Source organism: Acomys russatus, chromosome X (assembly GCF_903995435.1).
Source record: "Acomys russatus chromosome X, mAcoRus1.1, whole genome shotgun sequence".
NCBI classification, from domain to species: domain Eukaryota; kingdom Metazoa; phylum Chordata; class Mammalia; order Rodentia; family Muridae; genus Acomys; species Acomys russatus.
The window spans coordinates 54893875-55182232 of NC_067169.1; the positions used below are offsets into that span (position 1 = coordinate 54893875).

General features: G+C 39.1%; 1 protein-coding gene across 1 annotated transcript; it reads right to left on the minus strand.

The window, feature by feature from the left end:
• Window positions 1-713: 713 nt before the first annotated feature.
• On the minus strand, window positions 714-127492 carry Abcb7 (ATP binding cassette subfamily B member 7). Its single transcript, XM_051142215.1, has 16 exons — window positions 127290-127492; window positions 64459-64536; window positions 62181-62267; window positions 48385-48504; window positions 25675-25807; window positions 24554-24822; window positions 23402-23490; window positions 23226-23313; window positions 21867-22041; window positions 20846-21003; window positions 20172-20335; window positions 19893-20022; window positions 15873-16044; window positions 14520-14623; window positions 12205-12312; window positions 714-1747 (listed from the first exon to the last, which is right to left on the minus strand). The coding sequence occupies exons 1-16, from the start codon at window positions 127455-127457 to the stop codon at window positions 1532-1534; spliced, it is 2259 nt and encodes a 752-aa protein (XP_050998172.1). The 5' UTR covers window positions 127458-127492; the 3' UTR covers window positions 714-1531.
• Window positions 127493-288358: the final 160866 nt, after the last annotated feature.

Genomic DNA, 288358 nt, shown 5'->3' on the forward strand with positions numbered 1-288358 from the left:
ATTTATTTACCAATACCAATAATACTAATAAAAATATCAATCTCTTCCATATTAAACATTTAAAACACATTAAAATCATAATGTAATAAGCAATTTAGACCCTTTCCTGAGAAATAAAACCACATATGATTACGTGGTCATTCATGAGATATATATGCGTTTCAAACTAAATGGGTACTATCAAACAAATTAAGTTCATATTTGAAACAAGAGAAGAACCTTTTCTTCTTCAATTTTAAGAGATGGGGTCTCCCTATATTGCCCAGGCTACATCCAAGTTCCCAACCTCAACCTCCTGCCACTGGGCTGCAGGGGCATACTACCATGCTTTGTTTAAGAGAACAACATTTTAAATGAAGTGTGTATCTCATCTTAATAATGATTTCCAATAGGTAAAATGTTTTTCTATTTTTTTCTAAGTAAAATGACTATATTGCTTAGATCTCATTAAATTATGAATAAGTAAGAAGAAGCCTTATAATAAACATAGCAATTCTGACGTGTCCATATAGATTAAGATACCTGGTCATCTAAAGAGCAGATGTATATGTGAAATCCAAACGTTTTAAAAATAACTTTAAGTGGACACTAGTTTATAGAAACGTTTGAGTATGTACACAGATAGACACATGTGTGGATGTATAACATCCTATTTATTTATTTATTTGTATAATTTTGGATAGTAAAAGCAGTGCATGTAAGATGGAAATAGGAAAGGCCATTGACTCCCTAAGCTTTTGGGATCATTCCCCATACAGTAACTGTCAATGACACCAAGGTTTTTGAGATTTAAAAAAAAAAAAAAATTAACAAATTTTGGTCCAAAATAAAAATCTGGGGGTAGAAACGAAATTCTAATTACTTGAGAAGAGTCCCAGTGGTGGCTAAGGATAATATTCTATCCATCAATGTGAGTTTTCCCCACAAAAGAACATAATAAAAACTCTAATTATAGATATCTAAAAGTAAAATGCCCACAGTATAAATATAGTCGGTTTTTGGTAAAGTCCAACTTTAAATGTATTTGTAAACTAATTCTCAGATTGAGAAGGAACTATAACTTGGAGGGAGAAAAGAGGAGAAAAAACTACATTCTTCTCTTTTTATTCCTGTTTAATTTTAAGGAAAAACAAAAAACAAAAAACGACATTCTCCCTATAACTTGTCAGCATAAAGGAGGCTTTAAAGATTACATAAGTTCAGGAAGCACTCTAAGTCATCGGATTATCAGTATCAAATGGATGCCAGACTTCAAAACAGTTCTAGGGTAAAATCAAACAGTAACAAAATTATACTCTGAACACACTTGGGGTAATAACAAGAAAATAATTTGGGGATAATTACAGATGTCATGTTCAAAAGACGGTGAAAGACATAAAAATCAAACCCTCTTTTAAATAAATCTTAATAGAATTAAAGGAATGGAAATGTATGATTCATGTTTTTATGAACTAGTTTTGCATCAGTGCAAATGTATATTTCAAAACCAAACAAAACAACAAAAAGAAAAACAAGAAATGTCTTGTGCTCCTTAGCAGGAGCAATTTCCACAGCCTTTCACACTGTTGACAATTTCTTCTTGGAGCTTCTTCCTTTCCTCCTCTTTGGAGAGACTCTCTTTCTTTGCATCCCATCCGAGGCTATCATGATTTTGTACACGGCTGCTCTGTGTATGCCACATCTCTGAATAGATACTGCTAGAGTTAGCAAGCAGATCATAGTGGGTACCACGTTCAGCTACCTTCCCCTAAAAGGAAACACAAAGTAAATGTGGACTAAGGTCAGTTTACTAGCATACTATCTAAAGCTATCTGGTAATTTGTAAGGAAAGATTTGAAGGACCTATATTCATTAAAATACCTCTTCCAATTCCTCATCTATAGCCCCTGTGGGAAAAGCTGAGTTAAGAACACTTCTTTACTACACAGTCCCAGTAAGCAGAACTATGAGACTCTCAATACCAGAACCGCCACTTTATGTAAAGAAAACAAAGCTTTACTGTTTTTTCATTCTGAAAGGGAGAAAGGGAAGATTAAATTTCTAAAAAGGTGATATTTTCCGTAATCACCAAATAGTCAAACCAAAAGCACTGTTATTTACACAGGGATCTAAAGGATTTAAAAACAGTATTGTGAAATCCATTTATTTTGAAATAAAATCTAATGAAATAAAGAAGACTTCATGAAAACAAAGTTTACTTCTTCCAGTAGCTCTTTTGCTAACAATGCCTATTAAACACAACATTTTATTAATTTGGCATGGATCCCGAACTTTGACCCACAGTTAATTTATATCTGGATAGCTACTGCTAAACACGTTGGAGACAAAAGGAATTTGTCATTTCCATGGGCATTCCCATTGATGGTATTTTCCCAAATATACTCTTTCTGTAATATTAACGATGTTTGCCTGTGCTAATGCCCAAGTACTGAATTTGCACATATATGGCTATATACACATATGTTTATATTGTTTATTTTTTACAAGACAGGGTTTCTCTGTGTAACAGCCCTGGTTGTCCTGGAATTCGCTCTGTAGACCAGGCTGGCCTCGAACTCAGAGATCAACCTGCCTCAGTCTCCCAAATGCTGGGACTAAAGGTGTGCGCCACCCGCACCGGCCTTTATATTGTTTCTTGATTTCTGGTATTATTTATCAGCATATTAAGGAAACTGGAGTCAGTACTGCAATCATCGACATTTCCTGTGCTGCATCCTTCACTCTTCTAATAACACCTCTTGTATCACAAATTATTGTTCTGTTTACTTTGTTATGACTATGCAAGTATTTTGGGTTGTTTATGACTACAAATTTCCTGTTGAATCATGTAGACACTGGGATTTTATATAAACTTATAGAAATAAAAGATCTTACAGATTTTTTCCTTCCAAGACTTAGTAACTACTTCATTTGCTTAGTTTCATTTCCATACTTGCTTTGTCTCACTTTATATTCATTCTCTCTCTCTCTCTCTCTCTCTCTCTCTCTCTCTCTCTCTCTCTCTCTCTCTCTCTCTCGTGTGTGTGTGTGTGTGTGTGTGTGTGTGTGTGTGTGTGTGTATACACAGACATATGTATGTGCAATAAGGACACTTTACCTATATAAACAAACACTATATTTTGTCAAATAATCTGAGGATGAGTTATAGATACCAATTCCACTATGCTCCTAAACATATTTTATTAATATGCTTTTTTTTTTCAAGACAGTGTTTCTCTGTGTAATAGTCCTGGCTGTCCTGGAACTCTCTTTGTAGACCAAGCTGGCCTTGAACTCAGAGAGATCTGCCTGCCTCTGCTTCCTGAGTGCTGGGATTAAAGGTGTGTGCCATCACACCCAGCTGCTAATATGCTAATACGTATCTCTTAAAATAAGGAATAATCTCACATGCCTGGTATGATATAATTTATATCATACCCAAGAAATTTAGCAATGACATAATACTATTGATATATACTTCATTTTCAACCTCCATCATCTATTACAATATTGCCCTGTATTGCTTTTTCCCATCTAGGATCTAAAGAAAATCAATACATTGAATTTAAATATTTTTAATTTTTAAAGCATTGAGTACAATACAAAGGAGCTGCGGGCCATGCAGGAACAAGAATACTGTCTGCGTTCACACACTGAATTTCTAACAGTGCTCTATGCTTCTCTCTGTGACATTGACATTTCTCAAATGTTCAGGTCTAAACGGTTTGTAGTTTTTTTTTTTTTAATAAAGACTGCCCTTCACTTTGAATTTATCTAGTTGTTCCTGATTATTAAATCCAGGCTAAACTTTTTTAAAATTAGAAATAGGTCCTGTGGGGTCAGAGATGGCTCAGCTGTTCCGAGTCTTTTCTCATCTTTTAGAGGACCAGAGCTTGGTTCCCAGTACCTACCTTAGGAAGCTCATCAGATAATTCCTGCAATTCCTGCTCTAGGGCATCCAAGGCCTTCTTCTGGCCTGTTCTGGCACTGCATTCACATGCACAACCCCCACTCCCCACAGGGCCACACATACACACATAATTAAAAATAAAAATAAATTTCTAAAAAGGATAATATGTCTTCAATGCATCATCACACACCAGGAGGTACAGGAATTAGTTTGTTCCATTACTGATATGAAATGTGATCACGTGCTTGAGGGTATTTAAAAAATAGCTCTAATTAACCATCAAATTGTATCTTTGTAAATAATAAGTAATCTATGAGTTTTACTTTCAAACGGATGGACTAATTTATTCCTCACTAGTTTTATCTGCCAGTGATGGCCTTTTCTAAAACAATTATTACAATGGTGGGTATAAAAATCTTATTTTCTAAATTTATCATTCCTTCTACAGGCTGGCTGGTGGTATTCTTAAAGAAGAGCTTTCCTTTTCCCCTTGGCAGTTCTTGTTTTAAAAGTATCATCATGAATGCAGAAATTAGTTTTTTTATTCAGCGTGTTACAACTCATTAGTGCCATTATTCATTTTACTGCTCTAATTATCCTACATTTGGCCAGTGGGAGGTCATTCAAAGTGGTTCCTGTGTCCTTGTGCCATGTGTTCATTAGTTTCCCTGCCCCAGATCAGCTTTTATCGAAGGAGGTTTGGTTCCTTTTAGTGAGAAATAGTAATTTAGTGCCCAAGTCTGTGTGCTGGGAATGCTCATTACCTTTAGACTTTCATTGCTCCCAGGCTTTTCCAGTGGACAGAATTAGATTTTTTTGGTATCAGGAATTTATATGGATGATTCTGTTAAAACATAACCTTGTGTGAGCCTTCCTTTCCTTTGATGATTTTTTCACTTGCATCTTTCTTCTCCCAAGTAAGATCTCAGTTCTAAGAGCAGTGCATTTATTCAGCATATACTGCCCAGTCTTACATACAAAATAATTTCAAAATGGGCACTTGCATAAAATCACCAACTATTCCCTTTGGACTATTTATCCTTATAGTACATTTTTGCTGGATATAATAAATATCCTGTGTTTTGTTTTTTGTTAACCTGACACAAGCTTGGGACAAGAAGGAACAACTGAGAGAATGCTTTCATAAGATCGGCTTATAGGAGCCAGGCATGCTGGGTCACACTTTGAATCTTAGCACTTAGGAGGCAGAGGCAGGCGGATCTCTGCGAATTCAAGGCTGACCTGGTCTACAGAGTGAGTCCAGGACAGGCAAGGCTACACAGAGAAAACAAAGCAAAAACAAACAAAGAAAAAAGATTGGCTTATAGGCCAATTGACTGATCAATGTGGGAGGCCCCAGAGCACTATGGGTGGTGTCATCCCTGGGCAGTGGTCCTGGGGTGTATAAATAATTTTGCAAGCTGAGAAAGCCAGGGGGAGCAAGACAGTATTCCTCCATGGTCTCTGCATTCGGTCCTGCCTTAGCTTCCCCCAATGACAGACCCTTTGTTGTTTTCGTTTTTTTTTTTTTTTTTTTTTTGAGACAGGGTCCTTTGTTGGTTTGTTAAGTGTTTATCATAGCAACAGAGAAGGAAATGAGGCCATTTAACAAAAGACTATATAATTGGCGTAATGTGTTAAAAATTACATGGGTTGATCAAAGATATCATTCATCATGACCAAGTAGGCTTCATTCCAGGCATGCAGGGATGGTTTAATATACGGAAATCCATCAATGTAATCCACCATATAAACAAACTGAAAATAAAAAACCACATGATCATCTCTTTGGATGCAGAGAAAGCATTTGATAAAATTCAACACCCATTCATGTTTAAAGTTTTAGAGAGATCGGGGATACAAGGCACTTTCCTCAACATAATAAAGGTTATATACAGCAAGCCAATAGCCAAAATCAAAGTAAATGGTGAGATACTCAAGGAAATTCCTCTCAAATCGGGAACAAGGCAAGGCTGCCCACTCTCTCCATATCTCTTCAATATAGTACTCGAAGTTCTAGCCAGAGCAATAAGACAACAAAAGGAGAGCAAGGGTATCCAAATGGGAAAGGAGGAAGTCAAATTATCCCTCTTTGCAGATGATATGATAGTGTACATAAGAGACCCTCAAAACTCCACCAGAGAACTCCTAAAGCTGATAAACACCTTCAGCAAATTGGCTGGATACAAAATCAACTCAAAAAAGTCTGTAGCCTTCCTATACACAAATGACAAGCTTGCAGAGGAAGAAATTAGGAAAACCACACCCTTCACATTAGCCACAAGCAATATAAAATATCTAGGAGTTACCCTAACTAAGCAAGTGAAGGACTTGTATGAAAAAAATTTCAAAACTCTGAAGAAAGAGATTGAAGATGACCTGAGAAGATGGCGTGATCTTCCTTGCTCATGGATCGGGAGAATTAACATAGTAAAAATGGCCATCCTACCAAAAGCAATCTACAGATTCAATGCAATCCCTATCAAAATACCTACACAATTTTTTAAAGACATTGAAAGTTCAATTCTGAACTTCATATGGAAAAACAAAAAACCCAGAATAGCTAAAACAATCTTGTACAATAAAAGATGCTCCGGAGGAATCTCCATACCTGATCTCAAACTGTACTATAAAGCAATAGTACTTAAAACAGCATGGTACTGGCACAGCAACAGGCTGGTTGATCAGTGGAATCGAATCGAAGACCCAGATATGAATCCACACACATATGGTCACTTGATTTTTGACAAAGAAGCCAAATCCATTCAATGGAAAAAGGATAGCATCTTCAACAAATGGTGCTGGTCTAACTGGAGGTCTATGTGTAAAAAAATGAAACTGGACCCATATTTGTCACCTTGCACAAAACTCAAATCCAAGTGGATTAAAGACCTCAACATAAAACCAGAGACACTAAGCCACTTAGAAGAAAAAGTGGGAAAGAGCCTGGAACATATTGGCACAGGAGACAACTTCCTGAACAGAACACCAACGGCCCAGGCCTTAATGTCAACCATTAATAAATGGGACCTCATGAGGCTGAGAAGCTTCTGTAAGGCAGGAGACACTGTCAAGAGAACAAAGCGACAGCCTACAGACTGGGAAAAAATCTTCACCAACCCTACATCTGACAAAGGTCTAATATCCAAAATATATAAAGAACTCAAGAAATTAAACACCACCAAACCGAATAACCCAATTGAGAAATGGGGCTTGGAACTAAACAGAGAATTCTCAACAGAGGAGTATCAAATGGCTGAGAAACACTTAAAGAAATGCTCAACCTCCTTAGTCATCAGGGAAATGCAAATCAAAACAACTCTGAGATTCCATCTTACACCCATCAGAATGGCTAAGATCAAAAATTCAAGCGACACCACATGCTGGCGAGGATGTGGGGAGAGAGGAACACTCCTTCATTGCTGGTGGGAATGCAAACTAGTACAGCCACTTTGGAAATCTATCTGGTGCTATCTCAGAAAACTGGGAATAGGGCTTCCTCAAGACCCAGCTATTCCACTCCTTGGAATATACCCAGAAGATGCTCCAGCACACAACAAGAAAATTTGCTCAACCATGTTCATAGCAGCCTTATTCATAATAGCCAGAACATGGAAACAGCCTAAGTGTCCCTCAGTAGAAGAGTGGATAAAGAAACTGTGGTACATATACACTATGGAATACTACTCAGCTATTAAAAACAAGGAATTCCCGAAATTTGTGGATAAATGGATTGAGCTAGAAATGATCATAATGAGTGAGTTAACCCAGAAGCAGAAAGAATCAAATGGTATATACTCACTTATATCTGCATACTAGCCCAAGGGGCATGTCCCACAAAAGCCTTCACTTACTAGGAAACTGGAACAGAGGGGAAGGCATCCTATTGGGACTCTAAATGAGAGACGCATGGGAGAACAGCAAAATAAAAGGATCCAGAGGGTCCTAGAAATCTACAAGTAGAACAATATGATAGGCAGATTTGGGCCCAGGGGTCCCGCCCAAACTAAGGCACCAGCCAAGGACAATACAGGAGGTAAACTTTAAACCCCTTCCCAGATCTAGCCAATGGTCAGAATATTCTCCACAGTTGAGTGGAGAGTGTGATACGACTTTCTCACGTACTCTGGTGCCTCACATTTGACCATGTCCTCTGGAGGGGGAGACCTGGTGGCACTCAGAGGAAGGACAGCAAGTAGCCAAGAAGAGACTTGATACCCTATGAGAATATATAGGGGGACGTAATCCCCCTCAAGAACAGTCATAGGGGAGGGGAATAATGGGAAAATGGGGGGGGAGGAATGGGCGGATACAAGGGATGGGATAAACATTGAGATGTAACAAGAATAAATTAATAAAAAAAAAAAAACAAAAACAAACAAAAAAAAATTACATGGGTTGGCTCTATTATCAATGTGACAGTGTTGCTTCCTGTTAGTGTTCAATTTTTATGTTTTTGTATCCTAGATTTTTGTTTTTAGTTAGCATACAACAATGAGCGTCACTGTGACATGTTAACACATATATCTCACTCTCTTCCACATCCCTTCCACTAGACCTCTACAGGTCACCAAATAATAGCCTTCCTTCTGCTTTCATATCATGTTAATATGTTTTGTGTTATGTGTGCATGCATACATACATACATATGTGTATGAAACTTTGGATATATAAAATACCTCAAAAAGCAAAATAAATGTAAACATGTATATTCAGAAATATCTGGTTTGCTCAAGTCTTGTAAACCTTTTCTGTTCCATTCTTTAGATAGCCAACTGTTTTAGTTTCTATTTTATCCTTCTTGAGTTTCTCTTTAGAAAAATAAGCACATATATTTTTTCCTCCATTCTTCTCTCAAAAGATGGTATACAACATGTCTTTTATACTACACTTTTTTCATCTAATATTTCCTGGAAATCATGCCATATGTTTCCTTTCCTTCACTGAATAGCACTGCCATTTTAGAAATGCTTTGTTTTCCATGACTTCTAATGATACTGTATTTTAAAAATATTTTTCATAGCTCTTTGCATTGTCTACATAGTTTATTGACCACTTTTCATACTGTCTGCTTTAGAGATCTTCTAACACCAAAGAATGGAACATTAAAAGGGTAACTGGAAGCTGTGTGCATGAGAACAGCCTTCTCAACTGGGATGCTTTGTGGTAGGATGATCATTTGGATACCTGGCCATCTTATGCAGCCCCAAACATTAATTTTCTTTTTTTCTTCCTTCCTTCCTTTCTTTTTTTCTTTTCTACCCCCGCTCTTTCTCTCTCTCTTAAGATTACAGAGCTCTTAACCTCTGAGCCATCTCTCCAGCCTATTACTATTATTTCTGAGGAGCTACTTTGGTTTCTCTCCTTTTTACAAAAATTATTCATTATGTATATAGTGTTCCGTCTCCATGTAAGCCAGAGGGCACGCGATCTCATTATAGATGGTTGTGAGGCACCATGTGGTTGCTGGGAATTGGACTTAGGACCTTTGGAAGAGCAGACAGTGCTCTTAACGGCTGAGCCATCTCTCCAGCCCTACTTTGGTTTCTCTAGAGAATAATCCTTCCATTAACTACTGATGAAAGACAGTAACGGTGGACATAACATCTGTTTGCCAAACTTTTGCTAAGGGTGGCAGTGAGCAACCATCAGGCTATAAGGGGTAAGACAAAGCCCTGAAAGCTGTTTTAGCAGTAATAGAATTGAACTCATTACTGTTAACACAGGGTTTCACACATGCTACCACTAAGCTATATCCCAGGCCTTCTTTTACATTTTCATTTTGAAAAAGGTCTTACTAAGTTGCCTAGGCTCAGCCTTCCTAGTAGCTGGGATTATAGGCTTGTGTCAACATGCCTGGCTTCTATTTCCTATATATAAACATGAATTCTGCTTTTTTCAGCCCCATATTCACCATCCCTTTCCATAATACCCTGATGCCTCCAATTTCTGAGCCATTTCAGGTTTCTATAGTATGAATCAAGTCATTTTTAAAAATTGCTTTCTCTCTATTCTGGAAAATCATAATATTCAAATTTCTCAGTCCTTCTAATCTTCTTACTTAACATTTTCCCCATATTTGCTGATATTCTATGTCCACTGTTAATTCCTCTTCTAGTACCTTTGTTGATTTATAACTATACTCACTTTATTCCTTTATTTTCATTTTAGTTTGGATGGATGAGGGATAATTGTGTCTAATATTCTATGTTCAATCAGATGTCTCATAGATATGCAATCTTTACATATTATAAGCAAATTTTGACAGAATGCCTGAGGTGACAAACTACCAGTCAAAAATAAAATCACATAATTAAGCAGTTAAAGACCCAACCCCCCCAAAAAAAAAATACCAAGAAGGTTTGTTTGGATACAGATACTATTAATGTGTTAATTCTAATTAAAAACTCAAGGGACAATGTTGTGATATTAACTGCACAGACACATTAAGTACATTATTTGCTAAGAAATTTCAACATCTTCTATCACTAAGTAAAAGCCCTAAGAGCATGACTACATACAATTGGTAAGCTTAGTTAAAAAGGTCCCAAATATCAGATTTTATTTCAGGTTCTTATATATCAAAGATATAGTAAGGGTTAAGTTATCATTTAAGATATTCTGGTATAATCATATTGAGAAAAAATAGCTTGTCTAAAGATTGTAAATATTTATGATTAAACATGTTTAAAGCCACAGGCATGCAAACAAGCCCCTGACTGAGCAGAGAGCATAGACATCACAACACTGAATACTGTCTATATTTTAGTAGAATGAAAAAAGATCCTCTTGGGCTGGGAATATAGTTCAATGGTAGAACACTTGCTAGCATGTTTAAGGCTCTGAGTTCAATCACAAAAATGTCCCTGTTTTTATTCCAACAATAAAAAGCACACAAATTGTTTCCTATCTCTTAACCCTCAGTACACAGGCTTCCAAAACAATAAAAAATTGAAGTATTGATTAGAGGACAAAGGAAAAGATGGAAGAGGCTCTGAATATGATATGAAAAACTGAACAGTGTTAGAAATAATCAATTACTAAGAGGTAGGGAAAGAGATCCTTCCAGAAAGGAGTAAAGGACAATAATTAAAAAATTTCATGTCTGCCAATCCCAAAGATATTCTGATTTGTTGAGAACATGTAGATGGTAAGCATGTACAGAAATCCCTCAAAAGCCATAAAATAAGATATTTTCTTACTTTACCTAGAAGGAAAACAAAATGTAAGTGGTCATGTTTAAAAATGATCATTTTTATTTTACTGTAAATTTTAGAACATTAAGGTTATATATAGCACTAGGACAATTAAAATACATCAAAGACAACATGCAAAGATCTATTCAGGGCAAAAATGAATGCAGAAAAATTATTTTATATAGACAACTCTTGAAAATATGCGTCTATCATGAAGAATTAATATTTTCTTGATCAAATATTTACTCTTAGTATTTTAATAAAGAGTGAGTTAATATAATTTATCCTTCTTGAAAATTTCATGCATTACTTCCTACAAAAGGGACTAAAACCAGAATACTATTAGGATTCAATCTCATCTAAAGAACACAAAATCTGTAATATTTTATTAGATATAATAATTAAGTTTCAGCTACCTATAACTCATTCCAATATTCTTCAAATACTATCATTTTTCCTTTTATAGCTTCTATGAAATTTGTTCTTTGATAAGTTCATTCATATAAATTTTACTGATTACTCCCTTTCTTTGTTTTTCTTTCATCCCACCTCCACACAAGCGCATTTTCTTCAATCCTATCTTTTTTGTTTTGTGACCCATTGATGTTTACAAGGACAGTCTATGTGAGCATTGGTTTAGAAATATCCACTGGAGCCTGGGTTCATGTTCTGGTACACAAACGAAGACAATGACTCCCTTCCCCTAGAACCTGTAAGTAGTAGTCAATAGTTCCTTAGGGAAGAGCATGGCCCTGTGAGTCTTTCCTATAAACATATCTTGACTGCTGACTGGTCCCGTCTTGTGCAGACCCAGAGCTGCAGCTGCTCTAAGATCACAATTACAAAATGGCTGTGTCATGGCCACAAAACAGCATTTCCACAGCCTTTCTACCTATCTTCTGGTTCTTTATCTCTCTGTCCCTCTGCCACCTTGTTCCTATATTCCCTGGGCATTAGAGAGGGGCATAAATATGCTGTTTAGGGCTGAGCACTCAATTGTCAGCTATTTTCTGCATCCTGAGCAGCCACAAGTCCCTGCACTCACTACGTATCACTGCAGAGAGAAACTTCTCTAAGGTTAGTAGCAATGAACACTAACTTTTAAAGTTCATCTCTTACCTGGCTCAGGACAATGATTTCATCTGCATCGACCACTGTTGACAATCTGTGTGCAATGAAAATAGAAGTTCTGTGCTTCACCACATCCCTCATGGCACCAAGAATAGTCTTCAAGTTTGACAAGAATAGGGAAAAACCAAGCCATAGCTCTCATTAGGTTGTTTTAAGTAAAAACAGTCATATCTTTCCTAAAGGAACTTAGAAATTTATAACAACACTAAATACTTTACCTCTAATACTTTCTGAAAGAAATAAAAAGAAGAGAAAAAAGCAAAGAAAATTTGGAGGTAAACATGAGCACACCATCATTAAAAACTTATCATTTCGATAGTCAGCATGGTACTACGGTTCCTGGGAGAAGGAGATATTTTCTATGCTTTCAAAAAGACGAAGTCTGTGATATAAGGAGCATAATCATATATAATCTTATCATTAAGAACAAAAATAAAATGAGGTATTTAAGTGATAGGATGCAGAGAAAAAAGATTCAAGGAAAGATAGGAGAGTCTAAAAGCATATAGGAACATCTGCTCTTCCGTAGTTCAAAGGCAAAACACATCTATGTACTTTTAATTTGAGGAGGGCTTGTTTTCAAAAGCATTTTGAGTTCTTGTTTGTTTTTCAGACATGGACTCAGCATGCAGCTGTGGCTGACAAAAGACTCAATATGTAGATCTGGCTAGCCTTAAACTACTGGAATTAAAGGCATATGCCACTGTGCCTGGCCACATTTTGAGTTCTTAATGCATTCTAGAGACTAGATTTTGTTTACTCCCTATAAATTGTAAGAAAATTACATATGTATTCAATTATCTCCCAGGCCTAAACAGAGCTAGTTGGCTAGAAACCACAATGTAGGTGATGAAGATATACCCACTGGGTTCCTACAGGTATTTCTAAACATTTAATTTTTTTAAAAGCATAAAATTACAGGGAACAGATAGTTTTCTAAAAAGAACACCTTAAGTTTTACCAGGATAGACTAATGATCAAGTACAGGGCCAATACTAAACTAAGAAAGAACATCAAAACCCTGAAGTTCATAGAGTCTCTCTCCTTTGTTACCTATACAAGCTTAATACCTATTAAAAGGGCTCACTGAAATCTATCAAAACTTCTTCCTCTGAGGACTTCTCTGTAAATGCTTAATGGATTATATGCTCTGACATAATAATGCTATGTGACTTAAAAACTGCTGTTAGAAATTTTATCTTGTTAGCTTGTAAGTGGTACAACCTAGATTTAGGTATAAAGTTCTCACAAATAGGGTGCTAGTCTCTTTTGAATGGGATCTAGTCCTGTTGACTGTTCAAAGTATAATAAATTCTCAAATGAATCTACTTGGGACTGTTTTAAGTATGCTGCTGATAAAAGAATAATGTTCCCTAAAACTTAGTTGTACATGTAGATATTCTATTACATTGCTAGTAAAGCTGAAAGCAGACCTCTATCTTCATATGTCTATACTATGCATTCAGTGAAAAGTAGCAACTGGTGACACCTACACCTGCCTATCTTTGGTTGTAGATAACCACATGAAATTATCAACGTTGTTGAAACTTTTTGTGTATAATATAAAGACTTTGTTATAAGACTCAATGTACTTGTTGGGTAGTATCTTGACATCATTGTCACAAAAATTCTGGTGCTACAAAACATTTTTGTGAAATGAACAGTTCTCAGGGTTGTATGTGCCTGGCTTGCACTTCAATAGTAAGTGAAAAGCATTTTGGTATGTACTGTGTCACAGTCACTTACATGATTGAGGAGTGCTAAATGACAACAAGACAGTGACTAAAACACTTTCCACTAGCATGTTGGGTACTATGTACAGCTTTACAAATGCAAGCATAATTAATAATAGCATAGAGTACTACACACTTCCAAAAGGAAGCGCATTTGTGAACAGATTCACTGGCTCAATGCAGCCCAAGTTTTGTAGCATTCATTAACACTTGCCATATGGGAAGAAGGGGTTAGGCATTTTTCTACTGAGATTCACTCAAAACACTGAGTTAGTGGTTCTCAGTCTGTGAGTCACAAACACTTTGAGAGTTGAATGACCTTTTCACACGGGTTGCATATCAGACATCTTACCCATCAGATATTAACACCATTGTTCATAATAGTAGCAAATTTATAGTTATGAGATAGCAACAAAAATAATTTTGTGGTTGGGGGGGTCAATATAACATGAGGAACTATGTACTAAAGGGTCATAGCATTAGGAAAGTTGAGAACCACTGCACTAAGTAATGCAGAAACTGCACTGAAGCTTCCAAGGGAAAAGGTTTGTTATTTTCATTGTCATTTACCTCTTCAGTAATTGAATCTAAGGATGAAGTAGCTTCATCGTAGAGAATAACTGGGGGATCCTTCAAAATGGCTCTTGCAATTGCTACTCTCTGTTTTTCTCCTCCTGGAAAAGAAAAATTTTAATTTAAGGAAACAATACAGGAATATTCTGTTTCTAGTACTCCTGTTGATTACAACCATCAACATTTACGTCAACTTTTTATCACTCATCATTTTACTGAATTGTTCAGTCTAAGTCTATATACGCTATCCCTGACAAACTATATTCTCCAGAATACAAATGCAATCTTAATGAATCTCTGATTCATGTCAGTGTGATGCATAAAAATGAAAAGCAACAACTTTGATTCTCCAATTGTTCCCACCAGATGCATGTTTATCATATATGTTACTTTATATTACAAATATTTCAATATGCAACAACCTTAGATAAAAAATCCAATAACAAAGAATCAACAAAGCAAAAGACAAATCCAATCTGAAACTGGAAAACGTAAAGGCATGGACCATGAATATCTTAATTTCTGACTTAATATAAAAAGATCCCAACCTGCTACTATTTAAGGATGTTTTGAGATAAGTTATATTTTATAGTACTTTTCAAAATAAGGGTGTAAACCAAATACATTTTACCTTCTCTTAATTGCAATGGCAAATTCTATAACCCTTTATATAAGTAGACTGAAATAATAAGCTTCATCTATTAATAAGTTATGGCCAAACAATGACCACAAACCAACTTAACTAGAAAGTCTTTGCTTAAAATATTTTTGGGGGGTGGAGGAGAGGTTCCGTGTAGCCTTGCTAGACCAGGTTGGCCTCAAACTCAGAGATCCATCTACCTCTGCCTCTCCAAGTGCTGGGATCACAGGCCTGTGTCACTGTGCCCAGTTTTACAATATTCCTAACCTAAACTAAAAATGTGTAAAACACCATAAATTCCTTGACAGTAGGCCCATTTACTAATAAATAATTTGGCATAAGAGCTACTCAAATGTTGTAAATAAATGAATTATTCCAAAATGCAGTCATTTTAAGGCTATCATTAAACATAGCATCTTGTGATTAAAGATTTCATAGAAACATACAAGCCTCTAAATTTCTTTCACCAGTAAGCTAACTAAGAAGGGTAAGAAAATGAACAGGATCAAGTGGAAGGAGGTCTTACACCTGAACCTAACTTAGGAAATGAGAGATACACTGCTCAGCACTTAACTCTACTTTTACTCTTTTCCAGGTTATCGATTATGCATTACCACCAATATAACTGAGCTTCTATCAATAATATCAACACTCCCAACAAGTTAGTTTGAAGAGACTATACAAGTGGAAGATTTAAAATCTTTGCTCACCTGATAGCTTGAGTCCTCGTTCCCCGACCTGTGTGTCATATCCATGTGGCATTCGAAGAATGGCATCATGAAGACCAGCTAACTTTGCTACGGCATATACTTCCTCTGGTGAAGCATTGATGTTCCCATATAAGAGGTTGTAGTAGATAGTGTTATGGAAGAGGACTGCATCCTGAAGCAGATTTATACAGACACATGTGTGTATAATATAAAGATTTTCATCATACAAAGTTAAGTAATTCTAAAGACATAAAGTAATGTTTAATAGAAACCAGGACAATTCCTTTTATTAGATGAGGGTCCTGCAGTCTCAGTTCCCTTCCTGGACCTAGTTATCACAATTAATTTGTTGTGTTCATTCCAGACTTCTTTCTAGACATTTATAAGCTTAACCATATGCTTTTTTTTTCAATACAAGGAAATCCTGTCTACACATATTATTTTGTAAATTGCTTTTTCTATTTAACATATGCTAGAGATTGTCCATTCTGAATAATAGAAACACATTTCATTCTTTTAAGTTATATATTTCATATTACAGATATAATTTACTTATTTTCCTATTAATGTACATTAATGTGATTTACATGTTGAAATGAAATAGCATTATGTAAATGGCTTTACATATATGAGTATTTATGTAAGGAGTCCTACATGTCAACTGATAGGTCAAAGGTTAAGTTTATGTTTAGCCTGTAATATTACTGCTCATCTGTCCTGCAAAAGCAGCCACTAGTAATATATGAACATGCTCTCCTCCGCAGCATGTAAGGTTGCTAGATCTCCACAGCTTTAGTAACTCGGGTTTTTACACATTTTCACTTGTTGTGACTTTTAGAGTGAAATGTGCTTTTTGTTTACATTAGCATTTCCTTAATTACTGATGAGGTTAAATAGATTTCCCTGTATTTATAAGATGCTTTTACTTTGGACTTGAAACTCTGCAAACAAATAATCTTTTCATCGTGCATGTATTTATTACAGGAAATTCAATGCAAGCTTTCATTTGATAATTTAACATGTTCTGACATGGCATACTAAAGATAATTTATTTTGAGTGAGCATTCATCTCCTATTCTTTTTTCAGACTTTGAATGGTTGAGAATAAGGTGAAATAAAATGGCTGCAATTGTTAACATTCACTAGGGGACCCAATAAGGTCTTCTCTTACATGATTTTCAGGGTCAAAATTTCAGATATTATTTCAAAGAATATTCTAATCATTTACACATCTACTAACAAATTTCTCATACTGAGCTGGTATTAAATAAACTCAAAGTTCTATACACAGAACTATTTTACAGTCTTTTATATTCTGAAAAATTAACACATGCTAATTAAAAAATAGAAAACCACAAAAAATCGATAAAATAAAAAATATTTATTATGTATACAGAGCTCTGCCTGCATGTACAGCTGCAGGTCAGAGGAAGGTATCAGATCACAGTATAGATGGGTGTGAGCCACCATGTGGTTGTTGGGAATTGAACTCATGACCTCTCGAAGAGCAGTCAGTGCTCTTAACCACTGAGCCATCTCTCCATCCCCAGTAAAATAAAAATTAAACAGGTGTGGTGGCTGAGCCTTGTTGTCCCAGCATTCAGGAGTTGGAAGTAGGAGCACTGTGAGCTTGATGGTATCTTGCACTACAGAGTGAGACCCTATCCCTCAAAACAAAACACAATTAGATTGTTTATCTCAATTTTTGTTAAATACTATTACCACACAGTAACTATGAGTAACTATGTGAAATAATGCCATTGTTAATTAAGTTTGTTTAAGTAGCTACATTACTATCTATAGGTATCTTATAACATGATATGCAACACACACACATATATATTTCACAAATTTAAGAAATTAAACAACGGATTACTTTATCATATAGAGAAAACATGCTATGGTATTTATGCCATCTTTTTCTCTATTTGCAAGTATTAATCTATATTATACACTGTAACATCTTTTTTGATATCTTTCTTTTAGCAAACTTTGTAGTGATATATTGTTTACAATACTCAATATTCTTTAAAACTTTAATGCTAGGCTAGAGAAGTGGCATACTGGTTAAGAGCATTGGGGTTAAAAGCACTGGTTGCTCTTCCAGAGGACCTGGGTTCAATTCTGAGTACAGTCACAGAGTCATCTGTAATCCCTGATTCAAAGGATCCAACCTCTCTTCTGATCTCCTCAGGCACCAGACATGCATGAGGTAAAAAGACTTACCTGCACGCAAAATATCCATATGTTAAAAAACAACAACAATGTAAATTGAAAAAACTTAATGCTTAAAAATGGTTACATGTCAATTGATCCTGTAAGATGTCAAACGTTCAATTACCATTGAGTATTTACCCAGTATCCATTTTTTAGTTTTATAAATAATGCTGTTATAAACATTGTAAGTAAAGACCCATATTTGTATCTTTTAGTTTCTTACTAAAATTTCTTAGTAGCAGAATTATTAGAACACTTGTCCAGAACTTTATATGTATTGCCAAGTTTCTTATGATGAAAGCTATATACTTCCCTCGGAACAGCAAGACTGACTGCCGTTTTTATACAGTTGGGTCTAAACTGGATGTCCTAAATTTCAGTTTTTATCAAGCTAATTAAGGTAAAAGTGTGATTTCATTTTCACCTAATTTTATATTACTAATGTCTCCAATAAGGATGAGCAGCTTCTCTTCCTTTGTGAATTTAATGTTTTGTTTTTCAAAAGGATGAACAAACCCATTATGTAGCCCAATGGAATGGCAGAAATCGACATACGAATTAGAACACAGAACCCAGGAAGGTCACAGCCCAGAATGCAGTTCACTTGGCAAACAGTGAAGGTCAATGTTTCCTAACACACAGCTAATCTTACAAACCATCTGTCAGAACTTTTTAAGGTACATATTAAAAAACAGAGGTTTCTGGGCTCACAATGCACTCCTCAATCAGAAGCAGAGCATGTAAAGAGGAGGTGGATTTCAGCAATCTCCCCAAGGTGACTCAGAGCCACTAAAATTTGGGAGATTCAACAAAAGACAAAATAGAAAGGAGTGCCATTTGCTGGAGCACTTGGGGACCTTTTATAAGTGGCATATCCCTGCCTGATCAACTCGTTTTGCTTTGTGCTTTCTTTTTTTAAAGACAGAATCTCAGTCTGTAGTCCAGATCTGCCTGGGATACATTGTAGCCCTGGCTGCCTCAAACTTAAGTCAACTATCCTATATAGCGTAGCCTCCCAACTGCTGGGATTTCCAGTGTGATCACCTCGTCCTTCCTGATGACTTTCCTATAGGTTTTCTCCTCTCCTTTCCCCACACGATCTGCTCTCCCAGAGATCTGATGCTGCTTTCATGAATCGGTTTTCCCAGTGGACATCAGACAAGTACTTTACCACTTAGGCACAGCCTCAGACTCCTTTTAAGGCTTTCAACATCAAGCCACACACCCTCTAAAACTATGTCCTTATTGTCTTTTCAGGCTTTACACTGACTTTACTTCCCCATCCCAACAGCTCTTAGCAAACACTTTAAAATGATTACCGAGTTGGGCACTGTATGCTTGATAGTGAAGAGGACACAATGGCAAATAAGGTGTAAAACTTAAGTTTGCTAGATAAACTACTTTCTAATTATAAACTTAATATGTTGCTTGGTACGTGCATGTATGGGTGTGTGTATTCTCTAGACTATAATAATTGTATAGTATCTTCATTTGAGAAAAATAAGGAAACTGTGATGTGTGCCACAAAGCTGATCAGTCTTAGCTAGGGTTAGAAGCCACGCCTGTTTAATCGAGGCAGGTGGATGGACCTCTATGAGGATAGCCTGGTTTACATAGTGAGGTACATGCCAGCCATGACTTCATGGTGAGACCCTGTCTCAAAAAAAATTCTTTTCGCAGCAGAATTTCACTTGAAAGGTCTAACATTACCCTTTCATTAGCATATGTTGACTCCTTGGATTCAAATTATTATAATAATATATCCACCAACACTCTGACAAGTATATTTTTGTTTTTAAATACCTGAGGTACTACTCCAACTGCCCTCCGAAGACTTTCCAGGCTCACATCTTGTATATTCTGACCAGCAAGGTAAATGTTACCCTTTTGAGGCTCATAGAAGCGGAACAGTAGCCTCACTATGGTGCTTTTCCTGAAATTGGGATGGAGAAAGGCTAATCAGCATTGGCTGTCGTTAGGAAAGCTTCATTTAACTGTACTGATTATTTCACTATGATGAAAATTCACATCCAGAATGGTAAGTCAACAATGTGGAATTTTATAAATAATTAAATTACCTACCCTGACCCACTACCTCCTACAATGGCCACTTTCTTTCCGGCAGGAACTTCAAAAGATACTCCATTAAGGACTTTCTGTCCTTCAATGTATTCAAAATGCACATTATCAAAGGCCACCGTGGCTGTCTGTGGTGTTATTTGAAGGGGAGATGCCATCACTTTGTCCTAGGAGGGAAGAAAAGAAAAACAACTTAATATACTACTTAGAGTAAGCTCTGCAGACAATGATTTTAATTAACAGAAAAGGAAAACTATGGGAAAGGAGGTTTATGTAAATGGAATAAAGCCACTTCTACGTATCTTTTTTCATTCCTCACTGCATACAAATGTGCTGGTGTGAAATTCCTATATATTTTGATTGCTGGGAACATTTATTTGGTGAGGAGTTGGAGAAGAGATGATGGTGAAGAAATTGTCTAACATAGTGATGTAAGAATAGTTTCCTACAGCAGCGGTTCTCAACCCTTCTAAAACTATGACCCTTTAATACGGTTCCTCATGTGGTGGTGACCTACAAACACAAAATTATTTTTGTTGCTACTTCATAACGTAAGTTTGCTACTGTTATAAATCTGACATGCAAGACATATGCTGTGCAACCGCTGTCCTAGAAAAACCCAATATTACTAAGAGTGTTCATGTTCTTTTGAAATGGCTACTATAAGGAGTACTTACTTTTATCCGTGTGTCTACCTTAAGCAGAGTAAACAAGGTGTTCATATCTATGAGTGCTTGTCTTGTCTCTCTATATACAGTTCCCAGGAAGTTAAGAGGTAATGAAAGCTGAAAAAGCAGTCCATTCACCATTACTAGATCTCCAACGGTAAGGGCACCTTATTATGCAATTGGAAGAAGAAAGAAAAGGCATAAACTTCCCGTCTTATGACAGTTTCATAGCCAATTTGTATGACACCATAGTTCTAAGTGTACATAGGCAACAACATTTTATTGACACAAGTCTACATGCATGAATTAGGTAATGTAGGGGCTTGTGGTACATTGCATGGAATGGGAAATGAATACTTATACACTATGTTTAACATACAAAAAAGAATAATTTAAGTAATGATAGAAGTAGAAGGTTGAAAATATTTCCCTTTTTCCTCTAAGGCATGAGCAAAGATTTCTTGTACAGTATAAAAAAGAAAATTTATATAAGCACATATAGTAAAATTTGGAATGAATGTCTATCATGACCAGTCTGATGATGTGCCTCATATTAATGCCACACCAAATGAATGAAGAACAGGTACATATATTACTTGTTTAAAGAACTACTATAAAGATACTGGTAATTATAAAACAAGTCATTTGAGCTAAAAAGTAAATTAATGCCATTACTTTCCAGGTCTATAAGAAAAATTAAAAATACTAGATATTAAAAAGGTTGATGCCTGAAATTAATAAAAACATTTTTTAAAAAGGTATCATAAAAAAAACTTTTACATGGTTAATCTTTTAAAAAGTTTCTCCTAAAGAATCAGGTTACAGCCTCATAAAATGAATAAGTAAGTAAGTCAGTGCTAACCAAAAGGAAGTAAAAGAATCATCAATAAAGAAAATAATTCTGATAGGAAAAGAAAAAACACTTTAAAAGCGTTTTATTGAGCACACTCTACAATTAATGTGAAACACTTATTCCTCCCATTAACCCATTTATAATAGTTTCTAAATGTGATAATCATAGACCTATTACCTGCCACAATTCCCTGACTGGCAAGCACCATGATAGCTGTCAATCCAACACTGAAAATAGCACTTTGGCCAAAGTTCAGCATTGCCAGAGTAGAGGTACTTTTCAAAGAAGCGGTCTCATATGTCTTCAAAAATCCATCATATCTCTGTGCTTCATATTTTTCATTATTAAAATACTACAAACATACAGATATAGTTAGTCACTATGGATAAATTAGAATATACATACTCTCATACAATTAAATGAATATACATCCTATCATAAAATTTGACTTTGAAGGAAAAGAATGGGTCAGGAGGAGTAGGAAAGGGATAAGGGATAGTGGAGGGAGGTAAATATAATCATAATACAGAATATACATGTATGGATTGTCAAAAATAAAAACATATACATACATGTATGTACATATATTGACTTTCAATATATTAGATTGATTATGGTGTTCCTGAAGGTTTTCAAATAATGGATTAAATTCAAAATTCATCCAATAAGCATTTACTAACTAGCTAATCAACTGGAACCTAGAGCTTATTTAAATATGCCTTCTATTAGTAACACTTCCTTCACAAAGCCTTCCCCTGATACCTTGTATTCCCAGTTCCCACTGTCCTCACTCTACCTTGCCTCTTTGACTAGTTATTTGGATACTTACTTTTCTAGTAGATCATAAAATTATGGGAAGTCAAGGATAACACTATTATCTTTTTACCACCTTCTCCCATCACAGCATTTAGCACAATGCTTTCTATATGAAGGAATTCAGCAATTGTTAAGTGAATGAATACAAAAATTAATGAAAGAATTAAGGAAAAACACTATACTAGGTATTTTGAAGGATAAAAAGAGGATCAAGAACTCGCACATCATCTTAATTAGCTAATATTCATTTGGCATCAATATGCTACTCATATTTATGATCATTTATAAACTAATTCAGAAGATAAAATTCTGATATTTTCAAATAAAAACTGAAGAGAAAAGATAGAGAACGTTTCTAAAAAAAGAAAAAAGAAAAAAGAAAAATGAAGTAGTATTATTTCATCACACCTAGAGATCCTATTCTGATATTCGTGTGTGTGTGTGTGTGTGTGTGTGTGTGTGTGTGTGTGTGTGTGTATGTGTGGTTTTCGAGATAAGGTTTCACTGTGTAGCCTTGGTTGTCCTGGAACTCTCTTTGTAGACCAGGCTGGTCTCGAACTCAGAGATCCACCTGCCTCTACCTCCCTGAGTGCTGAGATTACAGGCGTGCACTACCACGCCCGGCCTATTCTGATATTCTTATAGTGACTATTAAATTAAATAACAAAACAAATCTTACTCAGTGTGAAAGGCAGAGGAAAAGATACTTAAAAAGATTACCTTTACAGTTTCATAGTTCAGCAGTGAGTCAATAGCAGCATTACCCGCATCATTATCTGCTTTGTTCATTTCTATTCTAAATCTAGTTCTGTAAGACAAAGATTTACACAGCATGAAACATATGTTACACTGTAACTGATTCTGTACTCTTGACTAGTCTCTGGGAAATACCATACCTCCATCGTGTAACTGCAACTGTGAATGCTGTATATGCACCAAGTGTTCCTAGGGTTACCAATGCAAACTGGGCACCACATTTGTAATACTGAAAAAGAAGTCAAGAGAAGAAATGAAAAGTGGTTAAATTGTCTGAATTTGTAAAAGTGAAAGATTTATCATGTATGTAAAAAGAATCTCTGGCAACATTATCATGTAAAATAAAATAGAATAAAATAGCATTTTAAAAATGCAAAAATCGGCCGGGTGGTGGTGGTGGTGGTGGTGCACACCTTTAATTCCAGCATTCAGGAGGATCTCTTGAGTTTGAGGCCAACCTAGCCTACAGAGTGATTCCAAGACAGCCTGGAATCTCTACATAGAGAAATCCTGTCTTGAAAAAAACCCAAAGATAATTATCTAGTAAAATATGATTATGAATCATGCTTAATTATATTTTAAATCAAAATTATAACTGGATATAGCAGTTTCTTTTTAGTCTAAATCTTGACCAAATGGAAAGCTTGTAGAGGTTATTATTTTCAAGCTTGTAGAGAATGTTATTATTTTCATTGAAAGTATTATTTATGAAATGGTGCACTTTAGATAAATAAAAAATATTTCTTTTCTTAAAATCATTGTTTTAAAAACAATAAAAACTTAAAACACGATGTGGTAGTGTTCTTATCACTGTGGCATCACAGCAGCAAACGTCAGTCAAAGTCAACTCATAAAAACTACGATGCTGGTAAGTTATATTAATCAATAATAGGTTAAAAATCAAATACCTTAGACAATCACTAAAAGCCAAACTGCACCTACCACAATTATACCATCAAATTCTAACACTGAAACAGTGCAAGCCTAAAGAGGAATTTATCTTAACATATTAGGATTGATTAATAGAAACTTAAATATTCTGAGCACACCAATCCAATGTGAGACATACAAAATTCTTGGGAAAAAAATTATAAGCAGTAGTCAATGATCCAGGTGTCCAAAACAATGACACAGAATTTAGAATGTCCTTTGATACTTGTGGCAAAATAATGAAAAAAATGGCATGATCTTTCTGGCATCACGGTATGCAAAAGCATAATGGATTCCAATTATTCATTTGCTATTAATTGGACTGTAAGATAAAAGCTTACTATGAAAAACGTATTACTTACCAAAACACTACTGACAAGCGTCATCTCAAACACAATAGGGAGAAGATTAAATACTAAAGCACTGAGGACAAAACTAATACCCCTTGTCCCTCTGTCGATAGCCTTAGATAAAGCTCCTGTCTGTCTGCTCAGATGGAAACCCAGATCCAAGTTGTGAAGATGGAGAAATACATTTTTGGCTATTCTTCGGATTGAATTTTGGGCTACTTTGCCAAATACTGCATTTCGAACTTCATTGAAAAAGGCAGCTCCAGCTCTTGATACACCATCTAACACAATAACAGAAGAAAAAAGCAGGGGGTGGGGGAGGATTCAAAATGTTAGAATCATAGCAGTATAAGTGGCAAGGCTGCAGGAAATCTTTGTACAATGAATAATTCATCCAATAAATAAATACAACAACAGAATATTTACACTAAAAGAAGCCTAGAACAACAACAATATAGCTAGTCTAATGAGGACTAACCTTTCCATCATCCTAAGTCCCTTCCCGTGTTATCTGACCCTAGATTTCAGATGCTGAAAGACGTTTTTTTCCAATTAAAATACTTTTAATATAGGATACCCCAGATGGTCTCATTGTGAGTTAAGTGTACAACATCTAATTCAATTCTCTCAGATAACAAATGCTAAAGGCTTAGATCCTGAAGACTCAAGTGCCTTTAGCAAGCCCCTGCTTCTGCCTTTGAAGTCTTATAAAGTGTCCTTCAAATGTATGGGTACCCAGTGCATTGGAAAGGACATTCTATTATTCTCAAATTGTTTTTGTTTGTTCATATATCATTAATTAGCTACTCGCATTTAATATTAACAGTAAGAAAATAATGGCTTTCCTAGAAAAAGCCTAGTGAAGGTGGTAATGATACATTTAATGTCTTATTTTGTATTATTCTTTTCTCAAACATGGAAAATACTGCAGAATCACAGAAGTTTTGCAAAGCGTCTCAAACAAAGAAAATCTAAAAGCAGAGCAAAAAAAAAAAAAAAAAAAATCTCACATAAAATAATACAAATTCAAAATGCTAAGTTGTATTTGTGGTGAAAAGGTCATCTGCTCAAATATGATGAAACCCTCTTGAAGAAAGTCAACACCTGTAGACAGATTAAAGAATCACACATACAGCCAATCAGAACTGCTGTTGCCATGGTTGCAACTGTATTTGGTGCATCACTCAGGTTCAGCATGTTTCCCGACATCTGGTTGAGGCTGTCTACAGCATATTTAAACATGAAAGGAACCACAATATTCATGGCCTAAAAATGTAAAAACATCAATTACTCACCACACATAAAACATTTATTATAAAAGTACAAATATTTTCCTTAAATTATCATTTGTGGTAATGTTTACTGGAATACATTTACTGGAATTGAAATGATTTTTCCAATTTATAAAGATAAAATATTTGGCAGTGGAAGTTCTGGTATGTTAATATTAATTTACAAACTATGTGAATTAGTCAAATGCTGTTACATCTACAAAATCATCCTTGATCAGCTGCTACAAAACGTTTTCTGTAATCTGAAATCCTACAGCGCTCACAGCACTTAGCAGCTGTTTTTACATTATAGTGATCTGTGTATATAATTTTCTTTCCAATTATATCCTTGAAGGCCTATCTCATATTACTCTTTTTGTACTACCCATATAGAGTATAATGTTTTGTATATAGGAGATGATAAATATTTGAATGTGATATTTTTATCAGACAAGGTGAAACTGAAATTATATACCAAAAAGGATTATAAAAACTGAAAAGTGACAAATATCTGTGATTGATTTACTACTGGAGAAAAAATTTCCACTCATAGATCTGTTTAGCCTACAAGAGTCTTTGTTCTACTATCATACAAAGCAAAACCTAGCAAACATCAAATGATTTCATTTGCCCTATATCTCTTTTAGAATATGCTAAAATACTCCTAATGCAGAAAGCGACACTTAGGTTCAGGAAATTTATCAGACTACCAAAGTAATTTTGAAAAGATTAAACTATAGACTTAAAAACAAATGCAAACAATGAATAAGGCCTATTAAACACAACGAAAAGACACCACCTGCTTTATTGCTATGCTACTCTTTTGTTGAACATTTCAGAATTAGCTATTTCCTAATAGAAGCAATGTAATTCATACCAATCAATATTTCAATTAACTATGCTAACATCAAACAATAACATTAAAATATAAATAGCTGGTGGAATATGCTCTTAAGAATGTAGCACTATGGAGGCCAGGCATAGTGGCGCAGCCTTTAATCCCAGCAATCGGGAAGCAGAGGCAGGTGATCACTGTGAGTTTGAGGCCAGCCTGGTCTATAAAGCGAGTTCAGGACAGCCAAGGCTACACACAGAAACACTGTCTTGAAAAACAAAACAAAACAAAACAAAACAAAACAAAAGAATGTAGCACTATGGTATGGTATCATACTTAAAATTTTAAGGTTTCTAACTAGTCACTCTTTCTCAATATCTTTCCACTTTCCAAAGCATTGTCAATCTGAGTCTCATATCATTCATAATACTTTCTTAGACACTTGTAGCTCATTTTCTAACACCTATTTTTATAGTTTATATTTCAATGTTGTCACCCTCATGACACAATTACGAACTGTGTGCATAATGCATGTGTGTGTGATATACTCAATATCTGAGGAAAGGCAGGTGCTATAGGTTTAATGACATGAATGGTAAGCAGCAGAGGTGAGATTAAAGTTGAAGCCTGGAACTTAAAGTCAGAAAGATTTCTAGTATGCCACATCTGTATCAGTTGCTTATAAGGCAGGGCCTATACATTTTATTTCTTTTATAACTTGAAATGACTGTTTTCAAATACACTATTGAAGTCATTTACACTTGTCAATTATATATGAGTAATTTAAATAAAATTTAGATGGTTCTAGATTTTCCACATAGTGAGGTCAAATTTCCTCATCTTCATTCTAATACATTTTCTTAAGTAGAAAGAAAAATAATACTTAAAACAATTATGCAAGTCTCTTAAATCACAGTTTATTATACCTTTGGCACAGCTAGAGTGACTAATGGCAGGATTTAACATATTAAAGTTGGACTATTTTATGTTCTTGAAAACGTGTTTTTTTTGGGGGGCGGTTGGTCAATTTGGGGAGCACATTCCTGTAAGTATGCAGAACATGTGAATGTCATCTGTCCTGTGTTGTTATTGTCAGAAGCAGCATAGTTAGCAAAGTGCTAAGAACAAGCACTAACACTAAATATAACTGAAGACTGTCAATTTTCCCATAAAAAGTACTCTCAAACAGCAAAGATATATATGTACTTACAAAGGGCAGAAAGATACTAATAAAGTAGGATCTTTCTTTTTTTTTCCCATATAGATCTTGCATTGGTACATTTGTGTGAGTTTCCTGGCCTGGTGATAAGTAGGGGCAAGGAGTGCCAAGTGGCTTTCCATATTATTCCACCTTCAGCACAACTAGACTTAGACCATCCGGACAAATGGGAACAATTCAATGAACCTTTATTTGAAACAGTTGTATCCTCACAGGAAGAGAGTTGAGCAAGATCTACCTACCTTTCAGACAGCAACTCCCATGATACCTAATATACCTCTAGTTCTGTATCAAAACTAGGAAGTTAACATTGGTGCGCTAGTAGCAAAGAAAATATACAACTCATTCTGTTTTAAACGTATGTAACCTGAATTCACACATATGTGAGCACAATGCATGTGTTTCTATGCACTTATTTATTTTTATTTTTATTTTTTGGCTTTTCTAGACAGGGTTTCTCTGTGTTGCCTTGGATGTCCTATACTGGCTTTGTAGACTAGGCTGGCCTTGAACTCACGGGATTCCGCCTGCCTCTGCCTCCCTGAGTGTAGAGATTACAGGTGTGTGCCACTGTACCCAGCTTTGTTTCTATGCATTTTATCTTATGTCTCAATTCAAATAAACACTACCATAATCAAGGTACAGAATTGCTTAAGCATCACAAAGTTTGTGGTTCTTTGTGTGTACTTCTTCTGACCCTGTTTTGAAAACTCAATTCAATAAAGAGAAATACAGAAGAGAACTTAAACTGAAATGAAATGAAAAACTCAATAACGCAGTTTAAAAAAAAAAAAACGCCTGAGGTAAGTCTTACAAGTAGAAAGGATAAAGTAGAAGATAGAATATCAGAACTTGAAGATAAAGTAGGAAAATTAGACTACACATACAAAGACTATTTGGGGGGCGAGTTTCAAGACAGGATTTCCCTGTGTAGCCTTAGCTGAAAAAGACTATTTTTTTTTAAAAGTGAAGAGATGAAAGGAACATGCACTAAATTTGAGATGATGCAAACACCAACTCTTCAAACTATGGGCATAGATGAGAGAGCAAATTCAGGTCAATGACAGACCAGACCTTCAGCAAAATTATAGAAGGAAACTTCCCCCAAACTAAGGAAAAACATGCATAAAGCTATAAGAAGCGGAGAGATTCAAGATGGCGGCGAGCAGTGTGGACCGTGTTTGGAGGCTCCAGTGAACAATTCAGGGAATTGCACAGATTTCTGAGCCAGGAACACCGAGGTCCCCACACCACGGCAGCAGGAGTGCTCCACAGTTCGGAGGGACCAGGGTGCGGAGGACCTGCGTGCCCCTGCACACGGGAGGAGCGCGGATCGGAGCAGCAGCGGCAGAGGCAGCAGCAGCGGCGGCACCAGCGTCAGCAGCAGCGGTGCCTGAGGTTTGCACCTCATAGCCTTCCGCTGGAGGCGATTGGTGTGGTGGCCGGTGGGAGTTGCTGTGGGAGAGGGGACTCTGGGCAGGATTTGGGTTGCATGGTGCCTTGGGACCCAGACGGGACTGGGCGGACAGTTCGGCCCCAGAGTCCCGAGTTCTGGCTCAGCCCAGCAAGCAATTCTGCCCAGGGCACTGACTCAGCACAGCCACAGCTCCCCTGCTGTGGCGCAGGCTGGGCGGAGAGCTGAGTTCCACCCTAGGCACCACCTCAGCGCAGCCGTAGTTCTCCTGCTGTGACGCAGGCTGGGCAAGGCGTTCAGTTCCACCACCGGCGCTGGCTCAGTGCAGCCGCAGTTCTCCTGCCGTGACGCAGGCTGGGCGAAGCGCTCAGTTCCACCACCGGCGCTAACTCAGTGCAGCCGCAGTTCTCTTGCTGTGACGCAGGCTGGGCGGAGCGCTCAGTTCCACCGGCTCTAAGACTTGGGTTGGACACAGTGTGGAGTTTGAATCTAGAATTCCTGGCTGATCTTGGCGGACAGTTCGGGCCCTGAGTCAATAACTGAAAACAGCACACACTTTGGGCCAAAAGCCCCTAGCTGAGCTTGGTGCGCAGTCCCAGCCCAAAAATTCTGGCTGGACCCTGTGTGCATTTTGGGCCCAGAATCCCTAGCTGTGCTCGGCAGACGGTTCAGGCCCTGATAATCTAGCTGAACTCGGCCCGTGGTTTGGGCCCAATGGTCCTGGCCTGACTTGGCAGGGGACACAGAGGGCTGTGGATACCTTGGCCTGACCCAACGCTCATTCATAGACCCAGAACGATTGCAGGACCCACAGCACAGGGGAGCTGAGGATCACTGGCTGTCAGAGTCCAAAACAACAAGGCTAACCTCCTAACATCCACACGAGTAAAGCATTAGAGCTCCCAGCCTAGAAATCGTGAGAAAACAAGTGAATCTATCATCAGACTCCCTCCATCCAACTCTGGAAGCTACCCAACAAAAACAAAGACGTCAAGATGTCTAAAGGACAGTGAAAAAGCATACGCAAAAAAACCCAAAACAACATGGCGTCTCCAGTTTCCAGCTATCCCAAAGAAAACAACCCAGAGAACTCAAATACAACGGAAATACAAGAAAATGACCTCAAATCCTTAGTAATAAGGATGGTAATAAAGGAAACAAATAAAATTCGTAATCAAATGCAGGAAGACGCAGACAAACAGGTGAGAGACATAAAAGAAGCACATAGAGTGGAACTGGAAAAATTGCAGGAAAATGCAAACAACCAGATGAAAGAAAGAAATAAAACGGTTCAAGCTCTGAAGACCTATAAAGAGGCAATGGAAGAAACTCAGGAATACACAATCAGATGAAAGAAAAAAATAAATCAGTTCAAGATCTGAAAATGAAAATGGAGTCAATGATAAACACACAGACAGAAGAAAACCGAGAACGTGAGACCTCAAAGAAGGTGAGCAACACAGAGGTGAGCTTTTCTAACAGAATCCAAGAGATGGAAGAACGAATCTCAGGTCTAGAAGATACAATCACAGATCTTGAAGCAACCATTAAAGAAAATGCCAAATCTGGAAAACTCCTGACACAAAACATCCAAGAAATTAAGGACACCATGAAAAGAAGAAATCTGAGGATAATAGGCATTGAAGAAAGAGAAGATATCAGTAGAAGAATGGATAAAGAAACTGTGGTACATATACACTATGGAATACTACTCAGTTATTAAAAACAAGGAATTCCCGAAATTTGTGGATAAATGGATTGAGCTAGAAATGATCATAATGAGTGAGTTAACCCAGAAGCAGAAAGAATCAAATGGTATATACTCACTTATATCTGCATACTAGCCCAAGGAGCATGTCCCATGAAAGCCTTCACTTACCAGGAAACTGGGACAGAGGGGAGGACATTCTATTGGGACTCTAAATGAGAGAAGCATGGGAGAATAGCAAAGTAGAAGGATCCAGAGGGTCCTAGAAACCTACAAGTAGAACATTATGATAGGCAGATTTGGGCCCAGGGGTCCCGCACAAACTAAGGCACCAGCCAAGGACAATACAGGCGGTAAACTTTAAGCCCCTACCCAGATCTAGCCAATGGTCAGAACATTCTCCACAGTTGAGTGGAGAGTGGGATACGTCTTTCTCACGTACCCTGGTGCCTCACATTTGACCATGTCCCATGGAGGGGGAGACCTGGTGGCACTCAGAGGAGGGACAGCAGGTTGCCAAGAAGAGACTTGATACCCTATGAGCATATACAGGAGGAGGTAATCCCCCTCAGGAATAGTCATAGGGGAGGGGAATAGGGGGAAAATGGGAGGGAGGGAAGAATGGGAGGATACAGGGGATGGGATAAACATTGAGATGTAACAAGAATAAATTAATAAAAACCAAAACCAAACCAAACCAAAAGAAAAAGATATAAGAAGCACACAGAACACAAAACAGACAAGATCAGAATAGGAACTCCTCATGGCATACTAGCTGAAACATTACTAAATATATCAAACAAAGAAAGAGTACATCATGTATCAATAATTACAAAACTAAACACATACGCACAAAATCCAAACTATCAAAATATACTTCAAACAGAAGTTTAATATCTAGAATATATAAGCTGCAAAATTAAAACAGCAACATACACACCCAAGTGCAATCTATAAATGAGTTAATGAAATGACCAGACAGTTCTCAAAATGAGGGATACAAAGAACAATAAACTTACTAAGAAGAGTTTAACATTCTTAGTTACCTGGGAAATGCAAGTTAAAACTATGTTGAGATTCCATCTCACTCCAGTCAGAATGGGTATCAACAAGAAAATAACTGATGGCTTGGTGCATAAAACCACACAGCTCAGCAGCAAACAAGGAGGAAGAAGAGAACTGATACCTAGGACTATCCCCTGACTTTCACATGTTGACCATATCAAATACATGTCCTCTCACACAAATATGACCACAGAGCACATACCACAAAATAATGTTTTTAAACAAGAAAACAAATTGCAATATATGCTAGTAAAGATGTGAGGTAAAGAATCTTTTTCCACAGCTAGGTGTGTCGACTGGTGGAGTTATTTTAGAAATCAGTATAAAGCTTTCTAAACATAATATAAAATAGGACTACCATATGAACCAGCTATATGTACAAAAGAATCTGTATCTTACCACAAATAAACTTACACATACATATTTATTGCTGCTCTATTCACAGCAACAAGGAAATGGAATTAGCCTAGATGTCTACCAACAGATGAATGGATAATGCAAATATTATACAATAGAATTTTACTGAGCAACAAAGAAAAATTAAATTATGAAATTTGTAGTTAAATGGAAAGATCCAGAAATTAGATTAGTAAGTGACTCAACACAGGCTCAGAAAGGCAAATATTACATGTTGTCATTCATATCTGGATTGTAGCTTTTAATATTCATGTATGTGACTGGGTGGTGGCAGCAGCAGCATACACTTTTAATACCAGCATTTGGAAGGTAGAGGCAGGCGGATCTCTGAGTTTGACGCCAGCCAGGTGTACAGAGAGTTCCAGGACAGTGAAAGCTATACAGAGAAACCCTGTCTGAAAAAAAAAAAAACCTATCCCAAAATATTTATATATGTGTATATATGGGGATATGAGTATAGAGATAAGTCATAACCTAGAAAAAAAGAGATCATTAGAGTGGAAAAAGATTTGAGGCAGAGAAATGGTCAGCCTTAAAAATATACATACAAGTAACATAAAGGCTGAGCAGATTATATTTAGGAAGATCTATGTCTATATATATGCATGTAATAACAATTAGTGAAAAAAGAAGCCATTTAAAAAGAGTGAGGAGGAGTATATGGGAACACTTGGAGGGAGAAAAGCGAAGTGAGAGAAATGTTGTAATTAAATCATATCCCCAAAATAAAAATAGTAAAAGAAAATAAAAAACTGGCAAAATATTGTATGAAATTCTCAAAGAATAATACAACTTGTTTTCGCTCTTTGAAGAATGAGTCTATCCCCTTAATCTCTCTGGTTTCAATATTATCATGTCCTCTCTCCTCCCTACTTCTTTTTATTTCTGCTAATATGCCATCCACCATGTTGTTAATAGAACCGGGCTTTGAATGCAAGATATTTGCAGTCTGTTCTTCAACTCCCAAATCAGTGAGCTAAACAATCTTTCCCTTCTGAAGTATAAGCTCTGGGTGGTTATTTATGCCAACAGAAAATGGTACACTAAAGATGGGAAAAACTATAATGAAAGGACAGATCAATGTTTCCAGCTGGTAGGATTCTAGAATAGAGTAACAAAAGAAAGATTTTTGAGGGTGAAGGCACTTATCAGCATCCTGATTGGCAGTGTGTGCTTGTATGTGTAGATGCCTGGTGTGTGTGTGTGTGTGTGTGTGTGTGTGTGTGTGTGTGTGTGTGTGTGTGTGTAAAACCAGAGAGCTGTCATGGGTTACAACAGACTTGGCTTCCTAGGCACAGAACATACATGAAAATAATAATAATATATAATGTTCTTCCATGTTTCTTATCTCTATTTTCTTCTTCAAAGGAAGAAACTGATTTTTACTAGATTATAAACATGTAAAAAGATGCATTTAATTTGTAAGTGCAATGTACAATAATTTAAGTATTAGAAAAATAAAGAGACTTGCTTAGTCTTGAATTCCCAGGGACTGCCATTATCTGTAACAAACTAAACTCAGATGGGCAGGGTGGCTCATCCCTGTAATCTCAGTACCCGAGGGACTGTTCAGGAGTATCACAGGTTTGAGGCCAGCTGAGACTACATAGTGATACCCCACCACAAACAAACAAAATAAACAGAATTCATTTAATTTCTAACACAAAAATACAATAACCCTATCCCTAACCCTAACCCAAACCCTAACTCTAACCCTAACCCTAACCCTAAACCTAACCATAACCCTAATCCTAACCCAAACCCTAACCCTAATCCTAACCATAACCCTACCATAACCCTAACCCTAACCCAAGCCTAACCCTAATCCTAACCCTAACCTAACCCTAACCTTAATCCTAAGTCTAACCCTAAATCTAACTCTATCCCTAACCCTAAAATAATAGAACAGAATTAAGAAAAAGATAAAATTAACATATCATGTTATGGTTTAAATATGGATCAGGATCAGTGCTGACATGCCTCCACCATGATTATAGACTAAATCTCTGAAATTGCAAACAAGCTCCCAACTAAATGCTTTGTAAAAATAAGAGCTGCTTTGGCCATGGTATCTCTTCACAGCAGTAGAATAGTGACTAAGACAGAAATTGATACCAGAGAGCAGGGCATTGCTGTGACAAGGCCTGCCCATGTGTTTTGTTAGAGGAACATAGAAGCCTTTGGAACTTTGGATAAGAAAAGCAGATGGACACTCTAAGTGGTGCTTAATGGGCCATCCTAGTAGGAGCATGTATAATAGCTACTACTGAGGGAGATTTGAACTGTGGGGACCCAGCACAAGGCATTTCGAGGGGAAAATACTGGTAAGTGGCCTAGAAACTGTTCTTGTGACATTTTGGTGAAGAATAAGGCTGATTTTTGCCCTTGTCCTAAAAGTCTGCCTGAAGCTAAATTGTAGACTTTTGGATTAATGGTGTGGGCACAGGAGATTTCAAGACAGCCCAGTACTGACAGTGTTGCTTGGTTACTGGTAGTCACTCTTATGGAGCTCTATAATGAAAAAGAGCAAGCTGAGTAGGGAAAAATATACAATGTACAGTTTGAGGTGAGAAGGAGCACAGGAAAAGTAGTGTTGGAGCCAAGTCCAGTGCTCAAGGAGATAAAAAGTTTAAATGGAATAAAGGGAGTGGTGACCTCAGGGCAAGACCTTACCAAGCTAAGCTTCCATATTATGAAAACGAACCAAAGGAAAGCTTAATCACTTAAAGAAACCAAGAAAAACAGAAAGCTAATGCAAATATAATTGAATTAGGGGTCAAATTTCAGTCTCAGCAAGCAGCAGAACTTGGCAGCTTTGGGCACATGGTTCTAGTTTTAGAGTCAAGAACACAAGAAAAGGGTGTGGACTCTCTTTCAAAGGCTAAGGAAAGCCAATGAAGCCAGGCATGTGTCAGAGATGTCCCTGCATGAAGGTCCAGAGAGGCCATTGCGTGAAGCCGTGAAGCTTGGATTGTCCTGGAGACCTCAAGATATTGGAGATGTCAGAGCCATGGGATACCTGCCGCGGAGAGCTGCAGACTAGGTGTGGAACCAGGCCAAGAGAGAGAAGCATGTTGCTGTCAACAACAGTGAAAAGAGTTGGCTATCTGAAGAATGTTTGGTACCAGACATGGAGATACAGAATTTGGGAGTTTATCCTGCTTTAGTCCACTATTTACTTACTATGCTCCCTTGTGTCTCTTTTGGAATGGTATTGTATGTCTTGCGCAATTTTATTTTGTAAGTATGTGATTTGTTTTCTGCTTTTGATTTTAGAGGGAGTTACTGTTAAGAGTTGCCTGAGTCTCAGAAGAGACTGAACTTTTGACTTTTAAGCAGTGCAAAGAATGTGAAAAACTACGAGGACTTTTGAAGTTAGATTACATGCATTTTGCATTATGATTTGACTACAAGCCTATAAGGAATATAGTGGTTTGAGTAAGAATGCCCCCCCATAAGCTCATATATTTGAATGCTTAGACACCAGGATTAGGAGGTGTGGCTTTGTTGGAGGAAGTACGTCACCTGGGGTGGGCTTTAAGCTTTCAAATTCCCATGCCAAATCCAGAAATCCAGAATCTCAATCTCTCTCTGTCTCTGTCTCTCTGTCTCTCTGTCTCTGTCTACAGATCAGTATGTAGTACCTGCATGTCCTCATGCTCCCTACCATGATGATAATAGGTTAAATCTCTGAAACTGTAAGCAAGCCCCCAATTAAAAATACTTTTATAAGAGCTGCTTTGGTCATGGTGTCATTTCAAAGCAGTAGACTAGTGACTAAGACAGTCTGTCTCCCGCCAGGTGTGGTGGTGTACGCCTTTAATCCCAGCACTCAGGAGGCAGAGACAGGTGGATCAATCGCTATGAGTTCAAGGCCAGCCTGGTCGAAGGAGCAAGTTCCCGAACAGCAGGGGCTACATAGAGAAACCCTTTCTCACGTGGGAATTTGCTTGTCATTGTGGCATTATTTGGAAACTGTTTATAAGAGGAGTAGGATCCTGAGAAGGATTCGTACAGGTCTTGTGAAATGCTTATGATTCTGGAGGATACTGTGGAGCTGTATTAGGTGTCCTAAGAATGAACTGCTATAAAGCAAGGCAACTGCTTGTAACTTCTATCAACATCCACTTGTCCTCCCTTGTGTCTCCTAGAGTTGAGGCAGCATGAGGCCACTGGCAGAAGCTGACCAGATGCTTTGGGACCTCCAAACCTTCAGAACCATGAACTCAAACAAGATGTTATTGTTCTCTGTCTCTGTCTCTTTTTGTCTCTGTCTGTCTGTCTGTCTCCCCCCGCCCCTCTCTCTAGTCTTGGCTATCCTGGAATTCACAATGTAAACCGTCAGCTCATGGAGATCCACCTGTCTCTGCCTCTCTAGTGCTGGGATTAAAGACAAGTGCCAAAACACTGGGCATCAAACCCGCGTAGTCTCAGATACTCCATTGTAGCAGCAGAAGCTGGTCTAAGAACAGCCAAATACATGCTGTATCTGTATGATACCAAAACTACTGGCCAATATGGTCAGTTTGCTTAGTAGCTCAAATGCCAGAGTTAATTATGACTTCCTCTTTTCTAATCATGAAAGTATTAACTATAGCATGTAAGGAACCTGATTCTCTCAGACTCTTTAATAACTGAAGTCTTCAATAATTAATTTTGTTCATTACGGCCTCTGTTAACTAAGGACACTGAACATACTGCTGCCAAGAAAGAATGAATATCTGAAAAAGTGAAAGAGAATTTTGTTCCTTTGTTAACTACCTCTCTAGTCACAAAAGGAGGGGGAAAAATAAAGACCAGTAATACTAAAGGGATATGTGATGAACAGGACAAAACAATGAAAAAAGAGAGAGAAAGGTTGTTATACAATTTGTAAGGACTATCAGGTAGTAATAGGACCTTTACACAATTGAAGTCTTTATTCTCATTAAAGGGGGAAAAAACAAGGCAAACATAAAACAAAAACACAGTGATATCCAAAGCTCAAACATAAAAATCTTTGATGATTTCTAAAGTAAGTACTTAACTCACTAAAATTAGGTTTCAGTAATAAAGCAAATGTCTTAAAAGAATTCTGTTTCCTAGATGAAGAGCTACAGGCAATTAATGACTGCTTAGGAGAGGAAAAAAAAATCAATCTTCTCTAGGATGACCCCTGATAGGTTATGTAATCTCAAGCCACGGTCATATGAGCAACATTAAATAGAAACAGCAAATTGTATTTATAGATACACACATATGTGCAAGTATGCAAGCATATGTAACCTTTAAAAGAAGTCATGAAGTTGAAAGGGACTAGGGAGCACTCAGGGGGAGTTGTGGTGGGGAAACTGTTGTGTGGAAACGATGTAAATACAGAATTCATATATAAAATTCTCAAAAAACTACATAAATATAAACAAAGTAAATATTTCTATCATACAAATAAATTTCTTCTAGCTTACTGTCTTAGTCAAGGTTTCTATTGTTGTGATAGAACACCATGACAAAAAAGCAACTTGGGGGTAGAAGACTATTTCATTCAAACTTCCATATCACATACCACAGTTCATCACTGGAAGTAGATAGGAACCTGGAGGCAGGAGATGATGCAGAGGCCATGACGGAGTGCTGCTTACTGGCTTGCTCAGCCTGCTTTCTTATACAACCCAGGACTACTAGTCCAGGGGCAGCACCCACCATGGGCTGGGTCTTTCTTTCCTATCAATTACTAATTTAAAAAAATGCTGTACAGCCTTGTCTACAGCCCATTTTTATAGAGAAATTTTTTTCTCTTCCTTCCTTCCTCCCTTCCTTCCTTCCTTTCTTTTTGGTTTTTGTTTTTTGAGACAGGGTTTCTCTGTGTAATAGCCCTGGCTGTCCTGGACTCACTATGTAGGTCAAGGTAGCCTTGAACTCATAGAGATTCACCTACCTCTGCCTTCCAAGTGCTGGGATTAAGGGCGTGCGCCACTGTGCCTGACTGAATTTTTTCAATTAAGGTGCCCTTCTCTCAGATGACTAGCTTGTGTCAAGTTGACATTAAACTAGCTACCACACTTATATACAACGTTTACTTTTGGGGGACTGACAAGATGATTTGGTGAGTACAGGCACTTGACAACTAGTTTGACAAACATTAATTCAATCCCTGAGACCCACACAATGGAAGCAGAGAACTCTCCAGCAGTTTGTACTCTGACCTCACATGCATGCACACACCTGTGCACACACAAATAATTAAATAAATGAAAAACGTCTTTAAAAGTTACTTTGGGTACTAAAGAGTAACCAGAACAGAAAACAACCTATTAAATTAGATTCTTGAAGCATATAATATGGACTTTGAGAAGGTGAGCCAAGATGTACAAATGATTTGCATGAATAACATGTACAACAAAGCTCCATATGAAAGTGAAACATATTATACTTGTAAGAAATTTAGTGCTTTACTCAACATAAGAGTTTGATCAGGAAAGTATAAACGTGACAAAGATAAGGAAAAAAAAGGGTCTGCATTTTGTTGTCAAATAACAGATACCTAAAACAGGCTGCAGACAAGCCAAAAATCTATGGGTCAAAATAGCCACAAGAAAACCTTTTATTTGGTTTCATAGCTGGAGTAGAGAAACAAAAACAAATTAAAGAACATGGACAAGCAATTGGATTATATAGCCTTACCTCTAATAATCAAATCTAGTAAAAACATTTTCTTATGTAAGTCTTCCAGGAGACAAAATTGAGGAGTATATCAGACTGATATTTAACAATAAAAAGAGCCCCAATGTAAGCATCTTATAAAAGTTACATGATGTTTTTACTTAATTTGTTTAAAGCAACATTAGCATTTTGATTAATTGCTAATGTGAGTTATCTCACATTAGGAATGTGGGATAAAGTAGGATGCCTAGTTTCCTGCTTGGTACATAAAGAGCATAGAGATCACTCTTATGCTCAAAATTGTTAAAGCTAGACTGAATAGCACAACTTTTCTTGGATCTAACAGAGAATTGAGATCAGAGGGCAATCTGTCACCACAAAACTTGAGAGATAAATGTGTGTACAAAATCAAAACTTTGAGGGAGAAGCTGTATCTATAACCAACAAAACAAAACTCACAGGTAAACGTAAAGTGGAATTGATGGAGATATGGAGGGCTATAGCAAGAGATGAGACTCTACTTCCATGACTTGTAAGTCATATGTCTATGAAAATATACTGAGGCTGATTGACTCAATTAGAGAAAATGTTGACTTTGGCTCACAGTCTTGGAGCTTTCCATTTATGATTGTTTGGCACTACTGGGCTTTGGCTTGTAACGATAAGTACATCATGGTGGGTGTACGCAGTGGAACAACTACTCAACTCATGAAGGCCAGGAAAGAGAGGGAGAGTGGCGGGATAAAAGGGAAGAGGGATTGAGATCATATATGATGAGAAGATTTCCAAATAAACTGTAACTCTTAAAAGTTCAACCAGTCATAGGGGAGGGGAATAAGGGGAAAATGGGAGGGAGGGAAGAATGGGAGGATACAAGGGATGGGATAACCATTGAGATGTAACAAGAATAAATTAATAAAAAAAAAGTTCTACCATATTCCAGTGATGCCATAGGCTGAGGAACAGCCTTCAATATTCAAGCTTTATAAGAGAAAAAAAAAATTCCCTCATTATTTAAAGTAGGGTGAGGGGTAAAAGTAAAAGTTTTGATATATGGCCAGACTATTGAGTTCTCATTAACAAAGTCTTGCCCCAAGGGAAATTACTGAGTTTTATAAATATATAATAAGCCCTGAAGAAGGGGAGATATCCACATCTACCTCTCGAGCCTTCCTATCTTACCTAATGGCAGAGGTGAAAGCTGAGAAGCAATTGTATAGGCCACATCAAAGGGTCAGAAACTCATTCCATGATCATAAGACTATAGAAGTATTTTCTCTAAACCACTTACAACAACATCATTAGAGTTCCTTCACAATAGCAAGGGATTACACTGAAGAGTCTTCAACTCAAGGAGAGATGGCTCAGTAATTAAGAGAACTTGTTGGTCTTGTAGAGGACCTGGGTTCTGTTCCCAGCACTCATGTGAGATTCACAAAAATCTGTAATGCTAGTTTCAGGGGATTCAACTCCTTCTAGCCTCTTGCAGGCACCAGGGCTACACACGGTGCACATAAACATACAGATAAAATACTCATACTAGTAAAATGCAAAGAAATAAATCTTTCTTAAAAAGAAGACTCTAGTAAAGACCAACAACAAAGGGTTAACAAAATAAAAATGATTTTAAGAAAAAGGGGCTAGAGAGATAGATTACTTGTTGTTCTTCCTGATGGACCAGAGTTCAGACTCCAATATAAAAATATTTTTAAAAAATTGTTAAAACAAGAGGAGATAAAATAGCAAATTTTAGCTGATATGTACAGCTACAACAGACCACAGACAATTTCTACCTATATAAATATAAAACATCACACTAAAGGCCTATTTACCTACCTTTTGCTCAATATGTCATATTCAGATTTCCAAAACAAAATTACAATGCGTGCTAAAGGCAATAATGAAAATCTGAATAGACAAAATAAGCACTAGAACAAGACTTAGATAGTTCTGGCCTTAAACTTATAAGCCCTCTTGCTTCAGCCTCCCAAACAACTGAAATCACAGCCCTGTAGCACCAGGCCAGACTTCAAACAATGTATTTAAAATTATTAATATGTTAAAGGCTTGCTTCAGTGGAAAAAAAAAGACTGCATATAAGAACAGATGGGTAATCTATGAAGAGAGAAAAGACCCTCTATAAAGAAGAATCAAAAGGTTAGACTAGAAATGAAACATACTATAACAAATAAATATTCAGTGGGCTAATTGATAGGAATGACACAATCAAAAAATTAGTGAACCTGAAGACATGGTTGAATAGAAACTTGACAAAGTGAAATGGAGAAAGCAAAAATAATGGGAAAAAAGTAGAAGAGAATATTCAAAACTGTGGGACAGTTTCAAAAGCTGTTACATATATGACAAGAATATTATGATAAAAATAGAAAAAGAAATATATGATGTCATAACAGTTAATTTTTTTCCCAAAATTATTCACATTAAACCAGAGATATAGAAAGCTTATAGAACAAGCAGGAGAAATAAAATCTATACCATGGTCTATCACATTCAAACCACAGTAAATCAAAGACAAAGATGAGTCAAAATAGGCTGAAGGAAGCTGGGTAAGGTGGGGCTTGCCTTTGACCCTAGCACTTAGGAAGGAAGAGGCAGGCGGATCACTGAGCGTTCAAGGTCAGCCTGATGAGTCCAGGACAGCCAGGGCTACACAGAAAATCCCTGTCTCAAACCCCATCCCCAGCAAAAAAAGAAGAAGCTGAAGAAAAAACACTTTACCTATAGAAGAACAGATAGAAATAACACTGAGCTTTTCTTCTGAAAGCATTCAAACAGAAAGATAGTGAAGTAAACTACATAAATTGTAGAGTTAAATAAAACCCACAACCTAGAATTCTGCACCCAGTGAAAATTTCCTTTAAAAATGGAGGAAAAATGCTTTGCTAAAATTTGAAGGAATTGTCATGATCTGTGGCTTCTAAGAACTATTTTTAAAAGTTTATCAAAAAGAAGAAAAGTGATAGAGACCAAATCTTTAAAGGAAAGTAAAACATTTATAAGAGAAAAATAAATTCATGTAATACAGTCATTTGTTTTTATTATTTGACCTTATATATATCAGATTCTTCAAAATAATACAATGTATTGATAATCAGAGCTCATGAATAAAGAAAATGAAGGAGAACACTGGAAATACTATTCTTTACGCTACCCATGCAACAGCACAATGTTATATGAAAGTAGACTTAGATTAGCTATAAATGTTTAGTATCAGCTCGACAGTCAACAGAAAACAATGTTACATGTATGGTCAATATTAATTAAAAAATATCAAAAATGGTCAGAGTGGATTAACAAGCACCTTGACCCAACTTTAAGTATAAACACAGAATGGATTAAAGGAAAATAGAGGAATGTATACCATAGTAATAGTAGTCAAAATTAATTTTTTTAAAACTATTAATTTTATTGATCTTAAAAAACAATATTTATATTAAGGAAATGTAACAGAAATAAAGAGGGCCACTGTCATAATGAAGTAAACAACTCTAAAACACATGACAATAGTAATGTGTACATGTACACACTTAATAAAAACTAAAAATGGTTGAGGTAAATACTGATGGATAGCAAGAAATAAATGGAAGAATCCTCTATTAACGTTGGAGACTTTCAGAACCACTTCATTAGTAATTAATTGAAATAAGAGGCAGAAAATAAATAAGGATATGGATGGAATAATCAATCATTTGGGTCTAAATGACATAAAAATACTCCATCAAACAATAGCAGAATACACATTTTTCTCAAGCTCACGAAATCATTCATCAAAATAAACAACATTCAAGGCCAAAACTAAATCCTAACAAATTAAAAAGAATACATATCATATAAAGTATGCTCTTAGATAACAATAAAGTTAATCTTATATATCAGTAATAAAATGATAGCTGGCATATTTCAGAGTAACCAATACACTCCTACTAGTACATAGATCAAAAAAGTTTGAAAAAATTGAAAGTATTTTGAACTATATAGAATAAAATTACAGGCTGGAGATAAAGCTTAGTGGGTAGATAAAGCTTGTTTAGTGTGCATGAAGGCTTGCCTTCCATTCTCTGTACTGAATAAACTGAGCAGTTGGGAGGTGGAACCAGAAAGATCAGAAGTTCAAGGCCAGCCTTGGCTACATTGTGTACTGGGGGTCAGCCTGAGTCACAGGATACCCTGTCTCAAAATCCCAAAACAAAACTAAACAAAAATAGAATTTGTAATTTATCATTATTTGTAAGATACAGAGAACTAATACAGGGGAATTTATATAATTCAAAGCATACATTATAAGAGCTAATCTGAATGGCATTCAAACTGAGAATGTTTGTGAAGCCAACACTAAAAAACCTAGACTATATAGAGGTTAGGGAAAATTAGCATATAATGGGACCTATATTAGTACAAAGTATTCATAAGTCAAAGTGTACAATCAGCTTCGAAGAAAAATAAATAATCATGGGGTGATTTTTGCAAATCAACCATGAAACAACTGTACTAGTGCTAAGAAGAAAACCAATCATCATTTCTTTAAAATGATTTATGTATTTTCCTTTTATGTGCACTGGTGTTCTGCCTGCACGTATATCTGTGTGAAGGTGTCAGATCTTGGAATTACAGTTGTGAGCTGCCATGTGGGTGCTGGGAATTGAACCTGGGTCCTCTGGAACAGCAGTTAGCACCCTAAACCACTGAGACATCTTTCTAGCACTCCCACCTTCCAATCGTCATTTTTAAAAGATTTTGAAGATTGGTCACTTTTAGAAACTGGAAATGTCTAGATTGGTCATTGATACTTCTATGCTCTAATGCCATTACTCCTCATAAAAAGAAAAATATTTTTTCAAGTGACAGCTCATGCTGGTGAGGACAAGAAGCATGGAGAACACTCCTCCATTGCTGGTGGGAGTGTAAACATATATAGCCACTATGGAAATCAATATAGTGGTTCCTCAGAAAATTGGAAATCAATCTACCTTATGACCCAGGCATAGCCAGGCATGGTTGGCACACACCTGTAATCTCAGCACTTGGGAGGCAGAGGCAGGTGGATCTCTGTGAGTTCGAGGCCAGCGTGGTCTACAAAGTGAGTCCAGGACAGCCAGGGCTACACAGAGAGATCCTGTCTCAAAACACAAAACAAAACAAAACAAAAAACAAACAAACCAATCAAGCAAACAAAAAAAGACCCAGGCATATACCCGTCCATATACCATTATTTAGCATATACCCAAAGGATGCTCCATCCTACCACAAGGACAAGGATAGACCAGATACCTAGGGTAGAACCAAACAAGATTTGAAAAAGAAATAATGAAATGATTCCTAATGATGTTCCCCTATACTCATAGATCACTGGCTTGTCCAGTCATCATCAGAGAGGCTTCCTCCAGCAGCTGATGTGAACATGATGCAGAGACCCATGGCTAGACATTACATTGAGGCTGGGGGAGGGAGAGTTTAAATTGGAGGTCTCCAGTAGGTCCTTTCCCTGGAGCTTGGGGAACCCCATGGAAAAGGAGGAGGAAACATTGTAGGAAGTCAGAGGGGAGAGATGACACCACAAGCACACAGCCCACAGAATTACCTAAGCAGAGCTCAGAGACATGGGTCTGAGCTAGGTCTTCTGCATATATGCTATGGTTGTATAGCTTGGTGTTTTTGAGGGACTCTACAATGGGAGTGTATGTGTCTCTGACTCTTTTGCCTGCTCTTGGGAGTTTTCCTCCTATTGTGTTGCCTTGTTCAGCCTCAATATGAAGACTTTTGCCTTGTTTTATTGTGTCTTGTTTTGTCATGTTTGGTTGTTCCTGGAGGTCAGTTCTTTTCTGAAGGGACTTGGAGGGGCTGAATCTGGAGGAAGGATACGTGGGAAGAAGCTGGGAAGAGCGGAGGGAGGGGAAACTGGTTGGGATGCGAGAAAAGAATCTATTTTCAATTTTAAAAGCTAAAAAAAAAAAAAAAAAAAAAAGGAAAGGAAAGGAAAGAAAAAGTGTTTTCTATATGCTATTTTCCATAGGCACTAATAATTTCCATCCACCTGCTCCTTTTCCAGGGCTAAGAAGAATCAGACATACTTTTAAAGTGTTTCTCTGTAGATTTTTGTTTACCTCTAGTTAGCTTGCAAGAATTTGGAACAGTAATTTCTATTCTATGAATTCCATTTGTTGACTAAAGACTCAAATAATGGCATTCTAAAAATACTTTAATCTTCAGCGATGTTAGCTTAGCTAGATTTCACACCTTGATATTGACCTGTCACTAAGCAACAGAAATCTGTATTTTGAAGGACTAGAATTCACTCTAAAAATAAACCCTAATGTAAATGTCATTACTAAAGACTCCTCCCTTTAGCTAGACTAATTAGTCATGTTCTGACCTGCCCTCTTCAATTCACAAGAAAGTCCAGAAAACCATCTGCCTTTTACTTGTTAACAAGGTACTTATATTCAGCTAATAAAGAAATAAAGACCAGTGCACTAATTTTGCCTTGAATAAGAGCTCAGAATCATCTTTCTCCTTAATAATTTGTACGTAAAGTATAATCCAGCAACCAACACTGTGTTGAGATGTACATGAAAGTTAAAATTTTCAACATTAGCTGGGCGTGGTGGCACATGCCTTTAATCTCAGCACTTGGAGGCAGAGGTAGGTGGACCACTGTGAGTTTGAGGCCAGCCTGGTCTACAAAGAGTCCAGGAAAGCCAAGGCTACACAGAGAAATCATATCTGGAAAAACTAAAAACTTAAAAAAAAATCAACATTAGCTACCAAATTAATATCTCGTATTGTTCTCTATTCAACTTAAATAAACACAGTAAAATATGGACTCATGATCTGCTGCTCAATAGCTTGTTTTAAGGACATTCTCTCTTCAGGAATTGGTCCGATTCTGTGGGAGGGTCCTCAACAGAGCCCACAGCTGACAGCTGTGAAAGTTAAGAGTCTGGCTATGGTTTTATTTCATCATTTCAATTACTTAGCTTTTCTTTCTGTTTACTTCTGTACAGAACAGAGGTTCTGTCCTCAGTTGTCATGTTTGTTTGTTTGTTTCCTTCTTTTTTGTTTGTTTGTTTCCTTCTTTTTTGTTTGTTTGTTTCTTTCGTAATCCCCTTAGTTTGTAATCTTTCCACTATCATCTCTATTTCTCCAACCCTGGGCTGCCTCTTGAGCTTGCCTAGCAACTGTGTCACTAAATGAGCTGCTCTCTATCGAAATGTTCTGTTAGCATCTCAACACACCCAAAATGATTATCTTCATTCTACAAAGATTTGGTTTACTACTACTTCTGTTGAAAGCATTATCATTCTTGCATCCCTGATATCATCTTTGATTTTTACTCCTGAAAACCAATCTGTTGCTAAGTCTTCATTCTACTTCAGAATATCTCTGACATCTTTCCCTCTAATAATTGCTTTACTACCATGATTTCAGTATAGTCTGCTGTTACTTCCTACCTAGACTATTACTCGTTACAAAAATAGCTGATAAATATTTGCCATATGAAGGCATGGGAAAGGATGGTACCCTAGAGGAGATGTCTTACTACTTCAATCAATCTTCTATAACAGAGCCAGATTAGTTTTTTGCCATATTAGTGTGCTTACTCAGTATTGAAGCTCTTATTTGTTACACTATGAATTTCTTTCTTTATGGTTAAGGTATTTCGTATTAGGAACTTTCTCTCTCTAAACTTACTTCCAATTCCTTTGAAGCATCATCCTTTCAATGCAGCCAAAATGGACGATGCACTTCTCCACACATACTGTATGTTCTTACTAGGCCACTGTTCGAAATATCTGCTCTTCTCTAAAAATGTGACTTACACAGGACTGTAAACGATGCCATTTCCTATGCAAAATCTTTCTTGAATCCTCACCATGGGAGTTGTTCCTATCTTTTCTCTAAAACCCTACAACAGTAGAATGGTCCTTTTAAAAATCATTTATAACCATCTTGTCTTAGTAATAAAATAAAATCGCCTTGCCCCTGTATGATTTGAGGGAAGACATTTTCTTTATCTACATGCCTCATTTACACTTGAATACCTATACTCTGGTTTCTCTTCAGATTGTATGAATCTTTTAACTTTTACATTTGAATAACATACAGTAAATATCAAAACAAGATTTTGTATACATTCTCAATATATTTCAGGGCAGGGGAAAGAATGAGCAAATAACAGGACACATACATTTAAAACTGAGGGGGGTCTCTAAAACATCTTGAGGGTCTCTATACTTACAGCACTGAAAGCACTCTGTTTTATGGCTGTTTATCTTCCTTTCGATGCTAGCCCCTTGAAGTTAAGTTCTTATTTGGCACTTACAGCTACAGATGTGTTTTGTCTTCTCCTTTTCTTTTTTTTTTTTTTTTTTTTTTTATTAATTAATTTATTCTTGTTACATCTCAATGTTTATCCCATCCCTTGTATCCTCCCATTCCTCCCCCCCCCCATTTTCCCATTATTCCCCTCCCCTATGACTGTTCCTGAGGGGGATTACGTCCCCCTATATATTCTCATAGGGTATCAAGTCTCTTCTTGGCTACTTGCTGTCCTTCCTCTGAGTGCCACCAGGTCTCCCCCTCCAGGGGACATGGTCAAATGTGAGGCACCAGAGTATGTGAGAAAGTCATATCACACTCTCCACTCAACTGTGGAGAATATTCTGACCATTGGCTAGATCTGGGAAGGGGTTTAAAGTTTACCTCCTGTATTGTCCTTGGCTGGTGCCTTAGTTTGAGCGGGACCCCTGGGCCCAAATCTGCCTATCATATTGTTCTACTTGTAGATTTCTAGGACCCTCTGTATCCTTTTATTTTGCTGTTCTCCCATGCGTCTCCTATTGGGACTCTAAATGTCTTCTCCTTTTCAATTCACCAGAAATGTGTTTAAAATAAGCACCAGCAAGGCTCTGAGAAACTTCTTCCAACCAATGTTTCTGCATCTTATATACTTGTTTTAGGAGTGAATACCATTAAGTTAAGACTATCAGATTTAAGTGGGGCCAGTGGCAAATGGCTTTTATCCCAGATAGTCAAGGCTACACAGAAAAACCCTGTCTCAAAAAAAGACTACCAGACTTGATTAGAAAATCTACTTTCCAGTATTATACACATTCTGCTCAATGAGTGAAATTACTATGCAAAACAATGAATGTCCTAAAAGTTGACCACGTTCCACTGACAGTAACTTGTTTAACTAACCCAGAGTTGATCACTACAAAAAAGTTATAGTATCTTTTAATGAAGCATGTCCTTACCTTTGCACCACCCAAAAACCCCAGGGAGATGGCAACTCTGGCTCGTAGATCTGGCCTGTCTTTGGGCCACACATAAGAAAGCATTGCTTTAATGATTTTTCTGGTATCAACGTCTTTTAGCTGTTGAAAGAGAGAAAGCAAAGCAGTAATGCCATTTCAAGTGTAAACAACTTTCTCTAAATATATCATAATGAAACTATTATAGTATATCCATCCATTCATTCATTCATTCATTCAATCATAAGTGTGTGTGGTTGTGTGTGTGTGTGTGTGTGTGTGTGTGTGTGTGTTTGCAAAGCAAAGCATGCATGTAGAGGTTAGAAGACAATTTTCAAGAATCAGTTCTTCATTTTGACCACGTGGGTCCCTGGACTTGAACTCAGGTCCTAAAGTTTGGTAGCAAATGCCTTTTCCCACTGAGCAATCTCACTATCTATAACTAAACTTTAATAATGAATAAGTATATAAATATCTAAGAAATACATGAAAATATTACAAACATATGTTTCATTCCAAATCTAAGGTCAATATTTTAAAATTCGAGAAGTTTTAGAGAAAAAAAGAAAGGAGGTCAACTGCTTTTAAAATGTTACCCATTTTTGGATTGGGGATGTGGTTCAGTTGGTTGAGTGCTTGCCTAGCATGAAGAGATCCCAGATCTGATTTTCCTTCCTTTCTTTCTTTCTTTCTTTTGTCTTTTCCTTTTTCCCCATGGAGACAGGGTTTCTCTGTAGCCTTGGCTGTGCTGGACTTACTTTATAGATCAGGCTTGCCTTGAACTCACAGAGATCTGCCTGCCTCTACCCCCCAAGTACTGGGATTAGAGGTGTGCAGCACCAACACTGCCTCTGCCTCCCAGAGTGCTGGGACCAAATCTGATTTTCATCTCCACATAAAACTGGGCATAGTGGGCCATGCCTGTAATCTCAATCCTAGTATTCCAGACATGGAGGTAAGAAGAACAGAAGCTCAAGCCACACAGCAAGTTCAAGGCCAGCACCCCTGCACACATATACACAAACACACACATACACATTTTACTCAAATTTCTTCAACTTCTTACTTTTATCTGCATACTTCTAAAAGAGTTACTCAGTAGTGGCATGGGAACACGTACCATTCTTTTTTTTAACTATTAAGTAATAAAACATTACAGAAGTCTTAAAATATTTCTATAATCCCACTTTCTTAGTGATTTTTGCATTCCTAAATCCAAATTCATCATATGGAAGATTTACAGTACTGTGTTTAGGAAAGTAGGATTCTTGGTACTGACTGTACTAATCAATCTGGCTCTTTCTCAGAAAATTGGGAATAGTGTTACCTGAAGACCCAGCTATTCCACTCCTTGGCATAAATCCAAAAGATGCTCCACCACACAACAAGAACATTTGCTCAACTACGTTCATAGCAGCTTTATTTGTAAGAGCCAGATTGTAGATACAACGTAGATGTCCTTCAACCGAAGAATGGATAAAGAAACTGTGCTACATTAACACAATGAATACTACTCAGCTATTAAAAACAAGGAAACCTTGTCATTTGCAGGCAAATGGATGGAACTAGAAACGATCATCCTAAGTGAGGTAACCCAGACACAGAAAGACACACATGGTATGTACTTACTTATAAGTAGATGTTAGCCATATAGTACAGGATAACCACACTACAATTCACAGACCTAAAGAAGCTAAATAATAAGGAGGACTCTAGGGAGAATGCATAATTCTCATTCAAAAGGGGAAACAGACACTGGAAGCAGCTGAAGAAAGAGAGCAGGACGGGACCCACCAAAGATATCCTCTGAAAGATGACGCAACAGGGAATTGAAGCAAATGCTAAGACTCACAGCCAAACTTTGGGCAGGGAGTCTTATGGAAGAGTCTGCTTGTGTGTGTATGGGGGGGGGGGGGCAACAGAAGGACCCGGAAGGGACAGGAGCTCCACAAGAAGACCAACAGAGCCAACAAATCTGGGCCCAGGGGGAGACTGGTGTATCAAACAAGAACCATTCATGGAGAGAACCTAAGCCACCTTCTCCGATGTAGCCCATAGGCAGCTCAGTCTCCATAGTGTTCTCCTAGTAAGGGGAGCAGGAGCTGTCCCTACAACAGACTCTGTTGCTTGCTCTTGATCACTTCCCCCTGGTGGGAGGCCTTTACCAGGCCACAGAGGAAGAGGATGCAGGCAGTCCTGGTGAGACTTGATATGCTGGGATCAGTTGGTAGGGGAGATGGGCTCCCTGTCTCTGAGGACTGAGGGGGCGGGTATGGAGTAAGAGGGAGGGAAGAAGGGAGGGAGGGACCAGAAGGAGACTAGGGAGGGGGCTATGATTGGGATATAAACTGAATTAACTAAAAAAGATTGTTTTTTAAAAAAAAAGTCAACGGTTTTGTTCTTCTTAACCTGATCCAAATACAGTTCGCATTATCTTTTTCATATGTTTCTAAGACTAAGACAATATTCCCAGTAAGTCTTTGGTTTTGGTTTCAGCTTTAGAGATTATTTTAAGAATCAAATTGATATTTCAGTGTGTGTGTGTGTGTGTGTGTGTGTGTGTGTGTGTGTGTGTGTTGCATGCCCATGTGCACATATGGGTGTGTGTGCTTGGGCACTGTTATGTAGAGGTCAGAGGAAGGTGTCTAAAGCCTCCTCTGTTGTATCCTGCCTGATTCTTTTGAGGAAAAGTCTCTTTGTAAAACTGGAGTTTACTTTTTCTTTTCTGTCAGGCTAGTAGCTACCATTATCCAGAAAGCCTCTTCTCTCTTCTCCCCATTGCACTAGGAAGTACAGAAGCTGGCCTGAGGGTCCATGGATGCTTGGATCCAGGCTCAGGTCTTCATGCTTGTACATCATAAGCTATCTCTCCAGCTCCCCAGATTCATACTTCCTAAAACCAAAATAAAGACATCAATACATATACATTTTCCAAATCTATTTTATTATTAGTTGGCAAAACAATCCCCATTTAAAAAAATGAAATATTAGCTCAATGTCTAGAAAAGAAAAACGACTTCTGTTAAGGGTTTACAGTAGTGAGCAGTAAGTACACTATTAGTGGGAAAGATGCTGAAATCATATATCTGGAAAGCGATTTCATATCTAATGGAAGCATAAAATAATTCTGTCCTCTGTGCTCAAATATCTACTTTCTGAGAACTTCTGCTAAAAATAAACTGAATACTTTATTCTAACTTGAGTCTATTTAATCTGAAAAGTCCTGAACCTGTCACTTCCTTTCCCTATCCAATCACTAATACAATCCAAGCTATCATTAACTCTTAAAAAACCCCACTGTAGGGGAGGAAATCCCCCTTAGGAACAGTCATAGGGGAGGGGAGTAAGGGGAAAATGGGAGGGAGGGAAGAATGGGAGGATACAAGGGATGGGATAACCACTGAGATGTAACAAGAATAAATTAATAAAAATTTTTAAAAAATTCCAAAAAAACCCCACTGTAATATCCTCCTAACTTGTCTCCATGTATCCACTCTATTCCCTATATAGTAAGTTCACCCTACAATCAAATACCCTTTCTAGCTTAAAGCCCTCATGGCTGTGAGTTCGAGGCCAGCCTGGTCTACAAAGTGAGTCCAGGACAGCCAAGGCTACACAGAGAAACCCTGTCTCGAAAAACCAAAAAGAAAAAATAAAACAAACAATCCCCCCAAAAGCCCAAAAATATACCCATCCCACCCTGCAATCTCTTTAAACCTGTTAACCACTTTTGGCAACACAGAAGCATTTATGCAACAAAGTTACCTCTAACACTAGTCAGAATCCTTTTTCTGTTTTTTTCTCATAGATCATGATTCCTTTCTTTGAAAGTATCTTTTTCAGTCAGAAACTACATCTATATGGCTAGCCTCAGGTAAGGGCATCTGCCACCAAGCCTAATGAAGACGGTTTGAGCCCTGGAATCCACATAGTTAAACTACCAATCTCTGCAAGTTTGATCTCTGAAATCTACATAAAGGAGAACTACCAACCTCTGCAAGTTGTCCTCTGATCTTCACAGAGGCACCAGAGCATGCACAACCCCAATTAATAAATTAATGTTTAATTAACTGCTTTTTAAAAGGCATCCTTGGTTACATAGAGTCCATAGCCAGTCTGGGATACAAGAAAGATGAAAGGGAGGGAGGGAAGGAAGGTAGTAGGGAGAGTGGCAAAGGAGAGACAGATGGATGAAAAGGAAAAGGAGAAGAAAGTAAAGAGAAGAAAAGACGGGGGAAGAAACGCGCGTGCCTGTGTGCGTGTGTGCGTGTGTGTGTGTGTGTGTGTGTGTATGTGTATGTTTAGCAGTACAATTATTTGACTGACATCTGCTTCTACTAGAACACAAATTCCATTTCAACATTAACTCTATTTTATATTCATAGTTATAACCCAATAGTAACTGGAATGGCTGACATATAGTATGTATTTAGTTAATACTGAATGAAGAATACATACTCAAACATACACTTTATAGAAGGGGGACTATGTGCTGAAAGGAAAGGGTTTACAAGAAGGAAGACAATGACATAAGGGAGTGTAGTAGTTGGGAAAAATAAAATTATCATTTTTTTCTCATACGAAGAATTTATATTTAAATGTGTTATGCCAGTATAGGTTTACACATATGAAAGCAGGACAGCTGCTTGGTGAAATGAAAGGGACCAGCGAGAGGGAAAGAGACGTTGATATAGAGCAAGTGAAAGCCATGCACAGTGAGATACATGTAGCAGAGTCTCCTGGTGAAACTCATTATTCTGTATGCTGAGTACAAACAAACTTTTAATAAAGAAAACTTTATACCAGAGTTAAACTGAAAAAATTTAAAGTACCAAATAAAGAAACAAAAATTTTGCTTTAACAATATTTATGCCCGGGCTGTTTTAATAGAAACAAAATTAGAAAAATAAATACCCCAAACACATTAACAGTAGCTCAAATGAAGAGGATAACTGATAATAAAATTGTTCACGTTATACAAAAACAGAACTGCCATCCTAAGCTGTTTAAAATCCTTAAGACGGTCAGAATATAAAGTGCTGAAAGTATAGTTCCTGTGCTTTATTTTACATATACACACATACTCATGACTTAGTAAGGCATTTTAAAAAGAAATGAGGCAGTAATTTTAAAATTCACTTTTTTTCCAATTGAACGATCACAAAATAAATATAATTTAATGCATTATAACACAAACTGGGGCATTTCAATCACTTTCCCATTTCACAAGTTTTGTCTGCCTTATTTTTCTTGATGGAGTAATGGGGGAAAAAGGCCTTGTTTCCACATATCTTTAGAAACATTCCCTCCTGTCAAAACCTTCTACAACACACCCCAGAAATTTTTCAATAAGGACACAGAGAAGTTACGGCTAAGAGCAAGAAAATTATTCTAGTTGGCTTAATAGTGCATAAAATGTCACCACTTCATTTAACAAAATGGGTCTGAAGTTGTGTAATCATGCATTATGAGTCCATTAAGCTGTAAAGGACATGACTTCAGTTAGAGTTTAGAGAAAGTATAAAGTTTGAAAAATGACTTTTTCAAAAAGTACAGGCCAAATCAAAAAAGCGTTTCAGATCCTGAGACACAGTTTTAAAGAATTTTAAACAACTTATCCCCACTGCATCAGAGAAAATAAACTCGGGGGCCTTCATATAAATCCTGAAAGATAATATACCACCTTCCAAAAAGCACTAGCTATTTCATTTTAGACAACCAGTAGTAATCCTGAAAAACAAATAGGTTTTATCTACAGCTAGAAAGAGATCAATTTATAGCTTTAAAACCAACTTATCACCTTTATATCAAGTATATTGTCACCTCAACTCAGTTGAGTATAAACAGATAATACATAATAGTATAAATATAGCATACATACCCCTTTAAGATCACATTCTTAAAGAAAGGGTGAAAAATGTAATTATCAAGACGATGACAAATTGGCCTTTGAAAAACGTGAGATGGTGCTTACTACCAAGTCTGATACCCGAGTTTAATCCCAGGAACCCACATGGTGAAAGGAGAGAACTGGCACCAGCCACAAGTGGTCCTCTGACTTTCACTTATCTCATGGGACACAGACACACATAGACATGCACAGACAGAGATAGGTACATACACACAAACACTAACATAATAATAAAAGGATTTTTAAAGATGAAAAATACTTTCTAAGGAGTAACTTAATAATAGAATATGGGAAAAAAATCAAGCAATAATGAAAGGAAATGAAAGGGTAAAAGGTGTTGAAGTAACTGATGATATTCTAACAGGTTTTCGTTTTTTTTTTTTTTTTTTTTTCAGAAAAAGTGAAGTAAGTATTTTATTTTAAACTATAATATTTTGGGGCTGTGAATAGTATATTTTAATTGTTTTTAAATTTAATTTATTCAGATTACATCTCAGTTGTTATCTCAGTTGTATCTTCCCATTCCCCCCTCCTTTCCTCTTTCACCCTATTCTCCTCCCCTAGGTCTGTGACTGAAGGGGACCTCCTCCCCCATGATATGATCATAGGCTATCATGTCTCATCCTGGTAGCCTGCTTATCCTTTCTGAGTGTCACCAAGTCTCCCCACCAAGGGGAAATGATCAAATAGGGGGCACTAGAGTTCATGTCAGAGTCAGTCCCTGCTCTCCACTATGAAATAAAATGAACTATGAAATTCGTTTTCTAAAATAATTTTCTCAATAGAATTTAAAAGCAGTATTTTAAAATATAATATTGGAGGTAGAGGCAGGAGAATCATGAGTTAGAAACCAGCCTAGGCTTTCTAGTGAGATTCCACCTAAAAAGTAAAAAATGGGAAACCAAAACAAAATGCACTGATGACTATAACATGACAGCAAAAGCTCTCAAGGTTGAGTGCTATAGAAATGTATTTTAAAGAGCTACAAACATAGGAGTGCATCTCCTTTCCTCCACCAGTACAAGAATGCATACAATGTGGCCTTCTTGTTGTAGTTAAATAGCTTCAAATTTAAAATGTGGAAATGATACTTAAGCTTCATTATATTGCAAAACTAGTATTGAGTATGAGACTCAACAGGCACTTAGAAGCTGCTTCTGCTTAAAACAAAACAAAACAAAACAAAACAACAACAATAACAAAAACAAAAAAACCCAACTGATTATTTGGGCCACAGGGTAACTGAAAACAGGATGCAAGTTTGGTAATTTCACATTCATTTTATGTCTCCTTTATGTGGCTGACTCCTCTGTATAGGCATGTGAAGTGCCCACCTAACTCAGCTCATCATTCTTTGAAATCGTTTTTTCAAAAAATTAGTTCACAAGAAAAAAATTGAAAATGTCAGAGAGCTAACCAAGGTGATGAAAACAACCAAAACCAAGATGGCCCAGGGTGTAAAAATAAAGAGATACAGTTTTCAGAAATATAAACTTGACCAATATTTTTAAAAAGATTCAGTAAACATTCATTCAATTAATTTATGGCTTCATTTTAACACACGTAAGCACAAACTCTTATATTATTGAAGTACATGCAATATTTGATTTATTAAATCACTACAAGTTTTGACAGTTTTTTCTTTTTTATTCTTTTTAAAATTATTTTATTCTTGTTACATCTCAATGGTTATCCCCTCCCTTGTATCCTCCCTCCTTCCCTCCCTCCCTCCCATTTTCCCCTTATTCCCCTCCCCTATGACTGTGACTGAGGGGGATTACCTCCCCCTGTATATGCTCATAGGGTATCAAGTCTCTTCTTGGTAGCCTGCTATCCTTCCTCTGAGTGCCACCAGGCCTCAAGTTTGGACAGTTTTACATATTTAATTTGGTATCAATACACTGCTTTATAAGCTTAACAAAGCTAGACCAGTAAAAAGAAATAAAGAAAGGAACATCTACTTGTACACAGGAAAACAAAACTGTCTAATAATCACATAGTGGACCCAAACCAAAGTCATGCATTTCCCTAAGACAGGAATACATTCTGAGAAATGTATAGTTAGGTAATTTTGTTGTGTGGCTATCACAAAACGCATTTATAGAAACTTAAATTGTTTAGTGTCCTCTACACTTAAGCTCTCTAGTAAACCCCACTGTTCCTAGGCCAAAATCTTGTACAACATGTTACTGGACTGAATCTGCTCAGAAGCTATAACATAGTGGTAACTATATGTGTCTAAACATAGACCTGATAAAGAAAATGTACCAGTTTTTGTTTGTTTGTTTTTTAACTACAGCATACCTGCACAAGGCACTTACTAAGAATGAAGCTTGTAGGACCAAGAAGCTGCTCTGGATAAGTCCATGAATAAACAGTGAGTAGACGTGAAGAACTAGAAAATTACCAAATACTACTACAGATTATTAATACTCTACACACGATATAATAAATTTATTTGAAAGTTTCAATAATTAAGCCTGGCTTATTAAAACTTTTTACTTTATATGCTTTTAAATTTCTTGAAACTTTTGGGCTCACACTTCTTACATGGAATAGTATTCAGTATTGAATAACAATGTTATTCAACCTAACAGCAAGAGAGGGACCTCACGACCAAATGCACTATAAGAGAAGATCTATAGTTAAAAACTATGAAAAAAGCACAAGAACTTACAAATCAAAATATCTAACCTGGTTCAATTAGGAGAATTTTCAGATATTAATTATAACTATACTAATAAATTCAATACATATTTTGCTTTTCAGGCAGCTTTGTACTGGTTGTCAAAAATGTTGTCAGGCACAAATAGCAAATGTTTCCACAAGGAGTTCACTCATTTCAAGAGAATGCAGCCCACTGCAGTTTGACAAAATGAGAATAAGAAATATGAAAACAGCATTTTGACAAAGGTAGCGGAATTATCCTTTTCTTAGCTGGTAAAGAATTTAAGAATCCTTGTCTTACAGACATCTCTCTATTGTTAATTTTATTTATTTTTATTTTATGTATATTGGGGTTTTGCCTGTATGTATGTCTATATGAGGGCGTGGGGTCCCCTGAAATTGGAGCCACAGACAGTTGTGAGCTGCCATGTGGGTGCTAGAAATTGAACCCAGGTCCTCTTTAACCACTGAGCTCTCTCTCTCCAGCCCCAGATATCTCTAAATGTTAATAGCATGAAATGTACTTACTTACAGACTCAAACTTAATATAAAATAAACTACTTATACACAAAACTTTTAGTTAAGGAGGAAAACCCACCAAAACAAAACAGAACTGTGGAATATTCTCTGCTCTGTAAAATCTGGCATGTAGGCTGAATGTCATCTCCCTAAAGAACTAATTTAGCACTATTTCAGGGACAGACAAACCATTCAGGGAAGAAAACTGTCTCTTCAACCCAAGCTAAAGGCAACTTCAATTAAAGGAATAATTAAAACGGATACTTCTGTACTGTTAGAGATAACAGTGACTTGATAAAAGCGAGGTCAAAAGACAAGCAAGTTCAGTAGATGTCTAGCAGAAAGCTCCAGAGAGCAGGCAGAGAAGTCCTCCTACATTATTATAACTGTAATGAGTTTGGAATAGAAGTGGAAAATATAAACTGTCAGAAATGGCTTAGCAATTATTGTTATTTTTTCTTTACCTTGGGGTTTGTTTTCTAAGCTCTGTTAGTCAGAAATCTCAATAAAGAGCTTATGCAGTGCTGATGAGGACCCGAGGAAATGGACTGTGCTGTACACGAGATGGATTTGTACCTGACAGCCCATTTAATAACTTATAATAAAAAGTAACTAACAAGCAGACTGATGTTCCCATTGGCCAGTCAGTGAGTTCTTTATCCCAAAAGTAAGGCAAGTTGATAAATCAAATGAAGATTCTTAGGCTACCTGATGATATATGAAATCAGAGCCAGAAAACTGGCTCCACTGCTTTGTAGTCTCACTCATTTTGGCAAGCTTAGATATTATTTGCCCATTCTTCTAATTTTTATTATTCCCTGATACCTTTTCACATCTTCTGGTTATATCAAGATTTATGGTAAAGTTCTCTGATTGCTCTAGCAAGTGCCTCTTGGACTGTACCCTTTTGCTTTAGACTGTACCCAATCAAGGAGGGAGTATTTCTAACACAAAAACAAAAACAAAAACTACGAAGCAGAGTATTTAGTCAAAAGTATGTAGTCCTTTCATTGAATTCAAATTATTTACTAACAGTGTCACCTGTATTGTATTGGTAAATTGTCACATACTATTTTATCTCACAGAGAAGCTGGCTCTAGAAAAGAATTCTACCCCCAACACCCACACCCACTTCAGACCCAAGCATGTTTATGTCAAGTGTCCTCCAATTATCCAAAGGGAATGACCCTGATAACTCTGTGACAGGGAGGGAAGACAACAAACAGCAAAGCAGCCCAAGAATAAGGAACACTGTGTCCTTGAAAACATCTAGAAGGTAAGCTATTTCCAGCAGAGGTTACTGTTTATCCCACGATATAAAATGCCTGCAGTAAGAAAGAGAAACCAGAGGCTTAGCCATGGAGAGAAAGCTTAATCAGGAACTCTAGCTGACTGCCCCAACCTCTCTAATTGGTTTTTGTTGGATACTGTGTTTGATTTGACAATGTTATTATTTGTTCTTTAATCTGAAGCCTCACCTGAGGGGGCACTCTATTCTCTTCACAATCTTCTCTATTGGAAACTCCAGCTGCCTGTTTTAACAGAATTTTCCCTTTTGATTTCTGAGTGTTTTGAATACTTGATATGATGATGTTTTGTTATGTATGTATCTGTGTGTGTATGTATGTATGTGTGTGTGTGTATGTATATACACTGACCATCTACCTATATATTTACTTATATACTCTTGCCATCATTCTTTTATTGTGGCTTGCTATACACTAAATGAGCTCACTCATTCAAAACTAAGAAAACATGTGTCTCTTGCAGATCATTCTTCTGACCATATAGAACAAGCAGAAAGGTATTACTAAATATTTAAATGTAGGAGTAAAGATCCTCAATTCTGGCTGGCAAGATGGTTTAGTGAGTAAATATACTTGCTAAACAGGGCTGGCAATCTGTGTTAAATCTTCCACACACAAATAAAAATGAAAATGAAACACTACACAAGGCTGTCCTCTGACTTTTACATGTATTGCATGTAGTCATACATAGTAACACAAAAATAAATTATTTTTAAAATATCAACTCTTTTAAAAAAATCTCAATATTCTATTATAAAACTATTCATTCATCTATTTTAAAAAGCAGAATTTTCAAACACCAAAACCACCATTCCCTTTTCACAAACTCTTTATGACAGCCATAACGGTAATTGTTAATGTCAACATCTGTAAAGAATATACAAGTAAAGCAGGGAATGGTGGCGCACGCCTTTAATCCTAGGCAGAGGCAGGTGGATCAATGTGAGTTCGAGGCCAGCCTGGTCTACAAAATGAGTGCAGGACAGCCAAGGCTACACAGAGAAACCCTGTCTTGAAAACCCAGTATATATATTTGTAGAAATTAATTTAAAAAATCAAGCTGTAAATGTTTCAGTTAGTTTTCAAAGTAAAATCTATCATTTGTTATGCTGGTAAACATTCTATGTAGTAGTTTATATATTCTGTAATCTCAACATAAACTTTTAAAAGTTAAGGTTCTTATTATAGTGTGTGTGTGTGTGTGTGTGTATGTGCACAGAGGCCGGAAGACAACACAAAGGATGCCAGGCTTAATAGCAGACAACTTTACATGCTGAGCCATCTTATTGGCCCAGACACATACTTTATAAATGACTACACTGTGAATGAGGAAGGCCTTAGAATCTCACACTATAATAGTAACTAGTATTTACTGAGTACCTCCTATATGCTGGATGCTATTTAAGAGCTTTAACACAGTGAGTAGAACTACCTCATTTAAATTCCTTCTAGTATGGTTATTAACCCCATTTAACAGAACCCAAAGCATCCAGAGTTTCAGGATTTGTTCAAGGTTCCATTAGAAAGCGATGGAGCCTGGATTCAAATCTACTGTAGCTCCAGGGATGAGGCTTTCAACAATAATATACTATGTCTCTTTTTCTTTCCCATGTGACCACTAAGTCCTATTCCTATTATTGTATGACTCCATTTATCCAACAAAGCTAAAGTTATACAAAGATAATAGGAGAAAAAGAGCTGTAAAGAGTGACATAAAATATTATAGTTATAACCCTGACTCAAAAAATATCATAGTTACAATTTATTTGTTTTCATTTTCTGAAAAGAAATTATCTTAAAATTTATCCTGTGTCATTTTTAAATGCACCAATATAAAAATTTTATTCTTAGATGAGAAAATATTGTCAACACTTAAACAGCTTAAGAGAAGTTCTTGCTTTTCATTTATTTGTCAACATATTTTCAGTCATAGATAGAGCATTATTAGCAACTATCCTTAAGAGTCCTTACTGACAGATGATCTTCAAAAATGACAAATATCATGCCAAAGGGTAACACATGGATAAGCAACTATCACAATTTGCTTGACTTTTTAAAAATTCTATCATATTATACTGCGTTAGTTCCAGAGACAGCCATGAGAGTTAGTGATATATACAGAAATGGAAATGAATGCAATGTGCCTTGAGTTACTTGAAAGCAAAGAGCAACACTAGACATCAGGAAAACGGAAAAAAAAAATCTCACCAACTAGCCACTATCAATAAAATAACTCATGTTTACTTATACCTATAATTTCAGATCAGTTTTCATAAAACTTTGTTTCCTTAACTCATTCCTACATTAAAATTCCACATGTCTAAATGAGAAAATGAGATAGGGAAGGGGCAGGAAGGAAGGGAAGGAAAGACAAAGAAAGGGAGGGAGGAGGGACAAGGAGAAGGGAAGAGGAAAAGAGACCAGATGGAGAAATATGTAAGAGTACTCTGGTGACATTTTCACTCACTTATAGTCCAAATAAATCTTTTTTATTTCAGTGGTTCTCATGTTTAACATGTCTATATAATAATAATGAAATGTTAAAGAATATCAATAATAGCTGGACCATGTAGATAGAAGATTTACCATGAAGCTAACTAATATTCTAAGATCTAAGCATATAAAGGGGAAACATTGACCTTAACACACACAAAATCTTTATAATTATTAACCTAATCTTCTTACTTATTTATAAGGCTAGGTTACATAACAAAGTCACTTAATGCTACCTTAGAGAACTGAAACACTTAGAACAGGCATGGTAGCACCCACCTGTAAACCAGTGTCTGAGAGAATTAAACAGGATGATCTTGAGTTTGAAACCAGAATGAGATGCACAGTAAAACTGCTTCAACAAATCAAAGCAACAATAACAGCAAACACAACAACAGGACACTGAAGTTGATAAATAAACTTTCCCCTTCTCAGTGAATAATAAAAGATTCTTCTTCTTCTTCTTCTTTTTTTTTTTTTTTTTTGGTTTTTCAAGACAAGGTTTCTCTGTATAGTCTTGGCTATCCTAGAAAATGCTCTGTAGACCAGGCTGGCCTCAAACCCATAGAGATCCTCCTGCCTCTGCCTCCCAAGTGCTGGGATTAAAGGTGTGCGCCACTACTGCCTGGCCCGATGAATAATTTCTAAAATTTTAATCAACCATGAATTTTTGTTATAAGTTTAAAAACCCTCATCTGTATAATATTAACCTATTTATGTGGGATTTTTCTGTATGAGAAAGCATCATTAAATAAGCCAATCAAAAAGTATTAGAATATGCTAATGTTAAAGATACAGCTTCTACTCAAGTACAATCATCAACAAGAAAGCCCAGTTAATTGTCATTCACTCCTTAAGAATTAGTTTTTAAAGTTAGTATAAAATAGTAAGAATATTCTTACCCCTTCTTTGGGGTCTGTGTGGAGTCCTCCTCCTGCGTGCCCATGCCAACATGTTCTCTTTTCTATCAATGGCCATGCCTGGAGAGCCTAATAAAAAATGATGACAAACACTCTATTTATTAGGTATTACAGAACTTTAGATGTTGTCTTAAATCTAATTTAAGGACTATCCTTAAAATAAATTCAAGGGCATTGCATCTAGACTGGCATAGAAGCAAAACACTTTTGAAATCAGCATACAGATATATTTATACAAAGAATATTTAAATATAACACTCAAATTACTTTCTCTAAATAGTGTATAAAATTAGTTTAAGTGATTTAGCTAACACTAGTTTTTCTAATTTACCCTGACTCCCTTTCTGTCACTCACTATAATGCTGTAAGCAAACAAGCAAGGCATAGCATATTTAATGATTTATATCTCACTTGCTTTCCTTGCATAGACATTTTTATAATTACTATAATTAAGTTTACATGACTGATCCTTTATCTTATTATTGTGTCTTACATACATATTTAGAATAAAAGTATTTTAATACTTAATCCCTTATGCTCTAATACTGTGCATACATGTTTTTTTCTATTGCACAGTAAATTTCTTAAAATTAAGAACAATACTTTTTGAGTCATTTTTATTTCCTATGGTACATACCATGGTATCTTATACAAAAGCAAAGTAGATTTCAATGCTTTCTGGATTCACTTAGAAAATAAGAGCTACATAAACTCTCCCTAGTCGCTTTACATAATATCTTACTTATAAAAATTTCAAATGTTTTAATATTATTACTAAAGTCAGAGATATATAAAGTAAAATCATTTGAGAAGACAAAAGAACTAACAAGATAAAATCATTTGGGAAAGTGTAAGACTTAATATAATGAAAATTCGGCCTAATATTTAGATTTTTATAAATTTATGATTTATTAATGAATTATTATATATACAGTACTCTTCCTACATGTACCCCTTACAGGCCAGAAGAGGGCACCAGATCATATTATAGATGGTTGTGAGCCACCATGTGGTTGCTGGGAATTGAACTCAGGACCTCTGAAAGAGCAGTCAGTGCTCTTAACCTCTGAGCCATCTCTCTAACCCCACATTTAGATTTTCTAATATTGAAAGTTTTCATGATTAAAAATACTAAATGACATAAATAACTTAATGATGTTTTTACATTATTCATAACAATCAATAATTAATGAACAAGAGCATAATTCTTTACAAAACTAATATATATTGATACTATATACAGCGTAACAGTATCAGCTTAGAGCCAAGGTATAAAAATAGTGCATTCTTGTTATTATTAGTGAGAAACAAAAAACAATTGTCATAAATATATTATCAATTTTACGATCAACACTTGTAAAGCATTTTGTATGAAGAAAACATCAAGGGGTGATTTTTATTCTGACAGCATCTTCTTCTGACATTTCTCCTCTAAAACGCTAAGTAGCAAGTTTTAGCAAGGGTTCTGGTGAATATCACACAAGATAATGAGGTCCTCAATGAAGCAAAAGACCGAAATATAAACCAATTTAGTGATATTTTAGATAATGAGAAGACTGAACATATTTTCTACTTAAAGATTTAATTTAATAGTGGCAAACAAATTCATTTGTATAGTTTTTGCATAAATTAGAACAAAGCTTTGTGCCTTAATGACAAATAATTACTAAATGGGGAAAAACAAAATTCCCAGGATGTAAATGGCCTTCTAACTTTTTGTTCTTTTTCTATCACGGAGATTTACATGTCTCATTTTGAAGCAGTGGGGATTATAAAAGATATCTTTCTCGTAAGTTAACAATGAAAAATGGCCCTCATCAATATTTAAACTCAGCATTACTTATCCTAAGGGCTCTAACAAACTTAAAATCCCTTGGCATTCTACCATCTGAACATCTTCTAAAGTAAAGGAACTTTACACACTGGAAAAATGGCAATATCCCATGTATCAGATAAATTAGGATAAATTTGGGTGTCAACAAGCTGCCGTTACATTTATAAAAGCTTTCTGAAAATGTTATTGTAGTTGGCACTGATTTCAAGGGATGCAGACAGATTTCTGCAGTGGTAGAAAAAATACCAAGATTTCTTTCTGTATCCCTACTAGAAACATCTCTTCCTGCCAGTATTTATAAAAAACATGAAAGGGAAAGTATTTGGGAAATGTAAAATATGTAGTAAATATGCAGCATAAATTGGTAAATGTTCCACAGCTTGCACACTTTTCTTACTAGATATAGAAATGTTGGCTAAATCTTACCTTTGTAGCATCTAGTAACTGTCTTGAATTGTCTTTTCCCAATCTCTGCCATGTAGTACTTTTTAATGATTCTGTAGTCTATTGAAAAGATTAAAAAGTAAAGATAGAGTGTCAAGAGTGGACATTTAATATTCTAAGATTATTTTGTTCAAAAGCATACCTAAAATTAAAACCATTGTCAATATCAGAGAGATGGTTACATCTTTAATACATGGCTAAAAAGACCAAAAAATGTGGATAAGGTGTAAACTTTATTACTTATTAAAACATACAAGTGAGCCAGGAGGTGGTGGTGCACGCCTTTAATCCCAGCACTCAGGAGGCAGAGACAGACGGATCTCTGTGAGTTCCAGGCCAGCCTGGTCTACAAAGTGAGTCCAGGACAACCAGGGCTACACAGAGAAATCCTGTCTCAATTTTTTTTTTCAGAAAATATACAAGTGAATATATATCGTATCTCCTCTAGTTGTCTTTGTTTTTATTTGTTCTTACTTTTAAAATCCTCAAAGTCTTCAATATCACTTCCCTTTTAAATGGCTTTTATATATCAACCAGTGCCTAGACACATCACGCTGCCAGACTGGAGTAGAGTTACTTGTCAGATAGGTACTCTCTCCTCCTGATCATGGGTTTCACAAGAAAAAGTTGCAGAGTGGACTTGGGTAAAGAGACACAACCAGGTTTTGGATAATACTACAACCTAACCAGCAATATGGCTATTGGAACACAGACTGGGCAGACAGATATGGAAGTGAGATACGGGAGCCTGGAGCTAAGATTTGTTTCCTCACTCACCTTCGAGTTAATAGCTTGAGAAGACACCACCCCTTCTACTGCTTGGACAAGCTACATGGGGAATGGGAGAAGAAAGATACTCAACATGGCACAGCCAACAGACGCTGCCAGAAGAAGCCAATCAGTGACAATCAGTATATGGGCCTTCCACACTTCCTCAAAGCCTTGGTCACAGGGAGTTCCATTAGTAGAAAGACTAATTCATCAAATACCAGTGACAGAGTTCTAACTAGTAGGTGAGGAGTCTCCATCTGGGGATTATGGGAAAGTCTAATATACACATGAAAATATACTTGTTTGAATTACTGAAATTAGCATCTTTCCCCACCTCTTCTATCTGTAGAGTCTGCTACAGAAGACAACTCAGGAGGAGAGAAAAGCCACATTATGCTGACAAGGAATGTTTTATATCTTCTATTTTATTTTATTTATTATAGTTGTTTTATTCTAGATTTTTATACTTAATCATTGTTTTGTTTTAGCTTGTATCATGCTTGGTTTAACTCTGAAGTTTGTTGCTCTGTAGTTTGGAAAACGTATCTAAAGATGAGAATGTGATAATGCTGATTCCTACTGTTATATCAGGATCTATATGACCTTTAAAATATTTTAATTAATATTTTTATTATTATTATATATTGTAAGATACTTATATTATTACACAGCAAGAAGAACCACAAACAATCAGGAATTATATAACTGTTACTTTCATAGAGGTATTGCTATTTGTATTTGGCAAACTTGAAGTAAACATCTTTCCTATCTTGTTGAGTCTAAAATTCTGAATAAAGCTGGGTGTGATGGCGCACACCTTTAATCCCAGTACTTGGGAGGCAGAGGCTGGAGAATTGATGTCAGTTCGAGGCCAGTCTGGTCTGCAAAGTGAGTTCAGGACAGCCAAGGCAACACAGAGAGACCTTGTCTCGAAAAATCAAAAAAATAAAATAAAATTCTGAATAAAAATCTGTATCTACCATATCTCATTTCTACTAACTTAAGACATCTATCTAGATCTAAAAACATCTTAATCCCTAACCAACTAGGCTTAATTGTAAGACTATAAACTATCTGGTCTTCAATCAGAGCCTTGAGAAGGAATAAAATTAATCTCCTGAGTACAGCAGAAGTGCAGATTAGCAGCTTCCAAAATGAAAAAAAAAAAAAAAATGACAGAGACAGTTTGCTGCCTCAACAGTCACCTAAAACTCTCTATAATGTTGGCGCATCATCTTCAGCCTTCTGGGCCAATCCATATGACAGACATACTTGTAAGGCTGGAACTATTGAGGACTTCCTTACCCTGTCGTGACAAAGTTTGGCCATCAACACTGCCTGCATCCAAGCTTGCCCTTTTTTAGGCAGAATTCTGTCTGTGGTGGAAATCAGGACATTTTGCCCAGTGTCTGGTTTGTCACATTGAAGCCATCTCCATAAGGAGGTTCTTTGATGCTCACCATCCTCTTTAAGAAAGGCTGGGTGTTGCCAGGAATTAACCTGTTTTATTGTCAAAGAATCTTTAGAATAATAAAAACATCTTTAAATGCCATATTCTGGAGGTTTCTGAGTTTTGAAGACCTTATGTAACTATTTTACCTTATATATCTATAGAATTATATTTATCTGTTAGACCTAGGATATATATTCTTGTGATAAAAATAGACTATAAATTGACATTACCATGATATGCTCAACTAACAATTAGCTTGTATTACTCTATATGACCTTTTTAATGCCTTTATAGTACTTACTTAATGAAGTTGTGATCACCATAAATATTTACAATCATTTTATATTCTTAGTAGTTCTTTTTATCAGTATATAATGGCCTTTTTAAAAAAAATCTCTAAGTGTTTTGTTTTGAAATCTACTTTATCAGGTGACAGAATAGTTCTTTTTGGATTCTATTTGCTTAGTAGGCTAATTTCCATCTTTTGACTATGGGTGTTATTAGGAGTGATCTATGTGTTTTAGAAACAGCAAATGGTTGGATCTTGTTTTTTGTTTAATCTAGCCACCTAGATTGCACCTTTTAAATGATGAATTAAGGTCACATGTCTTTAAGACTGCTATTAAGAAGATTTGCTGGTAATGGTTCCATTTGGTTAGATTATAAGTAGTTTCTTCTTACCTTGTTAATATTGGGCATTTTCTGCTTTGTTAGACACAATGTATTTCTTTTTCTTTTCTTATTTTTTTTTGGGGGGGGAGGGGTTCAAGACAGGGTATCTCTGTGTAGCCATGGCTGTCCTGGAACTCACTCTGTAGACCAGGCTGGCCTCAAACTCACAACCTGCATCTGCCTCCTGAGGGCTGGTATTAAAGGTGTGCACCACCACTGCCCAGTGAGTATTTCTTTCTAGTTCTCCTTTGTCCATTTATTCCTCCCATGAAATCAACTGTTCTATGTTGTCATGGATACAATTGTCTTTCTTCTTTCTCTGTGTATCATATTCCTATTAAGTTTTACTACTGCTGGTTCCTGTGCCATAAATTGCTTTTGCGCTTCTTTTGAAATGTTCTAACTTATTTTAAAAATAAAATTTCAGAGTACAGCAGTCTTTTACTTTCAGGTCTTGGAATATGTCATTCTATACTTTTATGGTTTTAAGATTGATAATGGGGTTTGGTGTTATTCTGATGTTTGTCTTAGGAGTTAGCATTTCCCCTTATCACCTTTCTTCCCCCCCTCCCCATTTTTTTGAGACAGGGTCTCTCTGTATAGCCTTGGCTATCCTGAATTCACTTTGTAGACCAGGCTGGCCTCAAACTCACAGCGATCCACCTGCCTCTGTCTCCTGAGTGCTGAGATTAAAGGCATGCACCACCATGCCTGGCTTTACTTTTCATATTGATTCTTTGATTTGTATTTTAGACTATGATATGTTGTAGAGAGGTTGTATCTATTTGGGTTTCTAGATGCCTTTTGTATTTGGATGTCCATTTCTTTCTCTAGGTTTGTGGAAATTTCTGCCATCATTTCACTGAATAAGTTGTACGTGTCTTTAGTCCTTATTTCAGCTTCTTCTTCTACCTGGAACATTTGTAGATTTGTTCACTTGAATTTATCCTGTAGTTCTTGGAAATGTTGCTCTCATTTATTAAAATGCATGTCTTAATAAATTATTGTTTTGACCTTGTCCTGAGTTTTGTTCTTCTATATGGTCATGTCTATTGGTGATAGTCTCTATTTTTTTTTCTGATTGATCTTTATTTCCAACATTTCTAATTGTTTTCCCTAGAGTTTCAGTTTCTTGCTGTATTTTTCCTCCATGTTTTACCATTTAGTGAGCACTTTATCTACTTCCTCACACAAGTCTTGAATAGGTTTCTGTATTCCATTTATTTGTTTGAATCCTTTGTATTGTCATTGAGCCTTTTGAAAGTATGACTCTGAAATATCTTTCTGATGCTTGCTTTCTGGTACTGAGGAGTTGGGAGCTTCTGGCAGTGTTACAAGAAAACTCAACAAAGAAACACACATAGGGGCTGGAGAGATGGCTCAGAGATTAAGAGCACTGCCTCCTCTTCCAAAGGTCATGAATTCAATTCCCAGCAACCACATGATTGTTCACAACCATCTATAATAAGATCTGGTGCCTTCTTCCAGCATGCAGGACATTAAAAAAAAAAAAAAAAAGACAGACAGACAGACAGACAGAAGCATGTCCTAAAACATCTACAGCCAAGAGTGTATATATATAATCAGATTCTTGCATAAGTAACCTAGTGTCTCAAGGTCCTAGAAAAAGAATAAGCCAAACTCAAATGTAGTAAATGGCAAGAAATAAAGATTAGTGCAGAAGTTAGCAAAATAGACACTAAAAAGAAAAAAAAATACCCAGACCCATTCAAACCATAAGTTGGTTCTATTATGAGGTAAATAAGGTTGATAAACATCTAGTCAAACTAACCGACTAGAGGGAAAAAAAGAAAGAAAAAGGGGAATTACAATAATAAAGTTACAGATTAAAAGAGACATGTTACAACAGATGCCAATGCATTAAGAAGATAATTAGAGAATACTTTAAAAATGTATATTCTAAAGAGAACTGGGAAGTCTTGGAGAAACAAATAAATGTTCAAACATATCTGACCTAGCAAACAAAGTAAACCAAGAAGATAGTCATTAAGGCTGAAGAAGTAGCTGGTAACGAAGGTCTCCTCAGCAGGCTTCATTGTTGAGCACTATCCATCTTTAAGAAAGAGCTAACATAAATACTTCTAAAACTGTCTCATAAAATAAAAAGAGAAGGAACACTACCAAATATATTCTATGAAGCAAATTTACTCTATTACCAAAACTGGATAAGGGCAAAAAATAAAACTGTAAACAAATTTTCTTCTGAGCACAGACACAAAAACATCCTTGTAAACGAAATTTAAGGACACATCAGAAAGATCATACATCATAACTATGATGGTTAATCTTGGTTGTTAACTCCATGTGAAATCGACTAAAACCCAAGCAGCTGAGCAGAGGTGTGAAGAATTTTCGGATTGAATCACTGAGATTAGAATATCCATCCTAACCTAAGCCACACCTTCTGGTGACAGCCTAATCAAAGGATGTGGAAGAAAGCTTTTGCTTTTTTGCCTACCTGTCCTTACTCTTGCTGACAAGTTCACCTATTCTGCCGTTGAGGCATTCATTCCTTTGCTGCCATTAGAACCTACTTCCTCAAGATTCTAATGAAGACTGAAGAGCAGCTGAGACATCTAGCCTCCTGAACTGAACAACTATCAGACTCTTAGTCTTTCCACCAGGAGACAACCATTGTTGCCATTGCCACACCACAGTCTATAAAGTGTTCTGATAAACCCCCTCTAATATATATTTATTCTATCCGTTGTTTCTCTAGAGGACACTGACTAATACCATAACCATGTCGAGTTCATCCTAGGAATGCTGGCATGGCTCAGCGAAAGCAAATTAATAAATGTAGTACAATATATAAATTGACTTGAGACAAATTGCATGATCATCTCAGAAGATCCAGAAGACAACTGACAAAGTTCAACTAAAAAGAAAAGCAATGTGTTTTGACATACATAATGGCTATATAAAAGCCAAACTATAGGCGAAATTATACAAAACGGGGAACTCAAAGACTCAAAGATATTTCCTCTGAAAACTAAAATGAGACAAGTGTTCACTTCCTTCATTCTTATTCAATAAAGCACTTAGCTAGAACAGTAAGACCCCATCAAAAAGGAAAAAAGTCATACCAACCTCATTTTCAGACATGAACTAATCTTAAAAACACTGCAAACACTCTACCAAAAACTCTCGGATCTGACAAAAATCAACATTTTAAAAAATCAACAGTGTTTCTATACACAAATAAGAAACTCACTAAAAACAAATTAGAAAAATATTCCATTGAAAAGAGCTACAACAAAAACTCAAAACTAAAATACCTAGGTATAAGTAAAAGTAAGGAGGTTGAAATATCCTTATACTGAAAACTTGATAGCAGTTTGGAAAGAAGTTGAAGACATTAGAAGATGGAAAGGCTTTCCATGTTCATATCAATAGAATTCATATTGTACAAATGGCTATATTAGCAAAAGAAGCTACCTCCCTATCAAAATTCCAACTATCTTCTTCACAGAATTGAAGAACTATCCTAAAATTTATATAGAAATATAAATTTATTACAAACAGCCAAAGCAACCACAAACAGAAGGAATAATGCTTGAGATATCGTAATACCTGACTCAAATATACAGAGGTATAGTGTCCAAAAGAATGGGAGTGCCACAAAGAACCACAACCAGACCAGCACATCAATGATTTCACACAACAAAATATGTGCAAAAATGCCATAATAAAACCAAGTACTTTGTATGTTAACTTAGAATTTCTCCATGGTAAGACCAGATGGACATCTGTAAAGTTGACAGACATCTCTCTGAAATGCAAATCAACTCAGTAAAGAAAAAAAAATGTTTCTCAGGTCCAGTCTCTCACAAAGGGCAAGCAATAGGCTTAAGATGTAAATGGATTATGTCAACGTTATACATTATAAATGCCAAAAGACCCAAATCAACAACAACAACAACAAACCTGACATAAGCAAAAACATAGACCCAATACTGAGAAAATAAGTTCACTTGTATTTTGAAATTCAAGAATCAGTACTCTGTCTGTTTGTCTTAGTATTCCTTGAATCAAGAAAATAGTTGATATCTATATATGGATTGCCATGACAAATCTCTCTTATTCCAGATACTCTCAAACAGGTCCACCACAGGAACCAAACTATCCAGTTTCCTGTCTGTTGCTGTGATAAATTACCCTGGCAAAAAGCAACCCTGGGTAGAAAGAGGTTTACTTGTCACAGACCTAGGGCAGGGGAAAAGGGTAAAAAAGGGAGGGAGGGGGGAACAGGAAGCTACAAGGGAGGAAATAACAACTGAGATGTAATCTGAATAAATTACTTAAATTTAAAAAAAAAGAAAGGGGTTTACTTCAGCACATGATTTCAGGTCATGGTCTTTCATTGTGAGGAAATGAAGGCAGGAACTTCAAACAGCTAGTTAAATCACACCCACAGTCAAGAGCAGAGGGAAAGTAATTCATGCATGTTTACTTGCTTTTACTCAGTTTGAATTCTCCACTCTTACGCAGTACAGTACCTCATGCTAGGGGATGATGCCACTTATAGTGAACTGGGTCTTCCCACATCAATTAACTTAATTAAGATAATTCTACACAGGCATGCCCACAGGCCAAGAGACACATATCCCAAATGATTCTAGGTTGTGTCAAGACAACAATTAAAATGAACCATAATGCCTTTTGGGCACTTCGCTGCTTTCCTCACTGTTCTCCACATTCATTTTATACAAGCATTACTTCATTTTCCTGTCTCTTGTAAGCTCCTAAGTCAGGAAACTGGACATCAAAGGAAGCAATAAATCACATACTACTGAAGATAACAGATGTGGCAAACATGCACAAACACCAAAGAAATACAATATACAGGAAATGGCAACCTTTCAGTCTATTGTAGGGGACAGCTAAGTTTAAAATGTATACTCTGGAGACCTGTGTTTATTTCATCTTTAAAAAGAAAACATTCTGGGAGAACTGAATTTTAAGGAATCTGTGATTTAAGCATAATACATATTCTCATACTAGTAGCATTTATCTACTAATCATTAAATATATCTGGCTAGTCTATATAGAAGTTCAGCAAGGATTTATAAAATGAATGAAAACAAAGACCTACTAGACAAAATTAACTATGTAGATGTGCAAAGACTCAAGAGAAAAGCCTAACAAAATCAAATCAATTTTTGTTACATTTGTGTTCTTTAAGGTAAAATTCAACCTTTGCAAAAATGATACTAGTTATTTATTTAGTGATTATTGTTGTTTACATCCTTTTACAATAGTTAACTTTTATAATTAATCTCATGTTCATTGTTTATGATACCTGAAGATTTAACTAATAATAAAAGAGTTGAAAAGGGCTGACTGTGTAAGCTAATGGTAAATAAACGGCCTGGCATGCATAGGGCCCAAGTTGGATTCTGAGCATTGTAGAAATAAATGAGAAAAAAAATCCACAAAGTATTTGAGTCATTTACATATTCTGCATTCCTGAAACTTTAAAAAAGAACAAAAGTAAGCTTACAATTATGTATCCTTGATGCTTGTAATTTTTAACAATATCCATAAGTTGTGTGTGTGAATACTGTTATTATCTGATCATTAGTCATCTGTGATCAAAATATAAAACATTTAAATTAGTCTCTCAGTGCATTCTTAAAGAAAAACAGCTGTGATATAAACCTATTACACATCTAATCAACTTTAAAGTGTTAAAAGTGTGACTGCCATAAAATCTGGCTTTCTTTCCAACTGCTGAGAAACTAGTTAGAGGTGAAGAGTAAGGGAGAAGGGGAAGCAAAAGAAGAAAGGGAGGGAGAGGAAGAAGAGTAGCAGGAAAACTTGCTAGATTTTGTAATTACAATTCTCAGATGAAAGCTGAAAAGGACTTTTACTATGTTGGGTATTCAAAATGCTTGATGAATAAAGAGGAAAACAGTAGCACAGCATTTTGGTTGATGGTAGGGGCTCCCCTTTTCTGAGGGGCAGGGGATGGGGGATGGGGGAAGAGGGAGGGAGGGAGGGTGGGACCTGAAGGAAAGGAGGGAGGAGCTATGATCAAGATGTAAAGTGAATTAAGTAAGTAAGTAAGTAAAAAAAAAAAAGAATTTTGGACAATCATCAGTATTCACAAAACCATGGTTCTAGAACAAGTGTTGCTATTTTTTAATCATTTTAGAAGAAGAATAATTATTAAAAGTGGTAAAGCCTGAGGCACATAAGAACTCACTGACTGTGGCAGCATGCACAGGGTCTACACAAGTTCAGGCCAGATGGGGTCCCAGTGCTGAGAGGGGGAGGTGGACAGGAATTTCCACGCCTAGTGAAGAAGCTATCTGCAACTGATAACTCCTTACAAAGGGAAAATTAGTTTTCTCCAATGGAGTCTCACTGGGTATATTAACCACACTTCAGGGTAGGCCCCACTCTCAGGAGTTGTTGGCCAACACAAATGAACTCAAGGTTATTTTGCAGACCTTTTTGCCTCATATTACTTTGTTTGGGCATTTTTTTTGTCTTGTTGGTCTTTTGCTTGCATATTTCGGTTTCCATTTTTTGTGGTGTGTGTGTGTGTTTGTGTGTGTGTGTCTGTGAGAGAGAGACAGAGAGAGAAAGAGAGAGAGAGAGAGAGAGAGAGAGAGAGATGACACAAGAGGCACAGAGTGTGTATTTGTGTTTAGTTAAGAGAAAAGAAAGGGCATGGAGATGAATGGGCAGGAATGATCTGGGGAAGAGAAAAAGTGTGATTATAATATATGAAAAGCTTTGTTCAATAAAAAAGAATATATTTACATAAATAGAACAATGGTAAAGTTAAGTTTATGGAAGAATCTCACATACAAATCAAATATAAAGCAAAGCGATTTCCCTTTAATTTCTATACCCAGCATCATTCAGTGCTCATATAAACATGTACAATATGATGAATGGGAAGAGAATTACAGGCAAGCTAATTAATAGCATAGCTATCTTCTCACAGTTAGCTTTTTGTATGTGGTCCGAGTACCTCAAATCCACCCTTAGCAAATTTCTCATACTCAATATGGAATTATCAGGGCTGGGAAAATGGCTCAGTGATTAAGAGCACTGGCTATTCTTCCAGAGGACCCTGAGGTTCATGTGCCAAAACCCATAGCAGTTCACATGTGTCTGTAACCCAGTCCCAGAGAATCCAATGCCCCCTTTTGGCCTCTCCATGCACAAATATACATGCAGGCAAAATATCCATACATATAAAATAAACCTTGAAAAATCTTTAGTGAAAAAACAAAACCTCCAAACCCAATATGGAATTATTACCACCAGTGATGGTGCTGTACTAGCCTTGTTTGTTTTATATTACTGCATTTTTGCACTTTTGGGCCAACATCTGTCCCTTTCCCTTGCTTCCCTGTGCCCTTCCAATAACTGATGTCTACTCTGTGTATCTACATTTTCACAGTTTTAACATTCAATAAAGGAGTGAAACTGTGTGCTATTTAATTTTACATAATGTCCTCCAGATTAAATAAACTTTTACAAATGGCAAATTTTTCTAATTGTTTAAAGTGAAATAATATCCCATTGCATATGCATGCATGCACGCGTGCGCGTGCGCGCGCACACACACACACACACACACACACACACACACACACACACACAATTTCTGTATCCATGTATTCATCCACTAATACTTTATATACTAAGTACTATGAACAATGCTTCAATGAACATGGGAGTGCCAGCATCTCTATAACATGCCAAATTCATATCCTCATGGTACACAACCACAAGAAAGATTACTGAACCATGACAGTTTCGTTTTTGATATTTTGAGTAACCCCCATACATTTCCTCATAATAGTTATAACACGTTGTGATCCATAAATTGCACACACCAGTTTCCCATTCTCTATAACTCCAATTATTCATTATCTGACATTTTCTTGAAAATAGTCATACCAATGAGTATGATTTCACTGTTGCTTTGATTTGGATCTCCCTGGTGATTAGTGATTTTGAGCATGTTTTCATATGGCTGATGGCCATTATATTAGTTCTTTTCAAACAATGTCTATTAAGATTCTATCTTCATTTTTTTTAATTTGATTTTTTTTGCTATGTTGTATACTATCTACCTATTAGATACATACTTAGTAATTTCTCCCAATCCATAGGTTGTTTTATCACACTGTTAGTTGTTTTACTGCGTAAATGCTTTTTGGTCTAATGTTATCCTATTTGTTTTAACTTTGGTCATCTAAGCTTGTGATGTCACATGCAAAAAGTCGTTGCCAAGGCAAAGTCAAGGATACTTTCTCCTACTTTCCTTTAAGAGCAATAGTGAACTTCACTCCCTGGGAACCCACAGGCCACTCTAGTCATGGAAACAGGTAGGTTAAGTGCAGATCGTCACCCTCCCTCCCCTCTTCAAAATCCAGTCCCCAGCCTCATGTCCAACTCTGTAGCAGAAAACCCACTGCAGCCTCCCTCCTAGTCCCATCTCCAGTGCACTACAGGGATCTTCCTCTCCTAACTTCCCGTCCAGTGCTCATTGCTTTACCCTAGCTCCCAAACTCCAGCAGGCAATCCCTGGGAACCCACAGACCATTCCAGCAAGGGAAGGAGATAGGCTAGCTGAAGACCTTTACTTCTCCTGCTCCTCCAAAGCAAACGCCCAGTCTTATCCCCCAGCTTTGCAGCAGGAAACCAGTGGCAGCTTCCCACCCCCAACCTCATCTCTAGCGGATCCCATAGATCTTCCCCTCCTAATCTTTCTCCCCCAATTCATTGCTTGGTCCTACCCGCCAAACCGGAGCAGGGTCTCCCTGGGAAGCCACAGGCCACACTGGGCAAGGAAGCAGGTAGGCTAACTGCAGATCTGTACCTCTCCCTCTGTTCTCCAAATCTGAGCCTCAGCTCTGCAGCAAAACAACAAATCTTATCTTACTCCCCCTCCTACAGCATCTCTAGTGGATCACAAAAATCTTCCCCTCCAAACTCTCTCCCTTCCCCCACCCCCAACTCATTGTCTGTCCCAGCCCCCAACTCCCCAGGCACTATCTTAGAACCCAGAGGCCACTATGCCCAGGGAAGCAAGCAGGCTAACTAGAGATCTTCATCTCTCCCTCCATTCCTCCAAGCACAAGCCCGGTCTCTGGCCGACCTTCTACTGTTGCCTCTTATCACTCTCTACCTGCCCCCAGGGACTGTGGGGGCCTCTTATCACTCTCTACCTCCATTCCCAGGGGTCTAACTGAGCAGCCCATGATGGAACACCCTGCTTTCCCTCTATGTAAAGCCCCTCCACCACCCCCCGCCCATAACCATTTATAAGTTTTAGGTCAGAATACCTAGGAACACATTTTACCTTGACCACCCAGTACCCACACCTATCAGGACTCCAGAAAATTTTCCCACAGGCAACACATAGCTCCCACATACTCCTAAAATCCACAGAAGAAACAGAAGCAAGGAACAAAACACCTACCCACCAAAGACAAGAGCAGCTATCAGCACCTAGAATGACAAACTTCCCAATCCCAGATGCCTAAACACAGGCATAAAAACAAGCAATCAATAACAACACCCAGGACAATGTTCCCAGTAGAGCCGAACAACCCGTTCACAGCAGGCTCTGAGTATTTCAACACAAGCAAAATGCCTTAAATTAGCTTTTGTGAATATGATAGAGGTCCTTAAAGCAGGAAATGAATAAATATCTTAAAGAAATCTATGGAAACACAAACAAACAGTAGAAGGAAATGAATAAAACACCTGAAAGTGAAAATACAATCAATAAAGAAACCCAAACTCTTACAATGTGCAGAGTAGGGACTACTTTGGACACATACTCTGGCCAAAGAACTTTGATCACTTCCTCCTGGCAGGGCAGCCTTGCCAGGCTACATAGGAAGAGGTCACAGGCAATACAGATGAGACTTGACAGGCTGAGGTCAGATGTTAAGGGAAGAGGACTCTCCTTTCTGAGGACTAGGGGAAGGAGGGAGGGGTTCAGGAGGGGATGAGGGAGGGGGATACAATGGGGACATAAAGAATTTAAACTGCAAAACAAGCAGATAACTTATATTGCTAATCCCACTATATGGAAATAGCTCTGAGACTGGCTGAGACATGAATATCTGGGCATAGGCAATGCTTCTTGTTGACTACATTATGAATTATTATTAGATGCCATTCTTCATATGGCATGAATGAAGATTTACAGATGTCTTTTTTTCTGTTAACACAAAGAGCAGAAAACCAATCTTAACTGTTCTGTGCATCATGCACACCTTATACATTTATAATTTTAGGACTGTGTAATGCTTGTGAGACATTATATGCTTTCAGAACAAAAGAATCAGACAGTGACATTGGATCAGAACTTGAAACACTCAGTCCTAGAAAACAAGGCCCTCTAAAGCAATATTATCAATGCTCATATGAACTTACAGAGACGGAGGCAGCATGTACAGGTTCTGCAAGGTCTACAGTCGGTCCTCTGTTCTTACAATATGGCTTCCATTTAGTTTTGTAGGATTCCTGTATCCAAATGAGTGGGTCTCTGATTCTTGTGTCCTATGCTCTTTTCCTTCTGTTGGTTTGCCTTGTCCAATTTCAATATGATAGTCTTTTAGTTTCTCCTATGTTTTATTTTTCTAATCAATGAACACTACACAGGATATATTTTCTTTTCTCTCTCTCTCTCTCCTTCTTTCTTTTTTTGGGGGGTTTCTCTGTGTAGCACTGGCTATCCTGGACTCTTTTTGTAGAACAGGCTGGCCTTGAACTATAGAGATCTGCCTGCCTCTGCCTCCCAGCCTCCCATGTACTGGAATTAAAGGTGGATACCACCATGCACCCCGACTGACATCTTTTCTTTTACTTGTGTCATCTGTTTCTTTAATCAATGTTTAACAATTTTGAATAATCTTTCATCTCTTTGTTTATATGTATACCTCTATCTAGACCATGGTGAAGTATTTCTCTCTTTTTAATGCTATGGTATATAGGAGTTCTTGAGTTCCTTTCCCAAGAAGTAAATAGTGGAGGGTTTGCAGGCATACAACTACTTATACAATTACTCAGTATGGCCACTGTAGTATTAACACAGCAACAGATAATACATAAATGAATATGTCTGAGTTCCAATGAAATTTAATTGTGGGCAATGAAACCTGAACTGCATTTGATTATAATGCATCACAATATATTTTCTTTTGACTGTTTGCCTGACTATTAAAAATCATTTAAAACAGCACATGGGCCAGACATAAGTAAGACAGTGTGCACAATTTGACACAACTGCTATGAACTGCTGAGCTGCTGAACTGTGCTCCAGATAATCTTGTTCAACCTCGAAGGATATAGGGCGAGAAGGAGGAAGACTTAGTTTCTGCCAACAGGGAAGGGAAACAAATCATAAAAATGTATAACAACATGTGTATGAACATGATGAAACCCATCACTTTATATGCTAAGCTAATTTTTTTGATAAAAAAAAATGACTACTAGCAGGCTGACAAGATGGTTCAGCTTGATGACCTAAATTCAATCCCCAGGTTCCACATAGTAGGAGGGAACTGACTCCCACCGATAAACCAGCCTGCCTCCATCTTGGGCTTGAAAGCCATCTTACAGTAAAGACAAACTAGGTTCATTCCTGTTTAATGATTAAATCTGTTTCTCAAGAATTGGGCTATGCCCACCTGTACCCTTAACTACAAATGGTTGTATACTGCCTGTTACAGGAAATGGCAACCATGCCTTTGTTTCAAAAAGTTGTTATGACCACCTTGTTAGGACCATCTTATAATGTATTTGTTTGCTTCTTTTAATTTTTAATTTGTTCACTTTTACATCCCGATTGTAGCCCCCTCTCTGGCTCACCTCCTGTCTCACCCTCCCTCCCCTAGTCCTCAGAAAGGGGAGCCTTCCTGCCCTAACATCTGACCCCAGTCTATCAAGTCTTATTTGGACTGCCTGCATCCTCTTCCTCTGTGGCATCCTCTTCCTCTGCGCCTGGCAAGGCTGCCTGAGCAGGAAGAAGTAATCAATGTGTGGGGGCCAGAATCTATGACAGACGTAGTCCTTACTCCCCATATTATGGGACTCACAAGGAGATTGTGCTGCCTGTCTATTACATCTGAGCAGAGGATCTAGGCCTACACCATGCATGGTCCTTGGTTGCTGCATCAGTCTCTGCAACATCCCCCTCCTCGTCCAGTTTTGTTGGCTTCATTGGTCTCCTTGTGGCCCCTCCAGGTCCCTCTATTTCCCAACTCTTCCATAAGACTCCCTGTGCTCTACCCCAGAGTTTGGCTTGGCTGTGAGTCTCAGCATCTGCTTCAATCCCCCGCTGGATGGAGCCTTTCAGAAGTTCTCTATGGTAGGCTCCCCTCCTCTTCCTTCTCTTCAATTGCTTCCAGTGTCTATTCTATTTGCCCTTATGAATGAGAATTAAGCATTCTCCCTAGGGTCCTCCTTGTTATTTAGTTTCTTTATGTCAGTATATTGTAGTGTGATTATTTTGTATTATGTGGCTAAATATTCACTTATAAGTGAGTATGTACCATGCATGTCTTTCTGGGTCTGGGTTACCTTACTCAGGATGGTCTTTTTTAGTTCCATCCATTTGCCTGCAATTTTCAAGATTTCCTTGTTTTTTAATAGCTGAGTAGCGTTCCATTTTATAAATGTACAACAGTTTCTTTATCTATTCTTCAGTTGAGGGACATCTAGGTTGTTTCTAGATTCTGGCTATTATAAATAAAGCTGCTATGAATATTGTTGAGCAAATGTCCTTATTGTATGGTGGAATATCTTTCAGGTATATGCCCAGGAGTGGTATGGTTGGGTCTTGAGGTAGCATTATTCCCAGTTTTCTGAGAAAGCACCAGATTAATTTCCAAGGTGGTTGTACAAGTTTGCATTCCCACCAGCAATGGAGGCGTGTTCCCCTTTCTCCACATCCTCAACAGCATGTGCTGTCACTTGAGTTTTTGATCTTGGCCATTCTGATGGGTGTAAGATAGAATCTCAGAGTTGTTTTGGATTCCCATTTCCCTGACAATTAGGGACATTTAAGAGGTTGTGTGGTCATAGTATGACATAGCCATTGTTATGTTAATGTTCTGCTTCTGAAACCATATCTATTTGCCTCCTAAAGCTCCCATTTGGAAACCCTCTACTTTCGAGCTATAAAAACCCTTATTTTCCCCATGGCCAATGCTGATTTCTGGAACCCTGACTTAGGAAGAGACAGCCCATTGTACATAAACAAAACTTGCTTTAATTAATCTGGCCATGATTTGTGTAAGTGGCCTTTCTACTCACATCTGTGGGATTGACACCACCAGTTTGTCCCCTGACCTCCATATGTGTGCCATAGCATACACATACATGTATACCCACATACAAGTAATAAATACAATAAAAGAACAAGAAAGTCTGCACTGATGCCATCACAGAAAAAAATCCAACATAGAAAATTATGTACAAATCCCCTCTCTTTTTTAAATGTTTCTTCTTTTATCTTCCAATCTTTATTATTTTTGAAATATTACATCAGCAGAAAATCGTACTTAACAAAGATTCTTCACAGAGTTTGAAATGCCTGGTTAGGCAAACTTCTGGGAAGTAAACTGCCTTAGTCCTATTAGCATAAAGCCATTTCCCTGTGTGACATGATTTGTTAACATGAAACTTAGTCACTGCCCACAGCACTTAAGAGTAGAGAAACAACACATTACAAAGCATCTGTCCATTAAAACTAGTGACCTGGCTGAGGTTGGAGCTCAGTGGTACTAAACTGGCTTGTCTAGTAGCTCTTAGTTCATTTGCCAGAATCACAAGAGGGGGAAAAAACGACAAGACAAGAAAAAAAAAATGACTAGTTAGAAGCAATTTCTTTTCCAAAAGGACACTAAGGAGCAAACACAAACTATCATAAGGAGTGAATTTACTGAGAGCCCATTTAACAATAAATTATTTCACTAGGCTAAGAGCGCAAGAATCTTTGAAAGTTCACATCAGTCTCACACTACTCCTAAGGTTTCCATCCCTACTATGCTTGTGTGCAGAATGGAGACATTATCACACATTTTCCACCTGCAGTGGAATCCTGAGATAATGTGGAAAAAAAAAAAAAAAGAACTTGGAATTGGACCTATTTTCTGCTCCATTACAATTTCGTATTTGGCCAATGTGATAGCCTTACTCTTTGTGTTTACTTGGAAGAGAATTTTCAAGCAATGTTTCTAACTTTCATTTCCAAAGCTAGGCAGTTTTGGTGGCAGATCTACCATTTTGTTTAGCTATATTTTCAATAAATGCTCATTTATGCATATTGCTTTCTATGGATATGTCAGATTACTACTAATGGCTAAATTACCTGGAAAATTACCCTAAATTCATACAAGACAGCATTTTCTTTTATGTGGGTCATTCTACAGAGCTTTCTATACAGGTCATATCCAAAACACCTCGGGTCTCTTCATAAGCATTCCAGCAAAGGCTGATACTCGGTACTCCTTTCGCATAAAATTCAAGAGATAATGTTTATAAGAGATATATTCTAAGAAATTATCAATATAAATACAGATCCGAGCTAAGGGATTACAAGTGATACCTAGTGAGTTCCTGATTAGCATTAGAATGAGAAGGAACATTAAAAGAAGATATTTGGTTTTGCAAATTTTAAATTGCATTTAGCTTATCTATACACAGAGTCTTTACAACATGCTGAAAGCTCCTTTCTACTAAAGAAATAGGTAAAAATGGGCCTTTGGTGTAACTTCTGATACCAATTTGCTACTCTCTTTAAGAGGTAGCTTCTCTGTCTCATTCTAACGCATTTTTGTTTCTCTTTTTATATGTTCATTGATTTCTCTTTCTTCTTTTTAATTGATAGTTTAGTGTTGCTAATGGCACTCAAGCCTGAGAAAGGTGCTAACCCTTATTCCATTATTTCCTCATAGCTAATTGTACAAGGACATGGAACAAAATAGAATTGTCTTTTGCTGATAAAAGTTCTATCACCCAAACCAACTGAAGCAGCTCCTCAAGTTAAAAAATGGGGAACCTTTTCAAAATATACTGCAAATTCACCCACAAAACAAACATATAGAAAAATGTCTTAATTTTGTTCTTTCTCATTTTTCTGTAGTCTATTTAAGCCCTGAAAATTTGTCACTTTTTTCTTCTAAAAATATCAACTCTTCTTTTCAACTGCACTTCAACAATTCTAAGAGGTGACCATAATTCATACAATAGTTAGAACACTTGTTTTCACATAATGCCATGAAGAAATCTGACAGCTCTCCTAGAAGCATTTTAAGAGCTGAATTTGAAAGCTGCTTTGAACAGAAGTACCTAGAGCCTTCAAGTCACTTTAGAATGCTTTAACAGTAAACAAACCTTGGACTAGGGAGATGGCTCAGCAGGAAAAAGCACTTGCCACACAAGCCTAATGACCTAAGTTTGATCCCATGAACCCATGAAAAGTCAGGTGCCATGGCTCACATTTGTAATTTCAGCACTCCTACAATGAGACAGGGGGTAGAGATAGGACATTTGCCTTGAAGCTCGCAGGCTAGGTAAAGTATGCTGTGCCATGAAAAAAAGATAAGATCCCATCTCAATGAAATAGAAGGTGACAACCAACTCCCAAAAGCATGCCGTGGCACATGTTTACATTCTCTCTCTCTCTCTCTCTCTCTCTCTCTCTCTCTCTCTCTCTCTCTCTCAAACACACACACACACACACACAAACACACACACACTAAAATGTCAAATAAAGAACAAACAAACAGTACTGTAAATTGTCTAAACAACCTTGTTAAATAGAGGTCACATTTGCAATACAAAAAATGGGTTTGTCTTAGACACTGGACAGAACAATGATTTCAAAACGCAAGGCCCTGATGCTTTTAGACTAAAAGACAGCTGTAAAAATAAATGTCATAGCAAAATAAATATTATGATGATAGAGTACCTTGACTAGCTTACTACCACCATCTGCCCTAAAAACTCTGTGAGTTCAGTTTAGAACAGTATAGCAAATCCACTGATGAACAATGTAGTATTTTATTACATTTCATAGTATCATTTTGATCTTGGCGTCCTAAGATATGTTTATATTATATAAGCTATTTATTAAGAATAGCTATTCTATAATCATTTTAGTAGAAATAACTATGGCCACTATTCCTTAAGTACATATATTTGGCAAGCACAAAGCATAACACTACGTTTTATCACTTCCTTCTTATTCTGCCCCTACAATGTAGGGTACTATTATTGTTGTTGCTATTAGTATTCCCATCTGCAGGCAAGAAACCAAGGGTCAAAGGCTGTTTGCTTAAGGCTATCCAGTGAATAAGTAGCAGCCTGAATATATCCATCCCTAACTATCACGACTAGCAATAGCAAGCAATTCACTGAGCCTAGTGAATTTAGAACTTAGTAATTGTCATCTTGCAACATCTAGGCTAATTTTTCTGTTAACAAGGCACCTCTCACTAAAGTGATAATTAAGCTTACACAAATTATCACACATGAATCAACTTTTACTGAACTCTACGGTGTAATGAAAAACTAAACACAATCAGAGAACATAATGAAAAACAGCTGTTGCTAAATCTTATAAAATAGTGTGTGAGATTTGTGCTTACTTACATATAAGCTTCATCCTCCATAGGCATACAGCCTGTATTTCAGGCATGCCTTACTGGACCACAGGAGAAAACATGGTCCTTATACTCAAAGAACTATGGTTAGGCATTTTGATCTGTTTAGCAGGTTCCTGAAAGACAGATTTATGGGCTTACCAAACTAAACTGAAGCTGGACTGGCCTTCTATGGATCATTTGTTGAAATTATATAAAGCCAAAAGCCTGAGGCAAGAAGGAAATAGTTAAACTCCTAGGAAGAAAAAGGGTAGGAGGAGATATGGGAGGATAAAGACTTCGAACAGTGAAAGGAAATATGAGCTATAAAAATAACAATGAATAAAGGAACATAATAGTTTATATTAGCAGCTATTTAATAAGAGGCCAGGAAAAAGAAAAGGCTGAAATGGAAAGAACTGTATAAAAAAAATGTCAAAAATTAAAGATGAAAGAACTCACATTAGAAGAACCCATAACAAATGTCAAGAAGAAAAATAAGGAAAAAAACCTATCTCCTGAGTATCAAATTGGGGGAGGGAGAACCAGGCTGGAGTGATGGCTCAGTGGTTTATAGTAAATATTGCTTCTCTAGAGGACTTGAGTTGAACTCCCAATACTGACATGGTGGCTTAAAATCATCTGTAACTTCAGTTCCAAGGGATCAATGTCCTCTTTCTGGCCTCTGTGAGTGCACATTAAACATCCATGTTATATATATACACATACATACATACATACACACACGAGGTTTTTCGAGACAGGGTTTCTCTGTGTAGCCCTGGCTGTCCTATACTCGCACTGTAGACCAGGCTGGCCTTGAACTCACAGTGATCCGCCTGCCTCTGCCTCCCGAGTGCTGGGATTAAAGGCATGTGCCACCACACTGGACTATAAAAATATTTTTAAGCAAAGTAAAATAGTATATTCTAAAAGACTCTATAAAAAGTAAGTAACATATTAAGTTAACAGAACCAGAAGAAGGACATCAGACTTTTCCGCTGCTATGCTTGATGCAAAAAAGATAACGGAGGGAGGTTTTCAAAGCACTGAAGAAAAATAATGTTGAACTCAAAAATTTTGATCTTTCTAGTATGATGGCATTGCAGACACAAATGTACATGGATATGTTCAGTTTTTTAAAAAATATAAATCAAGTTGTATTCTGAAGATATCTACATTTTCTATACATATACTTCAACAGTGTTAAAATCATAAGACAGAATCTAGAAATAGTAGGATAGTAGTAGTGGACTCAACACACTAACAAGTTGGAAGTCAGTCTGGCTACAAGAAATACTATCTCAAAAACTACATCAAACAAACACACACCAAACAAATAAATGACAACCCTGTCAAGGGATACACAGAAAAGACCTGCTCATAAAATAGATCAAAAGTGAAAGTGTAGGGACTAGAGAGATGGCTCACTGCTCTTCCACAGAACCAAGAGTTTAACTCCCAACACCCACACAGTGGGTCCCAACCAATTGCAACTCCAGTTCTAGGGGATTCACTGCCTTCTGCTGGCCTCAGGCACCACCCATACCAGTGGTGCACTGACATGCATGCAGGTAAAACATCCATATACATAAAATAAAATTCAAATAATAAAAAAATAAACTTTAAAAAGTAAAAGTAAATTCTTTCAAAATAAGATAAAAAGAACTTAAGAAAATAATACAAGATACAGCATAAACCCAATTGTATAACTCAGAATATAAGATTAGAGAACTTCAAAAGGATTAGAAAATAATATTTCAGAAGCTCAAAATTGAAAAAAAAAACAAGAACAAGTAAACAATGAACAATGTTTCTAGGAAGGGGGGGGGGTTGGATAAAGCTCAGCCATAGCTGAAATGTAACAAGAAAATGTTAAAAATAAGAAAGAACTATGACAAAAAATAATTCCAGATAAAATGACACGCTTGAACATAGGCAAAGAGGATCCAGAACAATATACATGAAGAACAAAATTAAAGAATACTTCTTAATTTCAAAAGCTACCATAAAACTACACTAATCAAGACAGAGTGACATAGCCTGGTAGAACTGAACTGAGATTCCAGAAATAAAGATGTAAACATTTTAGGTTAGTAGATTTCTATATGCATGCCATAACATAAAAATAGACAAAGAAGAGTCTGTTCATCAAATACTCCCAGTATAACCATATCCACATACAAAACTCTCAAAACATATTGCATACCTAACTGAAAGAATAAGAAACATAAAACTCCTGGAAGAAAGCATATTGAGAATTTCTTTATGACCTCAGGTTAGGTAAAGGTTAATTACACAAGATATCAAAAGCGCTAGCAATAAAAGAAAACAATTGGATAAACTGGACATAGTCAAAAATTAAGACTTTTGTGCTTCAAATTATGAGACAATTCACAGAACAGGAGACTGTGAGTGTAAATTATATCACTGGTAAGGGATATATCAAAATATAAAGATACACATAACATTAGAAATGGCAAGCTAACATGAAAATACATTCAATAGATATTTCTCCAAAGAAGATCAAGAAAAAACTAATATAAGATGCTCAAATCCATTAGCCATTAGGACACTGCAAGTTGAAATGGCAATAAAACAGCACTGCATGTCTACCAGTATGGCTAAAATACGAAGGACTGACAAACCAATACTAATAGGGAGAAACTGGAGAGACCAGAACCCGTTTCACATAGCAGTCCCTCTTTATCTCCAGGGGCAAGTTTCTACAGCTACTGAACAGTATCAAACCTTTACAAACAGTTTCGTTCTTATAATAGAGCTTCATAACCTTAACATACATGCATTTTTGTTCCTTATTAAGTTGTAAATTTTCACCTTTTACAGGTAGCACTCTGAGGATTGACATATTCTTGGCATATTCAAATTCCATTTAGTATTTTCAGAATGAAAGTGACTAAAGATAATTGAAACTACAGAAATAGAAATGTAGATGAGGAAGTCTGAGGGGAAAAAAGGAAGATGTATTCTACAGCTATACATATTTGTATGTGTACACACATATATACAAACATATCCACAAAGTCTAAACGGGTGATTGGGTTACTCAAATATATGTTTAGTTGCTTTTCTTTTACTTTTGGCTACTGTGGGATTTTTTTCTTTAAAAGTCCTGACAAAGGGTCTTTATATATATTCTTCTAAACAAAATATCAATAATGATAGGACTTGAAGATAATTTTTATATCATTTTTAGCTATTATCAAGAAATTTGATATATAAAACAGCTTTTTAAGCACACCTTTCCCCTCCTTTCCTCACTTTCCTTCTCTTTTCTTTGTGTTTCTCTTCTTTTAATCCTGAGAAAGGGTCTCCCTATGTAGCCCAGGCTGGTACTGAACTCACTTCACAACACTGCCTCAACCACCTAAGCCACCACACCCAGCTTCTATGAATCTTTTTAAAGACCTCAAGATAATTCTGATTTTGCTATTGCAATACCTAAACTCAAGCTCACATTTGCCAACCACAATTGTACACAACGGAAAATTCATTGTCCTCAAACCCTTGAAAACCTTTGGCCAAACCAGGCATGCTGCTTCATGCCTATAATCTTTAGGAGGCTCAGGGAGGATGTTGAGATTAAGGCCAGTCTGAGTTACAGTGACATTCCAGGCCAGTTAGAATATATAATGAGACCCTGTCTGAAAAACACTCTCTCCCTAAGAGGGGAATTTTTTTTCATACTTCTACGTAAAATTCAAGGGACTTGCTATTAACTGCATCACCTGACAACAGCTAATCTTTTATTTTTTTCCAAAACTTGATTCTTTTTTTCTTTTTTTAATAGTACTAAAATTGGGACTTAGGTCTTTATTCATACTTCATCAAACCCCCTTTATCTGTTTTTACTTTTAATTACTTTAATTCTATGTGTATGGTTGTTTTGCTGGTATGCCCTGCATGTATGTATGCCTAGTGCTTGAAGAAGCCCTAAGAGGGTACTGGGTCCCCTGAAAGTGGAATTCCAGGTGATTGTGAGCTGCCACGTTGGAACTAGGGCTCAAACCTGGGTACTCTCCAAGAGTAGCTCTCACTCCTAATAGCTGAGCCATCCCGCCAGCACCTTACCTTTTAAACCATGTTTCTCCCAGCTCCATTTCATAGAGCCAACACTTTATTCAAATTGACACTCCTGATGATAGGTTCCTTGCCTCTAATTTAACCTACCCAGGATCAAATGTATTTTTAGAAAACTGCATCTGCATTAACATGTAAGGCTTTTTTTTTTCTGTTGTTCCCTAAAAAGTACAGTATAACAATGACTTACAAGGCACTAAATGTATCAAGTAGCAATCTAGAGATTATGTAAAGTATATAGGATAATACTGCTGGTACAACTATTATAGTATTTTACGTGAGGGATTTAAGTATCAGAAAATTTCAGTGCTCCCCTACCAGGCCTCCCCTAAATCATGGTCCCAATCCTCTACAGCTACTGAGGGATGATTCTGCTCACTTATCCTTCAAACATGCTTTGAACTTTTATAGACATCAGGTCTCTCACCTAGAATGTTTTCTCCCTTGCTCTTTAGTGGAATCCACCCATTAAGGCAGGATATGGAAAGCACAGAAAAGAGAGCCTGGAGTCAATGATATCATTAGACAGCAGAAAGGCCAAAAGCCAGGCATTGGTGACACACACCTGGAACCCCCTCTGGACACTGAGGAAGAAGGCAAATTCCAGGCTAGCTTGGGCTGCAGACTGAGACTTTCAAGAGTAAAGAAAGCAAAGCCAATGTCCTTCTCTTCCCATTCTTCCTCTACAGCAAATCCTTGTATTCCTCATAACTTTCCAATTACTCATAACTTTACTCTTGAACTGTTTAGAGTTGGAAAAAGAAGTAGAAGCTCTACTATCATTACTATCTACTAAGTTCACAAAAGTTAAAAAACATTAAACTTCCATGTGTTCAGTATACACTGGAAAGCACAGGGCAAACAAGCTGAAGTCACCTCCCGCATTTGGACATCTTATAATGCTTTCAAGCCTCATGGACAGAAAGCAGCTCAGATTCTAGCAGCTGCTTCGCTGAGAAACTGGAAGGATACATACAGCCAAAGGGAAACAATAACTGGGATCTTAGACTGCATGTTTACTTTGACATACTGCAGTATCACAAAAACAAGTCAGGTTCATTACAGAATACTTGGAAAATACAACAGAAAATAATAATCATGTATCATCCTACCACACACAGACAATATTTTTATATTTGAGTAGGATTTCTTTTACTCATCTTTCCTTTCTTTCCTCTCCCTTTCTCCCTTTCCCTCCCTCCCTTCCTGTTGCCTGCCTGCCTGCCTTCCTTCCTTCCTTCCTTCCTTCCTTCCCTTCATTTTGAGGCAAGATTTCTCTCCATCACCCTGACTGTCGTGGAACTCACTATGTAGACCAGGCCATCCTTGAAGTTAGAGAGATCTGCCTGCCTTTGCCTCCCAAGTGCCAGGATTAAAGGTGTGCACCAACACAATCAGTTTGATCTTATTTCTTGCACATACTTTTTTTCATATTGAACACTGCACAAATACTGGATTATCAGTGTACCTCATGAATATGCATAATTATGTGTCAATTAAAAATTAAATTTGGGAGCTAGGGAGATGGTTCAGCAATTAAGAGTACAGACTGCTCTTCCAGATGACCTGGATTCAATTCCCAGCACCCACATGGCAGCTCATCACTGTCTGTAACTTCAGAGGATCCAACATCCTCACACAGACATGCAGGCAGGCAAAACACCAATGAACATGAAAAAAATAATTAATTAAAAAAAATTAAATCTGATCCAGACACATTGGTGTAACCCTAGACTTTAGCATTGGGAATTTAGAAATTTTGAGTTCAAGGCTAGCCTCAGATTTTAATTTAAAATATTAAAAACCACTTGGCCTATTGAATTTTGTGCCCTGGCTTTCCTTTTTTAATACTCATTTGTATGTGTGTGCACATGCAGAAAATCATATATTTGGGGCTGGGGAGAAGATTCAGTCAGTAAAATGCTTGCTACACAACTATGAGTTTGTAACTCCATGTCCAAGTAAAAGCCTCATGTAATGGTGCATACCTGTAAGTCCAGCACAGGGGCAGGGAGACAAGCTGGCCTTTGGAGTGACTGAGCTCCAGACTCACTGAGGATGAAGGTAGCTAAGGCACCACCATTGCCTAGTAAGCTCCCCTGTCCCTCACCAGTCCTGAGGTCTTCTTTCTACTCCCAAGTCTAGCTCAACTTCAGCAGTCCAAGCACTCGCTGCCCTGGGCCTACCTCCTGCACTGGCCCAATCGGAAGAAGGCTAGAATCTCACTTCACATACACCAAAAAAAAGAAGTCTGACTCAGGAGGCAGAAGCAGGTGGATCTCTGTGAGTTCAAGGCCAGCCTGGTCTACAAAGAGAGTTTCAGGACAGCCAGGAGAAACCCTGTCTCAAAAAAAAAAAAAAAAAAAAAAAAAAAAACCAAAAAAGGAGGAAGAAGAAGAGGAGGAGGAGGGAGGAAGAAGGAAGAAGATGAAGAAGGAAGAAGAAGAAGAAGAAGAAGAAGAAGAAGAAGAAGAAGAAGAAGAAGAAGAAGAAGAAGAAGAAGAAAGTCTGCATGCCCAGGTCATATCACAAATATACAAATAATATGAAAAGCCAAGACAATATGTTCCCCTCAAATCCACTGGCCTTAATAAACTTCAGGCCACAGAACTTACTTTTTTTAAAAAAATCATACATTTTATCAAAGAACTCGTTTAAAGAAGACAGAAAATAGCTTAATGAAATTAGTAGGATAGTAAGAAAACACAAACATATGAATGAAGCAATAAAGAACAAAGACAATTCAGGACTTGAAAAATGACTTCAGTAAAGAGACAAATACTGAAGAGAACACAGACCAAATGAAGATGGAATTGAAACACTCAATAACTCAACTAGAAAACTCAGGAAAGCCATACCAGTAGAATATCAACTAGAATAAAGACTATCAGGACTTGAAGATAAAAGTTGACAAACTGGATCACTCAAGCAAAGATTATGAGAGGAAAATTAAACACATAAAAGGAGCATGTAAAAACTGTGGGACATCATGAAAAGACCAAATCTTTGAGGGCTGATCTTACCACCTCTTTGTAGCACCTCATGGGATGATATAATACATTTTTTCAGCCCTCAATCTAGAAGGAGAAGTAGTTACTCAAAAGATTAAAATGTACAAGAAAATGACATACTACTCCTTCAGAAATGTCATGCCAATACACCTCCAATAACAAGGTCTACGAGCTAATTCATTACACCCACGCTGGCATGTGTGGATCTCTTTGTCTAATGGTCAATAGAACTGACTGAAAAAGACTGCTTTGTTTCTTGGTTGGTGGGTTGGCTATTTTGTTTTGCAGTACTGAGGGGTAAACCTAGGGCTGATGCTTTTCCACTGAGCAACATCAAATAGCCCACTTCATTGTAGTTTTTAACGCATCTCTGATTTTACAAATGAAATTTTGTCATTTGCAATGAAAATGAATTGTATTTTCCTGTATTTAGTGACTATCCATTTCATAGTTCTTGCTCTATCCCTTTGAGTTCTGCTTGAATATTTTATGTTTTGAAAAAGTTTAATTTATGTAAGTTCTTATATATATTATAGACATCAATTATTTGGGCCTCACAGGTTTTAAGCATTTAGGTTTTCTAATCAATTTTGACAAAGACATTTTATAGACACAGATTCACACATGCATACACAATTTTACCTCATCAAATTTATTCAATGTATTTGTTTATTCTTGTGCTCTTATGCTTAAAATCCATTCTTTCTCTGGAAGTAAATAGGTTTCTCACTTCTTTTCATTATTTCAAGATTTTATCTGACCACACATACTAACTAGCCCATCAACAACTTGGTGTTGGCACTAAGATCTAACGCTAATGATATGAATATTGAAGAATGTACCAACAGTTATATTTTATTTACACTTAATTAATTTACTGTTTGGTCACATTAACCTGCTTGTCTATTCATAAGGTAGTATCACAGTATTTACTTTATAATACAGTCTAATATCTGATGGAATCAATTTCACCTCCCAAATGAACACTTCCAAAATTGTCTTGGTTTATCTTACCAGCTTACTTTTCTAGAGAAGCTATCAAAGTAATCTCAAGATTCTCAAGATAACTTTAAAAATCATTGAGGATTTTTATTAGGCTGTGTTAAACCTACTAATTTTTTTTAAATGAACAATGTTGAATGATTTAGCATTTCTTCTCCATGTATTCAAAGTTAATTTACTTCAGTACAATTTTTGGCTTTGGTCAAATGGGCCTCAAACATTCTACATACATTTATTATTGATGTGCATATTCACTATTTATATTGTAAAAGTCTCCTTAATTATACTGTCTATGAAGTACATGTCACCTTTACAAGACACAGAATTATTTTAAAACCTTTATACTAGCCTGTGTTGATTATATATTTATTGAGTAAAAGTCTACATATAAATTGGATATGGTGGTTAATATCTGTAATTCCCAGCAACTTGGGAAACTGAAGTAAGGAGATCCTGAGTTCAAAACCAGCCTGGGATACACAATGAGACCCTGTCTCAGTCTCAAAAGCAAACAAACAAACAAACAAAAAACTTGCCTGTAAGACATTAACCCACAGATCATGTTAAAAAATCAATTGAGGGACTAGAGAGATAGCTCAGAGGTTAAGAGCACAGACTGCTCTTCGAGAGGTCCTGAGTTCAATTCCCAGCAACCACATGATGGCTCACAACCATCTAAATTGGTGCCTTCTTCTAGCCTGTTGGCTCATATGCAGGTAGAATACTATAAATAATAAATAAATAAAACTTTTAAAAAATCAAGTGAAGCTCTTTTAAAAAACTATCTTCACCCTCATTTCAACCCCAAGGCAAAACTTTTTTGATGTCTTAAATAACTCATAATTATTTAAGAATAGGTTGCTATAATTACTAAAATTAGTGAGTTTATTAATGTAGTTAGGCCCATAACCACTTTTCTTTTAAGATTTTTATTTATGTATATGGATGTTTTACTTGCATGTCTGTCTGTGCACCATATGTGTGCCTGGTGGTACACAAGGAGTTCAGAAGAGGGTGAAAGACTCCATGGAATTAGAGTTACAGTCCATTGTAAGGTTATCGTGTGGGTTGGGTTTTGTTTTGTTTTGTTTCTTTCTTTCTTTTTGAGAAGAGTCTCAGATATTCTAGGCTGGACTATGTAATAAAGAATGATAATCTTTAACTTCTGTTGTTCCTGCCTGCACCCTCAGAGTGCTGAGAATACAGGTTTGTGCTACTACGCTCAGTTTAGACGTACACAGAATTGAACTCAGGGCTTTGGCATGTTAGACAGAGCTCTACCAATTAATCCACATCCCCAGCCTTCCAGTGTTCTCTTATAGGATGTTATCCTGTGCTACCATACTCCCAAAACAACACAAATCTTTAGTACATGTATTTCTCTACCTGGGATATCTCTTTTTCTGCTTTGCCTAATTAACTTTTACTCATCCTTCAACTAAGAATTCCTATGTCCAAAAAGGCTTTCCTGGATTTCTTGAGAAGATGAAACCTCTGCATTGGCAAGTCTTATAGCACTGTCACTTTTCCAATTTTGCATTTTAATATCTTGTGCTAGACATTAAATCCAAGGCCTCATATATGCTAGGCATATCACTTAGCCACAATCCAGCCCAAAATCGTTATGTTTTGGCATCATTTCATGCCTATGTGTCTGTTTCCTCTGGATCCATGAAAGAAAGGACCAATTATGCCTCTTGTGATTCCCAGAGACTACCTTTCTTGGCCCACAATACAGTCTTTCCATGAATATCTGTCAAGTAAACAAAGAACAAAGAGTAAATCTGATATAAATTGATATTTCTATTACTAACAAATGTTTTGCAACAGTGGTTCAACTTTGCAACTTTTGAGATGGTTTGAAGCATAGAAAGAAAGCTTCATAACACTGGATTATGAAGAGAGTGAACCCTAGAAAAGGAGTAACAGCTTTACCAATCCCTAAATTCCTACCTTGCTGCTGCTGCTATTTTAGGTGTTCAAGACCATGTTTCTCTGTGTAGCCTTGGCTGTCCTGGACTCACTCTGCAGACCACACTGGCCTAGAACTCACAGGGATCTGCCTGCCTCTGCCTTGCTGCATGCTGGGATTATAGGCATGCACCACCGTGCCCAGCTCCTAACTTATTTTTTATTGCAGTAGCCTTGGGTCAAAATTTCAAGAACTCCAGGGTTAATATACATAAATGTCTGCTTACATAAACTAATTTCAAAAATTGCAAAATGCTATGGTGGGAGAAGCACTCCATTCTAAGGTAGGAGGCTCAGCTCCAGTTCATTCATTATATCACTAGTCTAACAACTACATGATTCTTTGTTTTCTTAACTGTACAATCAGTAAAGCAGAATGCATTATCCCCACGATTTCCTTTAATAATAAGAGTTTTAAAATTATGATTCCATGTAAAATCTCTTCTTGAACTTAAAAAAAGCAACTGCCTTTGCTGGCATCTAAAATACAAGTTAACAAGCCATTGGAAATGTCATCCAAATAATATTAACAAAGTTTAGTTAAATGAAACTTGGAAAGAATGAAACAGTTGGCTCTCCAATACAACTACCACTGAAATCTGTGTTTTTATTCACTAAAGCTCTATTTTAAGTAGAATTTTTACAAGAAGGCCTTCTGCAATTTCAAAATTAGTAAATCAAAAATCAAAGTTAAGTGTAATAAAAGAAAACTGCATTATGTTTTCAGCTGTTTTAATGAATTTAAATGTTATATTATAGGGTATGATAATAATCTGAAAGTCACATTAGCTCTAAAAACTCATTACTTCCTCTTCACATGTTTTTTTCTACAAGAAGCAACAATTTAAGCTGTTAAAGAACAAAAGTTAAAGCTGTTAGAAATAAAGAATAATCTTGGTGTCACATAAAAAACACATTAACAAAGCAAAAATAACTCTCAGGTGGTAACTGTGTCTTTTTATCATAGGCTAGGGTCTGACCTCACCATTTTGCACAATTAGTTGGTTTTAAAAGAATCAGTAGGCTTGGTGCCACACACTTTAATCTCAGCACTTGGGAGGCAGAAGCAGTAGGATCTCTTTACGTTTTAGGCCAGCCTGATTTGTATAATGAGTTCCCGGCCAGCCAGGGCTACACAGAGAAATTTTGTCTACAAACACACACACACACACACACACACACACACACACACACACACACACACACAAATACAAAAGGGTCTTTTTGAAAACCAAAGTACTACCAGGTAAAGAGATTAAATCATTTATATAAAATTTTTACAAGATGGAGAAGATATAAAGATTTAAATTCCTTATAAAAGTTTTCCTGGCCAGGCACGATGGTGCACACCTGTAATCTCAGCAGTTAAGGAGGCAGAGGCAGACAGATCTCTGTGAGTTCAAGGCCAGCCTACAAAGTGAGTCCAGGACAGCCAGGGCTCTTGTTACACAGAGAAACTCTGTCTCAAAAAAAATGAGTTTTACAGTTAACACAGAGAAGACTGATATTTAATGTTTCCTACAAAGTGAAGGGCTTAAAAACATTGTTGTGTTCATGGTTATGATACACGCGAGTCTAGCTATTATAAACTAAGTAGTTAAGCATGGTTATAAACTTAATTTATATTGGATTTACTCCTACAAAGCAGGGATGGTTCAAAAGATTAAAATCAATCGGTCAATCAATCAATGAGGGAAGAAATTAAAAAAAAAAAAAAAAAAAAAAACCAAACAGACAATTACCTAAACACAGAAAAAGCATTTGATAAATTCAATAGCCATTCATCATAAAAACGCTTCAAACAAATAGGGGAAAACTTCCTCAGTATAACAAGATGTACAACAGTGAAATGGAAACATTACCCTATTAAATCAAGAATGCCCACTCTTACTACTTCTATTAAATGTAATGCTGGGTATTCTAGCCATAGGACTTCTGAATCAGACTGGAATAAAAATTATCTGTCAATAGATAACATAATTTTAATTGCAGAAATCTTTAAAAAATTCCTCAAAAGCAACTATTAGGGCTAAAAAAAAATCTGTAATATTACAAGATATAAAATCAGTAAGTAAAAATCAATTGTATTTTAGGTACTTACAATGGTCCTTATGAAAGAAAAAATAAGAATGTTCTACTTATAATGGCATGAAAATATTTAAGAATAAATTTAACCAAAGGGAAAGACATGTCCCCTGAAACTACAAAGTAGCCCTGAAACTGAACAGGACACACACAAAAAAGCAAAAAGAAAATCTCAGGCTCATGGACTGAAAAGACTTTACAATGTTAATATATCCATTTAACCATTAGTGATCTGTAGATTTAGTAGTCTCTATCAAAATCCTAGTGGTATTTTTCATAGAACTGGAAAAAAAAAACCCACTTAATTTTATGTGGATTCTCTAGGGATATATAGACAAAAAAATCATAAAAAATGGCTGAGCTTCACAGTTTTTAAAAATATATTACAAAGCCATACACAAAAAATATAGTCCTAGCATAAAGGCATACAGAGCAGTGGAACAGACTAGAGAGCAGGAAAAGCTGTGACGAGATGGTATGTGATGAGAGTGTCAAGACAACCCAAGAGAAAGAACAATCTCTTCAACAAGCTGCTAGGAAAATGAATATGCACATGCAAAAGAATGAACTTGGACTCTTACCTTATACTGTGTACAAATGTTAATTTAAAAGATATTAAAAATTGGGCTGGAGAGATGGCTCAGTGGTTAAGATTGCTGCCTGCTCTTCCAGAGGTCCTGAGTTCAATTCCCAGCAACCACATGGTGGCTCAAAACCATTTATAATGTAATCTGATACCCTCTTCTGCAGATAAAGCACTCATATGCAATAAATAAAATAAATAAATCTTTTAAAAAAAAGATATTAGAAGTAAAATGGAAGACCCTCCACTATAAAATCTCTAGAATTAGACAGAAATCTTCACGACAGTGGATTGGGCAATGATTCCTTGGAGTTACCATAAAAATCAAAAGCAGCAAAAGTAAAAAGTAGGACTAATCAAATAAAACCACTTGCACATAAAAGAAAACAATCAACAAAGTGATTGTTGATTATGAGTGTATTTTTAGACTTCATGAGTTTATTTCTAGACTTTCAATTATTTGCCATTTAGGTTTATGTTTGTCCTTATGCCAACATCACATTGTTTCAATTATTGCAACTTTGCAGGAGACTTTGAAGTTAGTATAAATCTTAAAAACATCAATTCCTTATCATATATATAAATTACAAACATCTTAGTTATCAGATGGACATTGAGGGCATTGCAGTGATTGTTTGATTGTGACTTTTATTTTGCTTAATAATGGCTCCAGACAAATGTCAGGATGTTGACAATTTGGATGTGCCAAAGAGAAGGCATAGAGTGTTTCCTTTAAGTGAAAGGATAAAGAACAATTTTTGAGGCAAGGACCCTCCACATAGGCCTGAGTGTTCTTGTAACTCTCTATGTAGACGAACTGACCTCAAATTGATAGAGATTCACCTGCCTCTGCCTCCAAAGTGCTGAGATTAAAGGCTGAAATAGTAAAATTTTAGCAAGTTGGCTCCATTGTAAATGAACAGTATCTTCAACAAACAGGGCTGGTACAAGAAGCCTGCATGTGGAATAATGAAATTGGGCTATCTCTTGCCATATATAAAAAGTAATTTAAAAAATGTATCAACAGTGTAAAACCATGAAGAAAGCAGAGTGAGAAACAATCTCACGGTTTTAGACTGTCTAAATCAACAAACACCCAAGACAACCTCAACAACATTATTCATTAGGGAAATTCAAATCAAAAACCACTTGTCATCTTTCAGGATGGGAACACTAGAAAATAAACACTCAGAAATTAAGAAGTGTGGTCAAGGATGTGGCAAAACAGGAACCTTTATACAAAGCAGTTCAGCTGCTGTGGAAAACAGGTTGGTAGTTCCTCAGTAAGTTAAATATAGAATTTCTCTGGCTCTACAATTCTACTGAGGCATACATCCATAAGAATGGAAAACAAGTTTTCAAAAGGCTACATAAGCATTCCTGTTTATAATGATATCACCTATAGTGGTAAGAAGGATCAGATAATCCAAATGTCTGCACCAGAAGACTAGATTTAAAATTTGTGGAATACTACATGACTATTGCAAAGACAAGCCCACACCATGTTTTCAGGTGTTTTACTTTCTGAATACTTCTTTCCTTCTTTTAGCCCCCTTGCTTAAAATTTACATTACAAATATCATTTAATAAAAATTTCAAGTCTGTTTCAAAACAAATATTGTGTGGGCTGGAGAAATGGATCAGCAGGTTAGATAGAGTACAGGCTGCTCTTGCAGAGGACCTGGGTTTGGTTCTCAGCACCAGTGTGTCTCAGCCATCTGTAATTCCAGTTCCACAGGATCTGATACCTTCTCACTGTCACAAGCACCAGGCACAGACAGGGTGCAGAAATACACATGTACACAAAGCACTTACACACATAAAAACAAATAGCTACATATTTTTAAAAAGTAGTGAACTAGGCTGAGGATACATCTCAGTAGCAGTAGAATTCTTACCCAGCATGTCCAAGGACCTAGATTCACTCCCCGGAACTGCTAAAAAAAAAAAAAAAAAAAAAAAAAAAAAAAGGGAATCTATGTATAGAGACTACTTGCCAGAAATTAGGAGTTGGCACATGGAAAGAAAATGCTCAATATATAATAAATTTTACTGTGGAGTAATGGAAATACTTTGAAACTAGATAGAGGTGGCAGTTGTTCCACATTATAAATTTGCCAAATGCTCAAATTATTCACATGAAAGTTCATATTATAGAACTTTTACCTCAGTAACTATGAAAGATTTATATTTATCAAGGGCATGAATTAGAAGTATGAAGACTCTAACACTTTTGAACATACAGTGTTTATAAATTAAATAATCTTATTTTTTCAAAAATGTTTTTAAAGATAATGCTCTCTCACTCATAGATTTAAGTAAAATTAAATAATTAACACTACTAAGTAAAATTTTTATTAAACTTTATTAGTAAGGCCAGAAAATGCATTTATTTGTGGATAGTAGATTTTTATGAACCAATTATGTTTTTAAAATGTATGGTCAGAGACAGGCATGGCAGTATATACCTTTAATTACAGTATGTGAGGGGCAAGCGTAGAAGCAGGAGGATCAGGAATTCAAGGCCAGCCTGAGCAACATAAGACCCTCACTCAAAAAAAAAATGTTTAAATGTAGTCAAGCGTGATGGGAAATGGGTGGGAGCAGGAATATCAGATCAAAGATATCCTCATGAAGAGTGAGACCCGGGACTCCTGAGACCTTGTCTTAAAAGAAAACTGGGAGGGAAGGAGAACAGGAAGCAGGGCACAAGGACATAACCAAAGAACAGAGAAGCCAAACTTAAAGTGCTTAGTAGCCTAAAACTGGAACAACAGAGCAAGCTAAATCATGAGCGTATTAGACTATTGTTATAGAACAAGGCTTATTAACATACATGGGTCTATCCTAACATAATAAAAAACAATTAAATACGGAGACCTGATGGCTCTTCCTACAGAAGAATTTCAATTAAGAAATGTAAAAGGAAAGAGAGAAATAGAATAGTGTAATTAGGCAAACACCATAGTAATAATTGCTGTAGACAAGATTCACTAATGTTTGCTAAAATTAGCTAGTGAAACTTTGGGGAGAAACATGATATTTGCATATTCAAAGAATCTTCCCCAAGGTATTTTTAATTACAAAGAAGAAAATAACTGTCCAGGGCATACAATCTTAACCAAGTGAGGGACATTACTAGTGATAGGTATAACACTATCATGGTCCCTTGATAGGATGCACTGAGAAAGACACTGCATAATGCCTTATGGCTTAAGGCATTACAAGGTGGCTTCAACCCATGTATGACCACTGAGACTGTTTTTACCAGAATACGAATTGAGCTAGTAATTGTCAAAAATATTTTATGTGTTCATATTACACTCTGTAGCATAACAGTACTGATAATTTCCACCTTTCTGCAACCCCACTCCCTTGCCCTCTAGCATTTCAAATCTCTCCATTTGGTTCCCCTCTTTGCTATGCTGATACTTGTCTTCCCTTTTCATATAGAGGATAGTTTCAGGGGTTGGTTCTGTGACTATGTTTTTTCTTTTCTTATCTTATAATCTCCAGAAATTATCAGCTAGGAAAAGACAGTCCCCTAACAATGACTCTCAAACTTAGACCTCTTTCTTGAGTTATCTACCTCATGTATTTGACATTAGAGTCTACATAAATCAAACTGGACTTGAGTTTATTTTCTCCATCTTCTCTAAACTGCCCCATAGTGTTCTTCCCTATCTTAACTAATAGCATCACTACCCACTCACGCTGTCTAACCCAGAGATACTTGGGACTTACTCTCTACTCTTTTTTCTTCTTTACTCACTGCAAACTACCTGCTAACTTGTTAACTTCACTTCCTAATGAGCAATTTTTTCCAATATTGTAATAACACTTTACTGTGCTCCTTTCAAACAAAAACTCCCCATACCTCGAATCTTCTCAACTTTCCAAACTAAAACTTTTCCAAAGACATGCTATTATATCTTGTCTCCAAATCCTTTTTTCCTCTTCATCTACAAGGCCAACATCTACCAATATGTCTCCAATACTTACCTATAAATTAATCATCTTGAAACTTGTCCCTGTCTTCTTTAAACTAATTATGCTTCTCCATTTCCTGGCTACCCTAAAATCTTGCGCACAGCTCTTTTAAAACACTTGTCATATTTTATTTGAAGTGTTAGTTTACTAAACTGTTTTCCCTCAAAATCCTGATTTCTTGGAGGGCGGGTTATGATTCATTCATTGTTGTAGCCTCGGTGCCTAGTTATGTCTGCCAAGTAAAAAGTGCCTAACATATTTGTTTAAAATGGTTTAATTTGTTCCCCAGTACTCATAAAATAGCTTAAGATGATAGCGACATGTTCCTTTTTTTACATGTGGGGCTGGGTTAAGGCCTCATAAACTCAAATTTAAAATGATTTCATTACCTTTGTATGTATGACAATATTCTAAGCTACTAGTGTAGAACAAAAGCAGTTTTACAACAGGTTTATTCAAATAGCTATAAGCTAACTCTTCATCCAGGAAATAGACAAAAGATATACAAAGGAGCAACTACAATAAATAGGAAGTATACTTCATCAGTGAGCGTTGTCAAGCATTGAGCTAGCGGGAGGAGAAATAAATAGTCAAAAGACCCGGTTGGGGCTGAGGTGGCTCCAAGGGTAAGGCTGCTCTCATCCTAGGTCTTCATGTCCCTAGAACACATGCCCAAAAAAAATCTGAGAGTGTTCATGTTATGACCCTGTAAATCTAGCACTATGTTAGCAGAAATGATCACTGGGGTGTGGTGTCTTAGAGCCTAGATCCAAGTTCAGTGAGAGACACTGTCTCAAAGAAGTAACAAGGAAAGTGACAGAGGTGAGCCTCTACTGTTTTCTGGCCTCCATGTGCATGCATAGGTTAATGTACTCCAACACAGTCATACACATACATACAAAAATAAAATAAAATTTAATTTTAAAAGTCCTAGGTACTACTTTCAGTTGTGTCATTAATTAGATGGAATATAACTGGAATGCATGAGAAAATTTCAAAACATAAATAACCATAGTTGCCCAACCATATGGCACACAACAGTCTCCACACAATCTATTCTAGAGTTGTATTTTATTACAGAACCATGATAAGCCCAATAGCAATGGCAAATTTTAAAGAATTCCAACTCACAAAGTACCTTTCACATATTTCACCCCACTTGATCCTCCTAAGACATTTTGTGGCTGAAAGCACAAAGACTAAATAAAGGCACAGTGATATCCTCCTGCTGCAAGTCTGTCCTCTTTCCATAATACAAGAATGTTTGATGACACAGCTTGACGACTCTCATAACAGGCAGTACAGGCCTTTATCACATCTGTCTTATATTACTTCAATATCCTTCTAATTGATGATATCCCTGTCTCCATCCTGTTTCTAATATATCCTTCAAACTGTAGCCAGAACCATATTCCTGAAACAAATCTGACAATGTCATCCCCCTGTATCCTTGAAGGATTAATTACAAAATATCTCTCTCCGTATAATCCAAATCTGAGAACACTAAAGCCTTTTTATTAAAAGAGTATATGTAGTATTTGCATAGAACCTACATATTTCTTCCCACTATTTTAACTCACATTTAAATTACTTATAATAATTCATACAAATGTGAATGTTATGCAAATAGTTGTGATACTTGGTGGTTTAGGAAATAATGTTAAGAAAAATGTCTCTGTGTTAAATAGCTATTTAGATATTAGCAGGCTTGAAGGCCATTGGGGATGCTTATAAAACCAGTAACTGTAACTGCAGGATTCTGATTAATGAGCAAAAGAATAGGTTCTGAATATTGTATACTTGCAGTCCAGATGAATTTTTTTTTTACTCCAGATGAATTTTTTTACTTATTTATTTGTCTATTTATTTGTGTGTGTGTGTGTGTGTGTGTGTGTGTGTATCTGCACCAAAGAGCATGTGTGGAAGACAGAAGATAACTTGCTGGAGTTGGTTCCTTCCTTGTACTGTGGAGGTCCTAGAGATCAAACACAGGTGACCAGGCTTGATAGCAAGTGCCTTTACTCACTGAACCATCTCATCTGTCTTGTCTATTGCTGAATATTTTTGATCTGCAGTTAGCTGAACCCATGGATGCAGAACCCATAGCTATCAAGGGTCAATTATATTTACTAATATCCCATAAACCACAGGACTTCCTGTATTAAGACAATGACTGCTTGTGTGTTGTCTGGTCAAATAATCTACCTTAGCAGTCAAATTACATCCCCTGACACTAAGTAACAAATTTTCATTTTAATTAATTTACAATGATATTCACATAGCTATGTGTAAACTAGGACCCACAGCATTGTACAATAAAGCTCTAAGAAGTGGAGTGCTTTTTTTCCGATCCTGATGAATAAATCAGTAGAGATGGGAAGAAGTAAAAACGGAAAGCATTTTACAAAGAGCTGCTATTACTGTAAGTACAGGTTATACCTAAGTGCCAGCATGCTGAGTGCTGGCAGTTCTTCCTCAGGCTTTGTTTTTTTCTACTCCAGAAGTGGGTTTATACAGTTTGAGGGGTTTTATGTGAGAGTTTTATTAGGCAGGTTCAAAGGCAGAATGTCTGCACTGTGATGTAGACGAACCCATGGATATGAACAAAAACACTGGGTCCCAATCTTTAAAGAACCCCTCAATTCCCCAATAAAGTCAGAAAGAAAAACTCAGTTAAGTAAGGAAACAGAAGAATGCTTCCAGGAAAGCTTCTTAAACATGGTAAAGAATACCTTCTGTTGTACAAAACAAACAAACAAACAAAAAACCTAGGATATATATAAGGAGGTTAAAATGCATTAATAATAGATAAAACTCAACAATACTACAAACACATGAATATAACCTATTTGAAAAGGCCAGTTCATTAATTGATAGCCTAATTATTTTTCTATTGTAAAAACAGATAGATGAAACTGCCTAAGTATCTATAAGAGCAAGGTGATGTTTGTTTTCTAGCTTAGTTTCCTAACCAATCCTCTCTCCAGAGATTTACAGTGTATCCTTCTAACTTGCTGTGCTTTACTTCTGTAGCACGTGAGCATCTGCATGCATGGGCGCGTGTGCGTGCGCACACACACACACACACACACACACACACACACACACACACACACACAATTATACCTGGACTATGCCGGTTACACTTTCTCCATTCTAACATCCTTTCCCCCTCTGGAAATAGTAAAGAAGATCTGATCTGATCAGAAGACTAATGAACATATCAAGGTATAGCCTGCAGGTAAAAGTTTTACAAAGAGTAAATTTTATGTATTACTCTTCAAAGAGATCTATCCTATAAGTCTTTTTTTCTTAGAAAATGATATCTACAAAAAAAATATCCAAAAATTTTGGATAGGTGATATAATTCAGTGCTAGAGTGCTCAGCTAGCATGTACAAGGAAGGCCCTGTGTTCAAATCTTAGCATTACCAAAGAGAAGGGGGGGGACAGGATAAAAAGTATATGTACTTTAGTTTCAGAAGTAAAAATGCACATTCAAGCCTGGGGGTGGCTGCCATACACGCCTTTAATCCCAGCACTCAGGAGGCAGAGGTGGGAGGATCTCTTAGTTCAAGGCCAGCCTGGTTTACAGAGTGATGAGTTCCAGGACAGCCAGGGCTACACAGAGAAACTCTGTCTCAAAAAACCAAGCAAACAAAAAACCCCCATTCAAAGTGATATTATTTTAACACAATTCTGTATACCAATGACAAAAAATGCAATGGACTTATTTATGAAGCTTTTGTCAAGAAAGTGAGACTTTGGTTCTAAATAACACTGAAGTGAATATTAGTTATTCTTTGCTAAGACTTCAATTTAGCTTAGTTAAGGATTTCATCATTTATTTCACAAATAAGTGCCTACTACATGCAAGAAAATATGCTGAGCTCTATGGATGACAAAAGATGAGAGAAATGTAGCTGTCATTTTCACTCATAAAATTTTATCTCCTCCATAAGACATATATGATTGCTACTTATAAGAACTGGTGTTATAGGCATTCAGATGAGAGTTAAGAAGTGAATGCTTTTATTTTGCTATTCTCCCATGCATCTCTCAAAATAAAAGGATACAGAGGGTCCTAGAAACCTATAAGTAGAACAATATGATAGGCAGATTTGGGCCCAGGGGTCCTGCTCAAACTAAGGCACCAGCCAAGGACAATACAAGAGGTAAACTTTAAACCCCTACCCAGATACAGCCAATGGTCAGAACATTCTCCACAGTTGAGTGGAGAGTGGGATATGACTTTCTCACGTACTATGGTGCCTCACATTTGACCATGTCCCCTGGAGGGGGAGACCTGGTGGCACTCAGAGGAAGGACAGCAGGTTGCCAAGAAGAGACATGATACCCTATGAGCATATACAGGGCGAGGTAATCCCCCTCAGGAACAGTCATAGGGGAGGGGAATAATGGTAAAATGGGGAGGGGAGGGAGGAATGGGAGGATACAAGGGATGGGATAAACATTGAGATGTAACAAGAATAAATTAATTAAAAAAAAAATGAATGCTTTGGAGCCTATACAAATGACACTCTAGAATAAACTGACCTTTGAACTAAAAAGGCAAAATGTAATAAAGATAAAATACAGAATATATCATTCTACCTGTTATACCTTATTTTCGAATATAAAAAAGTATATCCTTTGTTTTAAATTTTATTGCTATTCTGTATATGTGCATATACGTGTGTGTGTGTGTGCGCATGTATGGGTATATATCTACTTCGGTACATATGTGGAGGGCAGAATCAATGTGCAAGAATGGATCCTTTCCTTTCACCATGTGGGAACCAGGAATCAAATGGCAAGTGCCTTTACCCAGTGAGCCATCTTACCAGACCTCATATAGAACGACAATGTAACATGGACTTCATTTAATTAAAAAAAAAAATGGTGTAGGTTTCCATTCTATTTCCATTGTCACTACTCAAGAGACAAGGTCTTTTTATCCTTCCACTAGTAGAGAACTTGATTAGTGATCTACCACCTGCAATATTATATCAGAGTATCAAGATTTTTTTTAGTGTGTGGTAGGGGGGTATAGAAGTCAGAAAACATGTTTCCTTTGGCTCTCTGCTTCCACCATGAGGTCCAGGGACTTAACTCAGGTCAGGTTATCAGGCTTGCAGAGCAACCATTTCTACCCACTGTGCCATATCACTAGCTCAATCAGGGGCTTGTAATCAGGGTAACAAGGTGAGTAACTCCTTGAAGGTACATTAGAAATTAAGCATGTATATATACTCATTTTTCTAAGAAAAAGTATATAGCTTTTATTTGCTTCTTAAAGGGCCTGGTATCATTAACGATTCTAACATTGTTAGAATATTTTATTCCCCTCTATATCTTAATAACTAATTCAAAACAATGTGTCAAAGGCTAAGAAAGCATTACTTATTCAACTACTCTGAATGCATCTTTAAAATTCATCTTCTCAATCCCCAGTGCCATTTCCACACTAAGCCTTTCTATTGCCATTTCTTATCATTTCTTGTGCCTGGAAGCTTCATTCTTATTTACAACTTTTATGACACTGCTGCTATTCTTCCTTTCTGGGGAGGAACTATCCTGACTTTGTCATAGGAAGAACTGCAGTTAGTGCATTGCCTTCTTCATAAAATGAAGCGGCTCAGGAGCGACAACACAAGTCTATAATCCAAGCACTCTGGAAGCTGAGGAAGGAAGATGGGTTTAAAGCCAGCCTGGGCTTCACAGTGAGATCTTGCCCCCCCCCCCAACCCAACCCCTTCATCCCAGAAAAAAAAAAGCTTCCCAATAGGCTTTTTCTAATTATTATATATTTTTTAAATAATTATTTTCTAGTATCCCCTAACATCAGAACCAAGACAAGAACCTAACTCTTGGGACCAATGTTTTATCTATGGTATTTCTACGAAATTAGCCCACAAGGTGAGCTGCACTCTTGAATGACACAAAGTCAGTTCTATCTTTAGAATAACTACTTCTGGCTGACGAGGTGGCTCAAGATTAAGAACCCAGGGCTCTTCTAGAGGACACCTCTGGCTTCTAAGGTGCCTCACATGCACATACCCTACCCATACATAGACTCAGACAGACAGACAGACAGACACACACACACACACACAATTTAAAATAATAAAAAGAATACCTACTTAAATTATGGTTAATAGAGATTTAGTCTGCTTTTAGAAGGAGTTAACATTGTATATACGAGGTATGGATGTACTTCAGAGTTCAAAGCCAGCTTGATCTACAGAGCAACTTCCAAGACAGGCAAGCTTAGGCAGTGAAGGAAAACATCAAAACCAGAAAGTTAGTAAAAATATATTTGAACGCAGAGGCCATGTTCCAGGCCCAGTAACCAAGAGAACTTGGCATCTTCAGCCATGTGATTCAAGTTTTGGAGTCAAGGATACAAAAAGGGGGTTATGGAGGCTCTCTCCAAGACTAAGGAAAGCCACTGAGGCCAGACTTGTGCCAGGGATGTCCCAGCATGGAGGCCCAGAGAGGCCACTGCATGAAGCTATGATTGCCTTGGAGACCCTAACATATTGGGGATGTCAGAGTCATGGAATACCTGCTGAGGAGAGCTGCAGGAACTGGAACCAGACCAAGAGAGAGAAGTGTGTTGCTGCCAACAAAGATGGAAGGAGTTAAGAGATCTGAAGAGCTTATTGACATCAGATATGAAGACGCAGAGTTTGGAGTTTGCCCTGCTGGATTTCAGGCTCATTTTGATCTGGTATTTCCTCAGTACGCTCTCTTTTGGAATGGTAATGTATATTTGTGCCAAATAGTGGAATGTGGTTCTTGGAATGATAACGATCCCCATAGGCTTATAGGGAGTGGCACTATAAGGAGGCGTGGCCTTATTGGAGGAAGTGTGTCTGGGCTTTAAGGTTTCAAAAGCTCAAACCAGATCCAGTGTCACGTTCCCTTCCTGCTGCCTGCCAATCCATATATAGAAGTCTGGGCTTCTTCTCCAGCACCATGTCTACCTGCACGCTGCCACGCTTCCCACCATAATGATAATGGATTAAGCCTCTGAACCTATAAGCTAGCCCCAATTAAATGTTTTCCTTTGTAAGAGTTGCCATGGTCATGGTGTCTCTTCATAGCAATATAAACCCTAATTAAGACAGCACCTAAAGAACAAAACCCCAAAAACATGTATACCTATGCATGCACATGTATGCTTGTGCAGAACGAAAAGGCTGAGGCCACTGGGAAGTAAATAGGGCATAAGAACAGAGCCCTGATAATTGGGATTTGTGCTCTTATAAATGAGGCTACACACAGCTAGCTGCCTTCACCAAGTGAATGTATGGCCGAAAGGTAACACCTAAGAGCCTGAGAATTGGCTTGGATCAGATACTGTATGTGCTGGTATCCTGATCAGTGGAAAATAAATTCCTACTGTTCATAAGCCACCCAGTTTACGATCTTTTGTTACAAAGGCTCAAATGGCAATGGCTATTAGTCTAAGACATTCTTTTTTGTATGTACATTAAATCCCTCTTCCAGTTACTGGAGCCCATGGCTTGGTGTTATAGCCTGTCTTCAGTAAGTACAGCTATCACCAAAGTAGTAAAAAGAGCTTTTAATTTTGTTTAAATAATCACCTTTCAGGTATTTTAAATGTCACTGAAACACCCCCTACTCTTTCTAATTCTGTACTAAGACATAAAGACATTCTTTGTTTTTTTCCCCTGTAATAGTTTTTCACTCCCATTACATTTGGGATCTTCTCAGTAATCACTGACGTTTCTTAATATGCATCTTTTGTTATGAAAGTTGAATGTAAACTAAGATCTCTGAAAATTAGAATCAGAATTCTGTGCCCAGTGTTGTTATTATAGTCCCACCTCGGTTAATGTAAAAGACAGAAGCAAAGTCTTTTAAACTTTTATATAGTTAGTTCACTATCTGCAGCCAGTTTTAAGTGAAAACATGGGAAGTGGAGACTTAGTAGCCGATAAAAGCAAAGCGCTAATCCTTTGTTCATGGGGTCAAAGCCAACAAATGAAAATAGTAGGGAATGGTGTTGCACACCTTTAATCCCAGCACTTGGAGGCAGAGGCAGGTAGACGGACCTCTATGACTTTGAGGCCAACCTGGTCTACATGGTAAGTTGCAGGATAGCCATGGCTATGTAAGGAGATCTTCTGACCAAAAAAGTAATCTATCCTAGTCACTTTTCTATTGCTATGATAAAAGCATAAACAACGCAATGCATTTTTAAAAACCACTTGATTGGGCTTATGATTCCAGAGAGCTAGATCTGATCTACTGTGCTCAAGAGCTATACACAAATCTCTCTCTACCTTGGGTATGCCACTTTGGAGACGATCAATCACCCTGGTGCTGGCTGTAACACATCAGTCCTATATGAGGTAAGCCACCGCTTCTACTTCTTCATCCCAGCACTCAACTCCCAAATTGGTGAAGCTATCACCTCCCCAAGTGCCCCCTCCAGCTCCAGGCTTCGTCTGGAAGATTTTGTTAGGAGTAAGAACTGACTGCAGGGGGATGGAGAGATGGCTCAGAGGTTAAGATTACATACTGCTATATTGCTATTCCAGAGGACCCACATTCAAATTCCCGGCAGCAACATCACGAGACTCACAAGTTCCTGTGACTCCACCTCAAGAAGAATGACTCCTGTGGCCTCTGCAGGCACCGCACTCTCATGCACATACCTGGACACATGGATACATGCACGCATGCGCGTGTGTGCGCATACACATACACACACAGACACACACACAGAGTTAATATAACAAAAACAAATCTTCTTTTAAAAAAATAGCTAACTACATTTACAATTAGATATAAATACATTTGAGACTAAAAGTTGCTCTTAAAAGCAAAGACAATTAATTGGAAGGGATTAGTAGAATTATAGCTCAGAAGCTGAACTGGATAAGCTGGCGTGCCTGAGAAAACCAAAAAACTAAGGAGTGAGACAGTCAGGAAAAAATCTCTCAAACACTGACCTTAGCAACCATCTCTTCAGAAAAACCTAGTTTTGAGTAAGTACAACAATTTTTGCCGCAGGGCACGTTGAAAAAAAAAAAAAAAAAAGAGTACTACTGTGCAATGCAACTACTGTAGGTAACTGGGCAGGAGACAAAGCGATCCCTGCTCAAGCCATTATCATCCCAGGCAGACTGCAGGCATACAAAAGACTGTGCCTCCTGAGAAGCAAAGTAAGAGGGTTAACAGAGGAGCAGGCAGTAATAAGGCAGAAAGCACTATAATAACCCACTAGTTTCTAAACAAATAAGTGAATAATAGGCTCCAGGAGGGAGCAAACCAGAACACAGAATTGCTGTAAATATTACCAAAAATGTCCAGCTTAAAAAACAAAAATAAGCATGGCACATGTTGAGAACCAGTAAAATGACCTGGGGGGAAAAAAAGTAGTCAAAAGGAAATGTCTACAGATGTGAAGCAATTTATAAGATTGAAGAAAAAAGGACTTCAAAATAGTAGTTATAAATATGCTCAAAGACTAAAGTTAATTATATTGAAAAAGTGAAGCTCAAGCCTGATCTTGAACTCACAGGGATCCACCTGCCTCTGCCCCCTAAGTGCTGGGATTAAAGACATGTGCCATGAAGCCCAACTAATAAACTACTGCTTAAAAGGAACAGAGATATTGGAGTTGAAAGCTGTAATAACTGAAAAATTAATTAGAGGAGCTAAACAGCATATCTGAAATGGCAAAAGATTTAGTGATTGTAAAAAACAGATGTTTTAAGTTGATAGAGATGAGACATGATAGATATTGATTTATATTCAAAATTTTAGACACACCAAGATAGGAAAGGTATTTTCTCCAAGGTTGCCAAACACAAATAGCCAAAACATTATGAACGTAACATTTATATAATTTCTGATTATTTTGTGGTTCTTCTTATGTAGTTTATTTTATATATATGTAATAATATAAATATATGTAAAAAAGAAAAATAATTAAAAATAAACAAACAGATCAATAGAAATTATACAAACTGAGTAACAGAAAACAAGAATGATGAAAAACGAACAGGACCCCAGAAAAATAGGAGAATATTAAGCATGCCAATAAATATATCAGATACAGAGTAGAGAAAGTGGAGCAAAACCATTTGATGAAACAATGGCTGAAAACTTCCAAAGTTCATTAACAACCACATCCAAGATCCTTAACAAGTAGAAAAGACACACAAAGACACTCAGACACCTATACTAAAAGCGAAAAACAAGGTGAAACTCTTCAAAGACAAAACTTCCTAACAATGAACCACAAGACTAAGAGCAGATTTCTTGGCAGATTAAAAAAAGGAAGCTAAAACACAGTAGTTTAACATATGCAAGTATTCTTAAGTGGGGAAGGGGAAACTATCAAGCAAAGAGACTATTCAAAACTGAAGTGGTGGCCTTTAATCCCAGCATTCAGGGAGGCAGAGGCAGGTGGACCACTGTGAGTTTGAGGCCAGGCTGGTGCATAAATCTAGTCCAGGACAACCAAGGCTACACAGAGAAACCCTGTCTCAAACAAAACAAAACAAAAGAAAACCTGGAGTGAAATAAAGATACTCCCATAGGAGCAAAGACTGGGAGGTGTAGTTAGTAAAGAACCATTCACAAAAGAATATCTGAGGGAAGCTCCCAGGACTGAAAAAAGGTGACTCCAATAATTCAGGGGTATAGACATATAAAAGACCGGAGCACATTTAGCATAAAGAGCCCTTGTTTGTATCCATCCTGACATGCAACCGCGCCCTGTGTTATGTGCTTCTTAAACATCTTCTTGAGGTGATTTATGTGCCATTAATTAATTGTACATATTCAGTGATACGTACCACCGTTGACTACTGGGGTCTCAGAGGAAATCTCTGCCACACTCTCCTAAGAATCAGAGAGAGCAACAGAAACCAAGGAAATACCCTCCTAACAAACACAAGACCAGATATCAGCACCTAAAATTAAAATTTTCCTAAACTCAGATGCCTAAATGCTGGTATAAAAAGAAAATGATTACCAGCCAAGACAATGTTATGTCTTCCTTCACTAGAGGCCAGAAAGCCTAGCAAAGTAGACCCTAAGTATTACAAGGTAGCAGAAGCTCAAGACAAAGACCTTAAAATAGCCTTAGTAAATATGATGGAGATCCTTAAAGAGGAAAAGGATAACCCCTTAGAAATCTATGAAAATACAGACAGTAGGAGGAAATAAATAAAACAGTTCAAGACCTGGCCCGGTACAGTGGCACATGCCTTTTAATCCCAGCACTCAGAAGGCAGAGGCAGGTGAATCTGTGAGTTCAGGGCCAGCCTGTTTCACAAAGTTTGTTCCAGGACAGCCAGGGCTACACAGAGAAACCCTGTCTCCAAAAATAAATAAATAAATAAATAAATAAAATCAAACAAACAAACAAACAAACAAAAAATAGTTCAAGACCTGAAAGTGGAAATGGAACCAATAAAAAAAAAAAAAAAAAAACTCAAACTTGAGGAAAATTTAGAATTGAAAAATTTAAAAACTTGAACAGAAACTCAATGGCAAGCCTCAACTGTAGAATACAAGAGATCGAAGAATCTCAGGCATTGAAGATACGATAGAAAAAATGGATACATTAGACAAACAAAATTTTAAATCTAAAAAATTACTGGCACAAAACATCTTGGAACACACAGCTCTAAATGGAATGTTTCCACCAAATCCCTCCCCCACAGAGTTCAGGGAACCCTGCATAAGAAGGGGCAGAACAATTGTAAAAGCCAAAGTAAAAGTGCCTCTAAATAGACTAAGGAAAATTCATATCACAGATACTGAAGTAGGAACCATGGGGCCTGCATGGGTCTACACCAGGACCTTTGCATATATATATATTATAGTTTTCAGTATTTTTATGGGACTCCTGAGTGTGTGTGAATGAGTGAGTGTCTAGACTTGTGCCTTCTCTGCTCTTTTCCTCCTGTTGGCTGGCCCTGTTTCATCTTATTATATTTTATTTTGTTATGCTTTGCTATCTCTTAGAAGCCTATCTCTTTTCTAATGAGAGAAATGGAGTAGACCTGGATGGGAGGGGAGGTGGGGAGGAACTGCAAGGAATACAGGATTCAGTAATCAGAATATATAGGATGAAAAAATTATCTATTTTCAATACACGGGAAAAATAAATACTTTTTTAAATTTCCTAACCTGAAGATGAGATGACTGTCAATGAACAAGCAGCATACAAAACACCAAATAGATTGGACCACAACAGAATGTCCCCTCAATACATAGTAATCAAAACACTAAATGTACAGAGCAAAGAAAGAATGTAAAAGCTACCAGGAGCCGGGCGTGGTGGCGCATGCCTTTAATCCCAGCACTCGGGAGGCAGAGGCAGGTGGATCGCTGTGAGTTCGAGGCCAGCCTGCTCTACAAAGTGAGTCCAGGATGGTCAAGGCTACACAGAGAAACCCTGTCTCGAAAAACCAAAAAAAAAAAAAAAAAAAAAAAGCTACCAGGAAAAAGACCAAGTAGCATAAAAAAGACATACTAGAATGGCACCTGACTTATCAGCAGCCTAAAAGCCAGAAGGACTTGGACAGCTAATCTACAGACTCTTAAGAGACTACAGATGCCAGGCCAGATTACTACACACAGAAAAACTTTCAATCATCATAGATGGAGAAAATAGACATTCCATGACAAAACCAAATTTAAGCAATATCTATCCACAAAGCCAATCAATCCTACAGAAGGCACTTGAGGGAAAAAGTCGACCCAAAGAGGTTAGCCACATGCAAGAAAACACAGAAATAAGTAATCCCAGACCAGCAAATTGAAGGAAAACACGCACATACACATATATACCCACACATCACCACCACTACCACAACAACAAAATAGCAGGAATCAACAAGCACTGCTCTTGATAATCACTCAATGTCAATGGTCTCAATTACCTAATAAAAAGCCATAGACAAACATTATGGATGCAAATGAGTGTAAAAAAAGGATCCATCCAGAAGGATGCATCAAAGAAACAAACCTAATATCAACTCACAGTTAAAAACAAAAAAGGAAAATGATATCCAAAGGAAACTGAAGTAGCTATTTTAATATCTAAAAATATAGACTTCAAACCAAAATTAATCAGAAGAGACACAGAATACTCAAAAGCAAACACCACCCAGAAGGCATTGCAATTCTTAACATCTATGCACAAAACACAAGGGCACGTGAGTTGATAAAGGAAACACTACTACACCTTAAATCACATATTAACCCTCCCACACTGACAGTGGGAGACTTAAAAACTCCACTCTCACCAATGTTCATCCAGACAAAAACTAAACAGAGAAACAATGGTGCTAACTGAACCAAATGGATCTAACCTACTTACAGACCATTTTGTTTCTCAGCACCTCATGGAACTTTCTCCAAAAATGACCACATACTCAGACGTAAAACAAATTTCAGCAGATACAAGAAAATTGAAAATAACACCCTGAATCCTATCTGATAACCACATATTAAAGCTAGATATCAACAATAACAAAAACAACAGAAAGTTTACAAACTCATGGAAAGTGAACAACTCTCTGAATGAAAAAGGAAATGTATCAACACAGAAATTAAGAAAAAAATTAAAAGCTTTGTGGAATTGAATGAAAACACAACACATTCAAATTTATGGGACACAATGTAGGCAGTTCTAAGAGACAAGTTCATAGCACAAAGTACCTAAATAAATTAGAGAGGTCTCATACTAGTAACTTAATGGCACAACTGAAAGACCTAGAACAAAAGGAAGAAATCACACACAAAAGGAGCAGGCAGCAAGAAAAAAAAAATCAAACTATGTGGCTGGAGAAATGTCTCAGCAGTTAAGAGCACTGGCTAATAAAGGGACCTCAATCCAATTCCCAGCACAGCTACATGGCAGCTCACAACAATCTGTAACTCCACTTCCTGGGGATCTGACACCCTCACACTGGCATGCACATGAGCAAAACACTAATGCATATAAAATTGTTTGATCCCATTGTGATCCCTGAGATTGTGAACTGTAAAATCCTGTCTTTTGTTTGGTGTGGTTGAGTCCTAACACTCATAATCCAAGAATTTACTGCTTATTGTAAACAAGTGATTAACGAGTGGTTCAGCCACCCCTAGCACACACCTTTAATCCAAGAGCTTTCTTTACACAGGATTTAATAGTTAACCCTAGGTCAAGAAGCAGAGCAAGAAACCAGCTGACAGGGATTAAAGAGTAGGAGGGACTTTGAGGTGAGTATTTAAGACGGCCTGTGCATATTGGAGAGATGGTTCATCAGCTAAGAGCAGTTGTTGCTGTTTCAGAGGACCTGGGTTCTATTCCTAGCATCTACATGGTAACTCGTTCGTAACTCCAGTTCCCAAGGATCTGATGCCCTCCTCTGGCCTCCACAGAAACCAGGCATGACACATGGTACACTCACATATATGAAGACAAAGCACTCACACACATAAAATAAAATAAATAAATAAATAAAAAGAAAGAAAGAAATAGAAGGAGCTCTTGGTCTTTTAGCTTCTAGCTGTTTAGCTTTTGAGCTCTTTAGCTCTTTGGCCTTTAGCTTTTGGGGCTTTGAGCTAGCAATCCCTTGGTCTTGGGTTTTGTTTTGTTTTGTTTTGCCTTCTCCTCCTGGGCTGTCAGCTGAGCTAGTAAGTCTTTTGGGCCTTCTCCATCAGAGGTGAGCTGAGTAGGAAGGTCAGCTGGTGCTTTCTCTGCCTCTCTGAGCTAGCAGGTTTTCACCCTAGCATCTGGATCCTGAGTCTTTATTGGTAAAATAGAACGTTTTGGGATTGTCATTTAAAACATCATAAAAAAAAAGAGTAAATAAATAAGTTTTAAAGGAAAAAAGAAATAATCAAAATAGAAACAGCAAAAACAAAAATACTATTTTTAAAAATGAGTTGGTTCTTTGAGAAAAATCAGTAAGATTGACAAACCCTTATCCAAATTAACTAAAAGGTAAAAGAAAAAAATCCAAATTAACAAAATTGAAAAATGAAAAGAGGACATAACAGCAGACACCCAGAAAATTCAAAGACTCATACGTTTAAAACATTTACTCCACAAAATTGGAAAATCTAAAAGAAGCAGATAATTTTCTCAGTAGGTGCCACTTACAAAACAAAAACCAAGACGAGATAATCAATTTATACAGGCCTATAAACCCCTAGGAAAATAGAAGCAGTCATTAAGTATCCCAACCAAAAAAAGTCCAGGGTCACATAATACTACCAAACTTCCAAAGAAGAATTAATGCCAATACTCCTCAAGTTATTCCACAAAATAGAAACAGAAGGAACAAAGCTCAATTCACATTATGAGGCCACAGTCACCCTGATACCTAACCCACATAAAGACCCAACAAAGAATTGCAGACCAATTTCCCTTATGAACATACATGCAAAAACTCTCAATAAAAATATTTGCAAACCAAATTCAAGAACATTTCAACAAGAAAAATGACCATGATCAAGTCAGCTTCATCCCAGAAATACAGGGATGGTTTAACATACATAAATTGATAAAAAATGTAATCTATCATAAAAACAGAAAGACAAGAAACATGATCATCTCATTAAATGCAGAAAGGGCCTTTGACAATTCCAACAACCCCTCATAATAAAAATCCTGGTGTGCTGAGTGATACAAGGACATCTCTAAACATAATGAAGGCAGTTTACAACAAGCCCACAGCCAACATCAACTTCAATAGACAAAAATTCAAGTAATTGCACTAACATCAGAAATGAGACAAAGTTGTTGACTCTCTCCATGCCTGCTGAATATAGTACTTGATGTATTGGCTACAGCAATAAGTATAAAAGGGATACATATTGGAACGGGAGAAGTCAAAGTATCACTATTTGCGGATGATTAACAGTATATGTAAGCGATCCTAAAAATTCCACCAGGAAACTCCAACAGCTGATAAACACTTTCAGCAAAGTAGCTGGATACAAGATTAACTCACAAAAATCAGTGGTCCTCCTATATACAAATGACAGTTGGACTGAGAAAGAAATCAAGAAAGAAACCCCTTTCACAAGAGCCTCAAATAACAAAATATCTTGAGGTAACTATAACCAAGCAAGTGAAAGACTTATATAAAAAATTGAAACAGAAAGATATAAGCAATGGAATAAGATTCGAGGTGTACATTAATAAATGGGACCTCATGAGGCTGAGAAGCTTCTGTAAGGCAGGAGACACTGTCAAGAGAACAAAGCGACAGCCTACAGACTGGGAAAAAATCTTCACCAACCCTACATCTGACAAAGGTCTAATATTCAAATATATAAAGAACTCAAGAAATTAAACACCACCAAATCGAATAACCCAATTGAGAAATGGGGCTTGGAACTAAACAGAGAATTCTCAACAGAGGAGTATCAAATGGCTGAGAAACACTTAAAGAAATGCTCAACCTCCTTAGTCATCAGGGAAATGCAAATCAAAACAACTCTGAGATTCCATCTTACACCCATCAGAATGGCTAAGATCAAAAATTCAAGCGAAATAAACAAATGTCCTTAAAAATTTAAAAAAAAAAAAAAATTCAAGCGACACCACATGCTGGCGAGGATGTGGGGAGAGAGGAACACTCCTTCATTGCTGGTGGGAATGCAAACTAGTACAGCCACTTTGGAAATCTATCTGGTGCTATCTCAGAAAAATGGGAATAGGGCTTCCTCAAGACCCAGCTATTCCACTCCTTGGAATATACCCAGAAGATGCTCCAGCACACAACAAGAAAATTTGCTCAACCATGTTCATAGCAACCTTATTCATAATAGCCAGAACATGGAAACAGCCTAAGTGTCCCTCAGTAGAAGAGTGGATAAAGAAACTGTGGTACATATACACTATGGAATACTACTCAGCTATTAAAAACAAGGAATTCCCGAAATTTGTGGATAAATGGATTGAGCTAGAAATGATCATAATGAGTGAGTTAACCCAGAAGCAGAAAGAATCAAATGGTATATACTCACTTATATCTGCATACTAGCCCAAGGGGCATGTCCCACGAAAGCCTTCACTTACCAGGAAACTGGGACAGAGGGGAAGGCATCCTATTGGGACTCTAAATGAGAGACGCATGGGAGAACAGCAAAATAAAAGGATCCAGAGGGTCCTAGAAATCTACAAGTAGAACAATATGATAGGCAGATTTGGGCCCAGGGGTCCCGCTCAAACTAAGGCACCAGCCAAGGACAATACAGGAGGTAAACTTTAAACCCCTTCCCAGATCTAGCCAATGGTCAGAATATTCTCCACAGTTGAGTGGAGAGTGTGATACGACTTTCTCACGTGCTCTGGTGCCTCACATTTGACCATGTCCCCTGGAGGGGGAGACTTGGTGGCACTCAGAGGAAGGACAGCAGGTTACCGAGAAGAGACTTGATACCCTATGAGCATATACAGGGGGAGGTAATCACCCTCAGGAACAGTCATAGGGGAGGGGAATAATGGGAAAATGGGGGGGGGGGAGGAATGGGAGGATACAAGGGATGGGATAAACATTGAGATGTAACAAGAATAAATTTAAAAAAAAAAAAAACTGAAAAAAAAAAAAGAATAAAAGCTGAAATAAAAAAAAAAAGATTCGAGGTGTAATCTAAGTAAATTACAATAAATTAAAATTTAAAAGAAAGAAATTGAGGCCAGATTCGGTGGTGCACACCTGTAATCCCAGCACTCAGGGAGGCAGAGGCTGGGAGATCTCTGTGAGTTCAGGGCCAGCCTGGCCTATAAAGTGAGTCAAGGACAGCCAAGGCTACAACAAAGAAACCCTGTTTCAAAAGACAAAAAGAAAGAAAGAAAGAAAGAAAGAAAGAGAAAAGAAAAGAAAATATCAGAAGGTAGGATTGACATAATAAATATGCCCATCTTACTAAAAGCAATCTACATATTCAATGCTATTCTCAGCAAAATTCTACCATAATTCTTCACAAATCATAAAAGGACAATTTTCAGCTTCATATGTAAACATTAAATACTAAGGACAGTTAAACAATTCTGAACAATAAAGGAACTTTTGGAGGTATCACCATCCTCTATTTGAAGTTGTACTACAGAACTGTAGTAATAAAAGCAGTGTGTTATTAGCACAAAATAGAAAGGAAGGCCCAGATGTAAATCCACACACCTACAGACAGAAATACACACTGGAACAAAGAAAGCATCTTCAACAAATGGTGCTGGTTAAACTGGATGGTTGCATGTAGAAGAATGTAAACAGATCCATACTTATTACCCTGCTCAAAACTCAACTCCAAATACATTAAAGATCTAAACTTAAAACTAAATATACTGAACCTGATAGACAAGGAAGTGGGGAATAGCCTTAAACACACTGGCACAGGAGATGACTTCCTGAACAGTGCACCAACGGCTCAGGTTCTAAGATCAACAACTAATAAAGGGGACCTTATGAGGCTGAGAAGCTTCTGCATGGCAAAGGACACTGCCATTCTGAGAAAGTGGCAACCTAAAAAATGTGAAACGTTTTTCTACCACCTACACATCCAGTGGAGGGCTAATATCCAAAATATATAAAGAACTCAAGAAACTAGATATCAAGAAAACAAATAACCCAATTAAAAATGGAGTACAGATCTAAACAGAATTCTGAAAAGAAGAAACTCAAATGGCTGAGAAAACTTAAAGAAATGTTCAAAATCTGCAGTCATCAGAGAAATGCAAATCAAAACTACTTTGAGATTTCATTTTACACCCATCAGAACGGCTAAGATCAATAATACAAGTGACAGCTCATGCTGGCGAGGATGTGGACTAATGGGAACACTCCTCCACTGCTGGTGGGAGTGCAAACACTATGGAAATCAGTGTGGCAGCTCCTAAAGAAATTGGGAATTGATCTACCTCAAGATTCAGCTATAAAACTCTTGGAGATACACACCTTCTCAACCATGTTCACTGTTGTTCTATTCATAATAACCAGAAATTACAAACAACCTAGATGTCCCTCAAGAGATGAGTGGAGAAAGAAAAAATTGCTATACAATGGAACATTCTAAGCCATTTAAACATACAATCATGAAATTCATTGGTAAATGGATGAAATTAGAAAAAAAAATCATCCTTAATGAGGTAACATAGACCCAAAAGACAAATATGGTATGTATTCACTTACATGTGGATGTCAGCTGTTAAGTCAATGATAACCAAACCTCAACCTGTTAGGCATAGAATAAGGAGAGAGGGGGCACATAGATCTCTCTAAGAAAGGGAAATAGAATAGATAGATATGGATGGAGGGGGGACTAGACAGGGAGGATCAAGTGGCGAGAGGAAAGAGGGGGCACATAGATCTCTCTAAGAAAGGGAAATAGAATAGATAGATATGGATGGAGGGGGGACTAGACAGGGAGGATCAAGTGGCGAGAGGAAAGAGGGGAAGAAGGAAAGGAATACAGGGAGAAATAATTAAAAATAGCAGCCATTTGGGGCATAGTATGGAAACCTAATACAGTAGATGGCTCTTAAAATATATACATATATGAAGGAAATCTAAATGGAATCAACAAGTGATGAGAGAAAGCCCCCAAATGGACATCTCTTGTCACCAATGAATTTCCAGTACAGGGATTAGATTACATCAAATTGACTTGTTGGCCAAAGGGAATCCCCAAACAATCCAGGCTGTTGTCAACACTATAGGTTGCTCTCCACAAATTGACAGCAAGGCACCAATGCTGAAGACAACACCTACATAACTCATTGACCATAGAGAAGATGAGCTGGTACCCACAAAGAGCCTATGGACTTGTACCTTTGTTGCAAGAAGGTACTCTACATACTACCAAAAAAGAAACAAACAACAAGTCTGCAAGATAAACTAGTAAGTTTGAGGATAGCCTGGGCTACAAGAAACTTGACTTCACAAAAACCTAAAATATAAAAATTATATAAATTAATAAGTATGACAATATCATTGTAAATAAACACTTCAAGATGTATAAAACACAACTAGCAAAGTAAACATGGGTAATGGTTCTACATCATACTAAAATAAACATAAACTTCTTAAGAAACAAATCTTTAAGAGGTAAATCTTTATGCCCTCAGTTTAGGTAGCAGACTCCTAGACACAACACCAAAAATATAGTCAAAACAAAAAAGAAAGCAAAACAAAAACAAAACACCTAAATTCGACATCACAGAATCAAAAGCATTGGTAGGGGGTGCTGGGAATGAACCTCATGGCCTTGTACATGCCAACATGTAAAAATATAAAACTTTTATATTTGGAAGAACACTGTGCATAAGCTAAAAAGAAGGCCACAATAGAAAAAAATATCTGTAGTGAATAATTTTTAAAGTATTTATAAATATTATTTCTGATAAAGGACTTGGATCTAGAATATATATTTTAAAACTTACAAATAAGTACTTATAAAAACATCAGCAGGAGGTATATATAGTTCAGTTGTGGTGGTTTGAATGAAAATGGTCTCTATAAGCCCAGAGGAGGTATGACCTTGTTAGAGTAGGTGTGGCTTTGTTGGAAAAAGTGTGTCACTAGGGATGGGCTTTGAGGTTTCAGAAGCTCAGGCCCAGTGTTGCTATCTTGTCCTACTGCTTGCAGATCCGTATATAGAACTCTCAGCTGGTTTTCCAGCATCATGTCTGCCTGCAAGCTGCCATGTTTCCCACCATGATGATAATGGACTAAATCTCTGAATTATGGTGGATCTCTGTGAATTCGGGGCTAGCCTGGTCTACAAAAAGTGAGTCCTGGATAGCCAAGGCTACATAGAGAAACCCTGTCTTGGAAAAAAAACTTGTGATCATGTCATGGTGTCTCTTCACAGCAACAGGAACCATAACTAAGAAGTCATAGAGTATATTATCATAAGGGAGGCCAAGATTAATCCCCAGCACCAAACTAAAACCCAATAGGCAAAGACATGAATAAATAAGGAAGAAATACAGTCAATAAACATGTGAAAAGATACTCAATATCCTCATTCATAATGAAAATTTCTGGAAGCAATCGTATGCTGGATTGGCAGAAGCAAGCAAGTGAGCTTCCTGGAGGCAGCCCACTCGTTTTTTGCACAGTTGAGGAATGGGTGTATTCCTGGTCTGGGCAAAGTCCCAAGGATTTTACCTCAAGACTGGTTATTGTATTATTCTGCCTTGCCATGCTTGTCTCATGTATCCGGCATGGCAGAGCCCCTCACTGCCTATTGCTTCACTCTGTTGGGCAGATTTCCTGTAGATTATTTTGAAGATGTACCTTCATGACACTGAGCTGTTTAAATGAACTGATGATTGCATAATGCCTGATGATGATTTTATAGAATTTCTGGCTTGACTCAAGTAATTTAAAAACCCTCCTGCAGTACAGCAAAAACTGCTAGGAGCTCTGTGAACCTCCATATGCCAAACACTTGATTTACACCAAGAGGAAAAACAAGATGAAACAAATTAATGATCAAGGAAATACATTCATTCTAGGTTTAGTCTAAGCATAAAGCCCAGGCATACACCATGATGAGAAAAAACATATGAATATAGAAACAAAAAGAAATGGTTAACTATATGAGACAAGACAGACACCTGTTTCTTGGAAAAACCTTGACATAAAAAACTCTTGCTCTGAACACATAATGTACATGTGAAATAAGAAAAAGAGAAAACTTCATCTTTGAACATATAATGAGCATACAGATAAAACCACTGCTTTAAACTTATAATAAACAAAAGCATCTAGTTAGATATAATTCTAGTGAAAGAACCCAGGATAAACAGCCCTACTGTAAACTCCCTTTTGATGAAACAACTGTATCTATTTTGAACGAGGTAGTTTTTTCCATACAAAGGGAACTTTTGTATTAGACAGTATAAAAACCCAAGACAGATTTAACACTTGTTAAAGCCATCTGTTTCATCCAAAAATGTGTCTGTCTGTTTATATGTATAACTGCCTGTATATATTGTATGTATGTATGTATATGTATATATATTTCTATCTGTATGTTTACATACATGTGGATGAATGGTGTCTTTGGGAGCACCCTTGTTTGTCTATTGATTGTATGTGTGCATGTGTGTATGAGGTTCATAAAAATCTGCTTCATTTGTCTGCCAAATGTGTGTATGTTTTGGCATGCTTCTAAGTTTAGTAAGTTTAGTAAGTGATAAGTAGACCTTCTTAATTAGGTCTCTAGCTTCCAGCAAGCTGCCTTTCACTGCTAAGCCAGCAAGTCCAAAGGAGCAGAGGCTTTTCCTTTTACAACCCCTCACTGCACAGCACCCAGCTTAGCTGCTGAAGACCTCCTGTTGTTAAAGAACAAAGGCTCTCAGCTAGACAGCCATTTTGGTGGCAGAGAAGCCAGAAGGCCTTAGTAGTTCAACTGAAATAGCTTCAGACCCTGAATCTGAAAATCCAGAGTTCAATTCCCTGCTTCCTCTCTTTTCCTTCAGAGTTAAGGTGTAAGTGGCAAAGCTACACCAGCCTGGAACTTTAAGAGTTCAAATATAAGCAGCAAGGCTTACCAGCTTGAAAAAACGAAGGGTATATAGAGAAATACCAGCTACCAGCTGGTCATTCACCAATGCTTCTACCTGCCTTGGTTTACCCTGTGTGCTGGCCTCTAGCAGAAAATGCAAAGCAAAGCCAAGATACAATACCACTTTACACACACTAGGATAGCTAGAGTCAAATGACTTAACAAATGTAGTGAAAATGTAAAATGTGCAGACATTCTGAAAAGTAGTAAAAGGCCTGAAAATATTACTCAATGGTTTTGTGCTTAGATCCATGGCACTGCCAAGAGATGGAAAATGACTTCAAATTGTAGTGGCGCAAGCCTGTAATCCCAATACTTAAACTGAGGCAGGAGGATCTGGATTTCAAGGCAAGCCTGAGCTATATAAATAAGACCAGACTCCAATAACTAGAAAGAACCAGTTTTGGTGGTGTACACCTTTAATCACAGTACCCTGGAGGTAAAGGCAGGTGGATTCTCTGAGTTCCAGGCCAGTCTGGTCTATACATCAAGTTTCAGGCCAGGCAGGAATACATAGTGAGACCCTGTCCAAAATGAAAGAGGGGGATGTAGGGAAGAGGGAGGGAGAGAGAGAGAGAGAGAGAGAGAGAGAGAGAGAGAGAGAGAGAGAGAGAGACACAGACAGAGAGAGAGAGATAGAGAGAGACAGACAGAGAGAGAGAGAGAGACAAAGACAGAGAGAGACAGAGAGACAGAGACAGAACAAACCAATATGGCAGCTCCTTAATAAAACAGGATTATCATGTGATTTGGAAATTCTATTCTTATATTAGTATGGAAGCACAGAGAAACAAAAACTTAAGACCATGCAAAACTTATATATTAATATTTATAGCATTAGTGAAGTCAACCCAAACATCCATCAACTGATGAATGAATTTAAAAAAAAAAATCTCAGGACTGTGGAAATGGCTTGGCTTGTAGAGGGCTTGCCACACAAGCCTAGGACCTGAGTTTAATCCCTAGAACCCACTTAAAGGTGGAAGGATAGAACTGATTCCACAAAACTGTTCTCTGACCTCCACATAGAACAATAAACAAAAATCTTGTATATGATGCTAGGTATGGTGGTACCTGCCTTTAACAACATAGTCTACATATCAAATTCCAGACCAGATAAGGCTACTTAGTAAGTCCATTAAAAAAAACAAAAAACAAAAAACAAAAACCTTGTTTATCCAAGCCATTATTTGGCCACAATAAGTAATGTAGTATGTACATGTGCCATAATATGAACAAACCTTGGAAAAATAATGCAAAATCAAAGTAACAGTCAAAAAAAGGTCATATACTGACAGATGTGGTAGTGCATGCCTTATAATTCCAGGAGGTAGAGGAAAAAAAAAATCAATCCAAACAAAAGCTACACAGAAAGTTTTCAAGGCCAGCCAGCCTGGATTACATGAGACAATGTCTCAAGGAAACAAAAAACATCAGACAAACAGACCACATACCATAATAATCCTATTCATATTAAATTTCTAAAATAAACAAATACATATGGTAGTGGTTGTTTAGGGCTAGTCAGAAGGGAAAAGGTATAGAAAGAAGACAGCCAAAGAGTAGGTTTCTTTTTGAAGCAAAATTGAATGTGGTAATGGTGGTACATATCACTGAATATGTAAAATCAATTACTATGTCCTTTTAAATGGATTAATTACATAGGACAGAAATTACCTCAAAAAGATGTTTAAGAAACAAATGAACACACGGTGTGGTTGAGTGTCAGGATTGCTACAAACAAGGACTCTTTATGCTAAAACATGCTTAAAAAGTACATCATGCCTCAATCTCTACTATTTTAAATATTAATGAAATAAACTCCAATTTGTATTATGCAAACTTCATGGACTTGGGGGTGGGGGGAGATGTAGCTCAGAGGTAGAATGCTTGCCAAGCTTGTGTAAGGCCGTGGGTTTGATGCCCAGCACTGCAAAGTGATTTACAAATCTTTTTAGTAGAAATAATGTAGTACAGTGGTAACTGTATAAAAAACCATTTTAGGAATAATTTTTACACTTAAGGTGTTTCCCACCATTAATAGTGTTCCATTCATTATTAGTACAAGTCAACATTCACTGTGTCCTTAGTGGCTACCCAGGTCTTATTTCATAAATACCTGACACAAAGAAAGCAATAAATAAATGAACAGCCTTGAAGGTTTCCATTTATCAATTTTGAGGCTTAGTTTCCTCACCTGTAAAATCAGAAGGAATAGATCTAATATTCTTTAAAATAGTACTGTTCAATAGATACTGGATAAATAGAATTTTTATAAATAATATTACAATTTTATAAATAACTAGAATTATTTATCAGTGTTGTCAATAGTTACCAGCCACACCTGGCCATTGAATACACTGTGGGAAAAAAACCTGAGAAATTAATTTTTTTACTTTTAATGGCCATGTCAAGCTAATGGCTATGGTTCTAGACATAATGAAAAATAATGCATTTCATAGCTCATTCCAGTAATTACATACTGTGGGAAGATGTGTATACATACACAAAGAAAAGTTCACAAAACAATTTCACCCTTAATATTAAAAAAGCACTACAGTGTCTTTTCTGTATTACTTAATTTCATCTAAAAAGAAGTGGTAATCTAACCACTGACATGATTTTATAGCATTATAGGAAGAGTCCATTCAGCTCTAAAATATGCTGTATACTAATAAATGTTAGGATGATAACTATACCAATTAATCTAATTTGATCACTTATATACATGTATCAAATATCAACCAAACTCCATAAACATACACAATTATTTGCCAATCTAAAATGGTTTTTAATTTTTAAAATTGTACAATCCTTGTCACTTTATGCCTGTCACCCTAGCACACAGTAGGCTGAAACATGAGGTATATAAGTTCAAGGCTAAACTGGACTACAAAGCAAGTCCTTGTCTTAAAAAAAATACAATCCTTGAAGGCTTAACTGTATGCCTCTATTATTTAAAGTGTCTATGATTATAGTAGTATACATTTAAAACTTGTTGACAAACTTGTTACACGGATGAACCACCAAGTGGTGGCAACGAAAATATTGTCACTATATGAGAAAAATATAAACTGAAGTACAAATATTATAGACAACAAAACAAAACTAGGAGACTGGAGAGATGGCTCAGAGGTTAAGAGCACTGGCTGCTCTTCCAGAGGGCCAAGGTTCAATTCGCAGCACCCACATGGAGGCCCACAACTGTTTGTAGCTCCAATTCCAAAGCATCTGAAACCTTGACAGACAAACATGGAGGCAAAACACCAATGTACATAAAATAAAAATAAATAAATCTTAAAAAGAAAAAAAAACCTATTTTTGAATGAGATAATGAAAGTCAATATTCTGAGGTAAACATAACCACTGCCACAGTCCTAAGGGAAGTCTTAAGGCTTTCCAAAGTTACCTATGCACAAAGAACAGTCAGAGCAAAAGAACAGTCAAGCTTCTATCTTAGAGGAGTGTACATTTTGGAGAAAAAGATAATTATGTTTTTTGCCTATCAAACGCCTGTCAGTGAGGGAGTTAACGTACCAACTCAATTCACTCCTTGTTTATAGGTGACGTACTGTCATCCAGAAGTGCACTTGAAATTGTTACTACCAATTTAGTATAATCAGAACCACAGGGAATTTAGCACCAAATTCCACGACTAACTTTTGAAAGTAGCTCCGTCTTCCTTACATTTAAAAAAAAAAACAGCCCGCAAATCCCTACAAGGCACTCCAGGTGCCCTGTGCCTGAAATCTCCCAGGGGCTCTCTGCTGTCCCCAAATGTTTACTTTCTCTCTGGCTCGAACAACTAACCGTAACACTGTCCACTCGCCGCTACTGAGAGTTTGCCCTGACAGGCTTTCTTCTTGGTGCGCTCTCTGACCTAAGGTCGCGAGGGCAACCTTTTCCCTCTTAGGTCCCCTTACACTTCCCAAGCGCGTGGCAACACACCTGATGTATTCCAGCGCTTCCCGACGCGACGCGCTGGTGCGACCTCCACCGTGGGCCTGAGGCGCTGAGAGAGACTAGAGACCGGGTCAGAACTGCCGAATGCTTGTGCTTTTCGAAAGCAGCCGCCGCGGCTGCCCAGCGCCAAGAATGTATCGCGAGCAGCGCCATCTTGAGCGAGGAAAGAGGAACCAAGAGAGGAGGATTGTGGGACATTGGCGGACTGAGCGCCGCGGCTTTCAGCGCCTCTATCCCCCACCCCCACTCGCCGCCTCCGCTCGCGCCTGACACCGGAAATAGCCAGTATCCGAAGATGCCTGTGCTTAGATAGAGCCTTCTTCTTTTTCTCTTGAGTTTTGGGCTTTGTTTTTCTCGCCCAGCGCAGAACATTGGACTTACCATTGTCTTTCTTTCTTAGTATTGCCAGATAAAATACAGGATTGCCCACTTAAATGTTGTTTCAGATAAATAACAAATTACTTATTGGTATAATTATGCCCCAAGTATTGCGTTAGTAAATATGACAACCCTGCCTTGTCTGTCATCTATTCATGTCTTGTCATCAACTCAATGCCACAATCCACTCTGTCCATAATTTTAATTCTCCCTGTCCGTTGACGTTTACAATGAAGTATAGACATAAGTTTTCCCCTGGAGGAGGCATCATCAATGAGTTACTTGATATGAGTTATTGATATGCCTTTGTTTTTTTGCTGTTGGGACAATTAGGCTCTCGGGGTACACTCACTTTTTATTCCATTAATTTGCCTTTTTTGTAGCTCTTCCCTTTGATTTATTCGGGGTGCTTGATTGGAAAACTGCTAGACTAGCTGATGGACGGTAAGTGAACATGTTATATAGTAAAGTGCATATTTAAAGACACATTTGTATTATTTTTTTCAGCACTATAATCAAACCAAGTACCATGGAAATATATGTACAGGCATCTGGGAAATAATTTCCAAATACAAATGCTACTTGAAAACCTACAGTCAAGAAGGCAGTTACAGTTTCATTGATGCTTTCTCAAAACTCGTTTTGTTTATTTGGCTAATTGGTTTGGTTTGGTTTTTGGAGACATTTAGGAAGCCCTGGCTACCCTGGAACTTGCTATGTAGTCCAGGCTGACCTCAAATTCCAAAATCTGCCTGTCCTTGCCTCTGGAGTGTTAGAATTAAAGGCATTCACAAGCCAGGCGGTGGTGGCACACGTCTTTAATCCCAGCACTCGGGAGGCAGAGACAGGTGGATCAATGTGAGTTTGAGGTCAGCCTGGTTTACAAAGCGAGTCCAGGACAGCCAAGGCTACACGGAAAGACCCTGTCTCAAAAAACCAAAACCAAAACAAAACAAAATAAAGGCATTCACAACTATATCAAGCTCATTTTCAAACCTTTCATACAAGACAGACAAGTAATTTAGAATGATTTCTATAGAAGCATCATAAACTAAATGAGAGATGTCATGAAGGAAGACCAAAGATATGTATGGCCATGTAGCCTGCTTTACTTTCGTCTGAGATCCATATCACACACCAGTTTTCTGGAGAAGAACATAATTAGAATTTCAGACTGAAGAGGTTGACCCCATGTAAAGAAGATGACAATATTAAAAGCAGAAAGGCATAAGAAACTTTTCAGGCTCCGGAGTCCAAAAAGTATATAACAAATAGTAAGAAATGAACAGGCTTGATAGCAAAAGGCCTTCCATTTCGTTTCAAGAAATTAATGCTCTATACTGCAGCTATCGAATGACTTAATCAGGAGAGTAAAATGATGTGACTCGTACATCCATTAAACCACTCTGGCTTAAGTGGAAAAGCTGAATTAGGAAGAGGTTCAGATTGAAGTCCTGATGTTAATACAACAGTTTAATCATAAAATAAAGGCCTAGAGTTAGCAGTGTAAGTAGCAATAGATCAATTCGATAGATAATAAGAAGGTAGAATGGACAAGGTTTGGCAACTAATTGGATGTTTATAGCTTATTGCCTTGTTAATGGTAAATCAGGAATAGCTTCTTTTATTAATGACTGCACTATCAATAAATATAATATCAGCATACGTTCTGTGTGAGCAACAGTTTATATCATAGACACTCAAGGGTTTATCAATGATTTCTGTAAGGACCAACTATTGCTATTGAATCTTTCTACCCAGGTAAGGCATTGTTAAGTCATGTTCTTCTTCTTGTAAGATACCAGAACCCATATAATAAATACTTTGTGAGGATTCTCAGACATAATATGATAGAATAAGATATTACATTTTTATGTTTGTATAAATACATAATTCATTGCTTAATCTTAAACAATTCTGGAAATTTAATAAGAGTTTTCTATGGACGTCCTTACAAATTCCTGGTCGATTAAAGACAAATATGGAGATACAATCCAAACCGAACTCATGATAATCTGGCTGTCCACTAGAAAGTGTGGCCTACTTCTCTTTTCAGTTATTTATTAGATTTATTTTTTATGTGTGAGTGTTTATCCTGCATGTATATACTTTCACCACATAAGTTTTTGGTGCCTTCAGGGAGTCAGAAGAGGGTGTCAGAACCCCTAGAAGTGAAGCTATAAATGGTTGTGATTTACTATCTGTATGGATAAAAATTGAACCCAGATCCTTTGCAAGAGCAACAAGTGCTCATAACTGCTGAGCCAACTGTCCAGCCCCCATTGCTTACTTCTTAAACATAAAACTAAATTAACATTTCAAGAAACCTATAGAATCATATATATATATGTTCATTTATATATCCATATATATATATATATGTGTGTGTGTGTTTTTCGAGATAGGGTTTCTCCATGTAGCATTGGTTGTCCTGAAAGTCTCTCTGAAGACTAGTCTGGCCTCAAACTCACAGTGATCTGCCCGCCTCTGCCTCCTGAGTGCTGGGATTAAAAGCTTGTGCCACCACCACCCAGAATCCTATATTTTAATCAGATAAGATTTTAGATTTCTGAAATACCTACCCCTGATACTATAAATAATAATTTCTCAAGATCTCTAGTTTTACTAGAAATACCAACAAGTACTATTGACATGAAATAACATTCTTTAAATGGTCTTTAATAATTTATTTTTAAGGTGTTATGAAATTAGATTACTTTTTTTTCTTCTAAAATGAAATGTTTAAAAAAAACTGTAGGAATTGATTTGACAAACTCTCAAAAGTTTCCTGACATTTTTCTCTTTTCTTTATTGAGAATTTCATACACACATATGTACATATAATGTATTTTGCTCTAATCTCCAGCTCTCTCATTCTCTCCCTTGCAAATCCTCCTCTACCACCACTTCTCTCTCAAAACTCCATGTGCTTGTTTTGAAAAGCCATTTTGTTCACTTGATGCTGTCTGTATGACCAAGGGCTTAGGACCATATATAATGTAGCACGAGAAGCTTCTCAGGGACCACATACCTGAGGAAAACTGGCCCTCTCTGCCCCAAGATTTAACAGTTGCCAATTGTTACTCTACTAGGAGTCAGCCTTGGCAACCATTTCCTTCTTCTGTGCTAGGATTTTGTTTGACTGGATCTTGCACAGGACTTGTGCATACTGTCTTAACCGCTATGATTTCATATGTGCAGCTACCCTGTTATACATGCAGAAGACACTGTTTCATTGTAGTCCTCAATTGCCTTTGACTCTTATGTTCTTTCTTCTTCCACAAAGATCCCTGAGCCCAGGGAGGGAGGCATGATATAGATTATTCCATCTAGGGCTGGTCACTCCATGATCTCTTATTCTCTGCACATTGACCAGAAACGTGTCTATTTTAATCTCTATCTACTGCAAAAAGTAGATAGATGAATAGATTCTCTGACAAGGGTTGAAAGATGCACTGAGCTGGTTATATAATGAGAATTCATTAGGAGTCGGTTTAGTTTGTGTCTGTGTTTGGGTATGTGCACATGAGTTCTGGTGCCTAAGGGGAGCGAAAAAAGAGAAGTGGACGCCCTGGAGCTAGAGCTGACAGGTAGTTGGTATGTTTGCTGGGAATTAAACCTTGGTTCTCTGCGAGAGCAGTAAACACTCTTAACTACTGAGTCAACTCTCTACCCCCAATTTGGAGGGCTTTAAAAGGAGTGAGTGTACATTACAGTGCTGTTTGTTTTAAGGAAAATTCTGCAATTTAAAAAATGCCAGAAACCTTGAATTTTCAAGTAGCTACTCTCTCATTTATTCTCCTTGTTGTTGTTATTTTTTTGTTTGGGGTGGTGTTTCTTTGTTTGTTTGTTTGTTTGTTTGTTTGTTTTGAGACATGGTTTCTCTGTGTAGCCCTGGCTGTCCTGGACTCACTTTGTAGACCAGGCTGGCCTTGAATTCACAGAGATCCACCTGCCTCTGCCTCCCGAGTGCTGGGATTAAAGGTGTGCACCACCATGCCCAGCTAAAGTAGCTACCGTCAAATGAGCTAAAAGGAGTAACGTTTGTCAAATAAAGCAAGCATAATTTCTATAGTACCTAGGAATTATAATATGAAAAACAAGTTGGACATTAATGGAGAAAGAACAGTGCAGTAGATGGACCAACTTCGCCTGCATCATCTTGACGTGTGTATTTTGAAGAGACTGAAGGAGATACATGAAAAGGCACTATAAATTCCTGCAGCCCCCGATCACATGATAATACTTTATACAATAATTCCACCTAATTGCGGATCGCATTTTGCAACTTATAAGCTACATTTTTCATACCTTATTTCATTTTCACATCAACCCCAGAAGATGAGTACTATTTATTAACAGTTTTATCACATATTTATGAGGCAACAGGTTGTGACTTGACAGAGGTTGCAGAGGTAATGGGAACGGAGACTAAACCTAGATTTAATGGCTACAAATATAGTGCTCTTTTCACTTACTACTCCTGAATTTAAAGAAAACACTGTGCATTTTGAGAAGACCACCACGATCTTTTTGTTACTTGAAAATGCCAGAAGTTATTCTCACTTCAGGGCTTTTGTACTTGCTTTCCTCTCTGCCTGGAACATCTCTCCTGCAGATTTGTTAATGACTTTTTCTTGCCCTTTGGGTCTCAGCTCAAATGTCATCTGCTTTAAAAAAGCTTCCTAAGAGCACCTTATCTACCCCCCACCACCACTGCCTCTCCACATTGCCCTATTTCCATTAAAATCTTCCTATTCAAGCTGGGCTTGGTGGCACAGGCCTGCAATCCCAGCTACTCACTAGGCTAAGGCAAGAATTAGTTATAATATTTTTATTAATTCTTTGAGAATTTCATACAATGTATTGTGTTCATAGTCACCTCCCCCATCTACTTCCAGATTCACTCCCACCTCACTACCTATGCAACTTCATGTTCTTTTTATTATTATCATTATCGTTATTATTATTATTATTATTATTATTATTATTATTATTATTATTATTTTCTTCTCTTATATAATACGTCCCAACCAGTTTCCTCTCTGCACTCCTCCTAGCTCCTCCACATACACACACACCCTCCCCCTCAGTTTCCTTTTCAGAAAAGAGCAGGCCTCAAAGAGACAACAAACCAAACAGGACAAAACAAACTACAAAAAGACAAGGCAAATTTCCTCCTGTTGAGGCAGGCGGATCGCTGTGAGTTTGAGGCCAGCCTGGTCTACAAAGTGAGTCTAGGACAACCAAGGCTACACAGAGAAACTCTGTCTCAAAAAAACGAACAAAAGTTCCCTCATGTTGAGGCAGAACAAGGCAACCCAATAGGAGAAAAAGTCCCAAGAGCTGGAGAACGAGTCAGAGACACACCTGCTCCCACAGCTAGGAGTATTACAAGAACACCAAGCTAATAGCCATAACATGTACGCAGAGGACCTGGTGCAGTCCCATGCAGGCCTCATTCTTATAGCTTCAGTCTCTGCGTGCCCTTACAAGCTCAGGCTAGTTGATTCTGTGGATTTTCTTGATTCTGTGATGTCCTTGACTCCTCTGGCTCCTACACTCTCTCCTTCACTGGGTCCCCCAAGCTCTGAGTATGAGCTCTGCTTAGTTGATTTGGTGGGCGTCCTGATGTCCTCCATCCCTTCTGACCTCTACAATGTTTCCCTTCCCCTCTTGAGATGGGGTCCCCAAGCTCCAGGGGAGGAGCCTTACAGAGAGCTCAAATTTACTCCTCTGTCTCTCTTCTCTCTCTCTCTCTCCCTCCATCCCTCCCTCCCTTCCCCCCCCCGCCCTCTCCACATAATATCTTTTTGTGTGTCTCTGTACCCTCTCCCATCTGTTGCTAGAAGAAATCTTTTTGTGATGACTGGACAGGGCCGTAATCTAAAGTATAGGGGAATATCATGAGAAATCATTTTTCCCAGTCATGTTTCGTTCTACTCTAGGTTTTTAGCCTATCCCAGTCTCCAGTTCCCGGCCCTTCCAGGCACTGTAGAGCATGGGTTCCTTCTCAGGGGGCAGACCTCAAGTTAAACCACACGTTTGCTGGCCACTCCCACAAATTCTGTGCCACCGTTGTGCCAGCACATCTTGAAGACAGGACAGATTGTAGGTGGAGGAGGTTTGTGGTAGGGTTGGTATCCAGGTTTCTCTTTCCATAGCTTGCAGAGTACCTTCCTGCACCAAAGAGACTAGACAGTAGGGGGTGAAGGCTCAATGCAGGCACCAGCTCGATCTCTCTAATTTCAATGAGGTGTCAATTAGGTGTTGTCCTAGCGAGTGCCCTGTCCTCCCCCATCAGTTTTCAGAGATCAATCCTCTGTCCTACCTTTAGCCTGGGTTTGGGGATCTCTATGAGACCCTCTCAGTCAAGAATTCAACTAAATGTAACTCCAGCCCGCCACTAGAAGCATTGCCTAGCTACAAAAGATAGCCGGTTTAGACTCCGTATCCTTCATAACTAGGGGATCTTCACTAAGTTCACCTTCATAGATTCTAAGAGGTTTCTACACCACCCCCAAAATGTTCCCCAATTCCATCCATCTCTTCCTGAGCTTGCTTCCTTCATCCCTTCCCCATGTCATACACATAATTGGTCCTTTCTGCGCCCATTCCCACCCATCCCTGTCTACCTGCAAAATATATGTTATTTCCCTTTCCAGGGAGATAAGTACACCCTCCTATGGCCTTCTTCTTCTTCTTCTTCTTCTTCTTCTTCTTCTTCTTCTTCTTCTTCTTCTTCTTCTTCTTCTTCTTCTTCTTCTTCTTCTTCTTTGTTTTAATCTAAACTCTGTGGGTCTATGGACTTTTGCTTGATTATGATTTACTTAACAGCTAATATCCACTTACAAGTGAGTACATAACCATGTTGTCTTTCTGGGTCTGGGTTACCTCACTCAGGTTGATCTTTTCTAGTTTCATCCATTTGCCTATAAAGGTCATGATGACATTTTTAAGCAACTGAATAGTATTCCATTGTGTAAATGTACTGCATTTTCTGTATCTATTTTTCTGCTGAGGGATATCTAGGTTGTTTCCAGTTTCTGCCTGTTATGAATAGAGAGTACCAGTGAACGTGGTTGATCAAATGTCTCTGTGGCAGGATGAAGTGTCCTTTCTAGTCTATATAAGCCCAAGAGTGGCAAAGCTGGATCTTGAGGTAGATCTATTCCCATCTTCCCAAGGAGCTACCACACTGATTTCCATAGGTGTTATACAAGTTGGCACTTCCACTAGCCACAGATGAGTGTTCCCCTTTCTCCACATCCTCATCAGCATGAGCTGTCACTTGTGTTATTGATCTTGCTATTATGTCAGGTGTAACAAGATGGATCCTCAGAGTAGTTTTGGTTTGTTTCTCCTGACAGCTAAGGATGTTGAACATTTCTTGAATTGTTTCTCTGCCATTTGAGCTTCTTCTATTGAGAATTCTGTGCCTCATTTTTTTACTTGAGTTATTTATTTTATTGATATTTAGCTTTTGGAATTCTTTATATATTTTGGGTATCAGATGTATAGGTGGTAAATTCTTCCAATCTGTAGGCTGCCATTTTGTTCTATTGACAGTGTCCTTTGCCTTACAAAAGCTTTTCAGTTTCATGAGATCCCATTTATTAATTGTTGCTCTCAGTGCCTGGGCTATTGGTGTTCTGTTCAGAAAGTTGCCTCCTGTGCCAGTGAGTTCAAGGCTCTTCACCACGTTCTCTTCTATCAAGTTCAGTGTGTCTGAATTTTAGCTTCTGATATCTTCTTCAATTTATTTCTTCGGAGACTTGAAGTTTTTATCATACAAGTCTTTCACTTCCTTGCTTAGAGTTACTCCAAGATATTTTATATTATTTGAGGCTACTGTAAGGGTGTTGTTTCCCTGATTTCATTAGTTTCTTATTTGCATATAGGACTACTGATTTAAGTTAATCTTGCATCCAGCTACTTTGCTGAAAGTGTTTTTCAGCTGTGGACATCCCTGGTGAAAATTTTAGGGTCACTTATGTAAACTATCATATCATCTGGGATTGCAATACTTTGACTTCTTCCTTTTCTATTTGTATCCCCTTGATCTCCTTTAGCTGTCTTGTTGCTCTAGCTAGAACTTCAAGTACTGTATTGAAGAGATATGGAGAGAGTGGGCAGCCTTGTAGTGTCCCTGATTTCAGTGGTATTGGTTTAAGTTTCTCTCCATTTAGTTTGATGTTAACTATAGGCTTGCTGTATATTGCCTTTACTATGTTGAGAATTGTGCCTTGTATCCCTGATCTCTCCAGGGCTTTTATCATGAAGATGTGATGAATTTTCTCAAAGGCTTTTTTTGGCATCTAATGGCATGATCACGTGTGTTTTTTTTTTCTTCAGTTTTTTTTAATTTACTGATTTTCATATATTGAACCATCCCTACATCTCTGGAATGAAGCCTACTTGATCATAATGAATAATCTTTTTGATGTGTTCTGGATTATGTTTGCAAGTTATTTTATAGAGTATACTCATGAAGAAAATTGGTCTGTGACTCTTTCTTTGTTGAATCTTTGTATGGTTTGGGCATCGGGGTAACTGTGACCTAATGAATGTTCCTTCTGTTTTTATTTTGTGGAATAATTTGGGGAATGTTGGAGTTAATTCTTCTTTGAAAGACTAGTAGAATTCTGCACTAAAACCATCTGGCCCTGTGGTTTCTTTGCTTGGAAGGCTTCTAACGACTGCTTCAATTTCTTAGGTCTATTTAAATTGTTTATCTGGCCTTCATTTAACTTCAGTAAATGGTACCTATCAAGAAAATTATCCATTTCTTTTATATTTTCCAATTTGGGGAGTATACCTTTTTATAATGTTTGTTAGTCCCAGTATTTTTATGTTTAGCTTTTATCTGCATGACCTGTTCATTGATGAGAGTGGGCTATTGAAGTCTCCCACTATCAGTGTGTGAGGATTAACATGTGAATTAAGCTGCAATAGTTTTCTTTTACAAAAGTAGTGCATGTGTATTTGGGGCATAGATGTTAAAAATTGAAGTGTCATCTTGGTATATTTTTTCCTTTTGTGAGAATGTAGTATCCTTCCCCTTCTCTTTTGATTAATTTTGGCTTGAAGTCTATTTCGTCAGATATTAAAATGGTGTATCAACTTGTTTCTTAGGTCCATTTGCTTGGAATAACTTTTTCTAACTTTTACCCTGAAGTAATATCTATCCTCAATGTTGAGGTGTGTTTCTTCTATGAAGCAGAAGATCCTATTTTGCGTCCATTCTATTAGTCTGTGCCTTTTTATTGGGGATATTGAGAGATATCAATGGCCAATGATTGTTAATTCCTGTTACTTTGTTGTTGTTGTTGTTGTTGTTGTTGTGGTGGTGGTGGTGGTGGTGGTGTTATGTATGTGTGAATGTGGGTGTGCCCCTTCTTTTGGTTTTGCTGGTGTGCTATTATTTATTTCTTGTGTTTTCATGGATGTAGATAATCTCCTTGGGTTGGAGCTTTCCTTCTAGCAACTTCTGTAAGGCTGGATTTGTAGGTAGATATTGTTTAAATCAGACTTTATCATGTGATATCTTATTTTTCTACCTATAATGATCAAAAGCCTTCCTGGATATAGTAGTCTGACCTGGCTGGCATCTATAGTATTTTAGAGTCATCAGCACATCTGTTCAAGCCCTTCTGATTTTTAGAGTCTCCATTAAGAAGTCGGGTATAATTTTAATAGTTCTGCCTTTATATGTTACTTGGTCTTTTTCCCTTGAAGCTTTTAATATTCTTTCTTTGGATTATTTGGTTTGGTGGTGTTTAATTTCTTGAGCTCTTTATATATTTTGGATATTAGTCCTTTGTTAGATGTTGGGTTGGTGAAGATCTTTTCCCAGTCTGTTGGCTGTTGTTTTGTTCTGTTGACAGTGTCCTTCACCCTACAGATGCTTTTCAGCTTCATAAGGTCCCATTTATTGATGGTTGATCTTAGGGCCTGAGCTGTTGGTGTTCTGTTCAGGAAGTTGTCTCCTGTGCCGATGAGCTCAAGGCTCTTCCCCACTATTTTCTTTTAACAGATTTAATGTGTCTGGTTTTATGTTGAGGTCCTTAATCCATTTGGACTTCAGTTTTGTGCAGGGTGATAGATACAGATCTATTTTCATTTTTCTACATGTAGCCATCCAATTAGACCAGCACTATTTGTTGAAGATGCTATCATTTTTCTATTGTATGGATTTTGCTTCTTTGTCAAAAATCAAGTGTCCATGGGTATGTGGGTTTATTTTTGGGTCTTCGATTCAATTCCATTGATCAACCCGCCTATTTCTATGCCAGTACCATGCTGTTTTTTATTACTGTTGCTCTATAGTATAGCTTGAGATCTGGAATGGAGATTCCTCCAGAAGATTTTTTAATTGTACAGGATCATTTTAGCTATTCTGAGTTTTTTGTTTTTCCATATGAGGTTGAAAATTGATCTTTCAAGGTTGGTAAAGAATTGTGTGGGTACTTTGATGGGAATTGCATTGAATCTGTAGATTGCTTTTGGTAAGATGGCCATTTTTTACTATTTTGAGTCTTCTGACCCATGAGCATGGGAAATCTTTCCATCTTCTGAAATCGTCTTCAAATTCTTTCTTCAGAGATTTGAAGTTTTTCTCATACAAATCGTCCACTTTCTTGGTTTAAGTTACACCGAGATAATTTACATTATTTGTAGATATTGTGAAGAGTGTTGTTTCCCTAACTTCTTTCTCAGCCTCTTTGTCACTTGTATACCAGAGGGCTACTGATTTTTTTGAGTTGATTTTGTATCCAGCCAATTTGATGAAGGTGTTTATCAGCTGTAGGAGTCCCTGGATAGGATTTTTGGGGTCACTTATGTAAACTATCATACTATCTGCAAAAGGTGATAGTTTAATTTCTTTTTTGATTTGTATCCCCTTGAACTTCTTTAGTTGTCTTATTGCTCTAGCTAATACTTCAAGTACTACATTGAAGAGATATGGAGAGAGTGGACAGCCTTGTCTTGTCCCTGATTTCAGTGGAATTGATTTAAGTTTCTCTCCATTTAGTTTGATGTTGGCTATAGGCTTGCTGTATATTGCCTTTATTATGTTTAGCTTTGTGCCTTGTATCCCTACTCTCTCCAGGACTTTTAGCATGAATGGGTGTTAGATTTTGTCAAATGCTTTTTCAGGATCTAAGGAGGTTATCATGTGGGTTTTTTTCCTTTCAGTTTGTTGATATGATGAATTACATGGATGGATTTCTGTATATTGAATGGCCCCTGCATGCCTGGGATGAAGCCTACTTGGTCATGGTTAAAGATAGTGTTCTTGAATTTGGTTTGTGAGTATTTTATTGAGTATTTTTACATCAATGTTCATAAGAGAAATTGGTCTGAAATTGTCTTTCCTTGTTGAGTCTTTCCACAGTTTAGGTATCAAGGTGACTGTGGCCTCATAGAATGATTTTGGTAATGTTCCTTTTGTTTCTATTTTATGGAATAGTTTGAAAAGAATTAGTGTTAGCTCTTCTTTGAAGATTTGGTAGAATTCTGCGTTTTTAAAAATATATATTATTAATTTATTCATATTACATCTCAATTGTTATCCCATCATTGAATCCTCCCATTCCTCCCTCCCTCCCATTTTCCCCTTACTCCCCTCCCCTATGACTATGACTGAGGGGGACCTCTTCCCCCTGTATATGCTCATAGGTATCAAGTCTCTTCTTGGTAGCCTGCTATCCTTCCTCTGAATGCCTCCAGGCCTCCTCATCCAGGGGATGTGGTCAAATATGGGGCACCAGAGTTCATGTGAAAGTCAGACTCCACTCTCCACTCAACTGTGGAGAATGTCCCATCCATTGGCTAGATCTGGGTAGGAGTTTGAAGTTTGCTGTATGTATTATCATTGGCTGGTGCCATAGTTTGAGCAGGACTCCTGGGCCCAGATCTGCCCATCATTATGTTCTTCTTGTAGGTTTCTAGGACCCTATGGATCCTTTTATTTCCTCATTCTCCCATGCTTCTCTCACCTAGTGTCCCAATAGGATGTCCTCCCTTCTGACCCACTTTCCTGGTAAGTGAAGACTTTCATGTGACATATCCCTTGGGTTAGTGTCCAGATATAAGTGAGAATTCTGCATTTAATCCATCTGGTCCTGGGAGATTTTTGATGACTGCCCCTATTTCCTCAGGTGTGATAGGACTATTCAATTTGTTTACCTGATCTTGATTCAATTTTGGTAGTTGGTAGCTATCAAGAAAATTGTCAGTTTCACTTAGGTTATTGATTTTTGTGGCATATAAGATTTTGAAGTAAGACCTGATGATTCTTTGGATTTCCTCAGTGTCTGTTGTTATCTTTCCCTTTTCATTTCTGATTTTGTTGAGTTGAATATTCTCCCTCTTTTTTTTTTTTAACTTTGGCTAAAGGTTTTTCAATCTTATTGATTTTCTCAAAGACCGAGCTCTTGGTTTCATTGATTCTTTTAATTGTTTTCTTTGTTTCCAATTTATTGATTTCAGCCCTGTGTTTGATGATTTCTAGCCGTCTACTCCTCTTGGATGTATCTCCTTCCTTTTGTTCTAGAACTTTCAGGTGTGCTGTTGCTAGTATGGGATTTATTCAGTTTCTTTATAAAGGCACTTAGTACTATGAGCTTTCCTCTTAGCTGCCTTCATTGTGTCCCGTAGGTTTGGGTATGTTGTGCCTTCTGTTCCATTGAATTCTAGGAAGTTTTTAATTTCTCTTTTTTGTTCATCTCTTACCCAGATGTCATTGAGTAGGGAGTTATTCAGTTTCCATGAGTTTGTAGGCATTTGGTTGTTTCTTTGGTTGTTGAATTCCATCTTTAATCAACGGTGGACTGATAAAATGCAAGGGAATATTTCAATTTTCTTGTATCTGTTGAAGTTTGCTTTGTGGCCAAGTATGTGGTCAATTTTGGAGAAGGTTCTGAGAAGTGCTCAAAAGGAGGTATAATCTTTTGTGTTTGGGTAAAATCTGTAGATGTCAATTAGGTCCATTTGTTTCATGATGCCTATTAGTTTCCTTGTTTCTCCATTTAGTTTCTGTCTTGATGATCTGTCTATTGGTGAGAGTCGGGTGTTGAAGTCTCCCACTGTTAATGTGTGGGGTTAGATGTGTGGCTTAAGTTTTAGTAATGTTTCATTTACAAATGTAGGTGCTCCTGCATTTGGGGCATAGATATTTAGAATTGAGAAATCATCATGGTGTATTTTTCCTTTGATGATGTAGTAACATTCCCCATTTCTTTTGATTAGTTTTGGTTGAAAGTTTATTTTGTCAGATACTAGAATGGCTACTCCAGCTTGTTTCATTGATCCCTTTGCTTGGAATACAATTTTCCAACCATTTACTCTGAGGTAATGCCTATCTTTATTTCTGAGGTATGTTTCCTGTATGCAGCAGAATGACAGATCCTGTTTTTGCATTCATTCTGTCACCCCGAGTCTTTTTACTGGGGAGTTGAGGCCATTGATGTTAAGAGATGTTAATGACCAGTATTTGTTAGTTCCTTTTGTTCTGATGATGGTTGTGGTAGAGGGTGAGTGTTTCTGTGTTTTGGATTTGTGGATGTGTGTGTGTAGTTAGCCTTCTTGGATTGGAGTTTTCCTTCTAGTACCTTTTATAGGGCTGGACTTGTGGTTAGGTACTGATTAAACTTTGTTTTGTCAGTGAATATCTTGTTTTCACCATCTATGGTGATTGAAAGTTATGCTAGGTATAGTAGTCTGGGTTGGCCTCTGTGGTCTCTTAATGTTTGCATGACTTCCATCCAGGCTCTTCTACTTGTCATAGTCTATATAGAGAAGTCAGATGAAATTCTGATGGGTTTCTCTTTATATGTAACATGACATTGTAATAGGAAAGGTGATGTCAGTATGGAACACATGAGTTTTGCTGTCCTTAGTGAAGGAAATGTCTTTATTGGGCACATGTTTTTTGCTGTTGCACTTTTATAACGATCCTCATATCTATATACTCAAAAGAGCCCTATTACTTTGGGCAGGAATTAGGTATCCTATCAAAAATACTATCAGAGACTAGGGGAAAGTCAATGTAATCAAAAATACAGATGAGGGGTTAATTTAACGAGTTTGAAGCAGCAAACTCTAGCAATCTAACAGGTATATGAAGAAGTGAGGAAGCATAAGCCAAGCCTCCTGTTCCCAATCAGACTTTTAGTTCTAGCACATTGCCTCCCTCGCTAGGGTGTGAAGGTGGCACTTTCTGACGTGCAAGGCAAATCTGGGGTTCCCAGGCAGCCTGCCCTGGACACCCTTCAGCCTCAAACTGGTCAGAGGTAGGGCTTTGTGAGGTCTCAGCCCCTCCTTAGCTGCTGCTGTTGGCTAGGGCGGACTTTGCTGACCAATCAGGGCTGAGGGGTGTGGCCGGCCATTGTTCACGCAACACAGATAAGCAGGGGTGCTAGGCGCTCTGGTCCAGTCTACTGCAAAGCTTCAGGCAGACCAGAATGGCCAGGAAGGCCACAGCACCCAAGGTGGACCAAGGACCATGCGCGTCGACCTCCAAAGCCAAACCCAAGAAACAGCGCAAGGCTACCAGGGCTCGCAAGCCTCAACCTTATTTTTGTCTCGGAAAAGCTGCAAATGTGAGAGGACCCAACCTAAGCCCATTCCCTCCTTTCTTCCGCCACCTCTTTCTGGAAGAATTTCCCTGGCCCTCTATAAAATCTTCTGCCTCTCCCCTTTTTCCCTAAAGCCCACACCTCATGCTGTCTTTCCCCAAACCAGTGTCCTGGTAACCTTAGTGTGTGATCCTTTCAGATCATCCGGAAGCGGAAGGAACCGCTGACAAGGACCGCTAAGAGGAAGGCGCCTGAGAAACCTGTCACACCGAGTACTCCTACAGAGCCAAGTGAAACCGCTGCATTGACCTCAGTTATCCAAGAACCAGTGAATGAGGGTGCCAACATGAATGTCCCTGAGCCCATACAACCTGGCCCAGAGGGCGCCGGCATTTGTGTTGAGGAACCAGCCAGCTCCTAGGCTGACATCGCATAGGCCCATAGGTCTGACAGCTGGTCCACGGTCAATGATGTGAAAATAAAATTTCACCATATGGTAGTTTTCCTGTTGGTGACAATAAAATAAATCAGATGTGAAAATATTTATGTCACTCTCATTCTCTGATGGTGGAACAGGGAGGGAAGGGGAGGGGGGGTAGATGATAAGGAACATTGGTTTCTTCAAGCTTTGGAGTAAGATGAGGAATCCTCTGATAGGCAGACACTGGAGGGTCAGAACTCAGCTGAAAACAAATGTTGCTGAAGCTTTATTTCACAGGATAAGAGGGAAAGCCCTGGGTATTCCTGAATGTCACTGCATAGGGCTGGGGCTTGGTCTCAAGATATTGCATCTATATGAAATGACTTGTGGGTGGCAGTTCTAGCCCTAAGGTAGGCAACACATAACCTTTGTGACACCTACTTCGTTGTGGTGTGTGTAACCGTCCTGCATTTCATCTCATGTACTAAAGGCTCTCAGAAGAGTCAAAGGCCACACCCTGTTAAAAGGTGCCAGTAAGTACCAAAGGCAGTAATGGTGGCAGGAGCTGCAAGGGCAGCACTGACACAGCCTGCTTCCTTCAGAAATTTGGGGAGGAGTAGGACAGTGAGGAGAGGCCTTCCAACTGCTGCTGGCCACAGAGCAGGCAGTAAGTCTACAGGGCACTTAAGAACAACTGGTCTGAGTTTAAGGAAATTATGGACTTCGTAAAACAGGTTAGTGAAGTAACTAAAAAATACTTGGCTGTCCTCACTGTCTCATGGGATTATGGGGGAAAGGATAAACTTATAGCATGAACATTAAACGTAATCTCTTTATTTCCAGTAAAAAAAAAAAAAAAAAAAAAAAAAAAAAAAAAAAAAAAGAAGAAGAACAACTGATCTGTCTCTTCATCTAACTTTACTGTGTATTTTCTAATCCTTTTCTGAACTCCCTTCAGAAAGTGTCCTGAAACCAATGGTGCTGGAGAGAGGAGTCAGGTGATTCCTCAAAGGCATGAGGACCTGAGTTTGAGTTTCATGCCCAGAACCAACATAAACAACAATGAAAACAAAAACCAACTAAACTAAAATAGGCAGGGTGTGGTGGCACATGCCTATAACCCCAGCACTGGGGAGGCAGAGGCAAGTGGATTTCAGTGAGTTCTAGGCCAGTCTGGTCTACAAAGTGAGTGCAAAATAGCCAAGGCTACACAAAGACACAAACACACAAACAAACAAACAAAACATCAGCTGGATGTGGAGGCATACACTTTTATTCCCATCACTCAACACCCGGAGATAGGCAGATCACTATGAGGCTACATAGTGAGACCCTGTCTCAAAATAACAGTTTCAAAATCTGTGTGTGGTATTGAACACTTATTTACAGCACTGAGGGTGTGGAGAAAGGTGGATCCCTGGGACTTGCTGCCCACCCAACATGGTAGATCCCAGGCCAGTGAGAGACCTTAGGTTTTTTTTTTTTTTTGTGGTTGTCCCTGTTCTTTGTTGTATTTTTTTTAAGGGGGACAGCACTCAAATATCTATGATCTCTGGCAATAGATCACATCTAAAGACCTTCGAGGTCTGTGTGATTCATCTGGAATTCAAACAGGCCTTTAATCTAGGAGACAGAAGAAAGCAGAGCTGAGTGCAAGGCCCGACAGGTATAGAGAAAACTGTAGGTAAAAACAAGCTTAGGTCCGTCTTAGTTCCACGCGATGGTAATCCTGAACAAAGAAAGTAAACTTAGATTTTAGGAGGAAGCACCTCTGTTTGAATGTGATGTCTAATGGGGTGTGAAAAAGAAAATGATGAAATAAAAAAGATTCCACAGAATAGGATACACTCAACTCTCAGGAGAAAGGGGGAGGGAAAGAGAGCTACTTAATGGGCAATGCAGAGAGACAGGAGGCATTTTTAGCAGGATCATAACAGAGAGGCACTTTGCTGAGAGAGAACTCAGGTGAATCCTGAATGATTCAGAGGATAAGTATTACACCTACAATACAACCCTTACACCTAAAGCTCAGGGAACATTGCAAGAGGGGGCCCTAAAAGATTTTAAAAACAGGAGGTCTGTTGCAATGATAGTGTCTTCTGTACGTCAAAGTTAATGTGCACTCATAAAATCTGAAAAATATGGTGACTTGATCAAGGCCCACACAATGACAACACCAGGTGACAAAAAAAAAATCAATACAGGAAATCTTACAAGGTCCTAGACAGAGATGAAGAGCTATAGGCAACTAATGACTGCTAAGAGAGGGGAAATGTGTCTTCCTGAAGATGAGCCCATTAGTCATCCAGTCTCACGTGGTGAGCTCTAAATACAAACTACTATAAGCAACACCAAGTAGACTCATCAGGCAACATTCATATATATACATAGAGTTGTACTTGCAGAGGTACATACACATGTACCGATAATTAAAAGAGAGGCTATGAATTTGAGAGGGATTGGGAGGACATGGGAGGAGTTGGAGGGGAGAGACAGAGGGGGAAGTGATACAGTACTGATGCACATAATTTAAAAACAGATTAAAGAAGAAAAACGACTATGAAATGTAAATTTCCTTCCTTTCTCAAATTTTATTCATGTTAGTGCATGCCTGTGTTTGTGTGTGTGTGTGCACACAATGTGTGTGTGTGTGTGTGTTTGTGTGTGTGTATGTGTGTGTGAGAGAGAGCATGTCCACAGCACCAGTGTGGAAACAGAAGAAAGTTTGTGGGAACTGGTTGTCTCCTCATACACTAGTTACTCTGGCGTCTGGCCTTTGAATTCAGGTCATTTGTTTGGTGGCAGGACCCATGACTCACTGAAACGAATTCTCAATCTGTCAGTTTCTACAACTAATGTATAATTTGTTTAAGCAAGTGAGACAAAGCACAATGAAAATGTACAAATATTTGATAGAAAGTGTTCTACATATTACTTAATTTAAAGAAAATTTTGCTTTAGTTAAACTACTTCCAGGGAGAAATTTCAATAATCAAATTCTCAAAGTTTACTTTAAAAGCACAACATAAGACCAGGATTATAAGCCTTATATTCACTGCATGAATTATTAGACCAAACTGTTTTGTTAGCATACATCTTGATTTTCTCTTACAAAACTATTTTTCTTATCTGAAAATTTCATGAAATCTCTTCCGGTCCCATTCATTCGCTCTCCCATTACACCTAGACTCTGTGTTTTGTCTGCTTTCATGTCCTCTTTTTCTTTTTCTTATACCCCACTGAGTCCAAGTAAAGCCACTCCATATATACATGGTAGGTGGCATGCTGAAACATGAGCACCCTATCATGGGCCATGTCTGTTAAGGAAACGGATTCTTTTTTAACTGTAACCAACTGCCACTAGCTCCTAAGGTAGGGGTGGGGGCTCATGTGCCCTTCCTCTATCCATGCTGTCATGTTGACTGGCTTGCTCTTGTGCAGGCAGCCACAGCTACTTGAGTTCATGAGTGTATCTGTCCTGTCACGACCAGAAGACAGTTTCATTCCAGCTCCCCACCACCACCTGTCAGCTTTTGGCTCTTACATTCTTTATGCCTCTTCTTCCATGGTATACCTTGTGTCTTTGTAGGAGAGGTGGGAGATGGATGTTTCCATGATTGCTGAGCAATTCACAGACACTTGTACTCTTTGTCCACTTGTTTCTGTAATAACCATCACCTACTGCATGAAGAAGCTCCTCAGTTGAGGTTTGGGAGTTGCAGCCATCTGTGGGTATAAAGATATGTATTTCACTGCTGGTGGGAATGCAAACTAGTACAGCCACTTTGGAAATCTATCTGGTGCTATCTCAGAAAAATGGGAATAAGGCTTCCTCAAGACCCAGCTATTCCACTCCTTGGAATATACCCAGAAGATGCTCCAGCACACAACAAGAAAATTTGCTCAACCATGTTCATAGCAGCCTTATTCATAGTAGCCAGAACATGGAAACAGCCTAAGTGTCCATCAGTAGAAGAATGGATAAAGAAACTGTGGTACATATACACTATGGAATACTACTCAGCTATTAAAAACAGGGAATTCCCGAAATTTGTGGATAAATGGATTGATCTAGAAATGATCATAATGAGTGAGTTAACCCAGAAGCAGAAAGACTCAAATGGTATATATTCACTTATATCTGCATACTAGCCCAAGGGGCATGTCCCACGAAAGCCTTCACTTACCAGGAAACTGGGACAGAGGGGAGGACATCCTATTGGGACTCTAAATGAGAGAAGCATGGGAGAATAGCAAAGTAGAAGGATCCAGATGGTCCTAGAAACCTACAAGTAGAAAATTAGGATAGGCAGATTTGGGCCCAGGGGTCCCGCTCAAACTAAGGCACCAGACAAGGACAATACAGGCGGTAAATTTTAAGCCCCTACCCAGATCTAGCCAACGGCCAGAACATTCTCCACAGTTGAGTGGAGAGTGGGATATGACTTTCTCAGATACTCTGGTGCTTCACATTTGACCATGTCCCTGGAGGGGGAGACCTGGTGGCACTCAAAGGAAGACAGCAGGTTGCCAAGAAGAGACTTGATACCCTATGAGCATATACAGGGGAGGTAGTCCCCCTCAAGAACAGTCATAGGGGAGGGGAATAATGGGAAAATGGGAGCGAGGGAAGAATGGGAGGATACAAGGGATGGGATAAACACTGAGATGTAAAAAGAATAAATTAATAAAAAATTTTAAAAAACCATATGAGGAAAGTTGTAGCTATTTTAAACATTATTTTATGGCATCTTAGAACGAAAGACTCCACTAATGAAAATGACAATAAGAGAGGTAATTCTCTGCTTATAACGTCTCTGAAACCAGTGAGATGTATAACCAGCCCTCTGTGAGCCACACCCCATTTAAATGAAATAAACATTAAATGAATTTTAAAAAGATATGTATTTAGGTTTGATAATGTGTACATCTTGCAAAATAATAACATTAGGTTTCACCCCTAGTTCCTATCAACTCCTCAACCATGGGTTCTTGGCTGAATCACAGTAAGAGGCACGTGTTTGTTCCTTTGGATTGGTCCTTAAATCAATCAGAAAGAATTTTGTTGTCATCATAACATTCATGTCACTATTTCACCCACAGGCATGTCTTGTCATGCAGGTCATTATCGTAGCTTCCGTTCCCTTCTTTCCTTTTCCTCCTTCTCCTTCCTCCTCATTTAGGGTACATCTCGCTGTGTAGCCCTGGCCGGAATGAAACTCACTACATGTACCAGAATGGCCTTGAAATCATAAAGACCTGTTGTGGACCATCTCAGTTGGGTATAGGTGCTTGGGGTCAGGATTTCTTGAAGCGTCGGTGGGCAAAGATAGGATGTGACAAACAGGGACAAACCAGAGGTAGTGTTTGTACCTGAGTGTATTTTGTAGACAAGCAAGCTATGTTTGTGTACTTTTGTTTTTGGAAACAAGGAGTGTTTATGTTGTTACATTATATTATAATAGAATTTAAACTACAGGATGCAATGCAATAATGTTGTCATCAGTCTTGGACAATCATTTATAAGTCCTTAGACTGGTATTAGTGCATGTGGCGTCTTTATTACAGGTCTGTGCTCTCTTATTATGTCAAACAACTGTGTGTCAGGACAGTTTGCTTTTTAAGTTCTTCTGCCAGTATCTGGAGTTTACTTAAACATTTTATTTCTAAGTCTTAATATAAACTCTTTACTGGTGACTAATTCCTTTTTTCTTCCTTAAAATATTTTATCAATTTATTCATATTACATCTCAATTGTTATCCCATCCCTTGTATCCTCCCATTACTCCCTCCCTCACACTTTCCCCCAATCCTCTCCCCTATGTCTGTGACTGAGGGGGACCTACTCCCCCTGTACATGCTCATAGGGTATCAAGTCTCTTCTTGTTAGCCTGCTATCCTTCTTTTGAGTGCCACCAGGCCTCCCCTTCAAGGGGACATGGTCAAAAATGGGGCACCAGAGTTTATGTGAAAGTCAGTCCCCACTCTCCACTCATCTATGTAGAATGTCCTGTGCATCCGCTAAATCTAGGTAGGGGTTCAAAGTATACTGCATGTATTGTCCTTGGCTAGTGTCATAGTTTCAGCAGGACTCCTGAGCCCAGATCGTTCCGTCATAATGTTCTTCTTGTAGGTTTCTAGGGCCCTCTGGATCCTTCTATTTCCCCATTCTCCCTTGTTTCTCTCACCTAAAGTCCCAATAGGATGTCCTCCCCTCTATCCCACCCCTGGTAAGTGAAGACTTTCATGGGACGGGCCGCTTGGGCTAGTGTCCAGATATAAGTGAGTATATATCATTTGACTCTTTCTGCTTCTAGGTTAGCTCACTCATTATGATCATTTCTAGTTCAATCCATTTGTCCACAAATTTCGGTAATTCCTTGTTTTTAATAGCTGAGTAGTATTCCATAGTGTAAATGTACCACTTTTTTTTTCCATTCTTCTACTGAGGGACATTTAGGATGTTTCCATGTTCTGGCTATTACGAATGAGGCCACAATGATCATGGTTGAGCAAATGTTCTTGTTGTGTGATCAAGCATTTCCTGGGTATAATCCAAGAAATGGAATAGCTGGGTCTTGAGGAAGCCCTATATGGAGAAACAAAAAGCCCAGAATAGCAAAAACAATCCTATACAATAAACGATCCTCCGGAGGAATATCCATACCCGATCTTAATATGTAATATAGCGCAACAGTAATTAAAATAGCATGGTACTGCCACAGCCATACACTTGTGGATCAATGGAATCCAATCGAAGACCTAGAAATGAATCCACACACATTTGGTCACTTGATTTTTGACAAAGAAGCCAAATCCATTCAATGGGAAAATGATATCTTATTCAACAAATTGTGCTGGTCTAACTGGATGTATAAATGTAACAAAATGCAATTAGACCCATATTTGTCACCATGCACAAAACTCAAGTCAAGGTGGATCAAAGATCTCAACATAAAAGCAGAGACACTAAATCGGTTAGAGGAAAAAGTGGGGAAGAGCCTGGAACACATTGGCACAGGAGACAACTTCCTTAACAGAACTCCAACAGCCCAGGTCTTAAGGTCAACAATTAATAAATGGGACCTCATGAGACTGAGAAGGTTCTGTAAGGCAGGAGACACTGTCAAGAGAACAAAGCGACAGCCTACAGACTGGGAAAAGATCTTCAGCAACCCTACATCTGACAAAGGTCTAATATCCAAACTATATAAAGAACTCAAGAAATTAAACACCACCAAACCAAATAACCCAATTGAGAAATGGGGCTCAGAACTAAACAGAGAATTCTCAACAGAGGAATATCAAATGGCTGAGAAACAAAGAAATGCTCAACCTCCTTAGTCATCAGGGAAATGCAAATCAAAACAACTCTGAGATTCCATCTTACACCCATCAGAATGGCTAAGATCAAAAATTCAAGTGACACCACATGTTGGCAAGGATGTGGAAAAAGAGGAACACTCCCTCATTGCTGGTGGGAATGCAAACTGGTACAACCACTTTGGAAATCTATCTGGCGCTTTCTCAGAAAAATGGTGACTAATTCTTAGCCACGTTTTTATTAACAAGTGGACTGGAACTAAGTGGTGAACTTGACTGAATGACCCTTGGCTGTAGTTTCAAGTTAAGGGTCACATAGCAACACAGTTACCTCTGAAAATTTCTTTGATAAGAAAGTAAAAATTCATGGGACATGCACCTTGGGCTAGTGTCCAGAAATAAGTGAGTATATACCATTTGACTCTTTCTTCTTCTGGGTCAACTCACTCACTCACTCACTCACTCACTTATCAGGAAAGCGGGACCAAGGGGAGGACATCCTATTGGGGCTCTAGGTGAGAGATGCATGGGAGAATGGGGAAATAGGAGGACCTGGAGGGTCCTAGAAACCTACAAGAAGAACACTATGATGGGCAGATCTGGGCCCAGGGGTCCTGCTCAAACTGTGGCACCAGCCAATGACAATATGTGTAGTAAACTTCCAACCCCTACCAAGATCTACCCAATGGACAGGACATTCTTCACAGTTGAGTGGAGAGTGGAGGGTGACTTTTACATGAACTCTGATGCCCCATATTTGATCACATCCCCTGGATGGAGAGGCCTGGTGGCACTCAGAGGAAGAATAGCAAGCTACCAAGAAGAGACTTAATACCCTATGAGAATATACAGGGTAAGAGGTCCCCCTCACTCACAGTCATAGGGGAGGGGCCTAAGGGGAAAATGGGAGGGAAGGAGGAATGGGAGGATAGAAGGGATGGGATAACAATTGAGATGTAATATGAATAAACTAATAAAATATCTTAAAAAAAAAGAAAAGCCACCGAGCTGTACATTAACCTGACGTTATATCAAGAACAAAGATTTTGCATAAAATTACCTTCACTAACAAAAAGAAAGAAAGAAAAAAGAAAGAAAGAAAGTAAAAACAAAAGCAGAGAGAAAACAAAACAGTCAGGATGTTTTAAAACACTGAGAGTTGTAATCAGTTACTCCTGGCAGGACCATCAGACCCATTTCCAGAAGGCTCTCCCTTGAGTAGGGGTCACAGCCTAGGGTTCTGTAGTAACATTTGTCACACAGACTCCACAGGAGGTGTGTTGACAAAGATCTACCTAGCTCTGCTTTCAGAGACTTGACATTAAAAGCACAATAGAAATTGCCATATGTCTCTTCACATTTGTTGTAGCATTTTGTAGTCTACTCCCAAGTCAATAGGGCTAAAACTTCTTGTAATTTTCACTAGCATTTTATGGTTAATTTTACTACTTTTCAGTTGGTTTGTTTTTGTTATTTGTTTCTGTGTCATTCTTGCAGTTATCAAATGATAGTTCATTGATGTTTTCATTTACTTTTCTCTGACGATTGTTGAACCTTTATCTATGTCTTGTATGTATTTATATGTAACTATCTAATCTCACTGGTTTAATCTCTTGTTCATTACTGTGTGTCTGTCTGAGTGTGTACCATGCCCCAATTTGTTTGAGGCTAACAGAATAAGGCTTAAATAAACATAAACGAAAACCACGAGTTTCCAGCAATTCATAAGAATATAACTAGTCCCAAATTACTTTCATAATGTCTTCCATAGAGACTTGCTACCTATGAGCATATACAGGGGGAGGAGGTCCCTCTCAGTCACAGTCATTGGGTAGGGGAATAGAGGGAAAGCCAGAGGGAGGGAGGAATTGGAGGATACAAGGGATGAGATAACAATTGAGATGTAATATGAATAAATTAGTAAGATATTTTTATTTTTTTATTTATTTTTGTTTTTTTTTATTTTTTTATTAATTTATTCTTGTTACATCTCAATGTTTATCCCATTCCTTGTATCCTCCCATTCCTCCCCCCCCCATTTTCCCATTATTTCCCTCCCCTATGACTGTTCCTGAGGGGGATCACCTCCCCCTATATATTCTCATAGGGTATCAAGTCTCTTCTTGGCTACCTGCTGTCCTTCCTCTGAGTGCCACCAAGTCTCCCCCTCCAGGGGACATGGTCAAATGTGATGCACCAGAGTACATGAGAAAGTCATATCACACTCTCCACTCAACTGTGGAGAATATTCTGACCATTGGCTAGATCTGGGAAGGGGTTTAAAGTTTACCTCCTGTATTGTCCTTGGCTGGTGCCTTAGTTTGAGCGGGACCCCTGGGCCCAAATCTGCCTATCCTAATGTTCTACTTGTAGGTTTCTAGGACCCTCTGTATCATTTTATTTTGCTATTCTCCCATGCGTCTCTCATTTAGAGTCCCAATAGGATGTCTTCCCCTCTGTCCCAGTTTCCTGGTAAGTGAAGGCTTTCGTGGGACATGCCCCTTGGGCTAGTATGCAGATATAAGTGAGTATATACCATTTGATTCTTTCTGCTTCTGGGTTAACTCACTCATTATGATCATTTCTAGCTCAATCCATTTATCCACAAATTTCCGGAATTTCTTGTTTTTAATAGCTGAGTAGTATTCCATAGTGTATATGTACCACAGTTTCTTTATCCACTCTTCTACTGATGGACACTTAGGCTGTTTCCATGTTCTGGCTATTATGAATAAGGCTGCTATGAACATGGTTGAGCAAAGTTTCTTGTTGTGTGCTGGAGCATCTTCTGGGTATATTCCAAGGAGTGGAATAGCTGGGTCTTGAGGTTATTTTTATTTTTAATTTTTTATTATTAATTTATTCTTGTTACATCTCAATGGTTATCCCATCCCTTGTGTCCTCCCAGTCTTCCCTCCCTCCCCTTTTCCCTTATTCTCCTCCCCTATGACTGTTCCTGAGGGGGATTACCTCCCCTTGTATATGCTCATAGGGTATCACGTCTCTTCTTGGTATCCTTCTGTCCTTCCTCTGAGTGCCACCAGGTCTCCCCCTCCAGGGGACATGATCAAATGTGAGGCACCAGAGTACATGAGAAAGTCATATCCCACTCCCCACTCAGGTGTGGAGACTGTTCTGAATATTTTTAAAATGTCTTCCATTACCTCTGCATTCTTGAAAGGGACAAGAAAATTAATTTTTCCATATTATGCCAACATTTAATAAACAGTGTTTTGGGTCCTTTTATAAAATCAGAATTCCTTTAAATAGAACACCAAAGAAATATTTTTGTATGTCGATGCATATATTCTTGATGCTCCAAATCTCTTAATTATCTCTGTCTTCTCTACTTTTCAGCTGACAAGAAAAACTATAGCCATGGTAATTGATGATTAAGTCATTTCTGTCTAGTCCCTAAAAATAGATACAATCACTGGGAGGTGGTGATGCAGGGTTTTAATCACAGCAGTTGGGAGGCAGAAGCAGCAGATCTCTGTGAGTTCAAGGCCAGCCTGGTCTTCAAATTGAGTCCATGGCAGCCAAGGCTACACAGAGAAACCCTTTCTCAACATCCTCCCCCCAATAGATACAAGCACACATATTCTTGCCATCCCAGCTTATATATGCCTTGATCACTATCACTAGTACTTGAGCTGACTAAATGACCTCCGTAAATTAACTGCTCCATGGCTTATACTCTCATTGTATAAGTTTATGAATCATACATGCCAACATCCTTCTGTATTGTTGTCACCACATACGCTACCATAATTCATATGTATCAGAGTAATATTTTCTGTGTGCATTATCTCTTTTAGACTTCTCTCTGACTCCTGAATCTTAGCTTCATGTGCTGTTGTATGCGTGAAGCTTCTGATAGAATCATCAAATAAAATTTCTAGTCGTTGAGGTTGGAATGAGAAAAATATAGACTCAGGTGTTTGAACACTTGTTGTCCTGGTTGGGAGCTCTGTTGGTCAGGTTGCACAACCTTGGCAAGTGAAATACGTCATTCTGGGTAGGCTTTGAAAGTTCATATCCTTGCTCTATACCCAGTGAGTTGCCCCTTCTGAGTGTTTGTTTTTAAAGACGCCGTGTCTAGTTTCCTGCTCTGGTTGTTTGCTGCCATGCTGTCCTGTCCATTATAAACTCTAAGTGTTTTGAAACATAATCTCAAAAAAAGCCTTCTTTATATTGCTTTGTTTGTGGGGTTTTATCATAGTAGCAGTAAAGTTATGGAAATTGATACCAGAGAGTCGACTGTTGCTGTGATAAACCTGACTATGCTTGTGGTGGAAGCAAAATGATGGAAGATTTTAGACCTTTGAACTGGAAAAATTGCTCAAAATAGAAAACAGAGCTTTAAGGGGCCAAACTAGTTGGAGCCTGGAAGACAGTAGTAGTGACTGAAATATGCACAGTGGGAGCCCTGATGAAGATGTTTTAGGGAAAGTAGTATTTGCAAGTGGGCTACAGGCCATATCAACAATAATTGGGCAAAGATTTTGGCTGTTTTTTCCCCATGTCCTGAGAACTTTCTTAGGTCAAATTTAAAAGGTAGCTGATTGATTTTTTTGATGGAAAAGTCAAGGCAGAAAAGATTAAACCTATTGATCAGTTATTACTCATTTTCCTTATATGTTTTTACAAAAAAGGACAAGTGTGGCAGCACAAATTGAAGAGAAGTAAAGAACTCTAAAACTCAATGTTACAGCCAAAAAGGAATGCAGTTGTTAAGGAGGTTGGTAGCATCCAAGAGTGGGCTGGTCTGTTCTGGTTCAGTGAAAAATGGTGCCCAGCTCTTCCTCCAGGTTTTGAAAAAGAGCCTAAGGAATTTTCTGCTCTTAGAGAGCGATCGCTTCAACATACGAAAGTTGGTGATAATGTGGTTGAAGGGGACCAAGGTTCATACTAATGTGGTAGCTAAACAGACCTGGAAGTATAAGACATATAAGAATGAGAAAATTCTTCCTCTGTGGTTTCAGAGAGTCGCTGAGACCAGGCAACATAAAGAAGAGTCCCTGAAAAAAAGAAAATCCAGAAAAAAACAAGAGACCCTGGAAAAATCACGGGAAACTGTGAAAGAGAAATCTGGGTTGCAGTAGAGATGCTAAGATATTGGAAATGACAAAAGCATGAGGCATTTGTGAAAGAAAGCTGCATATAGGGAGATGAACCAGAGAGATGTGTGTTATAGGCAGCAAAGCTGAAGGGGTAGATCCCTTTTAAATTAGATTCTCTGACATCGAGAGGAAGCCACATGATTTGGGGTTTGCCCCGATGGGCTTTGGTCTCACTTTGGTCCAGTATTTCTTTACAATATCTCAACTGCTCCCCCCTTTAAATGGTAATGTATACTCTTTAGCACTGCATGTTGGAAATACCTACTATTGTTGTTTTTTAAATATGGGGCCAGAGAGTGAGGTGTGGTAGTTTGCATGAGAAATCAATAGACTTGTATATTTGAACACTTGTTTCCCATTAGGTGGAACTGGTGGCAGTTTTTGGGAAGATGATTCAGCCTCACTGTAGGAAACAAATCACTGGAGGTAGGCTTTGACATTTGATGGCCTCACACTACTCCAGTGTGCTCTCTGTTTCATGCTTTTGATTAAAGATCTCTCAGCTTCATGATCTAGCTATCTGCTGCCATACTGTGTCTGAAGGTGTGAATTCTAACTCTCTCAGACCAAAACCTCCTATAAACTCTTTCTTTATAAGTTGCGTTGGCCATGATGTTTTATCACAGCAGCAGAAAAGAAACTAAAACATCATTCTCACTCTGACCCTCATTTCCTTCTGAATATTCATAACTAGAAAGTCAAGTCTTTTCTTATTAGCACCCAATTTTCTATGATTTCTTTTTCTTCTTTTTTCTTTTTTATTGCTTAGTTAATTTATTCAGATTACATCTCCATTGTTTTCCCCTCAGTTGTATCCTCCCTCCTTCCTGCTATCACCCTATTCTATTCCCCTAGGTCTATGACCAAGAAGGACCTCCTCCAAAATATGTGGTCACAGGCTATCATGTCCCATCTTTGTAGCCTGTTTATCCTTTCTCTGAGTGCCAACAGGCCTCGCCAGCGAGGGGAAGTGGTCAAATATGGGGTACCAGAGTTCATGTCAGAGTCAGTCCCCGCTCTCCACACAACTCTGGAGAATGTCCTTAAAGATCACAGTCTTTGTGTTCAGATTAGGTAAATTATATTGGTGTTGTCTCCAGTGTACCTATCCTTCTTGTATTCTTCATCCTGGATAAAGCTACTCAAGTTAGTTTGCTTTTACTTTATTCAGATCTATATTTTCTAATAATAATGTCTTTTTGTTGAATGTTAAGACAAATTTGCAATTCCTTGTCAAAAGATTTGTGAGCATGATTTAAAGTGGTTATAGTTGCCATCAATATGTGATCAATCTCATGTTGGTTTCTAATAATACTGCATGTATTCACTTTTTTGATGGGCCCTACTAAAACCTCTCCAAGACAAGGGAGCACACGATCAAGTCATCATTCAGCTTCTTTTGTTGTTGTTGTTGTTGTTTTGTTTTGTTATCGAGGTAGAATTTCTTTGACTATCCTGGAACTCACTCTGTAGACCAGGCTGACCTTGAACTCACACAGATCTGTCTGCTTCTGCCTCCATATTCAGCTGGGATTACAGGTTAGTGTCACCACCACCACCACCTTGGCCTCATTACCCTACTTACTAGCTAAAAGGCTACGCAAACCAACAGGACCACCTTTCTTGTCATAGGAGAGGAGCTTCCCTCTGGGTCTAGAGACACCAGGGAGGGGTTAGTGGAGAGCTGAATCCCATGGTTTTCTTGGTGTTTGTTGGGAAATTCAGCTCAGCTCCCACTTCAGAACAGCTGCCATCAAGGAATGAAAGGAGAAAGTGAAGCTACAAAATAGTTTTGTCTCCTGGCCCATGATGGTTTTTGAAGATGAAGCATGCACATGTTCAGCTTGCTGGAAATCTCTGTTTAAATAGCTCAACCAAGAAGAGTAGATTAATACATGACTGGCAAGATGGTGGTCATCATAACTGGCCCTTGCTGGCACTCTAATATCAGCTGTATTCCTTAAGAATGGTAAGAAATGTCTGTGCTGTAGGAAGAGCACAATGTATAGAACTGTGTAATAGGACCACGGGATGAGACAATTACACTAATCTAAGACCACAACAGTCTCTCCGTGGCCACATATGTATGTTTAGAAGTCCATGAGGGACATAAACAACAGTGAACAGAACATCAATATTTGTGGCATGGGATACCGAACAAACAGGTTTCCCTCAAAAGAGGATGGGATTGATCCTGTTAAAACTGGTATGTACATTCCCATGAAATACCTTGCACTGTGAGAAAAAGTGAGGTAGAGAGACCATAGCACGGGCTATCAAGGACATACTCAAACACAAATCTATTTGACAAGAAAAAAACTATATATGGATCTAATTTAAATATATTCGTCAATGTCACCTCATGAGAAGACCATTAGTGCTATTAGAAAGGAAAAATGGAAGAAAACAAGAGAAACAGAATTTCATTAAAAAAACATAGTGTGATAAATTTCAATAATGCAAGCAAATGAACATATAACCTTCAACAGTGGGAACTTCACTCTATGTTCTGTCAATAAATGAAAACACTGGTAGAAAAGGCATCTATTTTAAACTAGGATTTAAACAAAATAGGTAGTCTTAGATGAAAAATTGTAATAGGAAAGGTGATGTCAGTATGGAACACATGGGTTTTGCTGTCCTTGGTAAAGGAAACGTCTTTATTGGGCACATGTTTTTTGCTGTTGCTGTTTTATAATGATCCTCATATCAATGTACTCATTAAAGGGCCCTATTAGTTTGGACAGGCATTAGGTATCATATCAAAAATACTATCAGAGACTAAGGGAAAGTCAATGTAACCAAAAATACAGATGAGGGGTTAATTTAACGAGTTTGAAGCAGCAAAGTCTAGCAATCTAACAGGTATATGAAGAAGTGAAGAAGCATAAGCAAGTTTAAGAGGTTTAAGCCAAGCCTCCTGTTCCCAATCAGACTTTTAGTTCTAGCACATTGCCTCCCTCGCTAGGGTGTGAAGGTGGCACTTTCTGACGTGCAAGGCAAATCTGGGGTTCCCAGGCAGCCTGCCCTGGACACCCTTCAGCCTCAAACTGGTCAGAGGTAGGGCTTTGTGAGGTCTCAGCCCCTCCTTAGCTGCTGCTGTTGGCTAGGGCGGACTTTGCTGACCAATCAGGGCTGAGGGGTGTGGCCGGCCATTGTTCACGCAACACAGATAAGCAGGGGTGCTAGGCGCTCTGGTCCAGTCTACTGCAAAGCTTCAGGCTGACCAGGATGGCCAGGAAGGCCACAGCACCCAAGGTGGACCAAGGACCATGCGCGTCGACCTCCAAAGCCAAACCCAAGAAACAGCGCAAGGCTACCAGGCCTCGCAAGCCTCAACCTTATTTTTGTCTCGGAAAAGCTGCAAATGTGAGAAGACCCAACCTAAGCCCATTCCCTCCTTTCTTCCGCCACCTCTTTCTGGAAGAATTTCCCTGGCCCTCTATAAAATCTTCTGCCTCTCCCCCTTTTCCCTAAAGCCCACACCTCATGCTGTCTTTCCCCAAACCAGTGTCCTGGTGACCTTAGCTTGTGATCCTTTCAGATCATCCGGAAGCGGAAGGAACCGCTGACAAGGACCGCTAAGAAGAAGGCGCCTGAGAAAACTGTCACACCGAGTACTCCTACAGAGCCAAGCGAAACCGCCGCATTGACCTCAGTTATCCAAGAATCAGTGAATGAAGGTGCCAACATGAATGTCCCTGAGCCCATACAACCTGGCCCAGAGGGCGCCGGCATTTGTGTTGAGGAACCAGCCAGCTCCTAGGCTGGGATCGCATCGGCCCATAGGTCTGGCAGCTGGTCCACGGTCAATGATGTGAAAATAAAATTTCACCGCATGGTTGTTTTCCTGTTGGTGACAATAAAATAAATCGGATGTGAAAATATTTATGTCACTCTCATTCTCTGATGGTGGAGCAGGGAGGGAAGGAAGGGGAGGGTGGGTAGATGATAAGGAACATTGGTTTCTTCAAGCTTTGACGTAAGATGAGCAATCCTCTGATAGGCAGACACTGGAGGGTCAGAACTCAGCTGAAAACAAATGTTGCTGAAGCTTTATTTCACAGGATAAGAGGGAAAGCCCTGAGTTTTCCTAAATGTCACTGCATAGGCCTGGGGCTTGGTCTCAAGATATTGCATCTATATGAAATGACGTGTGGGTGGCAGTTCTAGCCCCAACCTAGGTAACACATAACCTTTGTGACACCTACTTCATTGTGATGTGTGTAACCGTCCTGCATTTCATCTCATGTACTAAAGACTCTCAGAAGGGTCAAAGGCCACACCATGTTAAAAGGTGCCAGTAAGTACCAAAGGCAGTAATGGTGGCAGGAGCTGCAAGGGCAGCACTGACATAGCCTGCTTCCTTCAGAAATTTGGGGAGGAGTAGGACAGTGAGGAGAGGCCTTCCAACTGCCGCTGGCCACAGAGCAGGCAGTAAGTCTACAGGGCACTTAAGAACAACTGATCTGTCTTCTCATCTAACTTTACTGTGTATTTTCTAATCCTTTTCTGAACTCCCTTCAGGAAGTGTCCTGAAACCAATGGTGCTGGAGAGAGGACTCAGGTGATTCCTCAAAGGCATGAGGACCTGAGTTTGAGTTTCATGCCCAGAACCAACATAAACAACAACAACAACAGAAACCAACTAAACTAAAATAGGCAGGGTGTGGTGGCACATGCCTATAACCCCAGCACTGGGGAGGCAGAGGCAGTTAGATCTCAGTGAGTACAAGGCCAGTTTGGTCTACAAATTGAGTACAAGACAGCCAAGTCTACACAGAGACACAAACACACAAACAAAAAATCAAAACCTCAGCTGGGAGTGGCAGCATACACTTATTCCCATCACTCAACACACAGAGACAGGCAAATCACTATGAGGCTACATGGTGAGACCTTCTCTCTCTCTCAAAAAACAAAAAGCGGTCGAAAAATGTGTGTGTGGGTGTGGAGAAGAGTGGATCCCTGGGACTCTCTGGTCCACCCCACATGCTAGGTTCCAGGACAGTGAGAGACCTTAGTTGTTGTTGTTTTTTCTTTTTGGTGGTTGTCCTGTTTCTTTGTTGTCATTGTTTTTTTTTTTTAAAGGAGGACAGCACTCAAAAATCTACAATCTCTGGCAAGAGGTCACATCATAAGACCTTTGAGGCCTTTGTGATTCATCTGGAAATCAAACAGGCCTTTAATCCAAGAGACAGGAGAAAGCAGAGCTGAGTACAAGGCCCGACTCATATAGAGAAAACACTGGGTAAAGAAAAGCTTAGGTCCACGCGATGGTAATCCCGAACAAAGAAAGTAAAGTTAGTGTTCAGGAGGAAGCACCTATGTTGGAATGTGATGTCTAATTGGGTATCAGAAAAAGAAAGTGAGGAACCAGAGAAGATTTGACAGAATAGGACACACTCAACTCTCAGGAGAAGAGGGAGGAAAGAGAATCTACTTAATGGGCAATGCAGAGAGAGAAGACACAGTTTTAGCAGGAACATAACAGAGAGACAACTTGCTGAGACAGAACTCAGGTGAATCCTGAATGAGCGAGAGGATAAGGAGACAGAAAATTTGGGCAGATTGCTGGAGTTAGTTTGAGGACAAGCAGAGCAATTCTGGGGCCCAGTGAGAAGGCAGATTAAGTCATCTGGGAGAGGAGTTACAGCCAGAACAGCTGAGTAGACCCAGCCAGCCCAGAGGTCAGAAAGAAGAAACAGTGAGCTCATTAAACAGTAATTCTCAGAGGCTGAAACACTGTAGGCCTAGGTTAGACTGTATGGATAGTAGCAGCTTCCTGGACTAGGCCTAGGTAAGCAGACAGAGGCAGTAAGCTTCCCAGACAATAAGTGAATCAGGTGAATACAATATCCTCTCAAAACAATAAGTATAAAAAAGAGAAATCAAAATAGAAGAAAATCTAATTAAATATCCAATCAGGAAGTACTTAAGGCACCAGCCAGAGTAATAAGGGAGGACAATAAGTAAAAGTGATATAAAGAGAAACTAAATAAAATTTTCCCGGTTTGCGGCTCATATACAATAAAGATGCAAAAAGTGCACCAGAACATGTCTACAAATGAACAATATTTTCATCAAAGTGGCAAGAGAAAAAAAACCAATTCAGAGAAACCACCCACAGTGGTGCACGCCAGTAATCCCAGCACTCAGGGAGGTAGAGGCAGGTGAATCTGTGATTTTCAGGCAAGCCAGGTCTACAAACCCAGTTCAGAACAGCCAAGCTACACACAGAAAACCTGTCTAAAATAAATAAATAAATAAAAAAGTCACACAAACTAGTAGAATTTCTATACACAAACACAATCTAGCTGAGATCATGTAAAAACTAATTCACAAGAGCTTCACAAATATTTAGGAATAATCCTAACCAAGGAGGTGAATGACTTCTACAATGAAATTCTTTAAGTCTATGAAGAAAGAGACTGAGAAAGATAGTAGAGAACTAAAAGACATGCAATGCTCATGGGTGGACAGAGCTAATATTGGGAAAATGAGCATTATATGAAAAGGAATTTACAGAATCTCTGCAATCTTAATCAAAATCCCCTTACAAAAATAGAAAAAATAGAAGATCGTAGAGAGCCAAGGGACTCCTGAGGAAAGAGATCGGTGATGGAGCAGTTACCGTTTCATATTGCAGATGACGTTATAGAGGTACAGTAATGAAAACAGTATTACATCGGCAGGAATGCTACAATCTCTAGAGAGAAAGGATAGGGCACAGGTGGTGTAATATGGGAAATAGGAAGATCAGGGCAGGAAAATTAATTGGGAAGTGGGGAAGGCACTATGGAGGGAGAGAAATGGAGGTTGATTAAGTAACACTATCCATGTTGGGGAAAGCCTTAGAAAAACACTTAATGTTTAGTAAAATATATATAATAAAGATTTGCTCATATCTATATTTATATACACAGGTACATACATACATAGTGAAGCCATTTGGGGTTATAATGCTCCCAGAGGAGTTATATACTAGGCAGATCCCAAGCAAACATCAAACCTTCCCCTGAACACCAAAGTGGTGGAAAGGGCTCCCAAAATAATATAAGCTATGGTGACTGTCCTTGGTTGCCTCCCAGAATTATAGATAAGGTCCTATTGCTGAAGGCACTACACACAGGACTTGGAGGACCTGAATAATAAGTGGCCTGTGAACATCTTCCCTGAGGACTACTGGTTCTCACAGGATCTGAAAGTACTGACCAGACCAGACCCTGGCAGCAGGTGGAGCATGGGGGAGGGACCTTGGCAAGCTACCAAGAAAGAGAAGCAACCAGCAGTCATACCAAGCTGAGACACCTATGAGCACAGCAAATTGCAAGCATGGCAAGATGTTCCCAAGGATTCAACAGTGGAGCTTATATCATAGAGGGAAAGAATGGGCATCTAATTTGACTTAAGTCTGCCCAATAAAAAGGAATTCATGCCTGGTACTGCACTCTTACCCAACTGCTAGTGTCTGGTAAGGTCTTGGGCCCTAGGGTAGACCCCACTGCTGTCAATTGCCCAAGCCAGTATAGTACCTAGCTACATTCTAAATATGTAGGCTTACATTCACAGATAATTGTAGCCATTACTCCTCATCACAGAAGTTTCTATTTGCAGTAGGCAGAGACCATTACAGAAAGCCACGACTGGTTAAAATACAGAGGACAACTTGATTGTGTTGTGCTCAGCCCCAAGTATTGCACCTACAACACAACCCTTACATCTATAGCTCAGGGAACATTGCAAGAGGGGGCCCTAAAAGATTTTCAAAACAGGACGTCTGTTGCAATGATAGAGTCTTCTGTATGTCAAAGTTAACGTGCGCTCATAAAATCTGAAATTCATGGCGACTTGATCAAGGCCCACACAATGACAGCACCGGGTGACAAAAGAGAATCCATACAGGAAATCTTACAAGGTACCAGACATAGATGAAGAGTTTTAGGCAACTAATGACTGCTAAGAGAGGGAAAATGCGTCTTCCCGAAGATGAGCCCATTAGGTCACCCTGTCTTAAGTGGTGAGCCCTAAATACAAACTACTATGAGCAACACCAAATAGCCTCATCAGGCAGAATTCATATATACACATATATTTGTACATACAGAGGTACATACACATGTAATGATAATTAAAAGAGAGGCCATGAATTGGAGAGGGATTGGGAGGACATGGGAGGAGTTGGAGGAGAGAGACAGAGGGGGAAGTGATACAGTACTGATGCATGTAATTCAAAAATAAGTTAAAGAAGAAAAAGGACTATGAAATGTAAATTTCTCTTCTTTCTCAAATTTTATTGATGTTTGTGTGTGTGTGTGTGTGTGTGTGTGTGTGTGTGTGTGTGTGTGTGTGAGCATGTCCACAGCACCAGTGTGGAAACAGAAGAAAGTTTGTGGGAACTGGTTGTCTCCTCATACACTAGTTACTCTGGCGTCTGGCCTTTGAATTCAGGTCATTTGTTTGGTGGCAGGACCCATGACTCACTGAAATGAATTCTCAATCTGTCACTTTGTACAACTCATGTATAATTTGTTTAAGCAAGTGAGACAAAGCACAATGAAAATGTACAAATATTTGATAGAAAGTGTTCTACATATTACTTAATTTAAAGAAAAATTTGCTTTAGTTAAACTAATTGCAGGGAGAAATTTCAATAATCAAATTCTCAAAGTTTACTTTAAAAGCACAACATAACACCAGGATTATAAGCATTATATTCTCTGCATGAATTATTAGACCAAACTGTTTTGTCAGGTTACATCTTGATTTTCTCTTACAAAACTATTTTCCTTATCTGAAAATCTCATGAAATCTATTCCAGTCCCATTCATTCCCTCTCCCATTACTCCTAGACTCTGTGTTTTGTCTGTTTTCATGTCCTCTTTTTCTTTTTCTTATACCCCACTGAGTCCAAGTAAAGCCACTCCATATATACATGGGAGGTGGCATGCTGAAACATGAGCACCCTATCATGGGCCATGTCTGTTAAGGAAATGGATTCTTTCTTAACTGTCACCAACTGCCACTAGCTTCTAAGGTAGGGGTGGGGGCTCATGTGCCCTTCCTCCATCCATGCTGTCATGGTGACTGGCTTGCTCTTGTGCAGGCAGCCACAGCTACTTGAATTCATGAATGTATCTGTCCTGTCATGACCAGAAGACAGTTTCATCCCAGCTCCCCACCACCACCTGTCAGCTTTTGGCTCTTACATTCCTTATGCCTCTTCTTCCATGGTATACCTTGTGTCTTTGTAGTAGAGTGGGAGATGGATGTTTCCGTGATTGCTGAGCAATTCACAGACACTTGTACTCTTTGTCCACTTGCTTCTGTAATAACCATCACCTACTGCATGAAGAAGCTCCTCTGTTGAGGTTCGGGAGTTGCAGCCATCTGTGGGTATAAAGATATGTATTTCATTGCTGGTGGGAATGCAAACTAGTACAGCCCACTTTGGAAATCTATCTGGTGCTATCTCAGAAAAATGGGAATAAGGCTTTCTCAAGACCCAGCTATTCCACTCCTTGGAATATATCCAGAAGATGCTCCAGCACACAAGAAGAAAATTTGCTCAACCATGTACTTAGCAGCCTTATTCATAGTAGCCAGAACATGGAAACAGCCTAAGTGTCCATCAGTAGAAGAATGGATAAAGAAACTGTGGTACATATACACTATGGAATACTACTCAGGTATTAAAAACAGGGAATTCCCGAAATTTGTGGATAAATGGATTGAGCTAAAAATGATCATAATGAGTTAACCCAGAAACAGAAAGACTCAAATGGTATATACTCACTTATATCTGCATACTAGCCCAAGGGGCATGTCCCACCAAAGCCTTCACTTACCAGGAAACTGGGACAGAGGGGAGGACATCCTATTGGGACTCTAAATGAGAGAACCATGGGAGAATAGCAAAGTAGAAGGATCCAGAGGGTCCTAGAAACCTACAAGTAGAACATTATGATGGGCAGATTTGGGCCCAGGGGTCCCACTCAAACTAAGGCACCAGCCAAGGACAATACAGGCAGGAAACTTTAAGCCCCTACCCAGATCTAGCCAATGGCCAGAACATTCTCCACAGTTGAGTGGAGAATGGGATATGACTTTCTCACATACTCTGGTGCCTCACATTTGACCATGTCCCCTGGAGGGGGAGATCTGGTGGCACTCAGAGGAAGGACAGCAGGTTGCCAAGAAGAGACTTGATACCCTATGAGCATATACAGGGGGAGGTAATCCCCCTCAAGAACAGTCATAGGGGAGGGTAATATGGGAAAATGGGGGGGGTGAGGAAGAATGGGAGGATACAAGGTATGGGATAAATACTGAGATGTAAAAAGAATGAATTAATAAAAAAAGTAAAAAAAAAAAAAACCATATGGGGAAACTTGTAACTATTTTAAACATTATTCTAGGGCACCTTAGAACGAAAGACTCCACTAATAAAAATGACAATAAGAAAGGCAATTCTCTGGAACATATTGGCACAGGAGACAACCTCCTGAACAGAACACCAACGGCCCAGGCCTTAATGTCAACCATTAATAAATGGGACCTCAGGAGGCTGAGAAGCTTCTGTAAGGCAGGAGACACTTTCAAGAGAACAAAGCGACAGCCTACAGACTGGGAAAAAATCTTCACCAACCCTACATCTGACAAAGGTCTAATATCCAAAATATATAAAGAACTCAAGAAATTAAACACCACCAAACCGAAAAACCCAATTGAGAAATGGGGCTTGGAACTAAACAGAGAATTCTCAACAGAGGAGTATCAAATGGCTGAGAAACACTTAAAGAAATGCTCAACCTCCTTAGTCATCAGGGAAATGCAAATCAAAACAACTCTGAGATTCCATCTTACACCCATCAGAATGGCTAAGATCAAAAATTCAAGCGACACCACATGCTGGCGAGGATGTGGGGAGAGAGGAACACTCCTTCATTGCTGGTGGGAATGCAAACTAGTACAGCCACTTTGGAAATCTATCTGGTGCTATCTCAGAAAAATGGGAATAGGGCTTCCTCAAGACCCAGCTATTCCACTCCTTGGAATATACCCAGAAGATGCTCCAGCACACAAGAAGAAAATTTGCTCAACCATGTTCATAGCAGCCTTATTCATAGTAGCCAGTACATGGAAACAGCCTTAGTATCCATCAGTAGAAGAATGGATAAAAAAAAACTGTGGTACATTTACAGTATGGAATACTACTCAGCTATTAAAAACAAGGAATTCCCGAAATTTGTGGATAAATGGATTGAGCTAGAAATGATCATAATGAAATGAAGCAGAAAGAATCAAATGGTATATACTCACTTATATCTGCATACTAGCCCAAGGGGCATGTCCCACAAAAGCCTTCACTTACCAGGAAACTGGGACAGAGGGGAAGGCATCCTATTGGGACTCTAAATGAGAGACGCAAAATAAAGGATCCAGAGGGTCCTAGAAATCTACAAGTAGAACAATATGATAGGCAGATTTCGGCCCAGGGGTCCCGCTCAAACTAAGGCACCAGCCAAGGACAATACAGGAGGTAAACTTTAAACCCCTTCCCAGATCTAGCCAATGGTCAGAATATTCTCCACAGTTGAGTGGAGAGTGTGATACGACTTTCTCACGTACTCTGGTGCCTCACATTTGACCATGTCCCCTGGAGGGGGAGACCTGGTGGCACTCAGAGGAAGGACAGCAAGTAGCCAAGAAGAGACTTGATACCCTATGAGAATATATAGGGGGATGTAATCCCCCTCAGGAACAGTCATATGGGAGGGGAATAATGGGAAAAAGGGGGGGGGGTAGGAATGGGAGGATACAAGGGATGGGATAAACATTGAGATGTAAGAAGAATAAATTAATAAAAAAAAAAGAAAAATCTAAAAAAAAAAGAATAAATTAATAAAAAAAATTAAAAACAAAAAAGGAGTTAAACTTATAGAAATGAGACTTGGAGTAAATTGTCAAAGGGAGACTACACTATCTAAAGAGCTAAAACCATGCCTTACAATATGAAGCACAATAAAAAAAAATTCACTTAAAAAAAAAGGCAATTCTTTGCTTATAAAGACTCTGAAGCCAGTGAGATGTATAACCAACCCTCTGTGAGCCACATCCCATTTAAATGAAATAAACCTTAAATGAATTAAAAAAAGATATGGTGAGAATGGCCTTGAAATCATAAAGACCTGTTGTGGACCATCTCAGTTGGGTATAGGTGCTTGGGGTCAGGATTTCTTGAAGCGTCGGTGGGCAAAGATAGGATGTGACAAACAGGGACAAACCAGAGGTAGTGTTTGTACCTGAGTGTATTTTGTAGACAAGCAAGCTATGTTTGTGTACTTTTGTTTTTGGAAACAAGGAGTGTTTATGTTGTTACATTATATTATAATAGAATTTAAACTACAGGATGCAGTGCAATAATGTTGTCATCAGTCTTGGACAATCATTTATAAGTCCTTAGACTGGTGTTAGTGCATGTGGCCTCTTTATTACAGGTCTGTGTTCTCTTATTATGTCAAACAACTGTGTGTTAGGATAGCTTGTTTCTTAAGTTCTTCTGCCATTATCTGGAGTTTACTTAAACATTTTATTTCTAAGTCTTAATACAAACTCTTTACTGGTGACTAATTCTTTTTTTCTTCCTTAAAATATTTTATTAATTTACTCATACTACATCTCAATTGTTATCCCATCCCTTGTATCCTCCCATTACTCCCTCCCTCACACTTTCCCCCAATCCTCTCCCCTATGTCTGTGACTGAGGGGGACCTACTCCCCCTGTACATGCTCATAGGGTATCAAGTCTCTTCTTGTTAGCCTGCTATCCTTCTTTTGAGTGCCACCAGGTCTCCTCTTCAAGGGGACATGGTAAAAATGGGGCATCAGAGTTTATGTGAAAGTCAGTCCCCACTCTCCACTCATCTATGTAGAATGTCCTGTCCATCAGCTAAATCTGGTTAGGGGTTCAAAGTATACTGCATGTATTGTCCTTGGCTAGTGTCATAGTTTCAGCAGGACTCCTGAGCCCAGATCGTCCCGTCATAATGTTCTTCTTGTAGGTTTCTAGGGCCCTCTGGATCCTTCTATTTCCCAATTCTCCCTTGCTTCTCTCACCTAAAGTCCCAATAGGTTGTCCTCCCCTCTATCCCACTTTCCTGGTAAGTGAAGACTTTCATGGGACAGGCCGCTTGGGCTAGTGTCCAGATATAAGTGAGTATATACCATTTGACTCTTTCTGCTTCTAGGTTAGCTCACTCATTATGATCATTTCTAGTTCAATCCATTTGTCCACAAAATTTAGAAATTCCTTGTTTTTAATAGCTGAGTAGTATTCCATAGTGTAAATGTACCACATTTATTTTTTATCCATTATTCTACTGAGGGACATTTAGGCTGTTTCCATGTTCCGGCTGTTATGATTAAGGCCACAATGATCATGGTTGAGCAAATGTTCTTGTTGTGTGATGAAGCATTTCCTGGGTACAATCCAAGGAGTGGAATAGCTGGGTCTTGAGGAAGTCCTTTATGGAGAAACAAAAAGCCCAGAATAGCAAAAACAATCCTGTACAATAAACGATCTTCTGGAGGAATATCCATACCCGATCTTAATATGTAAGATAGCACACCGGTAATTAAAATAGCATGGTACTGCCACAGCCATACACTTCTGAATCAATGGAATCCAATCGAAGACCTAGAAATGAATCCAGACACATTTGGTCACTTGATTTTTGAGAAAGAAGTCAAATCCATTCAATGGGAAAATGATAGCTTATTCAACAAATTGTGCTGGTCTAACTGGATGTATACATGTAACAAAATGCAATTAGACCCATATTTGTCACCATGCACAAAACTCAAGTCCAGGTGGATCAAAGACCTCAACATAAAAGCAGAGACACCAAATCGGTTAGAGGAAAAAGTAGGGAAGAGCCTGGAACATATTGGCACAGGAGAAAACTTCCTTAACAGAACTCCAACAGCCCACGCCTTAATGTCAACAATTAATAAATGGGACCTCATGAGGCTGAGAAGCTTCTGTAAGGCAGGAGACACTGTCAAGAGAACCACGTGACAGCCTACAGACTGGGAAAAGATCTTCACCAACCCTACATCTGACAAAGGTCTAATATCCAAACTATATAAAGAACTCAAGAAATTAAATACCACCAAACCAAATAACCCAATTGAGAAATGGGGCTCAGAACTAAACAGAGAATTCTCAACAGAGGAAAATCAAATGGCTGAGAAACACTTAAAGAAATGCTCAACCTCCTTAGTCATCAGGGAAATGCAAATCAAAACAACTCTGAGATTCCATCTTACACCCATCAGAATGGCTAAGATCAAAAATTCAAGTGACACCACATGTTGGCGAGGATGTGGAAAAAGAGGAACACTCCTTCATTGCTGATAGGAATGCAAACTTGTACAACCACTTTGGAAATCTATCTGGCGCTTTCTCAGAAAAATGGTGACTAATTCTTAGCCACGTTTTTATTAACAAGTGGACTGGAACTAAGTGGTAAACTTGACTGAATGACCCTTGGCTGTAGTTTCAAGTTAAGGGTCACATAGCAACACAGTTACCTCTGAAAATTTCTTTGATAAGAAAGTAAAAAATTCATGGGACATGCACCTTGGGCTAGTGTCCAGATATAAGGGAGTATATATCATTTGACTCTTTCTTCTTCTGGGTCAACTCACTCACTCACTCACTCACTCACTTACTCACTCACTCATCAGGAAAGTGGGACTGAGGGGAAGACATCCTATTGGGGCTCTAGGTGAGAGAAGCATGGGAGAATGGGGAAATAGGAGGACCCGGAGGGTCCTAGAAACCTACAAGAAGAACACTATGATGGGCAGATCTGGGCCCAGGGGTCCTGCTCAAACGGTGGCACCAGCCAATGACAATATGTGTAGTAAACTTCTAAGCCCTACCAAGATCTACCCAATGGACAGGACATTCTTCACAGTTGAGTGAAGAGCGGAGTGTGACTTTCACATGAACTCTGATGCCCCATATTTGATCACATCCCCTAGATGGAGAGGCCTGGTGGCACTCAGAGGAAGAATAGCAGGCTACCAAGAAGAGACTTAATACCCTATGAGCATATACAGGGGAAGAGGTCCCCCTCACTCACAGTCATAGGGGAAGGGAGTATGGGAAAATGGGAGGAAAGGAGGAATGGGAGGATACAAGGGATGGGATAACAATTGAGATGTAATATGAATAAACTAATAAAATATATTTTAAAAAAAGGAAAGGTCACCGAGCTGTACATTAACCTGACGTTATATCAAGAACAAAGATTTTGCAAAAAATTACCTTCACTAACAAAAAGAAAGAAAGTAAAAACAAAAGCAGAGAGAAAACAAAACAGTCAGAATGTTTTAAAACAATGAGGGTTGTAATCAGTTACTCCTGGCAGGACCATCAGACCCATTTCCAGAAGGCCCTCCCTTGAGTAGGGGTCACAGCCTAGGGTTCTGTAGTAACATTTGTCACACAGACTCCACAGGAGGGGTGTTGACATAGATCTACCTAGCTCTACTTTCAGAGACTTGACATTAAAAGCACAATAGAAATTGCCATATGTCTCTTCACATTTGTTGTAGCATTTTGTAGTCCACTCCCAAGTCAATAGGGCTAAAACTTCTTGTAATTTTCACTAGCATTTTATGGTTAATTTTACTACTTTTTAGTTGGTTTGTTTTTGTTATTTGTTTCTGTGTCATTCTTGCAGTTATCAAATGATAGTTCATTGATGTTTTCATTTACTTTTCTCTGATGATTGTTGAACCTTTATCTATGTCTTGTATGTATTTATATGTAACTATCTAATCTCACTGGTTTAATCTCTTGTTCATTACTGTGTGTCTGTCTGAGTTTGTACCATGCCCCAATTTGTTTGAGGCTAACAGAATAAGGCTTAAATAAACATACGAAAACCAAGAGTTTCCAGCAATTCATAAGAATATAACTAGTCCCAAATTACTTTCATAATGTCGTCCATAGAGCCTTGCTACCTATGAGCATATACAGGGGGAGGAGGTCCCTCTCAGTCACAGTCATTGAGAAGGGGAGTAGAGGAAAGCCAGAGGAAGGGAGGAATTGGAGGATACAAGGGATGGGATAACAATTTAGATGTAATGTGAATAAATTAGTAAAATATTTATTTTTATTTTTTTATTATTAATTTATTCTTGTTACATCTCAATGGTTATCACATCCCTTGTATCCTCACATTCTTCCCTCCCTCCCCTTTTCCCCTTACTCCCCTCCCCTATGACTGTTCCGGAGGGGGATTACCTCCACCTGTATATGCTCATAGGGTATCAAGTCTCTTCTCGGTAACCTGCTGTCCTTCCTCTGAGGGACACCAGGTCTCCCCCTCCAGGGGACATGATCAAATGTGAGGCACCAGAGTGCGTGAGAAAGTCATATCCCACTCTCCACTCAAGTGTGGAGACTGTTCTGAATATTTTTAAAATGTCTTCCATTACCTCTGCATTCTTGAAAGGGACAAGAAAATTAATTTTTCCATATTATGCCAAAATTTCATAAATAGTGTTTTGGGTTCTTTTATAAAATCTAAATTCCTTTAAATAGAATACCAAAGAAATATTTTTGTATGTCGATGCATATATTCTTGATGCTCCAAATCTCTTAATTATCTCTGTCTTCTCTACTTTTCAGCTGACAAGAAAAACTATAGCCACTGTACTTGATGATTAAGTCATTTCTGTCTAGTCCCTAAAAATAGATACAATCACTGGGAGGTGGTGGTGCAGGGTTTTAGTTCCAGCAGTTGGGTGTCAGAAGTAGCAGATCTCTGTGTGTTCGAGGCCAGCCTGGTCTTCAAATTGCGTCCATGGCAGCCAAGGCTACACCGAGAAACCCTTTCTCAACACCCCTCCCCAATAGATACAAGCACACATATTCTTGCCATCCCAGCTTATATATGCCTTGATCACTACTATCACTAGTACTTGAACTGACTAAATGACCTCCGTAAATTAACTGCTCCATGGCTTATACTGTCATTTTACAAGTTTATGAATCATACATGCTAACATCCTTCTGTATTTTTGTCACCACATACGCTACCATAATTCATATGTATCAGAGTAATATTTTCTGTGTGCATTATCGCTTTTAGACTTCTCTCTGACTCCTGAATCTTAGCTTCATGTGCTGTTGTATGCGTGAAGCTTCTGATGGAATCATCAAATAAAATTTCTAGTCGTTGAGGTTGGAATGAGAAAAATATAGGCTCGAGGATCCAAGATGGCGGCGAGCAGTGTGGACCGCGTTTGGAGGCTCCAGTGAACAATTCAGGGAATTGCACAGATTTCTAAGCCAGGAACACCGAGGTCCGAACATCACGGCAGCAGGAGTGCTCCACGGTTCCGAGGGACCAGGGTGCACACGGGAGGAGCATGGATTTTCTCTGATCGGAGCGGCAGCCGCAGAGGCAGCAGCACCAGCTGCACCCGCGGCGGTGGCTGAGGTTGCAGCTCATAGCCTTCCGGTGAAGGCGATTGGTGTGGTGGCTGGTGGGAGTTGCTGCGGGAGAGGGGACTCGAGGTAGGATTTGGGTCGCATGGAGCCTTCGGACCCAGACTGGAATCCGCGGACAGTTCGGCCCCAGAGTCCCAGGTACTGGCCCAGCCCAGCAAGCAATTCTGCCCGAGGCACTAACTCAGCTTTGGCCACAGCTCCCCTGCTGTGGCGCAGGCTTAGTTGAGCACGCAGATCCACACTAGGCAGCACCTCAGCTCAGCGGCAACTCCCCTGCGGTGACACAGTCTGGGCGGAGCACTTGGTTCCTCCACAGGCGCTAACTCGGAGCAGCCGCAGTTCTCCTGCTGTGGCGAAGGCTTGCCTGAGCACTCAGTTCCACCCTAGGTGCCACCTCAGCTCAGCGGCAGCTCCCCTGCAGTGACACAGTCTGGGCGGAGCACTTGATTCCACCATTGGCGCTAACTCAGAGCAGCCGCAGTTCTCCTGCTGTGGCGCAAGCTTGGTGCCGTGCTCAGTTCCATCCTAGGCACCACCTCAGCTCAGCGGCAGCTCCCCTGCGGTGACACAGTCTGGGCGGAGCACTTGGTTCCACCACTGGCGCTAACTCAGAGCAGCCGCAGTTCTCCTGCTGCGGCACAGGCTGTACAGAGCGCTCGGTTCCACGAGCTCTAAGACTCTGGTTGGACACAGTGTGCAGTTTGAATCCAGAATTCCTGGCTGAGATTGGTGGTCAGTTCGGGCCCTGAGCCAATAACTGACCACAGCACGCACTTTGGGCCAAAAGGCCCTAGCTGAGCTTGGCGCGTAGTCCCAGCCCAAAAATTCTGGCTGGACCCTGTGTGCATTTTGGGCCCAGAATCCCTAGCTGAGCTCGGCAGACGGTTCAGGCCCTGAGAATCTAGCTGAGTTCAGCCCGTGGTTCGGGCCCAGTGTTCCTGGCTGGACTTGGCAGGGAACACAGAAGGCTGTGGATACCTTGGCCTGACCCAACGCTCATTCAGAGACCCAGAACAATTGCAGGATCCACAGCACAGGGGGCCCTAAAAGATTTTCAAAACAGGAGGTCTGTTGCAACGATAGTGTCTTCTGTACGTCAAAGTTAACGTGTACTCATAAACTCTGAAATTCATGGCGACTTGATAAAGGCCCACACAATGACAACACCAGGTGACAAAAGAGAATCAATCCAGGAAATCTTACAAGGTACCAGACATAGATGAAGAGCTTTAGGCAACTAATGACTGCTAAGAGAGGGAAAATGTGTCTTCCCCAAGATGAGCCCATTAGGTCATCCAGTCTTAAGTGGTGAGCCCTAAATACAAACTACTATGAGCAACACCAAATAGCCTCATCAGGCAGAATTCATATATACACATATATTTGTACATACATAGGTACATACACATGTAATGGTAATTAAAAGAGAGGCCATGAATTTGAGAGGGATTGGGAGGACATGGGAGGAGTTGGAGCGGAGAGACAGAGGGGGAAGTGATACAGTACTAATGCATGTAATTTAAAAACAAAATAAAGAAGAAAAAGGACTATGAAATGTAAATTTCTCTTCTTTCTCAAATTTTATTGATGTTTGTGTGTGTGTGTGTGTGTGTGTGTGTGTGTGTGTGTGTGTGTGTGTGTGTGTGTGTGAGCATGTCCACAGCACCAGTGTGGAAACAGAAGAAAGTTTGTGTGAACAGGATGTCTCCTCAAAGTCTAGTTACTCTGGTGTCTGGCCTTTGAATTCAGGTCATATGTTTGGTGGCAGGACCTATGAGTCACTGAAATGAATTCTCAATCTGTCACTTTGTACAACTAATGTATAATTTGTTTAAGCAAGTGAGACAAAGCACAATGAAAATGTACAAATATTTGATAGAAAGTATTCTACATATTACTTAATTTAAAGAAAATTTTGCTTTAGTTAAACTACTTCCAGGGAGAAATTTTAATAATCAAATCCTCAAAGTTTACTTTAAAAGCACAACATAACACCAGGATTATAAGCATTATATTCACTGCATGAATTATTAGACCAAACTGTTTTGTTAGCATACATCTTGATTTTCTCTTACAAAACTATTTTCCTTATCTGAAAATCTCATGAAATCTATTCCAGTCCCATTCATTCCCTCTCCCATTACTCCTAGACTCTGTGTTTTGTCTGTTTTCATGTCCTCTTTTTCTTTTTCTTATACCCCACTGAGTCCAAGTAAAGCCACTCCATATATACATGGGAGGTGGCATGCTGAAACATGAGCACCCTATCATGGGCCATGTCTGTTAAGGAAATGGATTCTTTCTTAACTGTCACCAACTGCCACTAGCTCCTAAGGTAGGGGTGGGGGCTCATGTGCCCTTCCTCCATCCATGCTGTCATGGTGACTAGCTTGCTCTTGTGCAGGCAGCCACAGCTACTTGAATTCATGAATGTATCTGTCCTGTCATGACCAGAAGACAGTTCTATCCCAGCTCCCCACCACCACCTGTCAGCTTTTGGCTCTTACATTCTTTATGCCTCTTCTTCCATGGTATACCTTGTGTCTTTGTAGGAGAGGTGGGAGATGGATGTTTCCGTGATTGCTGAGCAATTCACAGACACTTGTACTCTTTGTCCACTTGCTTCTGTAATAACCATCACCTACTGCATGAAGAAGCTCCTCTGTTGAGGTTCGGGAGTTTCAGCCATCTGTGGGTATAAAGATTTGTATTTAGGTTTGATAGTGTGTACATGTGTACGTCTTGCAAAATAATAACATTAGGTTTCACCCCTAGTTCCTATCAACTCCTCAGCCGTGGGTTCTTGGCCTGAATCACAGTAAGAGGCACGTGTTTGTTCCTTTGGATTGGTCCTTAAATCAATCAGAAAGAATTTTGTTGTCATCATAACATTCATGTCACTATTTCACCCACAGGCATGTCTTGTCATGCAGGTCATTATCGTAGCTTCCCTTCCCTTCTTTCCTTTTCCTCCTTCTCCTTCCTCTTCATTTAGGGAACATCTCGCTGTGTAGCCCTGGCTGGACTGAAACTCACTACATGTACCAGAATGGCCTTGAAATCATAAAGACCTGTTGTGGACCATCTCAGTTGGGTATAGGTGCTTGGGGCCAGGATTTCTTGAAGCGTAGGTGGGCAAAGATAGGCGAGTGACAAACAGAGACAAACCAGATGTAGTGTTTGTATCTTAGTGTTTTTTGTAGACAAGCAAGCTAGGTTTTTATACTTGGTTTTTTTTATTTGTCTCTTTTTTTGGAGGGGAAACAGGGAGTGTTTATGTGGTTATATTATTTTTTAATACAATTTAAGCTACAGGATGCAGTGTAATACTGTTGTCAACAATCGTGAGCAATCATTTATAAGTCATTAGATTGCTTGGATTTACTTCACAGATTTCTTTTTTTCATATTAGTTGCATCTCCCTGGAACATGTTTAATTTGTAGAAAATATTCACAGAATTTCCATTCATGTCATTTATTTTCGAACTTTAAACTGATCATGTTCTTTCTGTGGTGCTGGGGAACCCAGGCCTTTGTGAGAACTGAGCCCTCTAACACTGAATCATACTCCCACTTTGACTTGATTATTGTTCTTCAGCATAAAGGTGATAGAAATAAAAATAATAGAGGAAAGAAGTTAAAATTAGTTAAGGTTTGGTTGTACCAGATGTACATTGCTTAAAAAGCAAGGTGCTTAAATGGTTTTCCTAGGATAAGCCTCCAGAATATTCTCAGGACAGGATAAAACTGGCTTTTAAAGAAGGAACATCCACATGAGAAGACAGCTCGAGTCCAAATATCTTTGATGACTGTGCAGGAGAAGCGTGCTCCTGAAGAAGCAAGAGCCAAGAGCATTTTGGTCTTCCTACCCAATCAACAAGAAGCGTCTCCATTGCTTTTCTGTAAATCCTCTAATAGTAGTAGATCAGAAAACAACATGAGTTTGAGATTTTTGTTTGTTTCCCTGCTTGTGCCTTTCTGACAAGTTTGCCTTGCAATCAAGTTTTTTCTTTGTGTGAGAACTGGTGCCACGGTGTGACCTCACTCAGCGTCAAAATGCCATCTATTGAGTAAAGCATCTGAAGTGGGAATTAGAGCGGTTGTGAAGAAGAGGTGATTAAACCATGTTATCAAGTAACTGCCTTCCCTATGAAGAAGGCTGTAATACTTTTTCAGGCTTCCTCTTCTTTAGCCAATGTTAGAGACAACCTGCTAAATCCAAGCTCTCCAACCTTCCCCCTCCTGAGCGGAATGTCTGATATTCTGCCTCTTTTCAAATGCAATCTCTCCTCAGAAAAACTGACAGAGAGGGGGGAAGCAGGGAAGAAATGTTGAACATATAGAGAAGAGGATGGAAGGATGTAAAGCATGATATGAGTGATGAAGAACCTGAGTCCAATTCCCAACACTCACACCAGTCATCTCACAATCACCTCCAAACTCCAGCAGGATCTGATACCTCTGGTCTCTGCCGGTACCTACATTCACATGTACACACACACACACACACACACACACACACACACACACACACACACACACACATTCATACACGCACACATGCACGCACGTGAGTAATTCAAAATCAAAAATTTTAAAAATCCTATGAAGGCCCTGGGGATGCAGCTCCATTAGAGTGCTCAAGGTCCTGGGTACAATCCCCTGTCCTGCCTAATCTGCCCGTAGTGGCTTATGACTGTAAACTCAGCACCTGGCAGGTAGAGAACCAGAAGTTCAAGATCACTCCTGGCTATATACCGAGTTCAGGCCAACCTGAGTTCAAGAGACCTTGTCGCCTCAAATAATCATACTCAAAAGGCAGGGACAGGGAAATTTCTGTGATTTGGAAGCCAGCCCGGTATACATAGCAAATTCCAGGCCAGCCAGTGTTCCATAATGACACTCCCATTATTTAAAGAAGTCATGTTAAAAAAAAAAGAAGTCATGTTATTTTAAAAATTGTACTTAGTGTGTGTGTGTGTGTGTGTGTGTGTGTGTGTGTGTGTGTGTAAGCATGTTTACAACATGTATGTGGAGGTCAATAGAATTTTTTGGAGTTGATTCTTGCTTTCCCCCTTGTTGAGACAGAGCTTCTCTTGTTTCTACTGCTGCTCTGCAAACTCCAGCACATAATCCAGTGACTTTCTGGCTATTTCTCTCATCTCTGCCTTTTCTCTCCTATATAAACGCTGGATTACAGATGAATATCACCACATCTGACATTTTACATGGGTCTCAGGGATAGAACTTTGGTTACTAAGTTGCATGGCTACCACCTTTACCCACTACGTCTTCTTCCTGGCCCTCATAGTAATTTCGGTTATTATAAACTATGAGTACAGCCTTGAATCCTAGCACTCTGGAGGCAGAGGCAGGCAGATCATAGTTTGAGGCTGAGCTGTTACCCAGAGAAACTGTTTCAAATAAAACAAAACAAAACAAAAATCAGTGACTGAATAAATGAACAAACAAAAACATAATCCATGAGTACAAAAGAGGAGGAAGTGATAAAAGGTCCTTTCTGGCTAAATATTGGTTGGCTTGATTAAAAATGTAATGGAGGCATTCTTGGCTTGACTCTCATAAAAATCAAATGGGAGCCTAGCAGTGGGGATGGAAGGCATCCCCAGCCATGATCCTAACCAACTCCATTATGCCATCAATTCCACCCTGTGTCCTTCTTTCACTTCCTTTGGAGCTTTCTGGAGTCTTCTCCCCTCCCCCATAGTAATCTTGGATCCACACATCAATGAACCTGGTTAATTAACATCATTAAGACAAAGGATCAAAACTACCCCTAAACAGGCAGAGACTTTCTAAACACCAACATAGCTATGCTGGATCATTGTGAGATGACGGCCTGAGGTAATGACTAGCCAGATTATGCCCAGATCAGGATGGGCTGAATGAACTACAACCACGGAAGTTCCCAATCCTTGCCTTGGATTCTTTCTCCTACATAGCCTTGAGGCTGTTGTAAGACTTTTGAAGACAAAATTAACTCAGGTCTCTGGATTTACCTGTGTAGCCATGCTATTGATAAGGCTCCTTCTTATTCTGCTTTCTTCACTTTAACTGGCTTCTCAAGATAGCCAGCTGGGCATAGTCCTTTTAGACTCCCTGGAGCTATAACTTGTGCCCTGTGAAGAACCACCCACCACCTATTCCAGTTTGCTCAGGTCTATTCTAGCTTTAGTGTTGAAAGCATATCACATTTAAAATCCTAAATTTACAGCATCTTGTATTGATTTTGTGCTTGGATAATGAGTTTCTTTCTTTCTTTTTTTTTTTTTTTTAACCATAATCCTACTAATAATAATCACTTTCAAGAAACACACTGTAGAATGAATTGTGTTTCAGAAACTCCCAATAGCATGTGAATTTTCTTATTACTTAAATGTATATCTAGTGGCTATAGTAGTGCTGATAGTATTTTTGAAACAGAGTCTCATATAGCCTAGGCTGGCAGATAAATCTTTTTGTCACCAAAGATGATTGTTAAACTTTGTATTCTCCTGCTTGCATCCTCTTTTTTTTTATTTCTGAGACAGGGTATCTCTGTGTAGCCTTGGCTGTCCTGGACTCACTCTGTAGACCAGGCTGACCTCGAACTCACAGAGATCCAACTGCCTCTGCCTCCCGAGTGCTGGAGTTAAAGGCTTCTGGCTTGCATCTTCCAAGTGCTAGGATTAAGGGTGTGTGTCACCACACCTGGCCTACACTTATTATTTAATAAACAGGAAAAATTATAACACCACTAAAATTTTCAAAATGACAACTGCCTGTGTGTGTGTGTGTGTGTGTGTGTGTGTGTGTGTGTGTGTGTGTGTGTGTGTGTTTTGAGACCCACTGGGATTGGATCATGTATAGAAGAAAGTATCTCATAGTAGATGTCTGGAACCTGTGGTTATTAAAATATTTCTGCTCCTTCCTCTGCAATGTTCACTGAGCATTAGATGCAGGGGGTATGTTGTGTGTGAGTGTCACTATTGGACCCTTGGGTATATCTTTACATTTTGGTCATTGTGGTTTGGGCCCGATAGAGTTTTTACAACTGGATAGAGTTCTAAGTGTGCTTTTCCTTGGTGGTAGGCATAGCAACTTTTGGTACAATGGAGCTAGTTCTTAGAGGAGGCTTCCAGGTAAGTCTCAGATCCCCCAATTTCTGTTTCTGAAGTAAGTAGTGTCTTCAGCAACAGGGCTTTTACCTTCAGGAAAATGGCAATAGTCATATTGGTTTTGGAATCTCTTGGACTCCTCTAACCAATGACTTAAAGGGAGGTTTTCTATGTTTGAGACTAGAGTTTTGGTTACACAGTCTATCACTCTTGGAGGAAACATTATAACCTCAAATGGCATAACTACATTACATATATATATATATATATATATATATGTATATGTGTGTGTGTATTTGTATTTATATATGTGTGTATATATGTTACATATCACATGCACCTTTTTAAGACAGGTTTTTTTATGTATCCTTGGCTGTCCTGGACTAACTATGTAGACCTTGGCTGGCCTGGAACTCACAGAAATTTGCCTACCCCAACCTCCTTGAGTGCTGGGATAACAGGCATGTGCCATTGTGCCTGACTCACTTGCACTTTTTTATTAATTTATTAATTCATTCATATCACATCTCAATTGTTATCCCATCCCTTCTATCCTCCCATTCCTCCCTCCCTCCCACTTTCACCCTATTCCCCTCCTCTATGACTGTGACTGAGGGGGACCTCCTGCTCCCCTACTATATGATCATAGGCTATCAAGTCTCTTCTTGGTAGCCTGCTATCCTTCCCCTGAGTGCCACAGGGCCTCCCCATCCAGGGGACGTGGTCAAATATGGGGCATCAGAGTTCATGTGAAAGTCAGACCACACTCTACACTCAACTGTGGAGAATGTCCTGTCCATTGGCTAGATCTGGGTAGGGGTTCGAAGTTTAGTGCATGTATTGTCCTTGCCTGGTGCCATACTTTGAGCAGAACCCCTGGGCCCAGATCCGCCCATCATAATGTTCTTCTTGTAGGTTTCTAGGACCCTCTGGATCCTTCTATTTCCCCATTCTCCCATGCTTCTTTCACCTAGAGTCCCAATAGGATGTCTTGCCCTCTGTCCCACTTTCCTGATAAGTGAGGACATTCATGGGACATGCTCCTTGGGCTAGTGTCCAGGTATAAGTGAGTATATACCATTTGACGCTTTCTGCTTCTGGGTTAATTCACTCATTATGATCATTTCTAGTTCAATCCATTTGTCCACAAATTTCGGGATTTCCTTGCTTTTAATAGCTGAGTAGTATTCCATAGTGTAAATGTACCACAGTTTCTTTATCCATTCTTCTACTTGAAACATGAATGGGTGTTGGATTTTGTCAAATGCTTTCTCTCCATCTAAGGAGATGATCATGTGGTTTTTTATTTCAACTTGTTTATATGGTAGATTACATTGATGGATTTCCGTATGTTAAACCTTCCCTGTATGCCTGGAATAAAGCTTTCCTGGTCATGGCAAATGATGTCTTTGATATGTTCTTGTATTCGTTTTGTGAGTATTTTATTGAGTATTTTTTGCATCAATGTTCATAAGATAAATTGGTCTGAAATTCTCTTTTTTTCCTTAGGTCTTTGTGGGGCTTAGGTATCAACATGACTGTGGCCTCAAAGAGTGAATTTGGTAATGTTATATCCATTTCTATCTTTTGGAGTAGCTTGAAGAGTATCGGTATTAGCTCTTCTTTCAATGTCTGGTAGAATTCTGAGCTGAAACCATCTGGCCCTAAGCTTTTTTTTGGTCGGGAGACTATCAATCATTGCTTCTATTTCTATAGGTGAAATAGGGCTATTTAATTTGTTTATCTGATCTTTTTTTGTGTATATGATTCTTTTTAAATTTTTTTATTAATTTATTCTTGTTACATCTTAATGGTTATCCCATGCCTTGTATCCTCCCATTCTTCCCTCCCTCCATTTTCCCATTATTCCCCTCCCCTATGACTGTTCCTGAAGGGGATTACCTCCCCCTGTATATGCTCATAGGGTATCAAGTCTCTTCTTGGTAACCTGTTGTCCTTCCTCTGAGCTTGATTCAATTTTGGGAAATGGAATAGGTCAAGAAAATTGTCCATTTCCCTTAGATCTTCAAATTTTGTGGCATAAATGCCTTTAAAGTAGGTTCTTATGATTCTTTGTATTTCTTCAGTGTCTGTTGTTATGTCTCCCTTTTCGTTTCTGATTTTTCTTTATTTGGATAGTGTCTCTCTGCCTTTTAGTTAGTTTGGCTAATGCTGTGTCTATCTTGTTGATTTTCTCAAAGAACCGGCTCCTGGTTTTGTTGATTCTTTGAATTGTCCTCTTTGTTTCTAATTTATTGATTTCAGCTCTGAGTTTGATTATTTCCAGACGTCTACTCCTCTTGGGTGTTTCTGTTTCTTTTTTTCCCAGAGTTTTCAGATGTGTCATTAAGTTGTTCATGTGGGATGTTTCCATTTTCTTTATAAAGGCACTCAGTGCTATGAATTTTCTTCTTAGCACCACTTTCAATGTGTCCCACAAAATTGGGTATGTTGTTTCTTCATTTTCATTGAATTTCAGGAAGTCTTTAATTCTTTCTTTATCTCTTCCTTGACCCATGTGTCATTAAGTAGAGAGTTATTTAGTTTCCATGTATGTGTAGGGGGCTTGTTATTTCTACTGTTGTTGAAGTCTAGCCTTTAGCCATGGTGATCTGATAGGATACAAGGTATTATTTCAATCTTCTTGTATCTGTTGAGGCTTGCTTTGTGACCTACTATGTGAACAGTTTTGGAGAAGAGTCCATGGGGTGCTGAGAAGAAGGTATAATCCTTTGTGTTTGGGTGAAAAGTTCTATAAATATCTGTTAGATCTATTTGATTCATGATGTTGGTTAATGTCATTATTTCTCAACATAATTTCTGTTTCAATGACCTATCCTTCAGTGAGAGTGGTGTGTTGAAGTCTCCCACTATTATTTTGTGGCATTAAGGGGTGGTTTAAGGTTTGTTAATAGATTTTTTTTTTTTTTACAAATGTGGGTGCCCTTGTATTGGGAGCATAGATGTTCAGAATTGCGATGTCATCTTGGTTGACTTTCCCTTTGATGAGTATGAAGTGTCCTTCCTCATCCCTTTTGATTAATTTTCGCTGAAAGTCTATTTTATTGGATATTAGAATGTCTACACCAGCATGCTTCTTGTAACCATTTGCCTGGAATATTTTTTTTTTAATTTATTCTTGTTACATCTCAATGTTTATCCCATCCCTTGTATCCTCCCATTCCTCCCCCCCCCCATTTTCCATTATTCCCCTCCCCTATGACTGTTCCTGAGGGGGATTACGTCCCCCTATATATTCTCATAGGGTATCAAGTCTCTTCTTGGCTACTTGCTGTCCTTCCTCTGAGTGCCACCAGGTCTCCCCCTCCAGGGGACATGGTCAAATGTGAGGCACCAGAGTATGTGAGAAAGTCGTATCACACTCTCCACTCAACTGTGGAGAATATTCTGACCATTGGCTAGATCTGGGAAGGGGTTTAAAGTTTACCTCCTGTATTGTCCTTGGCTGGTGCCTTAGTTTGAGCGGGACCCCTGGGCCCAAATCTGCCTATCATATTGTTCTACTTGTAGATTTCTAGGACCCTCTGGATCCTTTTATTTTGCTGTTCTCCCATGCATCTCTCATTTAGAGTCCCAATAGGATGCCTTCCCCTCTGTCCCAGTTTCCTGGTAAGTGAAGGCTTTTGTGGGACATGCCCCTTGGGCTAGTATGCAGATATAAGTGAGTATATACCATTTGATTCTTTCTGCTTCTGGGTTAACTCCCTCATTATGATCATTTCTAGCTCAATCCATTTATCCACAAATTTCTGGAATTCCTTGTTTTTAGTAGCTGAGTAGTATTCCATAGTGTATATGTACCACAGTTTCTTTATCCACTCTTCTACTGATGGACACTTAGGCTGTTTCCATGTTCTGGCTATTATGAATAAGGCTGCTATGAACATGGTTGAGCAAATTTTCTTGTTGTGTGCTGGAGCATCTTCTGTGTATATTCTAAGGAGTGGAATAGCTGGGTCTTGAGGAAGCCCTATTCCCATTTTTCTGAGATAGCACCAGATAGATTTCCAAAGTGGCTGTACTAGTTTGCATTCCCACCAGCAATGAAGGAGTGTTCCTCTCTCCCCACATCCTCGCCAGCATGTGGTGTCGCTTGAATTTTTGATCTTAGCCATTCTGATGGGTGTAAGATGGAATCTCAGAGTTGTTTTGATTTGCATTTCCCTGATGACTAAGGAGGTTGAGCATTTCTTTAAGTGTTTCTCAGCCATTCGATATTCCTCTGTTGAGAATTCTCTGTTTAGTTCCAAGCCCCATTTCTCAATTGGGTTATTTGGTTTGGTGGTGTTTAATTTCTTGAGTTCTTTATATATTTTGGATATTAGACCTTTGTCAGATGTAGGGTTGGTGAAGATCTTTTCCCAGTCTGTAGGCTGTCGCTTTGTTCTCTTGACAGTGTCTCCTGCCTTACAGAAGCTTCTCAGCCTCATGAGGTCCCATTTATTAATTGTTGACCTTAAGGCTGAGGGTGTTGTTGTTCTGTTCCTGAAGTTATCTACTATGCCTATGTGTTCCAGGCACTTCCCTGGTTTTTCCTCTAACTGACTTAGTGTCTCTGGTTTTATGTTGAGGTCTTTAATCCACTTGGATTTGAGTTTTGTGCAAGGTGACAAATATGGATCCAGTTTCATTTTTTTACACATAGACCTCCAGTTAGACCAGCACCATTTGTTGAAGATGCTATCCTTTTTCCATTGAATGGATTTGGCTTCTTTGTCAAAAATCAAGTGACCATATGTGTGTGGATTCATATCTGGGTCATCGATTCGATTCCACTGATCAACCAGCCTGTTGCTGTGCCAGTACCATGCTGTTTTAATTACTATTGCTTTATAGTACAGTTTGAGATCAGGTATGGAGATTCCTCCGGAGCACCTTTTATTGTACAAAATTGTTTTAGCTATTCTGGGTTTTTTGTTTTTCCATATGAAGTTCAGAATTGAACTTTCAATGTCTTTAAAAAATTGTGTAGTTATTTTGATAGGGATTGCATTGAATCTGTAGATTGCTTTTGGTAGGATGGCCATTATTACTATGTTAATTCTCCCGATCCATGAGCAAGGAAGATCATGCCATCTTCTCAGGTCATCTTCAATCTCTTTCTTCAGAGTTTTGAAATTTTTTTCATACAAGTCCTTCACTTGCTTAGTTAGGGTAACTCCTAGATATTTTATATTGCTTGTGGCTAATGTGAAGGGTGTTGTTTTCCTAATTTCTTCCTCTGCAAGCTTGTCATTTGTGTATAGGAAGGCTACAGACTTTTTTGAGTTAATTTTGTATCCAGCCAATTTGCTGAAGGTGTTTATCAGCTTTAGGAGTTCTCTGGTGGAGTTTTGAGGGTCACTTATGTACACTATCATATCATCTGCAAAGAGGGATAATTTGACTTCCTCCTTTCCCATTTGGATACCCTTGATCTCCTTTTGTTGTCTTATTGCTCTTTGCCTGGAATATTTTTTCAAGCCTTTTACCCTGATGTAATGTGTATCCTTGTGGCTTTGGCCTTGGGCGTTCGAGTCAGGCATCTTCTCTTTCCTCAATGCTTATTATTCTCAGATTTTGTCTCTTCATGGTGTCCTTGATTTCTTGGATGTTTTGTGTAAGGAATTTTTCAGATTTAGCATTTTCTTTGCTGTTTGCTTCAAGCCTTACGATTGTATCTTCTAGGCCCGAGTTTCGTTCCTCCATCTCTTGGATTCTGTTAGAAAAACTCGCTTCTGTGCTGTTTGCTTTCTTGTCTAAGCATTCTCTTTCCCGTTTTTCTTCTGTCCAGGTCTTTACCATTGTTTTCATTTTCATCTTCAGATCTTGAACTGTTTTATTCATTTCCTTCAACTGATTGGTTGAATTTTCCTGGATTCTTTCCAGTGACTCTCTATAGGCCTCTTTTATGTCCTCTATCTGTTTGACTGCCTATTCTTGCATTTGTTTAAGAATTTTATTTGTTTCCTCCATTATCGTATTCATTACTAGGGATTTGAGATATTTTTCTTGTATTTCAATTGTGCTTGGGTTCTCCAGATTGATTTCTTTGGGATAATTAGGATCTGGAGATGCCATATTGTTTTGGGTTTTGTTCATGTTTCTATGCTGGCCTTTATTCATCTTGATGTGTCTGATGTTGGGAGATATCTTGTGGGGTCCTTCACTGGTCATTGAGAGCAGTTTGTTGGTGAGTAATCTTAGGTTGAGGTCCTTTGCCCATAGTGGTCAGGAAACCATTCCCTGAGAGAGGTAGGCACCCTGGTTTTGAAGACTTTACTTCACATCCTGGGTTCCCCACTGGGTCAGACAAGGTAGGTGCTGGTGCTCTGCAGCTCCAGTATCAGTTTGAGGTAGAGTATGTAGAACCAGTTTTCCTATGTTTGGCTGAGCTTTGAATATCCTGCCCTCAAGCCCTGGGGCTTTGGGTCCTAGGCTCAAGTCACCCTAGACTGCCTGAACCCCTGTTGGCTTCTAGAAATTGTTTAGATTCCTGCCTGTTCCAATCAGGTAGTGGAGTCTATGTTATGCCTGCCAAGGAGAGATCAACTACTGCCTTGAGATAGTTGTTGGTTGGCTAGGTATTTGCTCTATCTCTTCTGACCTTCCCAGCCACTCATGAGAGTGTGTGAATCCCAGCTGGGCTGTGGAACCTGGCTAGGCTGAGAAAGTTGTGACCAGTTGTGCCAGGGTAGTCTTCTAGGTTTTAGCACAGCCCTGGAAGAGGGCTGTTGTGGTCCTTGACTCCTGGCAGTCTCTGGTCTCAGATCATGCCACTGTGGTTGTGTATCCCTGATTTCAGCAGCTTGCAACTTGCAGGCAGGGTCCAGATCAGGCTCAGGAATCTGGATTGCTCTCCGTTCAGTCCCCTTCTCAGAGCTCGCAGCAGCTGGGGCCTGTACCCACTGCTGACTGGGTGCCTGAATGGTGCTCAGGCTTTCTGTGAGCTTGTGTGGGTCAAGGGGTGGGTCAGAGGTCACAATCCACCCTCATAGCTTCCCCTAGTCCAGGAAGATTGAGGCGCCCTCGTCACATACTCAGTCCCAAAACTGAGTTTGCCTGCCAAGTAAGGCCAGACTCAAATGTACTTTTAAGTACATATAAAATAATGTTTCCCTGTGATTTTTAAGTCATCCTTAGTGTTCATTATCTTTTATACTTCACTGTTGTTTATTTAGCCTTTATTTTTAACTCTGTGAGTATATTAACACGTCAATGGTATGACCATCAGTCATCTCCTTTGTAATTTCATCTGCTGCTTCAATTTTTAGAGAATTGTAATCTCTATAGGATCTTCTTAGTTTTAATAAAATAAAATGTTTGTTCCAGTGCCCTCATTGTTCCTTTGACCTTTGCTTTAAACATTGCATGGTACAGACAGACTCCTGGGTAAATCTTACTTTTAAGCCTGCAGTTCTTACTTATCTCTTATTTTATATATATAAAAAAAGATTGCATGAAAGGCAATGATATTTCAATTTATGATTAAAGGTTAAAGAAATTGGACTTGGGTAGCTTTGAAACTGGATTAGTTTATTGATGTGAGGAAGAAAGATTGAAAGATTTTAAATAAAAACTTGGAGTAGATGAAAAGGAAGATAGTATTGAGCAACTGTTCTCCATTTCTATTTGAGAATGAAAGGTAATAGACACGTTAGGGTAAGAAGAATCTTTGTCTTGGAAATATAGAAATAATATCAAGCCTTCAGAGTTGGCATATTGGGTGCTGTTATCAAGACAGCCTTTAAAAAGAATTACAGAAAAAAAAAGAATTACAGAGATCATTTCTTGACTGCAAAGCTACAGAATAGAATGCATATTTAATTTTAAAACTGTATAGTATTTTGTATAATAATCATTATTCTCTTTCCCCTTATAATTACTTATTCACATTTTATAAAAGCTGGGAAGTAGGCATTACAACAGATTAAGGACAGTATTAGGTTCACTTATAGCCATGTAAGGATGAGGAAGCTGAGTTTGAATTTCCAAACATCAAAGAAGTTAGCAGGTAGTAAAATTTGATTATTCAAGCAGCTTAATAGATATAATTTTATATGATGTAATTCACCCATTAGAGCATACAATTTAATGGATTTTAGTGTGTTCCTAGGATTTTACAGCCATTGCCACCATCAATTTTAGAAAAATGTTATCACGTCAGAAAAAAAAACTAATCCTAGTTATATGCAAGGACTAATATACAACCTATGTCTATATTTGCTTACTCTGACCATTTCATATCAATTAAATCATACAAAATATGGTTTTCTGAATATTTTCACTAAGCAGAATGTTGTTAAGATCCATCCATCTTCTAGTATGTACCATTATTTCAATCCTTTGTATGAATGAATACTATTTCATTGTATGACTATGCTACACTTTGTTTATTCAATCACCAGGTGGCCAGTGAGTTCTCTATTTTGTCTATTATAGATACTCATCTTTATATTAAGATTTTTTACTTTTTGGCTGCTATGAGAATTCATATGCAGACTTTGAGTGGGTATATTTCACTGATGTCTCAATTTTGAATATCAGGGTATTTTTTTTTGTCATAAGCAAAATTTTAAGATGACTCCAATGATCCTTACAGGATATATGCCATAAAATAAGCACCTCCCTTTGATGTGTGTAGGACTTTTAAATATAATGAGACAACATTTTCTTGAATTGGTTTTACTACTTGACAAAGGCAATGGAATTTATTGATGTAATAAAGGCCCCTAATCAGTTGACCACCATGTATATGTGTATGTATGTAAATACTCATATATACAAAAAATAAATATTTTATTAAGAAGAAACAATTCCCCAGATAACCATCTGTGATTTTTCTCAGTTTCATTTTCTCATCTTATTTTTCTTTCTGTTAAATAATCTTGAAACCACAACTTAACTCCTTTAAAGAAGTAGAAGGTGGAAACTTTCTAGTGCATACCTGTATTCCTAGCCCTAGGGTGGGTGGCCTGCATGTGAGGATGGCGAATTCCAGGCCAGCCTGGACTCTGTAGCTGACTCTGCCTCAGGAAAACAAAAACAACCTTGGTCACTGCTTAAACCCTATGGCTGATGCCCATGCATACATGAAAGGCTGCAAGGTTCATGTGAACAGTGCAGATGTTAGGGCCAGGCTTAACTCTGATATTGGATCTTCTATGGAGTGACTGAGCAATGGTAATCTTCAGTTCATCTCTCCTCTCTGCCAGCTCAGTTTTCCTCTGTAAGAAAAAATGTGCTTATTATAACACTGCCCATTTTATTCAATATTTGCCAGGCAATGGGGACACACTTTTAATTCCTACACTGACAGAGGCCAGCCGGGTCTATAGAGTGAGTTCCAGGACAGCCAAGGCTGCACAAAGAAACAAAGTCTCAAAGAAACAAATGCACAACAACATATATGAATTCATGCATGTAAAGCATGGAGCAAGCTCTTCCTACAGATTGGCACTCAATAACTAATAGCTGTTATTTTACATGAGAAAGATTAACATGGTTATTTTATGTTACAGGCCAATGATGCAGCTTGTTTCTACATGCACACAAAATTTTCAACTTTCCTTAAATTTAGAATCAAGATTTACTGAAATAGCTAAACCTGTGTTATGTTAAAAAATAACCTCAACATTGCATGGGGATTGGGGATGTAGCTTTGGGTGGATCAGCACTTGCCTAGGATGAATAAAGATGTAGCTTAGCCCCTAGTACCATAGGAACAACAAAAAATTAGCATGAACTTTAAAAACAACATTTATTTAGTGTATGATATGATGTGTGTGTGTGTGTGTGTTGTGTGTGTGTGTGTAAGTCAGAGGACAATTCGTGGTAGTTGGTTATAACCTTCTACCATGTAGGTCCTGAGGGTTGAACTCAGGTTGTTGGCTTGGTGACAAGTGCCTTTACCAGCTGAGCCATTTTGCTGGCTCTCATCTAATTTTTAAAATCCATTTTACACAACAAAGCATGGTTAACAGGACCCTAGATCATAGTGGTAAAGAGCACAAGCCCTAGATGTAGACCTAGATTTCGATATCTGGATATTTACCCTACCCATTCTGAGTAGGGATCGTAGTGGAAACTACTCCCTGAATGTTTAAAGGGTTAATTGGATGACACCACTTGAACCCAGTGCACAGCTGAAAACAGAGTAAGTGCACTCTCAAATAAGTGCACCCTCAATAAATGCACTCTCAAAAAAGAGGGAAAAACTGGTAAATGAAACTTTAAAACATTAGCTATTTATTTTGAGCTATCCTCTCTTGATATATGAACATAACAAATGCTTGTGTATTTTTATGTCTGATTCAGTCAACATTATTTCATATTTACCCTTCCACATATCAGAACAGATTTATGCATACATGCATTTCATGTAATTGCTGATTTTGGAATATTGGGGATCAATTTTCAAAGATAACATTATGAATAAAACTGATATAAACAACTTTATGCCATTCAACTAGCTTCTTTAGAGTTGATATTTGGACTTTATTTCCTTAAAGTATGAATATCAACTCAAATATTATACAATACAGTCAAGAAATCTAACTGACAAATGTGAGAAACAGTTTCACAAAATATTCAAACACTTAGACAAGCAGATTTTAAAAATCCCATTGATTGGGTGCAGTGACACACACCTGTAATCCTAGTACTCAGGGAGACAGAGGCAAGCAGATCTCTGTGAGTTTGAGGCCAGCCTGGACTCTACAAAGTGAGTCCAGAACAACCAAGGCTACACACACACACACACACACACACACACACAATACCCTACTGTTTAATATGTACATCATTGTGGCTAGAGAGATGGCTCAGCAGGTAAGAGCACTTGTTACTCTTACAGAGGACCATAGTTCAGATCCCAGCACCCACATGGTGGCTCCCAGCCATCTGTAACTCCAGGTCCAGAGATTCCAACACACTCTCCTAGCCTCCACCTGTACCAGGTACTGACATGGTACACCGATATACATTAAGACAAAACATTCAAACACATAAAATAAAAATAAATCTGAAAATACTATTTTAAATATGCAGCACTGAAAATAAAATCTTTCTTTGGAGGTTAGAAAAAAAGGGTATCTGATCTAATCCAAATAAAATAAAATTAGATGGCAGATAAACTCTGGGGCATTTTTCATTACCTTTTAGAAGTTATGATATATAAAATAACACATGCTGTTAGTGTATTGCTTTTAAAATCTTATCTAGATATGGAACAGTTTTAAGTTCCCATTCTCAACATTCTCCCATGGTCCTCTGTAGACAAACTGTCCCTTCACTCCAATGTAGCTTGAGGTTAATAGCAAACTGAAATGAGTGGGAGTCCACAGACCCAGGCTGTAGTATCATCAATAAACATAGTACTTAAATTAGGCTACTTTGGAAGGAGGTATATACCACATGAGATCAAAAAAGGGTATATAATTAGTTAACGATAATTTTGAAAATCTTGTGTACTGAATTATATTGAATATCTCCTTTCAATTATACATTTATATTCTCCTTTATTGTTTGTTTCAGGCAGGGGCTGTCTGCATAGCCCTGGATATGTCCTAGAAGTCACTATGTAGACAAGCCTGTCCTTGAATTTACAGAGATTTTACCTCTGCTTCCCAAGTGCTGGGATTAAAGGTGTGTCCCACTCTTCCTGGCCTGATGTCTATTCTTTTAAATGAGTCTGGCTAGGCACAGTAGCACACACAATTGTTGTAGAGAATGATACTGTGCTCTAATGGACTGCTTTACTGCAGCTAGTTACCAAATAATTGATACAGAGACACTTTAGAATTATAAAGGCTTTAAAGCACCAAAACAAGGCAGGTATCAACCCTCTAAGCTATTTTTTCTATTCAATCTACACACCTGAAGTTATTCCAAAATAGCTGAAATACACACACACACAGAAAGAGAGAGAGCGAGAGAGAGACAGACAGACAGACAGACAGACAGACAGAGAGACAGAGAGAGAGAGACAGAGGGATGGAGAGAGAGGGAGAGAAGAGAGAGAGAGAGGGAGAGAGGGAGAGAGGGAGACCTGAAATCCAACTACATGAAGACTATAGAGGTCCTTAAAGATGAAATGAAAAAATCCATTAAAGAAATCCAGTAAAACACAAAGAGACAATTAGAGGAAGTGAATAAATCCCTGAAAGTAAGCCAAGAAAAGCAAACACACAAACAAACAAACAGGTGAAGGAATTGAATAAAACTATTCAAGACATAAAATTGGAAATACAAGCAAAAAAGAAAATACCAACTGAAAGAATTATAGAAAAAATTATGGAGGATCCAAGATGGTGGCGAGCAGTGTGGACCGTGTTTGGAGGCTCCAGTGAACAATTCAGGGAATTGCACAGATTTCAGAGCCAGGAACACCGAGGTCCCAACACCACGGCAGCGGGAGTGCTCCACAGTTCAGAGGGACCAGGGTGCGGAGGACCTGCGTGCCCTGCACGCGGGAGGAGTGCGGATTTTCTCGGGTTGGAGCAACAGCGGCAGAGGCAGCAGCACCAGCAACGGAACCAGCCGCACCAGCGGCACAAGCGTCAGCAGTGGTGGTGGCTGACGTTTGCAGCTCAGAGCCTTCTGGTGGAGGCGAATGGTGTGGTGGCCAGTGGGAGTTGCAGTAGGAGAGGGGACTCTGGGCAGGATTTGGGTCATGTGGTGCCTTGGGACCCAGACTGGACTCAGCAGACAATTCAGCCCCAGAGTCACGAGTTCAGCGCAGTGCCATGGAGTCACTGGCTCAGCTCAGCAAGCAATTCTGCCCGAGGCACCAGCTTAGAGCATCCACAGCTCCCCTAGTGTGACGCAGTCTGGGCAGAGCGCTCGGTTCCACCAGCGGCGCTGGCTCAGCTCAGCAAGCAGTTCTGCCTGAGACACTAGCTCAGCTCGGCGGGCAGTTCTGGGACGCTGATGCAGGCTGAGGTCAGCACGCAAATTCAGCCCAGAGGCCCTAGCTGGACTTGCCGGGAAGATTGGGCCCAGAGACTCTAGCTGAGCTGTGTGCACAAGCTCGGCGGCCCTAAGACACTGGCTGGACTATCCATGCAGTTTAGGCCCGGAGACCTGGGCTTAACTCAGAGTGCAGTGTGAGTCCAGAGTCCCTGGCTGAGCTTGGTGCACAATTCCCCCCCCCCCCCACCGGAGACTTGGGTGGACCTCGGCGTGCAGTTTGGGGCCAGAGTCCCTAACTGTGCTTGTCAGACAGATTGGGCCCAGTGACTCTAGCTGAGCTTTTGGCACAGTCCCGGCTCTAAGACTCTGGTGGGACACAGTGTGCAGTTTGAATCCAGAATTCCCAGCTGAGCTTGGCAGACAGTTCGGGCCCTGAGTCAATAACTGACCATGGCACACACTTTGGGCCAAAAGCCTCTAGCTGAGCTTGGTGTACAGTCCCAGCCCAAAAATTCTGGCTGGACCCTGTGTGCATTTTGAGCCCAGAATCCCTAGCTGTGCTCGGCAGATGGTTCAGGCCCTGATAATCTAGCTGAACTCGGCCCGTGCTTTGGGCCCAGTGGCCCTGGCTGGACTTGGCAGGGGACACAGAGGGCTGTGGATACCTTGGCCTGACCCAATGCTCATTCAGATACCCAGAACAATTGCAGGACCCATGGCACAGGGGATCTGAGGATCACTGGCTGAGAAAGTCCAAAATGACAGGGCTAACCTCCTAACATCCACACCAGTGAAGCATCAGAGCTTCCAGCCTAGGGAAATCATGAGAAAACAAGTGAATCTATCACCGGATTCCCTCCATCCAACTCTGGAAGCTATCCAACAAAAACAAAGATGGCAAGATATCTAAAGAACAGCGTAGAAGCACACACAAAAAAACCCCAAGACAACATGGTGTCTCCAGTTTCCAGCCATCCCAAAGAAAACAACCCAGAGAACTCATATACAATGGAAATACAAGAATATGATCTCAAATCCTTAGTAATGAGGATGATAATGGAGGAAACAAATAAAATTCGTAAACAAATGCAGGAAGACACAGACAAACAGGTGAGAGACATAAAAGAAGCCCATAGAGTGGAACTCGAAAAATTGCGGGAAAATGCAAACAACCAGATGAAAGAAATAAAGAAAATGGTTCAAGCTCTGAAGACCTATAAAGAGGCAATGAAAGAAACTCACGAATATACAAAAAATCAGATGAAAGAAATCAAAAAATCAGTTCAAGATCTGAAAATGAAAATGGATTCAATGATAAACACACAGACAGAAGAAAAACGAGAACGTGAGACCTCAGAGAAGAAGGCGAGCAACACAGAGGTGAGCTTTTCTAACAGAATCCAAGAGATGGAAGAACGAATCTCAGGGCTAGAAGATACAATCACAGATATTGAATCATCCATTAAAGAAAATGCCAAATCTGGAAAACTCCTGACACAAAACATCCAAGAAATTAAGGACACCATGAAAAGAAGAAATTTGCGGATAATAGGCATTGAAGAAAGAGAAGACATCAGACTCCAGGGCTCAGAAACTATTCTCAACAAAATCATAGAAGAAAATTTCCCCAATCTAAAGAAAGAAAATGCCTATAAACATACGAGAGGCCTACAGAACACCAAATAGAATTGACCAGAAAAGAAAAACTGCCCGTCACATAATAATCAAAACACAAAACATGCAGAACAAAGAAAAAATATTAAAAGCTGCAAGGGAAAAGGGCCAAATAACATTTAATGGTAAACCTATCAGAATTACACCCGACTTCTCAGCAGAGACCATAAAAGCCAGAAGAGCCTGGACAGAGATCCTGCAAACCCTAAGAGACCACAGATGCCAGGCCAGACTACTTTACCCAGCAAAATTATCAATAACCATTGATGGAGAAAACAAAATATTCCATGACAAAAAAAAATTCAAACAGTACCTATCCACAAATCCAGCTTTACAGAAGGTACTAGAAGGAAAACTCCATCCCAAAGGTCAAACTACAACCAAAACTACCCAGAAAATAGATAACTATCCCATGGCAAAAACACAACTACACAAACGCTCGACTGGAAACAACATCAAAATTAAGACTCTTAACAGTCACTGGTCATTAATATCTCTCAACATCAATGGCCTCAATTCTCCAATAAAAAGACACAGACTAACTGAATGGATACATAAACAAGATCCAACATTCTTCTGCATTCAAGAAACACATCTCACCCATAATGAAAGGCATTACCTCAGGGTAAAAGGTTGGAAAAAAAATATTCCAAGCAAATGGTCACAAGAAGCAAGCAGGCATAGCCATTTTAGTATCGAACAAAATAGACTTTCAACCAAAATTAATCAAAAGGGATGAGGAAGGACACTTCATACTCATCAAAGGTAAAGTCAACCAAGATGACATCACTATTCTGAATATCTATGCTCCCAATACAAGGGCACCCACATTTGTAAAAGATCTCCTAAAAAAGCTTAAACCACACATCGATCCCCACACAATAATAGTGGGAGACTTCAACACCCCACTCTCACTGAAGGATAAGTCATTGAAACAGAAACTAAGCCGAGAAATAACATCATTAACCTATGCCATGGGTCAAATGGATCTAACAGATATCTATAGAACCTTTCACCCAAACAAGAAAGAATACACCTTCTTCTCTGCACCCCATGGAACCTTCTCCAAAATTGATCACATCGTAGGTCACAAAGCAAGCCTCAATAGATACAAGAGGATTGAAATAATACCTTGTATCCTATCAGATCACCATGCTCTTAGGCTGCAATTCAACAACAACAGAAATAACAAAAAGCCTACACGTTTGTGGAAACTAAACAACTCTCTGCTAAATGACACCTGGGTCAGGGAAGAAATAAAGAAAGAAATCAAGGAGTTTCTGAAATTCAATGAAAATGAAGAAACAACATACCCAAACTTGTGGGATACATTGAAAGCAGTGCTAAGAGGAAAATTCATAGCACTAAGTGCCTTTAAAAAGAAATTGGAAACATTGCACATAAGCATCTTAACAACCCAACTGGAAGCCCTAGGAAAAAAAAAGAAGCAGAAACACCCAAGAGGAGAAGACGCCTGGAAATAATCAAACTCAGGGCTGAAATTAACAAATTAGAAACTAAGAAAACAGTCCAAAGAATTAACAAAACCAAAAGCTGGTTCTTTGAGAAAATCAACAAGATAGACAGACCATTAGCCAAACTAACTAAAAGGCAGAGAGACAGTATTGAAATCAACAAAATCAGAAATGAAAAGGGAGACATAACAACAGACACTGAAGAAATTCAAAGAATCATAAGATCCTACTTTGAAGGCATATACGCCACAAAATTTGAAAATCTAAGGGAAATGGACAATTTTCTTGATCAATTTCACTTGCCAAAGTTGAATGAAGAACAGATAAACAAGCTAAATAGTCCCATTTCCCCTACAGAAATAGAAGCAATCATCGATGGTCTCCCAACCAAAAAAAGCCCAGGGCCAGATGGTTTCAGTGCAGAATTCTACCAGACCTTCAAGGGTGAGCTAATACCGATACTCTTCAAGCTACTCCAAAAGATAGAAATGGATAGAAAATTACCAAATTCATTCTATGAGGCCATAGTCTCACTGATACCTAAACCTCACAAGACTCAACAAAGAAAGAGAATTTCAGACCAATTTCTCTTATGAACATAGATGCAAAAATACTAAATAAAATACTTGCAAAACGAATACACGAGCACATCAAAGATATCATTCATCATGACCAAGTAGGCTTCATTCCAGGCATGCAGGGATGGTTTAATATACGGAAATCCATCAATGTAATCCACCATATAAACAAACTGAAAATAAAAAACCACATGATCATCTCCTTGGATGCAGAGAAAGCATTTGATAAAATTCAACACCCATTCATGTTTAAAGTTTTAGAGAGATCGGGGATACAAGGCACTTTCCTCAACATAATAAAGGCTATATACAGCAAGCCAATAGCCATAATCAAAGTAAATGGTGAGATACTCAAGGAAATTCCTCTCAAATCGGGAACAAGGCAAGGCTGCCCACTCTCTCCATATCTCTTCAATATAGTACTCGAAGTTCTAGCCAGAGCAATAAGACAACAAAAGGAGATCAAGGGTATCCAAATGGGAAAGGAGGAAGTCAAATTATCCCTCTTTGCAGATGATATGATAGTGTACATAAGTGACCCTCAAAACTCCACCAGAGAACTCCTAAAGCTGATAAACACCTTCAGCAAATTGGCTGGATACAAAATTAACTCAAAAAAGTCTGTAGCCTTCCTATACACAAATGACAAGCTTGCAGAGGAAGAAATTAGGAAAACCACACCCTTCACATTAGCCACAAGCAATATAAAATATCTAGGAGTTACCCTAACTAAGCAAGTGAAGGACTTGTATGAAAAAAATTTCAAAACTCTGAAGAAAGAGATTGAAGATGACCTGAGAAGATGGCATGATCTTCCTTGCTCATGGATTGGGAGAATTAACATATTAAAAATGGTCATCCTACCAAAAGCAATCTACAGATTCAATGCAATCTCTATCAAAATACCTACACGACTTTTTAAAGATATGGAAAGTTCAATTCTGAACTTCACATGGAAAAACAAAAAACCCAGAATAGCTAAAACAATCTTGTACAATGAAAGGTTCTCCGGAGGACTCTCCATACCTGATCTCAAATTGTACTATAAAGCAATAGTAATTAAAACAGCATGGTACTGGCACAGCAACAGGCTGCTTGATCAGTGGAATCGAATTGAAGACCCAGATATGAATCCACACACATATGGTCACTTGATTTTTGACAAAGAAGCCAAATCCATTCAATGGAAAAAGGATAGCATCCTCAACAAATGGTGCTGGTCTAACTGGAGGTCTATGTGTAAAAAAATGAAACTGGACCCATATTTGTCACCTTGCACAAAACTCAGATCCAAGTGGATTAAAGACCTCAACATAAAACCAGAGACACTAAGCCACTTAGAAGAAAAAGTGGGAAAGAGCCTGGAACATATTGGCACAGGAGACAACTTCCTGAACAGAACACCAACAGCCCAGGCCTTAATGTCAACCATTAATAAATGGGACCTCATGAGGCTGAGAAGCTTCTGTAAGGCAGGAGACACTGTCAAGAGAACAAAGCGACAGCCTACAGACTGGGAAAAAATCTTCACCAACCCTACATCTGACAAAGGTCAATATCCAAACTATATAAAGAACTCAAGAAATTAAACACCACCAAACCGAATAACCCAATTGAGAAATGGGCCTCGGAACTAAACAGAGAATTCTCAACAGAGGAGTATCAAATAGCTGAGAAACACTTAAAGAAATGCTCAACCTCCTTAGTCATCAGGGAAATGCAAATCAAAACAACTCTGAGATTCCATCTTACACCCATCAGAATGGCTAAGATCAAAAATTCAAGCGACACCACATGCTGGCGAGGATGTGGGGAGAGAGGAACACTCCTTCATTGCTGGTGGGAATGCAAACTAGTACAGCCACTTTGGAAATCTATCTGGTGCTATCTCAGAAAACTGGGAATAGGGCTTCCTCAAGACCCAGCTATCCCACTCCTTGGAATATACCCAGAAGATGCTCCAGTACACAACAAGAAAATTTGCTCAACCATGTTCATAGCAGCCTTATTCATAATAGCCAGAACATGGAAACAGCCTAAGTGTCCATCAGTAGAAGAATGGATAAAGAAACTGTGGTACATATACACTATGGAATACTACTCAGCTATTAAAAACAAGGTATTCCCGAAATTTGTGGATAAATGGATTGAGCTAGAAATGATCATAATGAGTGAGTTAACCCAGAAGCAGAAAGAATCAAATGGTATATACTCACTTATATCTGCATACTAGCCCAAGGGGCATGTCCCACCAAAGCCTTCACTTACCAGGAAACTGGGACAGAGGCGAGGAAATCCTATTGGGACTCTAGATGAGAGAAGCATGGGAGTATAGCAAAGTAGAAGGATCCAGAGGGTCCTAGAAACTTACAAGTAGAACATTATGATAGGCAGATTTGGGCCCAGGGTTCCTGCTCAAACTAAGGCACCAGCCAAGGACAATACAGGCAGTAAACTTTAAGCCCCTACCCAGATCTAGCCAACGGCCAGAACATTCTCCACAGTTGAGTGGAGAGTGGGATATGACTTTCTCACATACTCTGGTGCTTCACATTTGACCATGTCCCTGGAGGGGGAGACCTGGTGGCACTCAGAGGAAAGACAGCAGGTTGTCAAGAAGAGACTTGATACCGTATGAGCATATATAGGGGAGGTAATCCCCCTCAGGAACAGTCATAGGGGAGGGGAATAGGTGGAAAATGGGAGGGAGGGAAGAATGGGAGGATACAAGCGATGGGATAACCATTAAGATGTAACAAAAATAAATAAATTAATTTTTTTTTAAATTAGGGATTTGTACAGGAGCTACAGAGGCAAACTTCACCAGAATATAAGAGATGGAAAAAGAATCTTGGGCACTGAATATATGATAGGAAGATGGATAAATTTGTTAAAGAAAATTTTAAATCTAAAAATTCCTGACACAAAACATCCAGGAAATATCGGACACTATGAAAAGACCAAATCTAAGAATAATAGGAATAGAGGAAGGAAATACTTTCTTTTACTTTTTTTGTTTTGATTTTTGAGACAGAGCTTCTTTGTACTGGACTTGTTTTGTAGACCAGGCTGGCCTCAAAATCACAGAGATTTGCCTGCCTCTGCCTCCCCGCGTGTTGAGATTACAGGCATGTGTAACCACAACTGGCTCGTGTATTCTTTCTAAAGAAATGTCTTCAAAAAATCATAGAAGATAATTTGCCTAACCTGAAGAAGGATGTGCCTATCTTTATAGGTACAAGAAACTTTCAGGACACCAATATGTAGGATCAAAAAAGAAAGTCCTCTTATCACATAATAATCAAAACATTAAGCATACGAAACAAAGAAAGAATATTTTATAATTATTTTATTTTTGTACATATACATTTATATACACATATATGCAATAGATTACCTATGGCAGGAAGAACTGTGACACAATCAGGAATTATATAAATGTTACATTCTCAGTGTTTTGGCTATATGTATTTGACAGCCTTGAAGAAAACATCTTTCCTATCTTGGTGCATCTAAATTTCTGAACTTAAGTCAATCTCCATCACGTATTGTCATTATCAACTTAGAACACCTATATAGAACTAAAAACAACTTAACCCCTAAACAATTAAGCTTCATTGTAAAACTCATCTACTTGGTCTTCTGCTCCCTCAGAGACTTGAGAAGGGGTAAGCTTGATTATCTGAGTATGCTGGAAGTGCAGGTTAGTAGCTTTTCAAATAAAAAAATGACAGAGACAATTTTCTACATGAATAGTCATGAAAAACTCTCTATAACATTGGAAAATCTTCTTCAGCCTTTTTGCTCAATATATCTGACAGACATATTTGTGAGGCAGGAACTATTGAGGACTTGCTTACCCTGTCTTGGCAGAGTTTAGCTCTAGACTCTGCCTGCATCCAAGTTTGTCTTTTTTCTAGGCGGAATTCTGTCTGTAATAAAAATGAGGACCTTTTTCTCAGTGTCTAGTTTGCCACAATTGAAGCCAACTCCATAAGGAGGTTCTTTGATGCTCATCATCTTCTTTGAGGTAGGCTGTGTGTCGCCAGGAGTTAACCTGTCTCATTGTCAATGAATCTTTAAAGTAATAAAAGAAATTTTAAATGCCATAATCTGTGTGTCTCTGGGGTTTTTGAAGACCTTGTCTTTATAGAGAGTCATATCTATCTGCTGTACCTAAGATGTATATTCTTGTGATAAAAGTAGACTAGCAATTGACAGGACCATGATTTAATCTACTAACATTTGATTTGTGTAACTTATTTCTCCTAAACAGCTTGATAGCACTTTCAAAGCACTGGAAGTAAACCTTCTATTACAATTGAGTTGTATGGTTACAATAACTCATATTAGAGTAGAAATTATATATATATAGTGTGTGTGTGAATAATCATATATTTGAATTCTATACCACTGTATCTAGAAATTATTTTGCATCTATATACAAAATTCTATATCAGTGAATTAAAAATATCTTGTGAGTGACAATTAAGGCATTAAGTTGAGGAGTAGACTCACTAATCTACTTTTTGTTCTATCTTCCCTGTGCATTTCTATATTCCCCCTTCTTTCTTTTCAACCATTTTCTCCAAACAGGATGTCCATGTCCAGTATGCTGTGAGGAATGCATACTGTCAGGTCTGACCCAACGTCAGTGTCAGGTTGTTTTGTTCTGAAAATAATTTCTCACAAGCATTATATAGACCTAAAATAATAACTGTATAAAAGGTGTTCACAATGCATGGAACAATTAAGGCTGGATTTCTGCTCTTTGTATGAGCAGGAAAAGAAGACATCTGTAAATCTTCATTCATGCCATATGAAGAATGGCCGCTAATAGTAATTCATAGGGGTCTTTAGTCAACAAGAACCATTGTCTATGCCTAGACATTCGCGTCTCAGCCAGTCTCAGAGCTAGTCCCATATGGTGGGATTAGCAATATAAGTTACTTGCTTGTTCTGCAGTTGATGTTCTTCCCATCCTGATTGTAGCCCCCTCCCTCATTCCCACCTGATCCCCCTTCCTCCCTCATCCCCTCGACCTCCCTCCCTTAGTACTCAGACAGGGGAGCCCTATTCCCCTAATATCTGATCTCACTCTATCAAGGCACATCTGTATTAGCTGTAACCTCTTCCTCTGCAGCCTGGCAAGGCGGTCTTGCCAGGGGGAAATGATCTAAGTTCCATGGCCAGAGTGCATGCCTGAAGTAGTCGCTACTGTCCAGATGTGGGATCCCCAAGCAGACTGTGCTACTGCATCCAAGCAGTGGGTCTAGGTCCACATCATACATGGTCCTGGGTTGATGTTATTAAATCTGTTTTGTAGTGTAGTTATCCTGTATTATGTGGCCAATCTCCGATTATGAATGAGTACATATCGTGTGTGTCTTTCTGTGTCTAGATTAGCTCACTCAGGATGATCTTTTCCAGTTTCTTCAATTTGCCTGCAAATTTCAAGATTTCCTTGTTTTTAATAGCTGAATAGTATTCCATTATGTATATGTACCACAGTTTCTTTATCCATTGTTTGGTTGAGGGACATCTAGGTTGTTCCCAGATTCTGGCTATTACAAATAACTGCTATGAACATTGTTGAGCAAATGTCCTTGTTCTATAGTATAGCGTCATTTGGGTATATTCCCAAGAGTGGTATGGCTGGGTCCTGAGGTAGAGTTATTTCCAATTTCCTGAGAAAGGACCAGATTGATTTCCAAAGTGGTTGTACAAGTTTGCACTCCCACAAGCAGTGGAGGAGTGTTCCCTTTCTCTACATCCTCGCCAGCACATGCTGTCACCTGAGTTTTTGATCCTAGCCATTCAGATAGGTGTAAGATGGACTCTCAGAGTTGTTTTGAGTTGCATTTCCCTGATGACTAGGGATACTTCTTTAAGCTCTGTTTTCAGTGTTCTACTGCTTTTCTAGATCAAACTTCTAAAATCTTCCATGATTCTTCAAAAAGCAAAGTCAGGTTTAACACAGCAAAAGTCTAAACTCTAGTACCAACTTCCATAACTTTCCTGTTGATTGCAAGGAAGTATAAAGAAGGCTTTGTTTGGGATTATGTTTCAAAACACTTAGAGTTTACAGTGTAGAGGACAGCATGGCAGCAAAAAACCAGAGCAGGAAACTAGAGACCACAACTTGAAAAACAAACACTCAGAAGGGGCAACTCACTGGGTATAGAGCATGGATATGAACTTTCAAAGCCTACCCAGGATGGCGTATTTCATATGTCAAGGTGGTGCAATCTGCCCAACAGAACTCCCAACCTGAGTGTTCAAACACCTGAGCCAATATATTTCTCATTCCAACCACAACGACTAGAAATTTTATTTGATGATTCCATCAGAAGTTTCACGCATACAACATCACATGAAGCTAAGATTCAGGAGTCAGAGAGAAGTCTAAAGAGATAACGCACACAGAAAAATTACTCTGATACATATGAATTATGGTAGCATATGTGGTGACAAAAATACAGAAGGATGTTAGCATGTATGATTCATAAACTTGTACAATGAGAATATAAGCCATGGAGCAGTTAATTTACGGAGGTCATTTAGTCAGCTCAAGTACTAGTGATAGTGATCAAGGCATATATAAGCTGGGATGGCAAGAATATGTGTGGTTGTATCTATTGGGGGGAGGGTGTTGAGAAAGGGTTTCTCGGTGTAGCCTTGGCTGCCCTGGACTCAATTTGAAGACCGGGCTTGCCTTGAACTCACAGAGATCTGCATGACAAGGGTCATTCAGTCAAGTTTACCACTAAGTTCCATTCCACTTGTTAATAAAAACATGGCTAAGAATTAGCCACCAGTAAATAGTTTATATTAAGATTTACAAATACAATATTTAAGTAAACTCTAGATAGTGGTAGAAGAGCTAAAAAGCAAGCTGTCCTGACTCACAGATGTTTGACATAATGAAAGAACATTGACCTTTAATGAAGAGGACACATGCAACAATACCGGTCCAAGGACTGATAAATGATTATTCAAATTGATGACAACATTCTTACACTGCATCCTGTAGCTTAAATTGTATTAAAGAATAATGTATCCACATAAACAATCCCCATTTCCAAACAAATTTTTTAAAACCTGAGTTTGTTTGTCTACAAAATGCACTGAGGTACAAACACTACATCTTGATTTTCTCTGTTTGTGATTTGCCTACATTTGCCCACAGACACTTCAAGAACTCCTGACCCCAAGGACCTATACATGACTGAGATGGTCCACAACAGATCTTTATGATGTCAAAGGCATTCTGGTAAAGTCAGCCAAGGCTACACAGCAAGATGTCCTGTAGAGGAGGGGGAGAGAGAAGGAGGAAAAGGAAAGAAAGGAAAGGAAGCTACAATAACGACCTGCATGACAAGACATGCCTGTGGGTGAAATAGTGACATGAATGTTATGATGACAATAAATTTTTTCTGATTGATTTAAGGATCTGTCCACAGGAAGAAGCACGTGCCACTTACTGTGATTCAGGCCAAGAACCCATGGCTGAGGAGTTGATAGGAACTAGGAGTGAAACCTAATGTTATTATTTTGCAAGATTTATATACTATCAAACCTAAATACATATCTTTATACCCACAGATGGCTGCAACTCCCGAACCTCAACAGGGGAGCTTCTTCATGCAGTAGGTGATGGTTATTACAGAAGCAAGTGGACAAAGAGTACAAGTGTCTGTGAATTGCTCAGCAATCACGGAAATATCCATCTCCCACCTCTCCTACAAAGACACAAGGTATACCATGGAAGAAGAGGCATAAAGAATGTAAGAGCCAAAAGCTGACAGGTGGTGGTGGGGAGCTGGGATGAAACTGTCTTCTGGTCATGACAGGACAGATACATTCATGAACTCAAGTAGCTGTGGCTGCCTGCACAAGAGCAAGCCAGTCAACATGACAGCATGGATGGAGGAAGGGCACATGAGCCCCGACCCCTACCTTAGGAGCTAGTGGCAGTTGGTGACAGTTAGGAAAGAATCCGTTTCCTTAACAGACATGGCCCATGATAGGGTGCTCATGTTTCAGCATGCCACCTCCCATGTATATACGGAGTGGCTTTACTTGGACTCAGTGAGGTTTAAGAAAAAGAAAAAGAGGACATGAAAGCAGACAAAAGACAGAGTCTAGGAGTAATGGGAGAGGGAATGAATGTGACTGGAATAGATTTCATGAGATTTTCAGATAAGGAAAATAGTTTTCTAAGAGGAAATCAAGAATGTATGCTAAGAAAACAGTTTGGTCTGATAATTCATGCAATGTATATAATGCTTATAATCCTAGTGTTATGTTGTGCTTTTAAAGTAAACTTTGAGGATTTGATTATTGAAATTTCTCCCTGGAATTAGTTTAACTAAAGCAAACTTTTCTTTAAATTAAGTAATATGTAGAACACTTTCTATCAAGTATTTGTACATTTTAATTTCTACATTTTCATTGTGCTTTGTCTCACTTGCTTAAACAAATTATACATGAGTTGTACAAAGTGACAGATTGAGAATTCATTTCAGTGAGTCATAGGTCCTGCCACCAAACAAATGACCTGAATTCAAAGGCCAGACGCCAGAGTAACTAGTGTATGAGGAGACATCCTGTTCACACAAACTTTCTTCTGTTTCCACACTGGTGCTGTGGACACGCTCACACACACACACACACACACACATTGTATACACACACACATACACATGAATAAAATATGAGAAAGAAAAGAAATTTACATTTCATAGTCCTTTTTCTTTTTTAATTTGCTTTTAAATTACATGCATCAGTACTGTATCACTTCCCCTCCTTCTCTCCCCTCCAACTCCTCCCATGTCCTCCCAATCATTCTCAAATTCATGGCCTCTCTTTTAATTATCATTACATGTGTATGTACCACTGTATTACAACTGTATGTGTATATATGAATGCTGCCTGATGAGTCTACTTGGTGTTGAGGATAGTAGTTTGTATTTAGGGCTCACCACTTAAGACTGGATGATCTAATGGACTCATCTTGGGGAAGACACATTTTCCCTCTCTTAGCATTCATTAGTTTCCTATGGCTCTTCATCTATGTCTGGTACCTTGTAAGATTTCCTGTATTGGTTCTCTGTTGTCACATGGTGTTATCATTGGTGGGTCTTGATCAAGACACCAAATTTTTCAGATTTTATGAGTGCATGTTAACTTTGACATACAGAAGACATTGCAACAGACCTCCTATTTTTAAAAACTTTTAGGGCCCCCTCTTGCAATGTTCCCTGAGCTATAGATGTAGGGTTGTATTGTAGGTGTAATACTTGGGGCTGGGCACAACACAATCAAGTTGTCCTCTGTATTTTAACCAGTCATAGCTTTCTGTAATGGTCTCTGCCTACTGCAAGAGAAACTTCTGTGATGAGGTGTAAGGGCTACAATTATCTGTGAATGTAAGCCTACATATTTAGAATGTAGCTAGGAACTATACTGGCTTAGGCCATTGGCAGCAGTGGGGTCTACTCTGGGGCCCAAGACCTTACCAGACACTAGCAGTTGGGTAAGAGTGCAGTACCAGGCATGAATTCCTTTCTATTGGGCAGACTTAAGTCCAATTAGATGCCCATTGTTTACCTCTATGACACAAGCTCCTCTGTTGAATCCTTGGGAACATCTTGCCATTCTTGCCATTGCTGTGCTCATAGGTGTCTCAGCTTGGTATGACTGCTGGTTGCTTCTCTTTCTTGGTAGCTTGCCAAGGTCCCTCCCCCATGCTCCACCTGCTGCCAGGGTCTGGTCTGGTCAGTACTTTCAGATCCTGTGAGAACCAGTAGTCCTCAGGGAAGATGCTCACAGGCCACTTATTATTCAGGTCCTCCAAGTCCTGTGTGTAGTGCCTTCAGCAATAGGACCTTATCTATAATTCTGGGAGGCAACCAAGGACAGTCACCATAGCTCATATTATTTTGGGAGCCCTTTCCACCACTTTGGTGTTCAGGGGAAGGTTTGATGTTTTCTTGGGATCTGCCTAGTATATAACTCTTCTGGGAGCATTATAACCCCAAATGGCTTCACTGTGTATGTGTGTACCTGTGTATATAAATATAGATACATGCAAAGCTTTATTATGTATTTTTACTAAACATTAAGTATTTTTCTAAGGCTTTCCCCAACATGGATATTGTTACTTATTCAACCTCCATTTCTCTCCCACAACAATGCCTTCCCCACTTCCCAATTAATTTTCCTGCCCTGTTCTTCCTATTTCCCTTATTACACCACCTGTGCCCTATCCTTTCTCTCTAGAGATTGTAGCATTCCTGCCGATGGAATACTGTTTTCATTACTGTACCTCTATAACGTCGTCTGCAATATGAAACGGTAACTGCTCCATCACTGGTCTTTTTCCTCAGGAGTCCGTTGGCTCTCCACGATCTTCTATTTTTTCTATTTCTGTAAGGGTTTGGGGATTTTGATTAAGATTGCAGAGATTCTGTAAATTCCTTTTCATATAATGCTCATTTTCCCAATATTAACTATGTCCACCCATGAGCATTGCATGTCTTTTAGTTTTCTACTATCTTTCTCAGTCTCTTTCTTCATAGATTTAAAGATTTCATTGTAGAAGTCATTCACCTCCTTGGTTAGGATTATTCCTAAACATTTGTGAAGCTCTTGTGAATTAGTTTTTACATGATCTCAGCTAGATTGTGTTTGTGTATAGAAATTCTACTAGTTTGTGTGACTTATTTATTTATTTATTTATTTTGGGCAGGTTTTCTGTGTGTAGCTTGGCTGTTCTGAACTGGGTTTGTAGACCTGGCTTGCCTGAAAATCACAGATTCACCTGCCTCTACCTCCCTGAGTGCTGGGATTACTGGCGTGCAACACTGTGGGTGGTTTCTCTGAACTGATTTTTTTTCTCTTGCCACTTTGATGAAAGCATTGTTCATTTGTAGACATATTCTGGTGCATTTTTTTGCATCATTATTGCATATGAGCCGCAAAGCGGGAAAATTTTATTTAGTTTCTCTTTATATCACTTTTACATATTATCTTCCCTTATTGCTCTGGCTGGTGCCTTAAGTACTTCCTGATTGGATATTTAATTAGATTTTCCTCAATTTTGATTCCTCTTTTTTTTTATACTTATAATTTTGAGAGGATATTGTATTCACCTGATTCACTTATTGTCTGGGAAGCTTACTGCCTCTGTCTGCTTACCTAGGCCTAGTCCAGGAAGCTGCGACTATCCATACAGTCTAACCTAGGCCTAGAGTGTTTCAGCTTCTGAGAATTACTGTTTAATGAGCTCACTGTTTCTTCTTTCTGACCTCTGGGCTGGCTGGGTCCACTCAACTGTTCTGGCTGTAACTCCTCTCCCAGATGATTTAATCTGCCTTCCCACTTGTTTGTTTGTTTCTGCCTTGACTATCCTGCACTCACTTTGTAGACCAGACTGGCCTTGAACTCACTGAACTCCACTTGCCTCTGCTTCCCCAGTGCTGGGGTTATAAGTTTGTCCCACCATACAGTGTCTATTTTAGTTTAATTGTTTTTTGCAGTTTTTATTGTTGTTGTTTATGTGGGCTCTAGATATGAAACTCAAACTCAGGTCCTCATGCCTTTGGGGAATCACCTGACTCCTCTCTCCAGCACCATTGGTTTCAGGACACTTCCTGAAGGGAGTTCAGAAAAGGATTAGAAAATACACAGTAAAGTTAGATGAAAAGACAGATCAGTTGTTCTTAAGTGCCCTGTAGACTTACTGCCTGCTCTGTGGCCAGTGGCAGTTGGAAGGCCTCTCCTCACTGTCCTACTCCTCCCCAAATTTCTGAAGGAAGCAGGCTATGTCAGTGCTGCCCTTGTAGCTCCTGCCACCATTACTGCCTTTGGTACTTACTGGCACCTTTTAACATGGTGTGGCCTTTGACCCCTCTGAGAGTCGTTAATACATGAGATGAAATGCAGGACGGTTACACACAGGACAACGCAGTAGTTGTCACAAAGGTTATGTGTTGCCTACCTTAGGGCTAGATCTGCCAGCCACACGTCAGTTCATATAGATGCAATATCCTGAGACCAAGCCCCAACCCTATGCAGTGACATTCAGGAATACCCAGGGCTTTCCCTCTTATCCTGTGAAATAAAACTTCAGCGACATTTGTTTTCAGCTGAGTTCTGACCCTCCAGTGTCTGCCTATCAGAGGATTCCTCATCTTACTCCAAAGCTTGAAGAAACCAATGTTCCTTATCATCTACCCACCCTTCCCTTCGCTCCCTGTTCCACCATCAGAGAATGAGAGTGACATAAATATTTTCACATCTGATTTATTTTATTGTCACCAACAGGAAAACTACCATGTGGCGAAATTTTATTTTTACATGATCATGGACCAGCTGCCAGACCTATGGGCCGATGCGATCTCAGCCTAGGAACTGGCTGGTTCCTCAACACAAATGCCGGCGCCCTCTGGGCCAGGTTGTATGGGCTCAGGGACATTCATGTTGGCATCCTCATTCACTGGTTCTTGGATAACTGAGGTCAATGCGGCGGTTTCACATGGCTCTGTAGGAGTGCTCGGTGTGACGGGTTTCTCAGGCGCCTTCCTCTTAGCGGTCCTTGTCAGCGGTTCCTTCCGCTTCCGGATGATCTGAAAGGATCACACACTAAGGTCACCAGGACACTGGTTTGGGGAAAGACAGCATGAGGTGTGGGCTTTAGGGAAAAAGGGGAGAGGCAGAAGATTTTATAGAGGGCCAGGGAAATTCTTCCAGAAAGAGGTGGCGGAAGAAAGGAGGGAATGGGCTTAGGTTGGGTCCTCTCACATTTGCAGCTTTTCCGAGACAAAAATAAGGTTGAGGCTTGCGAGCCCTGGTAGCCTTGCGCTGTTTCTTGGGTTTGGCTTTGGAGGTCGACGCGCATGGTCCTTGGTCCACCTTGGGCGCTGTGGCCTTCCTGGCCATCCTGGTCTGCCTGAAGCTTTGCAGTAGACTGGACCAGAGCGCCTAGCACCCCTGCTTATCTGTGTTGCGTGAACAATGGCCGGCCCCACCCCTCAGCCCTGATTGGTCAGCAAAGTCCGCCCTAGCCAACAGCAGCAGCTAAGGAGGGGCTGAGACCTCACAAAGCCCTACCTCTGACCAGTTTGAGGCTGAAGGGTGTCCAGGGCAGGCTGCCTGGGAACCCCAGATTTGCCTTGCACGTCAGAAAGTGCCACCTTCACACCCTAGCGAGGGAGGCAATGTGCTAGAACTAAAAGTCTGATTGGGAACAGGAGGCTTGGCTTAAACCTCTTAAACCTGCTCATGCTTCTTCACTTCTTCATATACCTGTTAGATTGCTAGAGTTTGCTGCTTCAAACTCGTTAAATTAACCCCTCATCTGTATTTTTGGTTACATTGACTTTCCCTTAGTCTCTGATAGTATTTTTGATATGATACCTAATGCCTGTCCAAACTAATAGGGCCCTTTAATGAGTACATTAAAAACAGCAACAGCAAAAAACATGTGCCCAATAAAGACATTTCCTTCAGGACAGCAAAACCCACGTGTTCCATACTGACATCACCTTTCCTATTACAGTTTGTCACCAAGGCTGCCTATTTTGTTTAAATCCTTGGTTAAAATCGATGCCTTTTCTACCAGTGTTTTACTTTACTGACGGAAAATAGAGTGAAGTGCCCACTGTTTAAGGTTATATGTTCATTTGCTTGTGTTATTGAAATTTATCACACTATGTTTTTTTAATGAGATTCTGTTCCTTTTGTTTTCTTTCATTTTTCCTTTCTAATAGCACTAATAGTCTTCTCACCTGTGTCCTTGACGAATCTATTTAAATTAGATCCATATATATATATATTTCTTTTTCTTGTCAAATAGATTCGTGTTTGAGTATGTCCTGTGATAGCCCGTGCTATGGTCTCTCTTGTTCACTGCTTCTCACAGTGCAAGGTATTTCATGGGAATGTACATACCAGTTTTAACAGGATCAATCCCATCCTCTTTGGAGGGAAACCTATGTTTGTTTGGTATCCCATGCCACAAATATTGATGTTCTGTTCACTGTTTTTTATGCCTCTCACGGACTTCTAACCATACATATGTGGCCCGGGAGAGACTGTTGTGGTCTTAGATTAGTGTAATTGTCTCATCCCGTGGTCCTATTACACAGTTCTATACATTGTGCTCTTCCTACAGCACAGACATTTCTTACCATTCTTAAGGAATACAGCTGATATTAGAGTGCCAGCAAGGGCCAGTTATGATGACCACCATCTTGCCAGTCATGTATTAATCTACTCTTCTTGGTTGAGCTATTTAAACAAGAGATTTCCAGCAAGCTGAACATGTGCATGCTTCATCTTCAAAAACCATCATGGGCCAGGAGACAAAACTAGTTTTTAGCTTCACTTTCTCCTTTCCTTCCTTGATGGCAGCTGTTCTGAAGTGGAAGCTGAGCTGAATTTCCCAACAAACACCAAGAAAACCATGGGATTCAGCTCTCCACTAACCCCTCCCTGGTGTCTCTAGACCCAGAGGGAAGCTCCTCTCCTATGACAAGAAAGGTGGTCCTGTTGGTTTGCGTAGCCTTTTAGCTAGGAAGTTGGGTAATGAGGCCAAGGTGGTGGTGGCACTTACCTGTAATCCCAGCTGAATCTGGAGGCAGAAGCAGGCAGATATGTGTGAGTTCAAGGTCAGCCTGGTCTACAGAGTGAGTTCCAGGATAGTCAGGGATACCCAAAGAAATTCTACCTCGAAAACAAAACAAAACAGAACAACAACAACAACAACAAAAGAAGCTGAATGATGACTTGATCGTGTGCTCCCTTGTCTTGGAGAGGTTTTAGTAGGGCCCATCAAAAAAGTGAATACATGCAGTATTATTAGAAACCAACATGAGATTGATCACATATTGATGGCAACTATAACCACTTTAAATCATGCTCACAAATCTTTTGACAAGGAATTGCAAATTTGTCTTAACATTCAACAAAAAGACATTATTATTAGAAAATATAGATCTGAATAAAGTAAAAGCAAACTAACTTGAGTAGCTTTATCCAGGATGAAGAATACAAGAAGGATAGGTACACTGGAGACAACACCAATATAATTTACCTAATCTGAACACAAAGACTGTGATCTTTAAGGACATTCTCCAGAGTTGTGTGGAGAGCGGGGACTGACTCTGACATGAACTCTGGTACCCCATATTTGACCACTTCCCCTCGCTGGCGAGGCCTGTTGGCACTCAGAGAAAGGATAAACAGGCTACAAAGATGGGACATGATAGCCTGTGACCACATATTTTGGAGGAGGTCCTTCTTGGTCATAGACCTAGGGGAATGGAATAGGGCGATAGCAGGAAGGAGGGAGGATACAAGTGAGGGGAAAACAATGGAGATGTAATCTGAATAAATTAATTAAGCAATAAAAAAGAAAAAAGAAGAAAAAGAAATCATAGAAAATTGGGTGCTAATAAGAAAAGACTTGACTTTCTAGTTATGAATATTCAGAAGGAAATGAGGGTCAGAGTGAGAATGATGTTTTAGTTTCTTTTCTGCTGCTGTGATAAAACATGGCCAACGCAACTTATAAAGAAAGAGTTTATAGGAGGTTTTGGTCTGAGAGAGTTAGAATTCACACCTTCAGACACAGTATGGCAGCAGATAGCTAGATCATGAAGCTGAGAGATCTTTAATCAAAAGCATGAAACAGAGAGCACACTGGAGTAGGCTGAGGCCATCAAATGTCAAAGCCTACCTCCAGTGATTTGTTTCCTTCAGTGAGGCTGAATCATCTTCCCAAAAACTGCCACCAATTCCACCTAATGGGAAACAAGTGTTCAAATATACAAGTCTATAGATTTCTCATGCAAACTACCACACTTCACTCTCTGGACCCATATTTTAAAAAACAACAATATTAGGTATTTCCAACATGCAGTGCTAAAGAGTATACATTACCATTTAAAGGGGGGAGCAATTGAGATATTGTAAAGAAATACTGGACCAAAGTGAGAACAAAGCCCAGTGGAGCAAACCCCAAATCCGGTGGCTTCCTCTCGATGTCGGAGAATCTAATTTAAAAGGGATCTACCCCTCCAGCTTTGCTGCCTATAACACACATCTCTCTGGTTCATCTCCCTATATGCAGCTTTCTTTCACAAATGCCTCATGCTTCTGTCATTTCCAATATCTTAGCATCTCTACTGCAGCCCAGATTTCTCTTTCACAGTTTCTTGTGATGTTTTTCAGGGTCTCTTGTTTTTTTCTGGATTTTCTTTTTTCAGGGACTCTTCTTTATGTTGACTGGTCTCAGCGACTCTCTGAAACCAAAGAGGAAGAATTTTCTCATTCTTATATGTCTTATACTTCCAGGTCTGTTTAGCTACCACATTAGTATGAACCTTGGTCCCCTTCAACCACATCATCACCAACTTTCGTATGTTGAAGCAATCGCTCTCTAAGAGCAGAAAATTCCTTAGGCTCGTTTTCAAAACCTGGAGAATTAGCTGGGCACCATTTTTTTACTGAACCAGACCAGACCAGCCCTCTCTTTGATGCTACCAACCTCCTTAACAATTGCATTCCTTCTTTCAGCTCATAACTTGGCTGTAACATTGAGTTTTAGAGTTCTTTACTTCTCTTCAATTTGTGCTGCCACACTTGCCCTTTTTTTATAAAACCAAATAAGGAAAATGAGAAATAACTGAGCAACAGATTTAATCTTTTGCTGTCTTGACTTTTCCATCAAAGAAATCAATCAGCTACCTTTTAAATTTGGCCTAAGGAATGTTCTCACGACATGGGAAAAAAAAAACAGCCAGAATCTTTGCTCAATTATTGTTGATATGGCCTGTAGCCCACTTGCCAATACTACTTTCCCTAAAACATCTTCATCAGGAATCCCACTGTCCATATTTCAGTCATTACTACTGTCTTCCAGGCTCCAGCTAATATGGTTCCTTAAGCTCTGTTCTTGGTTGAGCTATTTTTCCAGTTCAAAGGTCTAAAATCTTCTGTCATTTTGCTTCCACCACAAACATAGTCAGGTTTATCACAGCAACAGTGGACTCTCCTATATCAGTGTCCATAACTTTATTGCTACTATGATAAAACCCCACAAACAAAGCAATATAAAGAAGGATTTTTTTTTTAGATTAAATTTCAAAACACTTAGAATTTATAATGGACAGGACAGCATGGCAGCAAACAACCAGAGCAGGAAACTAGAGACCACATCTTTAAAAACAAACACTCATGAGAGACAACTCACTTGGTATAGAGCAAGGATATCAACTTTCAAAGCCTACGCAGAATGACGTATTTCATTTGTCAAGGTTGTGCAACCTGCCCAACAGAGCTCCCAACCAGGGCAACAAGTGTTCAAACACCTGAGCCTATATTTTTCTCATTCCAACCTCAACGACTAGAAATTTTATTTGATGATTCCATCAGAAGCTTCAGGCATACAACAGCACATGAAGCTAAGATTCAGGAGTCAGAGAGAAGTCTAAAAGAGATAATGCACACAGAAAATATTACTCTGATACATATGAATAATGGTAGTGTATGTGGTGACAAAAATACAGAAGGATGTTAGCATGTATGATTCATAAACTTGTACAATGAGCAGTGGAGCAGTTAATTTACGGAGGACATTTAGTCAGCTCAAGTATGGGAAGAATATGTGTGGTTGTATCTATTGGGGGGGTGTTGAGACAGGGTTTCTCGGGTAGCCTTGGCTGCCCGGGACTCACTTTGAAGACCAGGCTGGTCTCGAACTCACAGAGATATGCATGCTTCTGCCTCCCAACTGCTGGGATTAAAACCACGTACCACCACCTCCCAGTGATTGTATCTAATTTTTAGGACTAGACGGAAATGACTTAATCATCAAGTAGAATGGCTATAGTTTTTCTTGCCATCCAAATAGTACAGAAGAGAGAGATAATTAAGAGATTTGAATCAGCAAGATTATATGCATCAATATATAAAAATATTACCTTGACATTCTATTTAAAGGAATTCTGATTTTATAAAGGAACCCAAGACACTATTCATGAAATTTTGCCATAATATGGAAATTAATTTTCTTGTTCCTTTTAAGAACACTGAGATAATGGAAGACATTTTTTTAATCTTTTATTAATTTACTCATAGTCCATCTCAATTGTTATCCCTTACCTTGTAGCCTCCTAGTCCTCCCTCCCTCCGGCATTCCCCCTACTCTCATCACCTATGACTATGACTGAGGAGGACCTCCTCCCCCTGTAAATGCTCACAGGGTATCAAGTCTCTATGAAAGACATTTTGAAATTAATTTGGAACTACTAATATTCTTATGAATTGCTGGAAACCTGTGGTTTTAGTTTATGTTTATTTAAGCCTTATTCTGTTAGCATCAAACAAATTGGGGCATTGTACAAACACAGATAGACATGCAGTAATGAACCAGAGATTTAACCAATGAGATTAGATAGTTATAGATAAATACATACAAGACATAGAAAAAGGTTTAACAATCATCAGAGAAAAGTAAATGAAAACATCAATGAACCATCATTTTATATCTGCAAGAATTACACAGAAACAAATAACAAAAAGAAACTAACTGAAAAGTAATAAAATTAGCCATAAAATGCTAGTGAAAATTACAATAAGCTTTAGCCCTATTGAATTGGTAGTGGACTACAAAATGCTACAACAAATGTGAAGAGAAATATGGCAATTTCTACTGTGCTTTTAATGTCAAGTCTCTGAATGCAGAACTAGGTAGATCTTTGTCGCCACTCCTGCAGTGGAGTCTGTGTGACAAATGTTACTACAGGACCTGAGGCTACGACCCTTGCTCAAGCGAGAGCCTTCTGGAAATGGATCTGATGTTCCTGCCAGGAGTAACTGATTACAACATTCATTGTTTTAAAACATCCTGCTTTTCTGACTGTTTTGTCTTTCTGCTTTTCTTTTTACTTTCTTATCAAAGAACTTTTCAGAGGTGTTGCTAGGTGACCCTTAACTTGAAACTACAACCAAGAGTCATTCAGTCAAGTTTACCACTAAGTTCCATTCCACTTGTTAATAAAAACATGGCTAAGAATTAGTAACCAGTAACTAGTTTATATTAAGACTTACAAATAAAATGTTTAAGTAAACCAGATAGTGGCAGAAGACCTAAAACAACACACTGTCCTGACTCACAGATGTTTGACATAATGAAAGAACATTGACTTTTATGAAGAGGACACATGCACTAATTCCAATCTAATGACCTATAAATGATTGTTCAAGATGGATGACAACAGCCAGGTGTGGTGGCACACAACTGTGATCCCAGCACTTGGGAGGCAGAGGCAGGTGAATTACTGTGAGTTCAGGGCCCCCCTAAACTACAAAGTGAGTCCAGGACTGCCAAGGCTGCAGAGAGAACCTCTGTCTCGAAATACTGAAACCAAACCAAAAAAAGCAAAACAAAAAAGATTGATGACAACATTATTACTCTGTATCCTGTTGTTTAAATTGTATTTAAAAAATAATGTAACCACATAAACACTCCCTATTTAAAAAAAAAGACAGAAAGAAAAAAAGTATAAAAACCTAGCTCCCTTGTCTGCAAAATACACTCAGATACAAACACTACCTCTGGTTTGTCTCTGTTTGTCACCCGCCTGTCTTTGCCCACCGACGCTTCAAGAAATCCTGACCCCAAGGACCTATACATGACTGAGATGGTCTACAACATATCTTTATGATGTCAAGGCCATTCTGGTACATGTATTGAGTTTCAGTCCAGCCAGGGCTACACAGCGAAATGTACCCTAAATGAGGAGGAGGGAGAAGGAGGAAAAGGAAAGAAGGGAAAGGAAGCTACGATAATGGCCTGCATGACAAGATATGCCTGTGGGTGAAATAGTGACATGAATGTTATGATGACAACAAAATTATTTCTGATTGATATAAGGACCAATCCACGGGAAGAAACACATGCCTCTTACTGTGATTCAGGCCAAGAACCCATGGCTGAGGAGTTGATAGGAACTAGGGGTGAAACCTAATGTTATTATTTTGCAAGATGTATACACTATCAAACCTAAATACATACCTTTATACCCACAGATGGCTGCAACTCCCGAACCTCAACAGAGGAGCTTCTTCATGCAGTAGGTGATGGTTATTACAAAAACAAGTGGACAAAGAGTACAAGTGTCTGTGAATTGCTCAGCAATCACGGAAACATCCATCTCCCACCTCTCCTACAAAGACACAAGGTATACCATGGAAGAAGAGGCACAAAGAATGTAAGAGCCAAAAGCTGACAGGTGGTGGTGGGGAGCTGGGATGAAACTGTCTTCTGGTCATGACAGGACAGATACATTCATGAACTCAAGTAGCTGTGGCTGCCTGCACAAGAGCAAGCCAGTCAACATGACAGCATGTATGGAGGAAGGGCACATGAGCCCCCACCCCTACCTTAGGAGCTAGTGGCAGTTGGTGACAGTTAGGAAAGAATCCGTTTCCTTAACAGACATGGCCCATGATAGGGTGCTCATGTTTCAGCATGCCACCTCCCATGTATATATGGAGTGGCTTTACTTGGACTCAGTGGGATATAAGAAAAAAAAAAGAGGACATGAAGGGAGACAAAGGAGAGAGTCTAGGAGTAATGGGAGAGGGAATGAATGGGACTGGAATAGATTTCATGAAATTTTCAGTTAAGGAAAATAGTTTTCTAAGAGGAAATCAAGAAAGTATGCTAACAAAACAATTTGGTCTAATAATTCATGCAGTTGATATAATGCTTATAATCCTTTCTTGTGTTTGTGCTTTTAAAGTAAACTTGAGAATTTGAATATTTTTAGACATATATATTCTTCAGTTTAACATTTTAATTTATTTTTAATTCATAAGATTTGTTCTGTATGACATGTATTTATCAAACTGTGTAAATATATAAGAGTATTTGTCACAAGTAAAATAGGGACAATGACTCTCAAAAATGAATCGTTATTTTAAAACTTTTTTCCAAGTCACTCATTTTTTATTTTTAATACATTTTATTAGTTTATTCATATTACATCTCAATTGTTATCCCATCCCTCTTATCCTCCCATTCCTCCCTCATGCCCATTTTCCTCTTACTCCCCTCCCCTATGACTGTGACTGAGGGGGACCTACTCCCCCTGTATATGCTCATAGGGTATCAAGTCTCTTCTTGGTAGGCTGCTATCCTTCTTCTGAGTACCACCAGGACTCCCCATCCAGGGGACAAGGTCAAATATGGGGCACCAGAGTTCGTGTGAAAGTGAGAGTCCACTGTACACGCAACCATGGGTAATGTCCTGTCCATTGGTTAGATGTGGGGAGGGGTGGAAGTTTACTGCACGTATTGTCCTTGCCTGGTGCCAAAGTTTGAGCAGGACACCTGTAACCAGACCTGCTCATCATAATGTTCTTCTTGTAGGTTTCTAGGACACTTTGGATCCATCTATTTCCCCATTCTCCCATGCTTATCTCACTTAAAGTCCCAATAGGATGTCCTCCCCTCTGTCCCAGTTTCCTGGTGAGTGAATACTTTCATGGGACATGCCCCTTGGGCTAGTGTCTAGATATAAGTGAGTATATACCATTTGAGTCTTTCTGCTTCTGGGTTAACTCACTCATTGTGATCACTTCTAGCTCAATCCATTTGTCCACAAATTTTAGGAATTCCTTGTTTTTAATAGCTGGGTAGTATTCCATAGTGTAAATGTACCACAGTTTCTTTATCCATTCTTCTACTGAGGGACACTTAGGCTGTTTCCATGTTCTGGCTATTATGAATAAGGCTGCTATGAACATGGTTGAGCATGTGTCCCTGTTGGGTGGCAGAATATCTTCTGGGGATATTCCAAGGAGTGGAATTTTTGGGTCTTAAGGAAGCCCTAGTCCCAGTTTTCTGATATGGTGCCAGATAGATTTCCAAAGTGGCTGTACTAGTTTGTATTCCTTCCAGCAATGAAGGAGTGTTCCTCTCTCTCCACATCCTCACCAGCATGTGGTGTCATTGAACTTTTAATCTTAGCCATTCTGATATGTGTAGAATGGAATCTCAGAGTTGTTTTGATTTGCATTTCCCTGATGACTTAGGAGGTTGAACATTTCTTTAAGTGTTTCTCAGCCATTCGATATTCCTCTGTTGAGAATTCTCTGTTTAGTTCCAAGCCCCATTTCTCAATTGGGTTATTTGGTTTGGTGGTGTTTAATTTCTTGAGTTCTTTATATATTTTGGATATTAGACCTTTGTCAGATGTAGGGTTGGTGAAGATCTTTTCCCAGTCTGTAGGCTGTCGCTTTGTTCTCTTGACAGTGTCTCCTGCCTTACAGAAGCTTCTCAGCCTCATGAGGTCCCATTTATTAATTGTTGAATTAAGGCCGAGGGTGTTGTTGTTCTGTTCCTGAAGTTATCTACTATGCCTATGTGTTCCAGGCACTTCCCTGGTTTTTCCTCTAACTGACTTAGTGTCTCTGGTTTTATGTTGAGGTCTTTGATCCACTTGGAATTGAGTTTTGTGCATGGTGACAAATACAGGTCCAATTGCATTTTTTGACACATAGACATCCAGTTAGACCAGCACCATTTGTTGAAGATCCTATCCTTTTTTTGTTGAATAGATTTGACTTCTTTGTCAAAAATCAAGTGACCATATGTATGTGGGTTCATTTCTGGGTCTTCGATTTGATTCCACTGATCAACCAGCCTATTGCTGTGCCAATACCATGCTGTTTTAATTACTGTTGCTTTATAGTACAGCTTGAGATCTGGTATGGAGATTCCTCCTGAGAATCTTTTATTGTACAAGATTGTTTTAGCTATTCAGGGTTTTTCTTTTTCTATTTGAGCTCCAGAATTGAATTTTAAATGTCTTTAAAAATTGTCTATGTATTTTGGTAGGGATTGCATTGAGTCTGTAAATTTGTTTTGGTAAGATGGCCATTTTTACTATGTTCATTCTCCCAATCCACCAGCAAGGAAGATCATTCCATCTTCTCATGTCATCTTTTATCTCTTTCTCCCAAAGTTTTGAAATTGTTTTCAAACAAGTCCTTCACTTGCTTGGTTAAAGTAACTCCTAAATATTTTCTAATGTTTGTGGCTAATGTGAAGGATGTAGTTTTCCTAATTTCTAACCCTGCATTCTTGTCATTTGTATATAGGAAGGCTACAGACTTTTTTGAGTTAATTTTGTACCCAGCCAATTTTACTCTGAAGTAATGCCTATCATTATGGGTGAGATGTGTTTCTTAAATGCAGATGAATGTTGGATCTTGTTTATGCACCCACTCAGTTAGTCTGTGTCTTTTTATTGGAGAATTGAGGCCATTGATGTTGAGAGATATTAATGACCAGTGACTGTTAAGAGTCTTAATTTTGATGTTGTTTCCAGTCGAGCGTTTGTGTAGTTGTGTTTTTGCCATGGGATAGTTATCTATTTCCTGGGTAGTTTTGATTGTAGCTTGACCTTTGGGATGGAGTTTTCCTTCTAGTACCTTCTGTAAAGCTGGATTTGTGGATAGGTAGTGTTTGAATTTGTTTTTGTCGTGGAATATTTTGTTTTCTCCATCAATGGTTATTGATAGTTTTGCTGGGTAAAGTAGTCTGGCCTGGCATCTGTGGTCTCTTAGGGTTTGCAGAATCTTTGTCCAGGCCCTTCTGACTTTTATGGTCTCTGCTGAGAAGTCGGGTGTAATTCTGATAGGTTTGCCATTAAATGTTATTTGGCCCTTTTCCCTTGCAGCTTTTAATACTTTTTCTTTATTCTGTATATTTTGTGTTTTGATTATAATGTGACGGACTGTTTTTCTTTTCTGGTCAATTCTATTTGGTGTTCTGTAGGCCTCTTGTATGTTTATAGGCATCTCTTTCCTTAGATTGAGGAAATTTTCTTCTATGATCTTGTTGAGAATAATTTCTGGGTCTTGGATTCTGATATCTTCTCGTTCTTCAATGCCTATTATCCTCAGATTTCTTCTTTTTGTGGTGTCCTTAATTTCTTGGCTGTTTTGTGTGAGGAGTTTTCCAGATTTTGCATTTTCTTTAATGGTTGCTTCAAGATCTGTGATTGTATCTTCTAGATCTGAGATTCGTTCTTCCATCTCTTGGATTCTGTTAGAAAAGCTCACCTCTGTGTTGCTCGCCTTGTTCTCTGAAGTCTCACATTCTCGTTTTTCTCCTGTCTGTGTGTTTATCACTGAATCCATTTTCATTTTCAGATCTTGAACTGATTTATTTATTTATTTCATCTGATTGTATATTCCTGAGATTCTCCCATTGCCTCTTTATAGGTCTTCAGAGCATGAACCGTTTTATTTATTTCTTTCATGTGGTTGTTTGCATTTTCCTGCAATTTTTCCAGTTCCACTCTATGTGCTTCTTTTATGTCTCTCACCTGTTTGTCTGCGTCTTCCTGCATTTGATTACGAATTTCATTTGTTTCCTCCATTATCATCCTCATTATTAAGGATTTGAGGTCATTTTCTTGTATTTCCGTTGTATTTGAGTGCTCTGGGTTGTTTTCTTTGGGATAGCTGGAAACTGGAGATGTCATGTTGTTTGGGGGGTTTTTTTGCGTATGCTTTTTCACTGTCCTTTAGACATCTTGCCGTCTGTTTTGTTGGGTAGCTTCCAGAGTTGGACGGAGGGTGTCTGATGATAGATTCACTTGTTTTCTCATGATTTCCCTAGGCTGGAAGCTCTAATGCTTCACTGGTGTGGATGTTAGGAGGTTAGCCCTGTCGTTTTGGACTCTGACAGCCAGTGATCCTCAGCTCCCCTGTGCTGTGGGTCCTGCAATCATTCTGGGTCTCTGAATGATCGTTGGGTCAGGCCAAGGTATCCACAGCCTTCTGTGTCCCTTGCCAAGACCAGCCAGGAACACTAGGCCAGAACCAAGGGGAAACTCAGCTAGCTACTCAGGGCCTGAACCGACTGCCAAGCGCAGTGAGGTATTCTGGGCCCAAAATGCACACAGGGTCCAGCCAGAATTTTTGGGCTGGGACTGCGCACCAAACCCAGCTAGGGGCTTTTGGCCCAAAGTGCATGCTGTGGTCAGATATTGACTCAGTGCCCAAACTGTCCTCCAAGCTCAGCCAGGAATTCTGGATTCAAACTGCACACTGTGTCCAACCAAGCCTTAGAGCCGGTGGAACTGAGCTCTTCGCCCAGCCTGCATCACAGCATGAGAAGTGCGGCTGCGCTTAGCCCAGTGCCTCTGTTGGAACTGAGCGCTCTGCCCGACCTGTGCTACAGCAGGGAAGCTGTGGCTGTGCTGAGTTAGTGCCTTGGGTGGAATTGCTTGCTGAGCTGAGCCAGACCCAGGAATCTGGGTTCGAACTGTTCGCCGAGTCCATTCTGGGTCCCAAGGCACCACGTGACTCAAATCCTGCCCAGAGTCCCCTCTCCCGCAGCAACTCCCACCGGCCACCACACCAATCGCCTCCACTGGAAGGCTCTGAGCTGCAACCCTCAGCCACCGCCGCTGCTGCCACTGCTGCTGCTTCCCCTGCTGCTGCTACTACTATCCGAGAAAAATCCGTGCTCCTCCCATGTGCAGGAGCAGGCAGATCCTCCGGACCCTGGTCCCTCCGAACCGTGGAGCACTCCCACTGCCGTGCTGTAGGGACCTCGGTTTTCCTGGCTCAGAAATCTGTGTAATTCCCTGAATTGTTCACTGCAGCCTCCAAACACAGTCCACACTGCTCGCTGCCATCTTGGATCCCCCCAAAACAAAATTTTTTCTGATTGATTTAAGGACCAATCCAAAGGAAGAAACACGTTCCACTTACTGTGATTCAGGCCAAGAACCCACGGCTGAGGAGTTGATAGGAACTAGGGGTGAAACCTAATATTATTTTGCAAGATGTACACACTATCAAACCTAAATACAAACCTTTATACCCACAGACGGCTGAAACTCCCAAACCTCAACAGAGGAGCTTCTTCATGCAGTAGGTGATGGTTATTACAGAAGCAAGTGGACAAAGAGTACAAGTGTCTGTGAATTGCTCAGCAATCACGGAAACATCCATCTCCAGCACACAACAAGAAAATTTGCTCAACCATGCTCATAGCAGCCTTATTCATAGTAGCCAGAACATGGAAACAGCCTTAGTATCCATCAGTAGAAGAATGGATAAAAAAAACTGTGGTACATTTACAGTATGGAATACTACTCAGCTATTAAAAACAAGGAATTCCCGAAATTTGTGGATAAATGGATTGAACTAGAAATGATCATAATGAGTGAGCTAACCTAGAAGCAGAAAGAGTCAAATGGTATATACTCACTTATATCTGGACACTAGCCCAAGCGGCCTGTCCCATGAAAGTCTTCACTTACCAGGAAAGTGGGATAGAGGGAGGACATCCTATTGGGACTCTAGGTGAGAGAAGCAGGGGAGAATGGGGAAATAGAAGGATCCAGAGGGCCCTAGAAACCTACAAGAAGAACATTATGACGGGACGATCTGGGCTCAGGAGTCCTGCTGAAACTATGACACTAGCCAAGGACAATACATGCAGTTACTTTGAACCCCTACCCAGATTTAGCGGATGCTCAGGACATTCTACATAGATGAGTGGAGAGTGGGGACTGACTTTCACATAAACTCTGGTGCCCCATTTTTGACCATGTCCCCTTGAAGGGGAGGCCTGGTGGCACTCAAAAGAAGGATAGCAGGCTAACAAGAAGAGACTTGATACCCTATGAGCATGTACAGGGGGAGTAGGTCCCCCTCAGTCACAGACATAGGGGAGAGGATTGGGGGAAAGTGGCAGGGAGGGAGCAATGGGAGGATAAAGGGATGGGATAACAATTGAGATGTAATATGAATGAATTAATAAAATATTTTAAGGAAGAAAAAAGGAATTAGTCACCAGTAAAGAGTTTGTATTAAGACTTAGAAATAAAATGTTTAAGTAAACTCCAGATGATGGCAGAAGAACTTAAAAAGCAAACTGTCCTGACACACAGTTGTTTGACATAATAAGAGAACACAGACCTGTAATAAAGAGGCCACATGCACTAACACCAGTCTAAGGACTTATAAATGATTGTCCAAGACTGATGACAACATTATTGCACTGCGTCCTGTAGTTTAAATTCTATTATAATATAATGTAACAGCATAAACACTCCTTGTTTCCAAAAACAAAAGTACACAAACAGCTTGCTTGTCTACAAAATACACTCAGGTACAAACACTACCTCTGGTTTGTCCCTGTTTGTCACATCCTATCTTTGCCCACCGACGCTTCAAGAAATCCTGACCCCAAGCACCTATACCCAACTGAGATGGTCCACAACAGGTCTTTATGATTTCAAGGCCATTCTGGTACATGTAGTGAGTTTCAGTCCAGCCATGGCTACACAGCGAGATGTACCCTAAATGAGGAAGAGGGAGAAGGAGGAAAAGGAAAGAAGGGAAGGGAAGCTACGATAATGACCTGCATGACAAGACATGCCTGTGGGTGAAATACTGACATGAATGTTATGATGACAACAAAATTATTTCTGATTGATTTAAGGACCAATCCAAAGGAACAAACACGTGCCTCTTACTGTGATTCAGGCCAAGAACCCATGGCTGAGGAGTTGATAGGAACTAGGGATGAAACCTAATGTTATTATTTTGCAAGATGTACACACTATCAAACCTAAATACATATCTTTTTTTTAAATTCATTTAATATTTATTTCATTTAACGGGGATGTGGCTCACAGAGGGTTGGTTATACATCTCACTGGCTTCAGAGTCTTTATAAGCAGAGAATTGCCTCACTTATTGTCATTTTTATTAGTGGAGTCTTTCGTTCTAAGGTGCCATAAAATAATGCTTAAAATAGCTAACTTTCCCCATATGGTTTTTTAACTTTTTTTTAATTAATTTATTTTTTTTACATCTCAATGTTTATCCCATCCCTTGTATCCTCTCATTCTCCCCCCCCCCCATTTTGCCAGTATTCCCCTCCCCTATGACTGTTCTTGAGGGGGATTACCTCCCCCTGTGTATGCTCATAGGGTATCAAGTCTCTTCTTGGTAACCTTCTGTCCTTCCTCTGAGTGCCACCAGGTCTCCCCCTCCAGGGGACATGGTCAAATGTGAGACACCAGAGCACGTGAGAAAGTCATATCCCACTCTCCACTCAACTGTGGAGAATGTTCTGGCCATTGGCTAGATCTGGGTAGGGGCTTAAAGTTTACCGCCTGTATTGTCCTTGTCTGGTGCCTTAGTTTGAGCGGGACCCCTGGGCCCAAATCTGCCTATCCTAATGTTCTACTTGTAGGTTTCTAGGACCATCTGGATCCTTCTACTTTGCTATTCTCCCATGCTTCTCTCATTTAGAGTCCCAATAGGATGTCCTCCTCTCTGTCCCAGTTTCCTGGTAAGTGAAGGCTTTCATGGGACATGCCCCTTGGGCTAGTATGCAGATATAAGTGAGTATATACCATTTGATTCTTTCTGTTTCTGGGTTAACTCACTCATTATGATCATTTTTAGATCAATCCATTTATCCACAAATTTCAAGAATTCCTTGTTTTTAATAGCTGAGTAGTATTCCATACTGTAAATGTACCACAGTTTTTTTTATCCATTCTTCTACTGATGGATACTAAGGCTGTTTCCATGTTCTGGCTACTATGAATAAGGCTGCTATGAACATGGTTGAGCAAATTTGCTTGTTGTGTGCTGGAGCATCTTCTGGGTATATTCCAAGGAGTGGAATAGCTGGGTCTTAAGGAAGCCCTATTCCCATTTTTCTGAGATAGCACCAGATAGATTTCCAAAGTGGGCTGTACTAGTTTGCATTCCCACCAGCAATGAAATACATATCTTTATACCCACAGATGGCTGCAATTCCAGACCCTCAAAAGAGGAGCTTCTTCATGCAGTAGGTGATGGTTATTACAGAAGCAAGTGGACAAAGAGTACAAGTGTCTGTGAATTGCTCAGCAATCATGGAAACATCCATCTCCCACCTCTCCTACAAAGACACAAGGTATACCATGGAAGAAGAGGCATAAAGAATGTAAGAGCCAAAAGCTGACAGGTGGTGGTGGGGAGCTGGGATGAAACTGTCTTCTGGTCATGACAGGACAGATACATTCATGAATTCAAGTAGCTGTGGCTGCCTGCACAAGAGCAAGCCAGTCAACATGACAGCATGGATGGAGGAAGGGCACATGAGCCCCCACCCCTACCTTAGGAGCTAGTGGCAGTTGGTTACAGTTAAGAAGAATCCGTTTCCTTAACAGACATGGCCCATGATAGGGTGCTCATGTTTCAGCATGCCACCTCCCATGTATATATGGAGTGGCTTTACTTGGACTCAGTGGGGTATAAGAAAAAGAAAAAGAGGACATGAAGGGAGACAAAGGAGAGAGTCTAGGAGTAATGGGAGAGGGAATGAATGGGACTGGAATAGATTTCATGAGATTTTCAGATAAGAAAAATAGTTTTGTAAGAGAAAATCAAGATGTATGCTAACAAAACAGTTTGGTCTAATAATTCATGCAGTGAACATAATGCTTATAATCCTAGTGTTATGTTGTGCTTTTAAAGTAAACTTTGAGAATTTGATTATTGAAATTTCTCCCTGCAATTAGTTTAACTAAAGCAAAATTTTCTTTAAATTAAGTAAAATGTAGAATACTTTCTATCAAATATTTGTACATTTTCATTGTGCTTTGTCTCACTTGCTTAAACAAATTATATATTAGTTGTACAAAGTGACAGATTGAGAATTCATTTCAGTGAGTCATAGGTCCTGCCACTAAACTAATGACCTGAATTCAAAGGCCAGACGCCAGAGTAACTAGAGACAACCAGTTCCCACAAACTTTCTTCTGTTTCCACACTGGTGCTGTGGACATACTCTCTCTCTGTCACACACACACACACACACACACACACACACACACACACACACACACACGTTAAAATACGAGAAATAAAAGAAATTTACATTTCATAGTCGTTTTTCTTCTTTAATCTGTTTTTCAATTACATGCACCAGTACTGTATCACTTCCCCCTCTGTCTCTTCGGCTCCAACTCCTCCCATGTCCTCCCAATCCCTCTCAAATTCATGGCCTCTCTTTTAATTATTGTTACATGTGTATGTACCTCTGTATGTACAAATATGTGTGTATATATGAATTCTGCCTGATGAGGCTATTTGATGTTGCTCATAGTAATTTGTATTAGGGCTCACCACTTAAGACTGGATGACCTAATGGGCTCTTCTTCAGGAAGACACATTTTCCCTCTCTTAGCAGTCATTAGTTTCCTATAGTTCTTCATCTATGTCTGGGACTTTGTAAGGTTTCCTGTATTGATTCTCTTTTGTCCCCTGGTGTTGTCATTGTGTGGGCCTTGATCTAGTCGCCATAAATTTCAGATTTTATGAGTGCACGTTAACTTTGACGTACAGAAGACACTATCATTGCAACAGACGTCCTGTTTTGAAAATCTTTCAGGGCCCCCTCTTGCAATGTTCCCTGAGCTATAGATGTAAGGGTTGTATTGTAGGTGTAATACTTGGGGCTGAGCACAACACAATCAAGTTGTCCTCTGTATTTTAACCAGTCGTGGCTTTCTGTAATGGTTTCTGCCTACTGCAAAGAGAAACTTCTGTGATGAGGAGTAATGGCTCCAATTATCTGTGAATGTAAGCCTATATATTTAGAATGTAGCTAGGAACTACACTGGCTTAGGCAATTGGCAGCAGTGGGGTCTACTCTGGGGCCCAAGACCTTACCAGACACTAGCAGTTGGGTAAGAGTGCAGTACCAGGCATGAATTCCTTTTTATTGGGCAGACTTAAGTCCAATTAGATGCCCATTGTTTCCCTCTATGACACAAGTATTTTTCTAAGGCTTTCCCCAACATGGATAGTGTTACTTATTCAACCTCCATTTCTCTCCCTCCATAGTGCCTTCCCTACTTCCCAATTAATTTTCCTGCCCTGTTCTTCCTATTTCCCTTATTACACCACCTGTGCCCTATCCTTTCTCTCTAGAGATTGTAGCATTCCTGCCGATGTAATACTGTTTTCATTACTGTACCTCTATAACGTCGTCTGCAATACAGAACGGTAACTGCTCCATCACCGATCTCTTTCCTCAGGAGTCCCTTGGCTCTCTACGATCTTCTATTTTTTCTATTTTTGTAAGGGGATTTTGATTAAGATTGCAGAGATTCTGTAAATTCCTTTTCATATAATGCTCATTTTGCCAATTTAGCTCTGTCCACCCATAAGCATTGCATGTCTTTTAGTTCTCTACTATCTTTCTCAGTCTTTTTCTTCATAGACTTAAAGATTTCATTGTAGAAGTCATTCACCTCCTTGGTTAGGATTATTCCTAAACATTTGTGAAGCTCTTGTGAATTAGTTTTTACATGATCTCAGCTAGATTGTGTTTGTGTATAAAAATCTACTAGTTTGTGTGACTTTATTTATTTATTTATTTATTTTGGGCAGGTTTTCTGTGTGTAGCTTGGCTGTTCTGAACTGGGTTTGTAGACCTGGTTTGCCTCAAAATCACAGAGATTCACCTGCCTCTACCTCCCTGAGTGCTGGGATTACTGGCGTGCACCACTGTGGGTGGTTTCTCTGAATTGGTTTTTTTTCTCTTGCCACTTTGATGAAAATATTGTTCATTTGTAGACATGTTCTGGTGCATTTTTTTTTGCATCTTTAATGTATATGAGCCACAAAGCGGGAAATTTTATTTAGTTTCTCTTTATATCACTTTTACTTATGGTCTTCCTTTATTGCTCTGGCTGGTGCCTTAAGTACTTCCTGATTGAATATTTAATTAGATTTTTCTCGATTTTGATTCCTCTTTTTTTATGCTTATTGTTTTGAGAAGATATTGTATTCACCTGATTCACTTATTGTCTGGGAAGCTTACTGCCTCTGTCTGCTTACCTAGGCCTAGTCCAGGAAGCTGCTACTATCCATACAGTCTAACCTAGGCCTACAGTGTTTCAGCTTCTGAGAATTACTGTTTAATGAGCTCACTGTTTCTTCTTTCTGACCTCTGGGCTGGCTGGGTCCACCTAGCTGTTCTGGCTGTAACTCCTCTCCCAGATGACTTAATCTGCCTTCTCACTGGGCCACAGAATTGCTCTGCTTGTCCTCAAACTAACTCCAGCAATCTGCCCAATCCTTCTGTCTCCTTCTTATCCTCTGGCTCATTCAGGATTCACCTGAGTTCTCCCTCAGCAAAGTGTCTCTCAGTTATGGTCCTGCGAATACTGCCTCTTCTCTCTCTGCATTGCCCATTAAGTAGCTTCTCTTTCCTCTCTCTTCTCCTGAGAGTTGAGTGTGTCCTATTCTGTCAAATCTTCTCTGTTTCCTCACTTTCTTTTTCTGATACCCAATTAGACATCACATTCCAACATAGGTGCTTCCCCCTAAAGACTACGTTTACTTTCTTTGTTCTGGATTAGCATCGCGTGGACCTAAGATGGACCTAAGCTTTTCTTTACCTAAAATGTGCTCTCTACCAGGCTGGCCTTGTACTCAGCTCTGCTTGCTCCTGTCTCCTGGATTAAAGGCCTGTGTGAATTCCAGATGGATCACAAAGACCTCAAAGGCCATTAGATGTAATCTCTTGCAGGAGACCGTAGATTTTTGAGTGCTGTCCTCCTTAAAAAAAAACAACAAAACAAAACAAGGAAAAAGGACAACCTCAAAAAAAACCCCCTAAGGTCTCTCACTGGCCTGAGACCTACCATGTAGGGTGGGCAGCAAGTCCCAGGGATCCACCCTTCTCCTCACCCTCAGTGCTGTAAATAAGGGGTCAATACCACACACAGATTTTGAAACTGTGTTTTTGAGACTGGGTTTCTGTATGTAGCCTCATAGTGATCTGCATGTCTCTGTTGAGTGATGGGTGGGAATAAAAGTGTATGCCGCCACACCAGGCTGATGTTTTGGTTTTTTGTTTGTTTGTTTGTTTGTTTGGTGTGTCTCTCTGTGTTGCCGTGGCTGCCCTGCACTCACTTTGTTGACCAGACTGGCCTTGAACTCACTGGAATCCACTTGCCTCTGCCTCCCCAGTGCTGGGGTTATAGGCATGTGCCACCACACCCTGCCTAGTTTTGTTTAGTTGTTTTTTGTTGTTTCATTGTTGTTGTTGTTGTTTATGTGGGTTCTGTGGATCAAAGTCAAACTCAGGTCCTCATGCCTTTGAGGAATCACCTGAGTCCTCTCTCTAGCATCATTGGTTTCAGGACACTTCCTGAAGGGAGTTCAGAAAAGGATTAGAAAATACACAGTAAAGTGAAATGAAAAGACAGATCAGTTGTTTTTAAGTGCCCTGTAGACTTATTGCCTGCTCTGTGGGCCAGCGGCAGTTGGAAGGCCTCTCCTCACTGTCTTACTCCTCCCTAAATTTCTGAAGGAAGCAGGCTATGTCAGTGCTGCCCTTGCAGCTCCTGCCACTGTTACTTGCCTCGGTACTTACTGACACCTTTTAACATGGTGTGCCCTTTGACCCTTCTGAGAGCCTTTAGTACATGAGATGAAATGCAGGACGGTTACACACACCACAACGAAGTAGGTGTCACAAAGGTTACGTGTTGCCTACCTTTGCGCTAGAACTGCCACCCACAAGTCATTTCATATAGATGCAATATCTTGAGACCAAGCCCCATTCCTACGTAGTGACATTTAGGAATACTCAGGGCTTTCCCTATTATCCTGTGAAATAAAGCTTCAGCGACATTTGTTTTCAGCTGAGTTCTGACCCTCCAGTGTCTGCCTATCAGAGGATTGCTCATCTTACTGCAAAACTTGAAGAAACCAATGTTCCTTATCATCTACCCACCCTTCCCTTCCCTCCCTGTTCCACCATCAGAGATGAGAGTGACATAAATATTTTCACATCTGATTTATTTTATTGTCACCAACAGGAAAACTACCATGTGGTGAAATTTTATTTTTACATCATTGACCATGGACCAGCTGCCAGACCTATGGGCCTATGCGATCTCAGCCTAGGAGCTGGCTGGTTCCTCAACACAAATGTCGGCGCCCTCTGGGCCAGGTTGTATGGGCTCAGGGACATTCATGTTGGCATCCTCATTCACTGGTTCTTGGATAACTGAGGTCAATGCGGCGGTTTCACATGGCTCTGTAGGAGTACTCGGTGTGACGGGTTTCTCAGGTGCCTTCCTCTTAGCGGTCCTTGTCAGCGGTTCCTTCCGCTTCCGGATGATCTGAAAGGATCACACACTAAGGTCACCAGGACACTGGTTTGGGGAAAGACAGCATGAGGTGTGGGCTTTAGGGAAAAAGGGGAGAGGCAGAAGATTTTATAGAGGGCCAGGGAAATTCTTCCAGAAAGAGGTGGCGGAAGAAAGGAGGGAATGGGCTTAGGTTGGGTCCTCTCACATTTGCAGCTTTTCCGAGACAAAAATAAGGTTGAGGCTTGCGAGCCCTGGTAGCCTTGCGCTGTTTCTTGGGTTTGGCTTTGGAGGTCGACGCGCATGGTCCTTGGTCCACCTTGGGTGCTGTGGCCTTCCTGGCCATTCTGGTCTGCCTGAAGCTTTGCAGTAGACTGGACCAGAGCGCCTAGCACCCCTGCTTATCTGTGTTGCGTGAACAATGGCCGGCCACACCCCTCAGCCCTGATTGGTCAGCAAAGTCCGCCCTAGCCAACAGCAGCAGCTAAGGAGGGGCTGAGACCTCACAAAGCCCTACCTCTGACCAGTTTGAGGCTGAAGGGTGTCCAGGGCAGGCTGCCTGGGAACCCCAGATTTGCCTTGCACGTCAGAAAGTGCCACCTTCACATCCTAGCGAGGGAGGCAATGTGCTAGAACTAAAAGTCTGATTGGGAACAGGAGGCTTGGCTTAAACCTCTTAAACTTGCTTATGCTTCTTCACTTCTTCATATACCTGTTAGATTGCTAGACTTTGCTGCTTCAAACTCGTTAAATTAACCTCTCATCTGTATTTTTGGTTACATTGACTTTCCTTAGTCTCTGATAGTATATTTTTTTTTTTTATGAATTACACAAAACATGTATTTTAAAACAATACTTTGGCATACCAAAAGTTTTTGATATGATACCTAATGCCTGTCCAAACTAATAGGGCCCTTTAATGAGTACATTGATATGAGGATCATTATAAAACAGCAACAACAAAAAACATGTGCCCAATAAAGACGTTTGCTTTACCAAGGACAGCAAAACCCATGTGTTCCATACTGACATCACCTTTCCTATTACAATTTTTCATCTAAGACTACCTATTTTGTTTAAATCCTAGTTTAAAATAGATGCCTTTTCTACCAGTGTTTTCATTTATTGACAGAACATAGAGTGAAGTGCCCACTGTTTAAGGTTATATGTTTATTTGCATGCATTATTGAAATTTATCACACTATGTTTTTTTTTTAATGAAATCCTGTTTCACTTGTTTTCTTCCATTTTTCCCTTCTAATAGCACTAATGGTCTTCTCAACAGGTGACCTTGACAAATATATTTAAATTAGATCCATATATAATTTTTTTCTTATCAAATAGATAGCCCGTGCTATGGTCTCTCTGGCTCACTGCTTCTCACAGTGCAAGGTATTTCATGGGAATGTACATACCAGTTTTAACAGGATCAATCCCATTCTCTTTTGAGGGAAATCTATGTTTGTTTGGTATCCCATGCCACAAATATTGATGTTCGGTTCACTGTTGTTTATGCCTCTCATGGACTTCTAACCATACATATGTGGCCACGGAGAGACTGTTGTGGTCTTAGATTAGTGTAATTGTCTCATCCCGTGGTCCTATTACACAGTTCTATACATTGTGCTCTTCCTACAGCACAGACATTTCTTACCATTCTTAAGGAATACAGCTGATATTAGAGTGCCAGCAAGGGCCAGTTATGATGACCACCATCTTGCCAGTCATGTATTAATCTACTCTTCTTGGTTGAGCTATTTAAACAGAGATTTCCAGCAAGCTGAACATGTGCATGCTTCATCTTCAAAAACCATCATGGGCCAGGAGACAAAACTATTTTGTAGCTTCACTTTCTCCTTTCCTTCCTTGATGGCAGCTGTTCTGAAGTGGGAGCTGAGCTGAATTTCCCAACAAACACCAAGAAAACCATGGGATTCAGCTCTCCACTAACCCCTCCCTGGTGTCTCTAGACCCAGAGGGAAGCTCCTCTCCTATGACAAGAAAGGTGGTCCTGTTGGTTTGCGTAGCCTTTTAGCTAGGAAGTTGGGTAATGAGGCCAAGGTGGTGGTGACACTTACCTGTAATCCCAGCTGAATCTGGAGGCAGAAGCAGGCAGATCTGTGTGAGTTCAAGGTCAGCCTGGTCTACAGAGTGAGTTCCAGGATAGTCAGGGATACCTAAAGAAATTCTACCTCGAAAACAAAACAAAACAAAACAACAACAACAACAACAAAAGAAGCTGAATGATGACTTGATCGTGTGCTCCCTTGTCTTGGAGAGGTTTTAGTAGGGCCCATCAAAAAAGTGAATACATGCAGTATTATTAGAAACCAACATGAGATTGATCACATATTGATGGCAACTATAACCACTTTAAATCATGCTCACAAATCTTTTGACAAGGAATTGCAAATTTGTCTTAACATTCAACAAAAAGACATTATTATTAGAAAATATAGATCTGAATAAAGTAAAAGCAAACTAACTTGAGTAGCTTTATCCAGGATGAAGAATACAAGAAGGATAGGTACACTGGAGACAACACCAATATAATTTACCTAATCTGAACACAAAGACTGTGATCTTTAAGGACATTCTCCAGAGTTGTGTGGAGAGCGGGGACTGACTCTGACATGAACTCTGGTACCCCATATTTGACCACTTCCCCTCGCTGGCGAGGCCTGTTGGCACTCAGAGAAAGGATAAACAGGCTACAAAGATGGGACATGATAGCCTGTGACCACATATTTTGGAGGAGGTCCTTCTTGGTCATAGACCTAGGGGAATAGAATAGGGTGATAGCAGGAAGGAGGGAGGATACAAGTGAGGGGAAAACAATGGAGATGTAATCTGAATAAATTAACTAAGCAATAAAAAAGAAAAAAGAAGAAAAAGAAATCATAGAAAATTGGGTGCTAATAAGAAAAGACTTGACTTTCTAGTTATGAATATTCAGAAGGAAATGAGGGTCAGAGTGAGAATGATGTTTTAGTTTCTTTTCTGCTGCTGTGATAAAACATCATGGCCAACGCAACTTATAAAGAAAGAGTTTATAGGAGGTTTTGGTCTGAGAGAGTTAGAATTCACACCTTCAGACACAGTATGGCAGCAGATAGCTAGATCATGAAGCTGAGAGATCTTTAATCAAAAGCATGAAACAGAGAGCACACTGGAGTAGTGTGAGGCCATCAAATGTCAAAGCCTACCTCCAGTGATTTGTTTCCTTCAGTGAGGCTGAATCATCTTCCCAAAAACTGCCACCAGTTCCACCTAATAGGAAACAAGTGTTCAAATATACAAGTCTATTGATTTCTCATGCAAACTACCACACTTCACTCTCTGGCCCCATATTTAAAAAACAACAATAGTAGGTATTTCCAACATGCAGTGCTAAAGAGTATACATTACCATTTAAAGGGGGGAGCAGTTGAGATATTGTAAAGAAATACTGGACCAAAGTGAGACCAAAGCCCATCGGGGCAAACCCCAAATCATGTGGCTTCCTCTCGATGTCAGAGAATCTAATTTAAAAGGGATCTACCCCTTCAGCTTTGCTGCCTATAACACACATCTCTCTGGTTCATCTCCCTATATGCAGCTTTCTTTCACAAATGCCTCATGCTTTTGTCATTTCCAATATCTTAGCATCTCTACTGCAACCCAGATTTCTCTTTCACAGTTTCCCGTGATTTTTCCAGGGTCTCTTGTTTTTTCTGGATTTTCTTTTTTTCAGGGACTCTTCTTTATGTTGCCTGGTCTCAGCGACTCTCTGAAACCACAGAGGAAGAATTTTCTCATTCTTATATGTCTTATACTTCCAGGTCTGTTTAGCTACCACATTAGTATGAACCTTGGTCCCCTTCAACCACATTATCACCAACTTTCGTATGTTGAAGCGATCGCTCTCTAAGAGCAGAAAATTCCTTAGGCTCTTTTTCAAAACCTGGAGGAAGAGCTGGGCACCATTTTTCACTGAACCAGAACAGACCAGCCCACTCTTGGATGCTACCAACCTCCTTAACAACTGCATTCCTTTTTGGCTGTAACATTGAGTTTTAGAGTTCTTTACTTCTCTTCAATTTGTGCTGCCACACTTGTCCTTTTTTGTAAAAACATATAAGGAAAATGAGTAATAACTGATCAATAGGTTTAATCTTTTCTGCCTTGACTTTTCCATCAAAAAAATCAATCAGCTACCTTTTAAATTTGACCTAAGAAAGTTCTCAGGACATGGGGAAAAAACAGCCAAAATCTTTGCCCAATTATTGTTGATATGGCCTGTAGCCCACTTGCAAATACTACTTTCCCTAAAACATCTTCATCAGGGCTCCCACTGTGCATATTTCAGTCATTACTACTGTCTTCCAGGCTCCAACTAGTTTGGCCCCTTAAAGCTCTGTTTTCTATTTTGAGCAATTTTTCCAGTTCAAAGGTCTAAAATCTTCCATCATTTTGCTTCCACCACAAGCATAGTCAGGTTTATCACAGCAACAATCGACTCTCTGGTATCAATTTCCATAACTTTACTGCTACTATGTTAAAACCCCACAAACAAAGCAATATAAAGAAGGCTTTTTTTGAGATTATGTTTCAAAACACTTAGAGTTTATAATGGACAGGACAGCATGGCAGCAAACAACCAGAGCAGGAAACTAGACACGGCGTCTTTAAAACAAACACTCAGAAGGGGCAACTCACTGGGTATAGAGCAAGGATATGAACTTTCAAAGCCTACCCAGAATGACGTATTTCACTTGTCAAGGTTGTGCAACCTGACCAACAGAGCTCCCAACCAGGACAACAAGTGTTCAAACACCTGAGTCTATATTTTTCTCATTCCAACCTCAACGACTAGAAATTTTATTTGATGATTCCATCAGAAGCTTCACGCATACAACAGCACATGAAGCTAAGATTCAGGAGTCAGAGAGAAGTCTAAAAGAGATAATGCACACAGAAAATATTACTCTGATACATATGAATTATGGTAGCGTATGTGGTGACAACAATACAGAAGGATGTTGGCATGTATGATTCATAAACTTATACAATGAGAGTATAAGCCATGGAGCAGTTAATTTACGGAGGTCATTTAGTCAGCTCAAGTACTACTGATAGTGATCAAGGCATATATAAGCTGGGATGGCAAGAATATGTGTGCTTGTATCTATTGGGGGGAGGATGTTGAGAAAGGGTTTCTCTGTGTAGCCTTGGCTGCCATGGACTCAATTTGAAGACCAGGCTGGCCTTGAACTCACAGAGATCTGCTGCTTCTGCCTCCCAACTGCTGTGATTAAAACCCTGCATCACCACCTCCCAGTGATTGTATCTATTTTTAGGGACTAGACAGAAATGACTTAATCATCAATTACCATGGCTATAGTTTTTCTTGTCAGCTGAAAAGTAGAGAAGACAGAGATAATTAAGAGATTTGGAGCATCAAGAATATATGCATCGACATACTAAAATATTTCTTTGGTGTTCTATTTAAAGGAATTCTGATTTTATAAAAGGACCCAAAACACTGTTTATGAAATTTTGGCATAATATGGAAAAATTAATTTTCTTGTCCCTTTCAAGAATGCAGAGGTAATGGAAGACATTTTAAAAATATTCAGAACAGTCTCCACACCTGAGTGGGGGGTGGGATATGACTTTCTCATGTACTCTGGTGCCTCACATTTGATCATGTCCCCTGGAGGGGGAGACCTGGTGGCACTCAGAGGAAGGACAGAAGGATACCAAGAAGAGACTTGATACCCTATGAGCATATACAAGGGGAGGTAATCCCCCTCAGGAACAGTCATAGGGGAGGAGAATAAGGGAAAAGGGGAGGGAGGGAAGACTGGGAGGACACAAGGGATGGGATAACCATTGAGATGTAACAAGAATAAATTAATAATAAAAAATTAAAAATAAAAATAACCTCAAGACTCAGCTATTCCACTCCTTGGAATATACCCAGAAGATGCTCCAGCACACAACAAGAAACTTTGCTCAACCATGTTCATAGCAGCCTGATTCATAATAGCCAGAACATGGAAACAGCCTAAGTGTCCATCAGTAGAAGAGTGGATAAAGAAACTGTGGTACATATACACTATGGAATACTACTCAGCTATTAAAAACAAGGAATTCCCGAAATTTGTGGATAAATGGATTGAGCTAGAAATGATCATAATGAGTGAGTTAACCCAGAAGCAGAAAGAATCAAATGGTATATACTCACTTATATCTGCATACTAGCCCAAGGGGCATGTCCCACGAAAGCCTTCACTTACCAGGAAACTGGGACAGAGGGGAAGACATCCTATTGGGACTCTAAATGAGAGACGCATGGGAGAATAGCAAAATAAAATGATACAGAGGGTCCTAGAAACCTACAAGTAGAACATTAGGATAGGCAGATTTGGGCCCAGGGGTCCCGCTCAAACTAAGGCACCAGCCAAGGACAATACAGGAGGTAAACTTTAAACCCCTTCCCAGATCTAGCCAATGGTCAGAATATTCTCCACAGTTGAGTGGAGAGTGTGATATGACTTTCTCATGTACTCTGGTGCCTCACATTTGACCATGTCCCCTGGAGGGGGAGACTTGGTGGCACTCAGAGGAAGGACAGCAGGTAGCCAAGAAGAGACTTGATACCCTATGAGAATATATAGGGGGAGGTGATCCCCCTCAGGAACAGTCATAGGGGAGGGAAATAATGGGAAAATGGGGGGGGGAGGAATGGGAGGATACAAGGAATGGGATAAACATTGAGATGTAACAAGAATAAATTAATAAAAAAAATTAAAAAAAACAAAAATAAATAAAAAAATAAAAATATCTTACTAATTTATTCATATTACATCTCAATTGTTATCTCATCCCTTGTGTCCTGCAATTCCTCCCTCCCTCTGGCTTTCCCTCTATTCCCCTACCCAATGACTGTGACTGAGAGGGACCTCCTCCCCCTGTATATGCTCATAGGTAGCAAGTCTCTATGGAAGACATTATGAAAGTAATTTGGGACTAGTTATATTCTTATGAATTGCTGGAAACTCGTGGTTTTCGTTTATGTTTATTTAAGCCTTATTCTGTTAGCCTCAAACAAATTGGGGCATGGTACACACTCAGACAGACACACAGTAATGAACAAGAGATTAAACCAGTGAGATTAGATAGTTACATATAAATACATACAAGACATAGATAAAGGTTCAACAATCATCAGAGAAAAGTAAATGAAAACATCAATGAACTATCATTTGATAACTGCAAGAATGACACAGAAACAAATAACAAAAACAAACCAACTGAAAAGTAGTAAAATTAACCATAAAATGCTAGTGAAAATTACAAGAAGTTTTAGCCCTATTGACTTGGGAGTAGACTTTTAAATGCTACAACAAATGTGAAGAGACATATGGCAATTTCTATTGTGCTTTTAATGTCAAGTCTCTGAAAGCAGAGCTAGGTAGATCTTTGTCAACACACCTCCTGTGGAGTCTGTGTGACAAATGTTACTACAGAACCCTAGGCTGTGACCCCTACTCAAGGGAGAGCCTTCTGGAAATGGGTCTGATGGTCCTGCCAGGAGTAACTGATTACAACCCTCAGTGTTTTAAAACATCCTGACTGTTTTGTTTTCTCTCTGCTTTTGTTTTTACTTTCTTTCTTTCTTTTTTTTTCTTTCTTTCTTTTGTTAGTGAAGGTAATTTTATGCAAAATCTTTGTTCTTGATATAACGTCAGGTTAATGTACAGCTCGGTGGCTTTTCTTTTTTTTTAAGATATTTTATTAGTTTATTCATATTACATCTCAATTGTTATCCCATCCCTTGTATCCTCCCATTCCTCCTTCCCTCCCATTTTCCCCTTAGGCCCCTCCCCTATGACTGTGAGTGAGGGGGACCTCTTCCCCTGTATATTCTCATAGGGTATTAAGTCTCTTCTTGGTAGCTTGCTATTCTTCCTCTGAGTGCCACCAGGCCTCTCCATCCAGGGGATGTGATCAAATATGGGGCATCAGAGTTCATGTAAAAGTCACCCTCCACTCTCCACTCAACTGTGAAGAATGTCCTGTCCATTGGGTAGATCTTGGTAGGGGTTGGAAGTTTACTACACATATTGTCATTGGCTGGTGCCACAGTTTGAGCAGGACCCTGGGCCCAGATCTGCCCATCATAGTGTTCTTCTTGTAGGTTTCTAGGACCCTCCAGGTCCTCCTATTTCCCCATTCTCCCATGCTTCTCTCACCTAGAGCCCCAATAGGATGTCCTCCCCTTGGTACCGCTTTCCTGATAAGTGAGTGAGTGAGTGAGTGAGTGAGTGAGTGAGTGAGTGAGTTGACCCAGAAGAAGAAAGAGTCAAATGGTATATACTCACTTATATCTGGACACTAGCCCAAGGTGCATGTCCCATGAATTTTTACTTTCTTATCAAAGAAATTTTCAGAGGTAACTGTGTTGCTATGTGACCCTTAACTTGAAACTACAGCCAAGGGTCATTCAGTCAAGTTTACCACTTAGTTCCAGTCCACTTGTTAATAAAAACGTGGCTAAGAATTAGTCACCATTTTTCTGAGAAAGCGCCAGATAGATTTCCAAAGTGGTTGTACCAGTTTGCATTCCCACCAGCAATGAAGGAGTGTTCCTCTTTTTCCACATCCTTGCCAACATGTGGTGTCACTTGAATTTTTGATCTTAGCCATTCTGATGGGTGTAAGATGGAATCTCAGAGTTGTTTTGATTTGCATTTCCCTGATGACTAAGGAGGTTGAGCATTTCTTTAAGTGTTTCTCAGCCATTTGATATTCCTCTGTTGAGAATTCTCTGTTTATTTCTGAGCCCCGTTTCTCAATTGGGTTATTTGGTTTGGTGGTGTTTAATTTCTTGAGTTCTTTATATAGTTTGGATATTAGACCTTTGTCAGATGTAGGGTTGCTGAAGATCTTTTCCCAGTCTGTAGGCTGTTGCTTTGTTCTCTTGACAGTGTCTCCTGCCTTACAGAACCTTCTCAGTCTCATGAGGTCCCATTTATTAATTGTTGACCTTAAGACCTGGGCTGTTGGAGTTCTGTTAAGGAAGTTGTCTCCTGTGCCAATGTGTTCCAGGCTCTTCCCCACTTTTTCCCCTAACCGATTTAGTGTCTCTGCTTTTATGTTGAGATCTTTGATCCACCTTGACTTGAGTTTTGTGCATGGTGACAAATATGGGTCTAATTGCTTTTTGTTACATTTATACATCCAGTTAGACCAGCACAATTTGTTGAATAAGATATCATTTTCCCATTGAATGGATTTGGCTTCTTTGTCAAAAATCAAGTGACCAAATGTGTGTGGATTCATTTCTAGGTCTTCGATTGGATTCCATTGATCCACAAGTGTATGGCTGTGGCAGTACCATGCTATTTTAATTACTGTTGCGCTATATTACATATTAAGATCGGGTATGGATATTCCTCCGGAGGATCGTTTATTGTATAGGATTGTTTTTGCTATTCTGGGCTTTTTGTTTCTCCATATAGGGCTTCCTCAAGACCCAGCTATTCCATTTCTTGGATTATACCCAGAAAATGCCTCATCACACAACAAGAACATTTGCTCAACCATGATCATTGTGGCCTTATTCATAATAGCCAGAACATGGAAACAGCCTAAATGTCCCTCAGTAGGAGAATGGATAAAAAAAAAAAGTGGTACATTTACACTATGGAATACTACTCAGCTATTAAAAACAAGGAATAACTGAAATTTGGGGACAAATGGATTGAACTAGAAATGATCATAATGAGTGAGCTAACCTAGAAGCAGAAAGAGTCAAATGGTATATACTCACTTATATCTGGACACTAGCCCAAGCGGCCCGTCCCATGAAAGTCTTCACTTACCAGGAAAGTGGGATAGAGGGGAGGACATCCTATTGGGACTTTAGGTGAGAGAAGCAGGGGAGAATGGGGAAATAGAAGGATCCAGAGGGCCCTAGAAACCTACAAGAAGAACATTATGACGGGACGATCTGGGCTCAGGAGTCCTGCTGAAACTATGACACTAGCCAAGGACAATACATGCAGTATACTTTGACCCCCTACCTAGATTTAGCGGATGCTCAGGACATTCTACATAGATGAGTGGAGAGTGGGGACTGACTTTCACATAAACTCTGGTGCCCCATTTTTGACCATGTCCCCTTGAAGGGGAGGCCTGGTGGCACTCAAAAGAAGGATAGCAGGCTAACAAGAAGAGACTTGATACCCTATGAGCATGTACAGGGGGAGTAGGTCCCCCTCAGTCACAGACATAGGGGAGAGGATTGGGGGAAAGTGGCAGGGAGGGAGTAATGGGAGGATACAAGGGATGGGATAACAATTGAGATGTAATATGAATAAATTGATAAAATATTTTAAGGAAGAAAAAAGGAATTAGTCACCAGTAAAGAGTTTGTATTCAGACTTAGAAATAAAATGTTTAAGTAAACTCCAGATGATGGCAGAAGAACTTAAAAAGCAAACTGTCCTGACACACAGTTGTTTGACATAATAAGAGAACACAGACCTGTAATAAAGATGCCACATGCACTAACACCAGTCTAAGGACTTATAAATGATTGTCCAAGACTGATGACAACATTATTGCACTGCGTCCTGTAGTTTAAATTCTATTATAATATAATGTAACAACATAAACACTCCTTGTTTCCAAAAGCAAAAGTACACAAACATAGCTTGCTTGTCTACAAAATACACTCAGGTACAAACACTACCTCTGGTTTGTCCCTGTTTGTCACATCCTATCTTTGCCCACCGACGCTTCAAGAAATCCTGACCCCAAGCACCTATACCCAACTGAGATGGTCCACAACAGGTCTTTATGATTTCAAGGCCATTCTGGTACATGTATTGAGTTTCAGTCCAGCCATGGCTACACAGCGAGATGTACCCTAAATGAGGAGGAGGGAGAAGGAGGAAAAGGAAAGAAGGGAAGGGAAGCTACGATAATGACCTGCATGACAAGACATGCCTGTGGGTGAAATAGTGACATGAATGTTATGATGACAACAAAATTCTTTCTGATTGATTTAAGGACCAATCCAAAGGAAGAAACACGTTCCTCTTACTGTGATTCAGCCAAGAACCCATGGCTAAGGAGTTGATAGGAACTAGGGGTGAAACCTATTATTTTGCAAGATGTACACACTGTCAAACCTAAAACATATCTTTTTTAAATTCATTTAATGTTTATTTCATTTAAATGGGGTGTGGCTCACAGAGGGTTGGTTATACATCTCACTGGTTTCAGAGACGTTATAAGCAGAGAATTGCCTCTCTTATTGTCATTTTTATTAGTGGAGTCTTTCGTTCTAAGATGCCATAAAATAATGTTTAAAATAGCTACAACTTTCCTCATATGGTTTTTTTTAATTTTTTTTATTAATTTATTCTTTTTACATCTCAATGTTTATCCCATCCCTTGTATTTTCCCATTCTTCCCTCCCTCCCATTTCGCCCTTATTCCCCTCCCCTATGACTGTTCCTGAGGGGGATTACCTCCCCTGTATATGCTCATAGGGTATCAAGTCTCTTCTTGGCAACCTTCTGTCCTTCCTCTGAGTGCCACCAGGTCTCCCCCTCCAGGGGACATGGTCAAATGTGAAGCACCAGAGTATGTGAGAAAGTCATATCCCACTCTCCACTCAACTGTGGAGAATGTTCTGGCCGTTGGCTAGATCTGGGTAGGGGCTTAAAGTTTACTGCCTGTATTGTCCTTGGCTGGTGGCTTAGTTTGAGCGGGACCCCTGGGCCCAAATCTGCCTATCATAATGTTCTACTTGTAGGTTTCTAGGACCCTCTGGATCCTTCTACTTTGCTATTCTCCCATGCTTCTCTCATTTAGAGTCCGAATAGGATGTCCTCCCCTCTGTCCCAGTTTCCTGGTAAGTGAAGGCTTTGGTGGGACATGCCCCTTGGGCTAGTATGCAGATATAAGTGAGTATATACCATTTGATTCTTTCTGCTTCTGGGTTAACTCACTCATTATGATCATTTCTAGCTCAATCCATTTATCCACAAGTTTTGGAAATTCCTTGTTTTTAATAGCTGAGTAGTATTCCATAGTGTATATGTACCACAGTTTTTTTTATCCATTCTTCTACTGATGGACACTTAGGCTGTTTCCATGTTCTGGCTACTATAAATAAGGCTGCTATGAACATGGTTGAGCAAATTTTCTTCTTGTGTGCTGGAGCATCTTCTGGGTATATTCCAAGGAGTGGAATAGCTGGGTCTTGGGGAAGCCTTATTCCCATTTTTCTGAGATAGCACTAGATAGATTTCCAAAGTGGCTGTACTAGTTTGCATTCCCACCAGCAGTGAAATACATATCTTTAATCCCACAGATGGCTGCAATTCCAGACCCTCAAAAGAGGAGCTTCTTCATGCAGTAGGTGATGGTTATTACAGAAACAAGTGGACAAAGAGTACAAGTGTCTGTGAATTGCTCAGCAATCATGGAAACATCCATCTCCCACCTCTCCTACAAAGACACAAGGTATACCATGGAAGAAGAGGCATAAAGAATGTAAGAGCCAAAAGCTGACAGGTGGTGGTGGGGAGCTGGGATGAAACTGTCTTCTGGTCATGACACGACAGATACACTCATGAACTCAAGTAGCTGTGGCTGCCTGCACAAGAGCAAGCCAGTCAGCATAACAGCATGGATGGAGGAAGGGCACGTGAGCCCCCACCCCTACCTTAGGAGCTAGTGGCAGTTGGTGACAGTTAGGAAAGAATCCGTTTCCTTAACAGACATGGCCCATGATAGGGTGCTCATGTTTCAGCATGCCACCTCCCATGTATATATGGAGTGGCTTTACTTGGACTCAGTGGGGTATAAGAAAAAGAAAAAGAGGACATGAAAGCAGACAAATGAGAGAGTCTAGGAGTAATGGGAGAGGGAATGAATGGGACTGGAATAGATTTCATGAGATTTTCAGATAAGAAAAATAGTTTTGTAAGAGAAAATCAAGATGTATGCTAACAAAACAGTTTGGTCTAATAATTCATGCAGTGAACATAATGCTTATAATCCTAGTGTTATGTTGTGCTTTTAAAGTAAACTTTGAGAATTTGAATATTGAAATTTCTCCCTGCAATTAGTTTAACTAAAGCAAAATTTTCTTTAAATTAAGTAATATGTAGAATACTTTCTATCAAATATTTGTACATTTTCATTGTGCTTTGTCTCACTTGCTTAAACAAATTATATATTAGTTGTACAAAGTGACAGATTGAGAATTCATTTCAGTGAGTCATAGGTCCTGCCACTAAACTAATGACCTGAATTCAAAGGCCAGACGCCAGAGTAACTAGAGACAACCAGTTCCCACAAACTTTCTTCTGTTTCCACACTGGTGCTGTGGACATGCTCTCTCTCTGTCTCACACACACACACACACACACACACACACACACACACACACACACACACATACACACACTGTACGCACACACACGTTAAAATACGAGAAATAAAAGAAATTTACATTTCATAGTCGTTTTTCTTCTTTAATCTGTTTTTCAATTACATTCACCAGTACTGTATCACTTCCCCCTCTGTCTCTCGGCTCCAACTACTCCCATGTCCTCCCAATCCCTCTCAAATTCATGGCCTCTCTTTTAATTATTGTTACATGTGTATGTACCTCTGTATGTACAAATATGTGTGTATATATGAATTCTGCCTGATGAGGCTATTTGATGTTGCTCATAGTAATTTGTATTAGGGCTCACCACTTAAGACTGGATGACCTAATGGGCTCTTCTCCGAGAAGACACATTTTCCCTCCCTTAGCAGTCATTAGTTTCCTATAGTTCTTCATCTATGTCTGGGACTTTGTAAGGTTTCCTGTATTGATTCTCTTTTGTCACCTGGTGTTGTCATTGTGTGGGCCTTGATCTAGTCGCCATAAATTTCAGATTTTATGAGTGCACGTTAACTTTGACGTACAGAAGACACTATCATTGCAACAGACGTCCTGTTTTGAAAATCTTTCAGGGCCCCCTCTTGCAATGTTCCCTGAGCTATAGATGTAAGGGTTGTATTGTAGGTGTAATATTTGGGGCTGGGCACAACTCAATCAAGTTGTCCTCTGTATTTTAACCAGTCGTGGCTTTCTGTAATGGTTTCTGCCTACTGCAAAGAGAAACTTCTGTGATGAGGAGTAATGGCTCCAATTATCTGTGAATGTAAGCCTATATATTTAGAATGTAGCTAGGAACTACACTGGCTTAGGCAATTGGCAGCAGTGGGGTCTACTCTGGGGCCCAAGACCTTACCAGACACTAGCAGTTGGGTAAGAGTGCAGTACCAGGCATGAATTCCTTTTTATTGGGCAGACTTAAGTCTAATTAGATGCCCATTGTTTCCCTCTATGACACAAGTATTTTTCTAAGGCTTTCCCCAACATGGATAGTGTTACTTATTCAACCTCCATTTCTCTCCCTCCATAGTGCCTTCCCTACTTCCCAATTAATTTTCCTGCCCTGTTCTTCCTATTTCCCTTATTACACCACCTGTGCCCTATCCTTTCTCTCTAGAGATTGTAGCATTCCTGCCGATGTAATACTGTTTTCATTGCTGTACCTCTATAACGTCGTCTGCAATATGAAACGGTAACTGCTCCATCACCGATCTCTTTCCTCAGGAGTCCCTTGGCTCTCTACGATCTTCTATTTTTTCTATTTTTGTAAGGGGATTTTGATTAAGATTGCAGAGATTCTATAAATTCCTTTCATATAATGCTCATTTTGCCAATTTAGCTCTGTCCACCCATGAGCATTGCATGTCTTTTAGTTCTCTACTATCTTTCTCAGTCTTTTTCTTCATAGACTTAAAGATTTCATTGTAGAAGTCATTCACCTCCTTGGTTAGGATTATTCCTAAACATTTGTGAAGCTCTTGTGAATTAGTTTTTACATGATCTCAGCTAGATTGTGTTTGTGTATAGAAATTCTACTAGTTTGTGTGACTTTTTTATTTATTATTTATTTTGGGCAGGTTTTCTGTGTGTAGCTTGGCTGTTCTGAACTGGGTTTGTAGACCTGGTTTGCCTCAAAATCACAGAGATTCACCTGCCTCTACCTCCCTGAGTGCTGGGATTACTGGCGTGCACCACTGTGGGTGGTTTCTCTGAATTGGTTTTTTTTCTCTTGCCACTTTGATGAAAATATTGTTCATTTGTAGACATGTTCTGGTGCATTTTTTTTTGCATCTTTAATGTATATGAGCCACAAAGCGGGAAATTTTATTTAGTTTCTCTTTATATCACTTTTACTTATGGTCTTCCTTTATTGCTCTGGCTGGTGCCTTAAGTACTTCCTGATTGAATATTTAATTAGATTTTTCTCGATTTTGATTCCTCTTTTTTTATGCTTATTGTTTTGAGAGGATATTGTATTCACCTGATTCACTTATTGTCTGGGAAGCTTACTGCCTCTGTCTGCTTACCTAGGCCTAGTCCAGGAAGCTGCTACTATCCATACAGTCTAACCTAGGCCTACAGTGTTTCAGCTTCTGAGACTTACTGTTTAATGAGCTCACTGTTTCTTCTTTCTGACCTCTGGGCTGGCTGGGTCCACCTAGCTGTTCTGGCTGTAACTCCTCTCCCAGATGACTTAATCTGCCTTCTCACTGGGCCACAGAATTGCTCTGCTTGTCCTCAAACTAACTCCAGCAATCTGCCCAATCCTTCTGTCTCCTTCTTATCCTCTGGCTCATTCAGGATTCACCTGAGTTCTCCCTCAGCAAAGTGTCTCTCAGTTATGGTCCTGCGAATACTGCCTCTTCTCTCTCTGCATTGCCCATTAAGTAGCTTCTCTTTCCTCTCTCTTCTCCTGAGAGTTGAGTGTGTCCTATTCTGTCAAATCTTCTCTGTTTCCTCACTTTCTTTTTCTGATACCCAATTAGACATCACATTCCAACATAGGTGCTTCCCCCTAAAGACTACGTTTACTTTCTTTGTTCTGGATTAGCATCGCGTGGACCTAAGATGGACCTAAGCTTTTCTTTACCTAAAATGTGCTCTCTACCAGGCTGGCCTTGTACTCAGCTCTGCTTGCTCCTGTCTCCTGGATTAAAGGCCTGTGTGAATTCCAGATGGATCACAAAGACCTCAAAGGCCATTAGATGTAATCTCTTGCAGGAGACCGTAGATTTTTGAGTGCTGTCCTCCTTAAAAAAAAACAACAAAACAAAACAAGGAAAAAGGACAACCTCAAAAAAAAACCCCCTAAGGTCTCTCACTGGCCTGGGACCTACCATGTAGGGTGGGCAGCAAGTCCCAGGGATCCACCCTTCTCCTCACCCTCAGTGCTGTAAATAAGGGGTCAATACCACACACAGATTTTGAAACTGTGTTTTTGAGACTGGGTTTCTGTATGTAGCCTCATAGTGATCTGCATGTCTCTGTTGAGTGATGGGTGGGAATAAAAGTGTATGCCGCCACACCAGGCTGATGTTTTGGTTTTTTGTTTGTTTGTTTGTTTGTTTGTTTTTTTGGTGTGTCTCTCTGTGTTGCCGTGGCTGCCCTGCACTCACTTTGTTGACCAGACTGGCCTTGAACTCACTGGAATCCACTTGCCTCTGCCTCCCAGTGCTGGGGTTATAGGCATGTGCCACCACACCCTGCCTAGTTTTGTTTAGTTGTTTTTTGTTGTTTCATTGTTGTTGTTGTTGTTTATGTGGGTTCTGTGGATCAAAGTCAAACTCAGGTCCTCATGCCTTTGAGGAATCACCTGAGTCCTCTCTCTAGCATCATTGGTTTCAGGACACTTCCTGAAGGGAGTTCAGAAAAGGATTAGAAAATACACAGTAAAGTGAAATGAAAAGACAGATCAGTTGTTTTTAAGTGCCCTGTAGACTTATTGCCTGCTCTGTGGGCCAGCGGCAGTTGGAAGGCCTCTCCTCACTGTCTTACTCCTCCCTAAATTTCTGAAGGAAGCAGGCTATGTCAGTGCTGCCCTTGCAGCTCCTGCCACTGTTACTTGCCTCGGTACTTACTGACACCTTTTAACATGGTGTGCCCTTTGACCCTTCTGAGAGCCTTTAGTACATGAGATGAAATGCAGGACGGTTACACACACCACAACGAAGTAGGTGTCACAAAGGTTAAGTGTTGCCTACCTTTGTGCTAGAACTGCCACCCACAAGTCATTTCATATAGATGCAATATCTTGAGACCAAGCCCCATTCCTATGTAGTGACATTTAGGAATACTCAGGGCTTTCCCTATTATCCTGTGAAATAAAGCTTCAGCGACATTTGTTTTCAGCTGAGTTCTGACCCTCCAGTGTCTATCAGAGGATTCCTCATCTTACTCCAAAGCTTGAAGAAACCAATGTTCCTTATCATCTACCCACCCTTCCCTTCCCTCCCTGTTCCACCATCAGAGATGAGAGTGACATAAATATTTTCACATCTGATTTATTTTATTGTCACCAACAGGAAAACTACCATGTGGTGAAATTTTATTTTTACATCATTGACCATGGACCAGCTGCCAGACCTATGGGCCTATGCGATCTCAGCCTAGGAGCTGGCTGGTTCCTCAACACAAATGTCGGCGCCCTCTGGGCCAGGTTGTATGGGCTCAGGGACATTCATGTTGGCATCCTCATTCACTGGTTCTTGGATAACTGAGGTCAATGCGGCAGTTTCACATGGCTCTGTAGGAGTGCTCGGTGTGACGGGTTTCTCAGGCGCCTTCCTCTTAGCGGTCCTTGTCAGCGGTTCCTTCCGCTTCCGGATGATCTGAAAGGATCACACACTAAGGTCACCAGGACACTGGTTTGGGGAAAGACAGCATGAGGTGTGGGCTTTAGGGAAAAAGGGGAGAGGCAGAAGATTTTATAGAGGGCCAGGGAAATTCTTCCAGAAAGAGGTGGCGGAAGAAAGGAGGGAATGGGCTTAGGTTGGGTCCTCTCACATTTGCAGCTTTTCCGAGACAAAATAAGGTTGAGGCTTGCGAGCCCTGGTAGCCTTGCGCTGTTTCTTGGGTTTGGCTTTGGAGGTCGACGCGCATGGTCCTTGGTCCACCTTGGGTGCTGTGGCCTTCCTGGCCATTCTGGTCTGCCTGAAGCTTTGCAGTAGACTGGACCAGAGCGCCTAGCACCCCTGCTTATCTGTGTTGCGTGAACAATGGCCGGCCACACCCCTCAGCCCTGATTGGTCAGCAAAGTCCGCCCTAGCCAACAGCAGCAGCTAAGGAGGGGCTGAGACCTCACAAAGCCCTACCTCTGACCAGTTTGAGGCTGAAGGGTGTCCAGGGCAGGCTGCCTGGGAACCCCAGATTTGCCTTGCACGTCAGAAAGTGCCACCTTCACACCCTAGCGAGGGAGGCAATGTGCTAGAACTAAAAGTCTGATTGGGAACAGGAGGCTTGGCTTAAACCTCTTAAACTTGCTTATGCTTCTTCACTTCTTCATATACCTGTTAGATTGCTAGACTTTGCTGCTTCAAACTCGTTAAATTAACCCCTCATCTGTAGTTTTGGTTACATTGACTTTCCTTAGTCTCTGATAGTGTATTTTTTTTTATGAATTACACAAAACATGTATTTTAAAACAATACTTTGGCATACCAAAAGTTTTTGATATGATACCTAATGCCTGTCCAAACTAATAGGGCCCTTTAATGGGTACATTGATATGAGGATCATTATAAAACAGCAACAACAAAAAACATGTGCCCAATAAAGACGTTTGCTTTACCAAGGACAGCAAAACCCATGTGTTCCATACTGACATCACCTTTCCTATTACAATTTTTCATCTAAGACTACCTATTTTGTTTAAATCCTAGTTTAAAATAGATGCCTTTTCTACCAGTGTTTTCATTTATTGACAGAACATAGAGTGAAGTGCCCACTGTTTAAGGTTATATGTTTATTTGCATGCATTATTGAAATTTATCACACTATGTTTTTTTTTTTTAATGAAATCCTGTTTCACTTGTTTTCTTCCATTTTTCCCTTCTAATAGCACTAATGGTCTTCTCATCAGGTGACCTTGACGAATATATTTAAATTAGATCCATATATAATTTTTTTCTTATCAAATAGATTCGTGTTTGAGTATGTCCTGTGATAGCCCGTGCTATGGTCTCTCTGGCTCACTGCTTCTCACAGTGCAAGGTATTTCATGGGAATGTACATACCAGTTTTAACAGGATCAATCCCATTCTCTTTTGAGGGAAATCTGTTTGTTTGGTATCCCATGCCACAAATATTGATGTTCGGTTCACTGTTGTTTATGCCTCTCATGGACTTCTAACCATACATATGTGGCCATGGAGAGACTGTTGTGGTCTTAGATTAGTGTAATTGTCTCATCCCGTGGTCCTATTACACAGTTCTATACATTGTGCTCTTCCTACAGCACAGACATTTCTTACCATTCTTAAGGAATACAGCTGATATTAGAGTGCCAGGAAGGGCCAGTTATGATGACCACCATCTTGCCAGTCATGTATTAATCTACTCTTCTTGGTTGAGCTATTTAAACAGAGATTTCCAGCAAGCTGAACATGTGCATGCTTCATCTTCAAAAACCATCATGGGCCAGGAGACAAAACTAGTTTTTAGCTTCACTTTCTCCTTTCATTCCTTGATGGCAGCTGTTCTGAAGTGGGAGCTGAGCTGAATTTCCCAACAAACACCAAGAAAACCATTGGATTCGGCTCTCCACTAACCCCTCCCTGGTGTCTCTAGACCCAGAGGGAAGCTCCTCTCCTATGACAAGAAAGGTGGTCCTGTTGGTTTGCGTAGCCTTTTAGCTAGGAAGTTGGGTAATGAGGCCAAGGTGGTGGTGACACTCACCTGTAATCCCAGCTGAATCTGGAGGCAGAAGCAGACAGATCTGTGTGAGTTCAAGGTCAGCCTGGTCTACAGAGTGAGTTCCAGGATAGTCAGGGATACCCAAAGAAATTCTACCTCGAAAACAAAACAAAACAACAACAACAACAACAACAAAAGAAGCTGAATGATGACTTGATCGTGTGCTCCCTTGTCTTGGAGAGGTCTTAGTAGGGCTCATCAAAAAAGTGAATACATGCAGTATTATTAGAAACCAACATGAGATTGATCACATATTGATGGCAACTATAACCACTTTAAATCATGCTCACAAATCTTTTGACAAGGAATTGCAAATTTGTCTTAACATTCAACAAAAAGACATTATTATTAGAAAATATAGATCTGAATAAAGTAAAAGCAAACTAACTTGAGTAGCTTTATCCAGGATGAAGAATACAAGAAGGATAGGTACACTGGAGACAACACCAATATAATTTACCTAATCTGAACACAAAGACTGTGATCTTTAAGGACATTCTCCAGAGTTGTGTGGAGAGCGGGGACTGACTCTGACATGAACTCTGGTACCCCATATTTGACCACTTCCCCTCGCTGGCGAGGCCTGTTGGCACTCAGAGAAAGGATAAACAGGCTACAAAGATGGGACATGATAGCCTGTGACCACATATTTTGGAGGAGGTCCTTCTTGGTCATAGACCTAGGGGAATAGAATAGGGTGATTGCAGGAAGGAGGGAGGATACAAGTGAGGGGGAAACAATGGAGATGTAATCTGAATAAATTAATTAAGCAATAAAAAAGAAAAAAGAAGAAAAAGAAATCATAGAAATTGGGTGCTAATAAGAAAAGACTTGACTTTCTAGTTATGAATATTCAGAAGGAAATGAGGGTCAGAGTGAGAATGATGTTTTAGTTTCTTTTCTGCTGCTGTGATAAAACATCATGGCCAACGCAACTTATAAAGAAAGAGTTTATAGGAGGTTTTGGTCTGAGAGAGTTAGAATTCACATCTTCAGACACAGTATGGCAGCAGATAGCTAGATCATGAAGCTGAGAGATCTTTAATCAAAAGCATGAAACAGAGAGCACACTGGAGTAGGCTGAGGCCATCAAATGTCAAAGCCTACCTCCAGTGATTTGTTTCCTACAGTGAGGCTGAATCATCTTCCCAAAAACTGCCACCAATTCCACCTAATGGGAAACAAGTGTTCAAATATACAAGTCTATAGATTTCTCATGCAAACTACCACACTTCACTCTCTGGCCCCATATTTAAAAAACAACAATATTAGGTATTTCCAACATGCAGTGCTAAAGAGTATACATTACCATTTAAAGGGGGGAGCAGTTGAGATATTGTAAAGAAATACTGGACCAAAGTGAGACCAAACCCCAGCGGGGCAAACCCCAAATCCGGTGGCTTCCTCTCGATGTCAGAGAATCTAATTTAAAAGGGATCTACCCTTCCAGCTTTGCTGCCTATAACACACATCTCTCTGGTTCATCTCCCTATATGCAGCTTTCTTTCACAAATGCCTCATGCTTCTGTCATTTCCAATATCTTAGCATCTCTACTGCAACCCAGATTTCTCTTTCACAGTTTCCCGTGATTTTTCCAGGGTCTCTTGTTTTTTTCTGGATTTTCTTTTTTTCAGGGACTCTTCTTTATGTTGCCTGGTCTCAGCGACTCTCTGAAACCACAGAGGAAGATTTTTCTCATTCTTATATGTCTTATACTTCCAGGTCTGTTTAGCTACCACATTAGTATGAACCTTGGTCCCCTTCAACCACATTATCACCAACTTTCGTATGTTGAAGCGATCGCTCTCTAAGAGCAGAAAATTCCTTAGGCTCTTTTTCAAAACCTGGAGGAAGAGCTGGGCACCATTTTTCACTGAACCAGAACAGACCAGCCCACTCTTGGATGCTACCAACCTCCTTAACAACTGCATTCCTTTTTGGCTGTAACATTGAGTTTTAGAGTTCTTTACTTCTCTTCAATTTGTGCTGCCACACTTGTCCTTTTTTGTAAAAACATATAAGGAAAATGAGTAATAACTGATCAATAGGTTTAATCTTTTCTGCCTTGACTTTTCCATCAAAAAAATCAATCAGCTACCTTTTAAATTTGACCTAAGAAAGTTCTCAGGACATGGGGAAAAAACAGCCAAAATCTTTGCCCAATTATTGTTGATATGGCCTGTAGCCCACTTGCAAATACTACTTTCCCTAAAACATCTTCATCAGGGCTCCCACTGTGCATATTTCAGTCATTACTACTGTCTTCCAGGCTCCAACTAGTTTTGGCCCCTTAAAGCTCTGTTTTCTATTTGAGCAATTTTTCCAGTTCAAAGGTCTAAAATCTTCCATCATTTTGCTTCCACCACAAGCATAGTCAGGTTTATCACAGCAACAGTCGACTCTCTGGTATCAATTTCCATAACTTTACTGCTACTATGATAAAACCCCACAAACAAAGCAATATAAAGAAGGCTTTTTTTGAGATTATGTTTCAAAACACTTAGAGTTTATAATGGACAGGACAGCATGGCAGCAAACAACCAGAGCAGGAAACTAGACACGGCGTCTTTAAAAACAAACACTCAGAAGGGGCAACTCACTGGGTATAGAGCAAGGATATGAACTTTCAAAGCCTACCCAGAATGACGTATTCACTTGCCAAGGTTGTGCAACCTGACCAACAGAGCTCCCAACCAGGACAACAAGTGTTCAAACACCTGAGTCTATATTTTTCTCATTCCAACCTCAACGACTAGAAATTTTATTTGATGATTCCATCAGAAGCTTCACGCATACAACAGCACATGAAGCTAAGATTCAGGAGTCAGAGAGAAGTCTAAAAGAGATAATGCACACAGAAAATATTACTCTGATACATATGAATTATGGTAGCGTATGTGGTGACAACAATACAGAAGGATGTTGGCATGTATGATTCATAAACTTATACAATGAGAGTATAAGCCATGGAGCAGTTAATTTACGGAGGTCATTTAGTCAGCTCAAGTACTAGTGATAGTGATCAAGGCATATATAAGCTGGGATGGCAAGAATATGTGTGCTTGTATCTATTGGGGGGAGGATGTTGAGAAAGGGTTTTCTCTGTGTAGCCTTGGCTGCCATGGACTCAATTTGAAGACCAGGCTGGCCTTGAACTCACAGAGATCTGCTGCTTCTGCCTCCCAACTGCTGTGATTAAAACCCTGCATCACCACCTCCCAGTGATTGTATCTATTTTTAGGGACTAGACAGAAATGACTTAATCATCAATTACCATGGCTATAGTTTTTCTTGTCAGCTGAAAAGTAGAGAAGACAGAGATAATTAAGAGATTTGGAGCATCAAGAATATATGCATCGACATACTAAAATATTTCTTTGGTGTTCTATTTAAAGGAATTCTGATTTTATAAAAGGACCCAAAACACTGTTTATTAAATGTTGGCATAATATGGAAAAATTAATTTTCTTGTCCCTTTCAAGAATGCAGAGGTAATGGAAGACATTTTAAAAATATTCAGAACAGTCTCCACACCAGAGTGGGGAGTGGGATATGACTTTCTCACGTACTCTGGTGCCTCACATTTGATCATGTCCCCTGGAGGGGGAGACCTGGTGGCACTCAGAGGAAGGACAGAAGGATACCAAGAAGAGACTTGATACCCTATGAGCATATACAAGGGGAGGTAATCCCCCTCAGGAACAGTCATAGGGGAGGAGAATAAGGGAAAAGGGGAGGGAGGGAAGACTGGGAGGACACAAGGGATGGGATAACCATTGAGATGTAACAAGAATAAATTAATAATAAAAAATTAAAAATAAAAATAACCTCAAGACCCAGCTATTCCACTCCTTGGAATATACCCAGAAGATGCTCCAGCACACAACAAGAAACTTTGCTCAACCATGTTCATAGCAGCCTTATTCATAATAGCCAGAACATGGAAACAGCCTAAGTGTCCATCAGTAGAAGAGTGGATAAAGAAACTGTGGTACATATACACTATGGAATACTACTCAGCTATTAAAAACAAGGAATTCCCGAAATTTGTGGATAATGGATTGAGCTAGAAATGATCATAATGAGTGAGTTAACCCAGAAGCAGAAAGAATCAAATGGTATATACTCACTTATATCTGCATACTAGCCCAAGGGGCATGTCCCACGAAAGCCTTCACTTACCAGGAAACTGGGACAGAGGGGAAGACATCCTATTGGGACTCTAAATGAGAGACGCATGGGAGAATAGCAAAATAAAATGATACAGAGGTCCTAGAAACCTACAAGTAGAACATTAGGATAGGCAGATTTGGGCCCAGGGGTCCCGCTCAAACTAAGGCACCAGCCAAGGACAATACAGGAGGTAAACTTTAAACCCCTTCCCAGATCTAGCCAATGGTCAGAATATTCTCCACAGTTGAGTGAAGAGTGTGATATGACTTTCTCATGTACTCTGGTGCCTCACATTTGACCATGTCCCCTGGAGGGGGAGACTTGGTGGCACTCAGAGGAAGGACAGCAGGTAGCCAAGAAGAGACTTGATACCCTATGAGAATATATAGGGGGAGGTGATCCCCCTCAGGAACAGTCATAGGGGAGGGAAATAATGGGAAAATGGGGGGGGGGGGCGGGGGGAGGAATGGGAGGATACAAGGAATGGGATAAACATTGAGATGTAACAAGAATAAATTAATAAAAAAAAATAAAAAAAACCAAAAATAAATAAAAAAATAAAAATATCTTACTAATTTATTCATATTACATCTCAATTGTTATCTCATCCCTTGTATCCTCCAATTCCTCCCTCCCTCTGGCTTTCCCTCTATTCCCCTACCCAATGACTGTGACTGAGAGGGACCTCCTCCCCCTGTATATGCTCATAGGTAGCAAGTCTCTATGGAAGACATTATGAAAGTAATTTGGGACTAGTTATATTCTTATGAATTGCTGAAACTCGTGGTTTTCGTTTATGTTTATTTAAGCCTTATTCTGTTAGCCTCAAACAATTGGGGCATGGTACACACTCAGACAGACACACAGTAATGAACAAGAGATTAAACCAGTGAGATTAGATAGTTACATATAAATACATACAAGACATAGATAAAGGTTCAACAATCGTCAGAGAAAAGTAAATGAAAACATCAATGAACTATCATTTGATAACTGCAAGAATGACACAGAAACAAATAACAAAAACAAACCAACTGAAAAGTAGTAAAATTAACCATAAAATGCTAGTGAAAATTACAAGAAGTTTTAGCCCTATTGACTTGGGAGTAGACTACAAAATGCTACAACAAATGTGAAGAGACATATGGCAATTTCTATTGTGCTTTTAATGTCAAGTCTCTGAAAGCAGAGCTAGGTAGATCTTTGTCAACACCCCTCCTGTGGAGTCTGTGTGACAAATGTTACTACAGAACCCTAGGCTGTGACCCCTACTCAAGGGAGAGCCTTCTGGAAATGGGTCTGATGGTCCTGCCAGGAGTAACTGATTACAACTCTCAGTGTTTTAAAACATCCTGACTGTTTTGTTTTCTCTCTGCTTTTGTTTTTACTTTCTTTCTTTCTTTTTTCTTTCTTTCTTTTTGTTAGTGAAGGTAATTTTATGCAAAATCTTTGTTCTTGATATAACGTCAGGTTAATGTACAGCTCGGTGGCTTTTCTTTTTTTTTAATATATTTTATTAGTTTATTCATATTACATCTCAATTGTTATCCCATCCCTTGTATCCTCCCATTCCTCCTTCCCTCCCATTTTCCCCTTAGTCCCCTCCCCTATGACTGTGAGTGAGGGGGACCTCTTCCCCTGTATATTCTCATAGGGTATTAAGTCTCTTCTTGGTAGCTTGCTATTCTTCCTCTGAGTGCCACCAGGCCTCTCCATCCAGGGGACGTGATCAAATATGGGGCATCAGAGTTCATGTAAAAGTCACCCTCCACTCTCCACTCAACTGTGAAGAATGTCCTGTCCATTGGGTAGATCTTGGTAGGGGTTGGAAGTTTACTACACATATTGTCATTGGCTGGTGCCACAGTTTGAGCAGGACCCCTGGGCCCAGATCTGCCCATCATAGTGTTCTTCTTGTAGGTTTCTAGGACCCTCCAGGTCCTCCTATTTCCCCATTCTCCCATGCTTCTCTCACCTAGAGCCCCAATAGGATGTCCTCCCCTTGGTACCGCTTTCCTGATAAGTGAGTGAGTGAGTGAGTGAGTGAGTGAGTGAGTGAGTGAGTGAGTTGACCCAGAAGAAGAAAGAGTCAAATGGTATATACTCACTTATATCTGGACACTAGCCCAAGGTGCATGTCCCATGAATTTTTACTTTCTTATCAAAGAAATTTTCAGAGGTAACTGTGTTGCTATGTGACCCTTAACTTGAAACTACAGCCAAGGGTCATTCAGTCAAGTTTACCACTTAGTTCCAGTCCACTTGTTAATAAAAACGTGGCTAAGAATTAGTCACCATTTTTCTGAGAAAGCGCCAGATAGATTTCCAAAGTGGTTGTACCAGTTTGCATTCCCACCAGCAATGAGGGAGTTTTCCTCTTTTTCCACATCCTTGCCAACATGTGGTGTCACTTGAATTTTTGATCTTAGCCATTCTGATGGGTGTAAGATGAAATCTCAGAGTTGTTTTGATTTGCATTTCCCTGATGACTAAGAAGGTTGAGCATTTCTTTAAGTGTTTCTCAGCCATTTGATATTCCTCTGTTGAGAATTCTCTGTTTATTTCTGAGCCCCATTTCTCAATTGGGTTATTTGGTTTGGTGGTGTTTAATTTCTTGAGTTCTTTATATAGTTTGGATATTAGACCTTTGTCAGATGTAGGGTTGCTGAAGATCTTTTCCCAGTCTGTAGGCTGTCGCTTTGTTCTCTTGACAGTGTCTCCTGCCTTACAGAACCTTCTCAGTCTCATGAGGTCCCATTTATTAATTGTTGACCTTAAGACCTGGGCTGTTGGAGTTCTGTTAAGGAAGTTGTCTCCTGTGCCAATGTGTTCCAGGCTCTTCCCCACTTTTTCCTCTAACCGATTTAGTGTCTCTGCTTTTATGTTGAGGTCTTTGATCCACCTTGACTTGAGTTTTGTGCATGGTGACAAATATGGGTCTAAATGCTTTTTGTTACATTTATACATCCAGTTAGACCAGCACAATTTGTTGAATAAGATATCATTTTCCCATTGAATGGATTTGGCTTCTTTGTCAAAAATCAAGTGACCAAATGTGTGTGGATTCATTTCTAGGTCTTCGATTGGATTCCATTGATCCACAAGTGTATGGCTGTGGTAGTACCATGCTATTTTAATTACTGTTGCGCTATATTACATATTAAGATCGGGTATGGATATTCCTCCGGAGGATCGTTTATTGTATAGGATTGTTTTTGCTATTTTGGGCTTTTTGTTTCTCCATATAGGGCTTCCTCAAGACCCAGCTATTCCATTTCTTGGATTATACCCAGGAAATGCTTGATCACACAACAAGAACATTTGCTCAACCATGATCATTGTGGCCTTATTCGTAATAGCCAGAACATGGAAACATCCTAAATGTCCCTCAGTAGAAGAATGGAAAAAAAAAGTGGTACATTTACACTATGGACTACTACTCAGCTATTAAAAACAAGGAATTACCGAAATTTGTGGACAAATGGATTGAACTAGAAATGATCATAACGAGTGAGCTAACCTAGAAGCAGAAAGAGTCAAATGATATATACTCACTTATATCTGGACACTAGCCCAGGCGGCCCATCCCATGAAAGTCTTCACTTACCAGGGGTGGGATAGAGAGGAGGACATCCTATTGGGACTTTAGGTGAGAGAAACAAGGGAGAATGGGGAAATAGAAGGATCCAGAGGGCCCTAGAAACCTACAAGAAGAACATTATGACGGGACGATCTGGGCTCAGGAGTCCTGCTGAAACTATGACACTAGCCAAGGACAATACATGCAGTATACTTTGAACCCCTACCTAGATTTAGCGGATGCACAGGACATTCTACATAGATGAGTGGAGAGTGGGGACTGACTTTCACATAAACTCTGGTGCCCCATTTTTGACCATGTCCCCTTGAAGGGGAGGCCTGGTGGCACTCAAAAGAAGGATAGCAGGCTAACAAGAAGAGACTTGATACCCTATGAGCATGTACAGGGGGAGTAGGTCCCCCTCAGTCACAGACATAGGGGAGAGGATTGGGGGAAAGTGTGAGGGAGGGAGTAATGGGAGGATACAAGGGATGGGATAACAATTGAGATGTAATATGAATAAATTGATAAAATATTTTAAGGAAGAAAAAAGGAATTAGTCACCAGTAAAGAGTTTGTATTAAGACTTAGAAATAAAATGTTTAAGTAAACTCCAGATAATGGCAGAAGAACTTAAAAAGCAAACTGTCCTGACACACAGTTGTTTGACATAATAAGAGAACACAGACCTGTAATAAAGATGCCACATGCACTAATACCAGTCTAAGGACTTATAAATGATTGTCCAAGACTGATGACATTATTGCACTGCATCCTGTAGTTTAAATTCTATTATAATATAATGTAACAACATAAACACTCCTTGTTTCCAAAAACAAAAGTACACAAACATAGCTTGCTTGTCTACAAAATACACTCAGGTACAAACACTACCTCTGGTTTGTCCCTGTTTGTCACATCCTATCTTTGCCCACCGACGCTTCAAGAAATCCTGACCCCAAGCACCTATACCCAACTGTGATGGTCCACAACAGGTCTTTATGATTTCAAGGCCATTCTGGTACATGTAGTGAGTTTCAGTCCATCCATGGCTACACAGCGAGATGTACCCTAAATGAGGAGGAGGGAGAAGGAGGAAAAGGAAAGAAGGGAAGGGAAGCTACGATAATGACCTGCATGACAAGACATGCCTGTGGGTGAAATAGTGACATGAATGTTATGATGACAACAAAATTATTTCTGATTGATATAAGGACCAATCCAAAGGAAGAAACACGTGCCTCTTACTGTGATTCAGGCCAAGAACCCATGGCTGAGGAGTTGATAGGAACTAGGGGTGAAACCTATTATTTTGCAAGATGTACACACTGTCAAACCTAAAACATATCTTTTTATAATTCATTTAATGTTTATTTCATTTAAATGGGGTGTGGCTCACAGAGGGTTGGTTATACATCTCACTGGTTTCAGAGACGTTATAAGCAGAGAATTGCCTCACTTATTGTCATTTTTATTAGTGGAGTCTTTCGTTCTAAGGTGCCATAAAATAATGTTTAAAATAGCTACAACTTTCCCCATATGTTTTTTTTTAATTTTTTTATTAATTTATTCTTTTTACATCTCAATGTTTATCCCATCCCTTGTATTTTCCCATTCTTCCCTCCCTCCCATTTCCCCCTTATTCCCCTCCCCTATGACTGTTCCTGAGGGGGATTACCTCCCCTGTATATGCTCATAGGGTATCAAGTCTCTTCTTGGCAACCTTCTGTCCTTCCTCTGAGTGCCACCAGGTCTCCCCCTCCAGGGGACATGGTCAAATGTGAGGCACCAGAGCACGTGAGAAAGTCATATCCCACTCTCCACTCAACTGTGGAGAATGTTCTGGCCGTTGGCTAGATCTGGGTAGGGGCTTAAAGTTTACTGCCTGTATTGTCCTTGTCTGGTGCCTTAGTTTGAGCGGGACCCCTGGGCCCAAATCTGCCTATCCTAATGTTCTACTTGTAGGTTTCTAGGACCCTCTGGATCCTTCTACTTTGCTATTCTCCCATGCTTCTCTCATTTAGAGTCCCAATAGGATGTCCTCCCCTCTGTCCCAGTTTCCTGGTAAGTGAAGGCTTTCATGGGACATGCCCCTTGGGCTAGTATGCAGATATAAGTGAGTATATACCATTTGATTCTTTCTGCTTCTGGGTTAACTCACTCATTATGATCATTTCTAGCTCAATCCATTTATCCACAAGTTTTGGAAATTCCTTGTTTTTAATAGCTGAGTAGTATTCCATAGTGTATATGTACCACAGTTTCTTTATCCATTCTTCTACTGATGGACACTTAGGCTGTTTCCATGTTCTGGCTACTATGAATAAGGCTGCTATGAACATGGTTGAGCAAATTTTCTTGTTGTGTGCTGGAGCATCTTCTGGGTATATTCCAAGGAGTGGAATAGCTGGGTCTTGAGGAAGCCTTATTCCCATTTTTCTGAGATAGCACCAGATAGATTTCCAAAGTGGCTGTACTAGTTTGCATTCCCACCAGCAATGAAATACATATCTTTATACCCACAGATGGCTGCAACTCCCGAACCTCAATAGAGGAGCTTCTTCATGCACTAGGTGATGGCTATTACAGAAACAAGTGGACAAAGAGTACAAGTGTCTGTGAATTGCTCAGCAATCATGGAAACATCCATCTCCCACCTCTCCTACAAAGACACAAGGTATACCATGGAAGAAGAGGCATAAAGAATGTAAGAGCCAAAAGCTGACAGGTGGTGGTGGGGAGCTGGGATGAAACTGTCTTCTGGTTATGACAGGACAGATACACTCATGAACTCAAGTAGCTGTGGCTGCCTGCACAAGAGCAAGCCAGTCAGCATAACAGCATGGATGGAGGAAGGGCACGTGAGCCCCCACCCCTACCTTAGGAGCTAGTGGCAGTTGGTGACAGTTAGGAAAGAATCTGTTTCCTTAACAGACATGGCCCATGATAGCATGCTCCTGTTTCAGCATGCCACCTCCCATGTATATATGGAGTGGCTTTACTTGGACTCAGTGGGGTATAAGAAAAAGAAAAAGAGGACATGAAGGGAGACAAAGGAGAGAGTCTAGGAGTAATGGGAGAGGGAATGAATGGGACTGGAGTAGATTTCATGAAATTTTCAGAAAAGGAAAATAGTTTTGTAAGAGAAAATCAAGATGTATGCTAACAAAACAATTTGGTCTAATAATTCATGCAGTGAATATAATGCTTATAATCCTGGTGTTATGTTGTGCTTTTAAAGTAAACTTTGCGAATTTGATTATTGAAATTTCTCCCTGCAATTAGTTTAACTAAAGCAAACTTTTCTTTAAATTAAGTAATATGTAGAACACTTTCTATCCAATATTTGTACATTTTCATTGTGCTTTGTCTTACTTGCTTAAAAAAATCATACATTAGTTGTACAAAGTGACAGATTGAGAATTCATTTCAGTGAGTCATAGGTCCTGCCACCAAACAAATGACTTGAATTCAAAGGCCAGACGCCAGAGTAACTAGTGTGTGAGGAGACAACCAGTTCCCACAAACTTTCTTCTGTTTCCACACTGGTGCTGTGGACACGCTCTCTCTCTCTCTCTCTCTCTCTCTCTCTCTCTCTCTCTCTCTCTCTCTCTCTCTGTCTCTCTCTCTGTCTCTCTCTCTCTCTGTCTGTCTCTCTCTCTGTCTCTCTCTCTCTGTCTCTCTCTCTCTCTTTCTCTCTCAGACACACACACACACACACACACATTGTGCAAACACACACACACACACACACACACAGAAACACAGGCATGCACAAACATGAATAAAATTTGAGAAAGGAAGGAAATTTACATTTCATAGTCGTTTTTCTTCTTTAATCTGTTTTTAAGTTACATACATCAGTACTGTGTCACTTCCCCCTCTGTCTCTCCCCTCCAACTCCTCCCATGTCCTCCCAATCCCTCTCAAATTCATGGCCTCTCTTTTCATTATTGTTACATGTGTATGTACCTATGTATGTACAAATATATGTGTATATATGAATTCTGCCTGATGAGGCTATTTGGTGTTGCTCATAGTAGTTTGTATTAGGGCTCACCACTTAAGACTGGATGACCTAATGGGCTCATGTTGGGGAAGACACATTTTCCCTCTCTTAGCAGTCATTAGTTGCCTAAAGCTCTTCATCTCTGTCTGGTACCTTGTAAGATTTCCTGTATGGATTCTCTTTCGTCACCTGGTGTTGTCATTGTGTTGGCCTTGATCAAGTTGCCATAAATTTCAGATTTTATGAGTGCACGTTAACTTTGACGTACAGAAGACACTATCATTGTGACAGACCTCCTGTTTTGAAAATCTTTTAGGGCCCCCTCTTGCAATGTTCCCTGAGCTATAGATGTAGGGTTGTATTGTAGGTGTAATACTTGGGGCTGGGCACAACACAATCAAGTTGTCCTCTGTATTTTAACCAGTCGTGGCTTTCTGTAATGGTCTCTGCCTACTGCAAAGAGAAACTTCTGTGATGAGGTGTAAGGACTACAATTATCTGTGAATGTAAGCCTACATATTTAGAATGTAGCTAGGAACTATGCTGGCTTAGGCAATTGGCAGCAGTGGGGTCTACTCTGGGGCCCAAGACCTTACCAGACACTAGCAGTTGGGTAAGAGTGCAGTACCAGGCATGAATTCCTTTCTATTGGGCAGACTTAAGTCCAATTAGATGCCCATTCTTTCCCTCTATGACACAAGCTCCACTGTTGAATCCTTGGGAACATCCTGCCATGCTTGCAATTTGCTGTGCTCATAGGTGTCTCAGCTTGGTATGACTGCTGGTTGCTTCTCTTTTTTGGTAGCTTGCCAAGGTCCCTCCCCCATGCTCCACCTGCTGCCAGGATGTGGTCTGGTCAGTACTTTCAGATCCTGTGAGAACCAGTAGTCCTCAGGGAAGATGCTCACAGGCCACTTATTATTCAGGTCCTCCAAGTCCTGTGTGTAGTGCCTTCAGCAATAGGACCTTATCTATAATTCTGGGAGGCAACCAAGGACAGTCACCATAGCTTATATTATTTTGGGAGCCCTTTCCACCACCTTGGCCTTCAGGGGAAGGTTTGATATTTTCTTGGGATCTGCCTAGTATATAACTCTTCTGGGAGCATTATAACCCCAAATGGCTTCACTGTGTATGTGTGTACCTGTGTATATAGATATAGATACACACAAAGCTTTATTATATATTTTTACTAAACATTAAGTATTTTTCTAAGGCTTTCCCCAGCATGGATAGTGTTACTTATTCAACCTCCATTTCTCTCCCTCCATAGTGCCTTCCCCACTTCCCAATTAATTTTCCTGCCCTGTTCTTCCTATTTCCCTTATTACACCACCTGTGCCCTATCCTCCCTCTCTAGAGAGTTTAGCATTCCTGCCAATGTAATACTGTTTTCATTACTGTACCTCTATAACGTCGTCTGCAATATAGAATGTTAACTGCTCCATCACTGGTCTTTTTCCTCAGGAGACCCTTGGCTCTCCACGATCTTCTATTTTTTCTATTTCTGTAAGGGTCTTGGGGATTTTGATTGAGATTGCAGAGATTCTATAAATTCCTTTCATATAATGCTCATTTTCCCAATATTAGCTCTGTCCACCCATGAGCATTGCATGTCTTTTAGTTTTCTACTATCTTTCTCAGTCTCTTTCTTCATAGACTTAAAGATTTCATTGTAGAAGTCATTCACCTCCTTGGTTAGGATTATTCCTAAACATTTGTGAAGCTCTTGTGAATTAGTTTTTACATGATCTCAGCTAGATTGTGTTTGTGTATAGAAATTCTACTAGTTTGTGTGACTTATTTATTTATTTATTTATTTTGGGCAGGTTTTCTGTGTGTAGCTTGGCTGTTCTGAACTGGGTTTGTAGACCTGGCTTGCCTGAAAATCACAGATTCACCTGCCTCTACCTCCCTGAGTGCTGGGATTACTGGCGTGCACCACTGTGGGTGGTTTCTCTGAACTGATTTTTTTTCTCTTGCCACTTTGATGAAAGCATTGTTCATTTGTAGACATATTCTGGTGCATTTTTTGCATCTTTAATGTATATGAGCCTCAAAGCGGGAAATTTTTATTTAGTTTCTCTTTATATCACTTTTACTTATTGTCTTCCCTTATTGCTCTGGCTGGTGCCTTAAGTACTTCCTGATTGGATATTTACTTAGATTTTCCTCGATTTTGATTCCTCTTTTTTTATGCTTATTGTTTTGAGAGGATATTGTATTCACCTGATTCACTTATTGTCTGGGAAGCTTACTGCCTCTGTCTGCTTACCTAGGCCTAGTCCAGGAAGCTGCTACTATCCATACAGTCTAACCTAGGCCTACAGTGTTTCAGCTTCTGAGAATTACTGTTTAATGAGCTCACTGTTTCTTCTTTCTGACCTCTGGGCTGGCTGGGTCTGCCTAGCTGTTCTGGCTGTAACTCCTCTCCCAGATGATTTAATCTGCTTTCTCACTGGGCCCCAGAATTGCTCTGCTTGTCCTCAAACTAACTCCAGCAATCTGCCCAAACCTTCTGTCTCCTTCTTATCCTCTGGCTCATTCAGGATTCACCTGAGTTCCCTCTCAGCAAAGTGTCTCTCTGGTATGGTCCTGTGAATATTGTCTCTTCTCTCTCTGCATTGCCCATTAAGTAACTTCTCTTTCTTCTCTCTTCTCCTGACAGTTGAGTGTGTCCTATTCTGTCAAATCTTCTCTGTTTCCTCACTTTCTTTTTCTGTTACCCAATTAGACATCACATTCCAACATACTTTCTTTTTTCGGTATTACCATCGCGAGGACCTAAGCTTTTCTTTACCCAGTGTTTTCTCTATACCAGTCGGGCCTTGTACTCAGCTCTGCTTGCTCCTGTCTCCTGGATTAAAGGCCTGTTTGAATTCCAGGTGGATCACAAAGACCTCGAAGGTCTTTGGATGTGACCTCTTGCCAGAGACTGTAGATTTTTGAGTGCTGTCCTCCTTAAAAAAAAAAAAAAGCAACAAACAGGACAAACACCAAAAAAAAAAAAAAAAAAAAAAAAAAAAAAAAAAAAAAAAGAAGAAGAAAAAGAAGAAGAAGAAGAAAAAGAAAACAACTAAGGTCTCTCACTGTCCTGGAACCTAGCATGTTGGGTGGACCAGAGAGTCCCAGGGATCCACTCTTCTCCACACCCACACACACATTTTTATACCGCTTTTTTTTTTTTTGAGAGAGAGAAGGTCTCACCATGTAGCCTCATAGTGATTTGCCTGTCTCTGTGTGTTGAGTGATGGGATTAAGTGTATGCTGCCACTCCCAGCTGATGTTTTGTTTTTGTGTTTGTGTGTTTGTGTCTCTGTGTAGACTTGGCTGTCTTGTACTCAATTTGTAGACCAAACTGGCCTTGTACTCACTGAGATCTAACTGCCTCTGCCTCCCCAGTGCTGGGGTTATAGGCATGTGCCACCACACCCTGCCTATTTTAGTTTAGTTGGTTTCTGTTGTTGTTGTTGTTTATGTTGGTTCTGGGCATGAAACTCAAACTCAGGTCCTCATGCCTTTGAGGAATCACCTGAGTCCTCTCTCCAGCACCATTGGTTTCAGGACACTGCCTGAAGGGAGTTCAGAAAAGGATTAGAAAATACACAGTAAAGTTAGATGAAAAGACAGATCAGTTGTTCTTAAGTGCCCTGTAGACTTACTGCCTGCTCTGTGGCCAGCGGCAGTTGGAAGGCCTCTCCTCACTGTCCTACTCCTCCCCAAATTTCTGAAGGAAGCAGGCTATGTCAGTGCTGCCCTTGTAGCTCCTGCCACCATTACTGCCTTTGGTACTTACTGGCACCTTTTAACAGGGTGTGACCCTTGACCCTTCTGAGAGTCTTTAGTACATGAGATGAAATGCAGAACTGTAACACACAGGACAACGCAGTAGTTGTCACAAAGTTTATGTGTTGCCTACCTTAAGGCTAGAACTGCCACCCACAAGTCATTTCATATAGATGCAATATCCTGAGACCAAGCCCCAGCCCTATGCAGTGACATTCAGGAATACCCAGGGCTTTCTCTCTTATCCTGTGAAATAAAGCTTCAGCAACATTTGTTTTCAGCTGAGTTCTGACCCTCCAGTGTCTGCTTATCAGAGGATTGCTCATCTTACGGCAAAGCTTGAGGAAACCAATGTTCCTTATCATCTACCCACCCTCCACTTCCTTCCCTCCCTGCTCCACCATCAGAGAATGAGAGTGACATAAGTATTTTCACATCCGATTTATTTTATTGTCACCAACAGGAAAACAACCATGTGGTAAAATTTTATTTTCACATGATTGACCGTGGACCAGCTGCCAGACCTATGGGCCGATGCGATCTCAGCCTAGGAGCTGGCTGGTTCCTCAACACAAATGCCGGCGCCCTCTGGGCCAGGTTGTATGGGCTCAGGGACATTCATGTTGGCACCCTCATTCACTGGTTCTTGAATAACTGAGGTCAATGTGGCGGTTTCGCTTGGCTCTGTGGGAGTTGTCGGTATGACGGGTTTCTCAGGCGCCTTCCTCTTAGCGGTCCTTGTCAGCGGTTCCTTCCGCTTCCGGATGATCTGAAAGGATCACACACTAAGGTCACCAGAACACTGGTTTGGGAAAAGACAGCATGAGGTGTGGGCTTTAGGAAAAAGGGGAGAGGCAGAAGACTTTATAGTGGGCCAAGGAAAGTCTTCGGGAAAGAGCTCGCTGAAGAAAGGAGGGAATGGGCTTAGGTTGGGTCCTCTCACCTTTGCAGCTTTTCCAAGACAATAATAAGGTTGAGGCTTGCGAGCCCTGGTAGCCTTGCGCTGTTTCTTGGGTTTGGCTTTGGAGGTCGACGCGCATGGTCCTTGGTCCATCTTGGGCGCTGTGGCCTTCCTGGCCATTCTGGTCTGCCTGAAGCTCTGGAGTAGATTGGACCAGAGCACCTAGCACCCCTGCTTATCTGTGTTGCGTGAACAATGGCCGGCCACACCCCTCAGCCCTGATTGGTCAGCAAAGTCCGCCCTAGCCAACAGCAGCAGCTAAGGAGGGGCTGAGACCTCACAAAGCCCTACCTCTGACCAGTTTGAGGCTGAAGGGTGTCCAGGGCAGGCTGCCTGGGAACCCCAGATTTGCCTTGCACGTCAGAAAGTGCCACCTTCACACCCTAGCGAGGGAGGCAATGTGCTAGAACTAAAAGTCTGATTGGGAACAGGAGGCTTGGCTTAAACCTCTTAAACCTGCTCATGCTTCCTCACTTCTTCATATACCTGTTAGATTGCTAGAGTTTGCTGCTTCAAACTCGTTAAATTAACCCCTCATCTGTATTTTTGGTTACATTGACTTTCCCTTAGTCTCTGATAGTATTTTTGATATGATACCTAATGCCTGTCCAAACTAATAGGGCCCTTTAATGAGTACACTGAAACAAGGATCATTATAAAACTGCAACAGCAAAAACATGTGCCCAATAAAGACATTTCCTTCACTAAGGACAGCAAAACCCATGTGTCCCATTTTGACATCACCTTTCCTATTACAATTTGTAATCTAAGACTGCCTATTTTGTTTAAATCCTAGTTTAAAGTAGATGTTTTTTCTATCAGTGTTTTCATTTATTGACAGAAAATAGAGTGAAGTGCCCACTGTTTAAGGTTATATGTTCATTTGCTTGCATTATTGAAATTTATCACACTATGTTTTTTATTTTATGAGATTCTGTTTCTCTTGTTTTCTTCCATTTTTCTTTTCTAATAGCATTAATGGTCTTCTCATCAGGTGACCTTGACGAATATATTTAAATTAGATCCATATATATATATATATATATATATATATATATATATATATTGTTGTTGTTGTTGTTGTTGTTCTGAAATAGATTCGTGTTTGAGTATGTCCTGTGATAGCCTGTGCTATGGTCTCTCTAGCACACTGCTTCTCACAGTGCAAGGTATTTCATGGGAATGTACATACCAGTTTTAACAGGATCAATCCCATCCTCTTTTGAGGGAAACCTGTTTGTTCGGTATCCCATGCCACAAATATTGATGTTCGGTTCACTGTTGTTTATGTCCCTCATGGACTTCTAACCATACATATGTGGCCACGGAGAGACTGTTGTGGTCTTAGATTAGTGTAATTGTCTCATCCCGTGGTCCTATTACACAGTTCTATACATTGTGCTCTTCTACACAGCACAGACATTTCTTACCATTCTTAAGGAATACAGCTGATATTAGAGTGCCAGCAAAGGCCAGTTATGATGACCACCATCTTGCCAGTCATGTATTAATCTACTCTTCTTGGTTGAGCTATTTAAACAGAGATTTCCTGCAAGCTGAACTTGTGCATCCTTCATCTTCAAAACCATCATGGTCCAGGAGACAAAACTAGTTTGTAGCTTCACTTTCTCCTTTCCTTCCTTGATGGCAGCTGTTCTGAAGTGGGAGCTGAGCTGAATTTCCCAACAAACACCAAGAAAGCCGTGGGATTCAGCTCTCCACTAACCCCTCCCTGGTGTCTTTAGACCCAGAGGGAAGCTCCTCTCCTATGACAAGAAAGGTGGTCCTGTTGGTTTGCGTAGCCTTTTAGCAAGGAAGTAGTGTAATGAGGCCAAAGTGGTGGTGGCACTTACCTGTAATCCCAGCTGAATATGGAAGCAGAAGCAGACAGATCTGTGTGAGTTCAAGGTCAGCCTGGTCTACAGAGCGAGTTCCAGGATAGTCAGGGGTACACAAAGAAGTTCTACCTCGAAATCATAACAAAACAAAACAACAACAATAACAACAACAACAACAAAAGAAGCTGAAGGATGACTTGATCATGTGCTCCCTTGTCTTGGAGAGGTTTTGGTAGGGCCCATCAAAAAAGTGAATACATGCAGTATTATTAGAAACCAACATATTGATGGCAACTATAACCACTTTAAATTATGCTCACAAATCTTTTGACAAGGAATTGCAAATTTGTCTCAACGTTCAACAAAAAGACATTATTACTTAGAAAATATAGATCTGAATAAAGTAAAAGCAAACTAACTTGAGTAGCTTTATCCAGGATGAAGAATACAAGAAGGATAGGTGCACTGGAGACAACACCAATATAATTTACCTAATCTGAACACAAAGACTGTGATCTTTAAGGACATTCTCCAGAGTTTTGTGGAGAGCGGGGACTGACTCTGACATGAACTCTGGTACCCCATATTTGACCACTTCCCCTCGCTGGCGAGGCCTGTTGGCACTCAGAGAAAGGATAAACAGGCTACAAAGATGGGACATGATAGCCTGTGACCACATATTTGGGAGGAGGTCCTTCTTGGTCATAGACCTAGGGGAATGGAATAGGGTGATAGCAGGAAGGAGGGAGGATACAAGTGAGGGGAAAACAATGGAGATGTAATCTGAATAAATTAATTAAGCAATAAAAAAGAAAAAAGAAGAAAAAGAAATCATAGAAAATCGGGTGCTAATAAGAAAAGACTTGACTTTCTAGTTATGAATATTCAGAAGGAAATGAGGGTCAGAGTGAGAATGATGTTTTAGTTTCTTTTCTGCTGCTGTGATAAAAATATCATGGCCAATGCAACTTATAAAGAAAGAGTTTATAGGAGGTTTTGGTCCGAGAGAGTTAGAATTCACACCTTCAGACACAGTATGGCAGCAGATAGTTAGATCATGAAGCTGAGAGATTTTTAATCAAAAGCATGAAACAGAGAGCACACTGGAGTAGGCTGAGGCCATCAAATATCAAAGCCTACCTCCAGTGATTTGTTTCCTACAGTGAGGCTGAATCATCTTCCCAAAAACTGCCACCAGTACCACCTAACGGGAAACAAGTGTTCAAATATATAAGTCTATAGGTTTCTCATGCAAACTACCACACTTCACTCTCTGGCCCCATATTTTTAAAAAACAACAATATTAGGTATTTCCAACATGCAGTGCTAAAGAGTATACATTACCACTTAAAGGGGGGGAGCAGTTGAGATATTGTAAAGAAATACTGGACCAAAGTGAGACCAAACCCCAGCGGGGCAAACCCCAAATCCAGTGGCTTCCTCTCGATGTCAGAGAATCTAATTTAAAAGGGATCTACCCCTCCAGCTTTGATGCCTATAACACACATCTCTCTGGTTCATCTCCCTATATGCAGCTTTCTTTCACAAATGCCTCATGCTTCTGTCATTTCCAATGTCTTAGCATCCCTACTGCAACCCAGATTTCACTTTCAGAGTTTCCAGTGATGTTTTTCAGGGCCTCTTGTTTTTTTTTCCAGAGTTTCTTTCTTTCTGGGACTCTTCTTCATATGTTGACTGGTCTCAGCGACTCTCTGAAACCAAAGAGGAAGAATTTTCTCATTCTTATATGTCTTATACTTCCAGGTCTGTTTAGCAACCACATTAGTATGAACCTTGGTCCCCTTCAACCACATCATCACCAACTTTCGTATGTTGAAGCGATCACTCTCTAAGAGCAGAAAATTCCTTAGGCTCGTTTTCAAAACCTGGAGAATTAGCTGGGCACCATTTTTCACTGAACCAGAACAGACCAGCCCTCTCTTTGATGCTGCCAACCTCCTTAACAATTGCATTCCTTCTTTCAGCTCATAACTTGGCTGTAACATTGAGTTTTAGAGTTCTTTACTTCTCTTCAATTTGTGCTGCCACACTTGCCCTTTTTTTATAAAACCAAATAAGGAAAATGAGAAATAACTGAGCAATATATTTAATCTTTTGCTGTCTTGACTTTTCCATCAAAGAGATCAATAAGCTACCTTTTAAATTTGGCCTAAGGAAAGTTCTCAGGACATGGGGAAAAAACAGCCAGAATCTTTGCCCAATTGTTGTTGATATGGCCTGTAGCCCACTTGCAAATACTACTTTCCCTAAAACATCTTCATCAGGGCTCCCACTGTCCATATTTCAGTCATTACTACTGTCTTCCAGGCTCCAACTAGTATGGCCCCTTAAAGCTCTGTTTTGTGTTGAGCTATTTTTCCAGGTCAAAGGTCTAAAATCTTCCATCATTTTGCTTCCACCACAAACATAGTCAGGTTAATCACAGCAACAGTCAACTCTCTGGTATCAGTTTCCATAACTTTATTGCTACTATGATAAAACCCTACAACCAAAGCAATATAAAGAAGACTTTTTTTTTGAGATTAAGTTTCAAAACACTTAGAGTTTATAATGGACAGGACAGCATGGCAGCAAACAACCAGAGCAGGAAACTAGAGACCACATCTTTAAAAACAAACACTCAGAAGGGGCAACTCACTTGTAATAGAGAAAGGATATCAACTTTCAAAGCCTATGCAGAATGACGTATTTCATTTATCAAGGTTGTGCAACCTGACCAACAGAGCTCCCAACCAGGACAACAAGTGTTCAAACACCCGAGCCTAATTTTTCTCATTCCAACCTCAACGACTAGAAATTTTATTTGATGATTCCATCAGAAGCTTCACGCATACAACAGCACGTGAAGCTAAGATTCAGGAGTCAGAGAGAAGTCTAAAAGAGATAATGCACATAGAAAAAATTATTCTGATACATATGAATAATGGTAGCGTATGTGGTGACAAAAATACAGAAGGATGTTAGCATGTATGATTCATAAACTTGTACAATGAGAGTATGAGCAGTGGAGCAGTTAATTTACGGAGGTCATTTAGTCAGCTCAAGTACTAGTGATAGTGATCAAGGCATATATAAGCTGGGATGGCAAGAATATGTGTGGTTGTATCTACTGGGGGGAGGATGTTGAGAAAGGGTTTCTCGGTGTAGCCTTGGCTGCCATGGACTCAATTTGAAGACCAGGCTGGCCTTGAACTCACAGAGATCTGCTGCTTCTGCCTCCCAACTGCTGTGATTAAAACCCTGCATCACCACCTCCCAGTGATTGTATCTATTTTTAGGGACTAGACAGAAATGACTTAATCATCAAGTAGAATGGCTATAGCTTTTCTTGCCAACCAAATAGTAGAGAAGAGAGAGATGATTAAGAGATTTGAGTCAGCAAGATTATATGCATCAATATATAAAAATATTTCCTTGATGTTCTATTTAAAGGAATTCTGATTTTACAAAGGAACCCAAGACACTATTGATGAAATTTTGCCATAATATGGAAATTTAATTTTCTTGTCCCTTTTAAGAACACTGAGATTTGAAGACATTTTTTAATATTTTATTAATTTATTCATAGTCCATCTCAATTGTTATCCCTTACCTTGTAGCCTCCCATTCCTCCCTCCCTCTGGCTTTCCCCCTACTCTCATCACCTATGACTATGACTGAGGGGGACCTCCTCCCCCTGTAAATGCTCACAGGGTATCAATTCTCTATGAAAGACATTTTGAAATTAATTTGGAACTACTAATATTCTTATGAATTGCTGGAAACCTGTGGTTTTAGTTTATGTTTATTTAAGCCTTATTCTGTTAGCATCAAACAAATTGGGGCATTGTACAAACACAGATAGACATGCAGTAATGAACCAGAGATTTAACCAATGAGATTAGATAGTTATAGATAAATAGATACAAGACATAGAAAAAGGTTTAGCAATCATCAGAAAAAAGTAAATAAAAACATCAGTGAACCATCATTTTATATCTGCAAGAATTACACAGAAACAAATAACAAAAAGAAACTAACTGAAAAGTAATAAAATTAGCCAAAAAATGCTAGTGAAAATTACAAGAAGCTTTAGCCCTATTGAATTGGTAGTGGACTACAAAATGCTACAACAAATGTGAAGAGACATATGGCAATTTCTATTGTGCTTTTAATGTCAAGTCTCTGAATGCAGAACTAGGTAGATCTTTGTTGCCAGTCCTGCAGTGGAGTCTGTGTGACACATGTTACTACAGGACCTGAGGCTACGACCCCTACTCAAGGGAGAGCCTTCTAGAAATGGGTCTGATGTTCCTGCCAGGAGTAACTGATTACAACACTCATTGTTTTAAAACATCCTGCTTTTCTGACTGTTTTGTCTTTCTGCTTTTCTTTTTACTTTCTTATCAAAGAACTTTTCAGAGGTGTTGCTAGGTGACTCTTAACTTGAAACTACAGCCAAGGGTCATTCAGTCAAGTTTACCACTAAGTTCCATTCCACTTGTTAATAAAAACATGGCTAAGAATTAGTAACCAGTAACTAGTTTATATTAAGACTTACAAATAAAATGTTTAAGTAAACTCCAGATAGTGCCAGAAGACCTAAAACAACACACTGTCCTGACTCACAGATGTTTGACATAATGAAAGAACATTGACTTTTATGAAGAGGACACATGCACTAATTCCAATCTAATGACTTATAAATGATTGTTCAAGATGGATGACAACAGCCAGGTGTGGTGGCACACAACTGTGATCCCAGTACTCGGGAGGCAGAGGCAGGTGAACTGCTGCGAGTTCAGGGCCAGTCTGGACTACAAAGTGAGTCCAGGACTGCCAAGGCTGCAGAGAGAACCTCTGTCTCGAAAAACTGAAAACAAACCAAAAGAAAGCAAAACAAAAAAGATTGATGACAACATTATTACACTGTATCCTGTTGTTTAAATTGTATTTAAAAAATAATGTAACCACATAAACACTCCCTATTTAAAAAAAAAAAGACAGAAAGAAAAAAAGTATAAAAACCTAGCTCCCTTGTCTGCAAAATACACTCAGATACAAACACTACCTCTGGTTTGCCCCTGTTTGTCACCCGCCTATCTTTGCCCACTGACGCTTCAAGAAATCCTGACCCCAAGCACCTATACCCAACTGAGATGGTCCACAACAGGTCTTTATGATTTCAAGGCCATTCTGGTACATGTAGTGAGTTTCAGTCCAGCCAGGGCTACACGGTGAGATGTACCCTAAATGAGGAGGAGGGAGAAGGAGGAAAAGGAAAGAAGGGAAAGGAAGCTACGATAATGACCTGCATGACAAGACATGCCTGTGGGTGAAATAGTGACGTGAATGTTATGATGACAACAAAATTATTTCTGATTGATTTAAGGACCAATCCAAAGGAACAAACATGTGCCTCTTACTGTGATTCAGGCCAAGAACCCATGGCTGAGGAGTTGATAGGAACTAGGGGTGAAACCTAATGTTATTATTTTGCAAGATGTACACACTATCAAACCTAAATACATATCTTTTTTTAAATTCATTTAATATTTATTTCATTTAACGGGGATGTGGCTCACAGAGGGTTGGTTATACATTTCACTGGCTTCAGAGTCTTTATAAGCAGAGAATTGCCTCACTTATTGTCATTTTTATTAGTGGAGTCTTTCGTTCTAAGGTGCCATAAAATAATGTTTAAAATAGCTACAACTTTCCCCATATGGTTTTTTAACTTTTTTTATTAATTTATTTTTTTTACATCTCAATGTTTATCCCATCCCTTGTATCCTCTCATTCTTCCCCCCCCCCCATTTTGCCAGTATTACCCACCCCTATGACTGTTCTTGAGGGGGATTACCTCCACCTGTGTATGCTCATAGGGTATCAAGTCTCTTCTTGGCAACCTTCTGTCCTTCCTCTGAGTGCCACCAGGTCTCCCCCTCCAGGGGACATGGTCAAATGTGAGGCACCAGAGCACGTGAGAAAGTCATATCCCACTCTCCACTCAACTGTGGAGAATGTTCTGGCCGTTGGCTAGATCTGGGTAGGGGCTTAAAGTTTACCGCCTGTATTGTCCTTGGCTGGTGCCTTAGTTTGAGCGGGACCCCTGGGCCCAAATCTGCCTATCCTAATGTTCTACTTGTAGGTTTCTAGGACCCTCTGGATCCTTCTACTTTGCTATTCTCCCATGCTTCTCTCATTTAGAGTCCCAATAGGATGTCCTCCCCTCTGTCCCAGTTTCCTGGTAAGTGAAGGCTTTCATGGGACATGCCCCTTGGGCTAGTATGCAGATATAAGTGAGTATATACCATTTGATTCTTTCTGTTTCTGGGTTAACTCACTCATTATGATCATTTCTAGATCAATCCATTTATCCACAAATTTCGAGAATTCCTTGTTTTTAATAGCTGAGTAGTATTCCATACTGTAAATGTACCACAGTTTTTTTTATCCATTCTTCTACTGATGGATACTAAGGCTGTTTCCATGTTCTGGCTACTATGAATAAGGCTGCTATGAACATGGTTGAGCAAATTTTCTTGTTGTGTGCTGGAGCATCTTCTGGGTATATTCCAAGGAGTGGAATAGCTGGGTCTTAAGGAAGCCCTATTCCCATTTTTCTGAGATAGCACCAGATAGATTTCCAAAGTGGGCTGTACTAGTTTGCATTCCCACCAGCAATGAAATACATATCTTTATACCCACAGATGGCTGCAACTCCCGAACCTCAACTGAGGAGCTTCTTCATGCAGTAGGTGATGGTTATTACAGAAGCAAGTGGACAAAGAGTACAAGTGTCTGTGAATTGCTCAGCAATCATGGAAACATCCATCTCCCACCTCTCCTACAAAGACACAAGGTATACCATGGAAGAAGAGGCATAAAGAATGTAAGAGCCAAAAGCTGACAGGTGGTGGTGGGGAGCTGGGATGAAACTGTCTTCTGGTCATGACAGGACAGATACATTCATGAATTCAAGTAGCTGTGGCTGCCTGCACAAGAGCAAGCCAGTCACCATGACAGCATGGATGGAGAAAGGGCACATGAGCCCCCACCCCTACCTTAGGAGCTAGTGGCAGTTGGTTACAGTTAAGAAGAATCCGTTTCCTTAACAGACATGGCCCATGATTGGGTGCTCATGTTTCAACATGCCACCTCCCATGTATATATGGAGTGGCTTTACTTGGACTCAGTGGGGTATAAGAAAAAGAAAAAGAGGACATGAAGGGAGACAAAGGAGAGAGTCTAGGAGTAATGGGAGAGGGAATGAATGGGACTGGAATAGATTTCATGAGATTTTCAGATAAGAAAAATAGTTTTGTAAGAGAAAATCAAGATGTATGCTAACAAAACAGTTTGGTCTAATAATTCATGCAGTGAATATAATGCTTATAATCCTAGTGTTATGTTGTGCTTTTAAAGTAAACTTTGAGAATTTGAATATTGAAATTTCTCCCTGCAATTAGTTTAACTAAAGCAAAATTTTCTTTAAATTAAGTAAAATGTAGAATACTTTCTATCAAATATTTGTACATTTTCATTGTGCTTTGTCTCACTTGCTTAAACAAATTATACCTTAGCTGTACAAAGTGACAGATTGAGAATTCATTTCAGTGACTCATAGGTCCTGCCACCAAACTAATGACCTGAATTCAAAGGCCAGACGCCAGAGTAACTAGTGTATGAGGAGACAACCAGTTCCCACAAACTTTCTTCTGTTTCCACAGTGGTGCTGTGGACATGCTCTCTCTGTCTCTCTCTGTCTCTCTCTGTCTCTCTCTGTCTCTCTCTCTCTCTCTCTCTCTCTCTCTCTCTCTCTCTCTCTCTCTCTCTCTCTCTCTGTCTCTCTCTCTGTCTCTCTCTCTCTCACCCACACAAACATGAATAAAATTTGAGAAAGGAAGGAAATTTACATTTCATAGTCGTTTTTCTTCTTTAATCTGTTTTTAAATTACATGCATCAGTACTGTGTCACTTCCCCCTCTGTCTCTCCCCTCCAACTCCTCCCATGTCCTCCCAATCCCTCTCAAATTCATGGCCTCTCTTTTAATTATTGTTACATGTGTATGTACCTCTGTATGTACAAATATATGTGTATATATGAATGCTGCCTGATGAGGCTACTTTGTGTTGCTTATAGTAGTTTGCATTTAGGGCTCACCACTTAATACTGGATGACCTAATGGGCTCATCTTAGGGAAGACACATTTTTTTCTCTCTTAGCAGTCATTAGTTGCTTATAGCTCTTCATCTATGTCTAGGACCTTGTAAGATTTCCTGTATTGATTCTCTTTTGTTACCTGGTGTTGTCATTGTGTGGGCCTTGGTCAAGTCACCATATTTTTCAGGTTTTATGAGTGCAGTTTAACATTCATGTACAGAGGACACTATCATTGCACATAGATTTTATTAGCATGTAGTATTCCTTTGTTCTTGTGAATAATCCCTTGGTGTGCATACACATTCAGCTCTGTTGTTAATAGACCTAGTAGTACAATTTCTGATTCACATATCCTCATCAGTACATAACATTGGACTTCTTTTTCACTTACAATGTCCTGTTGTTTAACAAGTGGGACCTCTTGAGGCTGAAATGCTTCTGTAAGGCAGGAGACACTGTCAACAGAACAAGGTGACAGCCTACAGACTGGAAAAGATCTTCACCAACCCTACATCTGACAAAGGTCTAATATCCAAAGTATATAAAGAACTCTAGAAATTAAACACCGCCAAACCAAATAACCCAATTCAGAAATGAACCTTAGAACTAAAAATAGAATTCTCAACAGAGGAATATCAAATGGCTGAGAAACACTTAAAGAAATGCTCACCCTCCTTAGTCATCAGAGAAATGCAAATCAAAAAACTCTGAGATTCCATCTTACACCCATCAGAATGGCTATGATAAAAAACTGAAGTGACACCACATGCTGGCGAGGATGTGGAAATAGGGGAACACTCCTTCATTGCTGGTGGGAGTGCCAACTTGCACAACCACTTTGGAAATCAATCTGGAACTTTCTCAGAAAACTGGGAATAGGGCTACCTCAAGACTCAGCTATTCCACTCTTTGGAATATGCTCCCAGACACTGCTCCACCACACAACAAGGTCATATGTGCAACCATGTTCATAGAAGCCTTATTCATAATAGCCAGAACCTGGAAACAGCCTAAATGTCCCTCAGTAGAAGAATGGATAAAGAAACTGTGGTACATATACACTATGGAATACTCTCAGCTATTAAAAGCAAGGAAATCCCGAAATTTGTGGACAAACTGTTTGAACTAGAAACACATCTCATCTTGATAGCCTGTGACCATAAAGTGGGGGAGGAGGTCCCCCTGGGTCACAGACCTAGGCGAGGGGTTTAGGTGAAAGTGGGAAGGAGGGAGGGAGGAATAGGCAGATACAAGGGATGGGCTAACAATTTAGATGTAATCTGAATAAATTAATTTAAAAAAGAATGTTCTGCTGTATGATGATATCTCCACACTGCTATTTGTTCATTTTTTCATCTGAACTTAATGAAATTGAACACTTTTAAATACATATCCATAATTGATATACCCTCTTGTGAAATGCTTATTTACAGCTTTTGCTCACTTTTATGTTCTTTTTTGTTGTTATTCTTCTTGTTTGTTTAATTGTTTTTATACAGGGTCTCACTATGTACTGCTGAGATTAAAGCCACCATGGCAGCCTCAAAGAATTAATTTGTAGTATGTAATGGTGTGCCTTTATTCATTTACTATTAAATATGTTTTATTCTATTAACTCTAGATTCTTTCTTGATTCTCAAAATTTTCTACATTTATCTCAGAGTTATCTACTGTCCTCAAATTTATTATACATTATTTTATTTAGGTGGTGTGCCTTTGTGTTTAATTGTATTAAATATAGATATTTCCAACTACTACACATGGAATCTTTAAACAAGTTATTTCAGTAAAGATTGGTGTGTGGGGGAATTTCAAATAGTATTTTGCAGCCACAATTCTTAATATGTTTAAAGAAAAGCCTCTTCCTAAAACTCTTGGGTATATTAAAATCCAAACTCATCATCATCAATATCCTTGCCAACGTTTGAGCAATGATACCAGACATTAGGAATTGTAACAAGGGTTATGTGACACCAGAATCATTTGTATGCAACTTGCAGCTAATGCATACTGGGCCCTTTAGATAGTGGCAGTTGTGACACAGTAGCTCTGTGGCTTTAAATGCCACAGAAAATGAATGAGCTGTTACTTTGACTTAAATGGTGGTAGTTTTTATGATTGAAATTCTGTCACCGTGTATCATTTTAGATAAAGAACTTTAAAAATGGTTCCTTGACTTTAGGTGCCTATATCTGTTTATGTGCTCGCCCAGCCCCTCACCTGCAGTAGTCCCAGATGCTATTCACTGCCTTTTCTCATCCTTCTCACCCACACTCCCCAGGGCCTAGTCCTCTATAGCTTTTCTCTTAGACAAGTGGACTGTCCATCTTCACAGTCATCATGATTAGCAATCTCCCTACTTTCTTTCACATTCCCTATGTGAGCAATCAGCAAATCGTCTCCAATCTACCCCTAAATATTCAATCTGTCTTTCTTCTTCATTTTTTTTTCTTCCCTATCTTCTTCATCCTGATCACTGTTGCCAGTCAGCTTCCTAACACCAAGTAAATTCTAGCCGTTCTCTTCAGATGACTTTTCATTATTTACAAAATAAACTCCAGCATCCTGAAGTAGCAGGGGCCGGTGATTAAGAACCCCAGAGCTGTAAATAAAGGAGAGCTGGGTCTGAATGTTAGCACAACTGCTTTCTCCTTGTTAGATGGAAGGTTAAGGTGTTGGAATCTTGCTTCATCTTCCATGAACTATCTACCCCACAACTTTCACCATATCATGCTGATGAGAGCTAGTAAGTCCTTATTTTAATATAATTATCAGATGGCCATAGTCTTAAGTTGCCCTACATCTACAGCCTCACTGGTTACTACAGTTCCCTTTACTCCATTGCAAAACATTCCTGTAGCCACACCTTTTCTGGTTCACTAACCTGGAATGCCTCCCCACAACCCATGTTCTTATTTTTCCCCCTCATACTGGAATTCTATCCTTCCAGACTCATTTCAACTACTCTTTTATGTCATATTTTCTGTAATCTGTGTCCCTTGTTCTCAGTCAGAATGGTTTTCTTCTCTCTCACAACTCAATTTTTAAAATTCTTCAATTTGGTGTATCTCTTATTCTTCTTTTCATTCCTTGTTTACTTCTCCATGCCCTTTGCTAAAGTTTGAACTCTTTAAAGGACAATGATCCATTACTGTGGCATTTCATTTTTGCACCAATTACAGTGCTTTTTAAATGTTACAGTGCCCTGCTATACAAATGTTCTGAGTAAATGAATGAAAGAACGTGTAATGTCCATTAAGGGAAAGGAAATATTTTATATTTACATACTTTCTTTTAAGTTGTAGGAGGTCTCTTATGAAGTTTAGAAATCTACATTTCAGTACCATTTAGCCATCCTTCAAGAGGAGTATGAAACACATTGTTAGATGTCCAAGTTACAAAAATGTCTGGTACAGAAGAGCAAGAGTAAATAAGAATTGCAAGGCAAGTTCTGTGGCCATATCCACAAATAAGGAAATGACAGGAGAGGAAATGCTAATATTAAGAAAGGTATTGAAAGAAAAACGTCTAAACAACCAAATGAATTTCAACAACTGTACATTATGGGTACAAGGATAAAGATAAGAAACTCATTTTGGCCAAAAGGAATGCAAGGCTAACATGGTAATCAGCTATCACATTTTCCCATCGGCTTTTTTAACTTCGCTATTCAACAATCTTATTTAGTACTCTGCAGCCTTAGGACATCTCTAGTTTTGTTCAGATCAGGATTATTGGCCATGTGAGAGCTTCTCCAGTTTTCTGAGGAAAGCAGTTCATACCTGTAATCAGCACCAGAGAGGCTGAAGCAAACAGATTGCTACAACTTTTAGGCTAGCCTTGGCTAGATGGTTCCAGATCCGTTTATACTATATACAGAAAACCCTTTCTGAAAACAAACAAAAGAACCTCATTTACTTTAAAATAATGACTACTAGCAATATGAGCTCTTTATTGGATTTAGTGACTCTTGCTGTAAATATAATTTTATTTCAGGTGTGGCATATGTATTGTTTCTTTTAGTCTTTTCAATTGAGTACCCAATCTAGCCTTGAAGCCATTGTGTACACGAAAATTTAGAAGAGTCTTCTTTTAAATATTGTGAGGAAAATGTTATATAGTAAAACTTGAAAACCACCTTTGAAAGTATTTATATGTGCAAAATAGTCTATCACATTTAAAAACTACACAGTAGTCAATTACTATCTTCTTCAATGATATAATCCAAAATGTGCACATTAGTCAGCTTCACCTTTCTGTAACAAAATACCAGATAAAATTAATTTACACAGAGTAAAGGGATATTTTGGCTCATGGCTCTAAAAGTTCCAATCCCAGACTGTTTGGCTTGTTGCTTTGACCAATGGCAAAAATAGTGAGTGTGTCATTGCACACCAAACTTCTTGTATTGGCAGCCAGGAAGCCAAAGAAAAAGATGAAGTAGGGTTGAGACATTCCCATTAGAACTACACCCTCAATGATCTACCTCTCAAATGCCCTACCACTTACCAATATGGTATCATTTCAGAGAGCAAGCCTTCGACACAAAGAGAGGGATTATAGCTATTTCTTCTGAGCTGAATCATTCTTTCCCAGAGAAAGGAGGGAGGATCATGAGTCTCAGGAGGCAAAGGAAACTTAGAAGTCTCAGGAAGCACTTGAAACTTACAATATTTATAAGAGTATGTCCCCAAGATTCTATGAACAGTAAGCAATTGCTGGCTCCAACTAGCCAAGCTGCTTAAAAGTAGTACAGGGAGTTACAAGGATAAAGATGTTATGAACCTGTGATAGGATGGGCTTTTCTGTGATATATTTTTCAGCCACCATACATGTCCTGTGAGTATCCTCAGCCCATACTCCTGTGATTAACCACAGTCCACTCAATGATTCATTAAGCTTGACTTGGGAAGAATCATTTATTTAGTATGTCATCAGTGCCCTTTCTCAGATGAAGATGCTTTATCATGTTTCCCTAGGAAAGTCATACAACAGGGACTTACCCAGCATATAAATCATAGCTGCTTTAACTGTTTGGGGGCTACTATGATGGTTTAGTTTCTAAAAAATGCCTAAGACATAATGTTCAGGTCTATGGACTACTTAAAAATTTTATATATATAAACTTGTACATGTGTGTGTGTGTGTTCCTAAATATACAAATACATACAACCTTCTCAGTCCATATAATGTTACTCCTATGTATATGAGTTCAGGGCTGACCACATGCTATTGGATAACTTTGGGGGGATCTTCCCTGAGAAAGACTATCTCTCTGGATCTCAGCATTTCTTCAGAGAAGGTTCCAGAAGAAGGGACACAGAGATTGTAAGAGCCAGAGGAACGAGAAATCTGCTGTGAGATTGCATATCCTAGAACTGTCATTGAAACGCCTCCCATGAATCTTGATGTTCATTTCTTAATGCTGTTGTTTGCTCAACCTCAGTTCTTTTCCTTGTGAGGTTCACCAATATGTCCTTTTTCTTCTTAAAGCCAATAAAGGAGAACAAGAAAGACCCCATCAAGGTGGGTGTTATATTTTTTTATGTGTTATCACTTACTTTTGTGTTGCTATGTCCCGTACTTGACAGAAACAACTTAAGAGAAGAAAGATTTGTTCATTTATTAGATTTTTCGAGACAGGGTTTCTCTGTGTAGCCTTGGCTGTCCTGGATTTGCTTTGTAGACCAAGCTGGCCTGGAACTCACAGCGATCTGCCTGCCTCTGCCGCCTGAGTTCTAGGCCCATAATTTCAAAGGTTCCAGCCCATGATCACTTGACATGTTTCTAAGAGGGGCAGGATAATGAGAACAAATGCTAGAGGGTACTCACCAATGGCAGACAGAAAATGTCAAAGATATACTTTACTTGCTCTTGCTAGAACTCATAACCTAAAGTGTCTACCATCTCCAAGAATAGTACCATCAGCTGTACCAAGATTCAACACAGGAACCCATGGGTAATATTCACATAAAAACCATAACAAGCCGAGGGCAGTGATTCACACCTTTAATCCTGGTATTTGGGAGGCAGAGGCAGGCGGATCTCTGTGAGTTCAAGGCTAGCCTGGTCTACAGAGAGAGTCAAGGACATCAAGGATACACAGAGAAACTCTGTCTCAAAAATACAAAGCAAAGGGGATGGAGAGATGGATCCACAGTTAAGAGCACTGACTGCTCTTCCAAAGGACTTGTGTTCAGCTCCCAGCACCTACATGGCAGCTCACAACTGTCTGTAACTCCAAGATCTGACACCCTAACAAAGACATACATGCAGGTAAAACACCAATCTACATAAAAATTTTTTAAATGTGTAAAAAATACAAATCAAAACAAACTACCAAAAATACAGCAGTAGTTAAATTATATCTATATCATAGACTTTGTTGTATTTTACTGGCTAATATGACTTGTTCAAGTCAAGGAAACAATACAAATGCCTGAATATCAGCAGATGGAGAGATTGTGGAGTCTACCCTAAAGTTTGTCACTACCCAGAAATGTTTGAAATCTATTTTCCTGGTGAAAGTTATACACATATGCACCAAGATAATTGAGCATCCCTATTTGTTATAGATAAAACCTTTTAGCAAGTCAAGTATTCATAGAGGATTGGGTGTAGAAGTGCATTGTAGTCATAAAATGGAGCATTTTCAGCATTAAAAAAAATGAAATAGTAGCTACATGAAACAATATGAGCCAGCCTTAACAACACGATGGTAAGAGAGAAAACAATGGGTACCCCAAAGTACCTGTGCCATAATACTACTTTTATAAAGTTTATCTAGACATAATTGGCTAAAGATGCAGTATAGGAGACAAAGTTTGATGGAAAGCTGGTAGCTATCTCTGTAGAGGGAGCAAAGGGAATGCAGGTTGGCAGGGTTCATGATGCTCACAGAGTAAAGAGTCTGAGAGTGTTCCAGAGATATGTGATATTTTTGTGCTTGGATCAAACTCTAGGCCTCATACTTGCCAAATAAGCACCACTGACCTCTATCTCTGGCACCGAGAGATATGTGACTCTTCAGTTTTGTATGTTTTTTTTTCTCTGTGTTTTTCTCTGGATTTGCTTTTTAGAGCAGGCTGCTTCAAACTCACAGAGATCCCTCTGCTTCCGCCCCCCAAACTGCTGGGATTACAGGCATGCGCCACCATGCCCAGCCATTTATCATTTTTAAAAACACTGTCAACTCATTTTTTTTTATTAAAAACAAGTTTTAAAACTCAAATTCCATTTTTTAACACACTTGGCCATTTCTTTGGTTGCCTTTTTGTCTTGAATTCACTCTATCACTCCACAAAAAAAGGCCAAAGAAAAATGCTTTATTCGTCACTGTCTGAGGTTCACTTTCAACAATTCCAATCCTAAAATAAAAAGAAACAAAAACTTTATTTCTAGAGGATAGTGAATTCCCACCTTCCTTTCTTAACTCTCCAAGTTCTTCAACATGACTATCATTGGCACATATGTTTTAGACAATCTACTGGCAGATACATAAAATGGCTTAGCAGCATATGGAGAATAAAATTGTGTCTGTAAAAATTCATCAACTATGTGTTCATAGGAGATTTGTGCAGTGACACAGAAGTTCTTAAAACAAGTGAATTTAAAATCCAGCAGCTTGCACATAAAATAATGAAATCCTGAAAATGCACCAGCCTGCAAAGTACTGTTGATGCTTCCCAATGAAAGTGAGAGCAGCATGAACAGCCTGTCTGTTATCAGCTGAATACTCTGAACTAGCTAAGTCAGAGCAGGAAAAGTAAGAGACAATTTTCTTATTGAGTGATCTCATGAATTTTTAATAATTTTATTTCTATACTTCAGGTGATTAAAAGAGTTTAGTAATATAATTCCCACTAATTACTTTTAGCCACAGTTATAAAACTATAGCCTGGTTTTTTGAGTCTAGCCATGCATAATGGTGCATGACTCTACCACAGTATTTGGTCAGAGGCAGGAAGAGTGAGATCTGGAGGTCATCCTGGGCTACATGACCAGACTCTCTCACAGAACAAGAACAACAAACCAAAAGAAAAGAACGATCCTTTCAAAAATATTGAGCTGTAGACTCTCTTATTCACTGAAAAATAACTGCCCAAGTATGTAGTGTTGTCATCTTTGATCATGGGATTTTGGTTAACAACTGTAATTGACTTTTTTCCTCAGATACACAGGATATACTTATTCTACAGTTGTTTGGGCTTATATACACTCTGTAAAATCTTAAATAATGTCTCTCTGTGGAATAAGAATCCTTTGCCTACTCCAAGTAAGTTAGAATCTGAACCTTTGAAACAATAGTGATATGTCAGACAAAGGGTAAATAAAAAATTAATATCTACTTGAAACTCTTCTATTTAAAATCTTAACCCATCAACAGAGGTAACTATAAATGAAGTGCAATTAAAATATCACCTTGAAAACTAAGTAGCTTTATGTCCGTTTCTATTGAAAAATTATTTCCAGCTAGGCATGATAGCATGCCTGTAATTCCAGCACTTAGAAGGCTGAAGTTAAGAGGAAGGCTATGAGAGTGAGGTCAGCCCGTCCCTCTAAAAGAAAAAAAAAACTATCTCTGCTTTAAATAGTTTGATTATCGATATTCTAAAGCCTAGAATGGTTGTAAACACCTGTAAACTCAGCCCTTGGGAGGCTGAGGCAAGAAGATCAGGACTTTGAGGCCAGCATGAGGCCTGTCTCAAAAAAAAGCAATGTCAACATCTTTATGCATTGTGATATAATACAGATAACTTATACTAAGTATCCATTAGTGGAAAATATCCAAAAGCCACATTTATTTAGTGATTACTTAATAGCTTATGTAGATGGCAAACTGTCTTATATAATTTAGTAAGAATAATTATCATTTAATTTCATCCAAGAGTACAATTTACAGTGTCTTTTGAATGTTCTGTACTATTTTAATATAAGTGAATTTTTAAAATTACAGTTATTGCTGGGTGTGCTAGTACATGCCTCTATCCCCAGCACTCAAGAGGCAGTGGATCTCTGTGAGTTCAAGGTCAGTCTGGTCTACAACCTGAGTTCCAGAACAGCCAGAGCTCTATAATGAGACTCTGTCTCAAAAAAAAAACAAAACAAAAAAAAAACAAAAAAAACAAAACAAAACAAAACAAAATTTTAAAAAGGAAAAGATTCCATTTCTTTATCTTTTGTGTATGTTTTCATGTTATGGCATGCATGTGGAAATCAGAGACTAACTTGTGAGAGTCAGTTCTCTCTTTCCATCATGTGATGTAGGATTTGGGGAATTGAATTCAAGTCATCAGGTTTGGCAGCAATGCTTTTACCTTTTTCAGAGTGATATTTTCTTTTATCCACAGGAATATTTCACCCTCTGAGATGAAAAGGATAAGATACTGTGATTTGGGGAGAAATAGATATATTTGGATGTCTTTCCCACAGAACTCATCACAAGAAACATTTCTGGAATGTAAAAAGAAATGACAAAAAAGGACATTGCACACTGCACACTACCCACTGCACGCCACTCCTGCTCAGGCAAGCAATAATAATTAAACTACAAAAAAGCCACCAAAGTGGAAGTGGGCTGGTTGGGAAAAAGAAAGGTTTCAGGTAGGGAGTCAGAGGCTGATAAAGGGGAATGAGGTTGAAAACTAAGTATGAAATTGTTAAAGGAGTTTTTTTCAAAGATTAGAAAAATTAAAAGGCATTGCTGGCCATTTAGCAGGTGATTCCTTTTTCCAAACCATTACTAAATTAGCCCTTAACATAGAATATTTCTCCCTGCTTACTTTAACATATGCCCACTGTGAGTGACAGCAGCATAACAGTAGACTGGGTGCCCAATGAGGAAACTAAAGGACTGGCTTCAAGTTTCAACCCTCTGTGACCTTGGACCATTGCTTTACCTCCCTGAGACACAATTCCCTCATCTATAAACCAAGCAGTTAACCTTAAAAGTCTTTCAAGGGATGGGATAACAATGTAGATGTAATATGAATAAATTAATAAAATATATTTTTTAAAAAGTCTTTCTCAGCCTGAACAATTTTGAACTTTTAATGACATAATTTTCTTATGTCTATGGTGTTTGTGTTGTACTGGAAGGATGGATTTGTGTTGCAAATATCTCAGGTACATTGCCTCACTTTGTTTGCTTTATGGTGGGAATACACTAGATGTCAAGTGGTATGCTATAAATGTGAGATGCAGTGATGATTTAAATCATTGGATTACGTGGATATTAATATATAATTAGAGTTTCCTTAGGTGGCTTTGGTGACAGCAGGTAATGTTAGCAGTGTTCCTAATATTTAATGTTTTTCAAAGAGTGATATGATGAGTTATGTTTAAGAGAGCTGATAATACATGAATTTATTCATCTGTTTCATTTATCAGAAGTGTGACAGCATCCATCAGTATAATACATACTCATCGGGACAGATGTGCAGTTTTGATATAAACTGGTTTAAGGGTATTTTCCTTTGGCTCAAACTTTATCACACATTCCATAATCAATTTTACAGAAGACTTGTACAGTATAAATCTGGTAAAATACCATAAATGGACAAGTCTTAATTATTATTTCAGAGAAATCCAGTCTCCTTTATAGTATTAGAGAGAAAGAGAATGACCATAGCCAAAAGACATTGTCATGTGCCCAAACAAGTTGTTAAGCAGAGAAGAATGCAATTCTAAATTAGTTTACATGGTTTCATAGTTATTGACTTACTTCTTTTATCCACCAAATGTTTGCAGTTATATGGGTATCTGAGACTAGAATCAAACAGATTGGATGTGAGACACAATTTTATAGTTTTAGATTCTCTGATGTTCCAGAATGCCATATATGCAGAAAAAGAGTTAAATGTATTTGGTCTAAGACTGCTTTTTCAGTAAGTCCTGCTTCTAAAGGCGTACAAGCTCTTGTATCTGGCAGTATAGACTTCTGGTAGATTTCCGTCATTCCTTAGTTAATTAGGGTGGCATAGTGTGCCCAAATGTGCAAGCTTTACCTCCCTTACCTCCCTTCTGGAAGACTGGAGCCTGGGTACATGCTAGGCAGTATGTATACACACACACACACACACACACACACACACACACACAGCCAGCTCTCAAGAAAAGCCTTTCCACTGAGGAATAGGCTGCTTTGACAGACACTTCATATACACAATGATAATCCAGTACTGGGGGAATCGCAGACACTAGACAACACTACGTGGAGATTCTGAAAGGTTTATGCCTGTTTTCCTTCATATTTCACCCAGTAAATTTTTTCCTCTATTACTTTGCTCTATCATTTTGCTGTTATAGATGTCAGCCATAAATACAACTATGTTTA

Coding starts and splice junctions, on each gene's coding strand:
- Abcb7 (XM_051142215.1), bottom strand. CDS start 127,457: ATGGCGCTGCTCGCGATACATTCTTGGCGCTGGGCAGCCGCGGCGGCT. Junction 48,505..62,180: donor ACACAGACCCCAAAGAAGGG/GTAAGAATATTC, acceptor CTCTTTCAACAG/CTAAAAGACGTTGATACCAG. Junction 16,045..19,892: donor CAGTTGGAGTAGTACCTCAG/GTATTTAAAAAC, acceptor AATCTGCTTCAG/GATGCAGTCCTCTTCCATAA.